Below are 288,358 nucleotides of genomic sequence, written 5' to 3' on the forward strand. Positions count from 1 at the left end.
GGAATCGAACGCTGGACTTCTGTGCAATGATGCTTCTTAGACCCATGAGACAACTGCCACAGCTCCAGATGTTGTGACCACATTCAGAGCAGAAAGCGAGTGGGAGGCCAGTCTCTTCTGCATCATGAAAGTCAAGGCATTTCCATAGTCCTCCTGATTACACTTGGGCTTGAAATTAATGGGCTTCAACTAGGTCGTGAGGTCATTTATGCCAGAAAGTAAACTAAGTGGAGAATCTAAGCCTCACCATTCAGACTTTCTGCAACCAGGATCCTGATTAGTACTTGTATTAGTCTGGGTACTTTAGAGAAACAAATCCACAGAAACTCATGTATAAGACAGAGTTTTATGTAAAAGTTACGTGTGCATCAAGAAAACATCCCAACCCAGTGCTGACCAAGCCCACAAGTCCAACATTAACCTCTATGTCCAACACCAATCAAAAAAGTCCTCCTCCATCTCACAAAACACACACTATGATGCCAACTGCAAGAGGAAAGCCGAGTCGGGCAGGGATCTCCAGACTGCTCTAGCACCCAGGGCTGCTTCAGGGTAGGTCCATGTGGCTTCTCCTTGGGGATGTCTTATAGGAAGTCAGCCTTGCAAGCTGAAGCAGGGAGATGCTAAGGCAGCTGCACCCTGGTGCGAACATCACAAAGCAAGAGACCCGAGAACTAGAAAGGCGAGATTCACCAGGTCATTTATTCCTCCGCCTTTCAATTAACCCCACGTGTTTATCAACCAAGTTGGCACAATAAACTAACTCAATCCACCCCTTGCCAACCTGGCAACCTTACATAATTCTTTAGCTTCACAATTGCAATTAAGTAACACCTACACCTTAACCCTATAATCCTGTGAATTTTTCCCCCACCTATGAAAGTATGTAAGCCAACCACTTCATGCCATTATCTCCCCAAATTTTGGGTATACAATTTATATACTGCCCACTTACATCAATCCAGTTCTCTGAGAAGACAATCATATTTTTGACATGAAGAGTCTTCAGTCCAGTTGAAACCTTGTGAAGTCTGCATCCATAAGCAAAGTCAAATCCGGACAGGCCATCCATAAAGTCAGCAACAATTATGCACCAGTTCACAGGCTCAAAAATATCCAGCTGGTTGAGTTCTGGTCAACTCAATGTGGGCTGTCTCGCTCAGCCTCCAGAGTGCCCATTGGTCACCTTGTCTTTAGACCATGGGCTCTCACCAATACTCAACAAGCCTAGTCCCCTTCTGCTAGGTCATGAACTTTAAATCAGTCAACCTGCTGTCATTTTCTCGTTTTCCTGTTAACCATGTCCACAGGTGTCAGTGGCCAAACTCAACCCGTCTCTTTATTGCTGCATTTCTCCCACTTCCACTCAACAAGCAGATCCAGGTGGTCACCTAGCAAGCATTTCAGCCTGCTCACAGGATCCCTTTAACATTCAGTCCCAGAGAGGAGTTTTCTTCATGGCTCCAGATTTTTTTCCAGCTTCTGACAAAGACCATTGGTTCCTGAGTACTCCAAAGCACTGGGTGGGATATCTTTTCAAAGCTTTTTTTTTTACAAGCATGGCCTAAACTGGGTGGGATATCTTTTCAAAGCTTATTTTTACAGGCATAAAATTTTAATGGCTGAAGCAAGTGGACTTGCAAACTTTCTATTTTCCCACTTCCCATATTTTCCCCAGAAAAACAACTGAGTAAATAGTGTGATTTTATCTGACCTCTGGTTCAACAAGAGAAACTACCATGAGGGAGAGGTCAAACAAACATCTACTCTCCATCTTAAGATTTGTTTCTCCAGTAGCCCACTCCCAAAGTACCATATTGTGTTAGTCTGGGTACATTAGAGAATCAAATCCACAGAAACTCATGTATAAAACAGTTTTATATAAAGGTTAAATGAGCATCAAGAAAACATCCCAACCCAGTGCTGCCCAAGCCCACAAGTCCAACATTAACCCATGTGTCCGACACCAATCCACAAAGTCCTCCTCCATCTCACAAAACAGACACAATGATGCCGACTGCAGGAGGAAAGCCAAGTCAGTGAATGTGTATAAACATCTCAGCGCTGGCAGGGGTCTCCACAAGGCTGCTCCAGCACCCAGGGCTGCATCGGGGTAGGTCCATGTGGCTTCTCCTTGGGGGTGTTTTGTAGGAAGTCAGCCTTGCACGCTGAAGCAGGGAAATGCTAAGGCAGCTGCACCCTGGTGCGACCATCACAAAGCAAGAGACCAGAGAACTAGAAAGGCGAGGATCACCGAGCCATTTATCCCTCTGACTTTCAATTAACCCTACATGTGTTTATTGGCCAAGTTGGCACAATAGACAAACTCAGTACTCAGCCCCCTTTCCTTGAAAACTATGCAAAAGACCGATGACCCACTCCTACTATAATAATCACAAACTCTTAATGAAGGGTAATCTTTCTTTTAACAATGTCTCATTTCCTGTGACACCTCCAGGTGTTAAACCCTAATCGATTTTGAATTGACACATGTGGGCACAGGTTGAAAAGAGTATACAAAATAGCCAAGTACCGATGTATGCTCCCATTTCCATCATGGGGACCCATTTTTAAAACTAAGCTTTATAAATATTACACCCACCTTAGGGCACCCACCAAAATGTGATTTACGATTAGTAATCAAAGAAAATCTTCTTCAATGTGACAACTCTGTGCCAACAGCCAGGGCATCAGCTAAATGTTCCTGAGAAGTTCACAAATTCCTCTATATTACTTCATGATTGCTCTTAAAGAAAATCTTGTAAACCTTGAGCTAGAGATTGGGGAGACAATTGGCCACCTCTGTTTTGAAGCACAGCAATTTCCACTATAGGTAATCACCCCAGCTGAGGAAGCCATCCGACCTTAGAACACGGTCTGGAATGTCCAGGTCAACACCTCTTCCTTACTGGGAGAGTCAGAGCATCGCCCACCAGTTCTATCTATTATATGCCCTTGGTATTGACCCACTTTGGGACCAGTAAGATGTTAGGTAACAACCCACTCCAGAGGCATTTTCATGATACATTTACTCAAAATGCCTAGCAGTTGAACTATTCTGGTGAGCTGCAGTTTGTGAAGATGAATGAATCTCTTCCTGATCGCCCCTAATTGTAAACATTTTAGACCTAAATCCCTCGAATAGGGGAGGTGGATCAGAGAGGCAAACAAAATAAAACTAAAGCCAAGATCACCTGAGAATAGGCCTACATCAACCCTTATTGGCCATTTTTGAAAAGCTATATGAACAAACACATCCCACCTCACTTAACCACCCCAGTTCATTTCTCTTTTAAGCATAGTCCATGTAGAACCACAGTCAAAGATCACACTGTTTCCCTTCCTCTAACACACTAGCAAAGGTTAGCCCTATGACATAAAACAGGTTCTCTCACAGTAAATATTGAAGACGGTGGTATTTTCAGACCCTGATAAAATTTGGGAGAGAGGAAACCTGGTATGAGGGGTTGAGCTCTTCTTGTTAGTGATGCTTACTAGGTTTAAATCCTCTCAGGTTGGAAAAAATAAGTCTTGCTCAAGAACAAAATGTCAACATTATTTTTCTGTACTCAATCATTTTTTGTGTGCAAGGAATTCAAGTTTAGAAATTAATCTTTTATTATGCAAGAAAGTAAATTTTGATTTTTTTCTTCAGCTATAATAAAAGTACATACATACAAAGGCATTGCAGAGCTACTTGGTCAACCATCAAAATGTTACCAGCAAGCCAGCCAAACAGAATGTGTCCCGGCTACAGAGTACTTATAATATTCCATTCATCTAAGTGATATGCGATTTCTAGAAAGTGAATTGCCTTCCCAAGGTCTGTAAAAATTGTACAAACTTTGGTGGTCAAAGAACTATCCACATGGATAGTCATCTGTATTCCTTCATCTACAAAAACCCGGAAGCTTTTTATTCCATATACACAGCTGCCCACTCAGTAGATATCCTGAGAACAAAGCAAAAATTGACTGAAATGACTACATCTTTCTCCTTTCATCTGGCTGTGTGTTCTCATGTAAATATTTGAGTACAAGGCCTTTCAGAGTTTTTCAACTTTAATAAAAAAGTTTATTTCCTCACGTCTAACCATAGATGATTAAATATGTCTCTGAGCAGTAACCAAATCATCAAGAAAGGACAACTCAACCCCAATGAACTCACTCCCATTGAGTCGTCAACTCATAGCAACCCTATAGGATAGCATAGAACTGCCCCTGTGGGTTTCCAAGATGGAAACCGTTCATGGGAGTAGAGAGCCCCTTCTTTCGCCCACAGAGCGGCTCGTGGTTTTGAAATGCGGACCTTTGGATCGCAGCCCAACTCATAACCACTATGCCAACAGGGCTCCTCTAAGAAAGGACGGGCTACCCAAATTTCTAAGAGCACAATGAAATCTAATCAGACTCGTTTTAGTGCCTGTGTTCATGCTTTTTTTTTTTTAATTTAACCTGGATTGGCCCTGTTCCTTCTTATATTCAGCTTGTGTTTTTCAAACTACTAAATAATGGAAAAATAAAGGCTGACTAGTTAGTAAACTGTCCTCTGGTGCCCCACCGTTTCTTTGGACAGCACTGAGAACGGTGATCTGGAGACACAAACACAGTTAGCCTCTTGCTTTGCGCTACACTCGCCACCCAACCTCTCTCCTTGAGGCAAGAGCGGCCCAGGAGTCATGTTGTTCCATAAAGACCCAGTTCTGTGGGTAAACCTCTCTGCTGTTGACAAATCAGCAGTTGCCTTCTGAATAAGCACAGCAGAAGCATCCTCATCTCTCTAGTCCCTGAAATGCCAAATGCTTGAAAATTCAGCTTCAGCTTAGATCATGGGGAATGTGGTTATGATAGTAATAAAGTAACGGAGTTTTAAAAATGATTTTTTGCATAAGGATACTGGAAATCGTTTCTTCTGGTGTCACATCCCAGTAATTTCCCCTCCAGAGATCCTAAGAAAGGACCTGTTTGTTATTTTGTGTTGTTTTGGCGTTTGAGGTGTGTGTGGCGCAGTGGAAAGTCACTACCGAGTCCATGAGTATTGGCGCCGTGGCTACAACGGGGGTCCGAGTCTCCTTTCTTGCTCAGTTACCCTCTTGGGACCCACCATGCTCAGTTGTGCTGCCCAATAAGTAATCTTTTAGCACACCGCTTCCATCTCACAGAACAAATCCTGGATTTTAGATGCATCTAGTCCACATTTTCTCCCTTTAATTTTAACCTTCTTTCTCTTCTCCCCTTCCTTTCTATCCTACTTCAAAATAGCCTTTCCTATTGTGGTTTAAATAACATCTATAGATGGTTTTCAAATCAATATGTCTATCCTGAAACCTTGAATAAGTTCCATATGGTCACTTCAGTGATCACTGGGGCATTGGCACCTAGATTCTCTGCCAGCCTCTGAAATCAAGCAGATCCCTAACTGCATCATGCTTCCCCTAAACCAGGATTTCTTCCAGAGAATCCCTGTTATACCAATGACCAGGCATCAAACCTGGGCCTCACCTTTTATTCTCCCTTAATCTCTTGCTTTCCACAATCAACTGTCCCGTCCTGTCCTTTCTACTTAAGTGTGCTGTCCCTTCCTTTCCATTTGGTGTTGCCAAAGCCCTGGGACAATTCTTCATTATTCTGATCATTGGGATAGTGCTGAAATCCTAACTGGCCTACCCATATCCTGCCTCTCTTCCTCCAAATTCATGCAACACGACTGCCAGATGGCTCCTTCACCAAGAGCCTCCGAAAGCCACTTGCAAAGTCCCTGCAGAATCAAGTCCTCACCGCGGTGTAACTGATTCCATGGGCACTCCTCCCCTTCCATGAAGATGTCTCGGGTTTGATTCTGCACTGATACACCTCATGTTTGATTACCATTGTCTGTCAGGGGAGATGCATGTTGCTATGATGGTGAGCTTGCTTCAGTAGAACCTACAGACTAAGGTCAACTAGGAAGAAGCTTTGGTAAAACACCCCAAATCAGCCCATGCAAACCCTATCTATCAAAGTTCTAATCATGGATTGGAGAGGATTTAGTTTTGTGGTTGTGTACTGGGTTGTCGTGAGTTGATGGCAGCTAAGAGCGACAACTATGTCTGGGGTTCAATCCATTGCTTCCTCCTGTATACATGTGCCAATAAACCAAACTACTGGGTGGTGGCCTTTGGTTTGGTGCCTCAGGAGGAATTCTTGGGGTGGAGGCCATCAGGCAGATTGTTTATTGGAACATGCACCTCCCCAATTGTGGAAAGGGAACAGAAGCAGATGGACGGAGCAGAGGGAGACACGGTTCCGTGAAGACCCAGCAGGGACCTCGTCGGATGCCACGAGGAGCTTTGGAGCTGGGACGGCCCTGCGGAGCTGTCGTACACGCCTGGATAACTCCACATTAATTAGGTGTGCCCTGCTCAGGAAGGAGGTGTGCTCTGGAGGGGGACCCTAACCATCCCTGGAGGCTATTCTCAAAAGTGCTGGCAGTTGATGCCAGTTCCCCAGAGGTCCTCCCAGCAGATGGAGTCACAGACCTTTGGCACCCTCTGTGTGCCTCAAACCCGACCTGAGCAGCACATGATGGGGCTCATTCGTCTCCATCTCTCCTCCCGTCACTGAAGGGCACTAGCTGGCTCTCAGCACCTCATTTCTTCCTTTAGCATCAACCCACCCCATGACACCATCCAGTTTCCTTTGCAGCCAAGGGTGGCTGTGAATTTGGTATCAAAAGGAATTGACAGCCTCTCTTGGTCGTCTCCGCCTGTGGACTCAACGGCAGGCATGGAGGTGGAATCTCAACAGCTAATTTGCTTCATGAGATGAGACCGGAGGGGGCGGGGGCTATGCACTGACCAGCACGAAGAGGTATTGGACCATCATCCCAACTCGGGACTGCTCATGCACGCATTGTTACCAAGAGACGAAAATATCCCTCTTGTTTAAGCCACTGACATTTTGGCACTAACTAGTATAGGCTATAATGCTATGCTCCCCCTATCTCCCCCACTAGTTCAAAAACTAGTTCAAGTGCTACCTTTTATGGATGAGGCTGCATAGACAGGTGTGTGGGTCCCCTCCCTATACTACTAAAACAGGAAGTAGCATTTTCTTCCACCCACCACCTGTAGTAATTTATCTGCATTTCATTTAACTCTCACCATATTTTCATCATAAATCGTAGTCTTTCCCTACTTCTTCTCATCCCTTCTACCAAGCGATAATATCCGGGCCAGAAGCAGCTGGGTATCACGTGTTAGGACTCACTCTGCCCAACAGTCTTCCGCCTAATAGATGCTTGTACCCTTGATGACTCAGTGAAGGTCTTTCTCATATGAGGTGAAACTGGTATTCTTTCCCTTTCCCTCGTCAACTTCGTTCATGCTCTCTGCTAGAGTAGAAGAAAAATACAACAAAAACATCTTACTTCTTCTCTCTTTGTTGGAGTACCCTAGGAAGACATTTCAACCTTGTTCTTGGGTCTCACTCTCTCTCTCTAGCTCTAAGAAAAGAAGGCCAGAACTGGTATTAGGAGAGTAGAATTTCATATTTACTCTTTACTCTTCGGTTGGACATAGCAGGGGTTCCGCAGTAGACGCTCGGCTTGACATGCAGGAGACCAGAGATTGTTTCCTAGTCAATGCAACTCATGGGCTGCCACACCTCATCGATCAGGGACGCTTATGTGTTTGTTGCTACAGGGCTAACTCATTTTTAGCAGAACCTCCAGTCCAACATGGAATAGGAAGAACAGCCTGGTGGTCTACTTTTGAAAATCAGTTAGTAAAGCCCTCTGGATCCTATTGAGCCAATCCATAGCCCATCCTGGGATGATGCCAGAACACGCTTTGTTCCACTGTGCGTGGGCTGACCATGACTCAGGGCCAACTCAACAGCCATCAACACAGTCTGGGTCACTTTCTTCCTCCACTGCTGTGGTGATGAGTCATGGCTTCTACAGCCCTCCTGCAGAATCACCCCAAAAGGGGTGTCTGTCTAAGATTGTATGCTTCCATCCCCTGCTCATTGTGTCACCTGTGCCGTGGGCCTGATCCTCCTGGGCCCAGAAAAGGATTTACAATTGGACTGTGTGACTGGATCTTGCTTCTGACTACACACGCACCATACTGGTGATCTCAGGAAAGGTACTAACACTTTCCAACTTCTTGACTGTTCAACTGAAAAATGAGAATAATAAAAGAGGAGCAATAAAATCATCAGGTGAGAGCATGAGCTTTGGAGTCTAAAAGACTGGGTGTTGTCCCAGCTCCACCACTTAGAGGTGCTTCTGCATGCCCTGTACACACCTAAAAAGGTGTAGAAGGAACAGATAAGGCTTTATGAGGGAGAGAATATTTGAGGTGATACTTGGGGATGCACAGGATTTGATGGTAAGAGTGAAGTCTTCCTTGCAGTAGAATCTAAGCCAAGGTATCCGAGGCAAGAACGACCTTCTTTACCCTAGTGCCCCATTGTTCCCAACCTTTTCTGGACCCAGTAGCACCCACATGGAACACAGTAGATCACACACACACACACACACAGAAGATGGAAACACAAATCTTTGCAACCTACCTGTGTCGGCCAATGCTGAGGGTATGGAGAAGACAAATAACACGAAGGGTTCAAGGAATGAACACACTACAAAAGGGGGTTATAACTTAGTGATTCCACTGCAGGCAGTCTGAAGGTTATGAAGATCCAATTACAGGCAACATGGGACGATGAGCCAGCCCTATGTATCTTTCCTAGAGATCAAACAGACACAGTGCACTGGGGGGGCCAAGTTTTTCCCTGACTCAACCTGAAGCAGCCAGTGTGCATTCCCCACATCCCCCAAGGCCAGGACCTCAAAAGGAGCCGGGGGTTGCCTGGTGGGCAGGACGGACAGCTGTTCAGTGGCCCTGAATGCCAGGCAGGCTCTGTCTGGTAGTGGCGGAGTCCCAGGAGCAGCTGCAAGTTTGGGCTAGGCTTTTGAACCAGACAGTCCAGCTTGGGGACTCTGACTTGAACCTCAGCCACTTACCATGCCTCCCTGGGGGCAGGGAAGAAGAGTGCAGGTGTGGAAGGGATGTCTCTGTCACTACCCCTAGACAGGTCACCAACGCCCAGAAAATTCCTTCAACTGGTGAACTGGAGCAACAAGGTCTTCAAAGCCTAGGCAATGTCCCCCTGACCTCCTCAAACTGTTCATGACAACAGACTGGTGCTACTTTACAGCATCTGTTCAACATTATCATTTCTACTGTATTATGATGTTGATGTTTTAGTTCATCTGCAAACATCTGTTTAATGTTTTTAATTCATCATATACTATATACTACACACTAAGACAAACTTATGATTAACTGACATTAGCTACAAACTATACCTAACTGCTCTGACTTATAGACAAATTTCATTTAATGACACGTTTAGGAAGAGCACTTGTTCTGGAGAGTGATTTTAATATCCGTTAGCTTTCTGAAACTCCTAAAATAAGCATGTTGATGGTGGCGGGTGCCCTTGGGTAGGTTTGATGCACAGCAGAGAGAAGCTGCCCAGTCCTTCACCGGGCTCATCGCCATCCCAGTCCTGGAAGCCCTTGCAGCTGTCACTGTGTCAAGCCATCTCTCCGAACACCATCCTCTTTTTCACTGCCCTTCTCCTTTAAAACACAGGATAGCCACCAGTTATATAATCTGGTGTCAATTTGAGGATTGTGAGTATAGGGGTGGAGTCTAGGCTGTCAATCAGGTCATAGCCATTGAAGCCTCTGTGTGGGCATGGCCTTCTCCTGGGAATTCTGGGAACTCCAGATTTCCTCCTTGGAAGAGGGAGTCTCTCTCTTTCCGCTCACTCCCTTAGAGGCTCTCTAGTGAAAAGGCTGACTTCCTGCCAGACATCCCTGAGAGAAGCCACATGGACCTACCCTGATGCAGCCCTGGGAACTGGAGCAGTCACATGGAGACCCCTGCCAGCGCTGAGATGCTTCTATTAACTTCCCACCCACTGGCCTGTGATCTCCCTGCATTAGGCATCATTGCCTGTGTTTCATGATTCTAAAGAGGAATTTATAGATTGGTATTGGACATATGGGCTAATATCAAACTTATGGACTTAGTCTGAACTGGGATGGGATGTTTTCTCAATGTACAGTTGCTCTTATCTATAAACCTCTTTCATATATATGAATTTGTTTCTCTAGTACACCTGGACTAACACAAGGTCCTTCTTGAGACAAGTCTCTCCTAAAGCATATCAATGAATACGCCTAACAACAACAACAAAATAGAGAAATAAATACACATAGTTAGTCCTTCCTGTTTTATTTTTAAGATTCTGCATTTCTCAGCACAGGATTCATTATTTCCCTGGAAAATTGCATCTAGGTTAGTTAAATTGGTCGATTCATTCCTATATCCAATTGGCCTTCGGAACCAGAGACTGAAAGAAAAACTGTCTTAAGATTTGTACAGATAAAAAAAAATTTGTACAAATCTAGCCAGGTACTTCTGGTTGCCAGGTAGCAGACATCCACAAATCAACCCTAGCAATCTAATAGATAGCACATATGGCTTCAGGATCCAGAAGTCACGACCAATTGAATGGAAGTAGCTTTGAGATAAACCCTACTTGCCAATCCAGGTGTGGTAGTTAGGTTAATTTTTGTCAATTTGAAGATGTAGGGATAGAGTCAAACCTGTCTATCAAGTCACAGCCTGATGACTCTTGATAGCATAAGAGTGTGTGACACTGGGAACTGCTCTCTTTTCTCTTTCACCTCTCTGCCATGGACCCTGAGAACTGCTGGAGTCTGGTCATGCTTCCACCGGCCTTGGATCCATAAGGTTCTGTACCCACCAGTCTGTGATCTCCCTGAATTCTGTATCATATGGCTGCATAAGTCTGAAGAGGAACTTATGAGCCAGTATCAGACTTACACAATTGAATTGGACTGGGAGGTGATGCTTTCTTGATATACAATGGCTTTTTGGTATAAAATTATTTCTTATACATATGTGTCACTGGATTTGTTTCTCTAGTCAACCCAGTGTAACATATCAAGTTCAGTTCAACTTTCATGGGTAGGTCCACATGAACATGCTTACAGTACATAAAGCGTCACCCAAAGGAAGTACCTCTAGGCAGCTCCTTGAGACTGTGATTTCCATTGGTTGATGCTCCTCCACCCACAAGAACAGCAAGGCAACACCTTACACGGTAAATCGTGAGAACACTTCCAGGACTTCAGACAGGGAAGCCTGCAGTCGTAGCTAGAAGCGAGGCTGTGACTGTGTCGAGATGTTCCTAGGGCTATCAGATGATTTCCAGAAATCACACATGAAAATGCAGCATTGTCTTATGCAGAAATTTCCCACTAGGAGTCAACGGGCCCAATTCTATCTGAAGATGGGCCGGATTTGTAGTCTTGAGACCCACAGGGCTTTAAAAATATGAACTTCACTGAAAAGTAGGAACTATTGTATACACATCTGGGTTCTGACATCTCGGGGGGAAAAAATAAGAGGAATAGGCAATGATGAGCCCATCTTTCCCCTGGAGACACATGGCTGGGCTGAACCGAGAACAGGGCATGTTCGCCAGTCCAGGGCTCCCCACTCCTTGTGAGGCAGAACCCTGCCCTGTTCTGCGCCTCTTGGTGGTTGGCTGGCTCCTATAGACGTTAGAACCTGTGACCCTGGCCTTCTCATCGTTTTGCACGCAGAGAAATGTACGGTACACATTTGCAACCTGCCCACTGCCGTCTCTGTGGAAGGGACAAAGGCGTGATGAGACTGTGTTTGTTGTTACAAAATAGAGCTCTCACTGATGGCCTTTATAAGCGAGGCTCCTGCTTTCTGGTTTCACTATGAGCCCTGGGTCTGCAGAGCAAAGAGCACCGCAGCGCGCTCATTTACCTCCTGACGGCTGGCAGTTATTATTTACCTCCTGATGGCTGGCAGTTATTTAAAGCTCCAAAGAGATGTGAAGAACCCTTGAAATGCCCTTCATCATCCGGGATAAAGATTCTGTTGTGTTTTGTTTTGCTTCGCCTCGTTTGTGTCGGAACCATGGATGCACTGGTCCAATTAGTCTTTCAATGGCCATCAGTCAGATAAACGTGGTCCTAAGAGTGGACACGTGGAGCCACACGCACTGTCTTCGCAGTGACACCAAGACAGGGTTGGGTGCACTCACAATTAACCAGCAAAGGCGCACTGGTAGGTTCCACCGGGACAACTGTTTCCATGTGATGCAAGGTCACCACATTGCCTTCTCTTGCCCCCTACCCCCTCCCCAAGACACACGCAGGACCAAGATCTTGTTTTCTCAAGGAGCCAAGCGTGCTTTGGGGTTGATGAAAAGATGGAGAAATAGTAACTTCTCTCCAAGGCATGAATGATGAGGGGACTAACTTTAGTAGACAGGAAGTGTGACTGAACTTTGGAAATGATTTTGACCCCCACTAATTGAAGGACTTACTAAATGGAGCTTTCAAAGTGTTTATGGCTCCTCTTATCCACCCCCATACTCCAGACTGAAATTAGCTGGGGATGTTTTTTGCTATGAAAACACTAGGAATTTATTGGCCAGGTCAAGAAGCTCTCTTTAGTGTTTACTGACAGCCCCAGGCCTTCAGCATCGATCCTGGATGAGCATATCAATGGGGAAATAATCTAAAAATGAAGCTCCTGAGAATAAATTTCAAACGAGCAAAGACAAGCCAGCGGCTGGAGCAGACAGAGGGCTGTACATTGCAGGTTCTCCTACTTGTGAGGCATTTATGAATTGACTTCCCCCTGCCCAAATGAGATCTGGTTAAATATCACAATAAAAGGTCACAGAACGCGGTTCAATTGTGTAGGCACAGCCTTTTACTCAAATGAAACATCCTGTGGGAGTCTGGCGCTTCAAGCTGGTTCATTTAGGTTCTATCCCTTGCTGAGAATTTGCCTTCTGCCCCAGATGTACTGAACCACACTTCACATTTTAACCAGATTTCCAGAACATTCTGTTAGAATTCCCTGGGAACTTTGTTAGAATGTGGATGCTGTTTCAGTATGCTTGGAGTGGAAATGCAAATTCTCAGCAGGAAGTAAAACCAGGCTGAACCTGTCCAAAGTCCTGTGAGGCCCTCTTTGACCCACTGGGTCAGAACAGAGTCTGTTTTTTGCTCCTAGAAGTATCTGATATTTATTATTTGTGTACATATATGAGTGACAATGGACTCAATGGCACATACGTATAAAAATGGGTATTTGTTGTTGTACTTAAATGTTGACTCTTTTGCACACAATTAATTGCTGTTCATTGTGTCCTTGGGGCCTAGCATAGTATAGTCGGTAAAGTCCGTGTGAAAGGAATGACTGTTAAAGAAATCCCTGGGTGGTACAAATGGTTACCACCCCCAGCTGCTGACCAAACCGATGGAGGATGATGTCTGCTCAGATGTGCCTCAGAAGAAAGGCCTGGCTACCTACTTCTGAAGCCACATGTGCTGTCTTTGCATGTCAGCAAGTGAAAAGCCTAGAGAGAATAGGTTCGCTCTGATACACAGAAGGTCTTTGTGGGTAGCTATCGGCTCAATGACAACTGCTTTTCAAGCAAGAGAAGAGAAAGGAGGGAGGGAGGGAGAGAAGGAGGAAGGGAGGGAGGGAAGTGGAAGGAAACAAGCTGAGTGGACCAGACAATGAGCAGGACTTACCTCTAGGAAGCGCCTCCTCCTCCTGGGCGTGGCTCCTGTGCTTCTTCCTGTACTTCTGCCATTCCTGGGATCAGGTAACACTGAATTACCCTTGTGGGTAGCTCCAAGCTCACTTCTTTCAGGAAGCCTTCTTGTCTCTCTTTACCACCGGACCCACCTTAGTTCTTTTTACTCCCCTTGCAGGGTGCTTCAAACTGCTGGCTGCTAACTGAAGGGCGGGCGTTGGTGCGAAACCCCACCACTCCTCAGGAGAAGGAGGCCATTTGCCTCTCACCTGACTGCAATTTGTTATGGAGGGTTTGATGCTAACGTGTGTCTCTCCACTAAGCTGTGAGTAACTATAGGCCCCAAATGTGCTTGTGTTCCTTCAGTTCCTAGGAATTCCTGGCACAGGGGATATGCTTAACGTATAAATCAATGAGTGAAATCCCTAACCTCTGCACTAGGGCCTAAAGGGTACCTACCATACATTTTGAAAGTTACTTATGTATTCTATCGTGGATCGGTAGATGAGCTACATCATTATTTACATTACAGTTTAAATTATAGGACGGGCGTCGTTCTATTATCAAGGGCATTTTCCGGTTTCTGGGTCACCTTTCCCAGACAGTTACCAAGGAAACATGTCGCAGACTTCATTTCAATATCAACCCCAATTATTTTGTCAAGGACAAATGGCAATGGTAATCTAATGCCTTTTTACTTCTATTATAGTGTTCATGCTATTCTTAAAAAAATGTTTTTCTATTGAGTCCATAAAATTTACATAGAAACTAATGATGAACTACATTAAATGGACATAAAATGTCTTGTTAAATTCGTTGCTGTGAAGCTCATTTTCAATGCGTGGCATCCCCACTGGACAGAGTGAAACTGCCGGTGGTGCCGTGGCTCTGTGCTAGGCTGCTAACCTCAAGGTCAGTAATTCAAAGCCACGAGCCACTCGCTGGAGAAAGATGAGGCTTTGTACTCCCCTCACAAGCTCTGGTCTCAGAAGTCCCCGGCCAGTTCTACTCTGCCTTCTAGGGTTCTCCATTGCAACTGTCTCGACGGCAGTGAGTTGGAGAATTGGGGATGGAGCCACAGCCCAGCGCTTCCCCTTTGCATCATGGAGCCTTGGACACGCATTTCCGTGAGATTGCTCGGGCTTGAGTTGAAGGGCACACTCAATGTATTCAGTGAATTTGTTTGTTGGTCTGGTTCCAACAGGGGAACTGTGAAAGGGTGTGAAGCAAGAAGGCTAGAAAAATAAATAGGGGTAGGATCATAAAAGGCAGGTCTCGCTATAAATTCCTATTATTTTGTTTGGATTTTATCCTAGATGACATAAGACTAATTCCATAGGGGAATGAAGAGCCCCTGGAAGGCTTCTGTCCATGGAACAATATGGTCCGATGAACACCATTGAAAAACTGTCTTGTACCAGTGCAGTAGTCTGGATGGCTGTTGAGGCTAGACCCAAGGTACGGGCATTAATGAAATAGAGGTACCATCATTTCTTGATCAGTACATTTTTGATAGCACAACTTGTAAAACCAGATAGCTCTCTTATTATTACAGCTTGCAAATTTGATGCCAGGTCACAGTGTTGCTGTTCTTAGTAGCCGGGCCGTCCTAAAACTTCGAAAAGGGACACTGAAGAAATAAAGTACATCATCTAACAGTATGATCTTAGTTTTCATTCTCTCTTCTTTTTCCTGATTTCTGAAAAGCAAAGCACTTCTAATGACCCCAATGAAATGGAATTCTAATCAGGAATATATTTATCATTAATCAAGATTTTATTTTGAGTCATCGAATGCTTCAATTTTTAGTGAGCCTTTGATTGAGAGATCAGTGCTAAAACTCCGATGATCTCAGATGCATGGCCATTTAATCCACAATGCCAGAGAACCCTGGGGGGGGGAGGAGTTTAAGAAAAATGATCCAAATATCATGTTACAACATTCTATGTTCATGGAAATTTTAATACATACTTGACTAAGAGATGCATACAATGATTACCGAACCTTCACTTATAGGCAGCCAACAAGATATGAGTTTATTAACTTCAAACAAATCTCCTAATTGTGCACTTAAAAAATTCCAAACCATTCAAAAATGAAAATTAACAATGGAAGCAACAGTGACTATCAAACACGATGGGATGCCTTGAAAGGTTCAAGTATTGTTTGTAAAGTTCTTCAGACACCAGTCTTTGAGAAGTTTGTGCAAGCCCCATCTTTGCATAGTAAAAGCAAAACAGAACAGACGCACAGACAGATACCACTTGGTCGAACTCCACAGCTCCGTGTGATTCACGTTGCAGAACATGCACCCATGTGTGCTGCTCATTTAGTGGGCATAGCTCTAATTCAATGGTGTCATGCGACAGTCAAGGGTGAGCTATGGGATTAGCGCACATCTCCTCACCCAGACATCACTGATCAAAAGGACAGCAGGTGAAATGGGAACTTGTGATCACTTAACACTAACTCTGCTTGGGCAACGGTCAACAGTGATATGCTTGTGCTTTGAGCTCCAGTTAATAAAGAGGGGGGCCACACCACAGAGAGTCAGCAAAGGAATGGTGTGTGTGCAAGGCAAAAATAAGGAAAAGAGAAAATCCAGCAAGGAGTTTAGAACGATATATACCCAAACAATTTATGATTCATATGGTTGCATTTCTTTTCAGTCACATACACTTCGCTTATAGCTTGTGCATTTTACAGATACAGACAAAGAATTTAACAATGGAGCATAGGCTTGGTTACCTATGAAATTGCCAGTGTAACAAAAAGTTACACTGACATTTGCCTTATGTACATAAGCTTTGGGGACCACTGTGGTCTGATTTAAAACATAACATCGCAGTTACAATGTTGCTTGTGAAATGCTCAAAAGTTAACAGAGATCTATCTTGTTTCCGAAACACCAAGGGTTTGCTTTCTCCTTAAGTCACCCCAGTCGGTCGCCTCCACAATAGCCATGCAATGTGTGCGGTGCACTTCGCAGCAGCTAGTGAGAAGGACTCAGCGGCAGGAGGATACTAAGCCATTCAACCACAGCTGTCTGAGAGGCCGAGGATCTGAGTTTCCTCCAAGATTCCCCCAAGGTGAAGAGCCGTTGCCGCCGAGGAGAGGGATGTACCCTGTCTTAGGAAGCCTGGAGTAAAGGCTGATGAACGTTGTAGCTAGCCCTGTTATTACGTATACTATAAATATCTAGCTCGGTCTAGAGAAAGACTGCAGGCTTGTGTAGCACCTATGACTCAGAAAGCAATGAACAGGAGGAGAGGTTTGATGGCGGTCTCTGTGGCATATGCAAATTAAAATGTCTACCGTACTGTTGTGATACTTGCACAATCAAAGACACCTTGCGGGGCCTGGGGGAAAGACCCTTTTTATCAGCACTTCTTTAGGAGAGAATCCTTCCCAAAGTCAAAGAAAAAGTTGTGAGATAGGTATCAGGGCTCTTGAGGAAAAGCGAAAGCTAGTGAGGGATTCTGGGGGATGGGGCAGTGGGCAGAACAGTGGCATGTCCTGTGCCACGCAGAGGATGGCAGAGAACTGGGGGCTCGTTGGGGACCTTTAGTCAAGTCGTCTCTTTCCTAAATGCATGCTCACTGAGATGACCATGTACACATCTTTACATTTTAGAACAAAGCCAGAACCAAATGGCTTCATTCACTCATTCACTTAGCACTTGAAGGGGAAGCTATCTTGACCATAAGGGAAAGAACTGAAAGTGTAGAAAACTCAGAGGGACTTGAGCACCCCGGTTACAGGTGCAAATCTGCCTGGCGGTAAAAAAAAAAAGCCTGTGAATTTGCATCTGGTAGAATCCCATCATGACCCAGCAGTCCATTGGAGGATCAGCAAATATGACAAGTCAAGCAGTGGTGCTTGAAAGCACACACAGACCAAACTGACTCGGAGAAGCCTTAGGGGCAGAGTAGAGCTGCCCCATAGGGGTTGCAAATTGTCCTGAGGAGCAGTCCAGCTCTTAACCTTGGCATTGCTAGGGCTCCTACCTTCAGACTAACCGTCCTTTCTACAATGAGAGAGAGAGAGAGAGAGAGAGAGAGAGAGAGAGAGAGAGAGAGAGAGAGAGAGAGAGAGAGAGAACAATATGGACAGGAAGGTAAAGAAGTGGTGGGTGTTCTCAGCAGCTTTACAATGAGGTTCTACCATATAAACTGAGGCAGGGCGATGGAGCATGAATGAAATATTGACAATAATAGATACAAATAAAACGGAAAGCTTCACCTTTTCCCAAGCTTCCAACAGTTAAAAATTATTGTGATTTTATTTAAGGCTTTAAGTTTATACTCCTTTCACATTAAAGACAGGGAAAGAAAATTGTCAAAACCAAAAACTAAACCCATGAGCTTGGCACTTTTGTGATCGATTTGAGAGGGTGTCAACTTTCTTACATTATATACATACATCAAAAATGTCTACACTTGTTGTCAGTACATATATGTGCATTTACATAATTGGTGTGTTTTTAATATGGGTATTTTGTTGTTTGTGTTGTCCCCCACCCTGTCTCTTTTATTTTGGGTTTCAAGCATATCAACTTCAAAATTGCACCAGTGTTGTGCCCAAACTCCATGTATGTGTAGCGACCTCTCTTTTTTTTTAAGCAAGACCAACCACCATTGTACGGCATGTTACAAGAAAGACCGAGACAGAGAGAAAGGAGAGAGAGAGAGAGAACAAGGAGCAAATGATAAACTGAAATGTACAGAAACCTTTACAAGAAAAATACTTCAATCCAGACAAGTGATAATTATGTGTCAAAATCTTATTTCCATATTTACATTTATAAAACAACTATACAATAGCATCGCTGTGCAAAGTCCAGTTCCCATTTCCAAAGGATGCTAGGTCCAGGAGAAAGGACAATGGGCTGAGTGAATCGCCAAGAGCAGGGCCGTGGAGGTGCGCAAGGCCTGTTGGTTCCAGGTGGCGTGGGGCAGGAGCGGATGTGAAGAGGCGCAGGCCAGCTCCGCATGTCCATCTGTCACCTTGACCTTAGGAATTCGGTTGCAGGTTTTGCTGAGGATTGGCTCGCTAGCTTGTTGTATATATGCCATGCAGTTTGTACCCTTTCGAAAATTGGATCTTCATGCCACTGGAGTTTGTCATTGGTAGGAAAAGTTGGGGGGGAAATCATGCCAAACCATTTAGAAGATATTAAGTGCCAGCAGGCTGCGGGAGGGGGCGGGGTGGGATCATTTGCTATTTGTGATGGTTCTTTTATTGCACTTAATTTTTTTGTGTGTGGTTGTTTTGTTTTTCCTTCTTCCATTCCGTAGAAAAACAGATATTCAGAAACTGCTTTTATAATATTGTTTTTGCCCCCCTTTTATTGACAGGTGATGGGAGGAGCTCTTTGAGATTACCTCCAAAAAGGACAGTTTCCTTTCACCCCAACCCTGTCAGCCCAACGTGAGTTTTGTCGTCATGACCAACCAAGGCTCCTGTTTACAGACACACTAGTTCTGGCAACGTTGCTCTAAGGTTGCCACCCCCAGAATCCACCAGGACCAGGTGCACGTCATCCAGGGCAGCTGACTCAGATGGGGCCTTGCTGGCTAGGATCGAACCTCCTCTTCTTGACATTTCTTCCGGAGCGCGCCAAAGAAGAGGCAAGCAGAGGGGGAGAAAAGCCACAACGTTAATCAATCACGAGGAGGCGGCAGCAATAATGGCAACAGTGCTAGCTCCAGCGGGAAGTAATCGCCCCACACCCAGGCGGACCTTCCCAACCGCTTACTGTTGAAAAGCACACTAGCTGAGGCTTCAGAAGGGCTTGACCAGGCAGCCAGTAAAACATGCCCAATTGTGGCCAAAGAAGCTTTCATTTGTTCGTTTCCAATCACAGGAAGCGTCAGGGGCCCAATCTGTCTCCTATTTCTTAGGTAAATGGCATTGTTCATAACTCAACAGAAATTGCCGTCGGAAGAACTCTCCCACTGAGACTGTTCGGAGAACTAATACAGAGCCTAGTCTCAGTAGTCATTGGTCTCCAGGACCCAGGAGCTCTGGCTCAGCTGGTAGGTATCTGACACGGTGGCAAGGAAGCCTTGGTGTGCGGGCTCTTACCCCAGGATGGAGTCCAGCACTTTTCACATTCAGAAAGTGGGGGAACAGAGTGCATGGTAAGACAGTACACTCGAAGGAGAATGGACACAGGCTTGGGTTAGTTAAGCAAATGCAGCAGTTCAGCTTAGTTGAAAATAAGCACGTTAAAAGGCCTTGCTCACAGTGTCCAGTCTGCTAAAGAGTGGTTTCCTAAGTTTCAAAAGAGAAGATAAAGAACCAGCAAGACACTACAAAGGCAACACCAAAAGTTGGTTGCAACCTCCCAATGGTCTGGTCTCATGTGGGGCATCAAGCAAAGGGCTCATGCATGTCGCCTGCAAACTAGGCGTGTGCAACGCTGCTGCCACAGAGGCATCATGCAAAACTGGAGACTCGGGAGTCCCCAAGAGCCCTCACACCCCTGCCCACTCATCTGGGGCCAGTTTGATACCCTCACGGCCTCAGGACCAAAGAGATGGTCGTAGACTTCTCTCCCTTAAGTAATTTACAATAACAATATACAGAAGCACAGATTACTGCTAAGTCCTAATTTTCCCCAAGATGACCATTTTGGGAAATATGAACACCTTCTCAGAAGAGCTCTCTGTTCTTTAGGAAACGTGTTCTTACTTAGATAGCTTCATTAATGGCCCGAGCATGGCATCCCTCGGTCTGGTCATCATCAGCGCTTGGTATTGCTCATCCGGCCCACCCCTCTTTGAGTCAATGTACTTGCAAGTAGGCCCTGCTGATGCTGCCCAGGAAACAGACAGGCAAGACCCAAAGGGGAGGCCCCTCCCCCTCCCCGCCCATTGAGGATCCTTCCCTGAGTCAGCGGGAGGGATGGAGCTCAGGGCTGTCTGGAAGGTGGGTGCTTCAGGAGCTACACCTCCCCTCTGTGAGTCATAGAAGGAACACCTGACCCTGTGCGAGAACTCTGAAAGAGTTAAGCCCCCCCCCCCCGTCCATCTTTTCTTAGCTACATATTGCTGGTACTCAAGTGAATAACAAAGCAACGCATGCTCACCTTGTACCGAAATAGAGGAAAAAGCATACCAAGATAGTGCTCTACAGGTAGATGCCCACGTTGCCCCTATCTAAATCCCTCTAACCACATTTAAGTAAAGTCCGGATAAACAGCCACATGCAAGTCCATAACAGGAATCCTGCTTGTTTTTAAACAGAGACATCCAATTCCCCAGCTCAGGCTCTGAAAAGTTTCAGCCCCTTCGGAAGCGTAGCTGGCCTGTTTGGGTAGAAATGTTGTTCTCAGGGGTGACCAGGTTCCTAGGTCGGTCCAGAAGGCTGAATCACACTGCAGCGCTGTATCTCTCCATGTGAAACCAGACTCTGACTACCAAGGCGGGTAAATTCAGGAACATTCTCCACCCATGAAGTGCCAATAGCGGGGAAGTCAGCTGCCACCGAGGAGGGCAGAGCCCAGTGGGGAAGTCAGAGAAAGGAATTCTGTCCGTGCCAATGGCCAGGGCTCCTCATGCATAAACCGGACAAACACTACGGGCCACTCGATGTCGCGAGAAGTGTCTAACGTGAGTTTTCCATAGGAAGAACATTCCGTCTTACTGTGAGAAGTACACCCATTGTGTATAGATACTTGGTGTCTTCCTTCTGCCGGGGCAGCCTGTGAATTTGGATGCCCTCTGCTCAGTGGAATTCTGAGGGCATCCAACTTTCTCATCATCACCTGCAAAGTACTTCGGGATCATTATAAAATGGCTGTAAACCTAGCATGGGGCCATTTTTGACACTTGTGAAAAATCTACACCTCTGCCTATGATATCTATGCTCTGTACGTCCATCGATGCAAAAGGAAAGACAGGGCCCTTACATAACCATAAGCACCTGAGATCTGTCGAGCATTTCGGCCTGCTTTCAATGGTGCATGTATTTCTGTGCCACTAGTACTTCTATCTCTGTATGCTGAGTGACCACACCCCATGACCTAGAATCACGGAAATGGGCCAGTTCAGAACCTCTCCCCGCCCCCTTCCCCCCCCCCCCCCCCGGGAGGCTGGAGTGAGAGAGTTGTCCTGGGTCCTCCTAGAGGGCCTGGGGCCACCTAAGGTCTGAAAGGGAAAGTGCTCAGCCGGTGCTAGGGGAATTGGACTCCTAATTTTACTCTGGCTGTGGTCCTGACTCTCATTTGTGGTTAGCTTCTTCGTGGAAAAGACTAGCTGAAATAGACCCCATTGTCTAATTCTGCATAAAAAGAGAAGTTTTAAAATGACATTTAATACTCTGAGAAAACCTCACCAGCAGTGAGATGCTCTGCTCCAGTTTCACCCAAGTTGGCATCAAGCAATTCAGTGAGTTTTGTGAGGTGATCCAAAAGGCCTCCTCCACACACCCTTCTATGTGACCCCACTAAACGGCTTCCGGAGCACATCAACGACACAGAACACTGGTCAGACAGGATTTCTTAGAGCCCAAACCAGGCACCGTATCAATTAGTGACTTCTCAGAGAAAGGAAACCACGTATGACAGTTAAGCAGACGAATTAAATGAACCACCTTCGACGTCTCGAGCAGTTTTACCAAAGCCACTATGGCAGTGGTGGAAAGCCACGTTGCCACTGAATCACAGGGACAGAGCAGGTGGCGGAAGAGGAGGATAATCCCACAAACTGAGACATCCTACCAGGGCTCAATATCTGTCCTGGAACCCGTGTTGTTTAAATGTACCAGCCAACTATGTTACTTGAACCTTCTTGTCTTTTCCACCTGTCTCCACCAATGTCCTTTGCTTAGCATCTTCCCCTCACCTGTTCTACTTTCCGCCTTTCCGAGGCTTTCGGGGAGCTGTTACTAAGACGGTCCTGCATCTCGCCACTGTGTGCCCGATGACCAGTGAAAGCAGCAGCCCCACTCGTCCAATTGTACACACAAAGCATTGCGACCCTCGGGCAAGGAACAGAGTTCAGGGACGTCAGGGCCGATGTGGGGACAATTCGGACACACTGGTGGGCCAAGTAACCACCTGCCTTCCTTTTTCACAAAATCACTCAAAGGAAATCCTAAAACTCCAAAGACCTGGAAACTCCCCGATGCAATCTCCGCTTAATAGCCACCTCACACTTCTGGAGGATGGGGTTCAGGATCCAACGTCTCCCGGGTGTCACCACCACATGTACCCAAGATGCCAAAGTCTGTCAGAGAAAATCAGCCGCCAAACAACGTTTTTCTGGTGAGGAATCCACAACCCAGCCCGAGGAAGTCCTGTTTGCAAGAACCAGCGCTGTCAGAACCGACTAGGCCTGCTGACAGGAAGTCATCAAAGATGGCATTCTCTTCTGATTGCCATGGTTCAAATGATGCTTCTAACCGCTACGGACACACAAAGGGCACACATGCACTCGCACATGCACCCACACACGCAGACACATCCTCTTTTCTTTTCATCATCTTTTCGGAGGATACCGGGCTCATCGGAACCAGAGTGGCAGAGAAGGACAGGGCTCCGCTGTAGTTCTCATCTGCCCTTGAACAGGAGAACAAGTAGGGTACTCCCCAACCTCCCAAATTCCTCGGGGCAGCGCCTTCCTAGGAAACGTGACCTGACGACACAGCACTCCTCTCCCGGAGCAGGGTCCACATTTCCCTTCACTCGCAAAGCGAAATGCACCTTGAAGGTCTTTGGACCGCTTTGCTAGTTTCTCTTTCCGTCATAAAACCTGTTTCTAGAAGGCTTTCCCCGAGCAGTGTTTTGAGCAAGCCTTTTTAGACGGACTATTTCCACCTTCTTGATTTACATGGAGCGCGATGGAAAAGCTCAAACGTTTTAAAATAGCGAATAATTATACTTCCAAACTATCTCTAGGCCTAATCTCCAAAGTGACCAAGACTAGAGCACAAACCCTAAACACGCTCTCTCCTTCAACACGTAGGGTTTAAGGCAAGGCAGCCAGTGGAAGTTAGTACCCGCTATGACCTCTATTCAACTGGAAAAAGCAAACCGAGATCCTCACGTAGCCACGAGTGGGCTGCACAGCGAACTGCAGGTTCTCCAAATGCAAACTCCTAGTGTCCGGGTTCAAGCATTATTCACCGGCTGCACCTTTTTTATCCCGGTGCCTATCGAGGGCACTTTCTCGGACAGCTGGAGGGGCTCGGCCTGGGGCGAGCAGGTGCGTCACCACAGTAGCCCGCACCACGCATCTGCAAGGCTGCTTCGTATCTCACCATGTGTTGGTCCCTCTCTGTTACTCTTGTACCTCTGCGGCAATTTGGATGGCCAGACCCCTCTCTCCCATCTAAATCGTTCACACAGGGCCTCATCCGCTTGCACACAGTGATACAGCCGTTTCCATCTTTTCCCCCCAGAGAAACATGCAGCTCAAGCTGTGGGCTAGGCCAGGCCACGGTTTTGAGGTCCTGCTACAGCCAAGTGCTCCATCGGCAAGCATAGAAATGGCAAATGTGGCCCTGCGTGTGGCTGCATGGTGAAGGCTCACAGTCCACAGTTGTCTGGGCCTCGTAACACGGGCCTGTCCTAGTGCCAAGGCGTCACAAGCCTGGGTAAGAATCTTTCAAAAAAAACAAAACTATTTTCTGGAGACACATTTATGGAAAAGTGCAAGGAAGCACGATACTAGAGTAACAGCAGGGTGTGGGACTCGCAGAAGGTGCAGATACTTCTGAACAGAAGGGGATGCAAAGAGAGGGTGTGTTTGCATCAGGCGAGCCCTGGCGACAACGTGCTCTTTTGTTAGGTGTGCGGATGATCTGGGACGGATCTCATTAATACCAGGACAAGGAATTTGAATGTCGAGTTGTGCACACTGTATGGTTTCTTGGGTGTTGTTTGTGTTTACACACACAGATGACAAAGCTCTTTCACTAAATGGATTCATAAATATCTCTGATAGCAGAATTCCAAGTTGAAGCCACTCAAAGGCGTGAGGACCATTGGGTCTACACAGGATAACCCAGGGAATGCCACATTGATTTAAATTGTCTTTTTGCTTGTTTATCAAAATAAGCTCCTAAACATGATATTTCAGCTGATTTAAATGTTTCAGGGCTCCAAGTATAAAATGGAATACAGTTCATAATTAAGGCAAATCTTGGGTATTTCTGATCAAGAGATGCCTCCATTGAGTAATAATATGGGGCCAAGGTGGGCTTTTAACTTGGGTAACAATGTTAGTTTCCACTAGATTTGTTTCTGTTGATCTGGTTGGAAATTACTTTGTGATGGGGATATTAGGCACAAGGAGTGTTATCTACAAAGCATCATAATCAAGCCACCACAGCAGGAAAAAGTGTAGAAAAGCAATTATCCAATGATTTTGAGGTGTAGAAACATCGGAACTGGAGAAACCAAGTCTAAACTTTGTGATCAGAATTAATGTCCGTTCTCTGGCATGTCTATGTAAGGGAGGTCAGTTCAGTGATCGATGTGCAAAGCCAACTAAAAGGTCACACAGAAAGTATCTTAGTTCTACCTGGCATGTCAATATTAGCTGTAAGTTAGAAAATATTAAGTGTCGCAAAGCCTAGATTTCAAATACCAGTTCAGTTAGCTAGAGAATCCATGAAAATACACATTTTAAAATCTGCTGTTCTCTAAGAATGAAGCCTTTCAAACCCTCCATGTTACACGTGAAAAATAATGATCTCTCTAGAATGGTGAAAAATTTTAAATGGAGGCTACCAATGGAATGCAAATCTCTTTTAAACAGATGCAAGCACTTCAGATTCACTTCTCTCTGCCTACATGGCTTCTTTCCTATCTGTTTATAGACCGATGTGCCACCTGGAAGCGGTGTGTCCTCTCCTGAAGAACTTCACGTTCCCTTCCACTTGGGTTCATGGGTCCTCCCGGCCCTCCTGCTTCCCCACTTGTCTGAAGAGGGCATTCGATGCCTCGTGTTTCTCTTTTCTAACCTCTCTCTGGAAGAAAACACACACATACATACTTGTGCATGTTTACTTATTTTTAAAAAAAAAAAAAACTTGTAACACTCGAAAGTCTTGTAGCAGGAACTCAAAACGTGTTTCTGGAAGCAGGAAAGAGAAGTGCAGAGCTACTGAGAAGCAGACATGCGGCGTTGCTTACTTAAATCCCCAGCCCGTGCCCCCAAGGACAATGGCGGCTACCAGGATGGCGCCAGCGATGGAGCCTATTATGAGATTGGTGGCACTAGGACCTGCGACAAAGGATCATGGGAAGAAAGTCATATGAGCCAACCCATGTAGTCATGACAAGGGAAAGATGGTTTAGTGGTGTCAGGAAGTAAGTATCCTATGTAAAAACCAACACACAAAACAAACCTCTAGACATTTGAATGGCTTTTATTTACTTAGCTTAATTTCATTTGAGAAGCTTTGGACAGCTAGTGCATGGGCATGTATCCCTTCTCATCAAAAGTCTCTGTACCGCTGGTGCTGGATTTCCACTCAATTCACCTTCTACAGAATTTGAAGCAAACATGCCTCAATGGCTTTTTCACGTATTTTCCATTTCCCCATCATTAATATCACAAATGAAATAAAAAGCCATAAAAACTAAAACTGTAGTAGAATTTGTTCAACTTGATTAACAAGCCAGGGAGTGGAAACAGAGAAAACTCCTCCACTCCATTGCTCTTCCAAGCTGCCTGAAGGTGGATGTTCTTATGGGTCATTTGGAGTTGGTGAGGATGGACAAGTCAGGAAGAAGGGGGTCACCAATAAGCGTGTCCTTCCTCTCGGAGGCACGCCTTGCACGGTCCTAACAATGTTACACAGCAAAGCAAGACATCAGAGAAGCGTCAAGTTCATCTGGGTAATGGCGGGGAAATGGCGTTAACTTCGATTGAACTGAGAATGTTGTTCAGGTTCCTGTTTCTTAATAAGAGAAACTTGAGACTTTGAGATATTCAAAATGAAGGGAGCAAGAAGAACAGCCACTCACAAAAAATCAGAAATCCAAGGTGGCGTTATCGGCCAGCGGTTGGACTAGCTCAGTGCTTTTTAAAACTGAGCAAAGTGAATCGGTGCTCTTTAACAGCACAGAACATTCGGTCCTAACTATATATTCTTACTGCAGAAGTCGCAAGGGCAATTTTGCTACGTCCTGTAAAACCCCCTGTAGTTTGGCTATGCATTCGTTTCTGTGTAGGAAATTCTCTTTTCTGTTCACATCAATGCCCTCAACTGTGTACATACATGACTGCCACTTCTGGTCACACTAAAACCGTGTGACTCATGTGTTTTCACACAGAGAGCCTGCTCTGTGCTTGTGGGCAGACAGGTGGAGGAAACCGCCGTGGAGTCTCCTGAACTTGTGACATCCTCTTACGAGGAAAGGCCACAGCTCGAAAGAACAGTAATCTCTGAGGCCTCCAGAGCTCCGTCCACGACCATGCAGAAAAAGAATGAGAGCAAGGAAACAGTTTGACGCTGTTGTCAGGGGCCATTGAGTTTTCCCAGTCACCCTGTGTGACACAGTAGACCTGTCTCACAGTTCTGTCTGTTCGCTGAATCCTTATGGAAGCCACTGGCTGGATTTGAACTACCCACCTTTTGGTTTGCAGCCTTGCGCTTAATGGTTGCACCACAAGGGCTTCCTGAAAGCAGTTTAACTGCGATCTGTGGAGCACTCAATTTCTGCAAGGAATGTTTCTAAGTACTTGACATGTTTGGATCATTGGGTCCTCACCCCACACAGAGGTGGACAGGAGGGTGATGGCTATTTCTGTCAGATAGAGGAGAAAGCAGAGGCTTCAAGAAGTTAGTGATGGAGCAAGAGTTGGACACAGATTTGCCTGACTCTGTAATGGATGCTCCAAACCAGGGGTCAGTGAACTACAGTCCCTGGACCACACTAGGCCCACCGCCTGCTGTTGACCTTAATGTGTACCTGAACACAGCCTCATTCATTTGTATGTTGCCCAGGGCCCCTTTAAGGTTCTGACAGTGTTGAGAGGCCAGCAAAGCTGAAAACACATACTATCTGACTTTTTGGACACGAACTTTGCTAACGCAAATGAAAGGTCAGTCCAGGGACATGTGTTTCCTCTGGATATTGGAGTAGGCAATCCAATTTCGAAACAAACACTTTAAAATAACTTTGTATCTGTATGCACTCCATGCTTAGAAATGATTTATAGATCCATAAATAAAAAAGGCGTAGGTGGCGATGAGAATAACTGCAGAATTCATTAAAAAGAATTCTGATTTCTGATCATCCTAAGCTAGGGAATAGACATAAAAACAAACATAAAAATAAAACCCTCTGCTCATGAAATACCTACTAACTAAATGGAAATCATGTTACAAATTAGAATAGAAAGTTTAAAAACAATTTATAATGTACTATGCCAATTTTACTATTACAGACTACATTTACTTCTGTAGCAACTATGGAAAAAATTAGAACTTGAAGAAACACTAGACACAAACAACAGATAAGCCAAGAGAGTAATAAATAGCATCTCTTCTTAGGAAAGTATGTATCCATTTATATGGACTTACCTGTCACAACCAGAATAGCCACAGAAGCCAACCACACCGGAAAGGATGGATGAAAACAGATGCCAGTTACAAGGACTGGGTCTAACAGTAAAGGTCTCTGGGGTTTTACCTGTCTCTAAAAATTAAGGGAGGATTACTAAAATTCATCCCTGCAACTTGCATATGACAGGACACCACAATTATGACCAAACACGGTATAAGCAGTGGATTGGGGATGCGCAGTGGGAGACTACCTTTCTTCCTGAGGGATTTCACATGTGTGCATGCAGGATTTCCGCCTGGTAAAGGTATGTTACTCCTGCGAGTGGACAGAGTCAAAGTGAAAACCTACGGGGCACATTTCTAACTCTCTCTGAGTGTTGTAGCCCTGGATATATTTTATCTTCTAGCCAATTAAGAGATATAAATGCACTCCAGGGTTTCAGATTTCCACTAGGCTGCGAATGTCACAGTTCATACCAATGGCATGGGAGTGGGAAGGTCCAAGCCTGGCTCGCGCTCTTCACACAGGGAAGAGCAGGCTCCTTCAAGCTGCAACACAGCAGGTGATCTACAGGTCTGCTTGCCTTCCTTCGCAGGCTGGAAGGGAATCAGTGTGCTCCACCAGTGGGACTAAGGAGGGATGTGCCTGAAATGGCCAGCGTGCCCAGGATCTGGCCTGCTGGTCTGGAGAACACCTGGTGACCTCGTCGGATGCCCTGAGGTCATTCCTGAACCACAGTTCGGCGTTACCACCAACACCGGGAGCAGAGCAGAGGCAGTTCTGTGACTTGTGAACGCTCTCTCCGTAATCCTTTTTCAAACACCAGGGTGATCTCGTAGTCTACAGATCACCAGTCTCCTGAATGAGCTGTTCCACAGAAAACTGGCAGCTAACTGTCCTACAGATGGGAACCGAGGACAGAGAGTTCAATAATGGCCCAGGAGGCTGGCCCTCCGGGACAGAGGCATGTAATGCTGACTAATGCCCGGCTACTGCTCAGACAAAGCCATCGCGTAGCTTCCAAGCATCCACTCCAGGCTCTGTTGGCTTGCTGTTCTCAACTGTGCTTGTTCCCATATATTTATACAAACGTCAAACTTACATTACGACTCTGCTCTATAGGAAAAAAGGAAGGGCAGGATCCTAAATATGATTGATTTTAAAAAATCAGGTTGAAGCTTTCTAGATGCCTTTAAAAACCTGAGGGATTATTAGTGGCTACCATTTAGATTTTCCTCAAGAGATACCGCAGGTCACTTGGGTTTATTAGACTGACTTAAGATTACACTCATGATTAAGCATCCTAATAAAGTGCTCACATACAGGCGTTTATGCTAATAAATAGTCAAAACATCTTTTTAAATCACACTTTTTTAGTGTGACAACCTACAAGCGGGGGGGGGGGCAATGGAGACGTTTGGGCCATTGACCCAAAGATGAAGCAATCATAAGCACCCCGAGACGGTACTATGCCCCACATCGCCCCAGACAGGAGAAGGTTCTCCACAGCACGAGAAAACCACGAGACACAAACACATCCAGGTCACACCACAGTTTCACTAGCACAGGGAACACAGCCACTGGGACGACACAGAAAGGAGTCAGGGACCACGGACCACCTCACACACCAGGCACCACACAGCAACACGGGGAAACTCAAAGATGCTTACTCGATTCCCCACCCCGTGCCTCCAAAAATCACCCCCAGGGCCAGAATCGTGCCTGCCACCGCACCTATTAGCCTGCTGGTGGCCATGTTCGCTGCGTGGAGGGAAAATGGAGATGTTCTTTCACAAAGGAATTCCACACTGATTGCACTAACAGCATCATCTCTTCAGGAAATTCTGGGTGTCGATTAAATATTGAACCTTTGCCTTAAGAGTGGAAAGTAAGACACACACACACATTGAATATCTTTGAGGATCCTTTGAATTTACCTTCAAAATCCACAAATCTGGCTTGAAAACAAACTATTTGTAGACAGATTCTTAAACACACCGATGAAACCATCTGAGTTACACTTCCTGCAGTGTGAGGTAAAGTAACAGTGTGACTTGAATTGCATAAGAGTAAATCTCGATTTCAACCACGAAAGGAATAAACCACTTGTGGTTTCTGAAAAAAAAATCCTCCAATTCTAAAATATGCATAAGAAGGAAGATATTTCAAAATTTTTTAGCTTACAATTTATAGTTTTGTGAACATCCTTACATACTCAAAATATTTTGTACATTAAATGTATTTTTTACCTGAAAAGTGTATTTCAAATAACTGATGTGCTTGAGTTTCTGTCACTGTGTTTGGATGGGTTACTGTCTGTGGTCTAGACCCCCCCGAGAGGAAGTTAAACTCTCCAGGTGGATCCTTATGGAGCGGAGACCGTCCCTAGCTGCCCTGCTCCTACTAAGGCTTCTTCATAATGAAAACTCAAGCTGTTAGAAGTAGGGATGCCCAAGAGCCTCTCTGCGTACACAAAATAAAGTTTGGGGTTAGAAGAGGAAGCCAAATTATTTAAGGGTATGTGTGTGTGTGGTGTGGGGTGTGTGTGTGTGTGTGCCGTATGTCCCCACCAACTGCTGTGTGACAGTCAGAAAGCTGGTGTGTGTGTGTGTGTGTATGTGTGTGTGTGTGTGCCCCGTATGTCCCCACCAACTGCACTGTGTGACAGTCAGAAAGCCAGTCAGCTTCCATGCAAATTCCAGCCTTGGACGCTGTGGGGGCCACTTGATTCTGCTCTTTGGGGTCCCTGAGTGGCAATCAAGTAGCTGCAGGTTTTGGTTTTGAGTATCCGTGCATGTGCACACAAATGCTCCCAGGTAGGCACTCTAACTGGGAACGCTGCTTGGTGAAGCGAACTATTAAGTTCAACTTATGTTTCTCATGAAAATAATGACCAGGTTCCACGTGGCTGCACTTCATACAGACTCTGTGCTCCCAGACAGAATGATAAAAAAGTAAGCACTTTCGCTCAAAGTCACGTTGTTGTTGTTTGTAAGGGATAATATTGAGCTCACTTATTTTTGAACTAATTATTCTCTCAGAAGAATAAGAGCACCCTGCATCTATCTACTGCCCTGATGAGAAACTGTATAATTACAATGGGGGGTAAAATATTAGGTATGATGGGTTCTAGATTTGTTGCTAAGCACAACTTGAGTTATTCTTTTAAATTTTTTTAAATAAATAAGTTAAAAGGCTGAGACACAACAGAAAGTCTACTGAGAACGTAAGCATCGTGAGGAGAAAGAGAAGACCGAACGACCGTGCAATACTTCAAAATAACCTGTGCATCGCCTCAGGTCTTCACACGGTGGGGCAAACATTAGGATGGCAACTATATCAGAAAATGGCATGAATTAGGATACATAATCTTGTAACTCTTTGGGGGGGGCGAAGGCCTTAAGTTCTACACATTGGCTCTCATGAGAATTTTATCGCCTCTTCAATTTTTATAGGAATCGTGTATGTTATATGCTGGAAGAGAAAAAAATCCCCCACCAGAAATGATTATTCGTTGATTTTTAAATACAAAAACACATATATCACTATATAAAAGATAAAACTACCATTTTTTAAAGGTGTTCAAATTTGTTCTGGATGTAATTTCTTACTGTAGAAATAAGGGTGATTAGGGGGTCTCGGATGCATGTTTTAGAAACTCAACCAAAGGGACAAGACTTTTCTGCAAAGCATTCAAATATTCATTCACGACAAACAGATACCGACTGTCCTCTCCATTGGACCAGAGGATGTATCTCCAAATTCTTCACTGATGAGTACTCTTAACATCAAAGCAGGAAAAAAGCAAGTGGGAAAGCAGCTTTTCAAATGTATTTTCTCCCCCCTTATTCTTCCTCTCTCCCACCACTTTTAGCTCTAGTGAACTGAAAACACATGTACATAATCGTAAACGAATGGCCTTTGGCAATTACACTTAACAGAGTGATGTCTTGGTGTTGATAGTGAGTGACTCAACACGTTTTCACATGAACTTGGATTGAGTGGCTCACAGGTGGGTGGATGTTTTTGGGACCACATTTGAAAACTGGGGTCTTCGCTAGTCTTCACAGCTACAAAGAATTTATCCCATCGCCAGAGAGAAAGTTATCTTTGAGGCTTTGGGGCGGGGGAGAGGGGGGCTCTGATGTAGTTCCCCTGGTATATTAATCTATTAGGTAACTGTTGATTCGCTTACTCATTCATCTATTCAATGACACTGTTGCTGTCGTTGTCCCAGGGACGATACTGGTCACACTCGACACACCCTCGTGCCATAACTGACCATGCCTACCTTGTATGAAGAACTTCACTCTGCTCCTTGCGGACGCATCACCTTTCGTGAGAGCTGGTTTCTGAGACTTGTTTATGACTGAGAACCAGGTTTACTCTTTTGTTTCTGCTGACTACTGACTGTTGTCACTATTAGTCTTAGTCCTTGCTGTCTAGTTAGTCAGTGTGAAAAGGTAGCCCTTTAGAAGAAGTATATCATGTCAAGGCAATTTTTCTTCTTTTCTTAGGATTTTCTACGTTATATGTAGAATGCTTCTGCAGGCAAGTCATGCTTTAAATGTTTTGGAAATGCTTTTTTTGGAAACTACTTTTTTTCTCCCTTTTTCTTACCTTTAGGGAGCTTCTGAAATAAGAAGGTAAAATATGCTGGTGAATTCTTTCATTCGTGTAATTCCCATGAGTCTAGCATCCTGCGCCTCAGATCAAAGAGTGCATAGGCCCACTTTGGACTCCCTGAACCAAAGTTCTCTCTGTGGGGAGTTATTTTTAGCTAAAAATTAAAAAAAGAACTAAATACTAAACATGTTCTTTCAAGCTTGGAATGTAAAACTAGTATAACAAATATGCCTATGTAGCTTAATAGTTCAATATAGGAGACATTCCACCAGATAAGACTTTCTCTTTCCCATGAAATAAAAAAAATGTAAGGCTCATTTTTAATACATGGAGAGAAGTAATCATCTAACAGGATGCAAATATTCATGTAGAATATTACTTCAGTTTATGTTGTCAATGAAAACATCATTCTGTTTTCCTGAACTTAAACAAAATGAACCATAGTTATTGAAGAGTATTAAGACCTGTTAAAGCTTACGCCACCAAGAGGACCGCTGTTAAGGAGGAAAGTAGCTAGGTGACACAAAATCACAAATAATAATCACCTCATATAGGTAATCATCCTATTATAGACTTACAGATCTGTCACACACACACACACACACACACAATGACACCAAAGGATATACACAAAAGGTAAATGTAACACCAAATAATACTACTTATTAAACCTTAGAAATGATTGGTTTCAGACTCTTAATAATATAACACTCTTATGGACAATCAATGGATATGCTAATACATTAAGTCACTACGTGGTGGGGTTTTTTTGATTCCCTTTCTACTTAATATTGTGTTTTGATAACTAGAAGAACAATTAAATTCTCAGCTTTAAACACGGCAGTGCCGAATAACAAAAGCAAACATTTAGCTCAAAATCGTCAAGTGTTTGGCTCTTCATTGGACCACTAATTAAGTAGCTCTGAACCCTGGCAGCTCACTGAGTGTTTGCATTTGTAAAATAGCGGATCTGTCTCTGATCTGAAGACTATAGGCAGGATGAAATGGTCTAAAGTGTCCGAGGAGTGAGATCTCTCTGCCCATACATTACACGGAAAAGATTGGAAATATTTCAGTTTCTTCTCTTCCCTCTTATAATAATGGTGCCAACCAGCAGACAGAACTGTTCCGCTGTAATGCTTAAGAAGCACCAAACCACCGTGTTTCTGGATCGAAAAGAAAAAAAGGAAAGGTCCTTGACATGGATCTCCTCCCTTCTGGTGGGAATCCTCCATCTTTGAAACACAGTTAAAACGCATCCTGATTTTGTACGGCACACCCCCCCAAATTCATTTCAGTTGGTTCACTGGTATGGAAGAAGAGAGAACAGAAGTGTATTTGCATGTGAAAGAAATATGTAGGGAAAATATTATGTGGGGAAAAACAATGAATTTGCAATGTGAAAAAAAATACGTAGGGAAAAACAATAGAAAATCTTCAGAAAAGATCCTTACACCGGTGGTTTGTGCGATGAGATTGTACGCATTACATTTCAGTTGTTCAGCTTGAAAAGCTGGAGCAAAGGTTACCATCCTTTAAACTCTGGATACTCCAGTGAGCAGAGGGACTTCAGTGGCCCTGCATTCAGACATGTTTTTAGTCCCTACCCAGCTGGAGAGGCTGAATTTTTTATTTTTCCAAAAACCCGTGATTAAAATAAAAGGAACATCCAAATTACATTGGTTCATATCTGATATGCTCCGCTCGCTCGATGCACAATCTTTGAATTTGCCTTTATTTTCTCCAGCTTGATCTTGTTCAATCAGGTTCAATTTTTTGTCTCATGTCCATATTCATGGTAAAAAGTATGCTTCTTGAATTGCTCTTCCTAACAAGGAAGCACATTGAAGTTAAATAAAATAGAATTTTTTTTAATCTTCAGTGTCTTTATATAGAAAAACCTTCAACTATGACAGACCAGATCATTGTAGGAGCTGCTAATTTTTATACGGAAAGCCTTTCCACAGGCACCAAACAGTGAGCTCACAAGGCAAGTGCCAAGAAAGCCAATCTGGTCATGAGCAAGAATATACAACATGTAGTTGTAGGGAAAAGCGCTGGCACTTCATCCAGCTGCTGAAGCGACAGCCAAGAAAGTATTGGTTGTTTCAGTAGTGTGAGTTCCTTATTCTATTTTTGGGGGCAAGACAATACAACAAAGAGACATCAATAAACTGGAATCAGCACTAACATGTAACTTTTCAGTTTCCAAAAGAATGTACTAGATAGTGAGGATAGTCTTCTTTTCAAATAGGAGTGTCAATAAAAATATTTGCTAAATTGGTAAATATATAGTTTCTTCCTTGATATTCTTCCTTTGACCAGAACAGCAAACCCACAACAGTGTCAAAATGCTTAATTTGGTTCCTTCTCACTTTGCCGTGTCTGGTTTACAGATGCTTCTAGAAGCTGAAAAGAGTCATCGTAGGTGGAGCTAGTACTTCCTGCATTTAAACTATGTCACTTTTCCTGAAAATATACATAATAATATACATTTCTAGTTGGTTTGTATTCATTCAATTAATGGATTATTTTATAATTAATCAAGTTTAGTAAAAGTTCACCAGGCTTTTATATCTTTGCTCTGTTTCATTAAGGGGGACTCTAACAAAATGATCTACCTATAACCTCCTCCCCGAGGGACGGACAACAGAAAAGTGGGTGAAGGGAGACATCGGTAAGTGTAAGACATGTAAAAATAGTGATAATTTATAAATTATCAAGGATTCCTGAGGGAAGGAGAGTGGGGGAGGGAGGGGAAATATGAGCTGATACCAAGGGTTCAAGTAGAAAGTGTTTTGAAAATGATGATGGCAACAAATGTACAAATGTGCTTGACACAATGGATGGATATATCGATTGTGATGAGTTGTACAAGCCCCCGATAAAATGATTTTTTAAAGAATAAAAAAATATATATGCAAACAAGAAAAAACTATGAGATCAAGAGTAAATATTTTCTTTTGAATATTGTCTGTATTTTAAAAAATATATAATAACTATGCATTTTGTGAGTGATAAAAAACAAATTTAAGCTAGTGTAAAAAAAGCACTCTCTGCCAGGAGGAGAACACTGAACAAAAAGAGATGTGATTGCCCTGTTCTCCAGAGTGGAACTTTTGCGTTCTACCTCCAAATAATGCTTCTAGGGATGAGTAGGTGAAGGAATCGAAATTAGAGCTAGACAAACAATAATTTCCTTGTACTTCTAGAGAAAATTGCGTTTGGTAAATCCACTCGCTCAGTTCATCTGTCCAGGCATCTTAATATGCCATCCACTCTCAAGATCTTTAAACGAAGCACTTACTTACTTACTACGGAAAGCACTTGGGGAAAGAATGTCTCTTTCTCTTGTCATGGTTTAAAGCTTCTCTAAAGCTAAATTCTGATGGAAGTTCTAAGAATTTTGTGTTCTGAGGTACAGAAAATGAGTAAGTGTAGAAAGGAAGTGTTTCACTCAGAAACAGAACAGCAGCAGTTGACCATTAAGGATGTGATTATGATTTGTACGCAACGTTGGTATCATGGGCGCCATAAGCAATGCGTGCAATGGGGCTGAATTACCCATGGCCACTGAGCTATCCACACAGGGCAGCCTACATCTTGTCAGGGATTGAGGACTCAGCGCCTCCTCAGCCTTGGGAGTCATAGGTTCTCATCTGAGCTATCCTGAAGTGTGGGGAGTTCAAACGGATTTTTTATCCCAAACTAGGTAGATCAGGATGATATGAAATCTGTCTGTCTTTTCCTACCTATCAGAGAAAAGTATGGCATCTGCTCCTCTCGTTAGCAGTAGCACAAAAGCCCAGACCTTGAAATGCGATATTATTAGGGTACACCGTGGACCCTAGAGACGTGCTGGCTCAATCACTCATGTAGGCTATTCGGGAATAAGGCAATACGTGGGTGATACGTCTTGTTCGTTGTGACCGATGAGTTTCCCAGATCTCTAGGTCCGGGAGCCATGTAAAAGGATGGGTGGGTTAAACAACGACCTTATTCATGATGACACAGCCCACATAGTAGCATAATGTAACGGGCGACAGCAAGCACCTGAGATTTGGCCCTTGGGTCCCTGTCACAGACTTGGATCTCCTAATTGGATAACACAATGCATCTCCGGAAGGCCTTCAACTGGTTATTGCCATGAAGTCGGTTCTGACTCCTAGCAACCTTATAGGACCGAGTAGAACTGCCCCAGTAGGTTTCCAAAACTGTAAGTCATTGCAACAGTAGGCAACCTCACCTTTCTCCTGTGGAGCAGCTGATGTGCTTGAACTTCTGACCTTGTGGTTAGCAGTTCAGTGCAGTGTGTAAGCTACTAAATCACCAGGGCTCTCTCTTCTCCAGGCCTCAAGACCTGGGCTTTCATTGGAAGATACTTTAAAATCTGAATTCTCCTATCTCCCTTCTTATTGGCTGATTTAACAAAGGTCCATATTTCTCATGCTTTCTTCAAAGAATTAGACTTCTGTAGAGCATTCCCACATCTTTGTCCTAAGCAAGAGGGTGTTTAAAAGAACCTAGAAAGCTCATGTTCCTTCTGGAGAGATTCAAGTACTGTGAAATGGCTAGAGTCTCATCACAGCCAAAATACTTTATCTCTTAGAAAACTGACATTGCTTAGACAAACTAGCAAAAAAAATTAATAAGGTTTAAAGAGGAGCAAGGAAGCAGGAAGGAAAAAGATTCTTCTGCATTTCAGTATTACAGCAAAAATGACCATTCGAATGTGTTTTTCAATATAACATTCACAGAGTGCTAACTCTGCTTCGTTTGCTTTAGACATATACATATTTGAATGAAGAAGAGATATTCTTATGTGCCTGCTGTAAATCTGCTAGACGGTTACACCAGTGGCATGGAAAGCACTGCCAGTGAATTCAGATGCAGTAACTGAAAACCGAAATCACACAAACCCTTGGGTCCTTCGTCCTTGGGTGGGTGAAGGTTCCTAACTGGATCTCGGATGCTGCAGTCGGTTCCTGCCCAGGTGAAATCACAGATACAGGTCGCCTCATTACTGCACACCTGTGAAGAAGGAAGAAGCGTCAGGCACTTTAACTGTGGGCAAGAGAACAGTGCTTGGAAATGCAAAACAGACATAGGAGGCATCGAAGAAGATTTAAAAGCTATTTGAAAATTTTAAAAATTTCCCATGATTTATGCACTAGAAAAAAGGGATACCGTGTGCAGATGAAATTCTTGAAAGTTGTTTCCTCCATTTATTATGGAAAACATTAATAGGATGAGAACTTAAATAATTGCTATTGATATTGCTAAATATAGTTAAAATTTAATATCTTTTGATCTCTCTTTTGACCCATTTAAAAGTTGCTTCAGTTAAAAAAAAGTGAGGGGGAAATATATGATGTGGATTAAGCCTCTGGTGAATCCCTGCGAACATCAACCTGGAATGGGAGCAGCTTGGCTACTGTGCAGAAAGCTTTGGAAAGTGCGCTGTTGTAGGTGCAGCTAGGTTAAAATCTGACAGCTTATCATTTGATCTCCCTCTGGCCCATTTTAAACTTGTTCTCGTTTTTAATATTTCCACTTTTTATTTATTTAATAAATTATTATTAATTGGGAGTTAATATATACATCATTATCATTCCATAGTTTAATCACGTCAGGCAGAATGGGACAATTGCCCCCACAAACAGTTTCTAAATGTTCTTTTTCTTCCAGGACTCCTTAACATCTGCCTGTTACCCCACCCCTCCACCTGCTCCACTGTACTGCCACCCCGCTCCCACCCCCGCCCTGATTCTACTTGCTGTCTCTGTAGGTTCACCAATCCCGGGTTTCATATTCAAAGCATAACCCTGACTTGGACAGTTAAGACTGTCCATTGATCCCCTTCTGATGCCTGCTGGACCTGATCTGGTTCTCAACATTTTCTGTATTTTTGTATGTCCACAGCAGGGTGTATCTCAGAGGTGTTATGTTGTCCGTGTCACCCTCTTGAACTATATTTTTTCCTGTGTTGTAATATATAAAATCCACTTTCTTTTTGATGGGGATTTTTGGGGGGTTTCACTTTGTTATTGCTGTTAGGTTTCGTTTTGTTTTGTTTTTGTATATTTTTCTGGATATAAAATTCAGGATAGGTAAATCTATAGAGAAAGTAACTGGAGTAATAGTTTCTTGGGTGCACAAAAGGGGTGGTTGAGGAGAAGCAGGGAGTTAAGAACAATGAGTACAAGACAGAAAAACAATGTTCTCCAATTGGGTGTGGAAATGATTGTATAACTTGACGACTGAACCACTGAGTTGTATGATATGTGGATTAAAGCTGTTCACAGAAATGAAAAAGAGACACAAGTGTGTCTGACAAGGCGGTTTTTTCTGAAGCAGTAGTTTTAAGATATTTTAAATCTATATTAGTAGATAGGAGCTCAACAGGCATGGTCAGAGATTGGAACACGAGGAGGCACGGACCACCAATGCATTCAATTGCTTCGCCACATCCAACACCAAACCCACTGCTTTCCTGGCCAAATCAGCATCTCTCCCCCATCCCCGGCCTGGCGGTAATGCCACTGTGCTCGGTCAGTCAGAATGACCTCAGTCTTCTCTCTCTTCCTCTGGGGACCAGGCAATGTACTGGACTAGGCTTGTAATTTAGACGAAACAAATAACCATCTACAAAACTGGAGATACTGGTGCTTCAACCCTTATCTCTCTCTGAAATACATCCAGAAGCAGATAATTCAGATGATAAAATCACCCTTCAGCTTGTTGTTGGAAGAAGCTTTTTCATCTGAAATGTAATAATAGCAAGACTATGATCAACAAGCCTGAGTTTGGCTTAAAAAATAAAACAAGATTTAAAAAAGTGGGAGAGAATAAGGGGGGAAGAATAAGAGTCTTCTCAGGTATTAAATTTTGTAATGCTTGTTGAGCAATAGTTGAAATAACTGAAAGGTCTTCTCGGGGACTTTATTTTAACTTAATAAACGTTAAGCACTTACTAGTGACAGACACGGATGCTAAGTGCCCTCTGGGTTGCTTCCGATGCTCAGCATAGTGGCTCATAGCGGCACTACGCACAGCAGAGCAACAGATCGCCAGCCTGGCACTACCCTCATCACAGGAAGGCGCTGCGTCCTGCAATCCACTTGGTGAAGGCCTTCCTTTGGATTGCTGCCTTTCTAAACTTCACACTAGTAGCTAACAGAGACTAGGTGACTTGTCCAAAGTCACTGAGGAGCAAGTAGGGATGAGCATTCACACTCAGCATGCAGTTTCTTTCCGAAAGCCAGGCCTTTCTCCCTAGGCGATCAGATCCTGCCTTGTGAGCTGATGACTCAACTAAACTTGAACTCCAGATGTGATGGACAAGCCGCTCAGGTCTTTCCAGTTTGCTTGACTCCACATCACATGCCATATCTTTGATGGCCTTCACCTCTGCTCCAGAACTTGCTATCTACATTAGCCTCTGTTGCTTTTAATATTATTATTGTTTCTTTTTTTAATTATTATTTTAAGCTTTGAGACATATAACATGTATCATACAATTCAATCACATCAAGAAAAGTTGTAAATACAGTGTAACATACAAAATAATAATAACAATATAAAATTGATCAAGGATTCATAAGGGTGGGAAGGTGGATGGGGGAGGGAGGTGAAAAAAGAGGAGCTTATGCTAAAGGCTCAAGTAGAAAATGTTTTGGAAATAATGATGGACACATGTGTATAAGTATCTTTGATACAATTGATGTATGAAATATTATAAGAGCTGGGAGAGCCCCCAATAAAAATGATTTTTAAAAAGTTGTACAAATGTGCTCGATACACTTGATGTATGCATTGTTATAAATAAAAACGAACAACACAAATAAAGAGAAGTTGCACAATTCTGAAGTCTCTATACCTTTTGAGATATCATCCTTTTACTGAGTCTATGTTTACATAAACGTCATAATTTGTTTTAGGATATTAAATTTACCATTGCCAGTTAAGTCCAGCTTGTCCGAAACGCAAGTTAAGGAGATTGAAGCCTATGTTTGGGTGTCAGTAGGCAGAGTCTCTTTGCTACGCAGAGGACGCTGGTCCAGCATAACTGTACGGCTTAGAACGTATGAATCCCATACGCAATATAACCTCTCATAGCGACTCACTACGCATGCGGAGCAGATGAAAGCAAATTATTGAGAGGGTTTAAAAGTGACTTTGAACATAACTGGCTTCACTGAATTGTGCGTGCAAAAAATGTTGAACTGGTAACTATTTACAATACATTTATAACAATAAAAATGGTTGTAGAAAGTGGCATTGAACTGTATGAAGGAGTCAGCTGGAGCCTACAGTTCTCAGTTAATTTAGGAACCTAGGTAATTTTGTTCAGCTTCATAGATGCCAAGTAACAGCCAGAGAACATTATCACTGTAATTAGCCAGTGATAGAGTAAACAACAACAGTAACACTGTACCACACATATGGCTGCAATTCTGACTAGAAAGCCACGCTGTGGGATACTCCTAGTACACACGCATTGGCAACACAGAAACAAAGGAAGGCTGAACCACACAGTTAATCACCATGGATTTTCAAGACATCACACAATGAAGGTTAGAGTTGGAATACGGATGTCTACTTACCCCGTGGCCTGAGCAGACTTTGCCCTTGGAATCAAGAGGGCAGCTGCTCATATTCAGGGCCTGAATCTGTAGGCACTTCCGATCTAAACACATCATAGATGGGCCACATGGGGTTCCATCTTCTACATAGCCCACATCGGTGTCATCATCTAAAACCACGTGAGCACCACTATCAGGGGAAAAAATGGACACACAACCATTACAACCACACTTTCCTCTCCAAGTCACAAGAAACAGAGAAGGTTGTCAGTGAACATGAATTTCTGCCAGCACTCCCCACTCTTCCCTCTCTTCACCCTCTTCCTCACTCCTATGAACAAGAGCGCACCATCAAAGAAGTGAATTCACCTTTCATCGCCATTATTACAATGCTTGTTATTAAATTCACAAAATGAATGCTAAGTTTTCACTTGTTTTCAAAACCCAACAATAGAGAAGGGGGTAAGTGATTGTATGAAAACAAAGAGAAGCAGACTTGTCATTAGCTCTTAAATGTTATACAATAGGTCATAAATAATTTCTTAAAGACATTGAGTAAAAACAACAAATATGAATATTTTGAGAGTTATTGCTCTTACTTCAGAGAGCTAATTATTCATGACTGTGGAAGTACATGGATCAGCTCTTTCTATTGAGCTTTTACTTCCAAAGTTTTAAAGTTGGGGTCGACTTGAATTTGAATGACAACGGATCTTAATTATTAATGGAGCGCCTTGTGGCTCATTTTACAATAACCCAAGGTGAGAATATAACAATATGACTTAACAGGGATGCTCCATCTAAATCAATAACCCGAAGGAAGCTTAGGTGCCACGAGGAAACGTCATCTTACTAAATTTGCTTCAAAATTAGTCTTAGATTACATATAAGAATAAAAAATTCCAAAATACATGCTCTCATGTGGTTTTAAATCTTAAATTCATTCACATAAAATAAGGGTTTGTCGCTCTGGAGAGACCAAAAGTTACAGATGAGGAGCGAGAGGAGACTTCTGCAGGAGGAAGTCCAGAAGTGTTTGAACAATAATGGTACCGTGGACAGGAAGTATGACGACTTTACAGAGCACTGTGCTTGTCTTTCAAATATGACTCCCTGACTTGTAAGCTTGCTACTAGGAAGCAGTTGGATAGAATGTGTTTTGTCTTATTGAAATAATATTTCAGTAAATGTTTTTCATATCTGACTGGGTCTCCCCATCTTCTACACCAGACTTATGCTTTCTAAAGTGCAGGTTAAGGTCTTTGGGTCATAAAAAATAAAACACGCACACGCTATTCCAACAGTAATATGTTTTATGCTCCGGGTTTTAATCACTGATCAAAGTGGAAACTCTTCTTACTTTTAAGATTAGCATGGGGAAAACCCTCACCAGTAAAATTATCAAACCAATTTTAGTCATTTGAAAATCATGGTACAACTTTGTTTTCAAAAAGACTCTTCAACTCATCATGAAAGATTGATGACAGCATCTAATTTTCCTCATGTGGGAACAAGCAAGAATTCCCTGGGGTCTTGCTAAACTTGTAACCCACGTGGCGCATCAGGCTTTCGCACATTGAACACGTACCTGCAGTCAATCACTCGGCCTTGATGGTAGAAGGAAGTTGGAGTGATCTCACCCTGAAGTTGGCCGATACGTGGCGCTCGAGTAAGATTGGTACAGAGTAGAAATCCACAGAACACATCACTGAACATGTTTTTAAAAAGAGAAAGCACAGAGAATCAAGCTCAAGAGTTTCAAAGCTACTCAGTCCACCGTTATTTACAACTGAAATATATTCTTCTCCTAACAAAAATATTTATTGAAGATAGTGTTGACTAGGTCCCTCCCGCCTTTCTTGTTAACAGAATCCCAGTTTTGTTGGGATGGGAAAGTACTCAGCCTGAGAGATGAATTGTGACTAATCTAAACTTGTCATGGCACTCCCGTTTCCAGACCAGATGTCCTGGCCTCTTCCACGCCCTCGTCCTGAATCGAGACGTAGCCAGCAGTCTAGTTCCGGCAGGAGAGAGAGGAAAAGCGAGCCAGCGGGTTGCTGGGGAGAACTCTGCTCGCTGGGCACAGGCTTGCAGTTGCACGTTGGCTGCCTGCTTTAGAACTGAGGGCCTTGCTTCCACCATCATGTATTCCACACACACGGAAGGGGAAACACCCCAGGTGGAGGGGCGGAAAGGGCCGTCTGGGTTCTTGGCAACATCATGAAATGAGCCACCCAACTCCTGTGCGCTTACCTCCAACCTATGAGGTAGGCAGTCAACTTCTAACACGTGGGCAAAAAGCTGAACCGGTCTATTTTGGGAAAGGGAAAGCTGTGCCCACGGAGTGTGTGAAGATGTGTGAAACCTTCTTGGCAGTAAAAGGAAGGCCAAGGCAAATTCATTCCACACTAAGAAAGCAGCTCCCACCCCCCAGAATAGATACAAGCAAAAGTCTGGCGATGCCCTTACTGATGAGAACGAGGTATGACTCAACTTCCTTATCCGTACTGATACACACGCACGTGATGATGCATGCATTTATCCGTACTGATACACACTTCCTTATCCGTACTGATACACGCGCACGTGATGATGCATGCATTTGGGAAGGGTGTGACGTCATCTGGCAACACTAAAAAACACACTCTCCCCTTTGACGTGTCGTGTGTCTTTTAGGATGGGTCCCAGGAAAGCTTGCAGAAATGTTCACAAGGTTGGTGGGGAAGTCCCCAACACACAGAGGAAACTTATAGCAGGAGAGTTGGGAAACGGCCAAAACATGAAAACAAAGCAAATGTCTACCAACATAAGATACAGAAATAAATGGTGGTTTATTCATATGCACATGAATGAACATGAACAGAGACAGCTACACACAACTCTTTAAAATCTGAACTTCAGAAGCAGCAGTAAAAACGACACACACAGTAGGATGGCTTTTGTCGAAAGTTACAACAGCGTAGGGTAAACCACGTAACTTGGGGTGAAAACTTAGGTAATAAAACAATTGGCACAAAAGCCAGGACGGTGGTTCCCCCAGCAGCTGCATGTACCTGCCTGTTACTGCTGAGTGCTGGTGGGCCAGTTCCACCCAGAGCAGCCCCAGATGACAGGGTAGGACTGTCCCATAGGGGTTTTTTGGTTGTGATTCTATGGCAAAGAAGCCCTGTTAGTGATGTTGGTAAGTAATGAACTATTAACTGCAAGTCAGCAGTTCAAACCCACCATTTGCTCTGAGGGCTAAAGAGGAGGCTCCCTGCACCCCATTAAAGATGTTCAATCTCAGAAACCCTTTCGAGGGTCGGTACAAGTCAGAATGGACTCCAGGGCAGCAGGCTTGGGTCCGGTGGTGGTGGTCGCTAATCTGACCGAAGCAGCTTGCTTGGTAGTGCTCCCACAGAACCACTGAGTGGCTCTGAACCACTAACTCTTGGGCTAACAGCAAAGGACTCACCCAGCATACTTGAGTTGGAAGATTTTTAGAAGAAGACAAATCTCCGACATACCTACTAGATGCCTCGCTACACCAAAGGGTGTGGTGCTCATGCATTCGTCCAAAACTTGTATTCTTTCACTTTGAATATTCCCAGAAAGATTTTTACAGAACCTATATATGTTGCCTATTAAACTCTCAGTCGACAGTCCATTCAAAGGCCATCTTTCCTAACAATAAAGAAAGCGAAAACCTAGCGTTCGGTCATATCTTAGCCAAGGGTCACTTTCACGCCATCATCAGTAAAGACAGCAGGTGAGAAGCTCTCCGTGGACGCCAGACTGATGCGATTTTGAGAAACTTATGTAGCATGTTTAAGTTGTCTGGTGTGTTTTTAAAGCAGCAGTAAGTCTTCTGTGCTCATTTCACACTGCACCCGGGGAACCTCCGCTACTCACTGTTTGCTGCACTGGATCCAGCGGTCTCCATCCTTCCCGCAGTTTCCCTTCTCGGTGCCTTCTGTGTTCAACTTTTCATAACAGAACTTGTCCGAGCCTGCAGCTTCTGGGGGGACAGGCGGAGGAAAGATGTATTTTAGCTCTCCTGGGGATCCTTCACTGGTAGCCAGCTGATCAATGTTTCACAACTGACACTCCAGAAAGAAAGAGAAAAAAACAATCCTGATGTGTGGCACTTGCCACTTTCCATAGGGATAATAAATATTCCGTGCTTGCCTCGAGGGCATCACTGCTCTGCCAAAAAACTGCAAAATTCCCGAAAATGTGACAATTGGTGCCGGCAAGCTAGACAAGTCAACACTAGCACAACATTTTTTTTTTTTAACCAGCAAAACCAAACCAAACTCCTTTCCAATTCTGGTTGGCAAGGTGGAGCCTGGGAGTGGGTATGGCCATCTGTATCAGGAATCTTAAAACCTTACAAGACTATTAACCTTAAAGGACTATTAAATCATAATTCTAATGTTCCTTAATTAATGAAGAGAAATATTATTTATATGCTCTGAAAGTATATCATTTCCTGAGTAAACAGATCTCCCACATGTGCTGTTTTGGTTGATAATAAAGCTAATCAACATCACTAGTCCTGTTTTTTTATCAGAAACGATTGTAAAGTCTTAGTCTCTTGGGTGTCAGGTTTGGACCTGGCTTTGATATTTAACCTTTTGGAAAGACAGACATGTCTCTATTTGCTGTCTCAACACTGAAGCACCAAGTGGCCCTCTGATCGGCCTAGTGGTCTTTGTCTGTGACAGGAGCCCCGTTCTATAGTGTGCTCGCTCGCCATTTAGGGCGACCCAGTCTCAGGAAGCAATCTGCCTCTCCTCCAGTTTGGCCCTGGTGAGCTAACGTTCATTGAAGAGGCAGCATAACTAGCAGGGAGAGATGGTATGTGTTACCTTGTATGGAAGGTACTAAAAGTCATGTCATGACCATATATTCGAATCCCTAACTGTGCATGCAGTCATCTATTCGTTTCTTCAGTTGGAGATAGCACATGACCTAAATAACGAAGCAAATCTGGCACCTCCCTGGGAGAAAAGTACAAAGCTAACCCGCGGGATCACTGGCCATCCTAAGGTGCACAGCAAGTGGTGCACGTGACGGGGCCAGGAAGGCGACCACTGCACTCAGCCCACTCTTTCCCAGCAGCCCAAACAGCTCTTCCCAGAGAGCCACAGTCTCAGGAGGCCCCTCATCTATGTCTTCCTCTGGCCAAGGGTCCAGCTGGAGCCACTGTTTCCTGTAGGATTTGTGACGGAGCTTCATCCTTTCATTTATTCTAGAAGCCTTCTCTAAGTTGGTTTCAAAACACAGCCTCGTGCTTAGCTGGGCATTTCGGGCACTAAGAGGGGCAGAGAAGACTGACCAGATGAGAAGCCCCCCCTGAGTGTGGGGAGGGGACTTACTTGCTCCCCAGATGTACTGGCACTGGTTGTCCCGGTTCTTGCACTCCCCGTTGTAGCAGCGGCCCTGCGGCAAGAGGACACAGCATCAGCCTTCCACAGCGTGTTCTTGGTCGAGCTGCCTCTTCACTCTCCTCCTTCATAAGCACCTTATTTTAGTTCTTTAGTGCCATACTGCAAGACTGTCCTAGTGACTCAAGAGAATCAGACACATCTTAAAAGATGCATAAGAAGAACGCAGGGATCGTGTTGAGAATTCAGAACAGTGACCTCCTAGGACAGGGCTGTAAATTAAAAAAAAACAGAACAACTTCCAAATCCCATGGTCGTCTAATCATTCCTGACTGACAGAGTCCTTGCAGGACAGAGAAGAACTGCCCAGAAGTTTCTCAGGCAGAATCTGTACCGCAGCGAATGATACGTCTTTCTCTCCTGGAGGGCTTGGCCGTTGACAGTTAACGCCTGCAACGCTAAACTCAAACCGAAGGCACTGCCATGAAGGTGAGCTCTTCTCACAGCGACCCTGCAGGGCAGGGGAGAACCGCCCCGTGGGCTTCTGGATGGTAAGTCTTTATAGGGGCAGGAAGCCTCCTCTGCCTCCCATGAAGCAGCTGGTGGGTTCAAACTGCTGACCTGTGACCCACTGAGCCGCCCAGGCTCCTCAGATCCAACACAGAGCACTCACTCCCATCAAGTCCACTCTGATTCAGTGACCCTCCAGGACAGAGTCCAAGTGCCCCTTCGTGTGTCTGAGGCCCTAAATCGTCCAGAGCAGAACATTTTCACCTTTCTGCTGAGGAGCTGCTGAGGTGGTAGCACTGGAAACGCTATACTCGACTAACCAACTTTGCTAGTCACATTAACATTTTAATTTCATGGAAAGAAAACGTTGGTGTATTTCTGGGTGATTTCAAACTGACTTTTAATCTCCTCTTCTGCGGGACTAGTTGGGCTAGATCATGGCTTACACACAACTTAGCTAAAACCCACACATTCCAGCACATTGTCATATTTACTCATGAGATCTCCAGGTTGAAATTATTGGAAGATGACCACATCTTAATAAATGGGGTCCTATTTCTCCAGCCAAGACCTGGCTCTCCTTTGCTTCAGTTCCACCTGGACAACTTACCATCACAGTTAAATATCACCAGGTCGTCTGTGGTTTGACACAAAGTATCTTGGGAAAACTTGCCATCACAGTTAAATATTACCAGGTCGTCTCTGGTTTGACACAAAGTATCTTGGGACCAGAATACCACTGGGATCACTTATTGTTGTTTGGGTTGTCATTTCGCTTCCAAGTCTTTTTGATATTGTTGATCAAAAAGAAAAATAATGAACTTGTAGACCACCCTTTAAAACACATAGCTCAGCATACCTGATTTTGATTGCAGGCATATCCATCTTGCTTATGAAGATTTGGTGGGCACTGAAAAATACAACCTCTTTAGTAAATCTTCAACACATTCATGATTTCCTGTGGATAAGGTATGCAATAAACCTAAACCCACTGGCATGGCGTTGATTCTGACTCACAGCGACCCTTCCTACGATTTTTGTCACTCTCAATAATTAAGGGAGCAGACAGACCCATCCTTCTCCAGAGGTGAGGCGAATGAGTTTGAGTTACTCACCTGCCTTCGCAGTTCAACGCCTAACCCACAGCACCACCAGGCTCCTTCAGGCGCATCACATGAGGTAAATATGTACAGATGCTAACATGGTGACTATATCACGAGGCCCATTTTTAAAAAAATAGGGTAAATTAATTCTACTTTGTTAAACAGTCAAATACGTGAGGCCCATGCAGAGGATGCTTGCTTCATGTTTCCAGTTATCACAAGGAGGTCTAACAAATCAAATTCATTTGCCTACAGAGTTTAAAGTAGAAGTATGAACATGGGCAATGCAAGAAACGCACCTGCTGGTTACGTAGGAGTGGGTACGTTCAGGAACTAATTCCGAAGACCCATCCCAGCTCCCTGGAAACGTCAAATCTGCAGCAACACCCATGACACTCGGCTCTGGTGGTTGTGTGTTTTAATCTATATATTCACCACGCCTACTTCACTGAAAAGCACCTGTCAAACTTCTGCCTGTCCGCTCAGTGTGAATGCTGTGCCTCCGCTCTCCTCCTGACTTCTCAAACCGCAGGCTTGTTACCAGAACACTTTGTGGAACAATGGTGATTTTCTTTTGTAGCTCTCCTTGTGATGCCATGGTTGGAAAGCACACTGCATTGTCCCCAAGAGTTACCTGAGTAAGTTATTTTTTTCTTTACTCTGTGCACCTAATTTACACACTGAAAAGAGCCAAAAAAAATGATGAAGCCTAGGGGTCTGCTACTGTGGAAAAAGCAACTCGGAAAATGTAAACATGAGCTACAGACACGTTGAAGATAGTCTACACCTACGCCAAGCTGAACTCCATGCCTTCCACTCCCTTGTCATCACAGTGACGTGGTCTCCAGAGCAGAACGGCCCTGTGGGTTCTGAGACTGTAACTCTTTACAGGAGTAGAAGGCCTCATCTTTCTCCTGCGAAGCAGCTGGTGGCTTCAAACTGCTGTCCTTGAGGTTGGTGGACTGAGGAATAATCCCCAAGGCTCCTTCTACACTTATAGTAACCAGTAATAATTATTCACTTCTCCCAAAACAAAGCCATCATCATAAACAGAAATGCTACTACCAGGACAAGTACATCAGGGTCTTATGTAAATTTTTCATATTTCACGAAGAAAATTAACATGTGGTCATTTCAGTAATATGCATGGTACTTTGACCCCCAAATTTACTTTCTCTATTGGGAGCCCTTGGAAGCCAAAATAGCTGGCAATAGATATATTCCACTTCAAGGAATTTATCTAAAAAATTCTTTGTAAAACGCACACAAGCAAACAACAACCAAACTCCTATTACAAGCCATCATAGCCACATGAGCTAAGATTTCTAAAGAAGATGTTTGAGGTTTGGTTATTGATCCCTGCAAGGTTTAACAAGGGAACGCATGCAACGTCTTGCATTCTCTGAAGATGCTGAAGACAGAAGAGTCCCTTCCCCGACTCACACTTTCTGCTGGATTCAGCCTCTCACTGCCATCCCAGCCCTCGGTCTTAGACTGTGCAAAAGGGGTCACGGTAGCCAGGCTACAGTGCTGCACCGGGAGCCGCTGTGCTTGTTTTGAATGGTTTCTGTACATTCCGCCCACTTAGGAGCCCTATCTCAGAGTGCTAACAAAACCATCTCCCACATCTTTCAAAGGTACCTTCCGCGTATCAGCCAAAATCACCTGCTGAGGATTTTTCTCAAGTGCGTATTTTTCTATCCCGTTATAAAATATGGATTGTAAAAGCATCCTAGAAGCAGCAATACACACTAAAGCTACAATTAAGCTGAAGCTTACTGACGAGGTCAAGTCAGAATGTCGCCTGTAGATGCTGAGTCCTGGAGATGCGGGATTCTCAGTGATTCTAGTTCAACAATCAACCATTGTTAGGCTCCAGGGGATTCGAAGTTCACTGTCTCTGGGGCAGTCATGGCATATTCCGAGTTGGGTGCTAGCTACCTCTGCTCCATCTATTCCAGGGTCTTTCTAGTCATATTGAAAAATTGTTAATATAAGAACTACTATGCAACAGGCCACTGTGAAATGGATTTATCAGGACAATTTTATAGTAGGCACATGAGTCAAAAATGAAACGTTCTCTTTAATTAGGCTGCTGAACACTAGCTTGAGCAGCACCATTTCCATTAAATTCTATGGCAATTGGTGAATTAAAGGATGAACTAGAACCATAACTTCTAAAAAGGTGAAATAGGCAGAAACAAAACCATGTAGGATGGTACAAAAACATCAGTCTACAAAACGTAAGGCGCACCTCTGTGAAGCAGGGCGTGTCGAGATTCTGAGTGCACTTGTCACTAAACACAGAGCTCACAGTTCTTACACTGCCAATGCATCACAGCAAGACTGAAAAGAAACCCATTCATAAGCTGGACTAAGAAACACATGGCTTTCAAAAGAATAACTTGAGTATACTTAATGATCTCCTACCCTTAAGAGAAGGTCTCTTCAAATTGAACCTCAGAAAGTCCACATCATGATGGGGAGGTGACTAACCAATCAGAGTGTAGTGTAGCAATGATGAAACATACAATTTTTCTTCTAGTTCTTGAATGCTCCCCCCCACTATCATGATCCCAATTCTATCTTACATAACCGGCTGGGCAGGGAGATGTACACTGGCACGTATAGGAACTGGAAATACGGGGAATCCAGGACAGATGAGCCCCTCAGGATCAGTGGTGAGAGTGGCGATATCAGGAAGGTGGAGGGAGGGTGAAGAAGAAAGGGGAAACAGATGACAAGGTCTACCTGTAACCTCCTCCCTGGAGGATGGACAGCAGAGAACTGGGTGAGGAAGACATCAGATGGTGTAAGATATGATAAAATAATAATTATTTATAAATTATCAAGGGTGGAGGGGGAGGGGGCAGGAGGGAGGGAGGGGAAAAATGAGGAGCTGATACCAAGGGCTCAAGTAGAAAGCAGGTGTTTTGAGAATGATGACGGCAACATATGTACGAATGTGCTGGACACAAATGATGTATGTACGGATCGTAAAATGAGTTGTGTGAGCCCCTAATAAAATGATTATAAATTAATTAATTAATTAAAAAAAAGAAAGTCCACATCATGAACTTTCCAAGTTTAATGGGGAGCTTTTCTTGCTCTCGCTGCTTGTGTTTTCTCTCAGTGACGGATCTCTATGTTGGTGTTCACCCTGTCCACTCTGCTCCTGCATTCATTTCCAGCTCAGTGGGGTAGGTGACTGACTGAGAAGCTTGGGAGAAATAACTGGGCATTCTGGCTCAATTCTGCCATCCTTGACATGGAGCATGTCTACCTGCAGAGAGCATGCACTCTGTCTGAGCTGCTTCACCGGTATAAGCGGTGCAAAGCCTCGCCTCTGTAGGAAGAGGCGCTTCTGTCAGGAACCTTCTATTAAAGACTCAACCTGGACCATTCAAAGCAGTACTTTTGAGTTCATGCCAAGCATGGCCTTAAACGAGGTCATTTTCAGTAATAAAAGTGCTATCCTGACACCACCTTTCCTCTCCGTATTGGGGGCTTCCTGGAGGCGATGATGTCTGGCAATGGGTAATCCCACTGCTTGCAACTGACCCTTAGGAACTAATCCTGAACCCTTTTTAGAAGCATACCAAAAATGGCCACTGTCACATTAATGACAACAGTGAAAAGCTGCCAATGATCTAAAGGTCCACCACTGACTGGGGATAGACGTGAACTGTTAACCCACAGGATAGCCTCTCGCGGGATCATAAAATAACAATATTTCTAAGAACTCTAATCGTATAGGGAAATGCTTGTAAGTAGTGCTAGAATGAAAATGAAAGTAGGATAAGATCCAAAATCTCTATCATGGATCCAAATTCCCTACCATCCCTACTGGTCCCTCTGCTCTAGCGCCTGCCTCCCTCCTGGAGACACATCCACTAGACACCAGCTTCCCAGACATGGACCCCAGGTCCTGAACAAGCTGCCCCTCTGCACTCACAGTCCCTGGATGGGCCATTCCTGTCTCGACATAATGGCTACTCTCTGAAGGATGGACCTGAATCTCTCCCACACCCACACCCTCTCTTCACAGCACTGTATTTTATGTCTAGCATTTGTCACCAGCTGCAATATTTGTTTACTTATTGTCTGTCTCTACCAATAGAATATAAGTTCCACAAGACTGAAGAAAACCAAACTCACTGCCGCTGAGTCAATGCCGACTCATTGTGACCCTCAAGGTCAGAGTTGACCGACCCCTGTGGTTTCTGAGGCTTCCCATCTGTAGATGTACTGATTTAGCAATGGAGTCCTTGGAACAGAATCCCATTGTAAATTGGGGTCTACGTGTAGTGGTTGACACATAGTAGGTCATCACCAAATGGTTTTAAGACTTTATTTGACTAACAAATAATGACTTAAAATAATGATGCAGTTAAAAACAGTAATTATGCAAAAAAAATGTCAAAAGACAACACTGATAATGTTAGCAAGCCTATAGCCAATGCACTGCCATCGAATTGATACTGATTCCTAGTGTACGGGCCCCTGAAGCAGGGCGGTGGGGAAGAAGCTGAGGAAGGTGGGCTTAGGATCCGATTTCTCTCAGAACAGTGCTGCTGCTTCCCTGCTTTATACTTTTAATTTCCACTCAAATTTCTGTTTTCAAAGGGCGTCTGTGACTTTACACTTTTGCAAACCGTTAACCAGCACACACACACACGTGGGACCAGGAAGGAGAAACACAGTTCTTTGTATGTAAATCAAATAAGAGGACTAAGTGGGAAGAGAAATTCATTGCAATGAACAACACTCTCCTAAAATGACAGGATGAAATCATCCAGAAATTACTAGAAGACAAAATAAAATGCAATAAAAAATTAATGAAAGCAAAGCACGTTCACAGAAGTAATCCACACGGGAAGCTTTAAGATGAGCTGATGAAGCTAACACTCAGTTTGCTCTACCTGGCCAGAGTCCCCAGTGCAGTACTCGGTGATGTCACAGCCGTTCACAGCATCCCGGCAATCATATCCTCGAGGCTGAAACTGCACATCGAAAGTCGCGAGTCAGGGGCTCGTGCTACTATTCCAAGCAGTTAGCATGCACAGGGGCCCTAGGAACCCGTACATCATCTCATAATCACCACAAGACTCCTTATGAATTGCCAAGCTAGGTGCAGAATATAAACAGGCCCAGATGCACAAAACATGAATCATCAAACAAGACACTGAATGTTCACATTTCAAAATATCATTTTAGGGAAGGGAAAAACACCCTACAATTAGTAAAGAAGAAACACTGGTTTGGCTTAATACAAAACAACAAAACACCATAATATGAATATTTAAGATCGCTTTAAAGATTGATGCCCACATTCAATCTCTACTAATTCATCTATGAACCTGAATGTTAACCTTTCCTCTGCTAAATATATGACATCACATTTTAATGAATTCATATAGATTATCTAAGTGACATGAATAAATGCATTCCGCGCAGAGGCATTTTATTTGTCTGGGTAGGCGATATAGAATTGATGAAGGAAACAGCCCGTTACATTCAAGCTATTTATAATCTCTTAAAACACACGAGGAAAGTATAAAGCTAAAATGTCAAGCTAAGCTAAAAATCCTAAGCCAAAATCTTCTAGAATATCATACTGTGTAACACCTTTTGTTACTGAAGAAAATCATCAAATCGTGTAATTTTGTGGTTACAAGAATGACTAGATGTTTTATAGAAGAGGAGGCCTTCAAAAGATGGCTTTTCAGCCATCAGAAAAAACAGCAGGAAAGTGGGTGAGGTGAGACGGCAGTCAGTGTAAGACATAAAAAAAAAGGAATTTATAAATTATCAAGGGGAATGGGGACAGGAAGGAGGGCGGGAGAGGGAGGGGGAAAATGAGGAGCTGATGCCACAGGCTCAAGTGAAAGAAAATGTTCTGAAAAAGATGACAACATATGTAAAGATGTGTTTGACAAAATGGATATATGTACAGATTGTGATAAGAGCTATAAGAGCCCCCAATAAAATAAAATAAATTTTATAAACCAAACATTTATGATACATTATCTAGTCTTGACTGTAATAAAAATTCTGGGGAAAACTTAAAAAACAAAAAGATGGCTTTTCAAACATCAACTAAGGCCTCATGGGAAAATGGAAATGAAGGGGAGTTGAATTTCCCGGACTTTTTCAATGCTCCTCATGCATGTAAAGGGCGTGGGATGACATGTTGGTGATTGTTATCATCGCTTTCTTTCTGACTCGTGGCAACGCCATGCGTTACAGAGAAGAACCACTCCTTAGGGCAGCGGATCTCAGTCTGTGGGTGGAGACCCCTTTGGGGGTTGAACGACCCTTTCACAGGTGTCGTCCAATTCACAACAGTAGCAGAATTACAGTGATGAAGTAGCAACGAAAATAAATTTATGGCTGAGGGGGGTCACCACCACATGAACTGTATTCAAGGGTCACAGCATTAGGAAGGTTGAGAAACCTGCCTTAGCGTTTCCTTAGCCACCTCAGCCATAGTCTTAACAGAAACCTATGGCCAGGTGTTTTCTTCCCACGGTACTGATGGGTAGGTACAAACTGGCAACCTTTAGATTTGCAATAGTGTAAGAAGTTTGCACCCACTAGGTTCCTGAACTATACATAGACACAAAGATATAATAGTCAAATATGAAAATGTGAGCATTGGCTTTTGTGCACAAAGGGTCCTAGTGGCACAGCGGTTAAAGCACTTGGCTGCTAACTGAAAGGTTGGTGCTTAGAACCCACCCATTGTTCCACGGAAGAAAGGCCTGGCAGCCTGCTCCTGTACAGATTGCTACCCTCACGGGTACCTCTGTGGAGCCCTTCTGCTATGTTCGGTAGCTAGGCTAGGCGTCGCAATGGACTAGCGCACACAGCAACAACAACCATTGTTGTGCTCAGAGTCTAAAATATTATATTAGCATATTATACAAATTAAACAACGATCCTACTTCTATCCAACAGCTTCCCTTGGTTTACATCATTGTCCGTAGAGCAACTCTCCAGGTTCATTTCAGAGGTGGTATGGGTCTATTTTCTCAAGAGTCATGGTAGGAGAGAGGTACTGAATGGCCGATGCTAAATAACAGCCGTGGCAAAGACTGTGGCAGGCAGAAGGTGAGTGGACTCATCTATAAAGCTGATATCAACAATGGACCAACGAGGCCTTGACCCCTCCACAATGACTTGAGCGTGGAGGTATCTGGCTCGCAGGGCACGAAAGAGAAAGACGGTGCTGCGTCCGACTACTTACGAGGCACGAGGTGTGGTTACAGCAGGGCCCGTCGCTGCAGTGGGCGCCGTTGGACAGGGAGCACTTCTTACAGCACAGGGCGTAGCATTCCTAGAGAGAGCACTTGGAGTGAGGAAGCCAGGGACCTGGCCTGTGGGTCAGTCAGCCTTGTCTACACACCGACTTACAAAGCCTTAAACAATAGACTTCCACCAGGGGGCTTCAAAAAGCTCATAGAAAAATTGAATGAATTTTTCCACAAACGTTTCGAAGTCCTCAATCAAGAATTACTTAAATGGAGGTTGATTTTTTTTACCTGCCACAGTTCTCAGCAAAGTATCATTTTCTAGAAGAGGGTTTCCCTGGTCAAGATTAAGCCTCTTCCTTAGCAGACTTCCCACCACCCGATTAGTTCTGCTGTGTACTCTACTCCTCTCAAATCCACAAGGGTAGGCTCCAAAGAAAAGATTGCTGGGTAGAGATCAGCATAATGCGAAGACGGAGGATCAGCATGTCACCTCGCTCCGCCCTTGTACCACGGACATCCTCCCAGGTCCCTGCTGAGGTCATGTGCCGCTGCTGCTTGCCCTCCCTCACGTTCCCTCAAGAGAACTTGGCCTTCATCTCTACCACCGAGGAAAGCCTATCCAAGCTCCAAGAGCCAGGTGAGCCCAAACATGACTCCCCTCTCCTTTCCTGGGATCCCCTCCCCTTGTTTGCCCTCACTGTATTTCCAGGATGATTGGCCCTGCCTCCTCCACTTCCAACTTCCCATGAGCACTGGCAGCCCACAGCTTCCTCAGAGGCTGTGAGGCTCAAGCCTGGCCTCTGCTCTTGATCTTAAACTGGAGGTACCCAAGACCCACCGGACAGCGGAGAGTCCTTGTGGGCTGGCCCCCAGTACTCTCAAGCCTGCCTGAAACCCCCTGGCTTGGAGAGACGGTGCACCCTTTCTTCTCCTGCACAGTGGAATGCTAGGCAACAGGAACTTCCTTTGTGTGTGTGCGCGCACGTGAGCTCCACTGGTGAGGGAGCTCATTAGGAATCTCACGAGGGACCACGGCATTCCTTACGGCCAGGCATAGGTCCTGAACAGGCGGCATGGTCACATGTTAGACTGTTGACCACTGTTGTGAACATGAAATGTCAGGTAACGAGACAGTCATCAGTGAGGAGTAGGTGTAGGTTCTTCCTACCCCATCTAGCACTGTAACTAAAAATAACATGCCAAGAATGCTTCAGGATTTGGTAAAAACTTGTCTGAGTTGTCTACATGCTATAAAAAGTTTCAGAGGTAGACAATTCAATTACAAGGACCAATTAGGGTATATTATTTCCTAGACAAGGCCCAAAGTACATGATGAATATTAATGTATTTGAGCTGGAGCTAAGCAATCATGAGAGAGATCATAAAGGCGACAAGGTGACAACGAATGATAGGATGGGGCCTCTCACCAATGCTATGCTTTTGCCTGCCTTTTCGGAAAGTAGAAGAGGTCTCTTATACCTACCACGTGGAAACCACAATCGCACTCCTCCCCGGGTTCCACATATCCGTTTCCACACTCGGTGGGCTCAAACAGCTGAAAGAGATTAGGGAGGGGCAGGAGAAACATTTGTCTTTATCACCAAAAATCAATACACTACCCTGGTCCCAGATGTGGTCCTCCGATCAGCTACCATACGATGTTCCTGTGATCTGATGCCCTGGCGTCTTATCAATGACATCTGCTTGAGAAGCACTGTTCATTTATTAATAACACTTCTAAAAACTTCTGAAAAACATATTTGAAATGGGGTAATATCTCTTGGGAAATCCCCTGGCGGCTGGCTCTAGAGACGTAAGCCAGCATTAACATTGCTTTTTATGGAGCTAAGCTGTCAAGAGAAATAGATCACTTTTCAGATTTGCTAATGGAGCTAAAATGCATGGCTAATAAGATTCACAGACATCTAATTTGCTGACTCGTCTCACGGCAGCTAAGAAGACATAAAAATGATCAAAAAGTTAAATATGCTTTTTCACAGCTAAACGTGACATATACAATCAAGTGACAGCAAACAAACTTGAATTTGTGGCTGGTAGTCCTTGCCCATCTTTCTGAGTAGAAATCTTCACTGTCTGAAGCATGTTAACTAAGTTTGTAGCTATATGCTTAGATGTCCATAAATCTCTCAATCCTTAATGGAATCGTGGAAGAGTCAAATGTCATCCTGATGCTATGAACTTGCTTGCCAGGTAAACTGCATTTCAGTCCAATTGTTGAGACAGTTTAAGAGAGCCATTCGGATCCCCCCTCATCAAGGCAACCCTGTCACCTAAATCCCGACCCCAGGGCTCCAAGTCTCACACGTGCAAGAGAGAAGCCACATACTAACCCAACAGCGGTCCCTAGCCCAAAGGAGGGCTGGTCTCCACCACCTCTGTCTGAGAAAGACCGGATCTGCCTTCCACTTACAGGAAGGGATGCACATCCAGGAAGCAAGGAAGAGTTTCAACCTACTTCAGTGGGATCTCCTCTGTGAGCATCCAATGAGTTAAGTCAATAGTTTAAACCTCTGTGAGCTCTGGCCATCGGGATGAAAACAGAACAGCGAGGACTAGACAGGACTAAAGCTTTCTCTCAGGCCTCTCATGCTTCCTTTTTAGGACAAGCCCTCCTTCAGCCCGAGGTGGGTCACGGTCTTAAAGCAGATAGAAAACATGGCAGTTGGGGAGGTTCTCAGAACAAAGAAAACATGCACCTAGACACTGTGTGAACAATACCTTACACATACACACATGCATGCAGTGACTAAAAACACTCGGAAGAATCCATTCCTTTGACATATAGAGGGATAAATCAAGAGTATAGCTACGAGGGTTGCCGCTCTTACAGGCAAACAACGTATATTTAAGCCTGTCTCTGCGACCAATGGACAGCTACAGACAAACTCCCTGCGTAGTACATTCTCTCAAGTCTTGTTAGGATGCCTTCACAAATAAGGATCCTTTTGTGCTGAGGGGGAGCAAAAATACTAATTTTGAGGTCAGGGCTAATAGAAAATTAAAAACAAAACACAAGTGGAGATTGAGGTGCAGTCAGTTCATATGTCCTTTCTGGCCATAATCCTCCATGTGATGTATCCTAATTCTGGACTCTGTGCCTAGGGTCTCATTTTGGAGAGAGTCTGCAGCTACAGGATTACGGTGGGCCTATGTCCTGGATTTAGTAGAGGATGTGAACCAAGGGACACCCTTAGTTTTCCTGGAGGTGTCTTTAAGACACCATCCTTTGTTTTCCACGGGGGTGTGGTTGACCAGAAGACAAACACCATGCCTCCTTCAGAGCCATTTCTAAGTATTTCAGAGCCATCTGGGACACAGAAATCCTAGAAGTGTGTGTCCAAGGTCTCTGTCTGAAGTGGTGGGGGCTGCCGTGACACAGAGGCATGGAGACAACAGGGCATCTTTGCCTCACCTGGCCTGAGACCCTGAGACTGGGGGACAGAGTGGCAGGCCGGTTGGATTCCTGGTCCACAGAGGGAGAAGACAAGAGGCTGAGGACCAGAAAGAGACTTGGTGTCGTATGAAGAGAGGTCTTGCTGTGGATGAATGACTTTGTCCTTACTGTTTATTGACCCTGACCTGTGGTAACCCAGTCACTTCCCTGATAAGGCCCCTTAACTGTCAGTATTGTCTGTGAGTTCTGTGTGGCCACTGCAATGAATTATTGGAACCATCATGGATGTGGAGAGGCCTGGGAGGAAGGGTGCTGTCAGAATAGAGAGGGATGGACTGTGGAGACAAGTCTGGCCCCTTCCTCATGAAAAGAGGGAATCCAGCAGAGGCCAGCTATGCCCAGCCTCTTCTCCCCTGTCCCTACCATAGAGTTTACTACAGATATTTTCCCAAGTCACTGAAGCTTTGCAGCATTTTTAGATGAATCCATCAGTTTGAAGGAAGGTCAGGAAGACCTCAAAAAATAAGCCAAGACAGGGAAGACCACCCACCTGGACAAATGAAAAAACTGTGACTGAAGTCCACGAACTGGGGGTAGTCTATAGAATCGCCATTGAGGAGACAGCTACTGAAGCTGGGCTCCCGCAGGGCTCAGCATCTCCGTGGTTCAGACTTTGACCGAATGGATGCCCCAAACATAATGCACTTCTCAGTCCTGGCAGCAAGATCGAAGCTGATGAGGCTGATTTGACAAGATGAATCCTAACTGAGGACAAATCTTGGATTCACTCATTCTCTCCAAAGAGCAAGGGCCACCAAATCAACGGCTTCCAAGGTGCCCTGCTGGGCTAATGCAAAGCTGGGAGGTCAGCTCAGAAATTATGGCAACTGCTTTTGGGGGGACTCCCAAGGAGAAATTGACATGGTTTCTTGAAGGACATGGGGTAATTACAGGAACTTATAAATGAAGATGTTTTAAGAAAATGGAAAATTGTGTTAGTGAGAAAACAGCTGGCGACATCGTCCTCAGGAATTGTTTTCCATCAGGACAAGGCACCTGCTCATCCTTCCAGGGCAGCCAGGCGTTCCCCGAGAATTTCATTGAGAAAACCTGGCTCTATCCACCGTCTCCCACAGTCTTGGTCTTGTCCCTTCAGACTTCTTTTTGTTTCCAACACCCAAAATGTATTTAAAAGGAACATGCCCTCAGGGATGCCTCAACTGCCCCTGACAGGTCGTAAATCTAAAGGTGGAGAATTCCTTAGGGAGTCATTTGAGAGGCGGGAACCCCACCTTTAGAAGTACACCAACCTAGACGGAGGTATGGTGAGAAACAATAGTTTCCCGTTTGGATATGTTTGTTGAAGAAGGGTTTCAGGATAACCAGTGGGGCTGCAGACCACAGAGCCAGAAGCATGCGGGAGCCAGAGGGAGAAGCATGCGGCTTTCTGCTCCCATCAAGAGCTACCGTCTCAGAACCCACCAGGCCCCCACTCAATCCTAGAGGGGCTCTACAAGATGGAATCAACTCTTTGGCAGTGACGGAGTTTACTTACCTTCGTACACATAAAACTGTGCTATTGGAATCCACAGTTGGTGTTTTGTTTTGTTTTGCTTTCTTAACCACTGTAATACGTAGTTTGAGCAAAAAACAGATGATCTGTTAACCAGGTGTTTTTGCTTTTTTGCAAATTAGAAAGGTAATATCATGTTTATTGAGTTCCCAAATTTTTGGAATCACTTTCTTCCTTCTCACCAGCAGTTTGGAAAATCTCACACTGGATCCTGTATGCACATGTGAGGCGCGAACTTTCCAACAACCCAGTGTTGGTTCCTCAAGCTCGATGCTTACAGTCAGCGGGGGAGCTGCTGCACCACGAGGATCAGCCACGTGTAATGAAACTCAAACACGCCGGCAGCTCATCTGAGCTCATGATTACCGATTTCCCTCATTGTAAATGCTCGCAAGATTTCAGGTTTCTGCTGCATTGACATCAATGCCCTGAAAGGCAGGCGGCTCAGTTGAATGAGCCTGGTCACGTTAAAATCACTGCTGCTTTTTTTTTTTTGCCATAGTCATCCTGAGATCTTAACCAGATGTCAGGCGCCACCCCACCATCTCCTAACGACAGTGGATCGCATCATTATGGGTGTAGAAATAATTATTCTGTCCGTTATCTGCATTAGTCACTGATTTTCAAAAATGCTAATAACACATACATTTTACCAAGTGCTCAATCTGGGAAGATCATCATCCATGTTGTAAAGCCATGAACTGAATTTGACTTACAAAGTCATGGTTTAAACGGAAACATGATATTTGCACATGCACCGTTAGAATTTCCCTACTCCCCTGTCTTTTGGCCCCTTGAACGTCAGCTCCACACATGCTATCATAGGTCTGCAGTCGCTTATTCCCAAAGCCCACAGCTGGTTACGCTTCAGAATGTGGGTTTGGGAAAGCATCCTAAATGCATCTACCAAGGATGCATCAAACACATGAATAGTTCTGAGAAAGACAGCACTATTTCTGCAATAGGCTTGCAGATTTGTACACCATGAGGCAGAAATAAGCATTTTCAAGCTCCGGGAGAATTCTAATACCAAAAAAGTACTTCTTGCAAATGTTGAAGATCTCTTCCAATTTGCAGAGTGTCTTGAGTTATGGAATTGAATTGTGGGCAGCAACTGCAGAACTAGAGTCTTGTGGGTCTCGAAGAACCATGCTGGTGAAATGCCAATTGAAAGCATGGAATTTCTTCAGAAAAGAGACTCACTGACATACTGGCTGCCCTGGAGTCAATAGGACAAAGTAGAAATGCCTCTCTGGGTTACTGAAGCTGTAACTCTACAGAGCAGTAGAAAGCCTCATCTTTCTCCCATGGAGAAGTTCATGGTCTTGAACTGCAAACCTTGCAGTTAGCAGGCCAGCAAGGAGCACACTAGACCATCAGAACTTCCTGTAAAGAGATTACATAATAAAGATGTTTATTTGCATCTATGGCTATTGAAAATATGGTGGGTCATTCTTTTCTAGCTGATACTAGTAGTGATTCCTGCTTGTGGGAATAAATCACACTTCCATGAAAACAAGCATATCAAAAGCCAAAGAGTTCATTGTCCCCTACGTTGAAAGGTAAGGAGAAATGGAAGCAGGTGAATGTAGTACTGTGTCTTAATTGAATCCACTAACCCTTAGACAAGAGGTAAAACCCTCACATGACATTCTTAAAGATTCTTAATTAGAAGCTTGGTGGTTGGTGCCTTGAATGAGGGTTTGGCTGAAAGACCAGAGATTCAGAACATGCAAACTATGCTTTGTCAGTTGTTCAAACTCGACTTCCTGTGCGACACGATAAAGGCTTTTCATAGGTAAATATCAATCTTCCCGACAAGAAATCTGCTTTCCAAGACACGCATCTGAAAGGTGGCCCTGCCTACTGGAAACCAGTGAAGAAATAATGATACTCCCTCAGTTACGAACCTTTGTGGGTCTGTTGAACAGACAGGCTCCACCACCTCTCTGTAGAAAGTCTCTGTACTCCAAAATGCTACACTTGGAGAACTTTCGGGAATGAGAGACCCTGAGGAAAGAAATTATGCAAATAATTTATCAAAGACAGTCATCCGAAGATTAAAACTCTTCAACTAGTGCAAAAAGTTCACCCTGGGTTCTGAAGCCACGGTAACAATGACGAGGAAGGACTGCTGCTCAAACTGCCAAACACGCGCGTGAGTTAGGGTTTTGTGAAAATAGAAATGCAAGGACATCACAGACTAGCGGTGTAGGTTAGAGCCTCCTTCTCCTCAAGCCCGTTCGGGTACCTGGCTTGGCATAGCATAGAAAAACACTGATCACAAAGCCTCTTCATCTACCAGGGGTCCTCAAACTTTTTAAATAGGGGGGCAGTTCACTGTCCCTCAGACCCATTGGAGGGCGGGACTATAGTTAAAAAAACAAAAACAAAACTATGAACAAATTCCTATGCACACTGCACACATCTAATTTTGAAGTAAAATTTAAAAAACAAGGCAAAAACACCCAGCGGGACGGATAAATGTCCATGGTGAGCCGCATGTGGCCCGCGGGCCGTAGTTTGAGAACGCCTGCATTCTAGACCATATTTATAGGGCGGTCATTTTTATTTGCTACACCTCTGCAAAGGCAGTCAATTTTGCACCCCTGCTCTGAATAAAAAGCTCATGACCTACTAGTTGTGCTGTGGAGGAGGGAGAAATGCGGGTCGTTTTGTTACCGTCTACGTCACGCAGGCTTTCGTACTATCATTCAGGTAAATAAGGAAATCCGAAAGAGAAGTGTCATGCACATGAACGCATGCGTGTCTCTGTGTGTGCACACGCCTATAAATTATAGCATCTTTTTATTCTTTCTCAAAATCGATTTGAGGACATTCATGATTTAACAGGAATACAACTATTGCCTCTTTGTGGTTTGATTATGAAACTACTTCCTCTGGGCCGGCACACAGGGGACTGTTAAATACATGATCAAGGTTAGGCTGAAATAGACACATTCCGGCCTCGTATTCTAGGACATAATCCTATAGCTTTGTGTGTCCCTGTTGTAGGAGGTAGTGTAAGGAGGCAGACAAGATCGGTCACGGTTGGCAATAATGGCAAATGCCAGCTAACTTGAAGTTGTTTCATTCATCCTACCATTAGTCCACATAATCCACTCTTCAACTGGGAGGGGACCTTAGAAAGCATCTCCCTGTAGGGCCTGTGTCAGAAGTGGTCTTAGTTTGTTTTCCCTACAGCTGTCCATACACGAAACTTCTATTTAAGCCACACTGTGACTAAATGGGCACAGCGACAGAGTGCCTGTGGGTGCTGGAACGTCCGCGTTTAAACTGCATCCTGGAGATGCGGGATAATGGCTGACCTCCTCTCCAGAAGCCTGCGCACGCTTTCTCCTCCCCTCGAGCTGACCTCCTCTGAGATCTGTGGAAAGGTAAGTATCGGACTCTTTTCACACAAGTAGGTTAGGGCTTGGGGCAACTGGTGTGAGTAGGGACAGATGCCCGGAGCTTATCCAGGTAGGCGGGGAAGGCGCCTGGGATGGGCACAGGATGGAGGAGAGCATGTGAGGCAGGAAGCAACTTCCATGTGTTAGAAGTAGCTCCCACGAGGCAGGGGTCCCTGGGCAAGCGGGCTGTGTTTCCAGGTCTTGTTCCAGTGAAACAAAGGGCAACTGTGGAGCAGTTTCTCCCATTCCCAAAGGAGTCGCAGGATAACAGGACAGCCAGGTGAAGGAATGCTCACATGCGCATCGGTGGAAGACTAACTTATGGGGGTACAATAAACCTGCCTTAGTTAAAGAAAAAAGGGAACTCATTTGATATGACTGAGCTACTGACTGTACAGTTGAATTGTGTCCCAATCAAACTGTTTATAAAAAAGAACTTCATTGATTATGTAAGTAGACTGGTATAATTTTATTACTGTAAATGTATTTCTGAGTTTCTTGGCATCGACATTGATGCACGACATTGATTTTTAGAGACTCCTTCAGGTGGACAACTAGCTATTATATTCTAAGTGTACTGAAAAATTAATGGCTTTTCTAAAAGGAGCAGTATTTAATCATGTGTGCGCCCTTTAAAGGGTTAATGTGAAGCAGAAGCAAAGAACATGCTTTACTCTCATGGCCAGCCTCACATGGAAGCTTAAAATATAAAGTGAGTTAGCCCTCTCTCTTCTAAGATACCGGGCAATAGATGATGGAATTTACACTAAGGGCTTAGCCGGGATGGCACGCTATTACCTGAGAAACTGTGCGTCTAATTACATGCAGCAATTATAGTGAAAAACATAGAGCAAATGTATGCATCATGAAATGTTACCCAGTCTCCTCCATGATGCAGCCGCCCCAGGATTCTGTGCAGTCACATTCTAGTGAGGAAACAAGAAAAGCAACAGGGGAGGGGGAGAGAGAAACAACAGTCATGTCTTCAATCTGCATAATGGCTCTTGCAATAATTCTTTATCGCCCACTCCATGCCAAATAAGTCCAGAGGGTGATGTCCCACAGAACAAGAATTTGTTTCAAGCCAATATACCCTTAGCTGGATTATACAACACTGTCTAAGAAAACAGATGGGAAACCATTTTTTAAATTGTGCCTCTTTCTTCTTGACAGTCAGATAACTCAACTAAGTTTTTAGTTCCAGTATCTAGTGGAAAGTGCCCAGGTGTAGAGGTCAGAGAGTCTAATGTCTTCTCCGAGCAGCTCTAGCAGATGAGAGTACCATGGGCAAGTGGCTCGAGGGCCGCGGGTCTCAGTGTTTCCATCTCTGAACTGGTCGGAGCGTCTTTCCCCAGGGGCTCTGGGATTCCCACCGCACCTGTCTGTACTGGACAGCCCACCATCACAGAAGACACTTCAACAGAGCCCTCTGGATCGTAACGAAGAGATTCCAATGATTGGTCAGAAACCAGAGGAACACTAGGCTAAGGTCAGTCAAAGAGGATACTCTAAAAACCCCTATCTTCCTTTAAATGACAATCACAAACCTGGCTTATGTACTAGAGACTGAAACATTAATGCTGTGCCGAGACCCCCCCTTTATTTTCCCCTGTTCTCTTTTCTATCTTAAAGAGATCTTTAAAAAAATCTTTCAAATTCACTTACTTAACGAAACTCAAGAGCTAATCAAATACCTACCTAAGCAGATAATTCACAGAGGAATAAAACATTTTCAAAAAGAAAGCACTATGCCAGGCATTAGGAATGCCCGATTTCTCACTCCACCCCATTCTCTAATTCAGAAACCTCTCTCGGCTGAGCCTAGCACTGGCCTCTGCCCAGATCCAGGGTTTCCAAGCAAGGTCATGCATCCAGGCACTCTCCTTTCCGATTCTCAGGCCTCTGTGCCAGCTGACTGCATCTTCAATATCCCTTTAAAGTGTGCTGTATGCTTCCTTTGGAAGAAAATCCTCGGACCAAGATATTAATAAATAAAACTTCACATGGGTTTGCTAAGTGCCACTAAACAATTTGTGAAGACTACATTATCTGATAATTTAATATACCCTTAAAGGGAATCAAGAAGTCCCCAGATATACATTTTGTTTCACATTCCCATAAGATGTGCATTAATGATGATTATGGTGGCATAGGGGGTCAACAGTTCAAAACCACCAGATACTCCTCGGGAGAGAGATGAAGCTTTCTATTCCTGTCTCAAAACCCACAGGGGCAGTTCTACCCTGTCTTAGAGGGTCACAAAAATATCCACTGTAGGAACACGTTAGGGTCAGTTTTCCTCTTTTCTGCTGAAGAGGTTAGGAGAGGTGGGCAGGGAGACCTCTATTCCTGGCATCGCACCTTTTCATTAGAAGGAATACCAGGGGGGTGGCTTCTACAGAATGCCTAATAAGAGAACAAGTTGAGAAACACCTGGATCCATCTTTCCATAGGATCGATTGCATTATGACTTTTCATGATCCCAGGTCCCATTTCCATATAAAATATATACATTAAACTTCTGTTCCATAATTGCATTGGTATGAAGATAACTGATGAAAGTTATAGTCACTTTTTCTGTGGTTGTAAAAGAAACTTTTTCCCACGGGTTCCTGGTAACCACATGGGGCCCAGACACCGGGCCCCTAGAAAAGTAGGTGTTTCTGCCTATCTGCCCCTCATCTGTCTTTGAAAGGAGGGACACCGGTGGTCACTGGCTGCACGTCTCTACTGGATGAGCCCTCTCTCACCCTGTTTGTATTCCCTTTGCGCCTGACCTTAGAGCTCAGATCTTCCCTTAGGGAAATCTTTGCTAGTGTGCTTTGTTATGTTTTCTCTTGATGAGCTTGGTGATAAAGTTTAATTTAAGGTGGCGGGAAGAAGAGAGCCCCATATGGCCAAAGGTCACAGGCACATCCCAATCTAACAGCACTCTTACTGAGACAGTGCCTCAGTGGGGATCCTGCATCTGCACTGGATGGATTCACACCAAGAGAGGTGGGTAGGTGAGTGCTCAGCATCCGGAAGCGCAGTATTCTGCAGTGTGTCAGAGAGTTGACACAGCCCCCGAGGAGTTGGCTATGAGCCACGTCTCTTATTTAGGGGGACTTAGGAAGGGAACATTCTAGAACCCCAACAGACTAAGAAGCACTTTAAGCTTATAATTTTATTTAGAGAAAGGAGCTATACTACATTTAAGTTATAATTACTCAGGAATAATAAACATGTATGTGTTGATTGGACATGCATTAAACAGACAGCATGGCACGGGAAAGGGAGTAAGAAGGTCAGTGTACATACTTGGCTTTCTGCTAGAAGGTTCCCATTGGATTCCAAGGTTTTGAGCCAGGCTCTGCGATAACACTTGGGCCACTGCCATTGGAAGACCATACTGGTTTTCAGAGTTGGACGTGTGTGGGAAACATTTGAGAGAGTGTACAAAGCGAGTTATTATTTCTTCATCGTTACCACATAGCGGCTCAGCTCCCTAAGGAGAGCCGTACAGCATCGCAAACGACATATGTTCCTTATCACTCCTGCCTCGCAACCGGGCCCAAGAAGCAGACAGCCCCTCTCTCCGAACTTGATGCTTTCACGGGGAAACATAAACTACACGTCTCAGGAGGAGGTCCCCAATTTAGCTCACACCAAGCCAAGGATGAACTCAACGGACACAACCGGTCCCCACGGAGTGATGGCTAGTGGAATAACCCGGTACCGACCAGGGTGTAAAGGTGGTCCTTCGGTTTTGAGGGTCCTGTTGCCAAGGGTTATAAGAAATTGCCTTTATAAAAATGAAAGTGTGGAAACCCAAACAGTGAAACTAAGGGGATATTTATTTCAGCCCATTCACAGACAGATAGGTAAAGTTTTGTTTTGTTTTTCGTTACGTAGGGAGACAAGAAAGATACTAATTGGATATACTCATAGATTCCTTGGTTTAAACGAGGAGAAGCTAACATGGACAGTAGAGTATTTAACTAGAAAACAATAAGATAAGTGTTAGAAAATGTAATGCCCTGCCTTGAGTGGCCAAAAATCCCTGGGACATTCTAAGTTTAATTTGTTTGCTAAAGCTGAAAATCTAGCACAATGAAATTAAATAATACCTCTTTTCTGAACCAAAGACCACTTGGGGCTCTACACCACACAAGTTGGATTCTCAAAATCAGTAGCACTGTAAGCAAGCGGTCGAAGGGCAGTGCACCAGGTCAGGGGAGAGAAAGAGTTCAGATGCAAGGAGAAAGCTCTACTGAACAATGTAGTCAACTTTACCTCATTCACACCAACCCCTCGGGTGCGCGAACAGACACCTGCAAAGTAGCTCAGGCTGCTTCTCTTATAGTGAAAGGTCACACGCCTTAAAAAGGAAAGAAACTGCTATCAGGGAACCAGTGCAGGAACCACGCTATAAACGCTCTCAAAATATGTGGCTAAGCCGCCCCTGCCACAACAAACGTGCCAAAGTAATCCTTCAAAAGCGGAGAGCTGTATTTCAAAAACCGGCCCACTGGTGTGGGCAGAGTAGCTACAGGGGTCAAATAGTCACTGAGTACTTACTAATCCCCACACACCAGGCCAGGAGTAGACACCAAGATAAAGTGAACACAGAGCTTGCCCTGTTGCTAGCAGAGACTGTGTAACGCATAATATTGCTGATCATTGCAAATGGCCGTGTTACGACTGAGAAATGGGAAAGAGTCGAGAGGAAGGAAGGAGGATTCTGGTTGGCCTGATTCCAGGGCAGACCCATGTGTGAAAAAGGGAACCTCTTACTCGGTCAGAGAAAAACCATGGTATCCTTTTCCTTAGCGACAGAACCTCATTCTCCCCCCACCACTGGTCCATCGACAAAGACATGTCTTACACTCTCTTGCTGTTGCATGTGGCCCATGACTAAGTTTAGCCGACGACTGGTTCATGTCTTTGCGACTGCACCGCTTTCCAGAAAGCCGCTGTCAGGGAGCTGACCCAGCCGGAAGGAGCACCCTTTTCTCCTCACTCCTGCCTGACATTCCCGCTGTGTGTAGGGAAGTGTTTATTGGCTGGAGTGCCATAGCCAAGTTGAGTCATGGGCTGCCATAGACCAGTGTTTCCCAAAGTGGGTGAGACTGCCCCCTAGGGGACACTGCAACGGTCCAAGGGGTGGCAAAAGCAGATACCTACACTTTATTCTGGGTCATGGGGTACAGTACAAAAGCATTCCATTGTCAGGGGGGAGATTACGAATTTTTTTCTCCTGAAAAGGAGGCAGTGGGCCAATTACATTTAGGGACCTATGACCTAGAGGCAAAGCTTATGGTGTCAAATCTCCATGCCAACATCAGATGCCCTATCTCCAAGATTTGCTCTCATGATAAGAGAGAGGAGTAAATATCAATTGTGTTCAAATAACTGATACATCAGTTCACTGAAAGAATAAGGACATGAGGGCGAACGCCGATCCAAAGGTCACAATAAAAGCTGAAAGAGCTACACACGAGATGAGGTGCACAGCATCCGCGTGCTGCTTGATGCGCTGCCGGTACTTGGAGAACTCGTGGAGCATCTGCACTGGGTTGGAGGTGATGTCGATGTGATCCTTCTCAGTCCAGGTCTCCACGGCCACCAAGACCACCCTGGTATTGAGCTGCTCCTTGTAAATCTGAGGGCAGACAACAGGACAGGCGCAGGAGGAAGCCACTGGGTCAAACATGCACGATCAGTGAGTCAGAGTCAGTGGGAGGGCAGGAAAGGAAGGTGAGAGGAGAACACGGGGTCTTCGTTAGCTCATCGCTGAGAACCTTCCTTTCTCTTTGCCAACAGCGTGCATCAAAAAGTATCAAAGGGACTCGGTCTCATGTCACCTACTCTCCCAAAGGTTATTTCCATCCCAGATCAGTCCAGCAAGTGCAACAGCAAGCACCTCCTAAGGAGTTGGTTCTAAAGGCAGGGCGATGCTGAAAACAAGATGTCGTAAATCCACACTTCCAGGCCTCCAAGGGAGGTACTATGTGGGGACTCTGAATAAGTAGAGTATCATGAGCTATCGCTGCAGGATTGGCTGGGTCATCAGTTGTTTAGGCAAGCATCGAGCAATATGGAGGGTGAATTCCATGAAAAATAAAATACCACTGGGAGAAAATTGAGGATCTATGGCTCAGAGGGAATAGTAGATCTCTACCGCCCGTCTGACCCTCTCACTGGGTGGCATCAAGCACATACACAGCTGAATTGTTACCTGTCGACTCTACTTCTCTACGTTTGGCCATGTAGCCAACTAAGCAACTTCGGTGAATATTGTCATTTTGCTCAATTTCCAAACTAATTCATAAAAGTGAATAACCTTTTCAAACACTGAAGGAGCTATCATCGTTCCTGAATTTGTGTGAAGCTAAAACAGCTTCACAACAAAGAGCAAGTTCAAGGTGATATCTTCTCAGTGCTAATGTTGGTCAGCTTCGGTATCTCATATGGTGATCCCAAACAAAAATGACACCCACAAGACAAGATGCTGTTCAACACTTCTGGATCACCCCAACACTGCTGGATCACCCCCACAGCGGGGCTACCTGGTAAGCAACTTTTGCCTGGTGGGGAAAAATGTGTCTAACATTCTCTTTTCTCTATTCACTTATAGTTTACCTTTGAGAAGACTGACAAAGTGTTGCAAATAAGAAAATGTCTTACACAAAAGAAAATAAATCAACCAAGTCTAAACTGCTCACAGATGTTTAACCATAACTTCACAAGTTACTATATGCTCATCCATCTATATTAGACATGTGCTCTGTTCTGCCTACCGCATTTTACCTGAGAATATAATTGGAGCCATTTATAGGGCAGTTCAGAAAGCATCTCTTTAAAGGAAATAAGCATCGTTTAGACCAGTCTTTCCCAAAATGGAGGATACCCGCCCTGAAGGGCGCTGGAACGATCCAGAGGGACTCCAAAAGCATATACCCACACTTTATCCTGGATTACAGGCTGCAGCACAAAGCATTTAATTGTCAAGCAGTGCTGAGTAATTTTATTTTTCTGTCTGAAAGGGGGTGGTAGGTGAAGTAAGTCTGGGAACCAATGTTTTAGATGATTGGCAATTTATAATTAAGAGCTATTTTGTGGTATTTTTCATTTCAGAAGAAGCATACAATAAAATATGTAAACATAATTTAGTTGGCAAAAACGGCACATTACATTAAAATAGGCACACTACGTTTTATTTCTGACGATTCAACTTGAATTATTTATTGAAATGCAGCGCACAACATATTATACCCGTGGAGTTCCTACTGAAGACTAGGAAAACCTTAAACATCATTCTCTGCAATGTACAGTTCAATCGAGCATCACATCGGTGCTGCAGACTTGAAGACTTAGAACTCTTTGTGAAAAGATAAATCTATTTCAAATTAACTTTATTTGGGGACTGCACTTCATTCTGTCATTTACACATACAACCTGAAGAGATCTACTTAGGAACATTGGAAATATTTTTTTCCCTCTAAAGTTCTTCCCAATCTTACCTGTATCCTCTGAACTTATTTCCTCTACGTCTAGTATTTCTTCTATGTTATTATTACCTTATATACTCATGTATCAGCTGAGTTTTCCAGCACATTTTTATGTAATGCTTGTGGTAAAATTAGGTGCTATGGCTGGTATTCGGGTCAGCTTATACTCGAGTATATACGGTTATTATTAACAAAGTCGTATTTCACAAATGTAACGTACACTGGGTAGCTAATCTACTCTGACGTGTGTGTCTTGGCCAGGTTCTGGGTTGCTAGGAAGTCACCCTCTCTTGGGAATTCTGAGAGTAACTCCTCCGCCCCCAAGGTCCTGGTATAGTGCATGTCTTTATAAAGCAGATCACTCTATAGACTCTAGCCTGGTGAGCTTAAAGATTCTATTTTTTACTTTTGCTCAAAGAAGGTAACTAAAGTCGCAAGTAAATAGAAAATAGAAACAGACAAACATTCCATCTGGGTAAAATCTGGTTTGTGAAAACCAGGATACTTACAGAATCCACAAGGTTGACCACAGACTTAGCAAAATTGTTGGTGTGGGCATGAGATGAGCGATACTTCTTATACTGAAGGGAAAAGGAGAGAGAAAAGAAAGAGATAGCTGAGGCACTGTCGATCATATTTAATAGTGAATTCCTTTATTCTGTAAAAACTGCAAGCTTATCACAAAAAGTAGAAAATACTGAAGTTTGCTTTGGTGGGAAAAGGTAGTATTCTTATTTTATCTCTCTATTCATTAAAAAAGAAAAACATCTGATCTACCCATGACAGATGGAGTCACAAAGAGGAGCCATCGAAATCCATGTGAGAAGCTTTGACACCTGACAGCAAGTGCTTCGTGCAGCCTACAACGGCAACCTTTTGCTTCACCGAAGCAAGCTCCCCTAGCTGAAAAGGCCCAAGGTCAAGAACTGTTGTCCCAACTGGACACCTTTACTATAAACTTCTATTGTAAAAAAATCCTTTGGCAGTATTTCAGACAGTGCCTATGGTACAGAATGCCTCGATTTGGTGTATTCTCCCAGAGACATGTTTTTGTTGTTAGTGCTGTGGAGTTGGTTCAGACTCATGGCAAACTGGTCGATGTGCAGCAGGAAACAACACTGCGTGCTCCTACACCAAGCTCATACTTGTTACGTTTGAGCCCAAGGTCACGGCCGCGGTGTCCATCCATCCGGTCTTCGCCCGCCCTCTACTCTCCCGGAGGAATACTGGCTCCAAATGAAGTCCTTTGCTATGGATCAGTCAGAACAGAAGGGACTGAACAAGTTTGCGAAGAGCTTATTTTTTAATGATTTTTAATAAGAGTAATAAAAGTAAGTGAATAGAACAATTCTATCACCACATATCGAGGGTTGTATCGATAGCAAGCAGCACTTTGTTTCACGTCTCTTTAGAAGACGGTGGAAATTTAAGTCTACCCTGGGAGGATTATGCCCTCTACTGGTGGTTGAGGCTACCGGTATTATTATTTTTATTTCTAATTTTTTATTGTGAATTAGGTGACAGTTCACAGAGCAGACCATCGTTTCACAATCAATAATTGATACACATTTTGTTTCCAGTCATGCACTGCAATCCCCTCAACGTACCACCATTGATCCCACTTCCCCACCTAAACTCTAAACTGAAAGAGAAACACTCAGGCATATTCACATCTTATTCCTATTTGCACTCCAAGCTTTTAAGACTGTCTTCAGTTACGATTGTTAAGGTAATGTATCTCGTGTAAAGATCAAAAATCCGTAAACATGGAAACACACGATACTCTGTTTTCCTCCTTTACCCATTCCCACCCTTTAAACTACTCCTGTGATTATGGATTTTAAAACAAACAAGCAAAGATATAGGTCTTAATGAGTTCACATCTGACATTTTATTTTTCAGAATACAGAGCACACTGGCAATACTTGATAAATGGGCAATACACTGTTAGCATAATGCTACTGGTAATTTCCATTAATTCACAACAATTTCAATGACACAGCTATGACTATTCACATTACTGCTACCACTATATAATCATGTGACACTACTGTAGTTTCTACTCAATTTCAATGTGTGTAAATTGAACCATACAGCACTTTATCGATCTAAATGTCACACATTTTGACAAATTTTTTTAACTTGACATAAAGAAGTTGCCGTTCGTAGCTCAGCAATTTAGATTGCCTAGAAAAATTCCACCAGCTGAGAAATCTGAAGATGCTTTAAAAATGAACAGCAAAAATGTGTTTGCATTATGATGTACAAAATAAAATGAGAATATTAGCAGCTATCTGTTCTGAAGCAGTGGGGCTTCTGAGCATTAATTTATCTGATTTGGGAGACTCCGATTAAGTTTGAAAACTTTCACATGCTTGTTAGCGCTGTGACTGTATGTGCCATAGTGCACCGACCGTGGTAAGCACCATCGCATACTGCAGACATGATACGCAATTGGAAAGAGAATGAAATGAGGCCCTTGCCAAGTCAGTGAAAATGTGATGATCTTGCCTTTATTTCTCCTTTGTAACTTCTTAGTCTCTGATTTTTGTTTTAGAAAGAGCACTCTGTTTGGCTGTGCGGTGAGGAAATGAGAGGCCGGCGAGAATAAGGAGCTCTTCTGGGAAGCTTTGGCCTTAGTCTTGGCTGTTATTATTATTAATAATAATAACAACAATGCTAGTGGAGTCTGGGCAAGGGCAGAGAGAAGCAGGCACACTCTGAGGACAGGGCGTTCTAGGTCTGGCGAATCTGCCGGCTCTGATGTAGAAGGTAAAGGAAGAGCAAAGGAACAAACAAGACCTGTAGGCTGTGTGCGTGTCCAGCTAAGGAGGGTGTCGGTATCATCTGAAATGATGAAAAAGGCAAGGAGTGGAGAGATTCCGGACGGAAGAGCGAAGAGTTATGTTAAGCATTAGATGTCTATTTGACATTGCCATAGAGATAGCAGGAAATCGGCTAGATATTTGAGTTTGGAACTCAGAAGGCCAGAGGAATAATGGGGGATGTCGTGAATCCAGAGTGATGATAAAAGTTTATGCGAACGTTTGAAAACTTAAGGGTGAAAGTGACCACTTGGCACTGGCAAGGGAAAGGATAGAAAGAAATGAGCCCTGGACCAAGCAGGGGCAGGCCATTTCCTTCTAGAGGAAGTCGTTGAAGGCCAGTCAGGTGGGAGAGCTATATCCTATAAGCCAAGAGGCGAAAGAAATGTCTCAGGACAGAGGAGGTGATCAAGTCTTCCCACGACCACTGACAGACCAAGTAAGACAGGGACAGTCTATCAAGCACTAGATTTAGTAGCTTAACCAAACAAAAAACTCACTGCCATCAAGTTGATGCCGATTCACAGCAACCCTTTAGAGCAGGGCAGAGATGCCTCTGTGGGCTTCCAAGACTAACACTTTACAGGAGTAGAAAGCTTCATCATGTTCCCATGGAATGGCTGGTGGATTCGAACTGCTGACCTTGAAGTTAGCAGCCCAATGTGTGACTGCTCCACCCACCACCAGTGCTCCTCCTTACAGCTCTGGTTAACTGAACACCTAGGAGTTCTAAGAGGTCTTTTTCTGACAACAAAATTTCAGCCTTCACAACAACCTGGTGAGGTAGATTTTATCATCTTCATGTTATGAAGGAGAATCTGAAGTCCAAAGGGAATAAATAAGTTAAGATCACCACAGCTGGACCCCCAACTCTGAGTTGAGAGAGAAGGTAAAGATGTTCAGCTAGCAAGTCCTTAATAGTTTACTATGGTCCCATCAAACCAGGTTATTGATTATAACTCCTAATCTGTTGAATGAGTATAAAAGACAGTCTTTAGAAAATATAAGGAAAAACAAATGAAATCTAAAATGAAAAGGCTGTTTTGAAATATTATCCCCTATCTTCCCTTATTGTCCCATAATTAAGAATATAGCACACAAAAAAGTAGTCATAACATTTTCATGCACTTTAAAATATCACAACAAATTTTCTATTACAGTAGGACCATTAATATTCCTTCTTAGGTTAAGCAGTCCAAAGAAATGTTTGCAGAGCCTTACCAATGCCGTAATTGACTTGGAAATGATATTCAGCCAGGCAGGTGCTGAGGTACTTTGTTACAAAACCGGAAGCTTTTAAAATTTTCTAACTGAAGTTCACTGATAACAATGTGGTGCTGTTAGCAAAAATGTATTCACATTTTCCCTGGAAGCTGATGTTAGGCTATTCTGATTTTAAGAGATACATAAGCAAATGCAGGTAAAATGTTTCTATTTCCTGCATTAAATGAAAACAGAACACAATTTACATTTAAGGCGACAAATTTGCTTTTGCTTTCGACAAACGAAATGATCAAGAAATTTCCTCTTCAGGAAAAAAAATAGCATAGAAGTTAACTTTGAACCCAAGAGGGGCCAGTGATCAAAATATCTATGTTGTCTCAGAGTAAAAGGATGGTCTGAAGAGCATTTCAATGGGCTGACGATTCCGAAATCAGTGGAAAACCGCCAGAGGGGAAAAACCGGAAGTGTACATTATGCTAATTCAGTATGACTTTCAACCTGTAAATTTGAGTACTCTGATCCATGTTCTTTCTACGTCAGTCCTTGGTATCAGCAACTCCTCCCTCCCTCCTTCCCCTGCCCTCCCTCCCTCACAAACTATTGTTAATTTATAAATTATTATTATTATTCGTGTCTTACATTAACTAATGTCTCCTTTCAACCACTTTTCTGTTGTCCATCCCCCCTGGGAGGGGGTGATATGTAGATCATAGTGTTCGAGTCCCCCTCTCTCCCCCCACCTTCCCCTTCTTGGTATCGATACTCTCATCATTGGTCCTGAGGGGTTTATCTGTCCTGAATTCCCTGTGTTTCCAGCTCTTATCTGTACCTGTGTACATGCTCTGGTCTAGTCGCATTTGTAATGTAGAATTGGGATCGTGATAGTGGGGGAGGGGAAGCCTCAAAGCACTTGAGGAAAGTGTGTGATCCATCGGTGCTATAAGGCACCCTGACTGGCTCGCCTCCTCCTTGTGACCCTTCTGGAAGGGCATGTCATGTTCTGATTCTTCATAGCAATCAATTTCGAAAATATTTTTTTAACATAGAAAATGGCACTTGTAGTACAGGATGAGTAGGAAGAACCTGGTGTTAAACCAAGAGAGACCATTTCAGCTGCAAGATCTCAGGTGCCATGTTTCTTCAAATGACAGAGCTTTCCTTAGGTCATTTCCTTCGACGATCACGGTTTCTGTCATTCAAGAATAAAGCCTTTCTTTTTCGTTTCTTACCATGGGTTTCCTTCAAATTTATCATTACAAACACCAATTCTTTTTTCCCCTGATGTCTAACAGAGATGAACATATCATGCTTAGTTCTAATTGATTTTGATTATAATAAAACAAATTATCAAGATTTTCATGAAAAGATTTGATAGACTGAGTCAGGTTACTGCATCACAGTATAAGACATAGAAAAATTTAATATATGAAAACATTTCAGGAATACTGTCTTTTTATTCATGAAATGAAAAAGAAATCATTTAAATGCTCACCCTCTAAAAGAATGAAAATATTAATTCAGAGTAAATGGTGCTTTTTAAAAGGACCAAGGTTTGTGTCTGGTGCAGTCAGTGAGACTTGTTCTCTGCTTCATGGCTTTCCGTTATCTTCTTAATACAGCACCGTGGGCAGAAGATGTGGAAACGTAAACCATGTGCTTGACAGCTGCGTCTGCCGAGGCTACTGATTATCTTATGCCAGTGCACCTTGTAGGCAAAGACACAGCTGTGCATGTCTGGTTAGCTCCACTATTTAAAAGTATCTGGGTACTAGGAAAGCTTAGGCTGTAAAGTGATCGTTTGACAACACATCACAATGTGAACGACTGAAATGTGGCTGGGGAAAAACCCCATTGTCCAATGAGCACAAATAATGCGGAAGGAAAACGCCCCCAGGGCTCCATAAATGGCTCTCCACACCTTCCGCTTTCTTCCCACTAAGGAATACGTCATCCAAATGGTCCGAAATGCCCACCAAGTCTCTGTCTCAACATTCACCTATCTCAAGCAGTACGCTGACAGGCCCTGCATTCAGAAAACACATCTACACATGCACCAGTTATTCTGCTCAAGAATTTTATATTATGCATGATTAAATTGATATTTGGCCATCAATAAAAATATTGATAAACAGAGATACTGAAAAAAGTAGATAGCCATGAAATCACCCTTTTTTTTGATGTACAAATTGAGGCCCTTTTCTGAGGCCGTCTCTTTAATCTGTTGATTAAAATTTCACATTGTCACTCTTGTCTAAAATACAACTTTAAAAATGACCTACGAATCTTATTTTGGGTTTACTTTAAGTGGAGAAAGAAACTCATATATTGTGGTAGTTACATAATCTGGTGTCAATTTGGGATTTGAGAGGATTAAGAGTGAAGGGGTAGAGTCTAGTCTGTCAATCGGGTCATAGCCTATGAGGCCTCTGTGTGGACATGGCCTTCCCCTGAGAATTCTGGGAAATCTGGTATTTCCTCCTTGGAGGCGGGAGACACTTCTCTTTTTCTGCTCACTCCCTGGGAGACATTGCAGCTGACAAGACACATGGAACTACACTAGTGCCCTGAGCTGGAGAAGCCACATGGACATACACTGATGCAACCAGACCTCTGGAGCTAGAGAAGCCACATAGAGAGCCCTGCCAGTGCTGAGATGCTTACAATGCCACTGGATCCAAGGACTTTCTACACACTGACCTGTGATCATCCTGCATTCGGTGTCATTGTATGTAATTCTTGAGTCTGGAGAGGACTTCATTGATTGGTATTGGACACATGGGCTAATATCAGACTCATGGGCTTGGACTGGACTGGGATATATTCTTAATGTACAATTACCCTTTATCTAAAACTCTCTCTTATGCACATAGGAGTCTCTATGGATTTGTGTCTCTAGTCCACTGGGGCTAGCACACATATGCAGAGCAATCTAAATTTTGGGTACCATCTCTTCCAAGTTCTCACTGATGCTTCAGCATTAAGAAAAACAGAAATCCTCGTTATAAAGTCTATTACCCTAAATGTCACTACGTTTTCATAAAAACGGCTCTTTGTTTTAGTTGCGTAATCGCAAGTTCAGTATAGTGGTGGCTCTAGGGTTGAGTTTTCATCTTCCAAGCAAGAGACCTGGGTTCATTCCCCAGCCAACGTGACTCCATCCCTCTGAGGGTGGCCGCGGATGTTGCTGTGAGGGGGAACAGGTCTAAGCAGAGCTTCCAGACTAAGACAAGCAATGAAGAAAGCCGTGGCACTTCACTTCTGAAAATGAGCCAATGAAAAACATCACAATGAATACTAATATTCACCAACTTACTAATATTGGACACACTAGCAACAGCCCACTGATCAAGACCCTTCAGCACATTTTGGACTTCAGCCAAGACAGTAAGAAAAATAGTTCAGTGCCATGTTTCAGAGAATTTCTAATGAAGGATAAGAATTATTTTCCATCTGTCTTCTGAGTGTGACTGAAAGGGTACATTCAGTGACATTGTATTTTGATACAAGCAGTGCAGGCAACTCATCTCACTAACACTTAAAGAAGACAAATTGCTGGCGTGAAGATGTCTCCTTGGGTATAACTTCATTATATGTTCTTCTAACTTGTAATTGTAGCCATCCAAATCCTAATAATTAGCAAGAAAAATACAACATATTGGCTGAACAAAGATGTGGAATAAAACTAGAAAGCAATGATCAAATAAATAGCTGAAGAAAAGCAAAGAGTACAATTTTAAAATGAAAACAAAATACCCCAAATGGTCCAATGCATTGATTAAAGCCGTTAGTAAACGGAGGGAACATTTCAACATGTGAAAATTCCATACAGCACCTAGTGCTTCCAAGCATCCTGACATTTAATATATCACAAAGGAAAAGGGAAGAACCTATATATCGAGGCTTTAATACATAGCAAGTAATTATTAAATACAAAAGGAAATTGACTCAAGTAAACTACTGTATCTAAACATCACTATATTCTTACCGTTTTGTGATCATTAACAATCATAAGTTCTAGGTATTTCATTTCTTCAAAGACACCACGCGATGGCTGTAGAAAATTAAAAGTATATGGTCAGAATAGTGGTTGATATAAAGGATCTCTAATGCTCACTGTTCAATTAGACATTGACTGAGTGTCAGAAGCACTCTGCTGCCTGCTTTCTAAACATCTTGGAAAAAACAAGGTCCAGATGTGAAGCATCTACTTAGGATAGGATCAAAGAAGTGCCTAGAGCAGCGATTCTCAACCTTCCTAAAGCCGCGACTGTTTAATTCAGTTCCTCACGTTGTGGTGACCCCGCATGTGGGCGTATCTGCATGTGGATGGACCTGCCTGGAGACGGTTAGAGGAGTGGTTCTTAAGACCACCTGAAATATGGTCTTAGGCGACCCCTGTGAAAGGGTCGTTCGACCCCCAAAGAGATAGCGACCCCCAGGTTGGGAACCACTGGCCTAGAAGTGTCATGAAAAGTGCTGATAAATTGTGGGCAAACACTCAACTTTTGAAAGTGAATAAAATCTAACCATCATTACAGTTAAGCAGTCATCAAGATAGACAACAGTTTACTGTACTTTAATACAGTTTTCCATGCAAAAATATTTTAGGGAAAATATATGGTATAATTCTGTCAAAATGGATAAACCTTGATTTTTTTTTTTTTTTGGCATTCCAATGTGCTTCAAGAAATATCTCTGTGACCTGGCTCAATAACTTCCCTCATGAAGTGATCACTGAAGATATGGGTGCTATAACAAAACTGGTGAATCAATCAGATGGCAAAAGAATACCATGTGGGGTTCTTAAAAGCTTATGTTAAAACAAATAGCCATCTAAGTGAGGTGTCAGCCAAGTCCACACAAAAGAAGCACACCAGCCCATGTGATCCAAGGATTATACATTATAAAAGCTAAGATCAGAGAAGAGAATTGTTTTAGAGCTTGAATGCTGAACACTTGGTTTACGGAAGGCTGTGGGTGGCAGTGAACGTTCCAACTTCATTTGCAGAGTTCCCATGTGGATGAAGCCGCCATTTAATTTGCTCAGACCATGGCCTTGGGACGTGAATAGTCTTGCCCTCACACAGAGTGTAACAGAAAGTGGATTACTGCAGATACAAACCAAAAAAACAGACTGCTGCCACTGAGTCGATTCTGACACATAGCAACTCTAGGACAGAGTAGAGCTGCCCCTGTGAGTTTCTGAGACTGTAACTCTTTGGGAGAGACTTAACGATAAATCTTTCTCCTGCAGAGTAGCTGCTGGTTTCGAACTGCTGACTTTTCAATGCAGCCCAATGGGTAACCACTACACCACCAGAGCTCCTGTGTATATTGTTATGCCAAAATATAACATATTATCATTTGTTTTCCCTTTTGACTAATTTTAATTTGTTCTGGTTTCTGTATCTCCCGCTATTGCCTGGATTGAGGGTTTTTTTTGTGTTTAATTGTTGTTGGTGATGGTGGCTTTTTGTTTGTTTGTTTTCTGTATGATCATCTTTGTATGAAATTCAGGATAGATGAACCATAGAGACAGTAACTAGATTGAAAGTTCCTTAGAGTTATTGTAGAGGAGGCTTGGGGATAATGAGGAGCTAATAATAATGGGTATGAGAATGAAGAAAATGTTCTAAAATTGATTTGGGAAATAATTGCACAACTCCTTTTAATACATTTAAATCACGGAATTTTATGATGTGTAACTTATATGCCCAAAAAACTGTTTTTAAAAAATGACCAAAAATAGAAACATATCTACTTAAACTTCAAAGAAAATTTACTTAAAACTCATTTAATAAGAGCAGCATAAATTATAGTTACCCAGATATATCTGAATTGGGTATCAATGAAGTCAAACAAAAATTTTTAACTTGCTGGATTGAAACTGGTGTAATGTATCAGTCTTTAACCACAAACTTCTCATAGGAATGAACAGTGATTATATTCCGGGAGAGCTGAATTTAATTATTTCTAGGTATTCTTCTAAGAGTATGGGTTAAATTTTTAGCCCACGTGTGGGCTTTTTTGTACCTACATGCTCACTGATCAGTATATATGTGATAGGGATGCACAGTAGTGTAAGATCAGCCTACGCACACACAACATTTATACAGGTATATAACTTATTTTTACTTCATACGGCTTATCATTACTCATGTAAAATCTATTACCAACCACATTTTCAAAAGTTAAAAATAGAGAGAGAGAGATCTCTAAGTTAAAAACAAAAAATCCCAAACCACCCCATCCCCACAATACCATGACGTGCACACAAAATTGAGGATGGGTTATCCTGGAGCTAAGTTTTCAATAGTTGGTGGTCTAATTTCACACACACACAAATACATTCAGCAAAACATTATCTAAAATGTGTGATCTCCAGTTTAATTACTCATTAAGTTATCAAGTAAATTACCATGCAATCTATAAAGCTATGGAATTAATTCTCAGTTCCATAGCATTCACCATATAATTAGCAAACAGTCTCCATCATTACCGCTTTCTAATCTATTATGGAAAACAGCAGGAACATAATTTCAGTTACAAAGCCCCTATATGTTCATCCATCCATGTGAGGTATGCAGCAGGTGCTGATTACATGATTAAACGAATTTTTACTTATTAACTATCATATCACTAATGGTCAAATAGACCCATTTCACTCTAAAAAACACATGAGCTTCAAAGCTTGGTGTACACTTTTCTTGTCGTTTTAAAGAAAGATACATAAACAATTATTTAACATCTCAAAATCTAATGGTTTCCATATTCTGTGATATTTTATATGATGTTATTTTAACCACAAAGCCCCCAAAATGCTATGTACTTTTAATAGGAAAAAAACTACAGTTCTATTAAAAAAAAAGCAGAGCTAGGATAATATATTTGGAACAGGACATAAGCTTAGCGAAGGCTGCCATCAGTTGGCGTCGGGATGAAACAAAAGCAGTGCTTCTCAAGTGCAGCTTAGGATTCTCTAAGACACCATAGGGGCGAGGCCTGAAGCAAAGCGCTTAAGCACGAAGCTGCCAACTGGAAGAGAGGAAGTTCAAACCCACCAACCGCTCTGTGGGAGAAAACTCTGGTGGCCTTCTAGAGAAATCTACAGCCTTTGAAACCCTGTGCCATCAGTTCTCAACCTGTGGGTTGCGACCCCTGGGGGGGGTGTCGAATGACCCTTTCACAGGGGTCACCGAAGATCATCGGAAAACACATATTTCCGATGGTTTTAGGAACTGAGACCACTCCTCTATCCGTCTCCAGGCGGGTCCGCCCACAGGCAGATACGTCCACAAACAGTACCCGGTGTGAAGCCTATTACCCATGCTACACCATGCTTCAAGACAAACTTTCATTTATTTGTCATTAGAAATAAGTAGTTCACAATATATAATGACATATTGCTTTTGTGATGGATCACTATGTTTTCATGATGTTCAGTTTGTAACAATGAACATACAGCCTGCCTATCAGCTATTTACATTACGATTCACAACAGCAGCAAAAGGGCAGTGATGAAGGAGCAACGAAAATAACTTTATGGTTGGGGGGGGGTCACCACCACACGAGGAACTGTATGAAAGGGTCGCGGCGTGAGGAAGGTCGAGAACCACTGCTCTATGTAGAGATTTCCTCTGTCCTCTTGGCCCCTGTGCCTCAGAATCAACAGCAGCAGGGAGCTTGGTTCCTGGTTTAAGAGAACATAATCCGAGAGTTTATTTGGGGTTCTTCTTTGTTTTTGTTTTTAAAGAGGAAGTTCCTCAAATCGAAACTGAGAGACACACTCAGACACCGCGTGATGGGAGGTGCACAGTTTGGCTGGCTGAGTGAAATGAACCCACCCACGGCCGAGGCGCACTCACACTCGCTGCCCTCCTTCTTCGCCTTTTCAACCACTGCAGTTCAGACAAGGGCCACTGGTCACCGTGCTCCATACCTGCGCACAAGGAGAGCAAACAGCAACACTCATGTCTGACTGCTTCTCAATGGGAGTTCAGATTTCGGAGGAGGAGGAAACAGTGATATGGAGACCACATGTCACTCAAACTCAACATAGCCTTGGGTGAACGAAGACGCTGATCATTAAACATGCCACAATCGTGTGGGCCTAAAGCAGTTCCTGCGTGTCATTTTCTTCCAAACGTCATGACAAGTATAAAACTGTGCAAACTCGTTAGTACATGCGTAGTTGACCCACAACCACATGACACTCAATGTCTGAAGATAAGTGTGCCCTCTACGCTTAAATAATTTTAATATTAAAAATAATGTATTAAATAAGTTTGGGGAGAAATCATTAACAACTTTTGGTATCAAACCATTCATATAAAAATGATATCACATACCCAAAACCCAAAGAAGCTTTTGGTAATATTACCATTTAATGTGCCTTAGGATCAAAGCTTAAGAGGGAGACAGTACAAGTTGACTAAACTGACAGTGAAGTTTAAGGATGAACTTCACTAAACCATCTAGTTACCAACATGGCTTCCTGCCTGGGTTTAACGTGTTTGGTCTTCCCCAGGGGGCCTGCCCACAATTCTCATCCCAAATCTTGGATCATCCCTACTGGCCATCAAGCAGGCTCTTTCAAGTCACAGCTCCAGCAAAGGCTACTTCGAAACTTACTGAGATTCTTCATTTGCTTAGCGTATTGTGCCGCCAACATTTTCTGGATGATATGTGGTCGACCTGTGCTCTTCTGAAACAAAAACAATTTTAGGAAATTAAAAGCCAGGATGTGAGCAAAACTTTTGTGGAACAGTATAAAAACGTGTTCTAGAATGTTTCCTCACGTGAGAATGTTTGTGTGCTCATGAACTACATAAATGAAAACTATGCATCTTATTGGACTTGGATTTTAAAGAAAGACCCTCTTTGCTGTTGTTGTTGTTGTTGTTACTATCCCAAACATTATACTTGAGGGTTTAATGGGATTAAATGTTAGGTGATCTGTTGTTACTCTTCTCATTTGCTTATTTTGCAATTTGTGCGCCAGCTAGAAAAGACAATTTTTAGGTGGAACTCTTGTAATGCCAGGCCCTCGTGACTGATGACAGTCATGTGTTGCTTAACATCTACAATATGATATGTGAAGTTGGACACTGTGTAATGTGGATGTTGTCTGAATACCATATTGTAGTCTTGCCCTGCTTTTCCTTTTTTATATAAATCATTTTATTGAGGGCTCAGACAGCTCTTATCACAATCCATCCATCCATCCATCCACTGTGTCAAGCACATTTGTACATTTGTTGCCACCATCATTCTCAAAATATTTTCTTTCAACTTGAGCCTTTGGCATCAGCTCTTCGTTTTTACCCTCCCTCCATCCCCTGCCCTCCCTCCCTCATAAACCCTTGATCATTTACAAATTATTATTTTTCCATGTCTTTCTCTGATGTCTCCCTTCACCCACGGTTCTGCTGACCATCCCCCAGGGAGGGGGTTATAGGTAGATCATTGTGATCAGTTCCCCCTTCCCCCCCATCTTACCCTTCCCCTCCTGGCATCTCTACTCTCATTATTGGTCCTGAGGGGTTTATCTGTCCTGGATTCCTTATGTTTCTGGTTCTTATCTGTAGCAGTGTACATCCTCTGGTCAAGCCGGATTTGTAAGGTAGAATTGGGATCATGACAGGGGGGTGAGGAACCATTAAAGAACTAGAGGAAAGTTGTATGTTTCATCGTTCCTACACTGCACCCTGACTGGCTCATCTCCTCCCTGCGACCCTTCCATAAGAGGATGTCCAGTTGCCTACAGATGGGCTTTGGGTCCCCAATTTGTACTCCCCCTCATTCACAATGATATGATTATTTTGTTCTTTGATCCCTGATACCTGATCCTATCGACACCTTGTGATCACACAGATGGTGTGCTTCTTCATGTGGGCTTTGTTGCTTCTGAGCTAGATGGCTGCTTGTTTAGCTTCAAGCCTTTAAAGCCCCAGATGTGATATCTTTTTATAGCTGGGCACCATCAGCTTTCTTCACCACATTTGCTTATGCACCTATTTTGTCTTCAGCAATCGTATTGGGAAGATGAGCATCATGGAATGCCAGTTTAATAGAACAAAGTGTCCTTGCATTGAGGGAGTACTTGAGTGGAGGCCCAATGTCCATCTGCTACCTTAATACTAAACATGTAAATACATGCACATAGATATTTTCCCCATCGTCATATATAAATACATTTACTACATATGTACACACCTATATTAAACCTCTATAAATGCCCTTTGCCACCTAGTTTCTTCTTCTATTAAAGACCGCCTTTTAACTGAGCCAGTTTACATAATAACCATAGTTTTAGCTGCCGCTCTCAAACCTTCGCTTCCTTAAAAGCTATGAATAAGAAACGGACGAGAAAGGACCACAACGGTGGTTATTCATGTCACAGGCCTTATTTCTCTAGATTACATACCTTGCAGGTGGATGGCTGGTCATATGGCATCTCTCTTTCTAACTTTTGAAGGGAGCACCAGGCCGTTTACTAGGGGTCCCGTCAGCAATGTGTGAGTTTCGATCTCTTTACACCTCACCAGCTTCTATGGTGTTCTGTTTGTTTTTATCACCGCTATTGTTGCTTGAGCAGGTTGCTTGGATTTGCATCTATGGACTTATTGAAAGGAACCCTAACATTGGGCTACTAACCACAAAGCCGACAGTTCAAATCCACCACACTCTCCACAGGAAAAGGATAAGCCTGTCTGTGTCTATGAACATTTACAATCTCCAAAACTTCAAACTGCTGACCTGGAGATTAGCAAGCAAACTCATCACCACGAGGCCACCAACCTAGTAGTTCCCGCCAGGCTCCCAGACAACTTACAGGGCAGTTCTACTCTGTCCTACAGGGTGGTCTCTAAGAGTCAGGACTGACGTGATAACACTGAGCTTGATTGGGGTTTAATAGCTAATGATTGAGAACATGTCTGCATGCATTGGTTGGCCGCCTGCATGTCTTCTTTGGGGAAGTATCTGCTCATGTTAATGCGCTCCATTCATATTTTAATTGGATTGTCTTTTTGTGGTTGAGATGTCTGATGTTTCTAAAAATTTTAGAGGTAGTTCTAGTCAGATATGTCATACTCAAAAAAAAACCCCCCACACCTCCAACCCCAGCTGTCAGTTCTCTTCTCGGTCTTCGGATGACATGTTTGTAAACTTCTATTGTGAATTAGACGGAGGTATACAGAGCAGATTATAACATTACATTCAATGGCTCATACCCATGGTGGCGCGCGCTGAGTCGTGGAGTGGCATTAGGGGCGGGTAGGGCTGGCTGGTGTGAACGCAGTGTCACTTCCTATGGATTTAGGGGGTGAGTGGCTGGTGGGGATGCATGCAATCACACTGCTGCCATGTCTCACCCAGTGACAGGGCAGGGGGGAGTTGGACGGAGGTGTGCATGTGCATGCAGTTACAATCATCACCCTGTGCAAGGCAGGAGGAAGAGGAGGAGGAGAAGGACGGAGTCGTGCCCGAGGCATGGAGAAAGGGAACGGTGCGTGGGCTGCATGGTCAGGTGGGGTGCAGGAATGAAGATGCTGCCCTCACTGGTTCCTGGCGGGAGGAATGAGGGATGAGCAGGTACCTCTGGCTATGTTGGTCGGAGGGAGAGATGATCTGAGTCAAAGGGGCAGAGTGAGCAGCTGGCACCACTCGGCTGGGCAGGGGGAGGAGGGAGGCAGTAGGCACGAGTGCATGCCACCTACCACAGAGGTGGTAGACATGTGGCACATGATCTATGGGAATGCACATGGCTAGCCACCCTGAGCAGAGTGGCAAAGGGCCAAGGGAGGAGGGAAGGAGAGCTGGCTGCACTGCTGGGTAAGGGATAGATGGCACAGAGCTATCACTTGTTATTAGGGGCACAGGGGTGAGGCCTATACTTCTGGTCCCTGGGAGGGCAGGGAGGGAGGGCAAGAGCATCCTCTTCTGGATGCTGGCCACTGGCGGCACTCAGGACAAGTGCAGGTGACTACCAGATGCCTGCTCTGATCCAATGCAAGGGGCTGGGGGACTCTCCAGAGTCCAGTACCTGGGCCTGCACCCCAAGCACTCTCTCTTCTGGTGGCTCTTCAACCAAACCACCAAGGATGGCTAATTGGTCCTACTCTGTTTACCAGTTCTCTGTGGTCACCTGCGTCCTGGGAGCTCATGGCTGCATTCATGCATTTCCCTTCCTTGAATCTGGTTCACGCTTTACTCACCTTGCTTCCCTCTGGGAACTGGCCTTCTTGTGCTTCTCACCTAGAAATGCTGCTCTGCTTGACCTGTCTTAGGGCAGCCGTGCTAGGCCAGGCCAACTGGGGGCACTTCCACACTTCGTCTCGTCTTGTGCATTGCTGCCCCCGCCCTGTTTCTTCTTCCAATGGGTGTGTGAGCTGATTCTTTATCATTTCATTTCATGCTCAGCGTTCTAAGACCACACTCTCTCCCTGTCTCTCTTAGTTTCTCAGGTTCGCAACAGAGAGGGACCGCGTGGTGTGTCCGACTAGGTCACCAAATTAGGCAATGCTTCTCTCAAAATATATTTTATCTAAATTTGAACTCTCTAGAAATTAAAAAAATGTCCTCTCCCCATTCAAATAGCAACATTTGGACTCCATTACTCTCAAAATATTCCATTTACATCAGTAGTTCTTCTCACTACTCTGATTTCCTTTCCATTCCTCCTCTGTCTACAGCTCTCCGCCTTGCCCATGCCTCTCCAGCCTAGTAGGGCTCTTCACAGCTCCTAGAACACGCCGGCACGTTCACCCTCAAGGTCTGTGCAGTTCTGTTGTCTTGAAATGTTCTTTAAAGCTCCCTAATTGCCTTAAAGCCTTTTTCAGGGCATGACTTCTCATTGAGGCCTTTCCTGGACACACACACACACACACACACACACACACACACACACACACACACACACACATGGCTTTGTTTTCTCTAGTATACATCACCTCTTAAGTGCTGAAAAGCAAGGACATGACTTGGAGGACTACAGTGTGCCTGACCCAAGGCTGGATATTTCCACAGCGCCATAGGCATGGGGAAGCTGGACACTGAATATGGAAGACTGGTGAAGGACCTCTGCACTGAAACGATGGTGCTGGAAGTATCACAAGTACTGCAGACTACCAAAGTAACAGTCGAATCTGTCTTGGGAAAAGTACAGCTGGAATTGCCCCTAGACAAGGAAGTGGAGACTTCCTCTCCCATACTTCGGGCATGTTATTGGACGAGATCCTTCCCTAGAAAAGGGCGCCAGGCTTGCTGCAGTAGAGGCAGACCCTTGAATAGATGGCTTGACAGAGTGACTCCAACATCAGAACTATGGGGAGAGTGGAGCAGGACCAGGGCTGTTTTGTTCCGCTGCAGAGGGTCGCTATGAGAAGGCACTGGCTCTACGCGCCGAACAACGACGTGGTATGCAGTACTCCCTAACCTCCCGTGTGTGGTTACTTGTGTTCTTACTGATTACCGTCTGTGCCTTTAGGCTTGAAGCTCTGTGAGATACAGGCTGTCCTCTCTCTTATTCCCACTGTCTCTCCAGCACCTAAATTAACACATGGCACACAGGAAGCCCTCTGAACAAGACTGAAAACGGGTACATTGAAATTTAAGTTTGAAATATGATTCTTGTGTAAGTGGCTAGCCTGCACAGGGCGCAAATCATTATTTATTTTCCTTCCTGCTTCTAAAGAAGCCTTAGCATTATAAAGCATTATCAGTTAATCTTCCAAATTTCTCCCCCGGAGATGCTAAGACTCGAAAACTGTTATCTAATGAAGATGATAAGAATAAAAGTTAGTTGGCCATCACGACTTGGAATCCAGTCCACGACAAATGCCTTTGAAAGGAGCAGGAGTTGGCCAGCAAAACACAGTATCTTTTCTCCCTTGCCAACAGTGAGATAGAACATTGGCCCTCGCTTCAGAAAATCTCATCCTGGGGTGTGGCCTGGGATGAGTAATGTAACCTCCCAAACTCATGGTGTCATTGTCAGTTTGAAACGTGGCAGGGTGCACAGCACCTTTAAACTCTGCATTGGTTTCCCTTTAGTCCTCTAAGGCAGAGATGCCGCAGCGTGCAGCACCTGAAGGAACACACGGGCTGGTCACTTACCTCATTGTGAAGTAGCTCCAGGGGTTCTATCGTATACACGAAGGTATCGTCCTCAAACATGCCACTAGAACACAGGAAACCGCACCAGAGAGAATTAGCAGGTACAGAGAATGGCAAGAGAGTCAACAAATTAGCTTCTTTGAAAATAGGTGTCTTGGCGCAAATCCCACATAAAATCCACCCCTCTCCATTACAGAACTCACTATGGTCCTGCCCTAGAGAACACACAAGCTACAAAGAGTGGAACAAAAACACCAAGAGCAGGCAGATTGTACCTAAGATCGTCGTCTTAAAAATAAGATGGGCAGGTTAGATTGAGCTGGGATCGTAGTCTCCCTGGGGTTCCAGTGTCCCGAGCTGCCGTTTCAGCGCAGTGTACAATTGGCAGGCATTTGTGTGCAAAGCCCAGCACCATCTCTAAGACAGCTGGAGGCTGTGCACACGAGAATCATCTAAAGGCATTAGAGTCTAAGAGGCATACACTAGTATGCTGTGGCTTCCCATGCATCCGCATGGCGTACAAACTACACGGAGATTTTGAAAGATTGAGAGTTATTTTAATAAATAGTACAAAGATATTCAAGATCCTTTTCCAGCGCGTGGCCACAACAAGATCTTTACATGAAGTGCGACTGCTCTCAGGACGAAGGGGTAGGACATTTGTGAGGGCAGACACCTCTGGGAAACCTTCCCAGACCAGACATCACTTCCTAGACACCACTCATAGCTCCTGCGCTCTCTTTCACAGCACTTACCAAAATGATCACGACAGAAGGACCCCTGGTGGCGTCATGGTTAACATAGTGAGCTGCTAACCACAGGGTCAGCAGTTCGAGACTGCAGCTTCTCAGGAGAAAGATGAGGTGGTTTTCTATCCCTATAAAGAGCTGCCATCTCGGAATTCCCCAGGGATAGTTCTACTCTGTCCAATAGGGTTGCTATGAGTTCCACTTGAGCCTACGACAATGAGGACTCTTTTGTGAAATTATTGGACCCAGGTCGCCTGGAGGCACAGCATTTAACTGGGCGGCTGCAGACCAAAAGGGCGGCAGCTGGAATCAAAACAGTGGGCCCAGAGGAGAAAGACGGAGTGAGCTGTTCCCCCAAAGAGTACACAGCCCACCGAGAGGATCACCCTTAAAATCCTCTGGGACAGTTCGACTCTGTCCCCTGGGGCCACTATGGGTCAAAACCCACTCGATGACTGGCCGCCACCAACAGCAGTCATTTGTTGAATCTCTGAAGCTCCAGTGACCTCTAAGTGTTAAAGGACCAGGGACTTTGTCCTCCTGGTTGCCCCGGGAAGCCCAATCTTTCATGTAAAACTGGCCAGAAGAGTCACTCGATCACTATCTGGGAAAGGAAAACCTGGATGGGTGACTGGATGAAAGCCCAATGAGATTGCACCTACTGCAGTCCATTGCAGGTGGAGAGAGCCGCCCTGGAGTCCTCGACGCCTCGGAGGCTGCCGTGGTAGTAACAGTGTTCGCCGCCCTGCCAAACAGAAGGCGATGTGTTTAACTGATCGGCTGTGCTGTGTGCAGTGCCCTGCCCTCTGAGGTGCACTTCCACAAGCCAAAAGTAAACGCAGGGATGCAAGGACTTGAAGGTGCACTTTGGATAAATGTCCTAGAAGCTGCTCTGGAGGATACGGAGTCTCGAGAGGATTGAGCAATTACTGACATCTTCTCTGATGAGCAGCTATGTATTGAGGTTAATACAGGAGAGAGGCCTAGTAAGGAATAATACAGTGATGGCAGTGGTGAGCCAGGTATACATCTTTAAAGCACGGGAGTAAATACCTACCAGATGTGGTAATGGAATAACATCTTATGTCTCGCTGGAGACAGATCCACCCCAAAGCTATTATTTATAATTACCTTTTGGGGAGCTACATAAAAACTGGCCATTTGCTTTCTTACCTTTTAAAGTTAGTTTAAAATTTTAAAAATAGAAATAGGTGAACGTAGATTTGGAAGTCATGGATTAGACTATACGAGGGGTTCAAAAAGTTCACGGAGCAGTGGAATGAAAATATCACGGCATTTTCCCATAAACTTTATGAAGTCCCTTTCATATTTTCTTAAAAACACATCCATTTCCTTTCTGTCGTTCTTTCTACCTGTGACAACTATTTTAATTCATTTAATTGTTTCTTGTGTTGTTTACTTATATATTGCAGAATGAAGTGCTCATACTGTTTTCATTTATTCTATTTTAGAAATTATTTCCTTAATGTAGACATTTCAAAACCCCCTTTTTTTTCCCCAAATACAGGGGTTTAACTACTTGAAAGACCTTTGACAAAGCTCTCTGTTCCAGGTCCTTTCCATCCCAGATGCTTCCAAGCTCAGGGACATGAGTTGGGCTGGTTCTTCTTGGGTTTCTCAGATGGAACTTAGCAGATGAGCAGGAAATACTGAAACCCAAAGCCGCCACCCTCAACCCTCTCTTTCGTATCTTCTAAAATTTCATTGATGCTTTCAAATATTGACTCTCTTCACCCTTATGGGTTCATTCTTCTCTTACTCTTTCACTCTTAGATGAGTGGCTTATTGGGAGGGGACAGGCATAAATATATGTACTTTAAAAGTCTGCTGACATCCCCTCACAGAAAGGTCACCAGGAAGAGATGAGCCAGTCAGGGTGTAGTACAGCTCTGAAGAAACACAACTTTCCTCTAGTTCTTTAATGCTTCCTCTCCCCCCACTATCATGACCCCATTTCTATCTTACAAATCTGGCTAGACAAGAGTATGTACACTGGTAAAGGTAAGAGCTCACAACACAGGGAATCCAGGACAGATAACCCCCTCAGGACCAATAATGAGAGTAGCAATAACAGGAGGGAAGGGTAAATTGGGGGGAGAAAGGAGGAGCCAATGATCGACATATAACACCCACCCCCGCCCTCCAGGGGGATGAACTACAGAGAAGTGGGTGAAGGCAGACAGCAGTCAGTGTAAGACATGAAAATAAAAGATAAATTATCAAGGGTTCATGGGGCAGGTAAGGTGGGGAGGGAGGGGGAAAATGAAGATCAGTGACCTAGGACTCAAATAGAATGAAAATGTTTTGTAAACGATGATGGAAACATATGCACAAATTTGCTTGACACAATGGATGGATGGATGAATTGTGAGAAGAGCTGTAAGAACCCCAATAAAATGATTTCAAAAGAAAAATTGAATTAAAGTATAATGAAATTCTTAAGAGCCCCTCAGAGTAAATCTTTACCATTGAACCAAGTGCTTTATATTTGTCTTCTTAAATAGAATATCCTAAACATACTTTGACTTTTCTGGATGATTTCCAATCATTTTGAACACTTACCATATATACTCGTGTATCATCCGAGTTTTTCAGCACATTTTTAATGCAGTTTTTGTGGTAAAATTAGGTGTCTCTGCTGATACTGAGGTCGGCTCATACTCAAGTGTATACGGTAGTAAACTAACTGTAATGTGTAACAATAGAGCAGTGCATGACGGCTGTTTCTAAAACAAACACAAACCCCACTGACACCTAATTGATTCTAATAGTGGCCGGTAGGTACGGTTCCAACGGCTTTGTCAGTCTTTACAGGATCAGACCACCTCCTCATTAGCCCGTGGAGTGACTGGTGGCTTTGAACCACTGACTTTGCAGTTAGCGTTGCCACATTTACACAACATCACCACAGAGTTCCTACAGCGGTGCTTAAGCACCACTCCACTACCACCCACCTCAACCCATGCAGTCTCCTTTCAGGAGCGGCAACAGATCTTTAGTACGAGCTGAGTAAATGTGGAGGACAACTTCATTAATACTCGGTAGCAGTTTGTTCACAGATATCCAAAAGAACCTTTGTAAATAAAAAATGGGCTTGTATGTAAAACACCAAGCTCTATGTGCATATTAATTAGCAGTATTTAGAAAGTCAGCTGGTATCATACAACTTAGCAATTTCAGGTCAATATTCTGCAACTGAATTTCAGGCTCTTCACATGATTCTAAAACCAACCGTATGCAATCTATCGAACTAGCTATTTACCACTTTGTATAACACCAAAAAGCTACCTTAAGTGAAATGTCTGAAGTGTGTAGCTATCATATTTATGTAATTTTCCAAGAAAACCCATACGGCATTTTCCAGATTTTGCTACAAATTGTCTTCTTCCCTCATATAATTTTTCCAAGACTTTCTTAAATCTAAATTTGTTTCACTTGCATCCAAAACTGAAGGAAGGTGCTTTGTTTTACGGGCTGAATTGTGTACCCAAAAAAGATGCTGAAGTACCAACCCTTGTACCTATGGATGTGACCTTGTTTGAAAATAGGGTTTTGCTTTATCAGTTATTGAGGTCAGACCCCTGTAGGGTGAGTCCTAATCCCTATTGGAAGCTCTGCTCCTGTTACAGCCTTAGGAACTTTAAAGACGGTCGCCAAGAGCAGGAACGAGGAGCCCTGGTGGCGTAGTGGGGTGCACGTCGGGAGCAGTACCACATTGTCCCATATGGGCTGACCAGCATGTGGGTCATAGGTCTGCGATGAGGCAAAGGGCAGGGAGGAAAACCAACAGGGGCTCCTCTGTCCCGTGACGCAAGTCTGTATGCATCCATGTGGATGGAGGGCGGCATTTCAGATCCAAAACGGTCAGCTCATGAAATCCAGCAAAACTCAGGTGTTTAGCTAGTCAGAAGAAACGTAAGTGTCCTACTTAGAGCATGCTCAACTGAAGTCAACTTCACGTCACCGATACCAAGCTTGGAATCCCCTGGAAAGCACTGGCTGCCCCTGCTAACAGTGCAGCCTGGAGACGGCGTGCCTCTCCCAGAACGCCGACAAAAGTGGCTGGCAATCACAACCTTCAGACTCGGGGGATAATTTGGGGAGGCCTGGAGTGTGGGGTGTTGATTCCGGAACATGATTAACCCATGGACAGTGAATGCTCGAATCTACTAATTTTGATGGAAATAGAATCTACTGTTTCAGTCACACAATAGAATCCATCCTCTGATTTATTTTAAAATTGCTCCCACCTGTGTGGCCATGTAATTATCTCACCTGTTTCTGTTAAGGACAATTAACCAGCTCTTTTTAACACTATACACTTGGACACTTATGGTGACCAAGCACTGGCATTTTCAATCACCTCCTGATCATCTGGATAAATATTTGGAAACGAACTACACAGACCTAAACTCACAAATAGGGGTTCAAGTAGTGTGTGGAAAAATGGAATTAAAAATAACAAAATTTTCCCAGGGACTTTTCGAAGCCTCCTCAGCATATTCCAGATTCTGAATAAAAATTTTAGAATGATACTATATATAAATGACCGTTTATAAATAAGCGTATCTTAAAACACTTCCAATTTATCAACTAGCAGGTTTTGTCAAATTACTTTTACAAATCATCTGGCTGGTAGCAAGACAGGCATGTTGTCGTTGTTGCTAGGTGCTGTCGTGTCTGTCCTGACCACAGCCCCCATCACTGCAGGCCCTGGGCCATCCTCACCACAGTTACTACGGCTGAGCCCACGGTTGCAGCCGCGGCCATCAGTCCACCTTCCTGCTTCTTCCGCTGGCCCTCCACTCTGCCAAGTGCGATGTCCTTCTCCAGGGACGGATCACTCCTGACAACCCACTCAAAGAACTGAGACAGAGTCTTGCCATCCTGGCTTCTGAGGAGCATCTGACCGTACTTCTTCCTTCCGAGACAGACTCGTTCGTCCTTCAGCAGTTCGTCCTTCAGCAGTTCGCCGTAGCTTTAGTATCCTTCCGCAGCACCACAACCGAAAGGCATGGGTTCGTTTCCAGTCTTCCTTGTTCTATGTCCAACTGTCACTTACATACAAGGCAACTGAACATACCAGGGCTTGGGTCAGGCACACCTCAGTCCTCAAAGTGACATCTTTGGCTTTGCAACACTCTGTAGCAGTTCTCAACCTGTGGGTCGTGACCCCTATGGGGGTCGGACGACCCTTTCACAGGGGTCCCCCGATTCATAACAGTAGCAAAATGACAGTGATGAAGTAGCAACGAAAATATGGTTAGGGTTTGGGGGGGGGGTCACCACCACGGACTGTATTACATGTGACCCTTCTCCCTGGGGGATGGACAACAGAAAAGTGGGTGGAGAGAGACGTCGGACAGGTCACAATATGACAAAATAATAATTTTAAAATTATCAAGGGTTCATGAGGGAGAGGGAAGTGTGGATGGAGGAGAAAAATAAGGGCCTGATGCCAGGGGCTTAAGTGGAGAGCAAATGCTTTGAGAATAATGAGGGCAATGAATGTACAAATGTGCCTTACACAATTGATGTACGTATGGATTGTGATAAGAGCTGTATGAGTCCCTAATAAAATGATTAAAAAACTCAAATAAACTTACCTATAGTGTTCACTGAAAACATATAAAGATAAATAATGAGGAACTGTATTAAAGGGTCGTGGCATTAGGAAGGTCGAGAACCACTGCTCTGAAAAGATCTTGTGCAGCAGATTTACCCAATACAATGGGTCTTTGATCTCTTGCTTGCTGCTTCCATGAGCATTGATTGTGGAACCAAGCAAAGACAAAATCCATAACAATGTGTACTCCATTTATCATGATGTTATCTATAGGTTCAGTTGTGAGGATTTCAGCTTCCTTCACACGGAACTGTAATCATACTGAAGGCTGCAACCCTTGATCTTCATCAGCAAGTGCCTCAATCCTTCCTCACTTCAGCAAGCAAGGTGCTGTCATACGCATGCCACACAACTGCCTCTTTATCCATGTGCGGGTTGCACAAGAACAAAATTCAGTGTTCTGGATTTCCTAGTCTTCTTCATCCAATCCAGTTTCTCTGTTTATTTGCTCAGCATCCAGACTAAATAAGCGTGGTAAGAGGATACAACCCTGACACACACACATCTTTCCTGATTTTAAGCCATGAAGTGTGCCTTTGTTCCGTCCCCACAACTCCCTCTTCATCCATTTAAAAGTCCCAAATAAATACATTCCCATTCTTCTAAGGCTACCCATAGTTTGTATGATCCACACAATTAAATGCCTTGGCATAGTCAATGTAAGACAAGTAAACATCTTTCTGGTATTCTCTGCTGCTGGCCAAGATCCATCTGACATCAGCAATGATATCTTTTGTTGCACATCCAGTCTGAACTTCTGGCAGCTTCCTGTCAATGTAGTGCTACAGCTGTTACTGGATGGTCTTCAGCAAAATTTTACTTTCATGTGTTATCAATGATATTGTTCTATAATTTGAACATTCTGTTCAGTCACCTTTCTTTGGAAAGGGTACAAATATGGACCTTTTCCATTGTGTAAGCCAAGTAGCTGTCTTCCAAATTTCCTGACATAGAAAAGTCAGTGCTTCTGGTGTTTCATGGACTTGTTGAAATGCTTGAATTTGTATTCCATAAATTCCTAGAGCTTTATTTTTGGCAAAATCTTTCAGTGCAGCTTCAGTTTCAGCACCATTGGTTCTTGCACATATTCTACCTCCCCAAATGGTGGAGTGTTGACTGGTTCATCTAGGTAAAGTGACTCTTGTATTCCTTCCATCTTCTCTGGATGCTTCTGCACCAGTCAATATTTTGCCTATAGTCTTTCAAGCAAGACAGCAATTAAGGTTTGAATTTGTTCTTGAGTTCTTTCAGTTTAAGATATGCTGACTATGTTCTTCATTTTTGGCTTTAAGATATGATGAGTATGTTCTTCATTTTTGGCTTTAAGATATGATGAGTATGTTCTTCATTTTTGGCTTTAAGATATGATGAGTATGTTCTTCAATTTTGGCTTTAAGATATGATGAGTATGTTCCTCATTTTTGACTTTAAGATATGATGAGAATGTTCTTCAATTTTGGCTTTAAGATATGATGAGTATGTTCCTCATTTTTGACTTTAAGATATGATGAGTATGTTCTTCATCTTTGGCTTTAAGATATGATGAGTATGTTCTTCATTTTTGGCTTTAAGATATGATGAGTATGTTCCTCATTTTTGGCTTTAAGATATGATGAGAATGTTCCTCATTTTTGGCTTTAAGATATGATGAGAATGTTCCTCATTTTTGGCTTTAAGATATGATGAGTATGTTCTTCATTTTTGGCTTTAAGATATGATGAGTATGTTCTTCACTTTTGGCTTTCTAATGCTAAGTCTTTGCACATTTCATTATAATCTTTGGCTTTGTCTTCTTGAGTTTTCCTCTGGATTTTTCTATTCAGCTCTTTGACGTTATTATGTCTTCCATTTGCTTTAGCTACTCAACAAGTAAGAGCAAATTTCAGAATCCTTTCTGACATCCACGTTGACCTTTCCTTTATTTCTGGTCTTTTGCTTTCTTCATGAACAATGTGTTTGATGTCCTCCCATAGTCCCTTGGGTCTTCTGTCCGTGTACAATGTGCCAATTCTGTTCTGGAAATGTTCTTAAAACTCAGGTGGGAGAGACTCAAGGTTCTATTTCAGCTCTTGTAGATTTATTTTAATTTTCTTCAGCTTTAACCTGAATATACATCTGAGTAATTGGTGGTCTGCTCCATAGTCAGCCTCTGGCCTGCTTCAGACGCTGATACTGAGCTTTCTACAGATGTAGTCAATTTGATTTCTGTATATTCCATTTAGTGAAGTTCGTGTATAGAGTTGTCATTTGTGTTGTTGAAAAAAGATAGTTGTTTTGGGGCTCAGCAGTGATCACCAGTGTGCTGGTCCTCATTCTCCGGCATTAGTAATTTCTCCACATCGGATCGAGAGCCCGCCCACATTTTTGTTGGCTTTTTTTCTTTCAGTGGAGCTTATCCTTTACTACCTTGGGGAATTTTTTCTGTTTTTGAAGCTTGTCATGATTATCAACTATGAGAATCCTAAACCATGAACAATCACATTCACTAATTTTCCATCTTTGTGTTATCTAATAACCTTTTGTTTCAGTTCCAAACGCTTCTCATTTGCCTCTTGCTGCTGCAGGCACCAGGACTGGTTTTGCAGTGTCTAGTAGGCATCCTATACTTGCTATAAAAATGTACAACATATTACTAGGTGGCAACATACTATTATAAGATAATAATACTGCAGCAGCAACAAGAGATGCATGACACATGACACTGGAGGCTGCTGCCTACGAGTCAAGGTAAATGTTTAAATGGAAATTACAGTGCAGACATATGCCAGACACACAGGCATTTATTATAATCATCAAGACATATGTACTATAAAAAACCAAACTCACTGCTGAGTCACAGCGACCCACTTTGGGTTGCAGAGACTGTAACTATTTAGAGTAGTAGAAAGCCAAGTTTTTCTCCTGAAGAGCTGCTGGTGGCTTCGAACTGCCGACCACATGGCTCACAGCCCCATGCACCGGCAGGGCTCCTCCTTTAGGTACTATAGGCTATATATATGTGCTGCACTATTATCCCCTGACAGTGCAATCATTTTATATACAAGATAGATTTGTTTGTTCTTTTGGCAGTCCGTGGTCCTTTCAACATTCTCTGCCAGCATCACAGTTCAAATGCATTGATTCTTCTTCAGTCTTCCTCAGTCAATATAGACATATATATTGTGTGTATGTATGTGTGTGTTTGTGTATGTTACAGTTAATTCCTTGTCTTTTGATACCAAAGAGTTGGCTTTTGTCAAAATTAATGCTTGGGGCGCAATGGATACGTGCATATCACAACATACATGCATATCAAAACATATGTGTATATTCACACCCCACCCTCTGGTCAGAGTTTCTGTACTCTCTCAAAACCTTATGAAATCACGATGGTGAAACAATACCCGAACGGACGTCATGCAGCATGTGACTGTATATAATTATCGACACATCATTAAAAAAGAGACTGTTAGTATTAATCCTGCACTATCCAGTTAGCGAGTAAGTTTGGGCTGAAAAGCTGTTTGAAGAAAAGTATCATAAATGTGAGAAAAATGATAAACACAGTCGCAGGGAAGGCAAGGGCAGGTGGCTTCTTCTGCCTGAGCTGCAATATTCTGTATTTAAAATTTAGTTACAACTGAGGCAAGATCTGGAGTGTCTTACTAATGCAAAACCTCCCTTTCGGGACCTCAAATGACCTCTAGGGGCCAATTAGCTATTCTGATTCTAAAAAAAAAAATGGACTGAACTTCTTAGTGAAGAGTTTGGCTCAGGTTACCAGAGCCTGCAGAGGTGGCTCATTTGCTGAGTCGTGAAAGTTCTCATGCAATCTTCTCCGCTCCAGACTCATTACTCAGCAACCGCAGTGCTCCGGGTGTTGGCACGGCTGGCAGCAACATTGGTTGGTGCAGACGCCTGGGAGGCCCGTTGCCTTCCCACTTTCCATGGCATTCACTTTTAGGGGAATTCAATAACCCAAAGATGCCGCCTAAGTCAAGAACTGGCAGGAGAGCAAGAAGGAGATACAGAGTTTTTTTTAAATCCGTGTCACAAAACGCAAAGGCTGGAACCCGTATGGAAGGGCAAATGTGCCTACTGTTCACTGGACAGCCATGAATCATAAGAAATGCAGTGGCCCCGGGCTCGTATACGAGTCGGGTCACCTACAGATATTTGTTGAGAGGCGATCAGACAGGAAAGCTCCCTGCTCTGTGCCGTACCGCTGGGCAAGCCCACGCATGCACGCAGCCACCTTTATACAGCACTAGGTAGCACGCTGGACAGAGATGAAATAAGGTGTCACCCCATTGCTTCCCTCTGGATCCTGGCCCGTGGCCGTGTTATCTGGGGACACTGCTGAGGCTCAGTGTTATGCTTGACTTTCTAAGTCTTGGACTGTTTCTGTAAGCATGCCAGGGATTCGCCAACCTCCCTCTCCCCGCAGCCCCCACCCCCACCCGGCTGAAGAAAATCACCCTGTTCCTTACCTACAAATAACAACTCTCATGCTTTCATCTAAACTCCCTTCCTCCTTATAGGTCCTCCCTGAAGAGAACGACAGCTAACCCCCCAGTGAAGGAGATCACCTGCCCCAATACCTGTACGTGATGCTTGGAGGCGTCAGCGGGTTTATTTGCCCTCTTTCTGCCTGACCACCGCCATGTGTAGGCCAAGAGTCATAACACTCACGGGGTTGTTGTGAAAAGTAAAAGAGGTTTCTCCCTAAATCTTCCTTCCCCTATCTCTCCCTTGTCCTCTGGAGTCCTTGGACACATCATTTGGACTAACATGTTGTTCAACTAGCCACTCAGTCTTATATTTCAGATTCTGTGTATCTGAGGCTGGCTTTTCCCATACATACTACTTTAAGACATTATTTAACATGGGATTTTATAGTTCTTTATACCAACTTACTTCTGTAAATTGTATGTATACCCCAAACCATGAGCATGTCTTTATTGGCCTGAAGCTACAGAATCTCTATGCTATCTCAAACATGCATTTTTAACTTCTAAGACATTTCTTCTCATTGAAATGGGACAAGTGATTTTATTCAGGTATATATCAAACTAACACCGACCCAGTTAATTTCCATGCTGAGAGATTTGAATAGTAACAGTATCGTGGCTCCTAAAATAACAGTCATTATGAAATGAGAGAGAACACCAATTCAACTGCAAAATGGACAAGTACTCCTCTCCTTTGTTATCCCCAGTCATTAATTCAGGAAAACCATCTCCAATACTTTAAAAAAATGAAAAAGATAGCCACAAGTTCTGATCACAGCTTTGTTCCTCTGATAGCATTATAAAGATATTTCATTAGCTACTTACCAGCAACGATAAGCTCATTTATTATTACTAATACGTTTAAGACAAGAACAATTATGTAACAGAGCAGCACAGGGGAAAAAATCAATAGAGTACACTGAAAAGTGCAGATTTCGTACACCTTTGCTACAGCATTTCCATGCACGATCAAGCGTACCTTAGAGAACTGTGGTTTTCCATTTTCATAGTGAATCTCCACATAATCAGAAGACAGCAGGCCACTGCAAAGGAAAGAGAACAGCGTGCTTTTTGTACTTGAAGGTTTAAACAGTCAGTTCAGTAAATGGACGTCAGAGGCAGGTAAATCACAAACAGCTGCAGCCCACCTCAGACTATCATGAAGTTCTCATCAAGAGTGTCAAGCACTGTCTAGGAACAATTCACCCTCATCCACTAAAAAGTCACAATTTTCCTAAGCGAAGGGCAAACTCCCTTCACACCCACTCTTTAGCAGTTACTTTGGTATGATAATTAATATGGGGCTAACTTTCATAAAGCATAATCACTGAGGAACAGCAGGGAACAGGCACGACTGTAGTCCAGTGGTTTTATTTATGGACACTGGAATTTGAATTCCATGTCATTCTCATGTGCCATGAAGTATTATTCTGACTTGGATTTTTTCTGGACATTAAAAAATATAAAAGTCTTCCTTATCTTGCAGACTGTACAAAGCCACATGTAGCCAGACTTGGTCAGTGGACTATCCTTTGCTAGTTCCTAATAAAAAGTAACAGTACAAAGTAAAGTAGCACAGACTTTTCATTAAAATAAAGCAGGGCTGAAACTGTAATCTGGCTCAGTTCACTATGAGTGGTGTAAGGCCATAAGAGAGGCACCTTGATAGAATGAGGGACAAAACATAAAACAGATTCCAAGTCTTTAAACATCCAAGATGAACTGTCCCAGTAAAAGCTAGCATGCTCCCTGATAGTATTGTCATAAGATATGCTTTACACTTTAAAGCAAAGCCTTTCAGGGAAACAGATTGCATACAAAATAAAGCATATTATCTGTAAGAATGGTGCTCTATTAAAAAAACATCTATAGGAAGCCAGAAGGTCAATACTTACTCCACAGCAAAGATCAGAAGATGAGGAGTGGGGACACTAGAGCACTAGTATAGATATAAGCATTCGCCAGAAGATTGACACCCTGGAAATTGTAACTAAAAATCACTGAACAATTTAAGTAGAAATCATCAAAAGTCATTCTAATTTGCTGTTTAAATTTCCACAAAAAACACAATAAAACATAAATTTTAAATGGCTTGAGTAAAAATTTTAGATAGAGACATGAGTCATTTAAAAAGTATTTTAAAATTATATTAATTATTTTTAAAAATCAGAGAAATAAGATGATATAGAGATACCAAAATACTATCTCAATGGCTGGATTGTGGGGTAACAAATTGTTTTAGTTTCTTCTTTATGGTTTTTGGCATTTAACAATGTTTTTAACATGAATTTTATTCAGATATTCTTCAGAAATGGTCAAGAAGCTCAGAATCTACATTGAGCTTTTAATATCACTTATTTTCACATCATATAGGAAGATACTGGAATAAAACTCAAAGCATGTATTAAAAAAATACTAAAGTGAGTGGTAAGACAGAAGGAGACACAGAAACAGAAAACACAGGGCGGAGGTGAGACAAGTGGTGGTAAATCGAGGTGACCGCAATGGGGGAGATAAAACAGATATGCACAAATTGTTGAATGATCTGCTTTGTAAACCACCCCCATTCACAATAAAAAGTTTTAAAAAATACTAAAGTGACCTACTCATTTAACACAATTAGCTTAGTGTACGTTTTTCTTTTTTTGTGTGTGACAGTTCTAAGTATTTCCTACGAGACCGCTGATGGTACAGTGGTTACCAGTCGGGAGGCGCTCCTCAGGGTTGTAAGTTCAAAACCACCAGCAGTTCTGAGGGAGAAAGACTGGGCTTTCCACTCCTATAACATTTACAGTCTCAGAAATCACAAGGGGGTCACGATGAGTCAGTATTGACTCCAGGGCAGCGAGTTTGGTTTGCTTAGGTTTGAGAATCATAGTGAATGACACAATTCGGCTTTTCCATAGGTAAGCACATAAACTCACATGATAAGAGTATGAAGTCACGGGACACTGTGAGGATTGCATGAAACCACGGATATGCAGCGCTTGAGTAATAACTTAGCACCAAGTAAATGCTCCATGATGCGCATTGTGGCTGTCACTATGGTTTCCCATGACTCGGTTTCCAAAAACACGGTGCTCCTAATACGGTATGGGAAACACTGGGAGGTCCCTGGGCGGTGCACACGGGTAATGCCTTTGGCTGTCCGCCAACAGGCTGGCAGTTTAACTCCACCCAGAGGAGCAGTGGACAAAAGGCCTGGTGATCTAAACTGACACACGGGTCACCGTGAGCTGGAACTGACTCGAAGGGAATTGGACTGGGAGGCGATCTCGTAAGGATAATAAGTAGAAACTCAAACCTGTTAACCACTTGCTACATGTCCCAGACACGGTTCTACGGCTAGAAAGATACCAACTCATTTAATCCCAATAATAGCCAAAAGGTAAGCGAAAGTTCTACAGGAAGCCCAGTGATTGCTTTAAGGTTTCAAACCCTCCCTGCTCTGGGGTTGTCGTGCACCATAATTGTACCTCATAGTGGGTTTCCCATTCATAAACTCAGACACATACAACTTCTTCAAGGGCAGAAGGAGCCCAGTCAGCAGTCTTGCATCATTGGGAGAGCTACATCCCGATACGGTGTTAAAACTGTCCAGTGAGAAGGGCTCAGGAAGAGGTGACAGAGAGCCAGCCTCCAGAGTCACCCGGTGCCACAGGCACGAATATGGATGCTACCTGGTTGCCCGTCTGAGCAGAAGGATGATCTTTACAGCAGACAGAAAGCAGATCTGAGTACCTGGGACCTGGTTTCCTCTGGAAACTGCTAACCAAGAATGTAGCCACAGTGATTCTACTTTTGACACTAAATTGGTGCATCTTTACTCGTTCTCTAAGCTAATAGTAAACATAATGCCAATGCATAACTCAGTAAACCCGGGACTACCTGGCAGGGTGCAGAAACGTCCTTACTTCTAGTCAACTCAGTCAGCTGCCGCACGAGGAACATGCATCAGCAGGCTGTTGATGGTCGCATTTGTTGGGGCTGCTTCCCCAACACCAAGCGGCAGTGAGCGCTCACTGAGTGCGTTCTAACACCCCTCTCTACGGATAATGTATTATTTTCAAAACTCAACCACGCAGTCACTGGAGCATGTCTGGGGGTGGAAAGGAGAGTTATTTTAGACTACTACTTTTGCTTCTCATTCCAGTGGCAAATTATAGCATCCTGATTGTGAATCGCCGAATCTGATAAAGGTCACCCTAATTATCCTATTTCCCTCTTTGAAAGCATCTCTTTCCCAATGGACATACCTATTTCTAGTATTTCTGGCATTTGAGAATCTTAAAGACTAACAGACAGCTACTTTTCCGGGAGGCCGTGACAATCACCGTGCCACACGTCTCTGTCTCCTGTCCATCACCAGGCCACTCCATTTTCCACCTTTTACCGGATGACCACATCCCCATTTATCCAGCCTGTCCTCCTAGCTGACCATATAATGCCTCCCCTGACACCATTTCCTGTACTCACCACAGCCCATCAGAGGTCCCTTAGAAAACTTTAACTTCCTGCCACTGAGGCAATTCTGATGGGTAGCAACAGTCTGGATACCCTGTGGAGCCCAGGCTGTCAGTCTCTATGATACTCTTTCTCTTACAAAGCAACTGATGGGTTAAAACTGCTGACCTTGTGATCAGTAGCCCAATGTCTAACCCTCTGTGCCACCAGGGCTCCTTCCTCGGGTCCCTAGGCCCTAGCGTAATGCCCAGCACATACTAGGTCAACGATCAATATTTGCTGAGTGAGCAAATATCTACCAACTCCTATTATATGTTATTATTTTGTAAGATTCAGTCCCAGGCTGTGTGCTGGAGAGTCAGGATGAAAACTATGACTCTCTTAGACTGAAAGTAAGTTAAGATAATTGTATGTGATTAGTCATCTCACAGATTACTTGTCATCTCCCTTAAAGTGAAATTAAGTTCAACCAAAATGCAATCTTGTTAATTATAAAAGCCTTGAACTAATGTTAAAATAACAGACAGCTAGGTAATGTGACAAAAAAAAAACACCTGTCACAGAAAGAAAGGAATGGCTCAGTTTGCTGTGTGTGCCGCCAGCCCCATCCAGAGAAAACGAGCAGGTCCTAGTGAAGTCTCGGGAGGTCTGCAGGTGAGCTCTCCACAATCCTGATGCAGGATGCTCTCCACGTTCTTCCCTCCACCTCTGCTCTCTGCAGTTTCCCTGGTAGCATTCCTGTTAGAAGCAGCATGTTCTGACACACCAATGCCAGTCCACTAGGCAATCCCAGTCCCAAGAATAACTTGTTATCTTACTTTGTGGATAGGCCATTAGGGTGGTTGGGTCTGAACAGCCTAATAGCATCTATGAGAATTGATTTGAGAGTCTCTGAACATCCCAAATTCTGATAGAAGTATCTTTACCCTCCCTGACTTCTAAGGTCCAGAACAGCTCTACACCATGGTACTACACCGCTTCTTATGCAGGTAACTTGGCAGCTCAAAGCCAGGTGGAAGAGAGTGGGAGACTCGGGATGCAGAAACACCCTTGAACTCACTCGTTCTGCACCTTCGGGTGAGTAAGCACCCGAGGAAGTAAAAGTACTCAACTCATGAAGGACAGGAGGAAGCACCTGTGAGATGCTGAGGAGCGCGAGGAGACTGTTAGCTCATGGTCAATGGGCCAAGAACCAGTTTAACGAAGGGGACTGTGGAGAAATAACACTCTGGATCCACCCAGTACCATTTCCTCTTCTCCTTGGCATGGGATACCTCTATTTCGCAGCTTCCTCAGCAGTTAGGCCAGGGTCAATGGATCGGACACTGAATAATAAAATATCGGGGGTCATGCCTGCACCCCTTGGGTAAGCGTTTAACTCCCAGAACGGTTATCCGTGTTCTCCCTTGAGCTGGCAGGGCTAGAGGATGGATGCAGCCTAGGTTTGTCGGTAATGATTTGAAGGGGGGCTGCCTGAAAATGACACTTACCGTGTCTGAGACTGGACTGTGGGTAAAGATCAGCTGTTACTTTATGACATTAGCAATTTCATGCTTGTTCCTGAAGCACAGCCTCACCTATCCCAGCTAATCTCAGGATGTACCACAAACACACAGATATAAGACTTCTGTGTTCAAAGGAATTCCAGCATCATCAGCACACATGAAAACAGAGCTGCTCTACATCCAGGCACAAAAACTCACGCAATGGGAGAGCTTTGTCTTGTACGGGTAGTGTGTGTGTGTGTGTGTGTGTGTGTGTGTGTGTGTTTACACACAAATAGTATGCTACTGTCTTTGAGTTTGAGATTCATATGTCTAATGTCAAGTAGACATATGACTAGTCAAGTGTGTGTGTGTGTGTGTGTGTGTCTGTTTACACACAAATAGTATGCTGCTGTCTTTGAGTTTGAGATTCATATGTCTAATGTCAAGTAGACATATGACTAGTCAAGTGGCCAAAGCTCCAAGTTTGCACCTTCCATTACAGAAAGGTTCATGTGGCGAAGCCAATAATCACAGCAAGCAGGAAAGTTGCTTACCAAGAATCCGTAACAAGTTATTAACCAGGAAAGATGAATGGTTTCTAGGTTTTGAGGGGTTTGGGATGGGGAAATAACTTCAGCTGCTTAAAGAAAGAACTATGTGCGTTTGGAAGTGGGGGAAATTCTGGTCTGGAAGAGTTGGATGTGTTCTATTGAAGCCAACTCGATTCTTCAGAGCGAGACAACTTAGATCCCAGGGCCTTAGAAGACTACCAGAAAAAGATATACAAGGGCAAGCCAAAACATATTAGTACAAAATACTTGGAGAAATCTTACTAAACCAAACTACCGCAACGTGAAAGCACTGTTTACTGGGATAGCTTGCATCTAGGCTATACATTTCCGACAGCCATAGCTCTCTCACTCTGTGCCCGCCGATTTACAACACATCAACACCGCAGCTGTGGACTCCTCAAGGACTCAAATCATGCGCTTAGAAGTTCTTTGAAGATGGGTGTGCGGGAGAGATAAGTCTGAAGGGACAAGATCAGGGCAGTAGACAGGGCAGGATGTCTAAACAAAAATCTCACGACCAGCACGCGCTGCCCCCATGTACTGAGTACACACACGGAAGTGATGGAGGAAAAATCCCTCCATGCAGATTTCCCGATCTTGTTCTTTCTCACCAAGGCCGTTGTTCATGTTCTGAAAGCATCTTCATAATCAGATGACTGCCTAGTACGTCGTGATTGTCCTCTGCCTTTTGAGAACTTGTATTAGAATCAGTCCTTTGAAACACAAACAAAACAAAACAGATGCCAGAACTTTCCGAGGTGGCTTTTCTGTCTTCCCTTTAAACGGCCCAGCAGATGCTCTCAGCAGCCACTGTTGTGCCTGGACCTTATTCTAGAAGGCGCCCTACTGAGAGTAAGACAAGTATTATTCCCGAGAGAACCTGTCTACAGCCATCCACTGACGGCAGAGACAGCTGTAAAAAATCTTTCATTTGCAATAAACCTGTGCGTGCACAGACAAGAACTCTGGTAGCAATATTTTTGACTCCCCCTTATGTTGGATCAGAAGGAAGCAAATTATTCTATGTGACTTAATGATAACTTACCTCACAGTATAAAGAAAGTCAAATGTACATTTTCTAGAAGATACTTTTATTTCTAAAATCTACACGCACTGGACGTATGTATGGACACTCCAGTCTACCTCTCATTAGGAAGTCTGAATGGGCTGCTGGAAGCAAAGCGAACTCTTCTGAGGGAACTTGGAGGCCGGATAGTCCCTGAGGGCAAAACTAGGTAAGAGTCTAGAGGACTGATCACAAGCACTGGGACTGGAAGTTAAGAGAAGCATATTATAATTATGTGAGATGACAGATTTAAACTAGGACTGTGCTAATTGGGGCACATGGTTGCCCTACTTAAAAGGCAAATGTGGGGTACACCCGCTACATTCTACATAAGCAGTCAGGTCAGTCCACAAGGTGAAAGACACCTGAAAGGTGGTATGCGATCTATCCAAGTTAATATGCCATCGACTCCAGTTATCTTACGGCTCTGTGACTGGTTGACATGGTCACTGTTGAGAGTTTAAGGAAGCACTCGCTTCTCTGTCATCCTACCAGGACGTAGCTATGGGGGAGGATAGAATCAACAGTCAGAGATATGGGAGCTCAAATTTACCTTCAGATGGTGGGCGTGTCAGGTATCGATGCAATACGCTTCTTGCCACACAAGCCTCTGTTCTTAAATAATAGTCTGTATCGTAAATACCCTAATGCAATTCTCAATCATAAAACATGTATGTTACTTCCCTATGTGTCCAAACTGGGACTGGAAGAGAAGGTAACATTGCGTGAACGTAACATTCAAAAAGCAAGGTGTGCATAGAACAGAAGGTACACCCACCACTGACTGCGTGTTCATAATGCAGACTTGCTGGCTGCATTATCGTCTGCTGGACATGCTTCACCTCTCAGGACTGAGCACCCAAATCACTGACAAATGACCCTGACACAGTCACTCAATAAGGTGCTCATCAATGCTCTTGACTGGGTCTCCATTTATTCTGTTAATGACAACAAATGCTAACTACCGCAAAGGTCTTGGACCCCAAGGAGCTACAAGTATATACCAGCCTTGTGCAATCAAGTGCCAAGTCCACGCCCTCTTTTTAAAAAATTGTTATTTTGGAATTAATACATATATCATATCATTCCATAGTTCAATCACATCTAGTGGAACTGTACATTTGCTGCCACAGTCAGTTTCCAAACATTCCTTTTCTACATGGACTCCCTGATTTCATCTCCCCTTCTCCCCACCACCGCCACTGTACTCCCCTCCCCCTGAGCCCCTTATTCTATTTTCTATCTCTATAGATTCATCAATCCTGGGTTTCATATACCAAAATATGAAAAAAAAGATATAACACAACTTCAAAAGGATGACCCTAAGCCCCTGACACCTGATATTAGATACACCCTAATATGTACAAACAAACAATACAAATCAAAACTACAGAAAATTTTAGAAACCAGATTAGGTCCAGCATAGTTCTATCTGTTCAAGCCAAATAAGCTTTTTGTCATTATACCTACAACATATGTCAAGGCAATATGTAGTTACTATCAGCATAATGAAAAATAGAAATGTTAAACCAGTACATTCATAAAAGCATAACCCTTATGGTTCCTCTGATGACAGAAGAAAAGAAATCATAAAGATTAGAGCAGAAATAAACAAATTAGAAAACAGCAAAAACAAGGGGGGGGGGAATCAACAAGGCAAGCAGTTGGTTTTTTGAAAGGATGAACCCCTGGCAAAATTTACAAAGGAAAAGAAAGAGAAGATATAAATATCTAAAACGAAAGATGAAAAGAGCTACATCAAAAAAGATCTAAATGAAACAAAAAGGAAAACGCCATACTACAAGAAGTTTGATAATCTAGAAAAAATGGACAAATGCCTAGAAATACATTATTTACCCCAATTAACATAGGTGGATATAGAAAAGCTGAACAGACCCATAACCAAAGAAGAAATAGAGAAAGCCATTTCAAAAGCAAGTCAGGAAAAGCCCAGGGCCAGATGGCTTCACAGGGGAATTCTCCCAAGCACTCGGGGAAGAGCTGCCACCAATTCTACATAGACCATTCCAGAACATAGAAAGGAACAGCAACTCCCAAACTCACTCTATAAAATGAACATAACCTTCACCCCACAAGACAGAAAACTGCACTCCAACATCTCTCATGAACACAGAAAACAATCATTCTAAAAAAAAAATTTTTTTTTTAATTCTGGCCAATAGACTCTAACAACATATCAAAAAAAAAAATCATCATGACCAAGTGGAATTCATGCCGGAATGCAAGGATGATCCAACATTCAAAAAACAATCAAAGCAATCAGCCGCATAAAAAAGTAAGGAATAAGAACCACATGATCATATCAATAAATGCAGAAAAAGTATTTGACAATATCCAAAACACATTTCTGATAAAACACTCATTAAAACAGAAATCGGAGGAAAATTCCTCAACATAATGTAGGCTACATAATAACATTCAATGGCCAATATCACACTCAATGGAGAAAAACTGAAAACATTCCCCCTGAAAATAGGAACTACACAAGTTTCCCTTTGTCACCGCTCATATTCAACATCATGCTGGGAAGTCTTCATCAGAACCAATAGACAAGGGAGAAATTAAGGGAATGCAATTGGGCAAAGGTGAAATGAAACTCTCACTATCTGCAGATGAAGCGATTTTATAGAGAGAAAACTCCAAGGAAGCCACAAAAAAGACTGTTGGAAACAACAGATCAATTTGGTAAAGTAGCAGGATACAAAATTAACAGGCAAGAATAAGTGGGTTCTTAGACACCAGCAAAAAGAGCTCAGGAAAGACATCAAGAAACTAATATTCACAGCAGTCACACAAAAGATGAAATACCTTGGACTACACCTAACCAAAGAAACAAAAGGCCTACACAAAGGAAACTACAGAGCATCGTTGCAAGAAATCAAGAGGCCTACACAAATGGAAGAACACCTCACTTCATAGGAAAACTTTATATTGTGAAAATGTCAATACTGCCTAACGCAATCTACAAATACAACACAATTCTGATTCAAACTTCATTCTTTAATAAAATGGAAAACTAATTACCAACTTCTTATGAAGAGGGAAGAGGCCCCAGAGAAGCAAAGAACTTCTCAAAAAGAGAAGAGAGGGTGTGTTAGTCTGGGTCCTTTAGAGAAACAAAGCCACAGAAAACCATGTATAAGACAGAGTTTTATATCAAGGTTAAGTGCGCATCAAGAAAACATCCCAACCCAGTGCTGCCCAAGCCCACAAATCCGACATTAACCCATGTGTCCGACACCAATCCACAAAGTCCTCCTCCATTTCACAAAACACACGCAATGAAGGCGACTGCAGGAGGAAAACTGAATCAGTGAATGTGTAAGCATTGGCAGGGGTCTCCACACGGCTGCTCCAGCACCCAGGGCTTTATCGGGGTAGGTCCATATGGCTTTTCCTTGGGGATGTCTTGCAGGAAGTGAACCTTGCTAGCTGAAGCAGGGAACCGACTAAGACAGCTACACCCTGTTCCGACCATCAGAAAGCAAGAGACCCGAGAACTCGAAAGGCAAGGCTCACCGAGCCATTTTTCCCTCTGCCCTTCAATTAACCCCACATGTGTTTACTTGCCAGGTTGGCACAATCAACTAACTACCTCAGAGGGCTTGCACTGCCAAATCTCAAAGCCTACTACTACACATGACAGTAGTTAAAACATCCTGGTACTGCTACAATGATAGATAAACAGACCAATAGAACAGGATAGAAAACCCAGAAATAACTGCATCCACCTACAGGTAACTAATTTTCAACAAAGAACAAAAAAAAATTAAATGGGAAAGGGGTGCCCTGTTCAACAAAAGATGCTGGAAAAATTAGATCTCCATCTGCAGAAAAATGAAACAGGACCCATACCTTGCCCCATGCCTAGAAAAGGAACTCAAGCTGGATTAGAGACATCAATGTAAGCTCCAGAGCTATAAAGAACATCAAGGAAGAATGGGATAAACTTAAGGGCCCTGCTGCAGGACATACATGAACTACCAAATATAATAAAGTACACACAGTGGAAGACAAAATTGATGACTAGGACCTACTAAAAATAAAACACTTATGAACGCCAAAAGACTTCATCAAAAGAGTAAAAGAAGAGCCCACAGATTGGAAATGAAACCACAGGTTCATTACTAAAATCTACAGAATTCTGCAACACGTCAATAAGAAAAAAATAATAATCCAATTAAAAGGTGGACAAAGGACATGAACAGACAATTCACAAGGGACAAAACTTGAATGGCTAACAAACACATGAAGAAATGTTCAAGATCACTAGCCATTAGGGAGATGAAAATCAGAACAATGAGATATCACCTTACACCCAAAACAATAGCTCAATTAAAAAAACTAGAGGGTGACAAATACCAGAGAGGGTATGGAGAGATTAGAATTCTTTGCCATTGCTGGTGGGAGTGTGGTATACAACAGCTGAAACAATGGACTTGAGCATAGGAACCATTGTGCGGAGGGCACAGGATCGGGCCGTGTTCCCTTCGGGTGTGCACAGGGTCACTACGGGTCAGAACTAAATTGATGGAACCAAACAACAAAACAATTGGGGATATTAGTACATTATGACCCAGCAATACCTTTGCTTGGCACATATTCCGGAGAAGTAAGAGACAGACATAAACAGGAGTATGCGGCCCCCCCATTCATTGCAGCATTGTTGGCAATAGCAAGAAGCTGGAAACAGCCCAAATGCCCATCAGGAGAATCATGGATAAAGACACTATGGTAGATACACGCAATGGAATACTGTGCATCCCTGAAAAACAGTGATGAAACCAGGAAACACCTCACGACATGGATGGACTTGAAAATTGAAATGTTGCGTGAAGTTAGTCCATCACAAAGGAAGAACTACCGTACAAGTCCACTACCACACAGGATAAATACCATCCCAAGGCAGGCTTTTTCTCTCAAGTCATGACCTCTGCTAATCCAGTCTCCCAAGAAACAGGGTAGACGGCCTGCCTAGTGCCCATAAACCATCCATCACTCCCTTCGTACGCACATCTTAAAATCCACTTCAACGAAGGATGTTTAACCTTAGCTGGGTCCGTTTCCTCAAGATGGAGGGAGAGGGAGAAGACTATTCACTTGCTGCCACACAACAGTGTGCTAAAGTCACGACAAATCAACAGACACTCATAACAAAGTGATAATTGAACCTTACTGGAAATTTCAGTCAAGATGGGAAAAGGGGAGCATGTATGACTCAGAGCAGGTGATTATCCATCTGTTGGTGGATAAACCGGGTGGAGCCACTTCCCATCAGGGGTAAAAATACTTAACAATACTTAAATAGAACCCAAGGAGAAAATATGCCTGGTACTATGATCCTAATTGGACAATTAACCTAGTTTCTATCCAGCCCTTAATGACCCAGTACGTGTGTTTTATAGACTATTGAGACTTTAGACTTTGCACTTTAGAGACACAACAATTTTCATAGGACACACCAGAAGGATTCGATTTGGAAACCCACGAAGTGAATGGGGCTTTACCTCAAACTCACATGTATCAGCTATATGGAATTGACATACTCCCTTGGACTCAAGGCTGAACAGCCCTAGTGTGAGAAGAAGCAGGTGACTACTATTACAAGGTTATGGAATTGGAAGACAGTGGATTTGGGCTCAGATCTCTTTCCTTGGCTTGGGTCAAATGCACCCTAGTCCTTAAAGTAACTCCTTTGCCTTTTAACATCTTCAAAAGATCTCGTGCAGCAGATTTACCCAATGCAATTAATTTTTTGATCTCTCTTTTTCCTAAATAGTTTTATTGGCATATATTTTGCATATTATATGATTTAATCTTTCAATCATATTAAGTATATTTGTGCAATCATCACCACAATAAATTTCAGAACATTTCCCTCACATACTTATTGTTACCTCCCCTCCCCATGCCCCTATCCAGTTACTGCCTCTTTAGATCTACCTATCCTGGATTTTCTGTACAGAAAATCCTATCGTTCCAGCCTGAATCACTGGCAGTTCCCTGTCAAAATACTGCTGCAACCATGGTTGGATGATCTTCAGAAAAATAGGAACAGATAGTGCAGGATTAATTAAGGAACTGAAACTTCCAATAGAACTACACTCTGGGGCCAGGAATTCCAACTTGGAAGGTCACGCAAACCCCTCCCTTACAAGAGCTGTAATCAAGCAGTGCTTTCTGTGACCACAGAACCTGAGAGTTTTGGGGGCCCTGAAAGGGCTGACATGGATAAGGCTCTTTTACTGGGTCAATGAGAGCCTTTAGCAAAGTAATTAATGTTAGCAGCAGGAGAGAACAGCAAGAGTCAAGCAAAGACATTCAGAAATGTCTTTTCCACACATTAAAGCCTGTGGTTTAACTTTCCTTCACCCATTCAATTAATGACTGAAAACTGAATGGGAGAAAAACAATAATAACAATAAAGCAGATTTAGGTTAAGAAAATCAATAGATTGGAAATTGATCATTTTTAACTTAAATATTTCCATGTCTTTAAATAATTTTATGTTGAGGTACTCATTTTTGTTGTTAACTGCCCCAAACTCAGGACCCCATCATGGAGAATGGAATAAAACCATGGTGATTCCTGCAATCCCATGCAACATGAACTAGAACTACTGTGATACATTAGGTTTTTATTGGCTGACCTTTTGTGAAGTAGGTCATCAAGCTTCTCTCCTTAGTCAAATTACAGCTTAATAGTCGCTAAGTCTGTTATGCAAATGAAGCATGTGCTGGTGAACATCCAGGATTGCAGCCTTCAGTATATATTATAACTCGATCTAAAGAAAACCAGAGTTCTCATCACTGGACCAATAGATACTATCATGATAACCGGAGAAAAGATTGAACTTGTCAAGGATTCTGTCTTGCTTGGATCCACAGTCAAAGCTCATAAAAGCAGAAGTCAAGAGGTCAAACGACACATTGCATTGGGTGAATCTTCTGTGCAAGAAATCTTGAAAGTATTGGAAAGCAAGATGATTACTTTCAGGACTAAGGTGGTATTTTCAATCACCTCACATGCATGTGAAATTTGGATATTGAATAAGAAAGACTGAAAAAGAAACAATACATTTGAAATATGGTGCTGGCAAAGAATATTGAAAGTTCCATCAACTGCCAAAAGAACCGACACATTAGTCTTGGAAGTGCAACCAGGATGCTCCTTAGAGGAAGTACAACCAGGATGGCTAGACTTTGTGTCATGTACCTAGGACAGGTTGTCAGGAGAGAGCAGTCCCTGGAGAAGGACATCATGCTTGGTAGACGGGCAACAGAAAAAGAGGAAAGCCCTCAACAAGACGGAGTGACACCATGGTTGCAGCCATGTGATAAAACAACTGTCAGGATGGCACAGGACCAGGCAGTATTTTATTCTGTTGTCCACAGGATCACCATGAGTCAGATTCGACTCAAAGGCACCTAACAGCACCAACACTTAGGGACCTCTCAAAAGATAGGCTGAAGACAAGTCTGCCTTTAGAAACTGTCCCCTAGATTTCTCTGTGCTAGGCAGAAAACTTCTATGCAGTCTTGATATTCTTTATAGACACAACACAGGGACATTTAGAGTCGATGGTCATGGTCTTTCCTGAGTCTTGGACCCATTTAGAAAATTACCACAATGAAACAATTAGAAACATACTTCAGCAGTAATATTGAACAGATGTAGCAAATAAGATCCCGACATGAAAAAGTGGAGAGAGTGGGGGAGAAAAGGAAGACAAATCCTTAGTAGTCTTTTTGGAAAGTGCAAGATTACTACCGTAAAAAATAGCTCCAATGTCTTCTAATTATCTTTTGTAAAAACTAGTCTCACCCCATCTTCTGATCACATGGCATACACAATCATTTATTCAAATAAACCATTTAAAAAGGAATCATGGCCTGCCTAAATCCCAAACAATTTGTCTAATCAATAAGAGCTTTTATTCTTTCTAATTATGTACCATTTCAAAACAACAAGAAGATACCCAATCTTTAAAAATTAAAGAATTTGTTGAAAACGCATTATTTGCTTATTGTGTCTTTGTAGGTGGGGGACAGTTATTCAAACTGGCATGGATTTTCAGGTTCTATGTAGCTTATGAGAGTGCTCACTGGGTCTCTTTCACTTTGCTCACTGTCCGATCCCCAGTCATGGAAGTGCTGAACTCAGCAGGTGCCCAGGAGTTGTTGGTTAGTTGAAATGAATTCAGTGAATTAAAGAATGAATGGTTGAACCGAAATCAACAGATCCAAATCCTAGACTGACTCTAGACTAATTGTCGCTGAGAAACTGGGCAAGTCCCTAACGTTGTGGAACTAGTGACCCCCCTTTAAAAACAACAACAACAACAACAACAACAACAACAACAGGAAGGATTATAGGATCTCTGAGGAAACTTTTGGAATCCTTCTCACTCATTTTCACTGCCATCAGGTCCATCCTGAGTCATAGCAACCCAGGCACAGGTAGAACGGCCCCTCGGGGGTTTCTCAGATTTTAACTCTTTACAGGAGTAGAAGGCCTGGGTAGTGCACAGGGTTAAGTGCTTGGCTACCACTTGAAAGGCCTAGTGGTCATATATTCCCAAAAGGTCGCCGAACAAGACCAGTTGCCAACTCTGATTCATGGAGTCGCCGTGCGTGTGGCGGAGGAGAAATGGGCTTCCTATGACTTGCATGGCTTCCACACGTTCAGAATCAGAGGTAGGCCTTGTTCCCAAAGCGCCCGCCGGGTGGCGTGTTTAACACACCAACACCTTGGCAAATAAGGGAGCATTTAGGCATGTGTGCCACCAGGGATGCCCTCTGCAAGATCACAGCCAGGAAAGCCCTCTGGAGTGTAGTCCTACGCTGAGACATGAGCATGGGATTGCCCTGGGTAGAAATCAACTGGATGGGGACCGGTCTGGTTTTGAAGGAAATTCCAGGTCTAAAAGAGTGAACACAAATATAACATACACTTAAAAACATACCTACGGTAAGATTGGGCTTGCGGATTGTTGACGCGTACATCCCCTCTATTTGCTACACGCTGTTGACCTACTGGCCTCACTTCAGAAAGACCTTTTCCAGAATCATGCTGAAAGAACAGTTCGACTTACATTCCCTAGACAAGGTACAAAATAAATGCATAGCTCTTTTTAAAAATCTACACTTCGCTATATATCTCAATCAAAATGAACACTATAATTTCCAAGATGTAAAGTGATAAGCTCTTGGTACACATTACATCAATAATTAAACTTTTAAAAACTTATATCACAACAAATCTAATGACACCTGTGTTAGGCTGGGTTGACTAAAGAAATAAAACCAGTGACATACATGTGTAAGAAAGAGCTTGATATCAAGAAGCTTTATAGAGGACACACACAATCCAGGAGCAGGAATGGGAAGAGAGATACCAGGTGGGAAGGTGGGTGAGTGGGGGAGAGGAAGGGTAAACTGATGGACACACACCCACCCCTCCAGGGAAACGAACAACGGAAACCATGGGGGAAGGGAGACAGTGGTCGGTGTGAGCCATGGAAATAATAATTTATCATCTATCAAGGGGTTACAGGAAGGGTGGGGAGAGGAACTGATACCAAGGACACAATGGAAAGTAACTGTCTAGAAAAGAATGACAGCAACCTATGTACAAATATGCCTGATACAATTGATGTGTGGAGTGTAATAAGCATTGCGAGAGCTCTCAATGAAATGATTTTTTTAAAGAGCTCTATGTATCCAGAAAACACCCAGCCCAGTTCAGCTCAAGCTGCTAGTCTGTAAGCCCTTTTCCAGACTCACACAGCCACATGCTATGATGAAGAATGCAAGAGGATGACAGACCAGGGGGTGCACGTTCTTGTATCGGTGGTTCTAGCAGGTCTCAGAGCGGCTAGCCAGAGGAAGGGGAAGGGAGAGAGGAGGCCAGGGAGGTTTCCAGGACCCTCCTCATGAGAATACCACATCCACAAGGAGCTGTCAACAGGCTGTGAGCGGAATGACAGGCTAAACTCCACTCATCTCCTTTTACAGGTGCCTTCTTGACACAAAAAACCTAACTGTCACAATACCTAAGGCCACACTGATATTATAAGTGACCTGTGGAAAATTAGACAACACAATTACAAAACCATACTTGATTTTAACTAGGAATAAGTAAAAAGCCTTAAAAGTTATACCAATGTGTTTTATTAGGAAGTTACTAAAAAAGAGGGGGGTACATACTTCCACTACCTAACGTGTTATGTGTGCTAAGATACTGATATACTTTGAAAGATATAAATGTATATTTTCTATGTATCACATTATGTATATTTATAATAACAAAACCTTCACTGTCATCAAGTTATTTGCAACTTATAGCAACCTTGAAGGACAAGATGCCCCTTTGGATCTCTGAGATTTTAAAGCTTTACCGGAGCAGACAGCCTCCACCTCCTCCTACAGGACAACTGTGAACGCAAACCACCAACCTCATGGTCAGCAGCTCTGTGAGTGACCCACGATGCCACCAGAGCTCCAGACCAAACATCAAACATAAATCATGATTAAAGCTGAGTCATTAAATCTACTCCAGTCTAGTTATAGAGCCAAGAAATTTTACATAATAACAAATCTTATTTTTAAGCTTGTAAATGCTACTCATTATTTACTATTTGCAAATGAATCTCTAGATATGTCTTTTTATATAAATCATTTTATTGGCAGTTCTTACATCTCTTATAACAAACCACACATCAATTGTATCAAGCACAGTTGTACATATGTTGCCATCATTATTTCATTTTTCTTTGCTTTTAAAAAATGTTTTAATAAATCATTTTATTGGGGGCTCTTACAGCTCTTATAACAATCCATGCATCAAGTATAATAAGCACATTTGTACATATGTTGCCATCATCATTTTCAAGACATTTTCTTTCTACCTCAACCCTTGGTATCAGTTCCTCTTTTTTGCCTCCCTTCCCCTCCCTCCCACACTCGTCACCCCTTGGCAAATTATAAACTATTATTATTTTCCTATCTTACACCATCTGCTGTCTCCCTTCACTCACATTTCTGTTCTTCATCCCCTTGGCGTGAGGTGTTGTATGTTGATCATTGTAATCAGATCCCCTTTCCTTACCCTTTTCCTCACACCTTCCCCCTGTGCTCATGGTGCCAGTACTCTCATGATTGTTCCTGGGGGTGTTTATCCGTCCTAGATTCCGTGTGTTCAGAGCTCTTATCTGTACCAGTGTACATGCTCCAGGGTAGCCAGATTTGTAAGGTAGAACTGAGGCCATGCTAGTGGAGGGGAGGAAGCATTAAAAACTAAAGGAATGTTGTGTATTTTACTGGTGCTATCCTGTTCCGTGGATGGCTCATCCCTTCCTGTGACCCTTCTGTGAGGGGATGTCCAATTGAGTCTCCATCCCAACCCCCCTCATTTGAATCGATATGATTGTTTGATTTGGGTCTTCTGATGCCTGATCCCAAAAAACACCTCATGATCATACAGGTTGGTGTGCTTCTTCCATGTGGGGTGTGTTCCTTCTCAGCTAGATGGCCGCTTGTTTACCTTCAAGCCTTTAAGACCCAGTTGCTATATTTTTTGATAGCCGGGCACCATCAGTTTTTTTTTCACCATATTTGCTTATGCACCCACTTTGTATTCAGGGATCTTGTAGGGAAGGTAAGCATGATGGAATGCCAGTTTAATAGAACAAAGTGTTCTTGCATTAAGGGAGTACTTGAGTGGAGCCCAAATGCCCATCTGCTACCTTAATACTGAACAAAAAATATATGCACATAGATCTACTTCCCCATCATCATATAAATATATGTCTTAAAAGTAATTTTGAATGATTGATACAATGTCACTTTCCTTATCTGTTAATATTTATATTGTAAAGGGTCAAATCACTGGTGGCAGGAAAATGCAAAAAGAACAAATTTATAAAAACAGTTGTATAACAATTTGTATATGTAGACTTTTCCTTCAGTCAAACACCTTTCCTAAATCGTGTTAACATGTTAAGTTCATGTAGTAAACCTTACCCACATTCACTATGAAAACACCTCTTAATACTTGCACCAAACACATAAGATTCCAGAAGTAATCAAATCCCAGTGAGACTGACACAGAAAAAGAGAGAAAGTTTCCTATTGAGAGGAACTATTTTTAGTTTAATCTTATAACCAGACATTTTTAGAACCCTGGCAGAAACTCTAACAATTAACTACATATGATTGGTAGTGACATAGTCACCAAATGTGAAAAGTAAGTTTCAGGGCCATGAATAGCCAGGTTTGGAGGTGGTAGGGAAGGAAGATGACACAAAATAAAGTGATCCACACACCCAGGAAACCCTTCCCTGGGCTGGTAACTCAGGACAGGGTTAGAAAATGAAGTGGGCAAGACAGCAGGGAAATCCAGAAGCCAGGAGCCTGGTGGAGTCAAACCTCTGAAGTCAATAAAATATTCAGGAGTTGAAATAGAAGCTAGAGATCATGCCAATATATGAATATTGGATGGGAAAAAAGATTATCCACTCTACAATTCCATAGAAAGAACAGGTATCACTACAACTCCATGGAATCAAGGAATATTCACACTTCTTATAAGAGTTCGAGGACCCCTGGCTTTATTCTGACTCATAATATTCAGGATGTTGTTGTTGCATAAAGAATTTTGGAAGCTCAATGGCCTATACATCTCCAAGACCTTTTTCAACAGCATAAACGGGCTACACATGGGGACCTCACCAGATGAACTACACAGGAATCACACCGACTGCGTCTACTCTGTGGGGTAAGAGACAATGGAGAAGCACAATATTGTCTATCAGAAGTCAGAGGGAACAGATCATCAGTTGCTCAAAGGCAAGTTCAGGTTAAAGATGAAGAAAACTATAGAGGACTGAAACATCAGGATTGGAGGGCGACTCATTAACAACGTGCACTGTGCACATGACAAGGTGGCTTGCTAAAACAGAAAAGGACTTGAAGCACTTATTGATGATGATGAAGGACTACAACTTCCAGTGATTGATTGCACCTCAATATGAAACAGAGATCATCACCACTGAATCAATAAGCACCACCATGACAAATGGAGAAGAACAGTGAAGGATTTCATTTTGCTCGGATCCACAATTTATGTTCACGGAAGTAACAAGTTAAGAAATCAAATGGTGGATTGTATTGGGAAATTTTTGCTGCGAAATAGCTCTTTTAAAATCTTAAAAAGCAAAAAATGTCCCTTTGAGAACACACAGAGTGTATCCCATCATCTTGAGAGTAGATCTGATGCGTTTAGTGAACCCGAATGAATGAGGAACAGATGAGCTCTGGAAAGACATCAAGAACACCATACATGAAGAAAGCAAAGTCACTTTTAAAGACAGGGAAACAGAACAGATTCGGAAAGCAGAGTAGCTAAAGTGAAGCGGAAAATGATGATGAGGAAGGAGCTGAACAGAAGACTTAAAATGATGCCTCACAAAGACAAAATGCTACCGTGAAACATAAAATAGTACCAGGAAACATGGGCATTCCGATGCCATTATCTTAATGATGAGTCTCAAGGTGAAAAGACACAGACAACAACAAAAACACCTGACTCGACAGTCAGTGTTGTGAGAGTCCTCCGAGCGGAGCTCAGCTTGGGGCCTGTGGCAGAACACGGCAGGAGCAGCAGGAGAGCTTTGGCCACGTTCTGAGCCCTTTGCAGACAATTCCAATCACTGCATGAAAAGTGGAGCAGACAGAAAAATGGAAGGACATCTGACAAAAAGAATACACTACGATCTACTTCAATTCGCTCACAGACTCTAGCTCAGTGGTTCTCAACCTTCCTATGCAGCGCCCCTTTCATACAGTTCCTCATGTGGTGCTGACCCCCCAACTCTCACATTATTTTCGTTGCTACTTCATCACTGTCATTTTGCTACTGTCATGAATCAGGCGATCCCTGTGAAAGGGTCCTTCGACCTCCAAAGGGATCGCGCCCCACAGGTTGAGAGCCACTGCTGTTGAGCTTTAGGAAATGAGTGTGTCTGTGTCTAGGGGAGGCGCGGGGTCCCTGCGTAATGTCTTAGTAACACGTGTATAACGAACAATACATGAAAACATTGCTGACACATCTTCGTGGCAAAGATAAAGAGAAGTTGCCTGCCCGCAAATGGATATACCAGGGACCAAGAACGGAAGTCCTCAATGGTTTCTTATAACCTCAGCTGAGGGTGAGTTGGCTGTCTGGCCACCAGATATTTCCATTTTCTCTGTTTGAACTTCCATTTTCAACCAGACAGAACACACAGCAGAAACCCCTGAAGATTAACCTTTCACTCAGAGCATCCTCTCCATCCCAAACCAATCTTCTTTGTCAAAAAATATAGAAGTGAACGTGTGTCCTTATTTCCTTTCTTTCTTGTTTCTCCTGAAGATTCTACTATAATAGCTACTTTGATTTTTCTTTCTTCCTATTTTTTCAAAAATACAAAATCCTAAATCTCCGATACAAGATTAAAGGTGGACATTCCTCGGGGTGGTGGGTAGGGAATGGAGGGGGCACAATGGCGGAGGGACACACAGAGTTCCGAAGACACTAGTATGATACTTTTTCTCAATGGTGGAAGTTGGGTCTATAGGAATATGCCCCTTATACTGTTCTGTAAAATGGAAACATATTTTCCACTTCTTTATGTCAATGTGTCATCATATTAATGAATTCGAGAAAAAGGATAGTCTTTTTCTACAGGTGATTGAAACAGAAGAGCAAGCCTGGCATTTAAAATTCTGAATATGAAACAAATTGAGCCAGAAATGGACCAAGGTAAAAGACTCTGGAAATAGAAAGCTATCACTACTCAGGCCGGGGGTGGGGGGTGGGGGAGGGGGAGAAACTCTGAGGAGCATGTGGGAGGTGAACAGCACAGACTGAACAAAAGACAACTTTCTCCTTCTCCCAAAATAGCAGGCTATTAGGCCAATTTTAGAGCCCACTGCTCCTGTCGGAGTCCATTTCTATTAAAAGAGTAAAACTTAGAAAGGAAAAAGAAGGTCTTGGAGCATACCAAAGTATGGAAAAGTTCAGACCCTTAACAAAATAATAGACCAGACAGAATTTGAGCTAGATATGACTTTATTACCAAAATATTTAACTTTAAACCTAGAAAGGATGAAGATGAAAATTAAAGGGAATGGCAAGCTTCCTAGAAAACACTGCCACGGCAAATAACAGGCTTCAAAGTCAACTTGCAAGTGAATAGCCAACTTGGTCTTTAAAAAGTATTCTTGTTTTCAGCCACCAACAATCTCCATTGTTTGGTCATCATTTACAAACGGATTTCTGAACTCATAATGACAACAAGTGCCTTCCCTTTCTCGATCCCACATTCTCTCACTGCATTAAGAGACTCTGGGTGATAAGACAACAAGTGCCTTCCCTTTCTCGATCCCACATTCTCTCACTGCATTAAGAGACTCTGGGTGATAAGAATCATATTGGGTTTTGGGGAAAGCAAAACCGAAATTTTTGCTGTACTAAGACACACTACACTAAGGTAACCTCATGGGATATAGTGCAGGCCACTTCTAGACTTCTTTACTCAACAAAATAATTTGTTTTTTCCAAAGTTCCTTTGTGTGCATGTCAAGACAACAGATCGAGTAGTGTTTTAATATTCGGAGTAGCCAGTCATCCTGAAAAGGGGAGTCTAGGATGTCTTCACGTGCTTGCCCTGACAGTCAGATCCAAATAATAAATTCCTCTATTTTTATGCACATTTGTTAAAATCCTAAGGCTTTTCAGATAACTAATGGTGTCTAAAACTGGAGCACTTTATTGAGGATATTGTTAAGGTGGATAATAATCTACAGGATCACATTAATAACAAATTAAAATCAGAAAGAATGAGTGAAGTAACAGCATAACGAGTTGTTTTTCTACTGGCATATAATTCACATATCACATACTTCAATAGTTCAATCATATTAAGAAGTGTTGGGCAATCATCATCATAATCAATGTTAGAATATTTCTTATTTCTTATACTTATAGTTGTTAGCTACCCACTTCCTTCCAAACTCCTAGTTACTATCTCTATAAATGTACCTACCCTGGATTTCGCACACAGAAATATCCAAAACAAAACAAAATAACTATACACAAAAGAAGCAAAAAAAACAATGACCAAATAAGATAGAGAAAAACCTCAATCAAAAATAAAACAGAAACATTTAAAAACTGGGCCAAAATTTAAAATGGGTCAAAAGAGACAAGATATTACTTCTAACCTAACCACATCCGCCATAGTGACTTTCCAATGTCCTCGCTCTGATAGCAAAGCTACAACGTCTCTGTGCTCAGAGGAGACTGGCAGAGACTTCTCTATGTGGAGACCCTGCCAATGGATTTGGGGCCTCCACTGTCCTCCATCGCCTTCTGCAAACTGGGTGGGTGGTCAGAATTTAAGCACTGATACCATTTCCTCCCTAGATTTGGATTTTATTATTTCTAATCCTAAATCACACAAGCTGGTGTGATTCTTCCATATGGACTTAGTTGATGTCTCGCTTACATTACTGCTTGTTTTAAGACAAGGCTTTAAGGCCCTAGACAGCATTCTTTTTTCTATTATCATCATTTTATTAGGGGCTCATACAACACTTATCATAATCCATATATACATCCATTGTGTCAAGCACGTTTGTACTTACGTTGCCATCATCCTTCTCAAAACACCTGCTTTCTACTTGAGCTCTTGGTATCAGCTCCTTCTTTTTTTCCTTCCCTCTCTGCTCCCCCCTCCCCCTAAAACCTTAATAATTTATAAATTATTATTATTTTGTCACATCTTATATCATCGGACGTCTCCCCTCACCCACTTCTCTGCTGTCCATCCCCCAGGGAGGAGGTTATATGTAGACCTTGTCATCTGTACCTCCTTTCTCCCTCACCTTCCCTCCACCCTCCCGGTATCCCCACTCTCACCACTGCTCCTGAGGGGTTCATCATAGACAGCATGCTTTAGGCTAGCTCGGCCCCATCTGATCTCTTCACCACATTTTGCTATAGTGCCCATATAGTCAGTGATCTGTCCAGGGAGGGAGCATCAAGCATGACCATGTTATAAGAACTAATTGTTCTTACATTAGGGCTATGATTAAGTATGACCCTGAATCCAATGTGCATACCCATGGTCTGTATTTGCCCCTGGTTCATTTGAGAGACACCATTATCTACAGTTTGGTCACTGGCACAGAATTTAAAACGCTGTTTTGAAAAGAAAATTATACATGTATACCTCAGCTTTTTAGACCTGCATGCTTAAATTGTTAACTTGTACAGATTAAAAGCTTTAGATGTTGGGGGTAGGGTAAAGCTTTCAATAACACTCATAATGAGGTTTTTTTGTTTGCTTTTTCCTTTTTTCCCTTGTCTCATGCCCAATCAATAATGCAGTTCTTACCTAGAAAACAGTTCTTGTAGTTCTGAGCTAGAAGAATACTGATAATACTCTTTGAGAAATTATTAAGCAGATTATTTATAAACTTAAAGATGATTTTAATTTTTTATTCTGAGGTAAATGTCAATTCTCCTTAGTTCTTTAATTAGGAGTCAGGTATGGCATCATCTTCTGGAGCTGTTTGGATTTCACTCCACGTGTTGTCAGAAACGACATTCTACCTGTCCAAAATCCTGATCTCCTCCAAGTAGGGCCGGGGCCTAACTCACAGACCTCCATTGCGTCTGAGACACCACAGAAACGCACACGGGGGGGGGGGGGGAGGCGGGGGGGAGGAAGAAATAAATAGATAGATAGATAGATAGATAGATAGATAGATAGATAGATAGATAGATAGAAAGAAAGATAGGTAGAAAGATAGGTAGATAGATAGATAAAGAAAGAAAGAGATAGATAAATAAATAAACGCACACAGATCAAAACACACCCAAGGTCTCAACATGCTCTCCTCCCTTTCATATTCTCTTAGACCATCAACAACTTTTCCATTTTTCAAATCCTTAAGCAGATAATAAACTTCTTCAAGATCCGGATCATGAATTGTTGTTTATCTTTTTAACCCCTGCCATACACTCTACAATGCATAGTAACTATGGGTGTCCAAAAATGTGTTCATTTCAGACGACAGAGAAGTGGGTGAAGGGAGACATCAGATAATGTAAGACATGACAAAATAATAGTAATTTATAAATTATCAAGGGTTCATGAGGGAGGAGGGTGGGAAGGGAGGGGAGAAATGAGGAGCTGATACCAAGGGCTCAAGTAGAAGGCAAATGCTTTGAGAATGATGTTGGCAACAAATGTACAAATGTGCTTGACACAATGGATGGATGTATGGATTGTGATAAGAATTGTACAAGCCCCCCGAAAAAATGCTTTTTTAAAAAATGTGTTCATTTAATCTAAAAAAAGAGTAGAGACCCAGAGCCCATCTTTAGACAATTGGACATCCCCTCACAGAAGGGTCACAAGGAAGAGATGAGCCAGTCAGGATACAGTATAGCGCCAATGAAACATACAACTTTCCTCTAGTTCTTTAATGCTTCCTCCCCACCCTCCTACCCCCCCCCCCACACACACACTGGCATGATCCCAATGCTACCTTACAAATCTGGCCAGACCAGAGGATGTGCACTGGTACAGACAAGAACTGGAATCACAGGGAACCCAGGACAGATAAACCCTTCAGGACAAATAAGAAGAGTAGCAACACCAGGAGGTAAGGGAGAGGGAGGAGGAGAAACAGGGAACAGATCACATTGATTAACATAAAACCCCCTCCCGGGGGATGGACAACAGAAAAGTGGGTGAACGGAGACATCTGTGTAAGACATGCAAAAGTAATAATGGTTTATAAATTATCAAGGATTCACGAGGGAGGGAAGGGAGGGGAGGGAGGGAAAAATTGAGGAGCTGGTACCAAGAACTCAAATAGAAATAAAATGGTTTGAAAATAATGATGGCAACAAATGTGCTTGACACAATGCATGCATGTATGGATTGTGATAAGAGTTATATGAGTCTCCAATAAAATGATTTTTTTTAAAACATGGATGATTACAGTGATTTTTTTTTTCTTTTAAGCAAAAGGGAAGAAATTTACTGGTGCCCATATGGGAAATCCTAGAGGGGCCCAGCATACCCTACTGTGCAGGCATGCCCAGCAAAGGGTCACACCATTCACTGTGCCCTAGGTCTCAGAGGAACTCCCCTTGAGCTGAGCCCCAAAGCCCCAGGACTGGTTGGGGGTGGGGATTATAGTGATTTTTATTTTATCCTCTCCTTTAAAACTTATAAATAACAAAAGAATAAAAATTGAGAACAACGCACAGCTCCACCTTTTTTGTAAAAAAAGAAAAAAAACAGTGGTCTTATTGATATTTCAAGATGCCAAAACTTATGAAGCTAAATGCTCGGAAATGTGAGCCAACACGGACTGTCTGAACTTGAATAGGTCAGAGGGCTTTTCAGAGGAGAGGTGAGCAGATGGGGGAGAAGGGCAGTGGAAGACACCAACTCCCCCACACAGTGAGGCTGCAGCTCCACTGGTTGCTCCGGGGACTCCTTGCTCCCCACACTGAGGGTGTGCACTCCAAAGGGAAAGAACAGACTGGTGAAGACAATGGAAAGCAGCAAGGCCCCAGCTCCTTCCGTGTTCCCTGGTTCTACTCCCTGTACTTCTTGCTCTCTGCTCCAGCAGAGAGCCATCCCCGAGCACAGAGAAATCATGACTGAAAAGGAAAGAGCAGGAAACCAGGCTCAGATACTACGGAAGGAAGGTCCCCAAGCAAAGAGGAGATGAAGGAGATTCATCACAAGAAAACATAAGAAATGCTCAGATGGGCTTCTCTCTGGCCTCAAAGAAATCAAGACCTAACCTTCAAAAAAATTTTTTAAAGATGAACTCAAGGAAACATAAAAAGATAAAATAAGATGAAAAAGAAGCAGGCAAAGTTCAGGAGGGAAAAATGGACTTAAAAGATAAGCATACTAAGGATGTAAACCACATCGGAAACAGAAAAATAAGATGAACAATTAAAACAATCAGGAAGCCAAAAAAATAGTGTATAGAGATGGTAGACTTAAAATAAGTGTGTGAGTGTATATATTGCTATTTTTCCTGACAGAGAACATATACCTGGAACGAGAGAATACACAGACACCTGAAGGAGGAAAACTATACAAAAAATATACTTTAAAACTTTCTTAAAATCACTGAAAGGCACAAATTTTCAGCTTAAAAAGAAATTCATGTATTAGGAAAATCTGGTAAAGCGTGATTAACATTGAATAATTTTTTTCCAAAACCATTTTCTTGGGGGTTAATACAGATATTATATCATTCCATAGTTCAATCACATCAAGCAGTATTATACAATTGCTACCACAATCCGTTTCAAAACATTCTTTTTCTTCCTGAACTCCTTGACATCAGCTCCCTTTACACCACTACCACCCCCACTGTACTCACCCCGCCTCACCCCAGAAACTCTAATTCTACTTATTGTACCTATAAGTTCATCCATCATGTATTTCATATACTGAAAAGGATATAACAAAAATTCAAGAGGGTGACCCCCAATCTGAGATCAACCCAATATGAACAGACATCAAACAAACAATGTTGAAAACTAGATCCGACCCAACGTGCATCAGAGGGGGATCAACTGACGAGATTTCACGGATCAATTCGGTTTATCATTTTTACTTTTTAAAAGTATTTTTCCAAAAAAAAGTATTTTTCATCATAGTGAAGTTTCTGATAACGAAAAGACATCTGGTCACTTGGGGACGAGGGGAAGCGAGCTCTCCATAAGGAAGAACAGCAGGTTGCCTCTGTCTCCTTCCCAGCAATTCTCCCACCACAGACAGTGGAGGGCGCAACTCTCAGGGAAAAGTAGAACGCAAACACGCCCCGAAGAGTCAAGTGATACTTCAAGCACACCAGCAGGAAGCAACTATTTTCAAGCATGTGAGAAACTCAAGAAACATTACACTCGAAAACGTCTTCTTCAATCTATTTCTCGGTGAATTTCAGGGAAGCAAAGAGGCAAATAACCAGGAAGAACGGGAGAAACCTGGGAAAAGGCCTCGTGATGAACGATAGAAGGAGAGCAAAGGCAACCCATTTAATAAAGAACCACAACCTCGTCTGAGAATTGCGATGACCGAACGAAATGCAAGTGCTACAAACCTCCCAACTGAAAACTCAAACTTACTGCTAGTGAGTCCATCCCAACTGACGGTGACACTTTAGGATAGCGTGGAACCGCTTCTGTGAGTTTTCCTGACTAAATCTTGACAGGAGTAGAAAGTCTCTCGTTTCTCCCGAGGAGGGGCTGGTGGTGTCAAACCGCTGACATTGCAGGCATCGGTCAAACCCATAACCCACTACAATACCAGAGCTCCTGGTTATAAACCTCGACTACATAAAAACAATATTATAACCATTATAGGAAGATCAAAGGCAGTGAGAAAAGATCATGTCTTTAAATTTCTTCTTTTAAATAGATGATCTAGCTGAAACATAACTTTAATAACTTCAAGCAACATTCTTCATCATAACTTTAGTAAGCTTTCTCCTTCGTTCTTCTTAAGAAATATCCATCCAACTTTCAATGGAGTAATTATTTTAATTTTGTTTCTTATACTTTTATTAAACTCAGTATGTGTTCAATTAAAATTTTATTCAGCTAAATCATTTATAAAACATAATTATAGGATCACCCCATATTTGTAAATTCTCCATAAAGCCTCCCATCCACACGTAGAGTTCACTGAGTGAAAGTCACTCAATATTAACAGTGATTACTTCTACATAACCATTTGGGTTTATATATTCTTTGCACTTTGAAGTTTCACGAGTGCTATCATTTTTACAAAAACAAGACATATTTCCTTCAAAAATGGCTTTCAATTGAGCAGCAACTCTTTTATGTCACAGGAGTATATTTCTGACCATGAAGAGGAAACTAACAGAAATCTACCCTTAGTTGCTTTTTCTAGTGGCCCAGTAGCCACGGGTCTGAAACCTCAGTTGTGAGGGCGAACTATCGTATATCTTGGCATATCCATTCCTTCATCGTGGCAAACAGCCATTTCAGCAAACTCCAGCTTTTTGGTAAAAATCAATAAAATGGAATTATGCCAGTAATCTCAGAGAGAACATTTGAGAGAATAATCCATAGAACTACTAAAGTGCCTTTGTTGCAAGTTTTACATTGTTGCTGATGTCTCAGAAATAAGACGCGGTGTCTACGACTCAAATATAAAATGCCTACGTCATTCCCTGAGATCAGCAGGAACTCAGTGCATGCTAACAGCTACCTTAATCGAAGTCACCTGATGCCTGATTACTCAATGAACTAGTGAGTCTGAGAGCGTATTGACCAAAATGGAGTACTCAGTAACCGAGGTAAGCATGGGCCTGGCGTTCACATACTAATTTGTAGTTAAATAATTTCACGTGAGCCCCACTCGGTGTTCCCCTGGTCATGTCCAAAGAGCCACGGGCTTTATGCAAACCTAGCAACAAAGTAATTTGAAATAAACTAGCCTTTATTTCCTTTCTTTTAAAGGGCCAACCACCTGGTTAGCTCTTCCCTAGTCCCATCCCACTCTATCTTCACTGGAAAACTGATTCAGAAATGAAGCTCATGAAGCAGGTCTCCCGGTGCCCCCTGCACTGAGATCTGGGTTTTTCCATCACAATCTGCCCTCCGATTTGAGAGGTGAGAGCTGGAAGGACACTCCAAGTTTAAAAGCACCCACCAACTTCAAAGCATGATCACAGTTTCTTATATCAATGAATCCAAACATAAGCACCCAACTTAAAAATATAATAGCAATGAACACTAACACAAAACTTAGTTTAGAGAATGCACTTTAAAATTAAGCACCTGGTGCCCAGGGACATTGGGCCTTCACTCAAGTACTCCCTCAATGCAAGATCACTTTGTTCTATTAAACTGGCATTCCATGATGCTCACCTTCTCAACACGATCGCTGAAGACAAAGCGGGTGCAGAAATAAATGTGGTGAAGAAAGCTGATGGTGCCCGGCTATCAAAAGGTATAGGATCTGGGGTCTTAGAGGCTTGAAGGTAAACAAGCAGCCATCTAGATGAGAAGCAACAAAGCCCACATGGAAGAAGCACACCAGCGTGCGTGATCATGAGGTGTCGAAGGGATCGAGTATCAGGCATCAAAGAACAAAAAATCATATCATTGAGAATGAGGGGGAGTGTGGAGTGGGGACCCAAAGCTCATCGATAGGCAACTGGACATCCCTTTACAGAAGGGTCACAGGGAGGAGATGAACCAGTCAGGGTGCAGTGTAGCAACCATTAAACATACAACTTTCCTTTAGTTCTTTAATGCTTCCTCCCTCCCACCCTCCACTTTCATGATCCCATTTCTACCTTACAAATCCAGCTAGACCAGAGGATGCACACTGGTACAGAAGGGAACTGGAAACACAGGTAATCCAGCACAGATGATCCCTTCAGGACCAGTGGTGAGAGTGGCGACACCAGGATGATGGAGGCAAGGTGGGGGAAGAAGGATCTACGTTTAACCCCCCTTCCTGGGAGACGGACAACAAAAAAGTAGGGAGACGATGGACAGTGTAAGACATGAAAAAATAATAAAATTATTAAAATAATAATTTATAAATTATCAAGGGTTCATGAGAGAGGGGGAGCAGAGAGGAATGGGAAAAAATGAGGATCTGATACCAAGGGCCCAAGTAGGAAGCAAATGTTTTGAGAATGATGATGGCAGCAAAACTATAAATGTGCTTGACACGATAGATGGATATATGGATTGTGATAAGAGTTGTATGATTCCCCAATAAAATGATTAACAAAAATTAAGCACCCGTGTGTTAATCTGGGTAGACTAGAGAAGCAAATTCATAATCACACATATGTATAAGAAAGAGTTTTATATACAAGAGGAATTGAACATTGAGAAAGCATCCCAACCCAGTCCAGTCCAAGTCCATAAGTCTGATATTAGCCCATATGTCCCATACCAATCTATAAAGTCCTTTTCAGACTCATAAATCACATGCAATTATGCCAAATGCAGGATGATCACAGGCCAGTGGGTAGAAAGTCTTGGGAACCAGTGGCATTGTAAGTGTCTCAGAGCTGGCAAGGGTCTCTACATGGCTTCTCCAGCTTCAGAGGTGTGGTTGCATCAGGGTAGGTCCATGTGGCTTCTCCTCTCAGGGCACTAATGTAGTTCCATGTGTCTTGTCAGCTTCAATGTCTCTCAGGGAGTGGCAGAGAGAGAAAGTGTCTCCCGCCTCTAAGGAGGAAAATCAGGATTTCCCAGAATACTTAGAGGAAGGCCATGCCCACACAGAGATCTCATTGGCCATATCCTGATTGACAGCCTAGACTCTACCCCTACACTCGTAATCCTCAAAGTGGCACTAGGTTATGTAACTACCACAACCTGGGAAATACCACACAATCTGTTCTTCCAGGCAAGGATCTGATTGCAACTTGTCAACCGGAATGCAATGGCTTCATCAGCTGTCAAAACATTAGATATACTTTTTCTTCTTGTTAGAAAAAGAAGAAATGTTCTGCATTTATTTCTAACTATGCAAATACAGAAAAGCAAGGGTCCATAGATATGAATATTCTTTTTTGAAAAATAATCTGCAAGCCCACAATGGTTCTCATATCCTCTGAGCAACTTTCAAGAAATATTTTTAAATATTTCAGCCAAATGTGCTCCTGTCAAGTCGGTGGCCAGCCATAGTGACTTTATAAGACATACTAGAACTGCCCATTTGGTTTGCAGAGCTCCAATTCATTACAGGAGCAGCCTGCCCCGTCTTTCTTCCATGGAGTGGCTCCTGGGTTATAACCAAAGTCTTCTGTTAGCAATTGAGCACACATCCATTGCACCACAAGCATTAATTTTGACAAAAGCCAACTCTTTGGTATCAAAAGACAAGGAGTTAACTGTAACACACACAAACACACGCACGCACACACATACATACACACAATCCATACGCCTATATCGACTGTGGAACCCTGAAGAAGAATCGTTGCATTTGAACTGTGTTGCTGGTGACGAGTACTGAAAGCACCACGGACTGACTGCCCAAAGGACAAACAGAACTGTCTTGGAAGGAAGTACTGCCAGAGTGCTCCTTAGAGGCAAGGACGGCGAGTCTTCATCTGACATACTTCGGACATGCTGTAAGGAAAGACTAGTCCCTGGAGAAGGACATCAAGTCGATTGACTCATAGTGACCCTACAGGACAGGGTCCTGCAGGCCCCAGTGGGTTTCTGAGACTAACACTTTACAGGAGTACAAAGCCTCATCTTCTCCCAGTGGAGCAGTTAGTGGTTTCAAACTGCTGATCTTAAGGCTAGCAACCTAATGTGTCCTGACTGCATCACCAGAGGTTACTAATAAAGTAGAGGGGCAGCGAAAAAGAGGAAGGCACTCAACACGATGGATGCGACAATGGCTAAGACATTAAACAACTGTGAGGAAGGTGGAGAGTGGGCAGTGTTTCGCTCTGTGGTCCACAGGGGTGCATAGAGCCTATCAATATAAAAATAGTGACATGAATAGACACATGTACCCTTTTGTTCTCTGCTGCGTGATGCTCATTAAGAAAAAGATGGACACAACCCAAGTGTCCATCAAAGGGTAATTGGACAAATTGCGATACATATGTACAGTGGAATATTAAATAGACTGCTGAGAAAGCCATGAAGCATCTTATAATGTGCATCAATCTGGAGGATATTAGGCTGAGTGAAATAATCCAATCACTAAAAGGGAGATGTTGCATGATTCCGTTGTATTAAAAACTCAAAAACAGATATACACAGAAAGCAAAGTTCTTTGATGGTTAACAGGGCTGAAAGAGACAGGAGGGAGAGAACGTATTATCTGCTTTCTAGAGGGTAAACATTTGTTATTTTCGTTGTGGGAAAGATAATACCAAACATGAATGAAGTCAGGATGACTTCACCAAGGTAAAGAAAGACATACAAGCACAACTTGACCAAGGTAAAGAAAGACACGCAAGCACAACTTGACCAAGGTAAAGAAAGACACGAAGTATACAAGAAAGAGGAACAACGTTAGCAAATGCTGCAACATGTATCCTTTTCTAGCAAAAGTAAAAAACGCATGTGGTTCTTCATAGGGAAATATGGGTGCATATAGGGATGTAGGGAGGCACACATATGCAAGTGACTGCACATGCACGTAGAACTGTATCTCTTAGCAGATGTGTATACATGTTTGTGTTTGCTACATACACGACCACACTGAAAAGGCATCAAAAAGTTCGTGGAAAATTGGAATTGTAAGATAATGGAATTTTTCCAAAAATGTTGAGAAGCCCCTTCATAGACAATAAACAACACAGTTGCAGAGGTTTCTGTTGTTATTGTTGTCGTTGTTGATGTTAGGCGCCATCGAGTTGGTTCCAAGCCATAGCACCTAACGCATCCTAGAGGGAAACGCTGCCCAGGCCCGCACCATCCACACAATTGTCCCTGTGCTGGCGTCCGTTGTTGCAGGCCCTATGTTGGTGCAAACTTGCTCAGCCATGACAAAGAATAACCCTGCTAAAAACTGCCTTTGTTGCTTCTGAGCTAGATGGCCACTTGTTTATCTTCGAGCCTTTAAGTCCCCAGATGCTATATCTTTTGATAGCTGGGCACCATCAGCTTTCTTCACTACATTTGTTTATGCACATGTTTGTCTTCATTGATTGTATCAGAGACCCATTGATATGATTTTTAGTTTTTTCATGTCTGATAACTGGTCCCTTCTGCACCTTGTGGTCAGAGAGGCTGGTTTACTTCTTCCATGTGGACTTTGATGCTTCTCAGCTAGATGGCCGCTTGTTTATCTTCAAGCCTTTAAGACCCCATTAGCTTTCTTCACCACATTTGCTTATGCACACGTTTGTCTTCAGTAGTTGTGTCAGGAAAGTGGGAACCCACTGATATGGTTTTTAGTTCCTTGATGTCTGATAACTGGCCCCTTCTACATCTCGTGGTCAGCCAAGCTGGTGTGCTTCTTCCATGTGGGCTTTGATGCTTCTCAGCTAGATAGCCTCTTGTTTATCTTTAAGCCTTTAAGACCCCAGATGCTATATCTTTTGATAGCCGGGCACCGTCAGCTTTCTTCACCACATTTGCTTATGCACACATTTTTCTTCAGCAATCGTGTCAGGAAGGTGTGCATCCTGGAATGTCAATTTAATAGAACAAAGTGTTCTTGCATTGAGTAAGTGCTTGAGTGGAGGCCCAATGTCCATCTGCTGCCTTAATAGTAAACCTATAAATATATGCACACCAGCCAGTGTGACTACGAGCTGTCAAAGGGATCAGGTATTAAGCATCAAGGAACAAAAAAATCATATCATTGAAAATGTGGGTCAGTGCAGAATGGAGACTCAAAACCCAATAGTAGTCAACCGGATACCCCTTACTGAAGGGCTGTGGGAAGAAGATGAACCAGGCAGGGTGCAGGGTAGCAATGATGAAACATATAACTTTCCTCTAGTTCTTAAATACTTCCTCCCTCCCCACCCCCGCCCACTATCACGATCTGAATTCTACCTTACAAATCTGGCTAGACCAGAGGATGTACATAGGCACAGATAGCAACTGGAAACAGGGAATCCAGGACAGATGACTCCCTCAGGATCAGTGGTGAGAGTGGCGATGCCTGGAGGGTGAAGAGAATGTGGGGTAGAAAGGGAGAACTGATTACGAGAATCTACATATAGCCTCCTCCCTGGGGGAGGGACAGCAGAGAAGGTGGCGGGGGAAGACGTCGAACAGTGTAAGATATGACAAAATAGTAATAATTTATGAATGATGAAGGATTCATGAGGTAGGGGTAGTGGGGAGGGAGGGGGAAATGAGCAGCAGATATTAAGGGCTCAAGTTGAAGGCAAATGTTTTGAGAATGATGATGGCAACAAATGTACATATCTTCTTGACACAATGGATGTATGTATGGATTGTGATAAGAATTGTACGAGCCCCCAATAAAATGATTTTTAAAAAATAAATTAATTAAAAATATATAATAAAAACTGCCTTTGGTTTTCAGAGATTGTAGGAAATGGAAGATGGCTTGTCTAGAATCTTAGTAGGAAAGTCCAAGGAGCCTGGTGACCCCTGAGAGGAATGTGTTATTTTAAGGGAACAGAAAAGATTCTGTCTTGTGTAAGAACATTGCCCTCTGCATCGAACCCTTCTCAACGTGACAACTGATTTTTATAAAAAGTCAACACATAGCTAACACCAAGGCTGCCCCTACACAATGCCAGCTCTCCTCCTAGAAGAGGACACACCTGGACAAAATCTGGACCTGTGTGCACTGAGGCCTCTGGGGACTTGCCTCTTTAGCAAGGCAAGGGGGCTGTACAGCCAGGATGCTGATTAAATTGCAGGTCTACCAGTGACTGGCTGTATGATCTCAATATGCAGACACTGCTCCTCCCGGTCTTGGTAAAGGAGGGTGTTAGTGCCTATCTTCTGGGTTGGTGTCAGGTTGGAATGAGTTTGGTGACAAAGGGCACTCTCCATACTGCGGACACATCATTGCTACTTTTGCCTGAACTCAAAGTCCTGCTAATTCAATCTGAGCTACAACTTTGATCCTTTTGCGGATAATTCTTGAGGTGGAAACTGGATCTGAACCATCATCGTTGGAAACATCCATTTGCAAATATATCCCCACCAGTCAATTCCATAACTGGTAGGTTGGGAGACCCCTTTTGGCACTGAAAACCACTCAGCTCTACCAAACTCAGGAGAAGGGGCGTTCTGGAAAGCAGGTTTGGCATTCTTAGCCACAGAGGCTTCATCAAATCTCTCATGCACCCATGGTCCCATCCATCTACTTAAGTATTTTTAAGTAATTAGATAAAGAGTGGACCGTTTCATAATTTCCCATACATGATCTACACCCATGCATTGGAGAGGTCTAAAGGAAATGTGCTCTGTATTAGGAAAGGAAAGGGACAAAAACCAGAAGTCATTGGAGGCTCAGGGACAGAATTCTCCCCTCTGGGAGAAGGCCCTGGTCCGATTCCTAGCCAATATCCACCTGCTAGCGAAGGCTTGCCTGTTGTTATCATAACAAATGGGTTACAGATGGATTTCCATACTAAGATGGATTAGGAAGAAAGGCTAACCATTTACTTCCAAAATTCAGCCAATAAAGTCGCTATGGATCACCAGGGTCCAATGTTCACAGCAAGCATGAATAACACAGGACCAGGCACTGATTTCGGCTATTGGGCCCTGATTTGTCTACCTGGGTGCTGATTCTGCAGCAGTTAACAGTAATGTACTGGAAGTCCAGGAGCCAAAGCTCCTCGGGGCCCAATACATGCAGGATGATGCTGGACAAGAGCCTTTTGCCTGAATTTGAGTGGCTTTATCCGCAAATGGTAGGATTTGGTGCAAACTTCACAACTCAACAAATTACAAAGTACATGTCAAATCAATAAGTCCATTTCTAAAGTTATTATGATATGAAGTAAACTAATTCCCCTTGTTTTCATGCCTCACGTTCTTGATATTAATGGCCTGGAACATGGCCTGCATGCAGGTAGAAAGGCCATGGGATTCTTTGAAAGCTCTATTTTAAAGGGAAGGCATCTCCGACAATTGGCTAGAAAAACTTTGTCTTTAGTCAAACTTACAAATTCTTGATGGGCATAAAATACAGATAAAGTTGATGATGTCTTGTCGGGGCTGTAAAAGATTAGGAAAAACCAACAAGAACTCAATGAGAACTAGGCTGAAATGACAGGGTCACAGAAAGGAGAAATGATGGCCCACAGGAAAAGGAACCGCAACACCCACTGGCGACATGCTAACCCTGCATGCTTAAAAATAAAAGTTAATTATAGCCTATACATTCCATAAAGGAACTCAGTAAGGCATTTAACACATTTCACAGGATTCTTTCAAAAATGACTCTCTTAATAAAGTTTAGCACATCAAAGAATGAACAAACCTCGGTTATCTGGAAGATCCATTTAGCATGTGACAACTCATTCCCAGCAGCCCTGAATAAATGAGCTTTCACAATACAGGACCTTTTAAAATAGTCCTTCATGCGTTTTAGCAATAGGGAAAAATAGGTCAACATTTACATCTTTGCGGCATATGCAATGATGTGCCATAGGCCTTGTTAGTCATTTTAAATGGAACCATACTGGTTTTCAATCAGGTGCTTCCATGAGTAGCAAAATAGAAGAAATTATTTAGAAATCCTGGTGTACCACCAGCCTGTGTGATCGTGAGGTGTCGATGGGATCAGGTATCAGGCATCAAAGACCCAGAACAAAGCATCCTATCAATGTGAATGAGGGGGAGTGTGGAGGAGAGACTCAAAACCCATCTGTAGACAATTGGACATCCCCTCACAGAAGGGTCACAAGGAAGGGATGAGCCAGTCAGGGTGTAGTATAGCACCGATGAAACACACAACTTTCCTCTCGTTCTTTAATGCTTCCTCCCCCCTCATTCCCACTATCATGACCCCAATTCTACCTTACAAATCCAGCTAGACCAGAGCATGTACACTGACACAGATAAGAGCTGGAAACACAGGGAATCCAGGACAGATAAACCCTTCAGGACCAATAATGAGAGTAGCCATACCAGGAGGGAAAGGGGAAGGTGGAGAGAGAAAGCGAGAACTGATCACAAGGATCTACATATAACCCCCTCCCAGGGGGACAGACAACAGAAAAGTGGGTGAAGGGAGTCATCAGTCAGTGTAAGACATGAAAAAATAATAATTTATAAATTATCAAGGGTTCATGAGGGAGGGAGGAAGAGGGGGGGAATGAAGAGCTGATACCAATGGCTCAAGTAGAAAGAAGATGTTTTAAAAATGATGATGGCAACAAATGTCCAAATGTGCTTAACACAGTGGATGGGCATATGGATTGTGATAAGAGCTGTATGAGCCCCCGAAAAAATTATTTAAAAAAGAAATCCTGGTGTGTCCGCCATAAAAAAAAAGCCAGAATCAACTTTGAATACTTGAAAAATAAAACCTTGAAAGTGCCCTGGGTTGAAGGAAATAAACAACTATCAAACACCTCTCATGTCACAGGTTCACATACTGCACTTGGGTTGGTCCTTCCATCAATCTACTTACAATTTAATACACTGAGATTCATCATGTTTTCATCATTTCCCCAACGGCAGAATCAAAATGTAAATCAATATAGTTATCTGTATGCAATACATGGGAGAAAGATGAGGCTTTCCATTCCTGTGGAAGTAGTAGTTGTTGTTGCTGCTGCTGCTGCTGCTGCTGCTAGGGGCCATGGAATCGGTTCTGATTAACGTGACCCCATGCACAACAGAGCAGAGCATGGCGAGGTTCTGTGCCCCCTTCACACTTGTTCTTATCCTTGAGGCCACTGTTGCAGCCACTGTGCGAAACTGTCTTCTCGAGGGCTGTGTCGGTCTGGGAACTTTAGAGAAACAAATCCACAGCAACTCATGTATAAGAGTTTTATATAAAGGGTAAGTGCTCATCAAGAAAACATCCCAACCCAGTGCTGCCCAAGCCCACAAGTCCAACATTAACCCATTTGTTCAACACCAATCCACAAATCCTCCTCCATCTCACAAAACACACACTATGATGCCGACTGCAGGAGGAAAATCGAGTCAGTGAATGTGTAAGCATCTCAGTGCTGGCAGGGGTCTCCACACGGCTGTTCCAGCACCCAGGGCTGCACTGGGGTAGGTCGTAGGTCCATGTGGCTTCTCCTTGGGGGTGTCTTGCAGGAAGTCAGCCTTGCAAGCTGAAGCAGGGAACTGTTAAGGCAGCTGCACCCTGCTGCGAACATCACAAAGCAAAAGACCCGAGAACTAGGAAGACGAGGTTCACCAAGCCATTTATCACTCCACCCTTCAATTAAACCTACATGTGTTTATCAGCCTGGTTGGCACAATAAACTAGCTAACTCAAGAGCCTGAATCTTTTTTGCTGCCCCTCTACCAAACACAATGTCCTTCTCTGGGCACTAGTCTCTCTTGACAACATGTCCAAAGTATGTCAGAGGCAATCTGGCCATCCTTGCCTCTAAGGAGCACTCTGGCCGTACTTCTTTCAAGATAGATTGGTTTTCCTTTTAGCAGTCCGTGGTACTTTCAATATTCTGCTCCAGCACCACAATTCAAATGCATCAACTCTTCTTCGTTCTTCCTTATTCCGTGTCCAACTTTCACATGCACATGAGGCAACTAAAAGCACCATGGCTTGGGTCAGGCATACCTTAGTCCTCAAGGTAACATCCTTGAAAGAGGTCTTGTTCAGCATACATACCAAACGCAATGCACCTTTTGATCTCTGGACTGCTGCTTCCGTCAGCACTGATTGGGGATCTAAGCAAGATGAATCCTTGACATCTTTAATCTTTTCCCCACTTATCATGATATTACCTATTGGTCCAGTTATGCGAATTTTGGTCTTTACACTGAGTTGTAATTCATAGTGAAGGCTTCAAATTCCGATCTTCATCAACAAGCGCTTCAAGTCCTCCTCACTTTCAGCAAGCGAGATTGTGTCCTCTGTAATTTGCACATAGGTTGTTAAAAAGCTCTCCTCCAGTTCTGATGCCACATTCTTCTTCCGATAATCCAGCTTCTCTGAGTCTCAGAAAACCAGAGGGGCAGTTGTATGCTGTCCTGTAAGGACGCCATGAGTCGGAATGGATTCGCTGCCAGTGAGTTTGGGTTGGGTTATATAATGAATACACACTACTTTTCACAATACCGCATTCGCTACACAAATATTTATTGAGTCCCTGCCTCGTGTCACGCATGATTCTAAGGGTTGCTGATCAATGTCCCCTTTTCTTCTCCTTTCTTCCTGACCACTTAGCTTTTCTCATCTAACCTTGTACCTTCTTGACTCGTCTCCTGTAAGATGATGGTATCTGAAAGCCGCATTCCTGAGCCATGGACACCATGCCTCTCTTAGCATATAGGATGACAGTTGGCTTTAAATAACTGGAATTCAATCTGCAAAGTGAATATGGTTTCCCCTTTTGCTTATGCTAACTTTCCAAATTAACTCCATGACAACACCACACAACACCGTGCACAAGAATAGTAAAACCTCATTGCTCTAAGGACCACAGGGGCCTCGCCAAATTAATGCCAACCCAAGGGAGCTAATTTATACTGAAGGAGATGCTGCCTCACCTCCTAAGACTTCATCTTATCTTTCTAAAATCATTAACCAATAAAAGTAGGCATTTAGCTTCTCAACATACAGAAAATAACTATGCCTAAAGGGGAAAAATGACTTGACCTATTCCACAAATTACTATGGGACTTGACCATTCTTATGAACATCATATACTTTACTCAGGGGTAGAAGAGTGCACCTTTCCTGGAACGCTTTTTAAACTTAAGTGTATACGTGCCTAATCTGAAGTTGTAGCAATCCTGCTCCAGAGTGAGTCTAGGGGTACATACTGGAGAGATTCCTACACGTGTCCACAGGCAGCAGGTCTACAGGTTCATTAAACCTGTGAGTGTAGAGTCAGGGCATATAGATTTCTACTTCTGGGGAACTAGAAGTTGTGTTGAATATACTCTGTAGGGTATTCTGATATTGTTATATGTATGAAATAGAGCAGGGGTGCTCATACTTTGTCAGCATGCGAGCTACTTATAAATGATCAAGTCAAAATGATCTGCCAACTACAACAATGCAAAACTTATGTTTACTTTTATTTATTTCATTTATTCATAAATGCATTGAGAATTCTTTATATGTACAATGTGTGTTTATGTACCTTGCATAACCGCATGAGTCCAAATTGCACAACACAATTAGCTATGTACATTTTTTGTCATTACCTGAGTTTACTCTTAGGGCTTGCACTGAATGGAATGAGCGAGGGATGCCTAGTCCAGACAGGAGCTGCTGACAGCCAGCCTCAAGCACACTCCCAAGTGATCATCAGTCATGGTGGAACGGTACTTGGACTAATGATCTTTAGGTGGGAAAGGCTGACTCACATAAATGAGTGGAGCCCAATCACGCAGTCCAGGAGGGAGCACATGTTCTCATGTTTGGGTGCTTTCCCTCTGCGAGTACGTTCCAGGACTGTTCCTGCGCTCTGGACTTCAGCTGAACGTCGGCTTGTAGTGTCGAAATCTCCCATTCCGTATGAAAGTGATACGTTGGTTTTTTATTTTATTAGGGGCTCATACGACATTTATCACAATTCAAACATATACATACATCAATTGTATAAAGCACATCTGTACATTCTCTGCCCTAATCATTTTCGAAGCATTTGCTCTCCACTCAAGCCCTTTGCATCAGGTCCTCTTTTTTCCCCTCCCTCCCCGCTACCCCCTCCCCCACGAGCCCTTGACAATCCACAGATTGTCATTTTGTCATATCCTGCCCTATCCGGAGTCTCCCCCCCCCCCTTCTCTGCCGTCCATCTCCCAGGGAGGAGGTCACATGTGGATCCTTGTAATCGGTTCCCAAAAGTGATACGTTTTTGTCTTCTTACTTGGTCCAGCTCCCCCACTCATTTTAATACCCTTTCTTACGTTTAAGAGAAAAAAAAAACAAGGTCTAAAAATTGGCGATAACTTAGCTGGTCTGTTTTGCTGCACTTAGCGCAGTTGTTTTTGCATGAGTTTGACAGCTAAGATTGCATCTGATTGGCTGCATTGTGTATCAATTAAGTGACAGGATTGATGATAGACTTATGTCTATTTTTTATTGCAATGCAATGTACCCACACTACATTTGCGATCTACTAGTCGATCGCGATGAACGTATTGAGAACCCCTGAAATCGATAGACCCAGTTACAGGCATAGCTCTTAAACACTATGGCATAACCCAACCATGCAAAATAAAACTATATGCCCACAGAGCTATAAGATATATATCACAGAAACATATTTTTAAAATCAACAATAACGCATTGGGATGACTACTTCCTTAGGATTGGGACAGGGAGAATAAGAAAAGCTGGAGCTGAACAAGAATGAGACTTACAACGATAGGAGCCTGTGTCAGACAATGATGCATACCACGGGCAAGAGCATTATTAATGCAACGCTCTGCACCTGAAGCTCACTTTAAAACTGAGGAGCTGTCAATCATAACCACCGTGATATACTGAGTGACTGACTTCATTTCTACTGCTATTCAGAGTCTATGGAAAAACATTGTTTTCCTCAATAATACAAGTATTTGCCTTAGATGGAAAAATTCAATAAGCAGCATGTAGTTACAAAAAATTCTGAAATTCTTAAAACAGACATGAAACATTTCTTCTGGTTCATCGGTAACACAGGAGAACCTACCTAACTATAGCTATTGAGGAAATACTCAGTACACAGCATCTTCAGAAAATGACCTGTTTACAGCAAAGACAGTGTCTGAGTAGTGGTTAGCCAAGGTAAAGGCAGGTCCTCGTCCATAAGGTGCCTGTTTTCCGCAAGCAAAAGGTAGGTTTAATCAGATCAGCTTAAGAAAAAAATAAATGATAAATACCAAATCATGGTATTTCATATCGGTGGATTCTAGATTATTTTTCCAAACACCACCATCACTCTCGAAACTAAAGCAGAAGTCATCAATGCGTGTTCAGTAGTATTATTCTCCATACAATCAGATAAAATGCAAATTAATTTTTGGTATTTTGTGAAAAATTGCAATAATTTATTCTTTTCTGTAAAGATGATTCCATAAACAAATTTAAATGAATTCTGATTCTACAATGCTAAAATGTTTTATGGTACTTTAGTGCAATTTTAGAAGTAAAACTAAATTATATTCAGCATTTTAGGTTTTATATCTATTAATGGGTGGTTAGCAATAAATTTGTGTCTCAATAGACTACATTAAGTTCAGCTCAGTTGCAAAGTATATGGAGACATGAAAATCCGACCAAATGAAAACCAATGGCTTTAGCCTTGCAGAACGTTCTTAGGGACTTTAAAATACCTTTGTTTTTAATTACAAAAAACTCCTGCTATTTAACAGTACTGAATACTGACAAGGAGGTACAATAAATAACTTCCTACTTGCTTAAAGACAGTATTTCTCATGTATTAAGAAAATTCTCTCTCGTACCTTTCCCAAGTTTTTTTTTTTTTCTTGGAAACCCTAATTTTTTTCATTCTAGGTAATGGGCCTCTGAGCAGAACTTCTGTTGTTTGGGCACAAACAGCAATCCCAGGAGCTATGTTCAGGGAGGTGGTAAAAACGGAAGGAAGTAGATTAATCATGTCCAGGAGTAAATGGCCTTGACGTCCAGCAACTAGAACGAAGGGATGGTGGCTGTTGTTAGGGGCCATCGAGTTGGTTCCAAACTAAGAGAAAATGGTATCCAGAAACACACAAGATAGAATAAAAGGGCTCTAGTGTGGTCTGCACACTTCTTAGTAGCCAAGAGTTCTCCACTGGACTAGGAAGGGCTTCAACAATCAGCCAGGGACTTTGACTGTTTGAGTTTTAAGGATCTACTTAGCTCCAACATATTATGATTAGATATGCATAAAATCGATTTCATGCAGAATTCCTCATTAAACCTCTCTTAAGCAACTCTGCAGCCTTTATAAGTCCCTCTCAACTTCAGGGTTCTGTGTTGTGTCTACGAGTTGATGCTCACTCATCATGGGACAGCGGGCACCCGCCCAATACGGCTGCAGAGTTGTGGGTTGGAAGCGACCCCATGGCAGTGATTTGGACTGGCATGTTTTAGAATCTTTACAGAGCAGGCTGCCACTTCCTTCTTTCATGGAGAGGCTGGTGGCTTTGAACCAGTGGACTTGGGTTAGCAGACAAAATTAAATCAACACGCCTCCTGGGCTGCTTGTAAGTTTCCGTAACATAAAGGTTTTGCCTCCTTCCTCGAGGCCATTGTTTAGAGGCCAGCGTGAGTGAATGTTGTTGTTGTAGGTACCACGGAGTTGCTTCTGGCTCATGGAGGCCCGATGCCCAACACTGCCGGGTCCTGCACCACCCTCCCAATTGTCCCTGTGTCTGAGTCCATTGCTGCAGCCACTGTGTGACGCCATCGCCTGCGGGTCTTTCTCTCGCCCACCGGCCCTCTACTTTACCAAGCATGATGTCCTTCGCCAGGGACTGGTCCTCCTGACAACATGACCATAGTATGTCAGACGAAGGCTTGCCATCCTTGCCTCTACGGAGCATTCTGATCATACATCTTCCAACACGGATCTCTTTCAGCAGCACATGCTACTTTCACCATTCCGCTCCAGCACCACTATTCACATGCATCAACTCTTCCTCGGTCTCCCTTAGTGCTCATTCCACGCCCACCTTTCACTTGCACATGAGACAAATGAAAATGGCTTGGGTCAGGTAAACCTTAATTTTCAAAGTAGCATCCTTGCTTTTCAACACTCTCAAGAGGTCTTGTGCTGCAAATTTACCTAATGCAACGCATCTTTGGATCTCTTGGCTGCTGCTTCCATGAGCATTCATTGTGGATTCAAGCAAGACAAAACACTTGACAACCTCAGCCTTTTCTCCATCTCTCATGATGTGACCTATTTGTCCAGTTAAGAGGAGTTTAGTCTTGAGTTGTAATCCATGAACATAGTTTCATCCATTACCACCAGTAGAAACTCATAAATCGATGCTAAACAGATGCCAAGCAGCATGAAAGGATTTTTGTTCTCTCTTTATTTTAAAATGTGATTGAACTATTACTTATTTAGAAGTGGCCTTCAAATGAAGAGCCAAAAAAATATCATTATCTCTTGGCTCTCTCTATGGCTTTAGTATATGATGATGGATATTGGACTATGGGAGTCCTTGGGTGGCAGAAGTGCTTATTCTGTGGTCTACTAACTGCAAGGTTGGTGATTCAAATCCATCCAGATCCACCGCATGACAAAGAACTGAATATCTATTTCCAAAAGGTCAGATATGAAAATCCTGTGTAATGTCATTCTGCTATGACACCGTGGGTAGACCTGAGTGGAATCAGCTCAATGACAATTGGATTTATGGATCCATGAGATTCTCTGTGCTGACATCAGTTTCTGAACAACATAACACAAAGCGAGTCTATCCATGAGTCTTTACAACAAGAAAGAAGAATTTCTTGCATATAAAACAACAAAAATACATTTTTTAGCAAGTCATGAAACAGTTGTTTTAATTCCTTCCCTCCCTCCCTGCCTGCCTTCTTTCTGACTTTCATGAAAAAGCTCTCGAGTCTTTCTGCATCGAGTGAGTGTCATGCCTTTCCTCCTCTTGAAGAAGAAGAATTTCCTTCTTCCCCTTCCACTCCTATATTCTTGGGTTTTTGTTTTTCTCCTTTTAAAAATCAAAAAGGAAAACGGGAAAGAAAGAGTCAAATGACTTGCAGTGGGGTGGGGGTGGACACACACACACACCTGCCTAACTACCCATCCACCAAGGCACACACATACTGAGTGCCTAGAACATGTGCCAAAGCCTCCGTCACCCCTTCTAAGCGCTCGGTCGGTCTGCAACCCACTCTGCTCATATGGCGGACCCCTGGCCTCATCACGACAGCTGCTGGAGATTCGAGATGGGTCCGCAGTCGGAGCCGCCTTTGGACTGAGTCCCATCATGCAATATTTTAGTCATAAAGAAATATTTCAAAACACCTTCTATTTGGAGGGGGGCATAAAGTCAAACCAAGAACAGGGTGGCATGGGTGTTTTCTTCATAATGTGGGTACAGAAAAAGCTGAGGCCTTTAATCCATAGAACTGGAAACTGCCTTCAACTGCTCTCAGGAGAAAGACTGATCTAATAATGTCTTTCAGTTCACTCATTTTTTATAGCTCCCCAAATCAAAGGCACGCAAAGCTATGATATTCAAAGTTAGATACCTAAAGCAAGCGGATGAAAGAGTAGATACATTATTTACTTCTGAAAGCACGGCGGGTGGGAGGTGACCCTTCTGATTGAGGCATGAGTGCATCCGTGACGGCACCGCCACAGTCAGCTAGAACTCCCGGAGGAGAAGCGGGCGCACGCACCCTTCTTAATGTCAGCAAACCCCACGACTTCATGTCTGCAATTCACCAAGCTACTCCTAGTGTTTAATCTGCAACGGGTAGAAGTACTAGGGAGGGGGAAAAAAAGATGCACACCAGCTACTACCTGCAGCAACAATACACTGTGTGGTACACATCCACCACCAACAAAATCAAGTGCTCCAAAGGGCTGTGGTCCCATCATCAGAGAGCTGACCTCCTCATCCTGGAATTACTCATCCTTCCAAACTCAGTCCCAACATACCCTCCCCTGTGTGGCCTCCCATGACCCTGCCCTAAGCATGGGCTCCGTAACGGGGCTGCATTTTGTTCTTCTTTGTTACCCCACAGACTAGCACAGTTCAGAAAGAAGGGGAGAAAAACGGCGAGGGGGGCCAGTGTGGGCAGCCATACAAAGAAGCCCTTTACCACTTTCTGAATGGCTTTAAAGAGCAAAGCACCCATAGTGTCTAGTACCAGGTCAGTGCTTAATAAATAAATATGAGCAGTAATGTGAATGAGCTTCAGACACTATTAAGTCTCTAAGTAATGCTAGAGATCATAAAAGACATAGATAGTCTTATCTGTATGCTGTGAGATCCTCCTTATAACAAAATCTAGTCTGATTGTATGCAGTCACCCAGGCATAAAATAAAGGAGGAAGAAATGAAATGTGAACTCTATAATGCTTCAGATTTTCACCCTTTTACTTAAAAAATTATCCTGTAAGGAAGATATTTTTAAACTATTTTACATGTAAATGATGTCTTAAATTTGGGGGGAAGGGTCCTGATGGCATAGTGCCATTAAGAGTTGGGCTACTAACCACAAGGTCAGCAGTTCAAAACCACCAGATGTTCCACAGGAGAGAGAGAGAGAGGTTTTCTACTCCCATAAAAAGTTACAATCTAGGAAACCCACAGGGGCAGTTCTATCCTGTCCTATTGGGTCACTATGAGTTGGAATCAATTTGATGGCAGTGAGGTTTCTTTGAAATTGTTTTGGTGTTAAACATAATTTAGTGCCATATATATTCGAGTATAAGCCAACCGGAGTATCAACTGAGGCACCTAATTTTTCCACAAAAACTGCATTCAAAATGTGCTGGAAAACTCAGCTTACACATGAGTATATATGGTATTAATGCACATGACTTTTAACACAGAAGATGACTTAAAACACCCGTATAAGCAAGTCATAACAAACTACACTTGAAAGTGTAATATTAAGGAGGAGATACTACAAATAATCTTTCTTCCTAGCCTGCCTTGGTCTGGGGACTGCTGAGAGCAGTTCAGCATCATCGCTACACGCAAACTTACACTGAGAAACAGTGGTCCAATCCCAGCGCCATGAGTCTCTTACGGGCAGCTTCTAACAACAAGGATAATCTTCACCATTAAAAGGTTAAGAAAAATACTCTCTATGAGGATTCTAGTAGTACATGAGCAATGTGGAGGAGGAGTGTAGAAATAACTTAAAATCGATTGGAAATAGGTGATGGCCAAAAATGTTAATGAGTCCCTGATGTTGAGCCTCTACTTTATATAAAGCGATAAAGTGCCTAAAGGGAAATGTAATATTCTTTGGAGCTAGATACATATAAGGAAGATTAGTGGATATAAAGCAAAATATAAAAGACAGGAGAGAGACATTTTATTGTGCTAAGGTTCACCTGTATAGAACTTTTCAAGACCAATTTAATGGGATTTCTGTATCACTGAAAAAAATGTTCCTTCTCTTAAGATTTGAAAATGGCAATTCTGGGATCTGCCTCTGATTCTGCCACTGACTAGCTGTGTGATTGAGTTAATTAATCTTTCTCTCTGTACCTCAATTTCCTTACCTCCAGGCCTACGCATTCTCTTCCCCTTCAAACTTTCATCAGGCAAACTCGTAAAGAAGCTTCAAGTCTGAGTTTAGATTTAACTACTTGAACATTGAGCTTCCTACACATTTTCCCCTCTATTCTGGGTTAGATCTCCTTGCCATGTGAGAGAGAAATGCATCGTGTGTTTTCACATCCCCGACACGTTTCAGACTGGATTTACGTTCCTGTGAACCTGTTTTGGTCTACGCGTTCTGTAAGCTTCATGAGGGAAAGGGTTCTGTGGGGCTCCCATAGTGCCCAGTACTCAATAAACACTTGTGAAAGAAGGTACTTGGAAGAGTCTATAAAGGCTTCAATCAATGGAAACCTATCGATCTACTCACTGAGGTTAGAAAAAATGTTATACACTTGGCTAATACAGAAGGTCAATATGAGAAGTCCATTTAACTAACATTTCTTGCCATTTACAAAACCATGAATGCAGACGTTAACCATTATTGTCAAGGTCAAAGGAAAACATTTATCTACATAGACAGATAAAATCCCCTTATCACGTAATGAGAATTATACAACCCAGTGTGTTGCTGTTCTCATTTAACTATCAGAAAAGTAATATCTAGATTCAGTAGCTGCCATAATTAATTCACCTCAGATGCTTTTCCATCATTTTGTCATCATGATTCACTTCCAAACAAGATTAATTTATATTTTCCTACATTCTGCATTAAAGTGGACAACCTCAAAAGATCTCTTTTAATTCATCTCATCAGTCAAGAAATAGTCTCTTGATTCTCTAAATGCTCTGTACCCCACGGCAACAATAACCCCCCCTGACCATTAAGATCCCTGTGATCGTGTGAGAAATTCGTTGATGCCCAATTTTTCCTCCTAGGTGCTAGGGGAAATCGCAACGATCTCCTCTTTTCTGGGTAATCAGTTTTCTCATTTTGGGGAACCTAGAGAATCTAAGTCCAGCTCCTCCCGCCTACCTGATTACCTGAGCCTGGTGGTTCACGCCCCAGTCTTCCTTCATGACGATAGCCAATAAGCAGGAAGAAGTGGCAGTAGGAACATCTCTTGCTGTAGACAGAGAGCAAGCATCCTCTTTCCTTCACCATGAAGTCATCTTTGACCAAACATCATCGTTTAGCTTACTCAGTCACGACAGTCTGCTTGATCCTGAACTTCTGTGTTCATTTAAAGAACTATCTACAAGGAATCAAGCTGACAACAGACATGGGAGCACTTAGGAGCAAAACTTAGGGGAGAGTGAGTTTATCTTAATGGTACTGGAAAAAGCCTGGCTAAAACACTGCCTGACTTGAAGTATGTAATCCACATAACTGAACTGTGTATGCAGAAATTGTTGAATGAGTGTATGTTACCTGGTGGATATTTTCACCTAAAAATTACATAAAGCAATAATATAAATATCCAAACTTGCCAATAAATTATGTGATTTTCATTATCTGTTAAAATGAGATTGATTGTTGTGAAGAATAGCTATATGTGATAGAGGGGAAAGAGTTATATTGGATTTCATCTATCTGTGGAAGGCAGGCTTCAATTTGCAAATTCCCAAAGTTGGCTGTGAGGATTACTCTTTCATTTGTCTATCATTATCATACCTAATTGTGAAAGTGATCCTCAAACCATTTTTTCAAAGCACACATTCTAAAGAAATAGAATTAGTGCTTACAAAAGCTTAGGCAATATTTACTTCATTTTAAGTTTTTCCAAGAGTTTCTGGACTTGTTCAGTATAAAACTGAGTCATTAGAAGCAAAGGATAACAATAATAACCAAGCATTCAATATAGGACTATCTCCTCAACCTGATAGGCCCGGGGAGACTGACCAGTCTCCACCTAACCAAATAAAAAGATGGCCAAAGAGCTTCAGAATTAAACAGAAAAGAATGCCCTAGGGACAGAAAAGGTGGCTAAAGAAGCCCTATGGATCACAGCAAGTTGATTTGACTACCAGCCTGCGGTGGTAGAAGCCTGGGCAGCGTTTCGTTCCACTGGCGTCATGAGCTGAGGAACAACTCAACAGTAAGTAACAATCACAACGAGGAAAAACAAAAAACACTCAACTCATCCCAAGTGGGATGAGCCAACTGGGGAAAGCTTAAAATAGAACTAGATCTCTGGGAACTGCGAAACGCAGTATTAATCTACACTACATTTCATACAGCACAATGGCAACCCATTTTTTACAGCAATGTGGGGGAGCTTTAAGATTCCCTATTATCACAAAAGCTTCTTCAAAATCACCAAAGTAGTTTCGCTTGTCTTAAAGTACATTGATGCAAATGAGGCATTATCATTCAAAGTGGCACTTAAAAGTATGGGAGGATTGATTATTATCTATGAGAGACAAACAGATATACCCACTAACAAGCGGCTCCTTTGTGCTGGATGCCTCTCTGCAATAAGCAATCAATAAATATGTTTTATGGCCCTGCTCAACAAATATGATTATTGCAAATCCCATTGGGGATCTTCTGCAGATTCTTTTGTTTGTTTGTTTTTATCTTTTTTTAAATAAAAATCATTTTATCGGGGGCTCTTACAATTCTTGTTATAAACCATACATTAATTGTATCCAACATATTCGTACATATATTCCATCGTTTTTTTCTAGACATATACTTTCCATTGACCCCTTGGGTTCAGCTCCTCTTTTTTTCCCTCCCTCCTCCCCATTCCACCCTCAACCCTCGTGGTTCCCTGATAGATTGTAGATTGTTAATTATTTTCCCTCGTGGTTCCCTGATAGACTGTAGATTGTTAATTATTTTCAAATTTCACACCAACTACTGTCTCCCTTCCTCTCTGGTTTCTGCTGTTCTTCCCCCTGGCTAGGGGTGTGTGGCTATGTGTCATTCATTGTGATCAGTGCCCCCCCCCCGCCCCGCACCTCTTACCTTTACCATTTTGGTATCTCTATTCCCATCCCTGTTCCTGAGTTCCATGTGTTGTGAGTTTTATGTCTTGCATATACTTATGTACATGCTCCCATCTAGTCTAGATTGGGAGGCGGCACTCTGCAGGTTCTTTATATGTTGAAAACAGATGAAAAGAGGTTTAAGATCTTTTATCTCACTTCATGTGAACAGCTGACGGATTGTTACAATTCTGCTCAGCACAACGGTTAATCGATTGTCCGACGTTCACACCCAACTGGGCTCTGCAGCAGACAGGCTGTGCTTGAATCTCAGCGTGTGACTGAATCTCAGAGGACTCGGGTTCCTCGGCTATAAAAGGAAATAACCTCATCTCCCTCGTTGTTGCTGTCCTTGTGCACCCGGGAGCCAATTCCGAGTAAAAGCCGTCCCGAAGGCTTGCCTAGATTGTAAGCTTTACAGGAACAGACCAGCAAGTGTTTTCTCTTCTAGAGTGGCTGGTGGGTTCAAACGGCTGACCTTTCCATGAATAGCTGAGCGCCTAACTACTGGGAATTTTAATAGTTTCATATGGGTAAAGGGAAGCTTGGTGTTCAATGTTTATGTACTGGGCTGCTAACAGAAGAGTCAGCAGGTGAAGCCTACTAGACCCTCTGCAAGATAAAGATACAGACATGTGCTTCCATAAAGATTACAACCTATGGGGCTGTTCTACACCGCCCTATATGGTCACTATAAGTCAGAACCAACTTGGCAGCATAATGGAAATGAGGATGGGTCTAGTAAACACAATGGAAATGAGGATGGGTCTAGTAACACAATGGAAATGAGGATGGGTCTAGTAGCACAATGGAAATGAGGATGGGTCTAGTAGCACAATGGAAATGAGGGTGGGTCTAGTAAACACAATGGAAATGAAGATGGGTCTAGTAGCACAATGGAAATGAGGGTGGGTCTAGTAAACACAATGGAAATGAAGATGGGTCTAGTAGCACAATGGAAATGAGGATGGGTCTAGTAAACACAATGGAAATGAGGATGGGTCTAGTAGCACAATGGAAATGAGGATGGGTCTAGTGACGAGCCAGCACAAGGTCTATAGCATCATTATTCTTGTAGATGAAAGTCTTGCTTCAATTACAAAATGAAGTCTATGAGTAAGTAATATCACACAACCCTTCATTCTGAAACCGAGAGCAACATGACAAACCACTTAATTTAAAGATCCAAGTTGAACCCCAGAAAGCATGCCCAGGACCCCACTCTCAGCAGCAGCTTTTTTATGAGATGCCTGGTGGCCCAATGTCAAATCTTGTATATGTGTCTCCTGGCCAAATCTAGATATGACTTAGCAGTGTCTCTCCCCCAGGGTCTTATGAGGTCAACTTGAGGTGCCAGTGATCCTGCCACATTCTAGCCAACAAAGCAGAGAATGCACATGAAAGGATGGAGCCAAGAAGGACAAATTTGTCCCCAAAGACAAATTTCCTGATCAACTGAGATTGGGCAATATGGTTGGAACCATGGATGAGGGCTTTCCAGTGAATCTGCAGGTGCAGACAGAGGAGCTAGACCTGCAAGAGCACGTACCTGGCTGCATGTTCTGATTCCCAAATGGGAGGCTCCTCTCCCCCGGACTTGACAATGGTCTCAGAGACTAACAAAGCCTAGTGCCATCTTTGGGGGGGAAGGGAGGGTGACTAGGAACTTTCTTTTTAAATAGTTTATTCCTTTTTTGTTCTTGAAAATATATACAACAAAATCTGCACGAATTCAACAATTTCTACATGTACAATCCAGTGACTTAGGTTACGTTCTTCAAGTTGTGCGTCCATTCTCACTCACCGTACCTAGGTCGTTCCTCCCCCATGAATAGAAATCCATTGCCCTGTAAGTTTCCTGTCTACTCTTTTCAGCTGCTGTTGTCAATTTGATCCCCTTCCAAGTACTGAATATGCCACGGACTGCCGGAGGGATGAGTGCAGTTCCCTTGGAAGAAGTATAGCCAGAATACTTCTTAAAAGCGAGGATAGTAAGACCAGGTCTCACATACTTTGGACATGTTATCAGGACAGAATACTCTGGAGAAGTACATCATGCATGACAGAAGGTCGGTGAAAACGGTGGAAGAACCTCAACAAGATGGAATGTCCCAGTGGCTGCAATAATCAGTCCACACATACAAGGATGGTGAAGATGGATTGGGGCTGGCCAGTGCTTCATTCTGCTGTCCATGAGGTCCCTTTGAGTCAGAACGGGCACCTGGCAACCATAACAGAACCACAATGCTCGAGGCAGGTATCATTTACGTTAGCGTCAAGTTGAACTACCAGGGATGTTTAGTTGTTTGGGGTTTGGGTTTTGTTTGTTTGTTTATTTGTTTTTGGTTTGGTTTAAGATTTAAAGATTATCTCAGGCCAAAAGTATGAGGGGATTATATGGCCTCCAGGACTCTGACAAGTCTGAATTCCATGAGAATTTGAAATTCTGTCCTAAGCCTTTCCACTCTTGACTAAAATGCTTCCATGGAATTACCTCATTCTGTTATTCCATAGAACTGTTGACCAAAATGTTCGCTTCTGGTAACCAAGCGTCATTCAGTGCTTTTTGGCTGATGGCAAAGGGGAGAGTTCTTCCGGGAAGCAATTAGCCGCACGCTCGATCCCCTCCTCCCATCCCTAGAACTCCTCTTCTTCCTCTGTCGCTCAGCAAACACAGACCAGTGGTTGTACTCTGAATGATGATGGGCAAGGGTTTAGGACCCCAGGAATGCATAGTTCTATTTTTTTATATGTAAAGAATTTCGCTTTATCAATGCCCCATTCGTGACCCAATGGATATTAGGCTCTGACCAATTGTCCGTCCTCCCACTAAACAGGAATCGAGAAAGGTGGGAGTCCTTTTCTAGCATTTCCCAAAGCAGAGAGGTCGCGTGGGGTCCTCTGCTCTGGAAGAACATTTGGAAGAGGAGCAAAGTGTTTGCCTACTACAGGGTTACACGTCTCCTGTGGTGCTCTCTCGATATACCATGCACTGCTTAGAAATGATGTCTAAGCCATTGCACTCTCCCTGAAATGGAGAGGTCGGAGAGGGCGTGTGCAAAAGACCACACCTGTTCAGCTGCCACCTGCCCCTGCATTTCTCCTAGAGCAGCCGTTTCCGCTTCCGCTCTCACTGCAAAGCCTGACTCTGTGACGTGGGATGCAACCCGCGTGAAGTTGATCGCTGCAATCGCATGGTTATTTTAGCTTAGCGCAAATTCCACAATAATAATAATACAGCTTTCAGGACCCCCACCCCCCGCCCGCCCCACCCCCGCTTCCAACGCCAAGGTTGTTTCAAAGCAGTCTTTACCCACTTAGTTTCAGGGCCTCTTCTCGGTGTTTGGTTACAGCCACCTAATGGTGATGTCTCCAGGATTTCGCCCAATAAGAGCTTTCCCTGGACATGATTCCAGACAAATGTACAGGAGAGGATCTGAGACTCCTACATTTGCTGACACGGACTGGTGTTCCCTTAGGGACATTCGAAGGAGCTATCGGGTCACCACTGGCTGCTAACCCCAAGATGGACAGTTCAAACCCACCAGTTGTTCCACAGAAGAAGAAGAAAAAAAGAGAAGTTTTCTGTTCCCACAAAGATATACAGTCTCAGGCATATAAGACCCAGAACAAAACCATATCCAAGGTGAACGGGGCATGGAGTGGGAACCCAATGCCCATCTGTAGACAATTGGATATCCCCTCACAGAGGGGTCACAAGGACGAGACAAGCCAGTCAGGGTGCAGTATAGCACTGATGAAACATACAACTTTCCTCTAGTTCTTGGATGCTTCCTTCCCCCACTACCATGACCTCAATTCTACCTTACAAATTGGATTAGATCAGAACATGCTCACTGCTACAGATAAGAGCCCCCAACAGAGGAAATCCATGATAAATAGACCCCTCAGGACCAACAATGAGAGTAGAGATACCAGGAGGATTAGGGAAGGGTGGGGGAGGAAGGGAAATTGATCACAGGGATCAACCTATAACCCCCTCCCAAGGGGACAAACAATGGAAAATGGATGAGGGGTGATGGAAGGCAATGTAAGATATGAAACTAATAATCTATAACTTATCATGAGTTCATGAGGGAGGGTGGGTGCAGGAGAGAGGGGGAAGAAATGGGGAGCTGATATCAGGGGCTCAAGTGGGAAGAGAATGCTTTGAAAATGATGATGGTGGCATATGTGCAAATGTGCTTGACACACAATGGATGGATGGATGGATGGATTGTGATGAGTTTTACGAACCCCCAATAAAATGATTTTTTTTAAAGAGGGAGAGATGTAAGAGGCCCCATTAAGCGTATTTGATAATAAAAATTATATACAGTCTCAGAAAGCATAGACAGGGTTACTATGAGTCAGAATTGATTCAATGGCATCTGGCTGTGGTTTTCAGTGTGGGAATATACTGCTGATTTTTTAGGGGGGAAAATGTATTTGATACACTTGAGAGTTCATCCTTCATGGCTCTGGGAAAGACCAAATGGATCATAGTCTCTACCCATAATAAATAGAACATGCTACTACATGTGTGAGCATTCACATTGGACCCACTCAGATGTCCTGGGAAATTATACTTCTAAATGTCCAATACTAACAAGTCTTTTGATTTTTTTTTAAAGAGTGCCTTATAAGCAGTTGCAGGACAATGTGAGAAACAGCTAATCTATCACAAATATGTTTTCAGCTCAATAGAAGCTCAGTGTTTTCACAGTGCTCACTACCTTGAAGTTATATCAGCCATGCACCAGTCAAATGTTATGCAACATTTCCTTCAGTCCAGGGACAAGATCACACAGTCTTCTTCTCATTCACTGAAGTCAGGAAGGATCCCGACTACAGCCAAAGGGAAGACAATCACTCTTTTTATAAGACTTATTCTACTGTTCTCACTAGCTCATAAACTCCATCAAATCTTGCTCAATGTGGAACCACCAGTCTTATTGCAGTAACAGTAATTAATCATCGTTACAAGCATCTATTAAGCCCACCCCCTCCACTAGCAAGGCTATGTAAGCACTGGATATCATCCCATTTAGTTCTTATAGCACGAAAATATAATTTAAGGAATTAATAGAAACATATAATGGAATATGATTCAGCCATAATTGGAAATCAAGTGTCGATATATGCTAAAAAACGGATGGCTCTTTGCCTGGGGTCTTAAAAGCTTGAAGACAAACAAGCAGTCATCTAGTTGAGAAGCAACAAAGTCCACATGGAAGAAGCACACCAGCCTGTGTGATTGTGAGGTGTTGATGGGATCAGGGATCAGGCATGAAAAACCCAGAACAATAAAAAAAACATATCAATGTAAATGAGGGGAACTGCAGAGTGGATACCCAAAGCCCATCTGTAGATAAATGGACACCCGCTTACAGAAGGGTCACAAGGAAGAGACTTGCCAGTTAGGGTGCAGTATAGCACCGATGAAACACACAACTTTCCTCTACTTCTTTAATGCTTCCTCCCCCCACCCCACTATCATGATCCCAATTCTACCTTACAAATCCACCTGGACCAGAGGATGTACATGGGTACAGATAAGAGCTGGAAACACACAGAATCCAGGACAGATAAACCCCTCAGAACCAATAATGAGGGGAGTGATACCAGGAGGGGAAGGGGAAGGTGGGGGTGGAAAGGAGGAATCGATCACAATGATCTACCTATAACCCCCTCCCTGGGTGACAGACAACAGAAAAGTGGATGAAGGGAGACATCAGTCAGTGTAAGACATGAAAAAATAATAATATAAATTGACAAGGGTTTGTGAGGGAGGGAGGGGGAAGAAATGAGGAGCTGATACCAAGGGCTCAAGTGAAAGAAAATGTTTTGAAAATGATAATGGGAACAAATGGACAAATGTGCCTGACACAATGGATGCTTGTATAAGCCCCCAATAAAATGATTTTTTAAAAACGCATGGCTCTTAAAAATTTTTAAGCTAAGTGAAAGAAACCAGGCCCATAAGACCAAGTATTGTATGATTCCATTTATATAAACTGTCCAGAACAGACAACCGCGTACAGTCGAAGAGTTGACAGCGGAGAGAGAGAGGGGACCTGGGGAGTGACGGAGAATGGGTGCTGGGTTTCTTCTTGGGTGATGACAACGTCCTGGAATGTAGTAGTACTGCTAGAACAAAGCTCTCTCAATATGCTAAGTAATCATTTGAAGAGCGTGTACACTAATAAAGAGTACATTTTGTGGTATAGGAATTATGTCTGAATAAACTTGTTAATTTAAAAAGAAGGTAAGAAACTTGCCAAAAGTCAGATAGCTATTAAATGGCAGCCTGAATTCAAGTCTGGTTCGTTGGACTCCAGAACCCATGCCAGTGACCACAGTACATCTCTGATCAAAGTTATTTTCAGTAAATATTTGCTGAAGATATCAGTGAATTTGCCTACAAATAATATGGATTGCGGCATAATTCTAATCACTCAGACGCAGGAAGCAATCCTTCGACACCGCCCTTCCTTGAGATTTCCAAAGATTGATGCACATTAAGAGTATTGATCTAGTCATCCTTTTTAAAACCTTCTATAACTTGGGGCAGTGATTGATCTAGAGGGAAAACCAAATAAAACGAATGTAAACAGAACATTTTGATAACAATGTGACCAAAAGTCTTCTGGGGACAAGAGTAGGACACTTTGCGACAAATATAATATGAACTTGATTATATTATTTCCATGCTTAAAGCCCATCCAAACTCCTCACCATAGGCAATAATAGCCTCACACTTCTGTCCCTGCCTCGTTTCTAACCTCATTTCCACATCAGCCACCATCTCCCTGGCCCTGTTCACTCTGGCAAGCCCACACTCTGTCCTTCTTGGATATTTCACAAGGGCCTCGGCGCTTGCAGTCTCAACGGTGGAACCCCCACCGTCCACTGCCATGTGTTGGCTCTGCTGACTCATTCGTTGGGGTCTATTATCTGAAGCCCTCTGTCCTCCCCTGAGCACCAGACAGTTAGATTCAGCTCCTTCCTAGGCATGGCATCATGCCCGTCTCAAAGACCCGCAAATCTATTATGTCTCTTCTGATCTCACAGCCTTCCTCGCTCCCTCTTACTCATTTAACCTCCCTTTCCCTGGTGCAACCTGTTTCGACCGGAAATTGAAATTTCCACCCAACTGTCCAATCAAGACACCTCGGTCAGCCTAACGCTTCGCTCGGCCTTGTCATCTGTGTCTATTCAATCCCTCGGATGTTCACCAGCAAAAATGTCTTGACAGCATTTCTTCTCCTCCATCCCTCCTAGCAGTTCATTAGGACAGGACCGATGGTCCTTCCTGACTTGACTTTGCACTGTCTCAGGAGTAACAGCCATGCCCATGAGCCTGGAATGCCGGATCCATGATGTGGCCGACGACCTCTGTGTACGCCTCTCCCTCTGCCTCACTCTTGGCCTGCAAAGGAAAGCTCAGGGAAGGGCCGTGCCCCCTGCACACACAGCCACGGCCACTGGACCCTGCCTCTGCAGCCACATGGCGCCACTGGCTGGAATGCCCCTCTATGGTCTCCCCCTGCCTCCCATCCTCAACAGCTTGCTTCTGACTCGCACCTTATCTCCAAAACTGGGCTCAAATAGCACCTCGACCAAGTCGTATTTGCACACTCCTCCAGGCTGCGGGGCTGCCTCTGCTGGGTGCTGCCGGGGCTTTCCTGGTGAACCTCTACCAACACAGTTTTCACTCTTCTTCCTCTCAACCTCCCCCCACTTGACTCTGTGCTCCTCAGGGCAGAGACTGCTAACAGTAGGCATTCGACCGGATGCTTTCGTGGGCTGTGTTCGTGGGCAACAATGTCCGGGTGTGTTTCTCTGTGCCATGCGTGCTAGACACCCATGTCACCCTTTCTGTGTCATCTGCTCATTCAGTGAGGGGCTTTGTTGCGGCTGCAAAACACACAGGAGAGCTGGGGGTCACAGGGAGCTAAGGTCTGGCAGTCTGCCCGCTGCAGTCTGCCCGCTGCAGACGAGCTAAGGGAACAACTGACATCAGCCCGATCCTGCCACTCAACAGAGTTGAAGACCTGGCAGACCAAGCTTTGCGGCAGGCCTGCTGCTGACACAGCGTGGTGAAAAGGAGTCCGTCCAGAGCTGAGCAGCCGAAAAAGGAAAGCCTGCAGTACCTTGAGCACAAGGGATTGGAAGTGATGCTGAGTCATCCTGGCTTAAAGCCGCAGTAACGTAAGGAGGCCCCAGGCTGACTCTGCGCTGGTTTTTCTGCCACACGCACAAAACGTGGCAGACACGAAATGCCATCGCTGTTCTTTACTTTCTCGGCCACGTCTCAGGTGGTGGAGGCGACATGATTGTGTCCAAGAGCATTGAATGGAACTGCTCTTGCAGCGATGCGGTCCTGATCAGGATAATGATGGACTAAAGTTTTCTAAAACTAAATACCGTAACCAAAACCAAACCAACCTCACTGCCAATGAGTCTACTCTTCCGCTGAGTGGACCCTGGAGGACAGCTTAGAACTGGCCCTGTGGGTTTCGGACACGGGGACACTTTATGGCAGTAGAAAGAGTCCCTCCCTCGGGGCTCCTGGTGCTGTTGCCTTGCTGACCTTGGGGGGCGAGCAGCCAGCCCCCTCCACAACCGGGGTTCAAAGCAGAGAGGAAATCTCTGTCACCACTAGCTGTCCTGGAAGGGCCCAGTTAAGGCAAAGAAGCCCTGATGGTGCAGTGGTTAAAGCACGCGGCTGCTAGCAAAAAGGTGGATAGTTCAAACCCATTTCCCACTCCACGGGAGGGAAAAATGACTTCCTGTTTTGGTGAAGAAAGGCAACCCTGCCTTACAGGATGCATATGAGTCAGAATCGACTTGATGGCAGTGAGTTTTGTTTGGGTTAAATTGATAGTTCTTGCTCACATGTTGTACGAAGGCGTTTTGTTTGTACAACCGGTTTCAACTTGGAAGTGAAGTTCAAAGATAAACATACGTTCAGCTCTGAGAAAATCAGGAAAATTCTGATTTGCATCTGTCTTTGTTCTTCCTATTTAAGTCGTGTGAATTTCATAGCAAACAGTACAACAGAAAAAACTTCTAGACTCAGGTCAAATCATACTTGAATCAATAATTGATAATGCTTTTCACAGAGAGTAGCACTCCAGTTAACATTTCATTAACTATCATTACTCAAATGGTTATTTCATTTTAAATCACAGTATCGAAGAACTGTCTAAGGAACCCTTTGTATGTGACATAGTTTACATGGTAAGGGTTGAATGTCTTTCCTTTCAGGAAAAGATGGAAAAAAGGGAATTCATTCGAAGCAGACTGCATTTTCTTTAAGTATGTCTGACATAAAACCAGTGGGGAAACATCAATTGCTTCGATGACAATTATTTGGACTAAACAATATCATAGGCAAGACATTAGTACACTTATTTCTCACAAGGGCTATGACTAAGGACTTACTTGTTCAGCGTGAGGTCAAGAACGAATTTGGAGCCGAAGGCTTCTATCTGGAAGCTTGCCTGGGCCAGGTGGACAGCCTATGAAAAAGACAAAGAAATTTAGCCTGATGTCCTGTTTTTAAAGGGGATTAAATCCATACCAAGATTATTATTTAATAAGAACACCTTCTTTTATCAATTGGCCTCTGTATCTTTTCACAGCCACTCATTTCTTTACATGGAAACTAGACGAGTTGTCATGGTGTCTCTGGGAAGATGTAAATATCTGCTTGTCAAGGGAAGAATAAAAGACAACCAGTCCCCTAAAATGAAACGCACTGTGACGAACACCAAAAGCACAGCCTGCTGGACTTCTGAATGGGACATGATGAATTATGCAAACATCTGCCCGATTAAAGCTTGATGTTAGCCCACTTTGAGCACACCGCTGACCAACTCTTTCTGCACACCTACGTGCAAAACCACGTCAGAGGTCTGCTTGTCATCAGAAATTGAAACTTTTTCTAAATGATGTTTAGCCAGTCGTCTGGATCCACAGGTTTGGCATCTGCAGATTCTACCAAGTGCAGATCAAAAATATTCAGAAGAGGAAAAAGACAGGAAGTCCTGAAAAGCAACACGCGAGTGTGCACATGAGGAGCACTGCGCGGAGTGCTCAGGAGCGACGTGATGCTCAGGTACTGTGGCCTCCGGTCCCTTGCCAGCACGCGTTATTGGAGCACTGGTGCCTCGCACCCCATTCCTGCTCTGCTTGTGCTGTGTGCACCCGTTATCTCTGTTGACGGGAAGTGGGGGGCAGGATGACTCCTAAAAAGCAGTGCGCTTTAGAGGCGAGGATGGGGAGCCATCGTCTCACACCCTTCGGCCATGAACCAGGGGAGACCAGTCCCTGCAGAAGGACATCGTGCTTGGTGAAGTAGAGGGGCAGCGAAAAGAAGAAGACCCCCGACAAAATAGATTGACCCCGTGGCTTCAACAGCTACGAACACCTGTGAGGGTGGCCCGGACCGCGTGGTGGCGATGGGTCTCTATGAATTGGAACTAACTTGACAGCACTTAAACAACACAGAACGCAAAGAAGCGGTCAGAGCCATCCCGTAAGGGCTAAGAGGGGGTGCATAGTGCTATCTCTCAGTGAGAAAACAGAAACCTTACATATGTTGAAAAATGACGTCCTGCCTGCTGGAGTGGTCTGGGAGGGCAGACGACTAAGGCTGAAGTTCATGAACATGCTCGTGCTGCCCTTCCAATGGCAAAAACAGCCTTTCTCTGCATGCCGGAGTGCTTGCGAAGACCAAGAAAGCACTCGGTGTGTGGGCAGACGGCATGTCACGGCAGCATATCCCTGCCTGTGGATGGCAAAATTGTGCATGAGAAAGTGTTTAGCCTTCAGGAGCACTGTGGGAGGGTTGAAGAGAGGGGGAGGAAGGAATTTAAGGGGCAACTTGCCGGTTATGTAAAGCGCCGAACCAACCAACCAACCGCTCACTGTCACCAAGGCCAAGCCGGCTCGCAGCAAGCCTATAGGACGGAGGAGAAGTGCCCCGGCGGGGTGCTGAGGCTGTACCTATTTACAGGAGTAGAAAGCCTTATCTTAATTTAAAGTGCTGGGGCCTCAAAAATTTAAAGCCCGTAAGAGACCAGCATCCGCTGGGTCTTAGGAAGCACCAGTGTTCCCAGAAGTGTTCGAGAAACTCATCGAAGGAAAAGGTTATCATCCAAAGCAAGTCTCCAACAGGGGAAAAATAGGTTTATTCTTCAAGAACATGCAACTGTACCTACATCCATATGAGTGCCAAGCAAGCGCCAGGGTCCAAGGACTGGGAAAACTCCCTTACTCTGGTTCTGTGTGGCAATTCAATTGGTCATATGATCAAGGCAAGCCTCATCTACTGAGTAAACAATTTCTGGACCCATAAGATCAGAACCAAAAATTGCCTGTCCAGTATCTGGTAACACAACAAGAACGCCCTAGGTAACGAGCACTGTGGTCACTGAATGGTTCCACCAGTACTTCATTCCTGAAGTGAGGAAACACCTTTAAGAGAAGGAGTGACCACTCAAGGTCCTCCTATGGCAACATTCTCAACCATCCCAATGTCTCTGCCATCCCAGGACGGCCCTGCCTCCCACCACTATCTCACTGAGCCGCTACTCATCAAGGCATCATCTAATGCATGAAGGTGACCTTCGACAGGATCCAGGCATCATGGACTTAGGAAAAAGCTTCACAAATGCAGATACAATGGTGCTCCCTTCAGAGGCTGTAGGGGCCTGAGACAACCGATGCATGTTGGAAGCCGTCTAACAAATCAGTGAGCTTTCAGGGGCCACCTCACTATGGATGCAGAAGTTAGGGTTTCCTTGAGGGATACCTGGGAAGCTGGAAAGGAAGGTTCTCTGCCATGATTAAGGTCCACATCGGGGAATGCGCAAAAGAGCACAGAGAAGACCTAACCACTTGAAGATCTGCTGAATTCCTCTACCAGAAAAGATGACAAATCAACTCGGACGTGGAAATGTACGGCAGCTTTTCGACAGGCATACATGTTAGAGCAGCGGTTCTCCATCCGGGACTCACACGACCCTTTCACAGGGGTCACCCCATTCATAACAGTAGCAAAATGACAGTTAAGGAGTAACAATGAAAATAATTTTGTGGTTGGGGGTCACCACCATAGGAGGAACTGTAAGAAGGGGTCGCGGCATTAGGAAGGTTGAGAACCACCGCGTTAAAGAATAGGATCCTCGGGCATGATCCTCCGGTGGAGCAGGGTCTCGGGGTCAGCCTAGCGATGACAATATGCCTACAACCATGGAAAGGTTTGTCTCACGTTGCAAAGAAGAAGAGCTTCCCATGACCTTTTGTTCTCAGAGCTCAGCCTCCACAGTCCCGGCTAGTATTCCAGAGACTCCCCCCAAGTGCCACCCTCTACAGTCAGAACCTGGCTTTGATCCTCCGGATGCCCTGTCAGGAGGTTCAACTTAGCCTGATGTCTCATTACTTACCTACAGTGCCACACATCTATGTCGTCCCTTCGTCGCTGTGCGCACCACAAAGTACCTACGCGGGAGTCATCATTCCCAACATCATCATGCAAATGTTACCAAGAGAGAAGAACCAGGGGGGCGGGTGGTGAGTGTTAACAGAAAGTGTGTGAGAACAAGATCATAATTTCTCCATGTATCATTGTATTTTGTACGTGTCCTTACGCTTTAATTATCCTGCACATGGATTGACCATGTATTTCTCTTTCAGGTCACTAAACAAAAGCAATCTCCAAGGGTTGAAAGAAAGGCAATGTCACATGGCTGCTGACATGTACTATGTGTTAGCCCTACAACAATGGCTTCTGTACAGGCTTTTCCCCCTCTTCAGTATCCGCTAAGCACTACAGTATAATAACGATTTACATGGCATTCCTATTGTATTTGGCTTTACAAGTAATCTACAGGCTGTGCATAGGTTACTTTTTTTTAAGAAAAAAGGGACTTGAGCATCTTCAGATTTGGGCATAGGGGTAGGGGGACGGAGGTCCTGAAACACCCCCCTCCATCCCCATCGATACCAAGGGGAGATAGCATCTGCAGAATATGCCTCTGCAGAATATGCCTCTGCAAGGGTCGCACGGCCTTCTAACTCCAGAAAGCACTTAGGCTCTGGTCCTCCGTGAGTTCTGAGAGTATGTCTCCCTCTTCATGTAAAAGTTACCCCTTTGTTAACGCTGTCATTGTGCCTTAACTCGCAATATGAGACAACCCCACCGGAGCTGAACCACCTTCAGCAGGCGTCAGTGATGAGTATAGCTCACCGGCGTGTTGTGAATAATATAAATTAACAAATCATCGGTGTCCGAGAAGAAAAACTCGCCTCCACACAAGCACAAGAACAGAGATCCACTCAGTGCTTGCATCGCCTGCCCTGGACTGGCGGCCAGCCTTCCTGCAGCCCAAGATCCTCGCGCATTGGAGGTGGCGAGTCATCGATGAAGGCCTCCCGGAGAGCCACCAGACACCCACCTGCACACACTTTTCGATGGTCCGCCCACCTTTCCCCCAACACCACCCCTGCTCCTCTGTGCCCTCTGCCTCCACTGACAGATGATCAGAGTGCTCCCCGTCCGTCCCAGGCAGCCTCTCTGCACACGTCTCAGGAAGCCTTCCTCTGCAGGGTCCTCGGCATTTAGGTCACTTGCTTCGTTCCTCCCCCAAACTCTCCATTGTTCCCCAGGGCCTGAGCTCCACAGTCAAGTCACAAGGGTCTTGCCACCAGGCAGACCCTTCTCGGTGAATGATCTTTCCCCCAAAAGTAGATCAACTTTCATTGAATGCACTATGAACACTGTGCATTAAGGCTCACGATGTGTATGTAGAGGTTGCTGGAGCCCCGGCCTAGGAACAGCCTACAGGTGAGCTGCCAGCCTGGAGGTATCTAAGGACCACAGCGACCAAGGCGGAGCCACACCTAAGAACAGAGGGGTCCATAAAGGCTTCCTCGTCTTTTCAAACTGAACAAAGTTTCAAAAGATGAGTATGAATCCACCTGTCAGATAAAATGACAAGATTTCTTCATGGCCTTCAACTTCTACGCACATGTATTCTGTAGCATCAGTTGATTCATCAAATATAGTTGTGTCTGTTTAAAGTCTTTTCAATACATTGGTGTATGTCATTGGTTTCGAATCTCTGCTCTCTCTACCGCTCTATGTTCTGCATTTGCACGTAGGGCATCATTTTCTCTACACCAAAATCAATGCCTGACAAGGGATTCTTTCCCTATCATTACGCCCTTTCTGCTCGGTCCTATACCTGATTAAAACAACTTTTAATCTCTGGGATTCTCCGGCTAGTCCATTTTAACGGATCTGATGTTTTTAAACAAAATGCTATTGTTAAGTGGTTTTGGTAATAACCAACCACTGCTGTTGTGGCTACTCCAACAGTCAGCCTGCAGAACAGAGTAGACCCGAACCATCCAGCTGTCGAGGTATGAATCTGTATGAATGTAATCTGGGACCTCTTTCTCTTGCAGAGTGGCTGGTAGGTTAGACCCACTGACGTTACTCTTAGTAATTGAGTGCCTTAACCACTGCGTCACTAGGGCCCATTTTGATAACAGTCTATTTTAAACATGCTTCTAAATCAGGTAAAATGCGCCTTTATTATTAATGTTTTACCAATTACACTGCCGGGTATTATTTGGGGTTTTCCACACACACACACAATTAGTCTACTCTTTGACATGGTAGGAACATTAGAAGATTAGTTGAGATGAACGAAAGTTTTACAATAGGCAGCCCTGTCATGGAAGTTGAGGAAATACGATTTTTGAGTTGAGTAATGCACCAAAGATACAAAGATTTCCTACAGGTTGGCTCTTATTTTACAAATCAGGAGGAGGTGCACAGTTAGGTGCTGAACGGTTTCCAGTGAGTCAGATCAGACCAGGGACTCCTTCAGACGCCTTCATGAGCCCCACGCAAGGTCATAACCACTCTCCACGATTTCTCCACATCTATTACACGAAGGGATGGTTGATATTTGTTTTATAAGACATTCACGATAATAGCACTGTGGAAGAATGGGGGGGGGGGTTTACAATTATCGTCAAACAGCATTACTTAGTGACATCCCTGGGCTCGGAATTACTACCCTGGAAAACTGAGGACAGCTGTTGCCTAAGCACTTGGCAATTTTTGCGTGTGTTTTTGACTCAGAATCTGGCACAGGGAAATTACAGGAGCTTTACAAACAAAAACAAGTGAACTCAATTATATACACAAACCTCCTTCACTGAAAAACAATTTACACGTCGGAACAATGTGCTTTTTTGCTTTGTTTGTTTCTCTTTAGTAAATAGCACCTAAAAGAGCGTCAGTTTGCATACATGTTCAAGATTGTTAAATTCTTTAAGATTTTTTTGCAACTTATGATCAAATAATGTTATAATATGGTGCACTTCTCTATCTTCAACTCTGTGTCATCTACATGCTTGCTTAAGGACTTGCATTCTGAAATAATTAGTGTTGCTATGGACATCAAAACAGGAGAACAAGATGACTAAATACTTACAGAAACGAGAAGGAGGCACCTGCAAGTGATGTGTGCTTTCACAAAGAGCCCTGGTGGTGCAGCTGGTTCAGTGCTGGGCTGTTAACTGCAAGGTCAGTCTCTGAGAGCACAGAGAAAGATGAGGCTGTTTGGTCCGGTGCAGAATGACTGCCTCGGAGACCCAGTGGAGCAGTTCCTCTGTGCACAGGGTCTCGGTGAGACAGAACCAACTCAAAGGCAGTCAGTCTGCTCTCCTGCAAACATACGCTACACATTATGGGTATTGGATCAGTACTGGTTACTATTTACCCACCTTGTGTCACTACGCCAACAAAGTGCTTTACCTGTGGGCTTTAGAACCCTTTGGAGGTTTCTAGGACTGACACTAGGCAGGACTGAATAGACACATGTGCAATGAGGTGTGTGCAGATGAGCTCCCAGGAAGCCATGAAGAGCAAATGCCTTAACCAGCGTCACAAGCCAGGATTACGGAAACTGTCTCCTTGACGAGAAGAAATCTTGGGAAAGTTGATTTCTAGATAATTGTAATCCTTCCTTCTTTTTATGTTCTTCGTTGCTTAATATTGTTGGTTTGAATGTATTATTAGAACAAACACTATTAGCTAATATGTATTTGAACAAACAATATTATCACTGATAAAGATATATAAGTTCTATATCTTTTAAAATTATAAATGGTGGTGAAGGGAAACGCCAAGCAGTGTAAGAAATGATAAAATAATAATTTATAAATTATCAAGGGTTCATGTTGAAGGGAGAGTGGGGATGGACAGGCGGGGAAGGAAAATGAGAGGCTGATTCCATGAGCCCAAGTGGAAAGCAAGAGTTTTGAGAACGATGAGGGCAATGAATGTATAAGTGTGCTTTACACAATTGATGTATGTTTGGATTGTGATAAGAGTTGTATAAGTTCCAATAAAATGATTTTTTTTAAAAAAAGAAAATGATGGCTACATATGTACAAAGATGCTTGATACAACTGATGTATGAACTGTTATAAGAGCTATAAGAGCCCCCAATAAAATGATCTTTAAAACTGAAAAAAATTATATATGGAATATTTATTATCTAAATTGCATACCATTAAAAGTATTTAATAATAAAATCTAAATGCATATAATTAATTGCATGTGCTCTATGATAATGGAAATATATATCATAAGATTCTTTTGGAGATATATACATTTACATCATTCTTTTCAGGTAGGATTTCCTCTTCCTTTATTTTTTTGCTAATGGTTTTCACTCCACACCTGTGATTCCTCGTGGCAGTCTACCCCAGAACTGGAAAACATAAAGGTCTATCTTGAAGATATTTTTTCCTTACAAAGCAAAAACCCAAATATCTGAATATACCCAGATAGGTTAGCCTTATGTATACCATGCCACAATCCTTAACAAAAGTTCTTCATATTAATTTAAATCTCTACAATTAATTTTATTGTGGATGTTAAATTTTGTGGTTGATGTTGTTTGGTGCCATGAAGTAGATTTTGGCTCCTGGCAAACCCATGTGTCCACATGAAATTCTCTCATAGACTTTGCCAAGTGGGCTGTGCATTGAGCTGCTAACCTTGAGGTCAGTGGTTTGAATCGACGAGCCACTCCGTGGGAGAAAGATGAGGCTGTCTACTCTTGTGAAGATGGAAAGGCTCAGAAACCCACAGGGGCAGTTCTGAGTTGCTATGACTCGGAATCCTCTCGTGGGCAGTGCGTTTGGTTTGGATTTTGTCATTCTGACTGCAGGAGATTACCAGGCCTGTCCCCTGTAGTCATTAAACTCAAAACCAAACCCTATAAGACAGTATAGAACTGTCACTGTGGGTTTTCAAAAATAGTCTCATCTTTTGCCCTCGGAGCAGGTGGTGAGCTTGAACCACTGGCCTTGAGGTTAGCAGCTTGGAACCCACTATGTGACCAGAGATCCTATGTGGAAAGCAAAGCAAACAAACAAAAGAATCCAAGCTAGTCGATTCTGACTCACAGCAAACCTGTAGAACAGCATAGACCTGCACTTGTGGGTTTCTGAGACTGTTACTCTCTAGAGGAGTAGAAAGTCTCATGTTTCTCCCTCAGGGCAGATGGTGGTTTTGAACTGCTGACCTTATGGTTAAAAGCCCATGATCACCAATCTTTCCGTTAACAGCCCAGAGCTTAACTACTGTGCCATCAGGACTCCTTAAATTAATCTTATGAGTTTCAAAGTAATACAACACAACACTCAGTAGACTGTTTTAAATTACATTCCAGTTCTAATTCCTTGTTGTAAATTAACACGCTGATGACCATACAGACTAGTATGAACTAAGAAAATAAAACGTCTTACATTTTGGGTGTTTCAGTCATCTCCAGGTCTTATCGTGTCTAGCCACAGTAACACAGCACCCCATGAGACTGGAAGGTAGGTATCTTTGATTGCCCTTTTATAGAAGACAATGTTGTAAAGAGCGCAGGGCAGCAGATGAGTGGTGTATTTGCTCAAGGTCAAACATCAAAGAAAGAAATAGGACGGGTTAGCTTCAGCACAGTCAGGAGAAAGTGTCAGAAGTCCTCAAGCCCCAAGTGTGTCTTTGCTCATCATCAAAATATAAATGCTGAGAACTTACTAACAAGATGTCTGCAAGGCCTAGTTTATATAATACTGTTGCAAAAAGCTCCTTCAAAAGGTTAGACACACAAAAAGCTCAATAATTCAAGAAAGAAGTAATGAAGTCAAAAGAGGGCGAGATACATGGGTTCGAAAAGATAGTCAGTCAGCCCTCCCTTAAAAGTGATCTCCCAGGGCAAAACTGGTCACATGCTCGAAAGTTCCAAAGTGCACTCACACTCAAAAAGTTGCACATTTCCTATTTCTTCTTGCTAATTATCATTATGCTTTGACCTTGTGCAAGTTGCCATGTCGTTAAAATAATATGAATCATTATCCTGAGAAGTGGGACAGCTGCAGATGTTACGTGAAGGCAGTTTTGCAAATTAAGGTAATTTGCTGAATCTTCTTGCTGAGATGCATTTAAAGAGATGGCTTGTGAGGAAGAACATTGGCCTGTTTTCTTCTAGCAAGTTCCAATCCACAGTGTAAGTGATTAACCCATTCACAAATGTACACTGAGTACTACCATGAGTAGAATCCTGTGTTAGCCACTGTGGCAGATGTAAAGATATCGGAGAATTTGTGGTTACATCAAAACGTTTATCAATTAGTTAAGGAAATGAGATGAAAAACCACAAAGAGTGAGTGATAAATTCACTTCAATTAAATGATGAATATTTTTAAAGGACCAGATATAATTTCAGCATGATTAATTTCTAAATTAGGAACATGAGCGGCAAGTCCACTGGAATCTGGGAGCAGAAGGAGAGCTGACATGCTCCCAAGGAATTTTCCTCAGCATTTAATGCTACGCAGAATTTTGACAGCTCGAGGATTGATTGGATCGGATAAAATGTCAAAGTGTTTCTACGTGTTGCGACCAAAAAGATGCTTCCGTCCTTAAATACGCTTTTACAATAAAACCTAGGCTCCTTTCTGTTGCAGAGTGGTATTGGATTGTGGTGAGAGTGAAAACATGACCGTTTATCATAAAATAATTCATTTCATGAGATCAATCAGTAGTGTGAACACATGATGTATTTTGATCACCAACTTATCTTCCAAGCTTAAACCAGAAAGTGGAAGCCCTAGCCTTGAAAAAAATATGATATTTCATTAGCAAGATGGAAACATCAGCAAGCACACTCTTCCCTAATGACAAAGGCAGATCAGCATCTCCAAAATAAGGAAGCATGTCATTGTTCCACTCTGTTCTCTGCCAATCTAGCCAAAGAAGATGGAGCCCCGACTCTGAAAGAAATCCAGCCAACACCCAATGATCCAACCCAACGACAGGAGAAAAAGCTAGCATGGGTATATGAATGATAACTTCTGACCAAACGTTTCACACGGACTCTTTTCCAAGGAAATCAACTTTGCAGAAAGCCCAAGTTCATTTTCTCTTCCACCTCTTTTTATAAATCTGCCCTCAGTCCGAGGTGCTCTGAAATTTGGACGCAGACAAGAGATGGGCTCTGTCGTTCGAACAGAACAGAAGGCATTGATCATCCAAGCAGGTAGCCAGTCCAGGGAATGAGCCATGAGATGGCTGTACTTAAAATCCAAATTTAAAATTTGGTATTGCCAGTCGAAGTAAAGAAACTACTTCGGACACTTAAGAAAGGAAGGAAGATAAGTTGTGCTTTGTTTTAAAACAAGGTAGCATGTCACAAAAGAATTGAAGTCGGCTTCAATTTTATGTGTCCTACTTTGATAGACACTCGAACCAATCTTTAGATCGGATGGGCAGACTCTGGAAGGTCTTAATGGCTGTGACCCTTCTCTCTCAATTTTTTAATGCTAACTTTATATTTATTGAGAGTAGAGGGGTTTTTTCATCTGAAGGGTCGTAGTGAGATGTTTTTTAATGACCAACCAACCAAGAACTCAGTAATGATACACTTTCACTTGCCATGCATCATGGGATGTTTACATGAAATAATTATGGCACAAAATAATCACTGTCACCCATTATGGCGATGACACCAACTCCAGACAGAGGCTACGTTACATTGAAACAGAGTTCTTTCTTTTTACGAGAGAATCAAGTATCACAAGAGTCATGGCAGCTGTATTATTTGACTTTCCATGGTTTTCTATCAGTGATATTTTCAAATATCATTGTTGGTATCAAATGTCACTTGTCTAAAAGCAGGGATCATCAGGAAGATGTTTACTTGTGTTTTACTGACTACACAAAGCCACGTGACTGCATGAGTCATAACAAAGTATGGGTAACATTGCACCTAATTGTGCTCAGGCCACATCAGTATATAGACCAAGCAAGAGACGGTTCAAACAGGACAGGGGAACACAGCACGGTGAAAACTCAGAACAGATTTGTCCATATTGTATCCTTTCACTATACTCACTCAATCTATATGCTAGACAAGGGATCCCAGAAGCTGCACTGTATGAAGAACACACCATCGGGAGCAACCTCTGATATGAAAACGACACAACCTTGCTTGCTGAAAGTGAAGAGGGCTTGACGCATTGATGCAGATCCAAGACTATAGTCTTCAAAATGGACTACGCTTCAATATCAAGAAAGCACACATTATCACAATGAAGCCAGTCAGGAACATCAGGATACATGAAGAGGACAGCAGAGTTGTTAAGGATTTGGTTTTCCTTGAATCTACTGTCACATGCCCAAGGAAGCAGCAGTCAAGACATCGAATGTCCCGTTGCAGTGGCAACCCTGCAGCAACGCGCCTCTTTAAAATGCCCGCGGTGATGACTGTACAACTCTTGAATGTGACTGAGCTACTGAATGGTAAGCTATGTAAATGATATGCCAATGAAACGGTTTTAAAGGGGGTCCAGCACTCTGAAGACCAAAATGCACCTGACCCAAGCCATGGTACTTTCACTCCCCTCCAGTGCACGTGAAAACTGAACAGTGAGTAAAGATGACCAAAGAGGATGTGGTGTCTTTGAAGTAAGATGCTACAAAGAATTTTGACTGGACCATGTACCGCCGGAAGAACAAACCAGTCTGTCCTGGGAGAAGTACAGCCAAAATGCTCCTTAGATGGTTAAAGGAGCTCCACAGATGGTTAAATTCTGTCTCACACTCTGGACATGATATCACACCAAGCTGACAGAAGTGAAACCTAATTTTTTGTTGAGCCTGGCGAACCTGTTGCTAACAAGGCTCTTATAATCAGGGTTCGCTTTTAAGCTCAGCAGCTGGGCAGCTCCCCAATGTGGAAACCACAAATTTACATTCCTTACTCTTTTTAATGTGCATTTGGGCAACAGTGTTCATTCTGTCCATAGGCATAAAAAATGCGACAGAACTTTGCTTGTGATAGTCGCTTCTTCATCTCACGAAGCTTGTTGTACTTGTGATGAAGTACTGCATTTTTATTCCATTTGTTACTCCAATAAACAAACACAGCACACAAAGAGAAGGGCCACATCCCCCATGGAAAGATGGAGAAGGACCCATCACACAGCCGATGGGGCTCAGATCAAAGGGAAGAAGCTTCCAAGTGAGGACACCAATCAAGAAGTCATATCGAAGTCTCGTAAGCAGCATTTTTATTGGGTTTTGAAGATATTTTTTCAATTGTGTTCATATTTTAACTCTAAGACAATATAATTTTGTATGTCTCTCTAATGATTCTTATTGAAGTATTAGCTGTATGAAATAATAAACGAACTTTCTTTTTTTATACTTAAAACGATCATTTGGGCTGCGGACCAGCTGTTAAATTTTATGAACCCACCACTGGGAAGTCTCTGGAGAAACGCTCCATTGCGTGGTGGAGGGTCAGCAAAAGCAAAGACCCTCCAAGAGCTGGATTGGCACCGAGAAGTCGGCAATGCCCAGGCCTGGTGAGGAGGGAGCTGGATGGCACGGGGTTTCGTTCTGCAGCACAGAAGGTCTCTATGAGTCAGGCGGACTCACAACAGCATCTTGATGAAAGATGAGTAAAAACACAACTCTGACAACAGTTGCCATGGAAGCAGTTTCTTTCTTCTGCCTTCTTGAATAGTAACATCTCCTGTGACGCATTCATCAGGAGCTGAGGTGCGACTCACTTTGCTCCCTTCCCTCCTTAATTCCTCCATCACCAAAATGCACAACTCCAAGCATGTTTGTCGAAAAGCGAGAACACCGTTTGCCTTTCAAGCCAGAATTATTGAGTATCCAAATTTAAATAAAAGGACAGAATAAGGTGTGAATTTTAGAAAGTTAAAAAAAAAATCAAGTTCCATGCTGAGTATCAGTGACGTGTTAGTTGAGGGCGCTGTAGTAGTTTGCTTAAAGAATGTTCACATGCTTCTGACAGGCAAACAAAAAGACCTTAAGACAGCACTCTACCCTGAGTCTGACTTCCTGGGCCCGAGCATTCGGGTCTCCAGAACTTTGGCGACCACAGCCCCGTGGTCTCGTGTCAATTCTAATATTGATCTAGGCAAAGTCCTTGAACGTGAGTCCCTGTGATGAGTAAAAAAGGACTCGTTCATAATGAGCGAGCCTAAACTATGAGATGAGTGTGCTCACAGAATAATTCCACAGTCCACTCAAGCACTGTTTGATCTAAGAAACTGGAAATGTTGTAGGGTATATTCAAATATTAATATTGAATACTTCCTCAGTAACGCACAACTGAAAGCACGTGGCAGAGAGAGCAGGAAACCCTCCTGAGACCACTCCTTCCATCTCTGATATACCCTGGCTCCACTAGGCCTCACTGGTGGGTCCCACCCTGTTTATATCCAGAATGTTTGGTATTTTTTTTATTGCTAAAAGTTCATTCAAACTGCACAGATGCTTGACAAAAACATTCCTAAAAGGTCTTTGCTTTCCTTGAATACCCTCTGAAAAAATTCATTTTTCAAGTTGCATGCACCTGGGATGGAGCCTCTTTGGGGTTTCAGGGATTCACAGCTGCAGATTAGAGAAAGTTCTATGCCCTCTGCTTATCAGTTACGTCTGACCTTATCCTTTGCTCTAAATTCTGACCTTGGCATTGACTTTGTATGAGTTACTGCTGCTCCTATGGATGGAAAGAGTACCTTTCAAACTACAGGCCAAACCAAGAGAGGTTTCCTGACTTTGCAGCTCTACAGATTCATCAGACTTCCAGACAACACTGCCAGGCTTGTTCCTGGACAGAAAGCCTCACAATTTTCCTGGGAAAAAATGATATGCAGTGCACCTACCTTGTACGCTGCATGTATGGTGGACTGCCAAAAGAATAAATAAATCTGTTTAGAGGAAATACAGCCTGAATGTACCTTAGGTACATGGGTGGCAAAACTTAATCTCAGGTACTTTGGAAATGTTATCAGGAAAGACCCGTCTCTGGACAGGGACATCATGCTTGGTAATGTAGAGGATCAGCTTAAACAAAAACACAAAAAAACAGGAAGACCTTCAATACTGCTGTTGTTAGGGGCCATCAAATCAGTTCCAGCTCCTAAGAGCCCCGTGTCCAACAGAGCAAACACTGCCCGATGCTGCGCCATGCTCGCAATTGGCCCTGTCCGTCAATGTCTCGTCCTCTGGTGGCTGTGTGGGGCTGTGATGCTGGAAGCTATGACACTGGTGCTTCAAGTGCCAGCCGGGCCACCCAAAGTGAACAAGTTTCAGCAGCGCTAAGAACAGACTGAAAAAGGAATCAGCTATGAGGAGTTGGCCGCTGAAAACCTTCTGCATAGCCCGGAAACATTGTCAGACCCTCGGTAAGTAAGATGCATAAACACAGTGGCTGCAACAATGGGCTCGGACACAGCAACCATTTTGAAGACGGTACAGGCTGGGACAGTATTTTCTCCTATGGGGCATGGGTCACTATGAGTTGGAACCAACTTAAAGGCGCCTAACACCAACACATAATTTACTAAATGTGGAAAAGTTAATATGACAGAACCTCAGTTTCTCTAACCTCTAGCTTCCAGAGATTTCTATGAGATGCCAACCATGCAGAGTGTAATCAGTGTTCATATTTGGAATACTGACAATTAAACATTCTGTACTGTCTATTTTAGCAAACAAATAATATATCACCCTGCTTTAGGTTTACTAAATTTCTATTTTGAAAGAAAATCCAGAAATTGCATAGTGCTGTGAGGACATAGAGAAATAAAAATAGTATTTTAGAATAAGTCTACTTCCTAAAAGCATTTGTTAGGTCATTGACTTTTACTTCATATGTGCAATTATTTATTTATTCATCAAGTATTGATTGTGGACTGACTATGTTCCAAACAAGGGACCCTGGTACTGTAAGGTAAGCAGTGGGCTGTTGACTGCAAGGTTGCTGGTTCAAACCCACTAGCCATTCTATGTGAGAAAATAAGGCTATCCTGTTCTAGGAAATATTTGCAGCCTTGAAAATCTTATGGGGTCACTATGAGTTAGAATCAACTCAACGGGGAATGGGTGTAGGCTTGGGTATGTTCCAAGCAAAAGCCCTGGTCTTCTGGAGTTTGCATGTGAATGAGTGTGTTTGACAGGAATAGAGTGGGATGGCAGACTGACAAGGAGAGGGAGAGGAGAGAGGATAAGAGGCATGAGGAGGTAGGGAATGTGTCATATAGAGAGATGACAACTTTAAATAGGATGGCCAGGGAAGACCTCTTTGAAAAGGTGACTCTTGAACAAAGACTTAGAGGTGAAGGAGGGAGCTGTGTGGGCAGCTAGGGAGAGAGAATTCCACTTAGAGAGGGCAGCTAGTGACAAAAGTCAAGAGGGAAGCGAAGACTTAATATGCTTAAGGAAAAGCAAGAAGGCCAATTGGCCTTAAGTGGAATGAGTGGATAAGAGTATTGAAGACAATAAAGTCGGTGGAGGCGGGGGAGGGGGGAGGGGAAGAGGGGGGTTGGGGGGAGAGAGAGGCCAATCATGCAGGGTCTTGTATGCCACTCTAAGAAATCTGTTGTTTACTTTGAATTAAATAGGAAAGTGCTGAGGATTTTGAGCTGAGACATAACATGATCTAGCTTTCACCCAGCCTACTAAGTCACAAATAGACTATGGGGTAAGAGGGACAAGAGGGAAAACAGTGTGCCCAGTTAGGACACTGTGTTAGTCTAGGTGGACTAGAGAAACAAATTCATAGACACTCATATGTGTAGAAGAAAGAGCTTTATATACAAGAGCAATTGAACATTGAGAAAACATCCCAGCCCCGTCCAGATCAAATCCATAAGTCTGACATTAGCCAATATGTCCGATACCAATCTATAAATTCCACTTCTGACATATACAACACATGCAAGGGCGCTGAATGCAGGAAGATCACAGGCCAGTGGGTGGAAAGTCTGTGGATCCAGCGGTGGTATAAGCATCTCAGCGCTAGCAGGGCTCGCTACGTGGCTCCTCCAGCTCAGCTCCATGTGTCTTGTCAGCTGTAATTGATCTCCTTAGCGCCCCCAAGAGAGGTCATCAAGCTGCGACCTGACTGACAAGCTAAACTCCACCCCTTCACTCTTAATCCTCTCAAACTGACAACAGATTATGAAACTATCACAGACACAATAGGAAAGAGGTGATGGTGAGTTGAAGTTGTATGGTAACAGTGGAGTTGAGAAGAAGTGGCCAGATTGAGGGTCGAGAGTGAATGTAAAGGCAATCAAAACCAATCTCACTGCCATCAAGTCAATTCCGATGACTAGCGGCTCTCCAGGCCAGCGCAGAAGTGTCCCTGTGAGTTTCTGAGTTGAAAGCCTGGTCTTTCTCCTGCGGAGTGGCTGGTAGTTTCTAATAGCTGACCTTTCGGTTAGCAGCCCACTGCGTAACCACTACTCTGCCAGGGGTCCTGAAGAGTCAGCAGAAGCTTCTTATACACTAGACTCAGATCATGAATGTAACAGAGGAGACCATGAAAACTCCAAAACATTTGGCCGTAACCATACCCTATACAACAGGGTTTCCAAAGCCGTCATCTCTACGGCAGTACACTGCCACATCACTCTCACCTTTATCGGGGCAGCTGCTGACTCCTGCTGGCACCTTTATCAGGGCAGCTGCGTACTGGATCATGGAACCACCGGGGCTCTATGAATAAACCCGTAGTAGCAAGCAAATTACAGAGACAGAAAAGACTGCAAGAGGAGCTGGTGCTGGGGGCCCAGGACTTCTGTTTGGGACACAGTATGTTTGGTGTGCACCTAATATGCCCAGGAAGGCATGTGGAATACGCAGATAACGGCAGCGCATCTATACACGTACTTTAATAAATGTTTACTCGGTGAATAAGTAAATTAAGGAAAAAATGAATGAATGTTGAAATGTTTTCAACGCTGGTGAAAGAGCTAATGAGGAGAGGGCAACTCAACACACAGCTAACTGTTTAACGTCTGGTTAAGCTCTCCAGACTGCTCTCTAGACTCTCTGCTGTCTGAAAAGGCTGGGGCTGAAGCGAGAAAGCTATGTGTGTTGGGGAACGGGGGTGGGGCCAGGAGCAATGCATCCACCGATTCTGCAACAAGCATTTTCAGTTACAACAGGAAATGTCTCTTTTGAGCCTCGGAGGTATAATATACACCACACACTCCCCCAAGAGGAATGGAATCCAAAACCAACATTTCTGTGTGTGTGTGTGTTAAAAATCACACAAGATGAATCACAAATGAGGGTAATGGCTCTCTAACAAGCCACCTGGACCCCATTGCAGAGTGCGTCCGTGCACTAAGGCTTACTGAGAAATAACACAGGCTTGCCTTTGATTTCTGGAGGGCCATTTTTCACAGCCCGGAAGCCATGCTACCTTGTTTTTAATATCGCTAATTTGTTATTACCTTTAGGTACACATTGTTTATGTGTGTTTATAAATATGCAATTTTAGAAGGATTTAAAGGTATGTATTATTGATGTTAATTTACCAACAGTATGCCCTATATTTTAATCACAGAAATTGAAGAGCGTCTTATAACCTACTGGAAAATGTAGATTCCTTAAGGTCCCTTCCTAACATGGTAATTAAAGTTCAAATGTCAAAGGTAGGGGTTAAAAAAGACTGGCTCTAGATCTATGCTTTGTAGGAGTCTCTTCATTCCTACTCAGTCGCTTACTTAAGACAGTGAATGACAAGAAGACGTATTTTCTTAAATACTAAAAGAAAAGCCATGTTTCTGCTTTAATATGCCAAATAATGGGGAAAAGAATAAAGCAGCCTTTATTATTTGTTTTATTTCAATGACACCTATTTTGACATCTCTGTTCATGAGAAGAGAAACTAACTAGATCAGGCTTTTTGATAGAGACTGGTGGGATCCCCAAGACATGGCCCTTCGTCATCCTTTGAGTCTAGACCTGAGCTCATCCTTGTGGTAAAATAATCAGCCATTTATTATGAAAAGAGTGTTTCCATCTCAGAATCCATTGAAGAGTAGCAGCCATGGCTCTATGCTACCCTCGGGCTGCAAGGTGACCAAGAATGTGAGCAAGCCAGGGCACAGCCGCTGCTGCACACCTCACCAAGCACAAGTTCGCGCAGACCAAGATCTGGGAGGCGTGTGGTTTTGAGTCCTAGGAACAAGCGTCCTGCTCAAAGTTTCCAAGGACACACAGGCGCTTAAGTTCTTCAGGAAGAGGGCGAGGACATACATCCGACCCAAGAGGAAGCCAGTTGCTGAGCAATATGCTGGTCACCAGGAGAAAGGTGGCTGCCAAGAAGGGCTGGGCACACCATCACACACACCACCGCCCCCCCAAAAGGAAACAATAAAATCTTCCCGAAAAGAGAAAAATTTATCAAAGGGCAGTGCTTACCCAAGGCAAAGTTCTAAAGGTTAAGAAAGATGGAAGAAAGGAAACAGGAAACACGAGGAGGAAGTGGCATAAGTGATGGGACCTTGAGGGGATTGCAACCATGAGTTGACACAACATGTTAACGGATAGTTGAAGGAAGATAGCTTCTCTGGTCTGCAGGTCTTCATTTAACTCATGATGGAAAAAATAAATACGAAGAAAAAAAAACCTGTCTCGATTGTGGAATCTCAATGAAATGACTTCAAAGCACTGAATAAAGCTCTTCCTTCTACTAAGCAGCTTGCTACTTGACCAAACACACAAACAAACCTCACTGCCCCTAAATTAACTTGATCTCATCGCAACCGCACAGCACAGGATGGCACTACCCTGTGCGTTCCTGAAACTGTCATTCCTTACTGGAGCAGGAAGACCCTTCTTTCTCCCTAGAGTGGTTTCAAACTGCTGACCTTGCAGCTAGCAACCCAACTCAGAACCACTACACCACCGTGGCTCCTTTTGACCAAAGATATGGCCAGACATTGCCGGATGTCCTCTGTAGGACTGAACTGCCCCTGGTTGAAAGCCACTGCTCGTGAGGTGCGAGAAAGGTATGGAGTTATTGAGATTCCTTGAAGGATGTTGCAGAAGGTCCTGGCAGCCCAAACGGTTAAGACGGGACCTACCAGCAGAAGAGGAAGAAACACCGCTACACGGCCCCAAAATTTGATCTTTTTAAAGGACGCTTCATGTTGCTTTTTTTCCTCCCAAAGTGGCAGCCCTTTATTATCTTCTGAAATGCCATTTGGTGACTAAAGAGAAACAACTGTCATTTAAACAGCAGGAAGTGAGAGGGAGTAAGTCTGCATGTGGCCTCTGTTTAGAAGGTACTGAGCTGCCTCTCAATTAATGAAATAGGCTCCCTCCAGGGATGCCAAGCCCCCGGTCTCTAAATCCCACTTTCTATGTCAATGGCCCTCACTATCTCATCCTGACCTGCCCTGAGACCAAGGCCAACTCGTGCATCAGTAGATCTGCTTCAATGTCCAATCCATTCCATTGAAGGTGATACCATTCCAACTCATTGCGACCCCAAGTTTGGCATGGGAGAAACGGGCTCCATAGGATTTTAAGTGGTTGAGGATTCTTTTGTAGATTTTAAGTGTAGTTTGCCAGGACCTTCTTGCAAGTGACTTTTGGGTGGACACAATCTCCTAGCTTTCATTTACCAACTGAAAGTGCATTAACCATTTTCATCACCCTGGAATTCCTATACAATTGATCAAACCAAACCAAGCCCACTGCCATCAAGGGAACGCCAACTCAAGGTCACCCTATAGAACAGAAGAGAGCTGCTCCCTTGAATTAATGAGGTTATATATCTTTACAGAAGCAGACAGCCTCATCTTTCTACCCCAGAGTAGTTGGGGGACTTGAACTGCTGACTTTACAGTTAGCAGCCCAATGTGTAACCCATTATAGCACCAAAATTGATTGTGTTCTGTTTTCTCCAGCTTTTGCCGTGTCAGAAAATGGTACCATTGTTCCCCATCAGAAAGCCTTACAGCATCCTTCACACATGTCCTAGTCTATTACTGATGGAATGAATTACTATAAATATAATGACACTTAAAACCATTCGTGTCTCTCACATATGCATGTGAAAACTGGACAATAAAGAAAGAAGGAAGCCTGGAAAAAGTTGATGCATTTGGATGACGGTATTGGCATAGAACATTGAAAGTATCATGGACTTCCAAACGAGCAAACAACTCCGTGTTGGATGAGGTACAGTTAGAATGGCCTTGGAAGCAAAGATAGAGAGATTCATCTCACATATTTGGAGCATGAAATCAGGAGGACCACTCCCTGGAAAAGGTCAACAGACTTGGTAAAAAAACAAGGTCAGCAAAAAAAAAAAAAAGAGTGAAGGAAATCCTGAATAATATAGATTGAGACAATGTTTGCTACAATGGCCTCAAACATAAAATGATTGTGGATAGGGCACCAGACCAAACAATATTTCATTCTGTTGTACATAGGTTGCTAAGAACTGGAACTGATTTGATGACACCTTTACAAGAGTCTTTAAATATGCAGATGACACAACCTGGTTTGCTCAAAGTAAGGAGACCTTGCTAGTGAAGATCGAGGATCACAACCTCCAGTATGGATTACAACCCAGTGTAAAGAAATACAAAGTCCTCACAACAGGACCAGTTGGTAAAATCAAGGTAAAAGGAGCAAAGATTAAAGTTGTCAAAGATTTTGCTTTGCGTTGAAGCCACAATCAATGTCTGTGGAAGCAGCAGCCAAGAGATGGAAGAATTCACTGCATTGGGTAAATCTGCTGCACAAGACTTCTTTAAGACTTGTTGAAGAGCGAGCATGTGACTTTCAGGACTAAGGTGAGCCTAACCCAAGCCATGGTATTTTCAATCACCTCATTATGCATGCAAAAGTTGGAAGAAGTCTTGAAAGAAATACAGCCAGATCGCTCCTTAGAAGCAAGGATGGCAAGACTTCATCTTACATACTTTTGACATGTTGTCAGGAGAGACCAGTCCCTGGAGAAGGACAGATGGACACAGCAGCTGCATCGATAGGTTCAAACATAAGAACAAGTGTGAGGATGGCCCAGGACCGGGCAGTGTCTTGGTCTGCTGTACGTGGGGTCACTATGCATTGGGACCGAATTGACGGCAACTAACAGCAACTAACAAAACAGTACAAATTATTATCTTACAGTACTGGAGATCAGAAGTCTAAAATCAAAATATAAAGACATCGAGTCATAGCACTGGTTCCTCCATTCCAGACCGGGGGGAGGGGGGAGTAGGAAGGTGGGGTAGAATTTACTTCGTCTTCTTACCCAGCTCCTAAAAGCGCCCTGCATTTCTTGGCTCACAGCCTCATCCCTGTAACCTTCCCTTTAGTCATAAAATCTCCTTCTCTGAAACTGACCCTTCTGCCTTCCTCTTGCAAGGACACTCATGATTCTACTGGGCCCATATGGAAAATACAAGAACTCAAGCTCCTAAGGTTTAATGGCTTCTACAAAGTCACATTTGCCATGAAGGGGAGCATAGTCGCAGGTCCCAGGGATGAGGCCGTGCATATCTCTGGAAAATCATTATTCTAGCTAACATACTGGTAAGTCTTCTGGCTTAACCCGCGCCCCATTCACCAGTAATCTGGAGACTGGACCTCCAAAAGCATGTCCGAAATCACTTATCCTGCCATTACCTTGTCTTCCCACACAGTCTCTGTCCCCAACACCTGCTACTACCTCCTACCTGGTCTCCCTCAACAGCCCAGCCGTCACGGAGCTAACAGAGCGAATTTTCAGAAATACCAATAAAATGACGTTCTATCCCCTTGTCATCCAGAGCCTCTCATTAGTCATCCCTTGGTAGGAGATTGCTCCAAGCACTCCCTTGGACCTAAATCCATGTAAACCCCATGGGGACATTGCAAACAGAACAAAATCTTAACAGGCTCTTTATCCTTATGGCCTTCTTGCACATTACAAAGAGAAAAGACATGGGAATATACTTTTTTTTAATGCACGGAGTGTGTCTCCTTCCTTCCCTACCCACCTTTCCGAGACCTGGCACCCACGGCGGGAGCCCCGTGCAGCTCAGCAGCAGGACGTCATGCATGTTATCTCCCCAGGCCTGGAGGGCTGGGGCTGACCACATCATTCTACGTCCATCCTGTCTAGACGCACCGCAAACGTCCTGACACGGTGTACAGGAAGTTCCACCTTCAGAAGGAAGACAATTCGAGAGGGACGGGGAAGAAGGATGAGGGACAGCCTGAGTGGGAGATATTCTTCATCGCTCATAGCAGGCAGGCAAAGGACTGTATTTTAGGCTGAAAACCCTAAAAATAGGGCAGAGATAAATGATTTAATGTTATAAGAACTAGAAATAGAAATTTAACAAGTACAGCACATAGCTGCAGGGAGTGATAAGGAGGAGAATGTTACCTGATATCTTTCTGAACTCTGATTTTTTTGGTCCATGGATGCACATAGGAGTGCAGTCACCCTGGGGGCGCTGTCAGGTAAGTAAGGATTGGACTGCTAACCCCTAGGTCAGAGGTTCAAACTCTCCTGTGGGAGAAAGATGAGGCTGTCTGCCCCCATAAAGATTTACAAAGCCTCGGAAACCTAATCCTGGGTCGTATGACTCAGAGTGGACCTGACAGCAGTGGGCTGGGTAGTGCAGGCCCTCGGAACCCACTGGTTCTTCACCTGCAGATTCCAACAACCACAAAGTAAAAATTTTAGGGGGAAACCTGCAATTAAGTGGTCAAAGCAATCCCACAAAGGCTAACAGGGAGCAGAAAGTGCTGTTTAGATGGTATTGCATTGTATTATGTATTATAAGTAACCTAGAAAGCATGTAAAGTACAAGGGACGGTGTACTGTGTAAATGCAAGCACTGTGCCACTTCATAGAAGGGGCTTGAGCATCCATGGATGGGGGTCCAAGGGAGTCCTGGAACCAGTCTCCTACCAAGGGATGACCATTGAGAGGGCTTCAAGAAGTTTGTGGCACATTCCTCTAATTCTTTACTGCTTCTGCCGCCACCCCCACATACACACTATCACGACCCCAGTCCTACCTTACACATCCGGCTAGACAGGAGCATGTGCACTGGTACAGTTAAGAAATCTCAACACACAGAATCCAGGACAGATAAACCCCTCAGGAACGATAATGGGAGTACTGATACCATGAGTGTAAGAGGAAGGTGGGGGAGAAAGGGGGAAAAAGGGGAAACTGATCGCACTGATAACCTCACCACCACCACTGGTCACAAGGGGGATGAACAACAGAAATATAGGTGAAGGGAGACAGTGGACAGTGTAAGATATGAAAATCATAAAAATGTCTAAATTATCAAGGAGGAACTAGAGTGGGAGGGCAGGGGAGGGAGGGAAAGAAGAGCTGATATCAAGGGCTCAAGTAGAAAGAAAATATTTTGAAAATGATGATGGTAACATCTGCACAAATGTGCTTGATACAAATGATGTATGGATTCTTATAAAAGCTCCAAGAGCCCCCAATAAAATGATTTATTTTTTAAAATTTGTGGCAAAATTCTACTCTCTCTTAATTCCATTTTCCGTGAACATTCTGAAGCCCCCGCACATATATCGCTGTTACTTTCGCGTTAATTCTGCCCATAGCAACCCTAGAGGACATAGCGGAACTGCCCCATCACAGTTGTTGGTTGGTTTTGTAAGAGTAACTATTGAGTTTGCATAATTTCCTGACCCATCTACACTAATTTTGCAGACGTCAGTGTTTGTGCTTGCATGTGCAACATGGCATGGGCATCAGCTAGTCCCCTATCGTCGCAACATTCCTCCCCTCTGGTTTCTAACACTGCGCGCCGCCGAGGTTCCATTGTCAGAAATCGTCTTGCTAAGCACTTCCAGATGAGAATCGAGGGGCACGAGGATCCCTCCAGAAACCTCTGGGCAGAGACTGGTCCTTAACCCACCAAGTAACTGACCGCTCGCCATCAAACTGATTCCAACCTGGGTCAACCCCTGTGTGTCCGAGCATAACGGAGCTCCCCGGGTTTTCAATGGCCAGCTTCTCAAAGTACACTGCCGGCTGTTTCTCCCACAGCACCTTCTGGCGTAAACTCAAACCTCCAGACTTCCAAGGAGTGCGTTAGCCATTTGCACTGCCAAGGGACTCCTGCACCTTAGTCCCTACTGCGCCCGTATTTCCTCTGAGACCAGCCACTTCTAAAACTAGCTGTTCTTCGCTTCTGCAACTAATACGTGTCTGGAGTTATAATGCCCGCGTCTCTTGCAACATGTCCAATCATCGAGAGCCAGCTAGGCCACGAATGGCACCCAGCCCTTGGAATAAGGAGCAGCTTCTGGCTGGACCACCCACCCACGCCCTCACCTCTGATGACCACTGGTCACTGGTGCGTGGAGGCTGCTGCGCAGGACGGGAGGGCCAACAGGACGGCAACCATCAAGTTCGCACAGAGCTACGGAACCGAAATCTTTCCGACAACGCCCCGGGTGATTCCCTTGCACACGGAAGTCTGAGGGTCCCCAGATCTAATCCAAACTCTCTCGTTCAAAAAAGAAAGGAAGAAGGAGCATTTAAATCCAGTGATTTACATGGTTTGCTAGTTAGTTCGGAAATGATTCGACTACTGGGCTGATCTGCAGGTAAAAGAATCTATCAGGTAAAGCAGAAAAAACTTAGCTGCCTGTCCTTCTTCCTTACGCAAGATGATTACTGTCGCCTTTGTCTCATCCATCTCACCGTGACCTCATCTCTGCTCCCAACTCATCTCCCAATGCTTCCCCTTGTGCCATTTTCTTGTGAGAGAACCCCCAATCTGTGACCTTGAAGATCAGAGGTCGCAGCGAAAGCTGCTTCCTCTGGCGCCAATGGCAACAGCCAGCCTCGGAAAAGTACACGGAGACTCGGTCACCAAACGGACTTCTCTTCCTCGGCCTCTAGGCATTGCCCTCAAGCGAACTAAGAAATCAGAAAGCACGGCTTTGGGCAGAAAGGAAAACAGCAACGCTCCCTTCTTCTGCATCAGCGGTTCCCTTGTTGAGCCCACAGTCCACCGAACTCCAAAAGATCACCACAGTTCCCGGTGGACAGGAAGGAAAGGGTAATCTCGTGGCAAGCCATGGACACAGCACAAACATTTCTGTGTTTGTTTTGCACAAAGCACAAAACAATCAGCATCATAATAATATTATGGATCTGTTGAAAAGGAGTGACGACATCAAGGGCTCATTGTTTGGGTTTTCTCAGCCTCCGAAGCCCGGTGATGGAGGAGCACTAGTGGCGCCGCGGGTTAAGGACGGGCTGCTAACCACCAGCTGCTCCCTTGGCTGGAGGGAGCATTCTGCTCTCAAGAACAGGCCCAGCCTCAGAAACTCAGAGGGGCCGCTATGAGGCAGGACTGAATCCATGATCGGACGAGCGGGAATCCACTCAACAGCAGTGGATTTGACTTGGTTTGGGTTGTTTTATTATGATTGCTGTTATTGTTACAATTTTAGAAAGATACTATTTCCATTTTAATTGTATGTTGGTCTAAGATTTGAAAATAGGAAATCGAAATTAAAATTTGAAGTGTGAATAGAACAAACATAAACTATGGGTGAAAGCGAAGTTCAAAACAGTATTCATCTTTTAATATTATGAACGTAAGCCCACGTGGAAAAGAAGCTTTTTCTGTGACCCAGCAGGAACAACTCAGTGGAGCTGAATTTTTTCCTTGACTATATTATCATTAAGGGTGGAGCTAAATTACTTTGAGATGGTATGCTGTTGAGACGGGAAGCATGGCATAACATGATTATGGACTTAAAAGAATGACTTTGCCTGAGTCAGAGGGGTGGGCGATGAGCAAAAGCTGAGATGGAGTTCCCAAAAAACCAAACTCACTGCCTCGGATCCATTCCAATGAACAGGGATCCGATAGGACAGGGCAGAACCTTCCCCGCGGGCTCCGAGGCTGTCACTCTTTACAGGAGCACTGTTCTTGCAAAGACACGTGTGGATTTGAACTGCTGACCCTGCAGTTAGCAGCCCAACTCAGAACCACTTCACAACAGGGTTCCCTTCAGGATGGCGTTGGGAAGAGATGCTAATAATCCAAGTAAGAGATGATGGTGGAGTAGACCAGGCTGGCAGTCGTGGAGACAGAGCTAAACAGGCAAGTAGCATTTGAGGGTAAAACCAACATGATTGAAAACACACACACACACACACACACACACATACACACACACACACACAAAGGAGAGGCCATTGGTTTGAGCAACTGGAAAGGACACCGGTACTAGCTGCCTTCAAGCGGATTCTGGCTCACAGCCACCCACTGTGTGTCTGAGGAGAACTGTGCTCCACAAGATTTTTCAATGGCTGGTTTTTCAAAGTATATCAGAGCCCTTTCTTCTGAGGTGCTGTCTCAGGGTGGACTCGAACCACCAACGTTTTGAATAGCAGCTGAGCACTTAAACTGCTGTACCACCCAGGAGCTCCCCTGCAAAGATGGTGTCTCATTAACCCAATGGAGAGAAAATGGGAGGGACAGATGCGGGTAGGAGATGTGAGAATCAAGAGGTCTTCTTTGAAGAGGCAAAAATGCTTTATTCTCACTGAAGAAAAACAATAACAGTTCTCAACTTGGATTCTATAGGCCTCTAAAGATGCAAAGTTTGAGTTGCCTATTAGACCTCAAGGTGAACAGGATAGAGAATTGTACATGTAAGTCTGGATACCAAGAGAGAGATTGTGTTTTCTGGGAAGAAACAAAGATTCTCAAATGTTACAGCCCCAAAACATTTCAGATGAATGAGTCAAATAAGTTCATAAACCTTTAGCACATCCGGCTCTTGAAACATCTAATGAGAAATAAACCCAAGCTCCCTAAAAAAAAAAAAAAAAAAAGGAAAAGGCAGTTTAAGACATGACAGGCAGAAAGGGTAGTTTACAAACATACTCTTGGGGTAATAATCTGCAAAGGCACCAATAAGTCTGAAAAGGATTAATATGTGACAGGCAATGGAATAAATAAAAATGGCTGTGTTGTATGTGTGTGTGTGTCATGAAGTAGGAAGAAAAAATATAATAGGTGACCATTTCCATAAAATCTTTCACACACCACTGCAAAGCTAAAAATAACAAGGCGACATCATCCCAATATCCCACTAATGTTGAAGGGAAAAGGCTATTTTTTTATGCAGTCTAACAGTGATAAATGCCTCTAACAACAGTCTAAATATTCTAAAGATAGAAGTCCATTACACTGCACGGGGCAGCCCACAGTAATTAGCAAGGTAATTAGTCAGAGTTCACTAACTGTTTTTAACCATAATTTACAGGAGGAACAGAATCAGTATAAATGCTGCTTGTAAAGATGGTTAGGATGCAAAGCCCAAGACTTTATTTCCTGCCCAGAGCGTACACAATTCCATTACGATGAGCAACAACAACAAAAGGGTTAGATTGCTGATATCTTCTTTATCTTGTTCAATGCATTGTGGCTGGCAGGTCGGCATACTACAGGCAGTCTCTGGGCTACAAATATCTGCCTTTTAATATTAAGCAAATTTGGTGGAGTGGTTACAAGTTGGGCTGCAATCCTCAGGGCTGGCAATTCAAAACCACCAGCAGCTCCTCGAGAGGAAGACTGAGGTTTCTACTCCCGTACACAGTTACAGGGTGAGACACCCACATGCTATGAGTGAGTAAATGAGCTGAGATCACTGAACTGACCCCTCCTCCTAAGAGGCTCTTTCTCACAATCCCTTTGGCTTGCTGCATATGCAGCCACTAAATCACCGAAGACTTGGAGCCTTTTCTTGCACTAAAGTAGCCAAACAACTCACTGCCATCGAGTCGGCTCATACTCACAGTGACCCCATAGGGCGGAGTAGAACTACAGCTTCTAAGGCGGAAATCTTTATGGGACTAGACAACCCGTCTTTCTCCAGAGAGAGGCTGATGGATTCAAAGTGCTGACCTTGCCGTTCGCCCAAAAAGTAAGCCCTGTACTACCAGGGGTCCTTGCTGGCAGTAAAGTATGGCTACCAAAACCACATTCACTGCCATCGAGTCACGGCTGACTCAGAGGGATCCTTTGTGCTTTCTGAGACTGTAACTGTCTATGGGAGTGGAAAGCCCAGTCTTTCTCCCGTGGAGCTGCTGGTTGTTTCAAACTATCGACCATACGGATCGCAGCCCAACTCAGAACCCCTACATCACCAGGGCTGCTTAAAATAAGGTTAACTTTGAAGACATACTGAGAAACAGATCTCATTCATAACCCAATGGTAGACTGTATTCTGTTTGCCACTGGGTTATTCAAGCTGCAGCTTTTCCTTCCAGGGCGCTGTGGGGAGAGGGGTGGGGTAGATATCAAAAGCTGACGAAACCATGTCCTGGGTTGGGTTGGGTTGGGTTGGGTTGGGTTGGGTTGGGTTGGGTTGGGTTGGGTTGGGTTGGAGGTGCTTGGGATCGGGAGCAGGTTCAGAATTGGTGCCTCACTGGGCCATTCTTGAAGAAGTGATCCCACTAAGGGGAGCTGCCTATAGTATTTGCCAAGTATTTGCTGCCATGCCACACCACACCCACCTTGGTAGTTAGCTCCACAGGGAAAATGGTTTACTTCACAACTCACCAAAATGCCTGCTTTCCCGCCTGCTCGTGAGTGTTCTGATTCTATTAGGAGTTTTAGGGAAACATTCTCTACTCCTCCCAAGTCCAAACGCCATGGTCACATAGCACTGCCTCATCAGCTTGGTTTAGAGGCCTGTGGCCTCCAAGGCACCGTGCCCGGTCCTCACACTACACTCTTCCAGAGTCAAACTGATGCCCAGACACTGGAAGTGGGCCGATCAAGTTCACCCACAGGCACAAAACTGGGAAGAATCTAAGAGGCACCTCTCCCTAGAACGGTCTTCCCAATTATACCCCAAAGCCTGCTTTCTTTTTCTGTTTCACGTTAGTCCCCAAAGGCACTGCCAAACAAAAGCTGCCCACAAATTGGATTTCTGAGCCCTGGTGTGTAATGCGTTACACGTGGGGCTGCTAACCACAAAGTCAGCAGTTCGAAACCACCAGCCTCTCCACAGAAAGAGGAGACTCTGCTCCTATAAAGATTTCGTCTCAGGAACCTCATGGGATCGTTTTTATTGGGATCTACGGGGTCCCTCGGAGTCGGGATCAATTCGATTGCAGTTAGTGTGGTCTGAGTTGGTCTGGTCTGGTCGCTTTGGAGTCAATTGCGGCTCGTGGTGACTCCATTTGTGCAGAAAAGAATTGCTCCATGGGGTTTTCAGGGCTGTGACCTCACACCAGGCCTGTCCTCTTCAGCACTCTGCATGGGTTCAAACCACCTACCTATTGGCCAGTAGTCAAGTGCTTAACTGTTTGTGCTACTAGAAGCCTCCATCAATATTTCCCGAGTACCTCCTCCAGGCCTGACACAGCGGGAGCCAGACTGCATGCACAGTTCCACGGGGGGGGGGGGGGGGGGGGGGGGGGGGGCAGGGACTATCATTATGCCCATAAAGATGCTGGAACGAAGGCCCTCGGCCCTCTGGCCCTTGACCACCATCGATTCTTCCCCATGTTTCCAAGAGGAACTTTTGACATTCCCTACAGCCTCATACAGCTCACACTCATCCGCAAATGGCTGCCCTGATCATGCGCACAAGCCTTTGCTTTGAGCTGATTAATACTAGATCAGTGTGGAAACACTGGTTGTCACATGCTGACAAAAAGCTTAAGTAGGCTGTTATGTCATTTCTTGAGCAAAAATAGCGTTGTTTTTTTTTTAATTTGTTTCGGAGACTTATTTTTTTTCAAGCTGGAGACTCTAACATTTGGAAATATCTTTGCAAAAGAAAATCCATTTCCAAACAATTCCACTGTTTGACTTAAGGTTTAAAAGTGCCAACTTCACTTAGACTAGGAAGGGTCAAATAAAGAAAAAGAAAATGTACAGTTATCCATAAGAAAAGGTAAGCAGGTAAGCAAAATATTGGAAAACTGCCAGAACTGCTCAACAAGATTCTTTATCTGAATTGCCCACATCGGTAGAGACAGGGAAAAGGCAAGAAAAGAAATCCAGCTAGTTGCTACAGGAAGGCCAGAGGTGAGGGGGGTGTGTATATATGTATGTGTGTGTGTGTGTGTGCTTTTGTGTGTACACAGTGTAATTAGTACATAGGTCCTTCTCATCATGAAGAGGAAAAATATCTAAGCTTTCCTCAACACACCCAAGTTCAAGCTACAGGTGGTTTTACTAGTGTTAGGTGCTGTCAAGTCAGTTCCAGCTCACAGAGACCTATGCACAACAGGAAAAACATCGCTTATACTCTTAATATGATTCAATGATTGAAATGTATAATGCATAAATTATATGCCAGTAGAATTATTAGAAATATTAGTAGCCTTTTTAAAATCCTTATGCCTGGTCCCATGCCACGCAGCCACTGTGCCAGCTCCTCTCCCTGATGGTCTCTCTCTCGATAAGCCCCACTTTCCTACGCATGAGGTCCTTTTCCAAGAATTGGTCTTTCCTGATAATACACCAAAGTATCTGAGGCAAAGTCTGGCTCTCCTCACTGCGAAGTAGTACTCTGGTCTTGCAAACAAGACAGATGTGTTTGTTGTTCTGGCAGTCCATGGTACTTTCCGTACTCTTCCCCAGCCTCACATTCAAGTGCACAGGTTCTGCTGCCTTCCCCTCCAGTCATTGCCCAACTTTCACATGTATGGGACGTGACTGAAATTACCACGGCTTCACTCAGGCTCGCCTGAGTCTCCTCAGAGAGGCATCCTTGCGCTTCAACCCTTCAAAGAGGCCGAATGCAGCAGAGCTGCCCAACGCAATACAGTCGTTTCCCTTCTTGACTTCTGCTTGCATCAACTTTGATTGTAAATTCACAGGTGGATGAGACAAAAAGCAAAAGATTGGAGGTGTGTAGACCAAGATTCTGGTCATGCCAGTAATTCCCAAGACCTGGATACGTTACCTGCTAACTTGGGAGCAATTTTCCTGCCCTCTTTGAACATAGTGTGCTCATCGAGAACACAGAAATCACCCTCCTCTTGTGAGTTATGCTATGAGAACCGTGTAAAATTTCAGATCTGATGGTGTCTTGATAACACAGTTTAGATGTGATACAGAGGCAATATATTTGTTACTACCAATGCACCAAGTTGACTTACTGCATTCTACTTAGTTAAGAACATGAACAGCAAGGAGAGCCATGGGGGTGGGGGCCTCCCTAAGCTCTAATTGTTTAATACTGTTAATGGAGCCCATCTGCAATATAATTATTACAGTACATGGTTTTAGCAGGCCTGTTCGCAATTAAGAGATGCGCAAAGCACCCAATTAAATGATCCAGATTACAGACTGATGCAGCAAATCCTTGAATGTTAATACTAAAGGGGAAAGAAATACTAGAACTGATCCTGCAGTTCAGCAGATGCTCAAAAATCTATTTCTCCACGGTCTGGAGTGCTTCCTATAACGCGCCTCTGGCCGTGTGTAGATTTGACTACTTTGAAAATCTGTCTGTGGCTTCATCTGAAAACAGAGGGAGCTGGCTCAGGAGGAAGGTGCCACTTGATTCCCACTAAAAACTTTAAAATGTGCCAAGACACCTCCCTCAAGTGGTCACTGCAATGCAGTTAAGCAAGGGATGAGCATCCCCAGCAAATAACCAGAGATCGAGGCTAAAAGTCAACACAGTCACTCATCATACCCAAGCCGGGCTTTCTACTCACGTACAGTTACAGTCTCAGAAACCCACCGCAGCAGTTCTACCCTGTCCTGCAGGATGTCTACGAGTCATCAGAATTGACTCGATGGCAGCTCTTTGGGGTCTGGGTTTGGGTTTGGGAGATCTAGTCTACTCTAACTCGTCCTGACCCTTGAGCGCAGTGCAGAACTGCCCCCTAGAGTTTCTGAGACGATAAATCTTTATGACAGCAGCCACGTGCTTCTTTCTCCTGCAGCCCCTCTGGTGCTTAACCTGCTGTGTCACCAAGGCTAAGCTCCATCATGGCCAATAAGGCCCTATTTATCCTTCTGTTTCTTGCTTTGGAATTGACTATTGCTGATAGTGTCTATCAGTTGTGGAGACTTGTTTGAACTTCCATCCTTTTCAAGACTCAAAACTCACTTCCACCAAGTCCATTCAAACTCACAGTGACCCTCTAGGACAGAGTGGAATTGCCCCTGTAGGTTCCTGAGGCTGTGAATCTTTATGGGATCAAAAGCTTCATCTTTCTCCTACAGGGTAGTTGGTGGGTTTGAACTGCTGACTTTGTGGTTAGCATCCTAAAGCATAGCCCACGATGCCACCAAAACCAAAACCATACTCACTGATCCCGACTCATAGAGACACTAGGACAGAAACATCTGCCCCTGTGGGTTTCCAAAGCAATAAATCTTTACAGGAGTAGAAAGTCTCATTTTCATTCCTGGGAGCACCTGATGGTTTCAAACAGTTGACCTTGAGGTTAGCAGTCCAATACATAACCCAGTTTAAGACAATCCTATTCATAGTACTTTTCTTTTTTTATCTTTTCTCATTATTATTTTTAGTCATTTTATTGGGAGCTCTTACATCTCTTATAACAATCCATAAGTCAGTTCTATGAAGCAAACTTGTACAGGTTGCCATAGTCATTTTCAAAACACGATCTGTAGCCCTTATTATCAGCTCCTCATTTTTCCCTCCCATCCTCACAAACCCTTGGGAAATTATAAATTGTTATTTTCAGATCTTACACCATCCGCTGACTCCCTTCATCCATGTTCCTACTGTTCATCACCCTCGGGGGGAGGAGGAAAGTTACACATTGATCATCAAGATCAGTTCCCCCTTTCTTCCTTCCCCACCTTCCCCCTGCCCTCATGGTATCGCTATTTCTCACACACACAAAAATGAAAGTAGTACTTGAATCTATTACTTTGTCGGATTCCAAAAGAAATTAGCTTCCTTCCACTCTTTAGCTAGAAAGGACACATGAGAAAATGAATGGCCAAACATGGAGCTAATTCCCAGATGAGGCGCTTTCCCGGATCGGGAGACACAAGTGATAGAAATTCACCCCTCACGTTCATCTACAGCACAGGCCCCCACACATTTGGCCCATCACCCCATTTTCAGAAAATAAATAACTCCATGATCCCCTGACAATTAAAAATGTTTTTACTATTGCCCATATCCCAGGATAAAGTGAAGGTCATTGTTTCTGCAGTCCCTTATGGGTGGTTCCAGTACCCTCCAGGGGGCAGAAACACCCATTTGAGAAACACCAATCTATAGAAAACCATTATTTTATCTAATTCTCCCATGAACAAATGTATTGCCTTTAATCCCTCATTATTCTGAGTAAAATGCAACTAGATCTATCTTTTTACAATAGAATTCCTAGGACTAAATTTGATTAAAGTTTTTCTGGATTGATATAAATTCTAAACACAAAGACTTCTGTATCACATAGAAAAATTCAGACATTTAATGGATTTCAAATAAATTCTATGAATGAATGAGGCTTTCATAAGGTTCAGGAGTAGCCGTGCCACTTGTGAATTGGGTACTTTGTGTGACTAATGCCTCCGGATTTATGTATGTTCTTGAGAGGACTAAAATTATTCTCACTCAGAAAACTCCTACTCTCTGAGCAATTAATTAATCAGACCTTAAAGATGAAAATGACAGGATCATCGGAGGTTGGAATTTAACAGAATTTGGACTTACGTCCAAAGCCAAAGAATGCACTGCTGACAGAGTAGGTCCTTGTCACACTGCGCAAGCGTTTTCCGGAACTAGCCTCAGAGTTTAGGCAAATATGAATGGAACATTCCTGGAAAAAAAAATGACCTTCTCCTGTGGACTAACCTTGGAGTAAGCAGGCTTGGAAAATGGAGCTGAAAGGGAACTGGCCGGGTGACTGTGTGGAATACTGAAGGAGTCAAGCCGCTGCTTGCCAGGGCAGGCCACAGCCCTGGAACAGGTGACTCTGAAGAGGTATTGTGAGCCCTTTCAGGAGCCTGATGTATGACACTGCAGTACTGCCAGGGGTGCGGAGGGCAACTCAGGTTCAAGGCAGCCAGGCGCCATGTGTCCGCAGTCTATCGATCAAGAGACGCGCTATGCACTGCACACACTGCCATTATATTCTAAGAGAGATTAAGCTTCTGGCAGGGCGGTCACCCGTAATTTTCCAGTCACTGCTCCAGTTCATGTTAAAAATTCAGGTCCATTCCAGTATCATTTCATTAGTCACGACTGAACTGGGTAAAATCAGTTCGAAGCCCTGCGTTTGCTCCGCAAGTAAAGTGCAATGAGCTAGAATTATTCTTGTTGGATGTGGATAAGGCACGTCACGTGATAAGATAAATGTTCACCAAAATTAATCTGTCAGCAGTGGGACTGATGGATTGACAGAGAGAAAAGAGGCAATGACAGGAACACAATGCAGAGAGAGGAGGAGGGAGGGATTCGAGGGAGAAACGTCAAGACTTAATGAGCGACTATTTATAGGAAGAAGATGAAGGAGAGGGAAGAGTCAAAGATGACTCCAGGGTTCGTTCTTCAACGGCTGGGGAGACGGCGGTGCTCCTGAAAGAAATGGGAAAGCCAGGAAGGACGGCAGGCTCCGCCCTCACACTGGGCAATGTCACTAACCGTGGGCAGAGCCATTGTGCAAATTCCCCCTGCTTCTTTCCAGCTGAGTATAGAGCAAAGGGCAGTGGCCAATCTGTTAACCAAAAAAGGCAAATGAGTAAAGACAGAATGACACTCGCAGTTATTCAGGTGACAGGAATGAACCAACGCAGGAGTAAAAGGGGCACAAGATAAGACAGGCCGTCAACAGCACAGGTGTGCGGTGGACTGCAGGAAACCAGGGAGGGGCCAACGCACTCCAGGCCGAAATGGTCAAAACCGCCTAGTTGTTTTGGGAGAGATGAGTCAGAGATAGGGTCAAAATGAAAGCCCCAATCGGAGCCAAGCAGGAGGTCGAAATAAAGAAATAGTCAGGGGAAGGCCACAAAGAGAAATCTCGCCACCTACCACTCTACCATCTTATTCTAAGTTCTTCAAGCACTTGGTCAAGACCTGAACTCTGTGCCCTGCTGTTGTGCTGCCGTCCCCATGCTGACAGCCTGTCTCCTCCCAGTAGAAGGGTAAGTTTCCTAAGGAGCCACTCAATCAATGCCCAGTCAAGCTGACCTCCTGACTTCTCAGGATTCAACTGATGTGGACTAAACCCAAAGCCCTTATCTCTTCACAATCTTCAAAGCATTTCAGATTCACCCCCTTCCACTACCAATACAACCTTTTCTCTCTCTACTCTGGCACTTAGTGGCTGTTTGCCCTTGTTGAGGACATGAACCATAAATCTCAACAGCCACGCTTGTCAATAGGAGCCCTAGTGGCATAGTGGTCACACGCTGAGCTGTGATCCGCAAGGTCAGCGGTTTGAAACTACTAACCACTCCTCAAGAGGAAAATGGGGCTTTCTCCTCCTATAAAGAGACACAGTCTCAGAAACTCAAGGGGTGGTTCTAGCCTGCCTATACATGAGTCAGCATCAGCTTGACAGCAGTGAGTTTGGTGTTTCTGGCTTGGTAGCACAGTGGGTTACACATTGGGCTGCTAACAAAAAAGTCACCAGTTCAAACCATCTGCTGGTCTAAGGGAGAAAGATGAGGTTTTCTACCCCCATAAAGATGTCCAGTCTTAGAAACCTGGACATGCTCCTCTGTCCTGCAGGGTCGCCATGAGTTGGAATTAATTCCCTAGCAGTGGTTTGTTCTTAGTCAGCTTACATCTTTAAACACCTATGCCATTAGGTTACTAAAAGAATTGGGTTAAATTTTTTATATCATCTACAAATGTGGCACTACTGCCCGGTTTTCTGAACACACTTCTCCAACATCCCAGCAAGTCAAGCTCTTGCACACAGCAGCCTTTGCCCGACCGGCACTCTATGCAGGAGCCCCTCCCTGCCTCCTGGCAAATGCACCCCCAAGTTGCTCTTACGGCAACATCATTGCTTCTTCCTCGATGGGACCTTCTTTGACATCTGTGGGCAAAGGTGATTCTCTCCCTAAGGGGCCCACAGGTTTGGTCTGTCTTTCTTTCTCTCTCTCTCTCAGGTTTGGTCTGTCTTTCTCTCTCTCTCTCTCTCTCTCTCTCTCTCTCTCTCTCTCTCTCTCTCTCTCAAACTAGTCACTGGGCTGATGTAAACCACACACTACTATGTGCCTCATCTCTGATACCCACCAAGTTATAAACAAAGGCAGGGTCAAATGTTAGCTCTTCACAGGTTGCCCATAGGCCTAGCATGGTGTTTGACTTGAAGTAGATGTTCAATAAATACATGCTGAATCAAACAGAGCACATAACAGATAGACATTTGATTTCTTGGTAACGATATGAGTAGCCACAGGTTGCTCCACCACTTTGCAATTAATCCATAACAATGATAAAAACTAGCCCATGGTCGGAGTGTAGACAATTGGACATCCCCTCACAGAGGGTTACAAGGAAGGGACAAGTCAGTCAGGGTGCAGTTTAGCACTGACTAAACACACAACATTCCTCTGTTTCTTCATTTCATCCTCCCTATCATGACCTGTTCTACCTTGCAAATCCGGCTAGACCAGAGCTAAGAGGTTTGGACACATGGAAACCAGGACAGATAAAACCCTCAGAAACAGTAATGGGAATAGCAACACCGTAACACCATAAGGGCAGGCGGGGGGGGGGGGGGGGACGGACCAATAGCGATAATGACGTATAACCCCCCAAGAGGGACAAACAACAGAAACGTGGGTGAAGGGATACAGCAGACGGTGTAAGATATGAAAAAATAATATAATTTATGGATGGTTCACAGGGATGGGAGGGTGGCAGACGGAGGGAAAAAAGAGGAGCTGATAATAAGGGCGCAAGTAGAAAGATAATGTTTTGAAAATGACAATGGCAACATATGTACAAGTTTGCTTGATAGAATTGATTTATGGGCTGTGATAAGAGCTGTAAGAGCTCCCAAATAAAATGACTTAAATTTTTTTTAAAAAAACCTATCCCATGGTCAGCTCTTAATTAGCTACAATAATGGAATGTGGTAACAATGATATGCTAACGGTGCAAACAGACATTTTCGTTGTTTTAGGTAATGAAGCCATCGCATTCTTAATCGTCTCTTAGGGATATGGAAGCTGGGCAGTGAAGAAGGCTGAAGTATGTCCAATTGGGCCTCTACTCAAGTACTCCCTCGATGCTAGAACCCTTTTCCAATAGCCCAGCAGTCTGTGATGCTCACCTTCCTGACACAATTGCTGAAGACAAAGTGGGCGCATAAGCAAATGGAGTAAAGAAAGCTGATGATGCCTGGCTATCAAAAGATATCGTGTCTGGCATCTTAGAGGCTTGAAGATAAAACAAGCAGTCATTTAGTTGAGAAGCAACAAAGCCCACATGGAAGAAGTGATCATGAGGTGTCAATGGGATCAGGTATCAGGCATCAAAGACCCAGAACAAAAAAAAATCTTATCAATGTGGATGAGGGAGAGTGGAGAGTGGAGACCCAAAGCCCATCTGTAGACAATTGGACATTCCCAGCCAGGGTACAGTATAGCACTGGTGAAACATACAACTTTCCTCTAGTTCTTTAATGCTTCCTCCCCTCCCTGCCCCCTATCATGACCCCAGTTCTACCGTGGAAATCTGGCTAGACCAGAGCATGTACACTGGTACAGATAAGAGCTTGCAACACAGGGAATCCAGGACAGATAAATCCTTCAGGACCAATCGTGAGAGTAGCAATACCAGGAGGGGATGGGGAAGGTAGCAGGGAAAGGGAGAACTGATCACAATGATCTACAAATAACCCCCTCCCAGGGGGAACAGACAACAGAAAAATGGGTGAAGGGAGACAGTGGTAGGTATAAGGCATGAATAACAATTTATAAATGATCAAGTGTTCATGAGGGAGGGAGGAAGGGGGAGGGAGGAATCTGATACCAAGGGCTCAAGTAGAAAGAAAACATTTTGAAAATGACAAATGTGCTTGACACAATGGATGGATGTATGGATTGTGATAAGAGCTGTAAGAGGCCCCAATAAAATGATTTTTAAAGTGTCATAATATATATATATATATATTCAAGTGATCTAAAGACGTATAAAATATCTCACGAAACAGACCCTGTGGGGTTTTTTTGTTGGGGCGGGGGACTTTTTTGTTGTTGCTTTTTTGGTGGGGGAGGTTTGCACTGTCAGGAAGCCCTGTCCCCACTGTGTCCCAGATGCCTCTTTCTGCTGTCTCATGCCAAGGTCAATGGAGCACTGACTCCTGGACAATCCAGGAAGTGGAAGCTGCTGGGTCTGGGTACAGTTGTTAGTTGCCACAGAGTGGATTCTACTTCCTGGGTCCGACCCCAGCTCACGCACACCGAGTAAACCTATGCTTGGTAGCGTTTTCAAGCCAGTGACTTTCAGACGCACATCACCAGGCGTCATCCAAGGCACCTCAGAAGGGGATTAAGCCACCAACCTTGGGGCTATCAGTCAAGCACTTAATCATTTGTGCCACCAAAGTATTCGTGGAGCAGAGTAGGAAGAGAAAATATTCCCAGTGATGCAAATTCACTTAAACTGCATTATCATTTCCCAGATAGGAAAATCTGACATGCTATAGAGTAAACCCCCCAAAATAAACTCACCGCCGTCGATTCAATGCTGACTCAAAGCAACTCCACTGTGCATTGCCAAGAGCCCTGGCTGTGCAGTGGTTCTGCATTGGGCAGCAATGTGCATGGTCGGCAGTTCAAAACCAGCAGATCTGCAGTACAGAAGACTGGGCGATCCACTCCCATCAACAGCTAATGCTATACGGTAGAGAGGGGAAAGACAGGGCTTTCCTCGGCAGAGGAGAGTCAAACCATGTGGCCTTCATCTTCCATCACCTTCTGCTTTCATCCCTTCCCAAGCGGAAGAGAAAAGAATTCCAAAGTAACCGGACACAAGACAAGTCTTCGTTTTGACTTATGGAAAGCTTCAGAAAAAGGTTTCTCAACTTTTCTGGGGAAAAACCTCTCATGACTAATCTAAAGTGTGCCTTCCCTTGTTTTATATGTGTGATCCATCCTTTTTTATTTTAATATGGGGCATTAACAGCCGGTGAAATACTTACGTTTGGAATTCAGACTGCATTTATGCTTGTAAGAGTCTGTACAAACCAGAAAGATAAGGGTCTGGCTAACAGAACAAAATTGTTACTGGTTTTTGTTTCTTTGTTTGTTTGTCATTTCACACTCTAGTACTTGAAGATGGTCAGAAAACAACCTCCTAGATAGGACGGGGAAGAAAATTACAATAAATCAGGACCGAAGATCATAGAACCAAACTGTTTAATACTGAGGGTGACCACTTTCCCCACCTGCTCTTGGTTTATGTCTGCTGCTCTGGCCTCATCGATAGTGACCCCTTCGGCTCCCTAAGATGGCACCATGTGGACATGTAGTTGAGCAGCATCCTGTCTGGAGGCAGAAGGACCCCTAACCATTCTCTACTGGAGAAAAGCCGAAGGTTTCCAAAAACAATGGTGAGCACAGAGGAACTTTGTCCTGCCTGCTGGCGAAGAGATAATACACGTTTTCACAATGAGAACTGTCAAGAAATAAGGGCTGATCAACACTGAATATTTATGAGCTCCCCTGAGACACACACCCAGAGCTCTGCTTTGCAGCCTATACATGTGTTTCCTCCTGCACTTCCACCCCCAGTCTAGGGAGTCAAGAGAGAGGCACCGTGATTCAGCATTTCTAGGGCATTCATTAGCATAGGCTGGAGGGCAACAAACTCAGGGAGAGAAAAGGGACACGCTGGATATTAAAATCAGAACTTTCTTCTATTAAAAACAAAAGGAAAAAAGATGGAATGCTCTATTTTCTCTCGCTGAAGCAGAGTAGAAGCAGCCAAACTGACAAGTGTGTCTCTTACCACTATCATTAAGCGAGACATCCTCAGAAACAGCAGAAAGCATATGGGAGACTTTTTTTTTTCCTTTCCTCCCAACTAGTTCAAGAAAAGCTGAAAAACGAGCTAAAAGGAAAAAGAAGCCAAAGAGAAAATTTTCGGTAACCCCATCAGTCAGCACACTGTTTGTGTCTCTAAAAGAATACTTTGAATCTTGCTTCTCTCGGGCCATGTCACTTGAGGGAGGGTCCTATCTCCTGCAGCCCCTCGGCGAGTCCTTAGCACGAAGCTTTGCAATGGGAGGCATGAGCAGCAAAGGTTTGTGGATGAAACGAACAGGAAAAGACCCATGCTTTCCCCTATGATGCTCAGCTAACTCTGAGAAGAAAAACGCAGCCTTCATGAGGGTAAGGTGGGGTGAGCGGAGAGACAGGGTAGAATCACTCCAGCAGCAAGTAGGTGTTCCAGATGAGCCATCTAGTCCTACACATTAAGAAGTCTTCATATCACAAAAAAAAGTCGAATATACCGAAGTCAAATCATATCCCCAAATAAGGATAAATGATCGGCTTCCAGCCCTGGAGTTATAAAGAGATTCCATTGAAATTTCTTTCAAGCCATAGCTCAGAAAGGTTGAAGTATTCATTGAAGTAGCCTTGGAAGTAGACTTGATTTTCCTATTTATTTTATTTAGGTTTATTTTTTTCTTTTTCTCAGCGCGCTACACTAACGAAGCACTGGAGTCTGAGAACCAGCCCTGAGTCCTTGTTTTTGCTCCTAGTAGTTGCCTGTAGGACAGTCCCAAGGCTCTTGTTAATTAAAAAAGTCATAAAATGGGCCTTGGTACATTTTATGTCAAAAGGCGGCTTCCTCTGCCTTAAAAATTTGTCTTATTAATAAGACAAATGGGTACATGTGACCTAGGAGTTGGCCCATGAAATGACAGAGTGGTTTAGGGGAAAGGGGCTATCAGAAAATTGAGGCCCATTTATCTCAGCCAAGGTGAGTACCAGACGTGTCACAATGATGTGAAACAAAGCTACCGTCTCCAACAATAAAAATAAGCAGGAAGCTTTTCAACAGCCATCTGGCATAAAATATATAAAAATTAAATACGTGAATTTTAAATTCGCTCTAACAACCTTAGAACAGACACATAGAAACTTGTATTTCACTAAATAGGTGGATAGATGGAGAAATAGTGTTATAGTTTATCTTCTGGGGGTGGGGAGAGATGGAAATCACATATACTTTTCTTAAATTTCAGAAGTTTAGAGAGTTACCGCCTGCTCTTCTCAACTGGACAAGCCCAGTTCAAAATAAAATCTTGGGCATGCAAGCTTTATATTGTCTCTGATAAGAGGCACTGGTAACCCATCAGGCAAATCTGTTCTGGGTCTCAGATGATATTCATTGAAATAAAGAGCAGAATGCAGAAGCAAAGGCCATTTACACTCTGGACATGAAGGACCTTCATCTTACATTGAATGTCCTTCTAAAAGCAGTGCTGCTTTCAGAGCCAACCTGAAGTAAAGTAACTTCCCATGAGCGAGGCTGAGTGAGTCCTGAGGATTATTCTAGCCAAGCCTGGCTTCTCTGTTATGGAAATAATTTTGCTTCTATTTACCATAAGCCTTGAAAATGCCAAATTGTTTACTGGCTGGTAATACAGTGAAAACAAGTTATGTTGGGTTGTTTGTTTTTTTACCCTGAAGTTGTTTAAACTGAAGGACTCAATTTTTCAGTGAAAGGCCAATGGGGTACTATTGGCCACATAGCCCCTTAGAGCAAAAAAAACAAACCAATTAAAACCTAAGTATGCAGATTGAGAGCAAATTACTATCTAATAGAAGTTAGAATTCTACATCCTTACATAAATCTTCACAGAAGCAAGCTGGTATCCTATTCACTTTATATTCACTTTAACTATTGGTCAGTGTCCAACGCACCTGGAAGATACATATGTCACATTTCAGCTGTTAAGCTTTGCAAGGCCACATAAAATTACAATTCCCCGTTTAGAGTGAGAGAATAGAAACAAAAGGCAATCCTCTCCCAGTCCCTCCCAGTTTAATTCCCTCTGGTATCGCCCCTGTAACAGTATTAATTGCTTTCCTAATAAAATGATGCAGTAAAATCTGTGAAATCCAATTCTGGCAGAAAATCAAATCAAAGGCAAATGCTTCCTGGCAACTACTTTTGCATCCCCAAACTCCTGCCTACCTTGTGATTCTTTTGCTGGTGTCTTGCCTTTGTGTCGAGAACATGGTAGGGACTTTCCGAGTCTTGGTTGATGTAATACACGAGTCTTGACGGTAGTGTGATTTCTTTCTGCATCGCAGTGCTCTGGCTGTGGTTGCTGCTGCTGTCCCGTGGCAGCGGATGGTCTTCTTCTGCCAGGACTCCTGAGTTTTTTTCTGCAGTTTCATTCCAATGCGGAGCTGAAGTGGGGTGAAGAACAAACACACACAGAGACACACACCATAAATACCTTAATACTAAAATGCGAATACTGTTCATTGCAAAGTTTTCTAAATACAAGCAGGTAAAAAGTGGAGATACAGTCAAGCAAATGACCGCCACCGTCAAATAGCCTGGAATGGCTAACTCAGTAAGTAAGGCTTGTACAATAATCAGCAGCTAGCTTGGTGTGTGATGTTCACATGCTCAGCTAGTTCCATATCTATACTTCTAAAGTATGAAGGTGGGGAGGAATATGGACTTGTGTCACTAGATGAACTAGGCGGGGTGGGGGGGAGGGGGGTGTTCATTCTGACCCTCATTATCTCTGCCCTTTCTCAGCTCTACTGTCTAGTTGTTGCCCCTCTGAAGCCTGTGAACACTTCGAAGATCAGGTGAGTGCCGAGTTCATGCAGACGAAATGTTGATGGATCCTTTTACATAATGGATAATTCCCTTTTCTTGTAACTTTGAAATGAGCAAAAATCCTGTGCCATAGAGAGACGCAGGTGTTGGCAACTTTCCAATTTCTCTTTTTTTTTAATTTCCCTTCTAAGGGCAGCTTTCTGTCCTTCGTGATTTCCATCCATCAAGGTATTGAATGTGATTCTATTTCACTTGTCCAGTATAGTGACAAGTGTTTTGAAAAACCCTAACCGGCCGCCTGTGTTGCAGGAGTACCTCTCCTCGCCTCAATCCCAACAGCAGGTGGGGGAAAAATGGGTAGGAAATGCGAGGAAACAGCCCATTACCACTATTCTCATTACAACCCTCCCGCAATCACATTTAGGTTCACCACGCAAGAAGCAACTTGCGCACTCGAGCATTTCCCAGGCACCGGTTTCCCTTCGGCCAAGTTGCCAAAGATCGCTGGGGGACCCAGAGCCAACGAAATGCCTTCCAGGGGCTCCCCACGGTCAGAGGGATGGGGTTGAGTGAACGCAACAGAAAGGGGGCTTCCGAAAGTGAAGCGGGGCGAATGGGGGGTGAGAAGGCGAGGGTTGGCTGGGACGCAGGAAGGCCGCCAAGGAGAGGGGTCCGGAGCGCACTTCGCTTTCCCGCAGGGCCCCGCGGGGGAGGCCTTGCAAAGGGCACGGGCACGGGCATACCCACCGCTGGCTGCAGCCGGCCCCCAGGCGCGGGACCGCGGCGCGGCGGCGAGCGGAGGCAGCAGGAGAAGGACGAGGAGCAGGCGGCCGGGCGGCGCGCGGGCGAGGGCGCGGGCGCGGGCGCCGGCGGGCGCAGGGCCGGCGGGGCGGCCGCGGGCGCCGCAGGAGACTCGGACGAAGCTGCAGCTCGCCCGGGACGGCGGCCGGGAGCTGCTGCCCGGCGGCTGCATGGCTCATAGCTCCCGGGCGCCGCTCCGTGTGGTTGGCGACCGCGCCGGGATGGGCTGCGGGCGCGGGGCGCGCGAGGAGGTCGCAGGCGTAGCCGGTCACGCCGGCTCGGCGCGCATGGTGCCACCACGGGCTGGGGCTCGGGCTGCGGCTCGGCCGCGGAAGAGCCCGGAGCTCCTCGCCGCAGCGCCAACTTGGAGCCTCCCGAGCTGGGCGCGGCCGCTCCAGCGACTGCGGGGGCTGCCGCCGGGGCTAAGGATGCTGAGGCGGTGCGCGGGAGCGAGCGGTCTCGGGGGCGCGCAGCTCGGGCACGCGTCCCGCCCCCGAGCGCGCGCCGGAGCCCGGCTGGGGCTGCTGCTGCGGCAGCTGCTGCCCTTGCCTCGCACACGCCGCACTGCGCATGCTTTGTGGTGGGGCGGAGGGCGGGGGAGCAGCAGGGTGATGCAGCATCCCGGGCAGCAGCCGCGGTGACCGCGGCACCTCGAAAGGGGAGGGGGCCGCGGGAGGGCAGCAGGAAGCCAGGGATGAGGCCAGAGGGCCAAAGGGTCAGAGGCCGGACAGGGATGTGATCTGAAGCACACCCGCCTTTCCCACCCCCCATGTCAGACACCCCGGAGACCCGCTCCTGGGCCCACCGCGTAGGAGCCCTGATGGCGCAGCGCTTCAGCGCTCCTGGCAAACAAGTAGGCGGCTGTTGAAGCCCCTTGCCCGGGAGAACGCCGAGGCCACCTGCTTCCATGTGATTTACAGACTTGGAGCACCTACGGGGCAGCGCTACTCTGTCCTATTGGTCGCGGAGAGTCGTGATCAAGTCAGCGCCAGCGCGTTTGGTTTGGAGCATTCCAACGACATCCCGCTGCGGGGTGGGAGGTGGGAGATAGGCCAAGCAGGTCCTTCTTAATCTTTTATTTATTTCCTTCCTGAAAATAAATCTAAATGATTGCAGCCGGGGTAGTAAAAATAGCGCGGCTTCTCTTTCAGTCACTCAGCAGCGGATGGCCGCAGCTGGGGAACCAAGTTTGAGCATCACTGGCTGCCTGGCGCGCTGATGCCAAGCGGCCACCGCGCCCGCGGGCCCTCCGTGCCCCGCGTTTTCCCTGACCTCAGGCCTGCTCCCGGGCTGTGCAGAAAGGCCATCGTGGGCAGAAAGTGTGAGCGGACGTCCTGGAGAGCTCTGGGAAGAGCTGGCGGCACAGCTGTCTCCAGAATCCAACATTTGTCCTCCATGGGGACCAGCATGCGTTTGGGAGGACACAGTTCAAAGGCTGAGAGTGGCTGAGATTGGGTCCTGATTTGTGCAGAGAAAAGGCAAATCTGGCATCGCTGACAGGTGGGCCAACAGCCACCCACTCTGATGGTTTCAAGTGAGGGCCTGCCTATAGCATATCCCTGCCCCCAAATTCCCCTTCCCAAGGACAGTCGCATATACATAGAGCAGCACCTACTTTGGGGAAATCGAGAATTCCATGATTTTTTTAATATGAATAAAAGTACCTGCCAGGCATTGAAGCTTGCCCATGTTCTTCCTCCTTTCCCCTCACCCCAATTTAACAGAGAGATCACACACACACACACACCTCTAAGAGCACGGAGCTATATTAACTCTTCCTCTTTACATCCGAGCTGATATTTATTATCAGAAGTTTATTCATGTAAAATTGGACATCATGCAGTCCCCCATCCCCACCCCCCACCCCCAGCTTTGAGTCCTCAGGACCGAGGCACAGTGTTTGGGGCTCTAAGAAAACATGTGATGAATAGGTGTCAGAGTTGGGGCACCCTGGGGATCACGCTCACCTTCCCCATCAGTCAGGGTCACGAGAATGTCCCGCCCAGATTCTCCTCATTTTTACTTGTGTACTTCCAGGAGCCTTGATGGGGTAGTAATAACACATTTGGCTACTAACCATAAAGACAGCAGTTCGGAACCCCCAGCCGCTCAATGGGAGAAAGATGGGCTTTCTACTCCTGGAGAGTTGGAAACTCCCAGGGCAGTTCTACCCTGTCCTATAGGACCGTTATAAGTAAGCGTAGACCTGACGGCCGTGAGTTTACTTTCTGGAGAAGAACCTGAGTTGAAATAAAGCCAGAAAAGCAGGTGTACAGGGAATGAGAAGGGAGGGGGCAAAAGACAAAGGAAGGTAAAAGATGCCCGGATGCAAAGTTGTTTGCAAGGCACCGCTTGGAATGGAGCGGCAATCTCTCAAAGCCTGCTTCCACAAAGCAAGCTGGCAGGCCACCTGGACCAACAGAAAATGTTCCTGATAGAAGCCACCATCCCATGCACCTGAGATTCGGGAGAAGATTTTCATCTCGCTTATAACAAGAGGAGAGTGTCACAAGGAGGGATGGTTTTATGCTCAAGAATCTTCCTAGGCAAAACCTCTCAGAGAGAAAGGGGTCCACAAGAGGACCTGGGAACCTTAAAACAGGTAGAAAATTCAAGAGAGACAGCAAAGCAGATTCACAAGTGCAATCAGAATGGACTGATTGAAGCTGTTGATGGAACTCTAATACTCACAGTACTGAAGGGAAAACAATGTTTCCGTATGAGATCGTGAATCAGAGAAGGAATAAATCATTTAGAAATGTTCACTGGAAGGCTGATCTTGAACCAGATATTTAAGGGAAACTTCAAAAGCTTAAAAATGGCAACATATGTACAAATATGCTTGATACAGTTGATGTACAGAATGTTACGAGTTGTGAGAGCCCCCAATATCATAATAAAAAAAAGAATCCAATATTCTTAATTGGTCAGTTTGTTGGATTAGTAGTAGTTTCATTAGGTAGTTTAGAGTTTTTTTAATTTCTAAATTTTCCTTGTAAATATCTACTCTGTTCTCTCATAATATTTAATAATGTTCTTCATCACCTAACACCTCGGCTTTGCTCTGCATTCATTTGTGTGTATCATCCCTCCTTCCCTATCATAAAATTAGGCCAGAGCTGCATCTCCATCACACCTACATCGAGTGCAGTGTGTACTAGATAAATGTGCACTGAGTGAAGCGGCCACGTAGAAGCAGGGATGGGAGGCATTTACCAAGCTGGACTGAAGAAAAAAAATCACGAGAGCATGTGTTCCATGGTAGCTCTGGTTACGTGGCTGAGCTAGCTCTGAAGGGCATCGGGGTGCCAGAGGAGTGGCCCATCAAAGTGGCGCTTGCAGAAAACTGCTTCATGGTAGGTGAAGGCAGGCAACCAAAAGGTCCAAGAGAAGAAAATTGGTCGTTGCTGGTGTTGCTAGCTGCCATTGTCGGACTCCAAATCATGGCACACCTACGGTATGTACTATACAGTGAAATCATGTCTGGCCCTGCACTATGTTTGTGAGCGTTGTGGGGCTGAGTATTCCAACCCAGGGGCTCATCCTCCAGCATGACAGCAAAGAATATTCTGTTGATCCTCGCCGGCTCCCAGGGGCCACTTTTCGGAAGTAGCTCACCAAGCTTTTCTTCCCAGTGTGTGTTAGTCTAGAAGCTCGGCTGAAATCTGCACCCCCGTGGGGCACTGTTGCTGTTTGAAATAACAATGGCATCGCTTCCCATATGAGCGCGCCATACAAGTCAAACGGACAGGTGATGACAGAAGGAAGGAAATATTGACCCTGAGAAGTGAAGCCATTAAAACACAGAGTAGTGTTGTAAAAAAAAAAAAAAAAAGATTCACATGGAATGGTGAGAAAGAGCTCCCTCTGGCATACTCTGTTTCAAGTAGCAGAAAGGCACAGGGTCTGGACAGGAACAAACAACGGTTGTTGTCAGATACCATCGAGTGACCCGATGCGCAACAGGACAAAACACTGCCTGGTCCTGCACCATCCTCATCCTCCTAATGATTGAGCCCATTATTGCAGCCATTGTGTCGATGCGTCTCACTGAGGGTCTTCCTCTCTTCCCTGAGTTTCTTTTTAACATTTTATTAGGGACTCATACAACTCTTATCACAATCCATACATACATCAATTGTATAAAGCACATCTGTACATTCTTTGCCCTCATCATTTTCAAAGCATTTGCTCTCTACTTAAGCCCTTTGCATCAAGTCCTCTTTTTCCCCTCCCTCCCAGCTCCCCGCTCCCTCATGAGCCCTTGATAATTTATAAATTATTACTTTGTCATATCTTGCCCTATCCGGCGTCTCCCTTCACCCCCTTTTCTGTTGTCCGTCCATCTCCCAGGGAGGAGGTCACATGTAGATCCTTGTAATCGGTACCCCCTTCCCAACACACTCTCCCTCTACCCTCCCAGTATCACCCCTCACACCCCTGGTCCTGAAGGTATCATCCACCCTGGATTCCCTGTGCCTTCAGCTCCTATCTGCACCAGTGTACAACCTCTGCTCTATCCAGACTTACAAGGTAGAATTCGGATCATGGTATTGGGGGAGGGGGAGTTGGGGGGGGGGTTTCATTTAGCAACTGGAGGAAAGCTGTATTCTTCATCGGTGCTATGTCGCACCCTGACTGATTCCTCTCCTCCTCTAGACCCCTCTACTTCATTAAGCATGATGTCCTTTTCCAGGGACTGAGTTCTCCAGATAACATGCCCAAAGTACATAAGACAAAGTCTTGCCTTTCTCTTAGACGTGAGAATGCTGGCTGTACTTTCTCCCAGACTTATCTGTTTATTCTTTTGGCAATCCATGGGACCTTCAATATTCTTCACCTGCATCATAATTCTCCTCCCGTCAATTCTTCTGCATCAATTCTTCTCCCGTCTTCCTTAATCATTGTCCAACTTTCACATGCATACGAGGGGATTAAAAATGGCCATGGTTGTGTCAAGACCACCTTAGACCTCCGAGTGCCATCCTTGCTCTCCAACGCTTTTAAAATAGGTTCTTGTGCAACAGAGACACCGAAGTAATGTGTGATTTAGACGAGATCTTTGACAACTGCCATCAGGAAGGAAAGGTTAGAGTTGTCAAGACAGCAAAAGTAGAAGTCCAAATAATAGAGTTAGAAGACATTTGTCTCAACAAGGCTGGATCTCTTGGGGGAGAAACCAGAAAGGGGAATCCCCAAAAGAGGGCCTGAGAGGGTCAATTGAGGTAGAAAAGCCAGGTGATGCTGCAAAGCAGATTCACAAGCTCAATCATAATGAAAACATCATTTGACCAAAAATCAATAGTGGAAGAAGGTGGGGATGGTACCCACGCTGTAGAGGACGGCAGTAGTAGGACCATAGAGCCAGGGGTGATCATGAACATAGGCACTCTCACTGGAGATGAAGTCACACAGCTGGTCAGTGTCACAATTAGAATCTCCACCCTAAATTGGAGGGAGTTCCATCATCTTTCCAAGGTCATTTTGGCCTCTTCAGTTTTATCACAACCAATCATGGATTGCGAACCATTAGAAATCAGTCTAATAAAGGTGGGTGGTTTTGTACAGAATCTAGTATAATTTGAAAATACTTGGATCAGAAATTACCTGTGAAACCATCTAGAAGTCCAGTCCCTTTGTGGTGTTGTGACTACCCATTTAATTACACCTCATAGTTATTGTTACTATCCCACAGTTTCCTGATGAGAAAATGAGGCCTGGAGGCTTGGTCAGAATGGACTTGATGGTCTTGAATTTGGTTTGGTTTTTTTTAGAAGTTTCTATGGGAGTCCTAGTGGCGCTGTGGGTTAGGTGCTGGCCTGCTAACCTCAAGATCGGTGATTCAAACCCACCAGGCACTCCTTAGGTTAGGAGAACAACAGACCTGTTTGCTCCACAATAAAGATTTACAGTGTTGGAAACCCGAAAGAGACATTTTACTTCAGTCCTGTCTGGTTACGAAGTAGCCGACTCACCTCGACATCAGTGAATTGGGTTTAGTTTTAAAGTCATGTGATGACTGAGAAGCAAGGCTGGGTCAAGATCCTGGTTTTGCTGACAGTGCAGTCTAACCTCACAACTACTCAATAATACACTCCATCGGCCTACCAGATATAATGGTAACATTCACTAAAATCATCAAAATTCAACCCTCTACCTGTCACATATTTATCAGTTGCATTTCTTTAAAATTGCAACTGAATTAGTTTATTGTGCCAACCTGGCCAATAAACACACGTGGGGTCAAATGAAGGGTGGAGGGATAAATGGCTAGTTCGCAGGTCTCTTGCTTTCTGATGGTCCGGCCAGGGTGAAGCTGCCTTGGCCAGTTCCCTGCCAGTTCCCTGCTTTAGCAGGCGGGGCTCACTTCCTGCAGGATGTCCCTGAGACAAAGCCACATGCACCTGCCCCGATGCAGCCCTGGGTGCTGGAGTAGCCGTGTGGAGACCCCTGCCAGTGCTGAGGTGCTTACACAATCACTGACTCGGCTTTCCTCCTGCAGTCAGCATCATTGCGTGTGTTTTGTTAGATGGAGGAGGACTTTGTGGATTGGTGGTGGACATGTGGGTTAATGTTGGACTTGTGGGCTTGGGTTGGGATGTTTTCTTGATGCGCACTTAACCTTTATATAAAACTCTCTCTTACACATGTTCTGTGGATTTGTTTCTCTAAAGTGCCCAGACTAACACAGCAACTGCCAGTCTTTCTGACCACAGCCCTCACACAGAAACCACCTGCAGCTGCCTCTTCCAAGAGACGGCAGTATCTGAAAATCAAAGCACCTGCTTTAAATATTATTTCAAAATGTACTGTTTTCTGGTTTAAACCACGGTTGCATTCATTTATCCACAGAACTCTTCTAGATTATGTTCCTAATTTTGCCTTTAAAAATATCTTAGTACAATCATTCTATGCAATTATTTGTATAGCTCAAAAGAAAAACTTAATTTGGGTCCAGATATTTGTTTCTTAGATCTAAGAAATCCTTCAACAGAACCAGCAAAAGATCTTCACTTATCAAACAATGTAATATTTTCTAGATTTTAAACTAGCCAATATTGTTGTTGCTGTTAGGTGTCCTTGAGTTACTACCAACTCATAGAGACCCTATACAAAAAAATACTTCTTAATCCGGGTTCTCCTCACAATTGTTCTTAAATTTGACCCCATTGATTCAGCCACTGTGTCAAATCTTTTAAAAGTTCTTCCTGTTTTTTGCTGCCCCTCTACTTAATCCAGGCTCTGTCCTTCTCCCGGTGATCTCTCTCTTGAAAACTTATCCAAAATATGTGAGACCATCCTTGACTCTATGGAGCACTCTAGAAATGCTTCTTCCAAGATCGCCTTTTTGTCCTTCTCGCTGTCCATGATGCTTTCAATGTTCTTCTCCAGCACCACAGTTCATATGCAGTGATTGTTCCTCCATCTGCCTTATTCAATACCCAACTTATACATGCATATGAGGCAATTGAAAATACCATGGCTTGGGTCAGGCACACCTGAGTCCTCAAAGTAACATTCTTACTCGTCAATATTCTAAGACTTTGCGGCAGCAGAATTACCCAGTGCAATGCATCTTTTGAGCTCTTGGCTGCTGCTTCCATGGACATTGATTGTGGATCCAAGCAAGATGAAATCCTTGACCACTTGGACCTTTTCTCCATTGTTATGATGTTACATACTTGTCCAGTGGTGAGGATTTGTGTCTTCATTACACTGAATTGTAATCCATACCTAAGGCTGCAGTCCTTGATCATCAGCAAGTGCTTCAAGTTCTCCACATTTTCAGCCAGCAAGATTGCATCATGTACATAGCTCAGGTTGTTAATAAGCCTTCCTCCAATTTCTCCAATTCTTCTTCATATAATACAATTTCTCTGATCATTTGATCAGCATATAGATTGAATAAGTGTAGTGAGAGGATACAAACCTGACATACACCTTTCCTGATTGTGAACCATGAAGTATTCCCTCATTCTGTTCATACAACCACGGCTTGACCATATACAAGTCTCTCATGAGCACAACGAAGTGTTCTAGAGTTTCCATTATACTCAAAGGTATCCATAGTTTGTAATGATCCACACAGTCAAATGCCTTAGCATAGTGTGTTAGTCTGGCTAGACTAGAGAAACGAATGCATAGACACTCATGTGTATAAGAAGAGCTTTATATACGAGAGAAATTGAATATTGAGAAAACATCCCAGGTCAGTCCAGATCAAGTCCATAAGTCTGAGATTAGCCCATATGTTTGATACCAATCTATAAAGTCCTCTTCAGACTCACGAAACCCATACAATGACGCCAAATGCAGGAAGATCACAGGCCAGTGGGTGGAAAGTCTTGTGACTCCAGTGGCTATGTAAACATGTCAGCACTGGCATGGGCCTCCACGTGGCTCCTCCAGCTCCAGGGCTCTGGTTACATCAGGGGTCTCCAGGTGGCTTGTCAGCAAGAAAATGAGCAAAGTGTCTGTTTCTTGAAATGACGTCAAGCTGTGACCTGATTGACAGGCTAAACTCTGCCCCTTCACTCTTAATAGTCTCAAGTTGGCACCAGATTATGTAACTACCATAGACCACCCCTTGTCAACTTGACAATTTTACACAACTCTTTAGCCATACATAATTTTCAAACAAACAATAATAAAACCATATCTGCACCTAACAGGATAAAACTAAAATGCATACAATTCAAAAATGTGCCACCCTCATTTAAAAGTAACATTCCATAAATGAACAAAAGCATTCTACACTTATGTGAATACCTACATCTTAACCTTTTAATCCTATGAATATATTCCAGCACCTATGAAAGTTTGTAAGTCAACCACTTCATGCCTTTATCCTCCCCATTTAGGGTATACAATTTCTATACTGCCCACTTACATCAACTCAGTGCTCTGAGGAAACCATCATATTCTTTGATGTGAAGAATCTTCATTGCAGTTGAAACCTTGTGAGTTCTGCACCCACAAGTAAAGTCAAATCAGGACAGGCCATCCGTAAATTCAGCAGCAATATGCACCAATTCGCAGGCTCAAAATTCTTCATTTCATCTGGTCGGGTTCTGGTCAACTCAATGTGGGCTGCCTCACTTAGCCTCACCAGGGTGCCCATGGGTCGCCTTGCCTTCAAACCATGGGTCCATCACAAATTCTCATCAATCCTAGCCCCTGTACTAGGTCATGAACTTCAGAGCAGTCAACCTGCTCTCATTTTCTACTCTAGTCCCTGTGAACCATGTCCACAGGTGTCAGTGGCCAGACTCAACCCATCTCTTTATTGCTGCATTTCTCTCACTTCCACTCAACAAGTGGATCCAGGTGGTCACCTAGCAAGCATTTCAGGCTGCCACAGCCTCCCTTTAATGTTCAGTCCTAAACAGGAGATGGTTCCAGATGTTTTTTCCAGCTTCATGAACAAACCACTAGTTCAAAATTCAAAAATCCAAAGATTTCCCCTCCCCCCCACTTTTTTTTTTTTTTTTTGCTTCATTCTGTCAACAGCCCCCTGGGCAAGTCACTTCACCTTCGAATGTCCTCAGCACTCAGACACTGGGAGAGACTTATAATTTCAGAGACTTCATTGCATACATGTCCTAACCCATTTAAATCCCAATTTGGTGGCTGAAACAGCAAGCTTACAAACTCTCTATACTTCCCAATGATCATCTCTATCAATCATTATATCAACAATAATAAGCAGAAGAAATCAATATAAACAATGTAGAATCACATCCTAAACTCAAGTCTTAAAACAGTCAAGTTCAACCTTTATCTACTTTATCTTAATCCTTATCTAAATGATTCTATTGATACAAAATAGGGGATTAAGCCTCTGTCTGCATCAAGCATAAGGTTTTAAACTGCTACTTCCTTTGACGGGGCAGTCAATTCCTTCTTTGTTGTCTATTCTTAGTCTGGAAACTCCACTGAAACTCCTATACTTGGGATGATCCTGCTGGCATTTTAAAATACCAGTGAAATAGATTCCAGTATCACAGTAACTCACAAGCACCCACAGCACGACAAAGTGTTAGTTGCCCCAAAATTATTTGCATCGTTCCTCTTATTGAGTTGTTGTTATGTTTCTGTTAGTTGCTGTCCTGGAATTATGGTGACCACATGCACAATAAACAAACACTCCTCAGTCTTGCACCATTCTCATGAATGGTTCTAGTTTAGATCATTTGATCCATAGGGTTTTCACTGGCTGATATCCAGAAGTAAATCATCTTCAGACCATTCTTCCTCGTACCTATTAGTCTGGAAGCTCAGCTGAAACCCATTGAATATCATAGCCTGGCACAAGCCTCCACTGACCAATGGGCAGGGGCTGAGCCTAAGGTGCATTGGGCAGGAAGTTACCACAGATCTCCTACCTGGAAGGAAAAGATTTCTACCACTGAATCACCACGGTTCCCACATAGGTCAAACAGCATGTCTGTGTAGACTTACTGTCTTGTAATCCACTGTAGTAGGTAAGTCACAGCAGAACTAGTTGTGTCATTTCTGTTGGAGTGTCATGTGATTTGGTTACTCGTGCTGTGGGTCTGGAGATCATTTAAACACAGGAAATAAACACCAGAGAACAGCAACTACTGATTCAGAAGGAAAATCACAGGCTCCAGGATTCCATCAGGTCCAATTATAAGATTTTTTATTTGCTAGTGTGATAGATTATCTGAGGGATTGCATCCTGAAGAAAACATTAAGCTTTTCCATGTAATAAAATGCTTACATAAACAGAGATAAAATATAAACAGATTGTTCTGAAGTTTATGATCTGACCCAAAACTAATTTAAAACAGCCAATCAAGCAAGTAAATTTTGGAAGACATAAGGTAAACTATTTACACATCTCAGTTACCATACACGAAACCCTGGTGGCACAGTGGTTAAGTGCTCAACTGCAAACTGGAAGGTCAAGAGTTTGAACCCACCAGCCCCTCAACCGTGCTGTTTGCTTCCATAGAGATGACAGTCCTGGAAACCCTATGAGGCCGTTTTGGCCTGTCCCATCGGGTCAATATGATTTGGTACAGACGCAGTGGCAATGTGCTTTACATGTCCATTCATCCTCCCTTTAAACATGACCACACACACACACACACACACACATATCCTGACAGACAATGGCATCCGCACAGCTATACATGCTCAAACACTCCCACTCGCTCATTCAGTTTCAATATGGGAAACAGATTGTGGAATCAAGATTGACTTCCTTGTATAAAACAGCTTCATCTGAAACTGCCTGCATAGCAACACGGGTAACCAAATAGAAAATACTATCAGCATTCCACCCAACTACGATGTATCAAGGAATTGGTAAAGAAATTGGACACGATCCAGAGATAAGCATTTTAAATGGCCAATCTGCTATCATATGAGAACAAACTAAAAAGATAAGAATCATACATGCCATCTGGAAAAAGAAAGAGCTAGTGAGGGTGTATTCAAAAGCTTTAAAGTCATGAGCAGGGTAAACATCTGAATCTCGAAATGCGTTAATGAAGGGGTAGCGCTTGAAATGTGTTAGAGCAAAGAACAGCTAGGACCGTGCCTCAAGCTAGCTTTCAGTGGGCGCCACTTGGGTAGCTTCCCTTGCTCAATGTTTCCCCACCTCTGAAAACACTCTGAGGCCCCCAGGGTCACGTTTATACATATGGTAACGTGAAGTGGTTTAAAGGTGGCTTTTCAAGCCAGATCTCACATCAGAGAGTGAAAGACATGACAAAATAATAATAATTTATAAATTATCAAGGGGTCCTGAGGAAGGGGGTGAGAGCGGGAGGGGGAAAAAGAGAAGCTCACACCAAGGGCTCAAGTAGAAAGAAAATGTTTTGAGAATGATGGTGGCAACATATGTTCAAGTGTGCTTAATACAACTGAATGGTGGATTGTTATAAGATTTGTAAGAGCCCCCCCAATAAAATGATTAATTAAAAAACAGAAGTTGAGGATGATGTCCTCCTATAATGAGAAGAGAAACATGGGCAATTCAGGTTTTCCTGAGGTCCTAACCCCACCCTTGTATAGATTACTCACCAACTAATCCTCCTTTTGACGTAGACTATTCGATGTCTATCTGTAATAACCAAATGAGACCTAAGAATGTTTGTAAAATACATTTCCCAAGCAATGGCACAGGGGGCCTCACATGCCAGATTGTCAGCAGTACACATTCTTCTGTTCCCTACCCCCAACCCCGCATTCCACCCTCCCCCACCCCATGTCACTAGGGTCCTACACTGTTGACTGAGGAAGAAGGAAGGAGGCGGTGCTTCCAAGAACCACTTTCAAACACCAGGGGTTCACAGTCATCTAGCTATAAACACTTCCCATCACCAACGAAGAGGAATGTCTGTACCAGTCAGCCTGTCACTTTGTGATTGCCTCGCTTCAAAGTCACCCTTCACTGTATGTGTGAAGCTAGACATGGTGATTGTAGTGGAATGTAGTAAGTAAAATGATGAGAGAAAAATTCTTACTTGTACTTGCCAGGCCTTTACAACTGTGATTATCCGTACAAAGGAGACAGAGAGCTCATTTTCTAAAACAGCACAGCTTTGAGTGAAAGAAGAGCTCTTCATAATTATACCAGGAAAATAAAGAACATATTAGGAATGTCTTGGGAAAGCCCAGATGTATCATTTCCTTAGTTCTTACTGCAAAACAGAGACAATCTCTGACAGTGAAAACAATGGGCAGAATGAACTATAGCTGTTCTTAGATACGTACTAATGTATCCAGGATTGCAATGTTGGAATGGTCAACACTGAAAAGGAATATGCTTCACTTGTAGTTGCTGTTGCGTTATTAGGTGCCATCTGGCTCCTTCTGACTTATAGTGACCCCATGAACAACAGAACAAGGCACACATCCTTGAAACCATCCCTGTGTCACAGGGGCTCAGTCATTAATTCTCAGTGAGAATCTTCCACTTTTTTGCTGACCCTCTATGACACCACACATGGTCCCTTTCTCCAGGGACTAGTCCTTCCTCATAGCATGTCTGAAGCACATGAAATGAAGTGTCACTATCCTTGCATCTAAGGAGCATTCGAACTATACATCTTCCAGGGCAGATTTATTCACTCTCGCGACAATCCACAGTATATTTAATATTCTTTGCCCACATCATAATCCAAATACATCGATTCTTCTGCCTTCTTCATTGTCCCGCAGCTTTCCCATGGATACGCGCTAAATGAAAACATCGTGGCTCGAGTCAGGCTGAGTCTTCAAAGGGAGATCTTTGCTTTTTAACACTTTAAATGGATCATTCGCTGCAGATTTGCCCAAGGTAGCACATCATTTGATTTCCTGACTGCCACTTCCTAGATTATTCATTGTGGATCCCAGTAAGATGAAAGTCTTCTTCATAAGCTTAGGCTTTGCCCTGTCCATCATGACGTTGGTTATTGGCCCAGTTATGAAGATGATTGTTTTCCTTCTGTGGGGATGTAATCCAGACTGAAGCCTATTGTGTTTGATCTTCCTCCTTAAGGACTTCAAATCCTCTTTGTTTTCAGCAAGCAAGGTAGTGTCATCGGCATATTGTGGGTTGTTAATGGGTAAGCTTCTTTAATTGAAGGACTATGGTTAATTAAATGATTTATAAAAAAAAACATTCTAGGCAACTCAAAGGAAAACAGCAGCAGCAATAGAACAGTGTAATGGGCGTGAGTTGTAGAAGGGTCCGAGGATGACTTGTTGCCCAGCTTCTGGGAATGGTGTCAGCACCCAGTGCTCAATGGTCAGTCCCTTCAGGGGTTGTTTTAACTGCAGTGCCACCATCTATCCCATAGTGTGTGGTGGAGGTCATCTTTCTGTGATGTTAGAATCTAGGCCATGTCTCACCACTGGTGGACATGTTTCAGCACAGCCTCCCTCCTTCTTCCATCTCAGAGCCTATTTCTGGAGATCCTAACATAAAATCGAAGCCATCGATAGTTTTTTCCAGACTTCTGAACAATTCGGATGGTAAAAATTATCTCCAAAACTCTCTTCTGGATATAGAATGACAAGTAAATATTTAATTGTTATCCAGTGTTAGATGGGTTATCCAGTGTTAGATAACATGTTATCCAGTGTTAGATGGGTTACATTTAGATGTGTAGAGTTAGAATCTTCTTTAACCATGTAAAGTCATGGCATATTTGAGACCTTGCATAGTCAGCATGCATAGACACACATTTCCATTTTAGAATACTTTGTGTTATTATTATAAAATAATACCTATTAACAAGAAATGTCAATAGTCATACTTTTAACTGAAATCAAGTAAAAAAGGAAATATTTGGCTATAGCATATTCCTTTGGGGAGTACAAAAACTATTTCATGACAATTTGCTTTACTGGAAGATTTATAGGAAATGCATTGTAGGTGTGGGTGGGGGAGAGGCAAGAAATGGTAAGTGGAGGAATTACTGTAACCCAAATGAAGGCTGAGCATGAGTGTGGGAAAAGAGGAAAGGAACTAGAGGAAAGAGCTAGGAGGCAAAGGGCATTTATAGAGGTCTAAATAAAGGCATGTGCATATGCAAATATATTTATATATGAGAATGGGGAAATAGATGTATGTGCATATATTTATAGGTTTAGTATTAAGGTAGCAGATGGACATTGGGCCTCCACTCAAGTATTCCCTCCATGCAAGAATACTTTGTTCTATTAAACTGGAATTCCATGATGCTCATGTTCCTGACACGATCGCTGAAGGCAAATCAGGTGCATAAGCAAATGTGGTGAAGAAAGCTGATGGAGCCTGGCTATCAAAAGATATAGCATCTGGGTCTTAAACACTTGATGGTAAACAAGTGGTCATCAAGCTCAGAAGCAACGAAGCCAACATGGAAGAAGCACCCCAACCTGTGTGATCATGAGGTGCTGCAGGGATCAGTTATCGGGCATCAAAGAATAAAAAAATCATATCATCATGTGCTCACCTCCCCCATATAATCACTGAAGACAAATAGGTGAATAAGCAAATGTGGCAAAGAAAACTGATGGTATCTCTGCAACAAAAGTTTTCCTCTGGGAGGAAAACTTCCCCAGCTTAATGTATGAAGACCAGGCAACCATCCAAGAAGCTGAAAGAACACCAGTTAGACTGAAGCCCAAGAAGTCACCAAGACATAATAGTCAAACTATCCAACTAGGGAAAAACAAGCAATCACATATAAAGGTTCCCAAATAAGAATATGCTCAGACCTATCAGCAGAAACTATGAAGAAGAGGAGAGAGTAGAGTAACATATTCCAAAAAATTGAAGGAAAACAATGCAAACCCAAGAATACTCTACCCAGCCAAATTATCGATCAAGACAGATGGAGAAGTAAGAGTCTTCCCAGAGAAGGAAAAACTCAAAGAATACATTGAAGAAACCCAGCCCTACAAAAAAATTATTGCTGACCCAGCATGGGCAGAAGAACAACACTCACCAAGTATAAATAAGAGACCGACCACCACATAGAACAATCTCACCCGGAGGGCAACAAAGAGAAAACAGACTCCAGGATAGCATTAACTTAAGGATGGAAAGAACTCAAGAATGATACAAACACACATGCACAACAGTCTAATGAGAAAGGAAAGTAGGAAAACACACAATACAAAAGGTATAAGATGACATCACAGAGGCCTCAGATGCAGATAATAACACTGAATATCAATGGCCTGAACTCAGGCATTAAAAGACTGTGACTAACAGACTGGCTCAGAAAATACAACCCATCAATCTGCTGCCTACAGAAGACACATGTCAAGAATACAGACAAAAATAGGCTGAGAATCAAAGGCTGGAAAAAGTCATACCAAGCAAACACCAATTCAAAAGAAGTAGGGGTAGCAAGCCTAATCGCGGATAAAATTGACCTCAAAGTGCAAACCATAAAAAGAGATAAGGAGGGACACTATATAATGCTCAAGGGAATGGTAGACAAAGAACCACTAAGCACTGTAAAAATATACTCCCCAAACGAGAGACCTGCTGAATACGTCAACCAAACACTCCAAAAGATTAAAAAAGAAGTCACTGCCTCAACAATTATAGTGGGTGACTTCAACACACCACTCTCTGAGAAAGATAGATCACAGGGAAAGAAACTCAACAAGGAGGCTAGAGACCTAAACACTACAATTAGACAATTTTACCTGGTAGATATTTACAGAGCTTTTCATCCAAATACAAAAAATTCAAATTCTTCTCAAGCTCACATGGCACATTTTCAAAGATAGACCACATGCTGGGGCATAAGGTGAATCTACATAAATTTAAGCACAGTGAGATCATGCAGACCTCTCTCTCTCTCTGTCCACTGTGCCATAAGACTGGAAATCAACAAAAGGAAAATAAGAAAATAAGAGCAAACAATTGGAGGATGACTAACTCTCTACTGAAAAAGGAGTGTGTACTGGCTCAAATCAGAGATGAAATTGGGAAATTTCTAGAAACCAATGAGAATGAGAACACAACATACAAGATTTATGCATCACAGCAAAGGCAGTTATCAGAGGAAGGTTCATGGAAATGCATGCACACCTGAGAAAGGAAGAGAGACTCATGATTGATATGCTGGCACAAAATTTACAGCAACAAGAGCAGAGTCAGCAGGACAGTCCTACTAATAACAAAAGAAAAGAAATCATAAAAATCAGGGCTGACATTCAGGAGAGGGAAAATAAGAAAACTATGGGAAAAATTAATGCTGCTAAAAGTTGTTTCTTTGAAAGGATAAATAGAATCGACAGACCACTTGCAAAGTTAACAAAAGAAAGGAGGGAACAAATTTCAATAACAATAATAAGGGATGAAAGAGGGGATATTACAACAGACCCTAATGAAATCAAAAGAATAATTACACAGTACTATAAAGAACTGTACTCCAATGAAGTAAAAAATTTGCAAGACATGGACAAATTCTTGGAAAAACAATCCCTCCCAAGATTATCCTCGATGGACGTCAAGAATCTCAACAGACACATAGAAATAGAAGAAATAGACAAGGTTATCAAGGGATTACCAACCAAAAATCCCAAGGACCAGATGGCTTTACTCAAGAATTCTACCAAGCATTTAGGGAAGAACTCACACCAATCCTACACAAACTCTTCCAGAACAGAAAAAGATGGCAAACCCCAGAACTCCTTCTATGAAGCTAGTATAACTCTGATACAAAAACCGGGCTAGGAACCCACAAGAATCGAGAACTATAGACCAATATCCTCAATGAAATTCGATGCAAAATCCTTAACAAAATATTAGCCAACAGAATACAAAAGTATATAAAAAGAGTAGTTCACCACGACCAAGTGGGATTCATACCAGGGATGCAGGGATGGTTCAACATACAAAAGACCATTAGTATTATTCACCACATTGACATGAAAAACTATAAGAATCACATGATGATATCGATATATGCAGAAAAAGTATTCAACAACATCCAACACGAATTCCTGTTTAAAACATTTGAGGAGATAGGAATAGAAGGAAAATTCCTCAAGACAATACAAGCTATATATGAAAAACCAACAGCCAACGTGGTCATCAATGGAGAAAAGGCTAACACAATCCCACGGGAAAAGGGGACCAGACAAGGATGCCCCTTGTTCCCACTCTTATTTAATATCATGCTGGAGGTTTTAGCTAACAGCATAAGGCAAAGAAGAGACATCAAAGGTATCTGGCTGTGGGAGGAAGAGGTGAAACTCTTGTTATTTGCAGATGATATGATTTTATATATGGAAAATCCCAAAAGTTCCACAAGGGGTGTACTGGAAGCAATAGAGGAATTTGGCAGAGTGGCAGGATAGAAGATCAACAAACAGAAGTCTATAGAACTGTTATACACATCAGATAAGGCCACAGAAGAGGAGATCAAAAAGGTGGTACCCTTCACAATAGCCAAATACAAACAAATTGAAATATCTAGGGATATACCTGACTAAAAGAACAAAAGATCTATACGGGGGAAACTACAGAACACTATTACAAGAAACCAAGAGCAACCTCAACAAATGGAAGAATATCCCATGCTCGTGGATTGGAAGACTCAATATAGTCAAGATGTCAGTTCTGCCAAAGAAACTATGTAAGTTTAATGCAATCCCGATACAATTACCCCATCTTTCTCCAAAGAAAGGGAAAAACTGATTACCAAGTTCATATGGAGAGGGAAGAAGCCCAGAATTAGCAGAGAACTCCTCAAGAAAATAAGACAGAGTGGGAAGGGTTGCTTTACCGGACTTTAGCACATACTATACAGCCACAGTTGTCAAAATCGCATGGTATTGGTACAATGACAGATACTTGGACGAATGGAAAAGAACTGAAAACCCAGAAATAAAATCATCAGCATACAGACAACTGATCTTTGATATGGGTCCCCCAAATATCAAATCAGAAGCAGAAGCCCTCTTTAACAAGTGGTGAAGGAAAAAGTAGATATTTACCTGCAGAAAAATGAAGCAAGACCCTTATCTCACTCCATGCACAAGAATAAACTCAAGGTGGATCACAGACCTCATAGTCAAACCCCAAACTATTAGGGCCATCAATGAGGGAATTGGAACCAACTTGAGAACTTTGGCACAGGGAATACATAGGCTACCAGAAATAGGGAAGGACACCAACACAGAAGAGGCACAAATTGACAAGTGGGATATACTGAAGACAAAACACCTGTGTACATCGGAAGAATTCACCAAGAGAGTAATAAGAGAGTCCACGGACTGGGAAAACATCTTTAGTAATGACACATCAGACAAAGGCCTTATTACTAAATCTACAATACTAGTTCCAAAAAGAAAAAAAAATAATGCCCACTTGAGAGGTGGGCAAAGGAACTGAACAGAAGTTTCACAGGGTCAGAAATCCGAATGGCCAACAAACATATGAGAAAATGTTCCTGATCTTTAGCCATAAGAGAAATGCAAATTAAAACAGCAATGAGGTACCACCTAACACCCTAAAAGGTAGCCCAACTAAAAAAATCAGAAAGCAACAATTGTTGGAGGAGCTGTGGGGAGACAGGAACTCTCATCCACTGCTGGTGGACTTGTAAGTATGTACGACCATTATGGAAATCGATCTGGCGATATCTAAAACAGATGGAAATTGAGTTACCATATGACCCAGCAACTCTCCTACTGGGCATATACCCAGAAGAGGCAAGAAGCAAACCAAGGCCAGACATCTATGCTCCAATGTTTATTGCAGCACAGTTCACAACTGCAAGGAGTTGGAAGCAACCCAAGTTTCCATCAACTGATGATTGGATTAAAAAACTGTGGTATATACATACAATGGAGTACTACGCATCGCTAAAAAGCAATGATAAATGTATGAAGCACATCGCTGCATGGGAGGAACTGGAGGAAATCATGTTAAGCAAAGTAAGTCAAGCACAACATGAGTCCACTGATGTAAGCTTTTTAAAAAAATGCAAAAGGGGCATAGGGGAAAAGCTACTATATACAAACATTCCTGGGGTGAGGGCCAGGTAATATGGCAGAGACCAGATCAAATACAGGGATACTCATGGTAGACAACTAAAAGGAGGTGGGGAAAGAAAAATAATAATAAAGAAATGGGTAGCAGGGGCACAGGGCACTAACCCACCCAAGGGGAGGGTATTGTTTATATCTCCACAGGGAAAGCGGGACCAGACTTCAACCCACTGCTCCAAGATGTGAATGCAACATGCTGGGGTGGAGTAGAAAACCAGTGGAGAGGTCTGTGGGGCTGGCCCCAATCCCAAATACTAAGTGGACACCTGTCCCCTCCCCCCAGAAGAATTTATTTCAAAAGACGGCATTGAATCTGCAGCTCCGGGAGAGGGACATATCTGATCAGAGCACATGGGAACAGATGAAGGGGGAGGAGGAGAAAGTGGAGCACATCCTGACCCACCAGGCCTTGAGGACGATGATCCCAATTAGAGAAGCCAGTCAACAGAGAGGACCACATGGCCAGTCTCAATATGACACATGATGCCCCTCACTGACCCATAGCCCTACAGGGGACAATACCAGAGACACAGTGTGGGAATTGCACTGGATCTGATCCCACCACATGGAGGCAAAACACAAAGGGGGTGCAACAGAATAGCAAGAGAATGGAGCGGCAAGGTCCCCAGGGAATGCTGAAGGTGGATTTTGGGGCCAGGGCAGGGTGCCCCAACAGATTGGATGGGAAAACACTCTTAAAGGCCAACAAACGATCCTTGAACTAACTATAAACTTTTCTTTCATGTTGTGTTTTGTTTTGATTTTTTTGTCATTGGTTTGTTGTTGTTGTTATTTTGTTGTATGTTGTTGTTTGGTTTTGCTCTGTCTTGTTTTTGTGCATGTTTTTATCCCCGCAGGTCTGTCTAAAGAAGATAGGCTGGATGAATATCCGGAGGAGAAAACAACAGGACCAACAGTTCCAGGGGGATATGGGAGAGTGGGAGGTGGGGGGAAAGGAAGTGGTGTTAACAAACCCAGGAACAAGGAAACAACAAGTGATCCAAATTGGTGGTGAGGTGGGTGTGGGAGGCCTGGTAGGGCATGATCAAGGGTAATGTAACCAAGAGGAATTGCTGAAACCCTGGTGGGGACAGTGAGCTTGATAGTGGGGCAGGAGGAAAGTCGAGGGAAATAGAGGAAAGAGCTGGGCGGCGAAGGGAATTTATAGAGGTCTATAAAAGGCATGCACATATGAAAATATATTTATATATGAGGATGGGGAAATTGATCTATGTGCATATATTGATAGCGTTAGTATTAAGGACATTGGGCCTCCACTCAAGTAATCCCTCAATGCAAGAACACTTTCTTCTATTAAATTGGCATTCTATGATGCTCACCTTCCCGACATAACTGCTAAAGACAAAGAGGGTGAACAACCAAATGTGGTGAAGAAAGCTGATGATGCCTGGCTATCAAAGTTTATAGCATCTGGGGTCTTAAAGGCTTGAAGATAAACAAGCGGCCATCTAGCTCAGAAGCAACAAAGTCCACATAGAAGAAACACACCAGCCTGTGTGATTATAAGCTAACAAAGGGATCAGTTATCAGGCATCAAGGAACCAAAAAAATATATCATTGTGTGCTCACCTCCACGATACGATAGCTGATGACAAATGGATGCATAAGCAAATGTGGTGAAGAAAGCTGATAGTGCCCGGCTATCAAAAGATATAGCATCTGGGGTCTTAAAGGCTTGAAGGTAAACAAGCGGCCATCTAGCTCAGAAGCAACAAAGCCCACATGGAAGAAGCACACTAGCTGGTGCGATCACAAGGTTTCGAAGGGATCAGGCATCATCAGAACAAAAATTCTTACCATAGCGAATGAGGGGGGCAGTGCGGAGTGGAGATCCAAAGCCCATTTGTAGGCCACTGGAGATCCCCTTGCAGAGGGATCTCAGGGAAGAGACAAGCCAGACAGGGTGCGATGTGGCAACGATGAAAAATGCAACTTTCCACTAGTTACTAAATGCTTCCTCCACTCCCCACTATCATGCTCTGATTTCTACCTTGAAAATCTGGCTAGACCAGAGGGTGTACACTGGTACAGATAGGAACTGGAAACACAGGGAATCCAGGGCGGATGATCCCTTAAGGACCAGTGGTGAGAGTGGCGATACCAGGAGGGTAGAGTAGAGAGAGGGGAACTGATTATAAGACTACATATAACCTCCTCACTGTGGGACGGACAACAGAAAAGTGGGTGAAGGGAGACGTTGAACAATGTAAGATATGATGAAATAATAAATTATCAAGAGTTATTTATTTATAAATTATCAAGGGTTCATGAGGCAGGGGGGAGCGGGAAGGGAGGGGGGAAATGAGGAGCTGATGCCAGGGGCTCACATGAAGAGCAAATGTTTTGAGAATGATGAGGGTAACAAATGTACAAATGTGCTTGACACAATTGATTTAGGTATGGATTATAATAAGAGTTGTATGAGCCCCCAATAAAATGATTTCAAAAAGAAGAAGAAAGGCTGACAGTGCAGAGCTGCTGTAGAGGGGCAGTGCAGTGCGATGGCAGGTGTTTGCAATTCATGACCGAAGGCTCAAAGTTCATATCTCAGCACATCCTTATGCGGATTTTAAAATGGGGTATGTGTGTCAGACCTGGGTAAAGTCTGTTGTTGTTATTTGCTGCCCTCCAGTCATCTACTATCGAGTCATCTCCAATTTATAGCGACCGCCGGTACACTGGAGGGAAGCATTGCCTCAGTGCAGATTGGATCATTGGCTAATGGAGGGTTTTCATTGGCTGGTTTTCTAAAGTAGATTGCCAGACCTTTCTTCCTAATCTGCTGTATTCTGGTCGTTCCACTGAAACCTGTTCAGTACCATTGTAGCACCCATCTCCAGGGGCAGGTGGCTGGTGGCTGCATATAAGGTACTGTAGCCAAGAATTGGATCTGGGTCTCCCTCATGGAAGACAAGAATTCCACCACGGAATCACCATCACTCTCTGGTTAACTCTCCTGTATTACACATTCTATTTCAGAACTGCAGTTAGATAAATGTATGCTTCCCGGTTGATAGAAATTATTAAATGGAAATAATAGCTTTAGAATATAACTATCTTCTTTGAAGTTTATCACATGGAAGAAAATTGCACTTCCTTGCAGCATGAACCATGAGACAGGGTGTAGTTTAGTGATACCCAAGGTGATACCCACTTCATTTGGGAGACAATTCCCGGAAACAAAGCAACATTGGCCCATCAACCACCCTATCTGGTAAAGCACTGCATGTATTAAAGGAGCCCTGGTGGCGTAGTGGTTACACCTTGAGCAGCTAATGGCAAGGTCAGCAGTTCAAAACCACTGGCTATTCCATGAGAGAAAGATGGGGCTTTCTATGCTTGTAAAGAGTTACAGTCTCCAGTCAGGGTGTGATGTAGCACTGATGAAAAATACAGCTATCCTCCAGTTCTTAAAATGCCTCCCCACCCCACCCCACCCACACTATCATGGTCTGAATTCTACCTTGCAAGTCTGGATAGAGCAGAGGATGTACACTGGTGCAGATAGGAGCTGGAGGCACAGGGAATCCAAGGTGGATGATGCCTTCAGGACCAGGGGTGTGAGGGGTGATACTGGGAGGGTAGAGGGTGAGTGGGTTGGAAAGAGGAAACCGATTACAAGGACCTACATGTGACCTCCTCCCTGGGGGACGGACAACAGAAAAGGGGGTGAAGGGAGATGTCAGATAGGGAAAGATATGACAAAATAATAATTTATAAATTATCAAGGGCTCATGAGGGAGAGGGAAGCAGGGAGGGAGGGGAAAAAAAAGAGGACCTGATGCCAGAGGCTTAAGTGGAGAGCAAATGCTTTGAAAATGATGAGGGCAAAGAATGTACAGATGTGCTTTATACAATTGATGTATGTATGGATTGTGATAAGAGTTGTATGAGTCCCTAATAAAATGTTTAAAAAAAAAAAAAAAAGAGTTACAGTCTCAGAAACTCACAGGCGGAATTCTACCCTGTCCTATAAGATCGCAATGAGTTGGTATCAGCTTGATGGCAGTGAGTTTTCTTTGAGTGTTTGGAGTTTGGCCACATTAATAAGCATGTTCCTTATGGGATAAAGGAGCATACAGGAGTCCTTTGCCCTTTAACTTAATAGCATGGGCTCATCTATTTTATTCACTTTTGTGGTAGTTACATAATCTGGTGTCAATTTGAGGATTGAGAGTGTAGGGGTGGAATTTGGCCTGTCAATCAGATCACAGCTTGATGACCTCATCTGGAGGCACCATGGAGATAAATAGCTCTTTGGAGGTAGGACACAGACTCACTCCCTGCCAGGCTTCCCTGTGGAGAAGACACATGGAGAAAGGCTGGTGACGACAGACCTCTGGAGCCAGAGAAGCCACGTGGAGACCCTGCCAGTGCTAAGATGCTTACAATGCCACTGGATCCACAAGACTTCCCACTCTCTGGCCTGCACTTGGCATCATTGCATGTTTCATGAAATTGGTATTGAATATATGGGCTAATATCGGACTTACGGACTTGATCTGGACTGGGCTGGGATGGTTTCTCAATATTCAACTGCTCTTGTATATAAAGCTCTTTCCTATACACATATGCGTGTCTATGAATGTTTCTCTAGTCCACCCAGATCATAATTTGTCAACATTATGATACCAGGAGTCAGGTACGAGAGAAACAAATCATGAAGATTGAGAGCGGATGTTTGTTTGACCTCTCCCCTCATGGTAGGTTTTCTTCTTTGGCTAGCCAGAGGTCAGATATGTCAATTTACTGGGTTGTTTTCTGGAAAGAATATGGGACATTTAAGTTTATTATGTTTGGTTGTGGTCTTTGGTTATGCCTGTGTTAGATAATGAAAATGAATATTGTTAATGTATATTTTGAGCTCAGGGGTAGAAATAGCCCTTTGAATTTCTCAGAAACCATGCTGCTTAGGGAAAATAGCTGACAGAAGGTCAAAATGGCTGACAGAAGGCCTGACTTTGGCATGATTCAGCCAGAAACCTCATCCTATACTTTGTATCAATGGAATAGTTTAGATAAGGATTAAGATAAGATAGGTAAGGGTTGAACTTGACTGTTTTAAGAATTGAGTTTAGTATGTCATGCTACTTCATTTATACTGAATTCTTCTGCTTATTCTTGTTGATATAAGGATTTATAGAAATGATTATTGGAAAATATGAAAATAGAGAGCTTGTAAACCCACTTGCCTCAAACCATTAATTTGATCTTTAAATGAGTTTAGGATGTGCCCGCAAAGAAGGCTCTGAAATGATAATCCCCACCCAGTGCTTTGGAGTACTCAGGATATTTGCATTCCAAGAGACCTGCCTAATGGCTGTTGACAGGTTGAAGACAAACAGAACTCTTTGGATTTTTTCATTTTTAACTAGTTGTTTTTGTCAGAGGCTGGAAAAAACTGGGACTATGAAGAAAACTCCTCTCTAGAACTGAACATTAAAGGAAACCTGTGGGCAGGCTGAAATGCTTGCTAGGTGACCACCTGGATCCATTTGCTGAGTAAAAGCGAGAGAAATGCAGCAATAAAGAAACGGGTTGAGTCTGCCCACTGACACCAGTGCATCTAGTTTACAGGGACCAGAGGAGAAAACAAGAGCAGTTTAAACACTCTGAAGTTCATGACCCAGCACAGAAGGCTAGGCTTGTTGAGAATTTGGTCTAAAGGCAAGGCGACCAACGGGCACCCTGGTGAAGTTAAGTGAGGCAGCTCACAGAGTTGACCAGAACCTGACCAGATGAAGAGAAGATTTTTTAGCCTGTAAACTGGTACATATTGCTGCTGACTTTATGGATGGCCTGTCCTGATTTGACTTTCCTTATGGATATGGATTTCACAAGGTTCCAACTGGTATGAAGATTCTTCATGTCAAAGATTATGATTGTATCTCCTCAGAGCCTGGGTTGATATAAGTGGGCAGGTTGGCTTACAAACTTTCATAGGTGCTGGCTGAGGGCAAAGGTAATACAGAATGGGTAGAAGAAGAAGGTAGTTCTACCCATCAGTTACGACCACGTGATTAATTGCAAAAGCAAGGTTTAAGATAGTCAGTTTATCTTCTTTATATGTGCTTATTCAATATATTTCCTTTGTTCGTGTATCATGTTAGGTGTAAGGGTGATTTCATTAATGTCTGGAAATTATAAATGGCTAAAGAATTGTGTGCAGTTGCCAAGTTGGCAAGGGATGGACTGTGATAGGTAGGTTTATTGTGCCAACCTGGTCAAGATGAATATGTGGGACAACTAAGGTCGCAGTTTGTTTGGAGGGCAAAGAGATAAATGGCTCGGCAAGCCCTGTTCCTCTCTCTCTTGATCTCCTGGGATCGGATGAATGTGCAGCTGCTTAAGCTAGTTCTCTACCTCAGCTTGTGAGGTACACTACCTGTGGGACAGCCCACCATGGATCATGTCGCCAGAGCATGAGGTTCCTTCGAAACTTGCTTCACCACACTGCTGGTGTATACACTGCTTGAGCTTGAGGCTGTTGGATCCTATTATCCTGCATTGCTTGAGTTTGATAGTCCATCCAGCCTGCTTCACTAAGTTCCTGAGCTTCTGACTGTTGGTAACATGCCCGGCTGTTTGCTACCTGTGGCTGGACCACCTGCATTGCCTTAGGGAAGACTCAGCTGTCTGCTTCCTTGACATTGGACCCAATAGCCCTAGTGAGTTAAAGGACTTCCAGTATATTAACTTTACCATGGAAGTGAGTTGAACTGAGACCTCTGTACTGCTGTGTGGACTAATTAGTTCTTATATTCCTTCAAGCTGTAGATATCTATCTGTGTGTGTGTGTGTGTGTGTCCTGGTTTTGTTTCTTTAGATAACCCTGTCTAACACAACCTTCTGTCAATCACTATGAACAAATGAGAAACAAGACATGCTCAGTCAATATGGTGAAGCAAAGATGACGGCAGCTCACTTCAAGCCTAGGCTCAAGCAATGCACAAAAGTGGTAGCATGGATCAGAATCTCGGGTAGCAACACTCATCCTGTGCCTTCTCTGGTGTCTACCACAACCTACTCTATCTCTGATCATGCCAGTCCTTCCTCTGCTCTACCTCTTCTCCTCCTAGCTTCTTCTGCCTTTACTGCCTGGTGGATTAGATTTCCTTAGGCTCGCTATAGGGTATATAGCCTTTGAGTCACCTCTAGAAACTAATCCTCAACTCCCACCCTGACAGTTCAGAAGGATGACCAGGAATCATGCAAGACGCTGCGAAGTCTTATTAAGGAGTGATGAGAATGAGCACATTGGGACAAAAATGCCCCCTGAGCAGGTATCCAAGGGAGTGTGCACTCCCAGCACAGAAGTGCTAATGAAGAGGGGTGATGCCAACAGCAGGCTCAGCCCTTGCCCCTATTTCATCTAGGTCAGTCCCCCCTGTAGATTCTGCTGGTCATTGTTATGTTTATTGGCAGATGAAAACCTTACATGCATCTTCCCAAACAAGAAGAAATACTGCTGAAACAATGAAATTGTAGATGATCAAAATAGCTAGACACACTCAAAATGAAATAAAGTTAGATTAAAATAGCGTCAGATCACAGCATCAGAGAACTTTGAAGTCAGAAGCCATTGGATTCAACCTTTCCCTTTCAAGTCAGGGATTTCCTGTACAACAGGGTTACAAAGTGGAATACTTAGGGGGACCAGACAGGTAACGAAAAAAGTGAAGGTGTCAGGAATGGTGGGGACTGTGATAAACCAGGAGACACACACTTTGTCTACACAACTCTATCTGTGTCGATTCTTCAAGTTCAGTGGTGCTAGATGTTCCAACTTTTCAAGGGGAACTGAAATTCAGACTTCTTGGTGACTTGTTTTCAAAAAGGTTAACTACTAATACAAATGCTTTACAACATTGCCTAAAGACAAAGAAAGCATAAATATGGACCAGACCTGGCTCACAGGGCCCTGGTGGTAACTTCCAATCTATGCGAAACCTGTTTAATGACTCAATGCACATTTCAGCTACTTTAATGCTAAATTCGGCTTCATCCTGAACCAAAATCCATGTTTTCATAATTTCCACTGTAGATTATATAACTCTATCCTCTGGATCAGCACAAGATAACCCTGTTCCTGGTTTTCTATTACGTTGTTGTTCTTCTTGAAATGTGTCCCCACAGCAATGCCGAAGCCATTGCTGCCGGCCTCCTCTAATACTTCCTCTCTTTGCTCTCCAAGATTCTAAAAATATTTTAATCACTTGATTATGCTTTTATTTAAATTGTTCTCATGTTTCCCCTTCCCAACTGCATGGCAAATACACATGAGCAGGATTGGAACGTATCCTATGTGGTTTTAGAAAAACAATTTCCCATTGTTTAAATGTCCTTTATTTAAAGCATCTTTTGCAGGAGCCTCATTCTTGTTGCAATGCTTCTGGTGCTACTGAACTGGGAGCCAGGCACCTCTACCGTCACTTCCTGGTGATCTCTCCCTCGTGCTTGATTCCATCCCTGTGTCTGCCGGTAACCTAATGAGTGAGAAAATGGGCATTTGCCATCCTCCTCAGCCCAAGTCCTTCCTGCTTAGTCTTGAGAAGTATTGGAGAGATGAGATGGTAATGCTGCTATTGATTCTGGCGATAAATCTGGCTTTGGATCTGTAGGGCGGCACCTCTTGTTATTCTAAAATTCTCTGGAAATGTGATTCCCCCTCCCCCCTCTTTCTCTTACTGGAATGTAGGGACATGCATTCACCCTTTCTGACTTTTCAGGGGAAAGAGGGGTCTGTTTTTGGCAGACCCTGAAACCATCCAAACAACTTGCTTCTCTTCAGTCCACAGAAGGGAACGTTGGGTTTGGCTAAGTTCTTTTGTAGTCCAAAGAAGGACATGCTCACCACTATGAGTAGCATGGGATGCGTGTGGGAAGGGACGAGGACAAGGAAGGAAGACTAGTGGACTCACAAGACAGTTGTTCTTGCCCCTGAGTCTGTGGTTCTGAGGAAGACAAAAGTCTCACAGAATACCAAGATGACTAGGACACAGTGCTACCCAACATTTGTGTGTTAGTCTGGGTAGACTAGAGAAACAAATTTATAGACACTCATATGTGTATAAGAAAGAGCTTTATATACAAGAACAGTTGAATATTGAGAATCCATAAGGCTGATGTTAGCCAATATGTACAATACCAATCTATAATGTCCTCTTCAGAGTCACGACACACATGCAATGATGCTGAATGCAGGACGATCACAGGTTAGTGGGTGGGAAGTCTTGTGGGTCCAGTGGCGTTGTAAGCATCTCAGTGCTGGCAGGGGTCTCCACATGGCTTCTTCAGCTCCCAGGGCATGGTCTCTCAACATAATGCCATGTGTCTTGTCAGTAGAGAGTCTTTCAGGCAGTAAACCAAGAGAGAGACAGAGTCTGTCTCCTGCTTCCAAGGAGGAAATCCAAGAATTCCCATAATTCTCAGGAGAAGGCCATGCCCACATAGAGGTCTATATTTCTATGATCTGATTGACAGACTAGATTCCACCCCTTCACTCTTAATCCTCTCAAGTCCCAAACTGATACCAGATTATGTAACTATCACAATTTGGCACATTGATGATATTTTAAGATAGACTGGGAAACACGACAATCTGATTGGCTTCCAGAGTGACCACCCCAGTAGTCCTGGTTATCTCAGTGCCTCAAAGGCCAAAAGGATCAATCTCTTTTCACACCTTTAGCCTATTTATACTCATTCACTGCCATCAAGTCCATGCTGACTCACAGTGACCCGATAGGACAGGGTCAAACTGCCTTGTGAGCTTCCAGTACTGTAACTCTTTATGGGAGTACAAAACCCCGTCTTTCTCTTGAGGAGTGGCTTCTGGCTTTGAACTACTGACCTTGCAATTAGCAGTCCAACACTTAACCACATCTTTAAAATTCTGTCCTAAATTCAGGGATCGTTGAATATCTCATGTTCTATCCCTAGAATCTAGCAGAGGGCTGCAGCATTCAGAAGCATTTATTGAATGATGGACATAAACATTCAGGTTCCTTATGACCTCTGGGAACAGAGAACACAGGACTTAAAGAGCTAAAACCTCAGGATATTGGACTGGCCAGCTGGAGCCTGTCCATTAAGGGGACATGATATTGTTTGTCACTTTATCATTTCTCTCTCTCTCTCTCTCTGTTTCTCATTACCATCCAGTCGATGGTGGCGTATAGTGACCCTTTAGGACAGTACAGAATTGACCCCTAGTGTTTCAGAGGCTGTAATTTTTTATGGGAGTAGAAAGCCTCATTTCCCCCCGAAGAGTGGACGGTTTCACTCTGCTGACCTCATACCTCGGGGTAGCAGCCCAGTGGGAAATCCACTCCACCACCAGGGCCCGTCCTTTACTTTGTTTTCAGTACTGAAATGCCAGCAACACTGGGAGAGACTCACACGCTGCCACCAGATAGAAATGACAACTGATGCCACCACGCTGGAAATGTGACCCATATCCCTTACTAGGCTCAGACCTTGGACTTTAAGGAATTTCTCCTAAGGGAAATTTCAAAAATGCATATACAAAAAGGTCTATTATACAATGTCTTGCACAAATATATGGCATGCGTTAAGTAAATCATCATGTGATAGAATTGTATGAAGCGTTTTTGATTTTAAAAAGAGTTTTTAATAACATTGCAAAATACTTGTATTGCACTATTAGATTAGAAGGACCATGAAGAATGATACACATGCTACAATGTCCACTGTTGTAAATATGTCTAGCCCACTTCCATTAAGTCAACTCCAACTCATAATGACCCTGCATACAGTTTCAAAGATGATAAGGCTTTGTGGCAACAAATAGTCTCATCTTTCTCTAGTGGAGCAAATGGTAGGTTTGAACTACAGACCTTGAGGTTAACCATCTAACAAGTAGTCCCTGACACCACCAGGGCTCTGTAGTGTATGTGTAATCCCTCCTACTGGATTGGGTCTGACTCATGATGATTCCAGAGGATAAAGTAGAAGTGTTGCTTTGGGTTTCCAACCTGTGAGCTTTGAGTTTCCAACCTGTGAATCTTTATGGGAGCAAAACACTGAATCTTTCTCTTAAAGGATGGCTGGACTCGTACCACTGACTTTTTGTTTAGCAGTTCAACACTTAACCCAGTGTGCCACCAAGGCTCCTCTAGTGGATGGAGAAGTGGATATAAATTTATATTGTTGCCATTGGCCAATAAGTAGATTCCCACTCATGATTACAGAGTAGATAGACCACTCCATAGGGGTTTCTTGACAAGCAGCAGATCAGCCGGCTTTTCCTTCCGCAAGACGGCTGTGGGGTTTCAACCACCAACCTTGAGGCTTTCAGTCAAACACAAACCCTTTGCACCCCTTGGGGATACACACACACACACGGAGACATCAAAGTTCATTGGAAAATGGAATGAAAAGCCAATGGACATTTTCCACAAACTTTTTGAAGCCCTTTCGTGTGTGTGTATATATATTATTATTTTCATCTCTTGCGTGAGGTTGTTAGTTCCCATCCAGTCTGTTCCAACTCAGAGCGACCCTACTCATTACAGACAAACCCCGCTCTGCCCTCCCTGTGGTTGCTATGTTAGAGCCCATTGCTGCACCCACCACGTCTCTCCACCTCATGGCGTGTCTCCCTCGTTTTCATTGGTCCTCTTCTTTACCAAGCATGATGTCTTTCTCCAGGGCCTGGTGGCTCCTGATAACATTAGCAAAGCACATGAGATGTATTCCCACCATCCTCAATTCTAAGGAACATTCTGGCTATATTTATCTTTCTGTATTTCCTTCAATAATGCTGCCTTATATGTAAAATAATAAAATATTATATATTCCATACTATGATGAACCTTAAATGAATGCTGAGTGAAACAAGTCTGCCGCAAAAACACAAATACTGTATATTCTCACTTATAGGAAATAAGTAAATATATAGAAGCCACAGATGATTAGTGATTATCAGGACTGGGAGGAGGAAAGAGAGGGGAAATGTTTCTGTTAATGGCAGTGGAAGAATTTGGAAAAGGAGAGTGAGAATGCTTAGGTAACATGAATATATATAATCAATGTCACTAAATTATACAGATAACAATGCTAAACTGGCAAATGTTTCATTTTGTATATTCTCACCACTATAAAACACAAATATAAATTTCTAATATGTAAAAACCATGTTCATGAACTTTGCAAGGTATAGATTCCCAAACTTATTTTGCGTACAGCCCTCTTTCCAGAAAAAAAATTACGCTTCCACTTGGCAATTGCAAACTTTTTTCCATAACTCATAATCCAAGATATAGAGTGGTCTCAGATATATGGGCTGATCCCAGACTGATGGACTTGATCTGGACTGGGCTGGGATGTTTTCTCAATATTTAATTGTTCTTACATAGAAAGCTCTTTCTTATACACAGATGAGTCTTTACACTTTTCTGCATTTTAAGTATTTATGCAATAGGAATATATTAATTTGGAGATAACAACAATGGCACTCCTTATTTTCATTCTAAATCTAACACATAGATAATAAAAGTAGAAGATCAAGGGTAAACTGAAAGATCTCATTAGCATGTGAGGCAGAAATCTCTGGCAAAGACCTCAGTGAGACTTAAACAGTCTCATTGTAGATGTTAAAAGATCTCATTCAAGCCTGTTTACAACGTCTAGTCTGTGGTCATTGCTGGGTATGAGAGCAGCAGTTAAACTTTGACATTTTCTGTCCTAGGGTCAGATAGTGACGTCTTTCCATCACAACCAACACACAGCCAAGTCAATCCCAAATTTCAAGCGTTTTTTTTTTTTTTTTTTACAAACAAGAAGTTGTTTAAGGGGAATGTTCTAAAGTTGATGGAAGGGTGATTGTACAATTCCCCATGATATGCTTTAGTGATTGAGCTATAGAATTCTATCATAAGTAAATTGCTTGCCAATTAAACTATTGGGGATAAAAATATGTTGTTTAACAGAGATGAAGAATAAAAGCCTGGTGTCTCTTTGTCATCTTCTTCATCTTCAACACATTTTGTTAAGTTTTGTTTCTCTAGTCAAGCAGTGACCGATGCAGTTCCCTTAGAAGAGTTACCGTAAAAGGATTCAGCCCTTAGCATATGGTCTAAGACAGGGGTTCTCAACCTTCCTCATGCCATGACCCTTTCATACAGTTCCTCATGTTGTGGGGAACCCCCAACCATAAAATTATTTTCATTGCGACTTCATCACTATCGTTTCGCTATTGTTATGAATCAGGCGACCCCTTAAAAGGGTCGTTCGACCCCCCCAAAGGGGTCACGACCCCCAGGTTGAGAACCACTGGTCTAAAAAATCATCTCTCCTCAGATCTCTTTGGCCATGAACTAGCACTAGAGTTGACATTCCTTCCTGGGGAGTGAATTTTTCCCACTTACTGAACTATCTTTCTTCTATTCTTTGAATCTGTGTGAGCATCAGGCAGCCAGATTATCAAAATACTCTGACCATTCCTGTGTTTCCTGGCCTAGAGACCTTGAACAGTCCTAATGAAAACAGAAGGACTGAAAACTTTTTAAAAAAACAAGCAAACCATGGAGTTGATTCTGCCTCAGAGTAACCCCGTAGAGAGCTGTGAAAATGCAGAGACATTCAAATTGTTTTCGTTCTTTGGATTGTGATCCCAAACTCCCATGACCATAAACAGTAAGGTATATGACTGTATACAAGATCCTTTAAGCCAATCCAAACTCTCCTCACTGCCCGCTACTCATGGTCACTGTTGGTGCACAGTCAACAGATGACTCTAGCTATACCTACCTTATGACAGCGATCATACAAAAACCTCCCTGACGGACAACAGACTGTGTTGAACTAGTTTGTTACACAGCAATAGATGACTGGGTAAGTCTGGGTGGACTAGAGAAACAAATTCATAAACACATGTGTACAAGAAGAAGCTCTATATACAAGAGAAATTGAATATTGAAAAAACATCCCAGCCCAATCCATATCAAGTTTATAAGTCTGGTATCAGCCCATATGTTCAATACGAATCTATAAATTCCTCTTGAGACTCATGAAACACATACAATGGTGCCGAATGCAAGATGATCACAGGCCAGTGAGTGCAAAGTCTTGTGGATCCAGTGGCAGTAGAAGCATCTCAGCACTGGCAGGGGTCTCCACGTGGCTCCTCCAGCTCCAGAGGTCTGGCTCCATCAGCCTCTCTCTACGTGTCTTCTCCACAGGATGTCTCACAAGGAGTGAGCCAAGAGAGAGAATGTCTTCCACCTCCTGGGAGGAATACCAGAGTTCCCAGAATCCTCAGAGAAGGGCATGCCCACACAGAGGCCTTGTTGTCTATATACTGATTGACAGGCTAGACTCCAACCCTATATTCTTAACCCTCAAATTGACACCAGATTATGTAACTACCACAATGACAGAAACAAAATTTGATGTATTCATGTGGAGTAATGTCATAATTCCAACCTAAAACATCTGACATTGGCTTTGGAATTGAGTAGCCAGCAGAAACTGGATGAGTCTGGAGGAAATAACCCATGAAGTCATGCAGGATATTAAAGGAATTGCTAATGGAAGCTGAAGAGAAGATGAACTGAATTATGTGCAGAAAAATTAGCAAAACTGTGACCTGTGACATGGGAAATAGAAAGGGAGGGTAATAAACTAATGCATCTCACTAGGTGTTTCCAATCATAATGTTGTAAGTGCCAACTGGCTTCTTCTGGCTACCTGGGTACAAAGTACAGGAGGAACAAGATAGGCTGGAAAAAAAAAAACAACTTCAATTTTCACCCTGAACTTGGAGAAAATATGAAGGACCTAAGACTTTCTAGGTTAAAAAATAACATTTTCTCATTTCTAGTCTCTCTAGAAAACCAAAAACTATCGAAGAGATGGCCTTAGGACTAGTAAAATGTGACCTCAGGTCAATTTTCAATCAGCAATACATAGAGCTGGCTTGTTGGAGAAAAATCTGTTTTAGGGTATAAAGGAGACCCTAAACTACACATATAATTTAGAGAAGATGATTATTAAATCTTAAAGAGGACAAAGACAAGACAAAAACAGAGATATAATCTAGATGAGGGAGACCATTAGCATAAGATTCTAATGTTATTCAAGAGTGACTGAACTATGGAATGTTATGATATCTATAAGAACTCCCAATAAAATGATTTCTTTTAAGTTTGCTGAGATTCTGAGATTTCAAGAGGAGATTGGGTGGGCAAAGGACATTGTCACAAAGCATGACTGGCAGCAGATCAATACATCACCGTAACAAATGGAACTACGGAAAAGGGAGTGGGACCATGATTGATTAGACAGAGGAGCTTGCAAGATTGATCCAGGGCCTCCTGACCACGCAGTAAGGACAGGACACCTGACAGTGGGACCTCAGTATGGCACTCCCCATCAAGGACACTCCTAGGCAAACCCCTAATGGACATGGAGAGGGTAAAGGGAGTCTGTTTTTCAGGACTGTCTGCTTAAGGGAAAGTCTATTCCTATCCCTGCTCAGAAGGAATTCAAAGGAGGCTTAGTCCACTTGAGACTCTGCAAAACGATGTTGGGCTTTCCTTGTTATCCAAAGCCTTCTGCAAACCAAGTGCTCCAAATTTAAGCTCTAATGCATCTCTCCAATACTCTTTCATCTAGATTTTTAAAAAAAGGCTTCTGCCTTAGTTATCCAGTCCTACTGCAACAGAAATGCCACACGTGGGGGATTTAAAGAACAGAAAGGTATGACCTCACAGGTTGGGTGGCTTACATATCCAACTTCAGCGTGCCAGCTCGAGAAGGAAGAACTCCTTCCACTTCCATGGACGCATCTACTTTCCTCAATTCCTTTCTGATAGTCACTTGGCATGTATCCTCCCTTCTTACTTCCCTGTGCCTAATCTGCTCTTTTCATCTGAAAAGTTAGTAAGATTAAGATATGCCCATTCACTGGATGTGGCCTCATTAGCATAACAAATAAAGTCCTATTCCCAAATGCAATTATATCTACAGGTCTAACCCACTCAACTCACTGTCAATGAGTTGATTCTAACCCATAACAATCCTGTAGGTCCAAATAGAACTGCCTCCGGGGGTTTCCAGCTCTGTAAATCTTTATGGCAGCATAAAGCCTCATTTTTCTCCCTGGTGCATTTGAACTGATGACCTTGTAGTTGCCAACCCAATACATAACCCATTATGCCATGAGAGCTCTTTGTATAGGTTTGAGTTAGTATGGCAGTTACATAATCTCCTGTCAATTTGAGAAGGGGTGGAGTCTAGACTATCAATCAGGTCGCAGCTTGATGACCTCATTTGAAGGCCTAAAGGGGATAAATAGCTCCCTGGAGGCCAGATACTCTCTCTGCTTGGTCTCCCTGGGAAACATTCCTGATGACAAGACACATGGAGCTACTCTGATGGAGCCAGAGCCCTGGAGCTGGAGGAGCCACGTGGAGACTCACGCCAGCAATGCAATGCTGCCACTGCCACTGGATCCACAAGACTGTCCACCCACTGGCCTCTGATCTTGCTGCATTCTGCATCGTTGCATCTGTCATGTGAGTCTTAAGAGGAACCGATAGACTGGCATCAGACATATGGGCTAATACCAGACTTATGGACTGGGCTGTGATGTTTCTTGATATACAATTACTCTTTGACATAAAGCTCTTTCTTACACACATATGAGTCTCCCTGGATTTGGTTCTCTAGTCTACCTGGCCTAACACAGTTAGGACTGACGACACATATTTAGGGGAAGAAACAAATCAATCCATAACAGTTTCTCAGAACCTTAAGGGTGTGTCTCAAAGCTCTCTCTCAACCTGACAATAAACTCACTACCAACGAGTCAAGTCTGAGTCCAATTGGCTTCATCTTTCCCTCAAGGAGTAAGTGGTGGCTTTGAACTGCTAACCTCATGGTTAGTAGCACAAGACATAACCACTATGCCACCAGGGCTTCTCCAACTAGACGATAGGGCATCGAAGAATCTTCAGATGTTGTCTTACAGAACCGTGCCTCTCACTTCCAAGGTGAAGAAGGTTCTGTCTCAATGAAATGTGTGCATGTGACTCTTGTCTACGAAAAGGAACCCCTGCAAGAAACTTCACATATTTTCATGAGAATTTTATGTGTGACAGGGGTGGGATCCAACCTGTCAAACTTGTCACAACCCGATGATGCCTCCGTGGGGTGTGGCCTTCGCATAAGGAGGGCCCTGATGTTGCTCTCACTTAGTTCTTGCATCTCTCTCTATTTCTATCTTTTTATATACATATTTGACTTCATTAAAATGCTGCTGTATTTCGCATGCATACCTTTTTATAATTTATTCTTAATTGGGAGTTAATACATATATCATATCACTCCATCGTTCAATCATGTCAAGCAGTATCGCACAATTGCTACCCAATCGGTTTCCAAACATTATTTTTCTTCCTGGACTCCTTGACATCATCTCCCTTTAACCCCACCGCCTTTAACCCCTAACCCCCCCCCCAACCGCCACTGTACCCATCCCCCCAAACCCTTATTCTACTTGCGGTCCCTATAGGTTCATCAATACCGACATCAGTTATTGCTGGGTGTGGGTTTGATGGTGATAAGCGGGAATAACAACTGGGCAGGAATTGTAAATGATCAATGAAGTTTCTGTAATTCAGATTGGGCTATGACCTCTTGTGTTATCCTAGCAATCTCAGGACAGCTGTTAAGGGGAGGTCTCAAGAGGAGAGGCATACCTGACAAACGTTTCTGTGCTGTGCAAACTGGTTCTCAATATGTTTGTGCTTTGTCATTCTCTAAGGAGATGGGCTTCTTCTCTTTAGCGCTCTGTACCTGTAAGATGCCACAGAGGCAAGCAGATTCCTACAATGGTAGAAGGACCTTCATTACACTTCTTCCCCATCTCTGATAGAGGGGTCTCTGGAAACATCTCATTGGCTTGAGAAAGCAATTTAAATAATGAGACTATGACATGTTTTGCTGTAAAATTAGACCCAATATCAATTGGCATCATTTATATTTTATCCCTAGAATTTACTAAAGACTTTTTCACAAAACATGGAGCAACTGCAGTTTGATTAAACCCAAAGAGTCCTTCTGAACGGTGGCAGATAAATCCATTGATTGCATGTTTGTCTCTATTTAGGGTCATTATTGCTTTTTGGTTTCTAATCGTACTAATATTTTAAGACAAATGTTTATGGAGATCCAGGTATGGTCCTGGGAATGATAGATACACAGGTGATAAAGACATAGTCTTTGCTCACTGCTTTGAGTCCTATAAAGGGATTGATATATACAAGTAAATAGTTAGGTCCCTATGAGCCAAAATTGACCCAATGACCGTGAGTTTGAGAAGGTAAGGGAGCCGGTGCAATGCTTAAACGCTCAACTGCTGGCTGAAGAGTTGGTTGTTTGAACACACCCTGAGTCTGTGCAGGAAACAGGCCTGGCAATCTGTTTCCTCAAACATCACAGCCTAGGGAGCAGGTCCACACTGTCATGTGGGGTCACTGTGAGCGATAATGGATGTGAGTCCCCTCAATAACAATAACAACCATAATGAGAAGACAGGAAGATTATCTTTGAAATCTGGGTGGGCCGTCTAATCACAAACCAACAAGACAAATGCATCCATTGCCCTCATATCCCAGCACCCCGATAAGACAGACTGGAACTGCTCCCCGGGTTTATGAGACTGTACATCTCTCTCTCTGCAGTGGAGCAGCTGCTGGGTGCAAACCACTGAGCTGGTGATTAACAGCCCAACACTGAATCCACTGTCCCACCAAGGACCCTGATCTAATTACGGAGGTAGGAGGCCATCAGACAGGGGCTGTGACTGTGGAAGCTGGCAGAGTGGTGTGATGGGAGAGCCACCCAGCAGTCCATTAATGGGGTCTCTCATGTGCCTGCAGCCGGGGGTGGGAGGCTGAGGTTGAGTAGGGTCACAGAGTCCCTCTTATTCCACAATTAGCTTCTTGTCCCCGTGTTTTCCCAGCAGGCTAGCTCTCACTCAGAATTCACTGCCATCCGGTCAACTCTGACTCATAGCAACCTTCCAGAACAGGATAGAACTGCCCCTTGGGGTTTCCAAGGCTATACATCTGTAGGGGAGCAGAAAGTCTCATATTCCTCCTGAGGAGCAGCTTGTGAGTTTGAACAGCTGACCTCAGAGTTAGTACCCCAACACATCACCCGCTCCTGTGCCATCCGCTCGCCAGGACCCAGTCTATGCCAACCTAGGCCTCTCAAAAGCAAACGGTTAAAAAGAAAGGAAGAAAAGTTTGCTGGTCTTTTTAAAGAATGGCCTTGACATTAGCACGCCTGACGTCTACTGCGTACGATTCGTTACGTTGTAGGTCAGCCCGTAGTCAATGTAGAGCACAGTACTGAGAAACGGAACAGACAGCCAAAGGTCAGACTTCGTATAAAGAGAGAGCTCGGGTCTCTGTCGCAAGCATCCACCGTCTGAAGCTATTTAGGAAGCCAAACCACAAGTGGGGCAACCACGGGCCCAAATGGCCAGGGTTCGAGCAATAACTGACCGCTTCCTTCATGTTTGTCTCTGTTTCCAACATAAGGACCGATTTTTAAAAGACAATTATGCTCCCCTATCTAGCACATAAAAGCTTCCTCTTTGAGTTAGCGTACCTCTAGCCCCCTAACACCTCCTATCAGTGCAGACCTGAAGTCTCCTCCCCACCTCACCCCCACCCCAGCTGAGCGTTCCCACTCTCCTGTCTGCCTTTGAGTCTCTGCCAGACGAACGTGAAGGTGGCCGGCTCCCTTACTATGTCAAGGTCTGGATAAGCAGCCTTTGTCTGTTCTTTGGAGAGGTTTGCTCTGTTTCCATAGTCCAATGGGGGGAGGGGGAGGGACGGGGGAGGCACCTTTATGGACTAGCTTCCACAGTCCGTGCTCCGTTTTCCAGTGACTGTGTCCTTCTGACATGCAAAACACAGTCATCTCCATCCGACGACCCTCGGGGTGGGTGCTTGCATCTCCCCTGGCACGGTTTCGGGTTTAGACTTGATATCTAGGATCTTCCAACTAAATGACATCCAGATGAGAAGTTCGTGCTTCCTGGGAGTAGCTCCTATCCATTTGAATACCTGCAAAGTAAAAAAGATAAATCACCTGCCCCCCCCCCCCACCTGCCCCAACATCTACTCTGCCGGCTCTTGTGTAGGTAGTGGCAGGAACGGCGAAAGAGACGCCTGCAGTCAAACAGGAAGCTCTCTTCATTGTCAGCGGCTCGTGGCAATTCTGATTTCCAGTTGGGGAAACATTACCAAAACGTCGAAGTACCGTTTTCTACTCCTGAAGAGCGGGTCTCCATGGAAATTCATTCCACCCTTGGGCTCTCGGCTCAGACCTCCGAGTCATCTTTCCGACTCTACAAGAAATGAGCTGAATTTGTAGCTAAGCAGCTTCTTCCGCTGGCGTTTTGCTGTCTGGGGGGAGAACAAAGGCCGCATGCACAGATCCACTGAGAGGCACACTTGCTAAGCCTTCAGCAGCACGAAGGGGCTTCAGCTGGTTCAGGGGGAGCATCGCACCGGGCCATCAGGAGGGCCTCACAGAAACGTGGCCACTTCACCGGGACATGGAGCGGCAAGGAGGACGTCACCCAATCGTGACTGGCCCTGGGGCAGCTCCTCACAGTGGTAGGTGGGACTACAGAGCGGGAAAGGGGTCGGGATGGGGCTCCATACACTGTTACAGCTGAGAAGTGTTTACAAGATTGGTTCCGGGCCCTCCAATCAAGGTAGTCAGGGAATGACTCCTGGCTTCGCCAACCTAGACCCCCATTTCCATCAAGGGCACAGCTAGGCAAGTCCCTGTGGGTGAGGTTGCCTTTGCCTGGGCTGGCTTATTGTAGAAATCCACTTTCAAACATAGTCTGCCTGAGGAGTGAAGCTTTCCACGTGGCTGGCCACAGGTCAGAAAGAACTTCTGGGGGCTGAGTCTCTGGGAAGAGCCAAAAAGGGGGTTCGGGCTCCCGCTGTAAGCTGCTTAGCCCTTCACAAACCTAATGCTCAGAATTCAGGCGCTAATACAAGTCTCCCAGTGTGCCTTTTCTTTCTGGAGGCCCTTGCCCACCCATTAATTCTGGGGGGAATCCACTCACTTCCTTGTTCGTAGTCCATTCTAAATATATATAAATACCACGCTTTGTTCTATTGATTCTTGATTACGTCCTGAGATCTGGCTACGTTGCCTGGGTGAACCAGTAGTCTTAACCCTTTGGAGCTATGTCTCCTTTTCTCATTTAACACGGAAACTGCTCTCAAGGCAGGTAGGGCTTCCTGTGAGTTAAGATGCCCTGTCAGTTTTATAAGCAATTTGCGTAAGTTAAAATCCGCTGTATGGAATGAAAATAAAACCAAACCCATTGAGTTGATTCTGGTTCATGGTAATCCCATGTGCCTCAAAGATCCCATAGGGGCGGGGAGTCGAACTCAATGACACGCGGGCCTTTGGGTGCAACAGGCCAGATTCACGGGGGCCACATCACATTCACAAATTCTGTTAGGTTTATATTTCGAAGTGAGGATTCAGGAATATGGAAAGGATCATTAAAACACTATATAATTGCTTTTATTAAACATTTATTTTATTTAATGTATTTATAAAACTAAAATGAATCTTTTTTACCGTAAACTTGCCAGCGCTTTCCTCCTACTAGTTTTCACTTAACTCTTATGTTGTGACTAATTTTAACTAATAAAAAACACAAAATGTTGGACAGTTAACCAACGTGATACACAATCCTCCTGGCTTCCCTCTAAAAATGTGAACTAGCGCTGCCGCTAGGTATGATTCCTAACAGCCCAACCCAGAGCACTCTGTTTAATCTTTCGCTATTGGGATCTGTTTACATTACATGACACTGAGAGTGGCAGACAGATCGCTTCCAAACGTCACCGGAACTGAGTCAGCGCATTTGCACACATCCACGGCCCCCAGGAAAGGCACTGGGCCACGTGCATCCTCGTGTTCAGTAGTTAAAGGGTTAACGAGGGAATTGTGTGTATGGTGTTGCCTTGATGTACTATTTTCTTCATAACAATTTTTTTCTATTTTCATTTTATTTCAGAGCACCGTGGGCCACAAAAAAATTACCCGGGGGGCACATACAGCCAGTGGGCCGCCAGTTTGACCCCCCTGCCCTAGGGTTTTCTTGGCAGGCGGGTAGAACCCCGGCCCTCAACGCTGATCCGTTCTAGTAGGAGCATAGAGATGCGAAGCAGTCGAGTTCCGAATCAACTTTTCCCATAGGAAATAACTGAATATGGATTAATTCATTCTCGACCACCAAGTGTTTACCCTAACCTTGCCTTTTTTATACAAACCATGAGACAGAAATTTCAAAGTAAATAAGTTCAGAGTTAAATAATATCATTTAAAAAGAAACACAACATTTTAAAAGTTTTAACAAATACAGTTTGGCCTATACCTAGAGACGGATGAGGATCTGGATCTGTGGACACAGATGTGGAGAGGAGGGATAGAGAGAGTCAGTGTTTGGAAGGGGAATCCCCTTCCATCAAATCAACTGGTAGGCGCTTTTCAGAAGTTTTTCCCCTTCTTTGCCTTTTTCACTAGGACCCGGCTGGCTTTCTCTAAGGAAGGAAATAAGTCTAATGTGGTCTGCTGTTGGTGTTTCCTTAACTGCTTTCTAAAAGAGTTTACTAAATTATCATCGACGATATCAATAACACGGTTCACCAGTTCCTCATCAGGATTCTTTTCAAAATACTCTTTCTTAGGACCCATGTGTTTTTTATTTAAAACCAGTACAAGAAGCCACAAAAACTTTAAAAAGTATAGTAAAACACAAGGAACACAGCTGCAAGAGGTTTAAGCAACTCATACTAACAACGCCCTCTAACGCTGAGTAACCAAAACACGAACCGCTCTTGTTGACAAAAATCACGTGTGTCAGATTGGACTCCGATGTTTTTTTGAGCTCTGGTGAAAAATTTTCTTGACATTTTTGCATCAAAATCAGATCATGTCGAGTCCTGCTGCGGTCGAGTACCGGGGTTCTGTAATCTCCATGGAAGCAAGTGGAAGGCTTTTCTCCTATGGTCTTACTAGGAAGGTTCAAACTAGCAACCTTTAGTGAGTAGTTAAGCACAAACGGTTGACCTTGGTGAAGGACACACTCTTCTGTTAAGAAGGGAGCATTCTGGTAACAAGAAAGCACGATTGTTAGAATCGTTCTAAGCAAGCCACGGACGGCCTCGGAGGCTCTGGAGTTTATCCATCACGGGGGCCTGGCCTGGTCCAGAAAGTCAAGAAAGCTCAGGGGTGGCAAGTGGAAGCGACTCCATTGGCTGAAAATGAACTTCACTGTTCTAGCAGCCCATGTAATAACAGAAGCTCCCACGGCCCGTGTATCATCTGCTGTGTTTACAGTGATCTGTCATTGCACAATTATCCTTGAAACTCATATTTTCAGGTCCTTAGGATGTAGAGGAGGAAATTTCGTGGTGAAATTGGCCACACGCTGGGCTGCAAAGGTCAATCGTTCAAACCCACCACCACTCCTCGGGAGAATGATGAGGCTGTCTGCTCCCGTCACGATGTAGGAGCCCTGGAAGTCCTCCAAAGCAGCTCCACTCTGCGCTGTTTGGGTTGCAACGAATCCAAATGGACTTGAGGGGGATGGGAGGAGACAACCAACAGAGCGAGAAACTGAGACCAGAAGAGTGGACAGCAGGGTCCAGTCTCGGGGGCATCTTCCTGGACAGGCTTGTTGAGAGAAGACGAAGAAACTGAAGGTCACCCAGTTGGGGTTCATGAACATGTTCTCCTACTGAATCCCACATTGCGTTTATTAAATTTGTATTGTAACAAATTCCATTTTATTCTCATCATTTCTAATTTTTTTATCTGTTCTTCAGATCTGTATGCCTATTTCTCTTTAATCACTTCTTATTTTTGAGCTCTTTGAAGGTCTGAAGCATCATTTTTAAGTCATTTTGGATTTTCTGATAATCTTGCCTTTCGTTAGAAGGGAATTCCTCTCCTGAGGAGCGATTTAGTGGCCGATCTTTCTCCGGAAGTACTGTGATTTTATAGGCTCATCTTCGGCAGGGCTGGTTCCTACTGTTACGTTGTCGTGTCTTAGGCTGTTTCCTCTCTACGTTCTGCTGTTGCCTCCATCCAGTGTCCAGGGAGCAGTCTCCCAACCCAGCCAGAAGTAGGTCTTCCATTGGCGGCCCCATGCTCTGGTGTGATTTGGAGGTGATTTTGAATGGAATTAGTTACTGAGACGGATGGGTCCTGCTGCCCTGACCTGCTATCCTTGCTCTGCTTCCTCCAGCTCCCCACAGGAATCTGTCTTTATTCATCCGCAAGTTCAACAGTGGTCAGAGCCGCATTAGCACCCTTCATGTTCAGAGCAGGCCCACCTAGCCCTTGGCGTCACACAGTGGTGCCCGCTCTGGTCCCACCACACATCCCACTTTGGTTCTCCTTACCCAGTGGGTGTCCGACTCTTCACTTGTCCTGTTTCTGGACCTACAGTCCAGCAGGCCTCACTCCAGACTGGGCTTACTGTGTGTCTCCTTTCCATTTCTGGTCCATGAAACCATGAGGATTTTTATTTGTTTGTTTGTTTGTTTGGTTTTGTTTTCTGGCTTTTACGTTTGGAGCAGAGGAGGCAATTTTAAGGATGAACTCCCAGCACCACTGGAAGGCTGCCTAGAAAGAGGAAGGGGAAACAGGGCTATGCATCCATCTGCAGTGGGAGTGGGAGAGCGCCACACTTTGGCTTAGGGTTGGCCGTTTCCCAGGACACAGAAACAAGCCAAGGCAGCAGGCTGTCAGCTGAGTGAAGCATGATGCGCAAAATGCATGTCTGCCACAAAACATCCTAAAGAGGCAAAAAGAGACAACACTTACCAGGATGCCAGCCAATCCTTGCAGCAGTCCCTGAGTCCCATGACCTTGAACTCAATGGGAAGAAATGCAATCAAGGGATCAAGACTGGACACCAAATTCCAACTTCCATTGAAAAATCTACCACAAAGGCAGACTGTCTCATCCTGTGCACAATTCAGAAACTTGCCCCGAGGCCCCATAGAGCTGGCCACGATCCTTTCTTCCTATTGGGGTTCATTCAGCACCATCAAAAGGTGTTCATTTGCTTACCTGTTTATCCCAAATTCCCGGTGACCCATTGTAAACGGAGCTTCAGCTCCATGTAAGAGTGCCAGCCCCACTCCCTTGTGACAGTCTCCGTCCATTTAGGAAGCATCTCCAAGGATAGACTGTTTCTCTTTCTATTTCCTGTAGTCTCAATTTCCTGGATTTCTCTCTTGACGACTCTGTCTCTCCTGATACCTTTTTCTTCTCCCCCAAACCCTATTATGTCATTTGTGCGGATATTATTACTGTTTTATAATAATATATATAACACGCCACAGGACATTTAATAATCATTTAATAAATGTCAGTTACTATTACTCCCAGCTCCCATTTGTCACACATTCTCAAACACAATTCCTCTACAGTTTGGGGTATATTGCCTTAGTTTATTTCCTGTGTGTATAATATAAACAGTATCATATTGCACATGTTATTCTGCAGTTGGCTTTTTTCAATCAGCACTGATACTCTGAGGTTTATTCATATTGTCACATATGTTCACATGCTAAACACATTCATGTTAAATCATCACAGAGTATACTTAATCCTTAAAAGCTCCCTATGTGGACATCTGAATAGCATCTCCATTTTTATTTTCTTCATCTTCCTTTTAATCCCTTTTATTGGGTGCTCTGACAGCTCTATAAAATGGATGCCATACATCAATTGTATCAAGCACACTTATACATAGGTGGCCATCATCAATTTCAAAATATTTTCTTTCTGTTTAAGCCTTTGGGTATTAGCTCCTCTTTTCTTACCTTCCCTCTCCCACCCTCCCTCCCTCATGGACCCCTGATCATCTTTCAGATTAGGAAACCGGGGTACAGAGTAGTTAAGTAATTTGTCTTAAATTTAGCACACCACTTAAGTGGTAGAACTGAACTTGGACCTATGCAAACTGCGGGTACCCCTCTGTTAACTGTGTCACGATACCTCGGATGCAGCGATGAGTTAATAGGGCAGTGCCCCGACAGCTGTAGCTCTGGGTCTGTTTTATTTCTTTATTTAGGGGAAAGCTTTTGCTCTTCTTCATCTACCTGATGAAATGTCAAAATTCTAGCTTCTTGGACATTTCAGGTGCTCCAAACTCCCTGGCCATGTCAGTATCTCTCTCAGGAGTTACAGTTCAGAAGGGAAGAGAAGGGAAGTAGAAACCAGGTACCATCCTCCTGTGTGCCAACACCACCACGAGTTCTCTACCACCAACTTCTGTCAGCTTGGAGGTTATCTCTCCTTTGCCCTTACAGTGAACTCCCAACTTGCTCTCCGCAGTTCTGCCCCCTACCCCAGAGGATGCTGCCACCTCATTGTTGGACTCTCTTGGAAGAAAAGGCAATTCCAATCAAGTCATAATTAACAGGAGGAAGGTGGGGAAGCTGTCTTTGGTGTTGGTGGGGGGTAGGGTATTGTTTTTAATTCCTAAAAACTACACATCCCTCCCCTCCCCCCAAGACTTTCAGGGGAAAGCCTAGCTCCTTTACCTAAGCAGAAATCTTTGACCCTGATCACCCTAATTTGTGGGTGATCAATTTTCCTTAAAAGCTAATCAAATGAAGAGCCAAAAGAAAAATAAAATTTGCCAACAGTAACTGCTATGGAACATTTCTTTCAGCTTAGAGAAATGTCTAGACGCTATCACAGTGACATAAACTGTGTTCTTGGTCTTTGATCGACCCAATTAAAAACAAAAACCTCAACTTAACAGCTATCTGGTCGATTCAGACGCCTGGCGACCCTATGTGAGGGAGGTCAATTTCTCGGGCAGTGCTCAGAGACGTGAGGTTTGAGCTCCCTCATGTGGTCAACTTTGAGAATGGCACAGGATCGGGCTGCGTTTCCTTCTATCGCACATAGGGGTCGCTAGGAATCGGAATGGAGTCCAAGGTACCGAACAACAAAAATAGTGAACAAAGGGTTCACGTACCAACCTGGGTGAAACGAATGGATTTTTGCACACCGAGGCGATCTTAAAATTTTCTGGTCCATTTATCTTCTTTTTAAATGTGTAGTTTATCTTGTCCCTGACAGCGTTTCCTGCGATAAGTCTGATGACCGTTCTTGCACACGGTCACACTGAACACTGCAGTGGTTATGACAATATCTTTCTCAGTAGCAGACAGTAAGCTCCGCTTACTTCTGTTTTTGTCAACCCACACAATTCTTATGTGAACTCGTTTTTTTCCGCCAATTTTTTATTTTCAGTTCTGTTACAATTGATTTAGTAACTGATTTTTCCAACTATTCTGTGACCAAAAAGGAAAATTCTAGTGTGTGTTATTTACTCTAATGCCGTCCTTTAGCACAAGACACGTAATCATACAAATCAGAACAAGATAACCCTTATGGGTTTGATACACGTTCGTCATCCAAAAATATCTTCACAGCATAAGACGCAGAAGCAGTGCGCACAGCAGCAGCTCTCTTCCTCCTCCGCTGGGGGCACTCTTGCCCCGTACAGAACCAGTCCTGCATCTGGGAACGCTTCTAGCTGCAGCAGCGGATTCTTCTCATTCCCACCAAAATGTCCTTCCTCTTACAATGTAAAGTAACCAAGATGAAAAAGAAAAACTACAAACCGGGCAAGTACAGCAAGAACTATGACGAAGCACTTACAGGAAACCACAGGGGAAAGCACCTGGACAGATAAGTGGTGTAAAGCAAGGTACCTAAGGAGTAATAGTTGTAGATAACAAGACAGGGAAAACTTCCAGCCTCCAAAGAAATAAAATACGAATTAAAAAAAAAAGATCTTGTGTCTATCATGTTAAAGATGTTTAAAGCACTAAGTCTGCTTCAGGAGGCACTAGACAACATGCTTGTGAAAAGCAGTTGGGAAAGCAATTAATAAGGGCCTTCAAAATTTGTATACTTTAACATATGGGCTGATGGTAAGGATAATACAAAATAACGTGACGTCTTGATGAACAAAGATGTTGTTGAACTTTTTGGATAGGAACAATGTAAACGGTCAATATTAGATTGGGAACTACTGTAGTTACTTTGAAAAATAAAACTCAGAGGAAAGCTTATTAACAGCCTGTGATATGCAGATGACACAGCCTTGCTTGCTGAAAGTGAGGACTTGAAGTACCGTATATACTTGTGTATAAGCCGAGTTCTTCAGCACATTTTTATGCCGTTTTTGTGGTGAAATCAGGAGCCTCCACGGATATTCAGGTCGGCTTGTACTAGAGTATATATGGTACTTGCTGATGAAGATCAAGGACTGCAGTCTTCAGTATCAATTATACTGAGTGTAAAGAAAGCAAAAACCCTCACAACTGGACCAATAGACAGCATCAGGAGTCAAGGAGAAAAGCAAAAAACACTGTTGAGGTTTTCATCTTGCTTAAAACAACTGTCAATACTCCTGGAAGCAGTCATCAAGAGATCAAAGGACGTCTTACATCGGCAACTCTGCTGCACAAGACCCCTAAGCAAGGTGCAAACTAGGGTTGCCTGACCCAAGCCATGGTCTCTTCAGTCATCTCATCTGCGTGGTAAAGTTGCATGAGGAATAAGGGAGAGCAGAGAGGAGCTGACCTATTGGAGTGATGATGGTGCTGAAGAAGAATATTCAACGTCCCCATGGACTGCCAGAAGAGCAAAGCAAGCAGTCTTGGCAGAAGGACAACCAGAAGGCTCCTTAGCAACGAGGATGGGGAGACTTCATCTCACTCACTTTGGACCTGGTGTCAGGAGAGGTCAGCCCTGGAGAAAGACATCACACTTGGTAAAGTTGAAAGTCAATAAAAACAAAAACAAAAAAGAGGAAGACCACCAAGCAGACGGCTTGACAGAGTGGCTGAGACAAAGGACTCACACATCAGAACAACAGTGACGGTGGGGCGGGGCCGGGCAGAGCTGCCTTCAGCGATGCCTGGAGTCTGGGGTCCCAACAAGAACAAGGTAGTGGAGGAGTGCTGGGGGGGGGGGGCAGCTGGTTAAGCACTCAGCAGCTAAGTGGAAAGTCCGAGGTTCTAACCCAGCAGCCCGTGCGGGGGCAGAAAGCTGAGGCAGTCAGCTTGAGTTAAGATGACAGCCTGGGAAACTCTATGGGGCACTTCCTCTCTGTCCTGTAAGGTCGCTGTGAGTTGGCATCAAATCGATGGCAATGGATTACTGTGTCCTTAGCACAGTGGGCCTCCTTTCTCATTTTACCTTTGGCACTAGGAGCACTAGTAGTGTAGTGGAGGACAACAACCGAGGCTGCTGACCACAGGGTGAGCAGTTCGGACCCACCAGCCAATCTGTGGGAGAAAGGTGAGGCTATATGCTCCTGTGAAGACGCCCAGCCTCGGAAACCAAGAAGGCGGTTCTGCTCTGTCCTCTTGGCTCACGATGAGTCAGAATGGACTCGGTGGCAGTAGGTTTCGTTGGCACTGCGTCACCGTGTGCACGTAAGCTGCTGTGGTCTCCTTGGACACACACTGTCATTGCTTCCTTCAGGGTCACCCCAGGTAAATCGGGAAATCCTGCACAGTTTCCCCTCCCTGCACTGGGACTGCTCTTGAGGCTGTCAGAAGAGGCAATCTTCCTGATCAGTGCATTTATCCCCCTTCTCCAGAGAGCCTCATTACAAGCTCTAATGTTAGAAAATCACCCTTTCTACTGTTTGTGCAGATTTAAAAAAAAAACAACTGTTTCAAGCTAGAGGGAAAATCTAATCTCTATTACTTCCTTGTGTCCAGAGGCAGAAGTCTCCTTAATGATGTTTTGATGAAGGAAAGGCTCACAGGAAGAACATGAGAGAGCACAGAGAGGAAGAAGTAAAAGAGGAGACGAGGAGGAAGAAAGGGGGAAAAAGGCTTACAAAACTCGTAATAACATGGGTGAAATCTTAGGATGCAGCATTAATTTGTTTAAGAATACAATATCATAAATATAACATGGCCTCAATTACCAACAAAATTGTCATCAGGATCAAAAGAGATACTAAGATTTGCCCTTGAGAGTCGATGTGGCAACCCCACTAAATGAACTGGGCTTGACCTTAAACTTACCTGTAGCCCTTGGACTTCCGATGGGAACTTCCTGGTGCGAAAAGAAAGAGATGACTGTCGCCCCAAAGCTGTGGAATTGGCAGGTTGGAGTTTGGTTCAGATCCCTGGCTTTGAGGGTGCTCAATGGGCCAGAACCACCATATAGTTACTATTTTAATGTAGTTCTTGCTTTACTATGACATGTACTAATCTGATAGACATGAGTCTGCCTTTGTGAATGAATGTTACTGAACACTTTGCCCTACCACCAACCCTCATTGTCCATGTAAGTAGTGCTCAATCATTCCAGACTGCAGTTTAGAGCGGGGTCTACACTGGAATAAGTTCCCTTTCTCAAAAGTAGGTTACATTCTGTACTATTGGATAAATTAATGACACTATCAGTAGAATTACCTTATACCTTAAGGGGATGATTGATAATGTCCTCTGTCATAAAGTGATAAGGAAGCCTCTAAAGTGGACCAGAGACATACATAAAACATAGATGTGAATAGATGTGGAGCTTTCACTTAATTCCAGCCCCATTCTAAGAATGCTCTATTCTTATGACACAGTCCTGTGCAATGTTCACCCTCAAAGTATGGTCAAGAAATCAGATGGTGTTTGGCTATCAAAAAGAATAGTGTCTGGGGTCTTAAAGGCTTGTCTTGAAACAAGGAGCCATCTAAGTGAGGGATCAACTAAGTCCTCATGGAAGAAGCATACCAACCTGTTTGATCCAAGGATTATAAATCACAAAACCCAAATCAGAAGGAGGGAATGGTATCCGAGCCATAATTCTGCACACCTAGCTTGCAAAAGAGTCCGAATGACAGTAGGAGCTCAAAATCCATTTGCAGGGTCCCTGACTCAGGTGAGTTAAGGGGCTGATGAATCCTCTCTGACCACAGTGGAAAAATGTGAATAACCTGGCTGTCAGTGAGTATTGTAAACTCGCTTGGGGCAGATGTAATGAGATTAAAATGTAATACCTAATCATTTGACCTCCCTTTGACCCATTTTAAATGAATTCTAATATTAATACATCCTGCTTTTTCTCGATGGAAGGCTGTTTCCTCTGTCTTATTTTGTTATTGTTGTTCGTCTTTTAAACATTTTTTTGCTGTTTTCTCTTTTGTATTTTTTCCAGTATGTGAAATCCAGGATAGGTAAATCTATAGAGAACGTAACTAGATTAATGGTTTATTGGGATGATGGGAGAGGAGGTTGGAGGGTAATGGGGAGCTAGTAATTAATCAAGAAGGAAGAGAATGTTCTAGAACTGGTTGTAGTGATGATTATATAACTCTTTATAATATGACTGAACTGCGGAGGTGTTAAAATAAAAGATTTGTTCATAAGCATAGGACTTTTAGTTTTTCTGAAATTTAGAAAAATTTTAAACAATAATTATGCCTTATATATATTATATATATATTAGAGAGAGAAAAAAAGAGTAAAGACCTTTAAAAAATAAAAGAATTCCACGAGTTTTCACATTTAAGATGATACCACCCACATCAAAATGTAGCTCTCAAAGATCTAGGAGCCTAATGTAATTCCAAATAAGCCACTACACAGTATTAAATAAGATTACCTTTTCATTTACACGGACCCAATGTTTCTCCAATAACAGCCAAGCAGCCAAAGTCCTCCTGGTATTTGATGTGGGTGCCAGAAATCTGGCTCCAGCTGTCTAGATGCTGAATATTATGACACTGATAAATAAGCTTTCAGAGTAGATGCTGAACTCTCCATTAATATTTAAACCACAGAGGGTTGGAAGGGGGAGCGCATAAATTATTTTAAATAGCCCAGATAAGATTGCTTCCACCACGCTCCCTCGTCCTTGCCATCGTATGTTGATGCATTTAATATTTCCAGGCCTGAAGCAGCCCTTGTAGAGATAGTTTATCTCCATGAACATAAACAAAATAAACATTCGTTCCCCCAAAATGCAAACGGTTTGCCTCTTTGTTCCCTAATTCCCCAGCATTTCTGCGTCTGTGTAAACCTGGCGTTGGCTGCGGCTCACTCCGTTCTCCGCGTGCCCGTTGGTACACATTAAAGGACTCAATGACAAAATCGACTTTGCTTTTCACTCCGTTGCTTAGGGCTCATAAAAATAAAACACAAATACCCACAGCTGTTCGAGGCAATCACGCAGCTCTTCGCGAGAAAATACAAATATAGGGACAGGTGGCCCCTCTCCCAGCCTAGCACTCAGAAGGGAGGGCGAGGGGGAGACCTGCAGCTGTGTCTCCGGGAGAAAGCGAGCACGCTCACACCCCCGGGTTGCCAATGATAAAGATATCTGCATGTGGACTCCCAGGCTCAAGGAAGAGGCCCTTCCTGAGTCTGGTTCCTCCTGGAGGTTGACCTACCCAGAGGCCCTTGACCCCAATGTCGGAATCCCGTGGGAGAATACGGCTCGGATGTTCTGGTTGGGGGGGATGGGGGGGTGGTGTGTGTGTGTGTGTGTGTGTGTGTGTGTGTGTAAAACAGCCTCACTGCAAAGAACTGCTCGTGTGAGTTCCAAGCTGGTAACTCTTTACAGGAGCAGAAAGCCCTGTCTTTCTCCCCTGGGGCAGCTGGTGTTTTCAAACACCTGGCCTTGCAGATGCCCAACTCATAACCAGTGTGCCTCCAGGGTCCAGAGAGTGTCCAGGGATCCAGACAATGAGGTCACCAGCGACGGGACGTCAGGAGGCAGGCTGATAAAGAACCCACGAGGACCGCTCCCCACCCACCTCTTCCGACAGCCAGCCAGCTCAGACGGGGTTGGCTATCTGGGTGCAAATCGGCAAAGGTGTAGAGCAGCGGTTCTCAACCGTCCTACTGCGGCGACTCTCATACAGCTCCTAATGTCGTGGTGACCCCCAGCCATAAAATTATTTTCGTTGCTACTGCATCACTGTCAGTTTTCTACTGTCATGAATCGGACGACCCCTGTGAAAGGGTTTGTTCGACCTCCAAAGGGGTCGCGACCTCAGGTTGAGAACCGCTGGCCTAGAGCAGCCAGAGAGAAAGGAAAGCCTATGGTCCAGAAGGTCGTGCAAGAGAGTAAGAGGGCGCTGGCTCCAACAGCATGGAGCCGAGCCGACGCCTCTGAGAACAGACAGACAGACAGACAACGTGAGATCACAGAAACCCTGAGTCGTGCTTCCTAAAGTGGCTGCTTCCAGCTGCCTCTGCACACGCCTTGCAGCTCCTTGAATCTCACCTCTCCTAGACCAGAAATTCTGTTCGGCTTTATTCCCTTCTCGGGTTTCTTATCCAACCCAGTGGGTTCACTCAGGCTCACGCATTGCATGGAGGCCCCCTGGAGCGCGGCAGAACTGCCCCCTGTGGGCGCCCAGGCTGCGCATCTTCACAGGAGTAGAAAGCCTCATCTTTCTCCGGAGGAGCTATTGGTGGTTTCGGACTGTTGACCTCCTGGTTAGCAGCCCAGGGCTAGGTGTCCTCATTGCATGCAGACCCCCCCCCCCCCCCCCCCCCCCCCCCCCCCCCCCGCTTCCAGCCCCCGAAGGCGCTGCAGGGAGGCCGCGGTTAAGCGCTCCCCTGCTAACTGCGAAGCTGGAGAATCCAACCCCCACCCCCACCCCCAGCCGCTCTGTGGGAGGAAGGTGTGAGTCGCCTCCCTGGGAAAGATCTGTGGGAGGAAGGTGTGAGTCAGCCTCCCTGGGAAAGATCTTCGGCCCTGAAAGGCCAGTGGGCAGTTCTGCTTTGTCCTGGAGAGGACCCATAAGTCCGAATCACCTCAAGGAGCAGAGGTCTCATTGCTGGTTTGGCTTCTACCACGTCAGGATGGAGGGAGGAGGGGAAAAAGTGAGGAGCTGATACCAAGGGCTCAGGTAGAAAGAACGTGCTTTGAGAATGATGAGGGTAACGAATGTACAAATGTGCTTGACACAATGGATGTAAGCATGGATTATTGTTAGAATTGTACGAACCCCCAGTAAAATGATTTTTTTAATAAAAGATCACTCAGTACATGGTAGTCAAGATAGATGGCCCTTCAGAGTCAGTGATAGGAGTATTGGTTCCCTGAGGGCGCGTGAGTGAGGGGGGAGGAGAGGGAGGAAAGGGAGGAAGGGGAGTTGACAACATTGATGATTTTATAACCCCACCCGATGGGACTGAACAACCGAACTGCATGGGAAGGGAAGGGATATATTGGAATGAGTAAGATATGTCAGTAAAAACCTTATATTAAAATAAATAGATAAATAAAGTTACACAGTCTTGGGCAGGGGGGAGAAAAAAGGGGCTATACGATCCATGTATTAAATTCCAGTTAATTTTTAAAAAGAGAGAGAGATACTAAATAAATAAATAAACTTGGTTCCTACCCTGTTTCCCCGAAAGTAAGACATCCCCCAAAATACCCGCCCCCGAAGTTACCATAACTCTGGGCTCTGGATCGAAGCAGCTCACTGTTGGCCGCAGCGCAGCCGGAGCAGACAGGACGTGCGAGGTCTCTTTTAATAAAGCAATAAACAATAAATGTGTACCATATTCTTCTTCATGGAAAAATAAGACATCCCCTGAAAATATGACTTAACGCATCTTTGGGAGTGAAAGTTAATATAAGACACTGTCTTATTTTCGGGGAAACAGGGTAGGAAGTGTTTGGGGGTGGGAGGAAGAAAAGGATGAAGAAAGTTGTACTAACTTTTTTCCCCTTTCACTGCAAGACACCTGCTGGTTCTTCAAGAGCAGTAACTGTTATCCTATGAGGCGTTCCTTAGGAAACCTGGCTCTGTCCACCCTCCAGCCTGGACTGACTGCACCTTCCAGGCTCCTTTTTGTTTCCAGACTCCAAGGACCTGGACAGGGAACCCAGTTTGAGAAAGGCAGCACTGCCTATTGAGCAGCCTGCTTTGGGGCAGGGTGAGAGATGGAAGTCCGACATTCAGAATTGTCTAGACCTAGATGGAGCATGTGTCAAGAAAAAACTGCTCCATGTGTTTGGTTTTTTGCTTAATAAAAGTGTCTGTGGTTTGGCAGCAGTGCTTTTAAATTTACTCTCACACTAATCAAGACTTAGTGGGTAAGTGAGCCTAAGTACGATATTAGAAAGTCGTTAGCAACTCAAGTCGACGGCGATGAAGCTCTCATAAAGCCTGATCATTCCAAGATGTATTTACCCGCCAGCACTTGGCTTTAATAAATTCCACATTTCCAGTAACGCTGGGCACCAGGGCTAAGTGGACCTGCATGGGGGTTTCTGGAAAAATGAAAAGGTCAACAATGTTCACCCTGTCTTCTTGCAAAATGTTGCTACTAAATTCTCATTTTTTTGCATGACTTTGTTTTTAAACTTTACATTCAAGTAATTTACCTTATTGACTAATCGTTGGTGTCCCTTTAAATGTTATGTGAAATGCTGCCCTTGGAGTTAGTGTTTGACTTGCCTCATCCTAATTTGGTCAGGAGACCTGGTAGTGGAGTGGTTAGCCTCAGGGTCAGCAGTTTGAGACCACCAGCCGCTCTGCGGGAGAAAGACGGAGCTTTCTACTACAGTAAACAGTTGCAGTCTCAGAAACCCACCCGGGCAGTTCGCCTCTGTCTTAGCGGATCGCTGTAAGTTGGCATCAACTCAATGGCAGGTAGTTTAAGTTGAGTGCTAGTCTAGGAGCCCCGGTGGTGCAGTGACTTACGAGCTGGCCTGTTAACCCCAAGGCCAGCGGTTCTGACCCACCAGATGTTCTACAGGAGAAAGATGTGGCTTTCTACTCCCATAAAGATGTACAGTCTCAGACACCCACAGGGGTAACTCTACTGTGTCCTGTAGGGTGGCTCTAAGTCAGAATCCACTCGACAGTGAGGTTGGTTCTGAGTTTTGAGAGTCCTATTCTTGCCCAAGACCCAAACGTTTCTAGAACGTTTGGTCATTTCTCCAAATGTCATTTCTCTCTAAGAATGAAGGATCAGTGCATCCAATTCATCCAGAAGCATTGGTCATTTCTCCAAATGGTCATTTCCCTCTAAGAATGAAGGATCAGTGCATCCAATTCATCCAGAGGCACTTGGTCCCCTCAGTCTCCTCAAGCTGTGGATTTCATACCATGTTGCATGTATCTGTTTACTGGCTTTGTCGCTGCTGTGTGTTTATTATTTCTCGTAAGTTCCTGAGGGCCACAAGCTGTATTTCTCTAGTTCACCATTATGTCATCATCACCTAGCAAAAGGCCTAGCACATCGTTGCTGTGGTTGCTTGTTGTTAGATGCTGTCAAGATGAGTTTCAGCTCATGGTGGCCCCATGTGACAAAGCAAAATGTCCCCATTGAATTTTCTAGGTTATAATCTTTATGGGAGTAGGGCGCCAGGTGTTTGTCCTGCAGAGCCACTGGAGGTCAAACTGCCAGCCGTCCTATTACCAGCTGTGTGCTTAACCGTTGTGTCACCAGGGACCCCTTGGTAAATAGTAGGTGGACAAGTCCACTGCAAAAGACTTCTTAAAACTGTTCAAAAGCAAAGCTGACACTGAGGATTAAGGTGCACCTCACCCAACCGTGGGGCTCTGCTAGACATGCAAAATCTGGACGGTGAGTAGGGGTGTCCCAAGGAGAACAGACGACTGAGCCGTTGCGTGGACACAGAGCACTGAAATGCCCATGGACTCGTTGCCAGAAGAACAAGTAAATATGTGTCGGAAGCTGTCCCACCAGAACACTCTTTAAGCAGCAAGGATGTAAAGACGTGGTGTCGAGCTTTGGGCATTTCCTCAGGAGGGAGCAGTCCCTGGAGAAGAATGGCATGCTCAGTGAAGTGGAGGGTCAGTGAATCACTGGAAGATGAAGGGGCGCACCGGCTGGCAAGCTCAAACCAGAGAACAATTGTAAGGATGGGACAGGGCAGTGTTTTGGGCCATTGTCCATAGAGGCGTTAGGAGTTGTAATCTGTTTGACAGGGCCATCAACAGGTGCTCAATGCCTACCTGTTGAATTCATGAATAAGATAAAGAGACGTTAGATACGCCCAGATAAGTCGGGGTGCTTAATAAGGCAGGAAGCTTTTGTTCTGGTTCATGTTGGGTCTCTAGAATGCGATCACCTTCAGCTACTTCACTACCCACCCTCCGGAGGTGAAGTGGGGTTTGGAAGAGGTTGCCTAACTGGGAGACCATGTTGTGTTGAGAAAATCTACTCTCTGAGCAAGTTCAAATCGTAGTGTAAGAAAACACCCCAGTAAAGAATCCAATCACCTTGGTAGGCTAGGCTTGGGGAAACATGGGTCTGTGGTGCTCGTTTTAATATTATTCATTTCTGCCATGCTGTCTAGGATTACAGTGATTGGCTTATAGAGCATCCAAGCTGGAAATCGTTCAATGCTAATCTATTTCAACCTTTCTCACTTTACAAATGAGGAAACAGATGGTCTTGTTTGTGCCCATCGGCTAGGTTCCTTTCAAAAGCCATCTCACCGCAGCCAAACACACCAGAGTTCATGTGAAAGACAGGCCCCCACCAAGTTACATGGATTTTCCATTTGGACCAGTCCTCTACACTAGCCCTTTCTCTAGGCTCTGAGCCACAATTAAAGCCTCGTGTGGACTTTGCATAGCTCCGTGCTTTATCTTTCCCGTCGGGAGGTTCTGACTGAAGAGCTGTCCCATTTCCAAGCAACGATTTATCGTCAGCTTCATGGTGAAGTGACCCCATGGGGAACTTGCTAGATAACCTTCCTTCTGTTCACACCTGGCCATCCTGACCCATCATCTGTTTATTGACAGGGAGATAACACTCACAGGTCTGTGCCTAGCAGCTGGAGTCGCCACAGCAGCCTCTTCAACTAAATGATAAATGTCATGAAACAAGGATTATTAATCTTCATACTCTTCCCCACATTACTGACGACAGTTCCTGGCATATAGCAAGTGTCAAAAATACTGGTTAATTGATTCAAATGACTCCCCCATGACCAGTGCCCCCTGCACACTACATTCTGAGTGAGCAGGGCAAGCAGCTGCTGCGTGGTACAAATTTAGAGGTTAGGAAAATTCCTTCAGCCCAAGCACTACTTCCCTCTGCCAGGGACCCAAATCACTGCATCACTCACTCCTTTGAGTCAAGACCTGGAGAACTCTTGAAAAACGCAAGTGTCATCTGGGTTGGTGGGGGTGGGGGGAGGGAGGCGTAACACAAAGCTATCAATCCCTATTAATAACGCTGAATACTATGAAAAATAAGAAAGGGCCAGAAATTAGAAGGGCGGACTTAGTCCCCAAAATTGGAAACCTGCTGGAACTCAATACAACATCTTAGCAATGCGCAGATGGCTCTGAACAGGGAACTGGGGGCTCAGGAAACCTCAGTGGGGTGAGGAGGCGGAGGGGAAGGGCACCTGGTCCAGTGCGAAAAAATGAGCCACAGCTAGAACAGCGACGCATCGTTTTGCATTCTCACGATGGGCTTCACGTGCATCACTAGCTTGTTTCTCTCTTTGTCTAGGATCCAGGCAGAATTATTCTTCTCTGTTTTCCACCGATGACACCAAAGCATATAGAAATTAAATAATTTGGTAGCTGTTACAGTGGTGACGTGAAATTACTTCATATAGCGCTTTTATCCATGAACGTGTCTTTGTAACTCCCACCAAGCAACTGGATGAGAACTAGGGAGTGCGGGATTAACAGCAGGTGATTGGTCGGCTCTTTGCAATAGTTCTATTGGCATATAATTCACATATCACATAATTTAATGGTTCAATCATATCAGCAAGAGTTGTCAAATCATCACCAAAATCAATCACAGAACATTTTCTTCTTTCTTGTCCTCATTGTTGTCAGCTCCCCGTCATCCCCCCAAGCTCCCCTGCCATGCCCCTGGGTAATTATTAATCCAGTTTCTGTCTCTATAGATTTACCTCTCCTGGATTTCACATACAGAAAATCATATAAAGCAAAAACAAGGACAAAATGACAAAATAAGACAAGAATCCTTTTTTTTAAAAAAGCAGAACAACTTTAAAATGGGTCAAAAGGGAGATCAAACAATAAGGTGATACATTTTAACCTAACTATGTTAGTGTGGGTAGACTAGAGAAACAAATTCATAGAAACACTCGTATGTGTGTAAGAAAGAGCTGTATATACAAGAGCAACTGAACATTGAGAAAACATCCCAGCTCAGTGCAGATCAAGTCCATAAGTCCAATTTTAACCCAGATGTCTAATACCAAACTACAAAGTCCTCTTCAGACGCACGAAACACATGCAATGACACGGAATGCAGGAAGATCACTGGCCAGTGTGCTGGAAGTTTTGTGGATCCAGTGGCGTTGTAAGCATCTCAGCGCTGGCAGGGTTCTCTATGTGGCTTCTCCAGCTCCAGAGGTCTGGTTGCATCAGGGTAGGTCCATGTGGCTTCTCCAGCTCCCAGGACGTAGCACCATGTGTCTTATCAGTAGAGTGTCTCTCAATCACCCTACTCCATCACAACCAGTTTTACAACATCTGATGGATTCCAACACCTTGTGACCCTATATGACAGAGTAGAACTGTTCCAGAGGGTTTCCGACTCTATAACTCTTTACCAGGGTGCCCTGATGGTGTCGTGCCTATGTGTTGGGCTGCTAACTGCATGGTGAGTAGTTTGAAACCACAAGCTGCTCCGAGAGAGAAAGATGAGGCTTTGCACTCACATAAAGTTACAGTCCTGGAAATGCACAGGACCATTTCTGCCCTGTCCCATAGAGTCGCTGTGAGTCAGATTTGACCCAATGATTTTTTGGGGACTCTATCAGAGCAGACAGTCTCACTTTAGTCCCACAGCTGGTGTGTTTGAGCCATGGATCTTGACGTCAGCAGCCCAACTCTTCACAGGGTTCCAGTTTGCACTAACAATGTTTTCTGTAATAGGAAATTGAAATATATATATATAATTATAAAAGGCACATATGTCTCATAGGGGCTTGTTGCTAGGATTGGTGGGTAAGAACCGTTTCTTCAGAATCACACATTGTCCAGGTCCCCACAAGATGATAGAAAGGACAAACCTGGGATAGCAGCATCTCACCAAACCTCAGGTGCTCAGAAGCTAAAGATGCTTACGACAACCATTCATGAAAGGATTGACAAGAACCATATGGACTTGTTCTGACTTATCCACAAATTCAACCTACCTCTTTCACAACCTTTGGGACATAAACTTTTTTGTAATAGACATTGAAGAAACAGACCTTACCCTCCCACCCCACCACCGCAAAAATTCACTCCTATTGAGTCGATGCCAATTTCCAGTGGCCCTATATAACAGGCTAGAACTGCCCTTGTGGGTTTCCAAGAGCATAACTGTGTATGGGAGTAGGAAGCTTTGTGTTTCTCCCACTGAGCGGCTGGTGGTTTCAAACTACTGACCTTGTGGTTAGCAGCCCAACCATAACTGCTAGCCACCAGACCTCATCCCACCAGCCCTAAAACCAGCATCCACTTGGGACATGTGTGTCTCATATAATTACATAAAAATCCATATCACCTCTGAAAAAAAATGCTTTTCTCTTTGATTTCAGCATGTCTTCTATTACTGAAAACACATGGCTTAAAGAGACACATCTAAAACAGAATTAATGCGTCATGAGAGGCGTAAAGGTACACTTAGGAACAGATCCTGTTAGTGGCCCAGGGGCTGCGTGCACTTACAGGGAAGGAAGACGCTGATACGAGTGACTCCATATTAAAATAGATGTTAGTTAGACGTGTCTGCAAAGCAATCAAAGACCAGCAGCAACTTAAGAAAAGGCAATCTGGGAGAAGTATTTATGACATATGCAACAAAGGGTTGATTTTCTTCGTTCACAAAGAACTCTTAGACATAGGGCCAAAACAATGAAAATTAAAAGGTTTTTTTGAGATGAATTTTTCACTAAAGATTTAAAGTCCATTTCAATTTTACATTTCCTTCTCTCTCTCTCTCTCTCTCTCTCTCTCTCTCTCTCTCTCTCTCTCTCTCTCTTTCTCTCCTTAAAGCCACTCAAGCCACTATTTAATTTTGAGGGATAAGGGATCTGGGGGCCTTTTTAAAAGTTTTTAAAGAAGCATACTATGTGCATATTTACGCAATGGCAAAATTGCCAAGAACTTTGAACAGGCAATTCAGAAGCAGAAGTTCAATTTCAAATGTTTAAATGTATATTCACAAGTAAAGAAAAGCAATTTGAAACCACAGTCTGACATTCTCACCTATTAGATTGGACAGCAGTTGAAAGATCAATACCTAGTGCCAGGGAAGGTGAGGGGAAGGCGCCTGGATAAACTATTATTGGAAATGTGAATTGGTGTAACGTTTTTACAGGGCAAGTAGATAGTATCTGCCAGAACATAAAATGCACCTATCAGCTAACTCAGCAGTTCTGCTACAAAAACAAATTAACAGAGTCACACAATTACACCAGCAATCTCTGTTCGAAGATATACACCACGGTCCTTTAAGTTTTACATATGAAACCACATTATTTCTAAATAGATCATGAATACTAAATCATGATGTCATTTATACACCAACAATATCCATGCTAAACTGCAGTGGCCTCCACATTGGGTGATATGCACCCAAAGCAGGTAAAGGGGTTCACTGCATTAGGAGCATTGAATTTTTTTTGTTGTTGTTGCTTTGCTGTATTGTCTATCCAGGTGGCAGAGACTTGTTCATTTGCCTTTCAGTATTTTCAAGAAACTTCCACTGATTGACCCCTTTTCTGCCTTCAGGGGGAGTTCTGAGTTAGGTGAAAGAAAGGCAAGGTCCTTTGTTGACCCTACAGGGTTAGGTCAAAATGGACAAACCTAAATCTCTGGGGACAATTTCCACTCTTGGCCCCGTGAACCCTGGGACCCCTACCAGGCACATAGGCAGGCATCTTCAGGAGGAAGGATAGGGTAAACTAATGCAAAACATTCCCACTGTCTTGGCTTCAGGCATCTATTTCTTGATGTGGCATGTACAGGTGGGCTTCAAAAAGGTGGAGGGGACCAAAGAGCCCAAACAAACAAACAAACAAACATTATTTTCAGAACGAGGGGGGGCGGTTGGAGCAGACACCTAAAACCCATCTGTAGATAATAGGACATCACCTCAGAGAAGGGGTGAGTCAACCAGGGTGCAGGGCCGTGTGATGAAACACACAATAGTCCTCTGATTGCTTGAAGTGTCCTCACCCCCAACTGTGAAGACCCCAGTGCTGCCTTTCACTTCGGGATCGACAGGAGTATGTGCACAGGTGCAGGTAAGAGATAAGAGCTCAGGACACACAGAATCCAGGAACAGGAATGGCAGTAGCAATACCAGGAAGGTAGGGTGAAGGTGGGAGGAGGGTAAGGAGGAAGGGGGAACTGATGGCCATGATCAACGCATAACCCCTCCACCCCCACCCCGTGAGGGGGACAAACAACAGAAACGTGAGTGAAGAGAGGCAGTGGTCGGTGAAAAATATGAAATAATAATTTTTAATTTATCAAGGAGTCAAGAGATGGGGGGGGGGGAAGAGGAGCTGATACCAAGGACTCAATAGAAAGTAAATATTTAGAAAATGATGATGGCAACATATGTACAAATATGCTTGATACAGTTGATGTATGGAATGTTATAAGAGCTGTAAGAGCTCCCAATAAAATGTTTTTTTTTTAAGTTGGTGGGGAAATGAAATCAAAAGATATAGGATATTTTTTCCCCACAAACTAGTTGAAAGCTATTTGGTTGTTAGAAACCTTCAATTATTTTCTAACTTTCCCACCAAATTGATTCCGAGGGAATTATTTTTTGTTTTGTTTGTTTTTCAGTGTTTCTGTGAAGGCCATTCACAACAGTCCTGATGTCACCCTTTTTTCTCTCTCTCCTTATGAATCTTAATGTACCAAGAAGCATAAATATACTTGGGTATATTTCACATTTCAGAAACATTTTAAAATCCGTTCCTTTACTTTATTTCCATTGCAAAAAAATCTGAGCCATGCCCCGTCTCCTGCTTCCAGTTGTCATCCTGATCCTCCCATGGTCCAGAGTGCTTTGAGGTCTTGTTGAAAGTACACACCGCCTCGGAGTATAGTTCCTGCAAGACCATTTCAGCATCTAAAAATAGTCACTAACACGCCATTGCTCATTCTCATTTGAATTACGGAGATAATCTTACTCCTCCACTTAAAATTAGCTAGAATTTAAAGTCCCTCTTTTAAAGTCATAACGATTTTTAAATCCAAATTCACAACAAATATTGATCCTCCAGCCTGTCTCTTGGAAACACTAACTCTAATTATCCGCAACACTGACAATTTACTCAACAAAAAGGAGAAAATACTCATCGGAACAACAAGAAGAACGCTCATTTCAAGCCGTTTTACCCTATTGAGTTTATCCTCCACGTCGTTGGAAATTTGCCCAGAAGTTTAAGAAATAAAGGCTGACAGTGAAGGAAACCTGTCTCTAAGATAAATCTCAGATATTACATGTCCTATCCAGCTCTGATGTAGCTGTTGAAACTGGTTCATTCAAAGATGATGCTTTTCATAAAACTTGGAATTGATTTTGGGGGGGGGTGTGCATTGAAACTGCGAAATCATTTTTTTTTTAATTTATGGTTTGGATGAAAATTTACAGAGCAAATTCATTTCCCATTCAACAATGTATACATATTTTATCTCGTGGCATAAATTGTAACCGTCCCTCAATGTCACAGCCCTCTTCCCACTCCCTCCCTAAGTTCCCAATTGCCAATGTGGATTTATGCCGGTTAGCTCTCCTCTTACCTGACCTCGGCATCTCAGGACAATATTCATTGCATGCACCACTCGTGTATAACGAAAAGGCCAAAGAAGATTGTGAGTGAAATCCAATGACTGTCAAAACCACGAGCAGGAACAAAATGAAATTTTGTGACAAATTAAAGCATGTTTTTTTCAAAAAGGCAACTGAAGTCCATGTTGTCATTTTTAAGCATAACTGGTTTGTAGAAATAAATGTTAAAGACCCAAATCAAAGATGACTGAAAGGATCTAAGAGCATTCTGAGAGCTCCATAGTAAAATAAACCCTTGGAAAGAATTGTGTTCACTAAGTTTAACTTCCAGGATACCCCCCCCCTTTTTAAATCATTTTTTGGGGGCTCATACAACTCATCACAATCCATACCTACATCCATTGTGTAAAGCACATTTGTACATTCATTGTCCTCATCATTCTCAAATCATTTGCTCTCCAGTGAAGGCCCTGGCATCAGCTCCTCATTTATCCCCCTTCACTCCCCGCTCCCCTACCTCATGAAGGCATTGAAAGTTGGTGGAATTTTCCCACAAACTTTTCGAGACTCCCCTTGTGTTCATTGTGTTTGTTTGCCTGGTTAGCGGATGTTTATATAATGCCAACTACTTTCCCAGTATATAGTGACCAGAATTTTAAATAAATAAATGAAATCACAACCTGTGCTATGCAAAACCTACAGTATGGTTGGGGAGACGATTTACATTCACAAAATAGCTAGAAAGTGAAAGATGTTGGTATACAATTAAGTGCCCGAAAGTGTAAACAGACAATGTTCAAAAGTATTGAAGATCAAAGTGCATAGATAACTTCAGAGAAGACATGAGAGAAAGGGAAACAATTGGACCATTAATCATGAACCCAGGAAGGATATTACTAGGAGACTGTAAGGGGCTGACATTACCCAAGTGGTGAGAAATAGGAGACGATTCACAGTAGAAAAAGATGCCATGGCTAGTTGAGTTGCGGATGGGAGATGATAGAGAAAGTGCAGGGAAAACACTGGCTAGAAATACAGAGCTTGCCCTGTCCGACGTCTCCCTTCACCCACTTTTCTGTTGTCTGTCCCAGGGAGGGGATTGTATGTAGATCCTTGTGATCGGTTCCCCCTCATCAGACAGTGTAAGACATGACAAACTAATAATAATTTATAAATTATCAAGGGTTCGTGGGCGGGGCGGGGAGGGAAGGGAAAACATGCGGAGCTGATACCAAAGGCCCAAGTAGAAAGAAAATGTTTTCAGAATGTTGATCACAATGAATGTACAAATGTGCTGGACACAATGGATATACGTATGGATTGTGATGAGTTGCACGAGCCCCCAATAAAATGATTTTTAAAAGAAAAAAATACTAAAATAAGCAAATAAATAAGTTCAAGATATAAAAAAAGAAGGAAAGGGTTTGTGCCAGAAAGTGAAAGGGGATCGTTCATTCATTCAGTTGTAACTAATGATAATTAAAGGGAATGCTTGAGCCTGCTGTGAGGCAGAATTCAATCCAAGTTCGGTGACTGGAAAAAAAAACCAAATAAGGACAGACGTAGAGGGGAGGGAAACTGTGAGAGAAAAGACCCCTAAAATTGCTCATTTATATTCTTACCAAACATCTCCCATCCCCAACCCCAACTTCCAAGATGAAAATGGTCCAGAGCAATGGTCAACAGAGAGCACTGAGGAATAAGGCAGTCGTAGGAGAACAAAGACTGCCTCAGAAGAGCGAGAAGCAGAGCACACAGCTAAGAAACGGGTAAATTGAGTATTGATGGATCTGTAAGGTGGGAACAGAGGCCTCCACCCCAGGCAGGGAGGACTAGGACAGAATGAATGAAGCAGAAGATATGAAATCTATTTTCTTCCAGGTGGCACTGGCAGATTAGTGTGCATGACAACAGCGCAGGGAGCTATCGGAGCAGTAATTTCCCAGCTATGACGCAGGCAGGGCAGCGAGCAGGCGGGATGTGTGTGTGTGGGAGTGGGTGGGGGTGGTGTATTGCCACCTTCAAAGCCATCCCTGCGGCGTGAGAGAAAGACAGCTAGTTGCCTCCTTCATTGCTAGAGAACAAAATCTTTAGCTAGTGCCATCGCTGCCTGAAGTAAAACCACATTTCCCAGCTTTCCTTGTAGATAAATATGGACATATTCCTAAATTCTGATCAAGGAGACAGGAGCACAAGTATCAAGGGGAACTACCGGAAAGACACCTTAAAGGAAGCTGAATCATGGAAGGCTCCTTAAATGAGGGTCTGAATCCCCGATTTTCCTCCGTTGTTCCTCCCTCTTTGGATTTGTAAGGGAAATGGTTTGGGTTGAGCTCTGTCGGGGATAGTATCCGTGACGTGATCTATAGACTGAAAACCATGCACTAGAACATAGGCTTCCAAACTTACTTAGTCTCCCACCCCTGTGGCAGTTAGATGGCTTTGTCGACTTGAATTTTCATGAAAGCACAGGGCCAGCGTCCAGCCTGTCACTCAGGTCACAGCCTGATGATGCCTTCCCCAGGGGAATCTCCTTCTCTCTCCCTTTCTCTCGGAGCCTTCACCTGGCTGCTTGCTGGCACTCTGCTGAGAGCCCGAGAGCTGTCAGCGCCCTGCTGTGTTTCCACCAACTTTGGATTCATGTCCCTTTGCAAGCCCCAGCCTGTGAGCTTCCTGCTTCCATCGCCTGCCTGCAGCTAGGTAGATCTGAAGAGGACTTAGGTACTAGCATTGCACTTATGGACGTGGGTTGGACTGGGCTAGGATGTCTTCTTGATATATAATTGCTGCTTGATATAAAACTCTTTCTTATACATAGATGCATGTCACAGGATTTGTGCCTGGCCTGATACAACCCCCTTTTCAGGGGAAAAAAAAATATTCAGGCCCCTCTGGCCATTAGAAACGATGTACTGAGGCATCGACTAAACCCAGAAGGAAGATGCACATCAGTCTGTGTGATCCAATGATTGGAAAAAAGAATATCCAAACCCAAAGGAGGAATTCTGTCAGAACTTAAAATGGAACACAAGTTGCAAAACGCTGTGACGGACTGTGGAGACCCAGAAGCTATTTGCAGGGTCCCCACCTGGAGCAAGCCTCGGGTGAATCCAATCCGACCACAGTCAAGGGACGTGCGTACCCTTGTTATCAGGCAAATAGGATTGGGAAGTTGATTATGGAAGATACAGTTAGGCTAAAATGTAATGTGATCATGTTCTTATTTTTGACCCATTTTATTATTTTATTTTGATAAATCGTTTTATTGGGGACTCTTACAGCTCGTATAACAATCCATACATCAGTTTTATCAAGCACATTTGTACATATATTGCCATTATCATTTTCAAAATATTTTCTTTCTGTTTGAGCCCTTGGTATCAGCTCCTCTTTTTACCCTCCCTCCCCCACCCTCTCACCCTATGGACCCCTGATAAATGATCAATTATTATTATTTTCATATCTTACACCATCCTCCATGTCCCTTCTTCCATGTTATTGTTATTTGTCTCCCAGGGGAGGGGGGGTGTAATTGTGTGTCATTGTTGTTGGTTCCCCATATCTCCCCCTTCTACCCCCACCTTCCCCATACCTCCATGGTATCACTACTCCTGAGGGGTTTATCTGTCCTGGATTCTGTGCGTTGAGAACTTTTACCTGTACCAGTCTGCATGGCCCAGTCTAGCCAGCTTTGTAAGTTAGAACTAGGGTTATGATAATGCAGGTCGGGGGGGGGGGCAGTGATAAAGAAGTAGAAGAAGGTTGTGTGTTTCATCAATGCTAGGCTGCACCCTGTCTGTCTCATTCTTTTCTTGTGACCCTTCTGTGAGGGAATATCCAATTATCTACAGATAGGCTTTGGGTCTCCACTCTGATCCCATCATTTGCATCGGCATATTTGTTTGTTTGGGTTCTTCTGATGCCTGATACCTTATCCTGTTGACACCTTGTGATCACACAGGCTGGTGTGCTTCTCCCATGTGGTTTTTATTGCTTCTCTGATAGATGACCACTTGTTTGACTTCAATACTTTAAGACCCCAGATGCTATATCTTTTAATAGCCAAGCACCATCAGCTTTCTTCACCACATTTGCTTATGCACCCATTTGGATTTCAGTGATCATTTCAGGAAAGTGAGCATCACAGAATGCTGGATTATTAGAACAAAGTATTCTTACATTGAGGGAGTACTTCAGTAGCGACCCAATGCCTGTCTGCTGCGTTAATACTTAACATTTAAATATATGTACATATACCTATGTTCCTATTGTTGTATATTAATGTATTTAACATATATACATGCCTATATTTATACTTCTATAAGTGTCTTTTGCCTCTTAGAGTTTTCCTCTATTGCTTTTTTCCCCCAGCATATTTTAATGCAGTTTTGTTAATGATTTTATTGGGGATTCATACAACGCTTATCACAATCCATCTATCCATCCAGTGTGTCAAGCACATTTGTAGATTTGTTGCCATCATGAATCTCAAAACATTTGCTTTTTACCTGAGCCCTTGGCATAAGTTCCTCATTTTCCCCTCCCTCCCCTTTCCCCGCTCCCTCATCAACCCTTGATAATTTGTTATTATTTTTGTCATATCTTACACTGTATGACATCTCCCTTCACCCACTTTTCTGTTATCCATCCCCTAGGGAGGAGGTCATATGTAGATTCTTGTAATCGGTTCCCCTTTTCCACACCTTCTTTGCTCCTGTTTCACTATCATGTTTGACCTTCATTCAACTCCCAGTACTTTCTTTCGGCTACATTGCACTTGATCAAACTCCATCAGGCATTCTACCCCCTCCTCTCCATTGATTTTAGGTCTCTTATTGTTCCCTTGTCCCTGGGTTTGTTGACTCCCCCCTCCCTTTCTCCCACCTCCTCCTCTCCCATATCCTCCCAGAGCTGTCGATCCCATTGTTTTCTCCTGGGGATTGTTTATCCTGCCTATCCTGTATGAATAGACATGAGAAAAAGAAAAAGGGAAGAAAGAGAAAGGGGGAAACCCTATAAATAGTTGCAGGTCTGTCTGCTGTCCCTTCTGAATGTTGCCAATGGGACTTGGTGAGGTGCCACGCCCTGACCCCAGCCTCTGAGGTCTATTCTCAGGCATCCTTGGGGACTTCATTGTTTTGCTCCCCTTGCTGTTCTGCTGTGCACCCTACATGTTTTGCTCCGGTGTGGTGGCGTCAGATGGGAAACAATTCCCACTCGGTGTCTCTGTTGCTGTCCCTGTAGCCCTGTCAGTCAATGAGGGGGCATCGTGTCTCATGGTGGGGCCAGCCAGCCCCATGGTCCTTTCTGTGCACTGGCTGGTCCTCGAAGCTTGGTGGGCCAGGTTTCCTTCCATTCCCTTTTTCTCTCTCTTTCCCTCTTAATTTACTCCCGTGTGGTCTGGGCAGACCCACCACTCTTCCTGGGCTGTGTCTTCAGTGCTGTCCTCCGTAGTGTATTCTTCTTCGGGGGGGGGGGGGGGGCGTCGACCTAGCTGGCCTGCGCTTGGCCCTGCAGACCCTTCTGTTAAGTTCACTGCTTCATGCCAGTCTGTTGCCCTTGAAGTTTGGCACCCCAGGCTGAGGTCTGGTCCCTTTCTTGCTTTCCTGTGGAGACATGAACAATACCCTCTCCCTGTGTGGATTAGTGACCTGTTCCCCCACTAGCCACATCTTCCTCTACCCCCCCTCTCTTTCCCCCTCCTTTTTAGTTGGCTGCCATATGTATCCCTGGATTTGGTCTGGCCCCTGTCATAATTCCTGGACCTCACCCCAGGAATGTATTTATGTAGTAGCTTTTCCCCTATGCCCACCCCTAAGCTCACCTCAGTGGACTCATGTTGTACTTGTCCTTTCGTGCTTGACTTACCGTGCTTAGCATAATTTCCTCCAAGTCTTCCCATTTGTTGATGTGCTGCTTGTGTTCTTCCCTGCTTTTTAGGGATGCATATTACTCCATTGTATGTGTATACCAGGGTTTTCTGTCAGTTGATGGAATTTTAGGCTGTTTCCAATTCTTCACGATTGTTAACTGTTTTGCAGCGAACATTGGAGCATAGATGTGTGGCCATGAACTGTTTCTTACTTCTTCTGGTGTATGCCCAGTCGGCGGGCTGCTGGGGTAGCTCAATTTCCACTTGTTTTCGTTTTCACCCTATCAATTTCCATAATGGGTGCCCATACCTACAGGCCCACCAGCAGTGGACGAGAGTTCCTGTCTCACCACAGCCCCTCCAACACTTACTGCTTTTTTTTAATTGGGCTCTCTTTGAGGATGTTAGGTGGTATCTCAGTTGTCTTCATTTGCATTTCCTTATGGCTAATGATCAGGAAATTTTTCTCAAATGTTTGTTGGCCATTTAAATACTTCTGATCTGGTTTTTGCCCATATCCTCAATGGTTTTTTTTTTCTTATTGTAGGCTAGAAAAGTATTGTAGATTTTAGTAATAAGGCCTTTGTCTGATGTGTCATTGCTAAAGATGTTTCCCACTCTGTAGGGTTGCTTATTTCTCTCTTGGTGAAGTCTTTAAATGTACACAGGTGTTTTATTTTCAGTATATCCCACTTTTCAATTTGTGGTTCTTCTCTGTGTCTTTCCCCATTTCCAATAGCTTCTATCTTCTTAGGTGTGTCCCAATTCCTCCTCTGATGGCCTAATGTTTGGGGTTTTACCTCAAATTCTGTAAACCACCTTAAATTTATTCTTACGTATGGTGTAAAGGTCTTGCTTCATTTTTCTGCAGATAGATATCCATTTTTCCCACCACCACTTGTTGAGGAGGGCATCTGCTTCTCATTTGATATTTTGGGGGCCCTTATCAAAATTAGTTGCCTGTATGCTGATGATTTCAGTGCTAGGCTTTCTGTTCTTTTCTGCTGGTCTGAATATCTGTCATTATACTAGTACCATGCTGTTTTGACCACTGGGACTGTATAGTAAGTGCCAAAGTACAGTAAAGCAAGGCCCAACTTTGTCCTTCTTCTTCAGAAGTTTTCTATTAATTCTGGGCTTCTTCCCTTGCCATGTGAAGTTGGTAGTCAATTTTTCCAAATCTTTAAAGAAGGATGTTGTTATTTGTATTGGGATAGCATTAAACTTCTATAGGGCCTTGGGCAGGGCTAATATCTTAACTACTGTGCTAAGTATTTCAATCCTCGAGCATAGGATAGCCTTCCGTTTATGGAGATCACTCACGGTTTCTTGTAATAGTGTTCTGTAGTTCTTCTCATACAAATCTTTTGAGTTTGGGCTTAGGTATATCCTTAGCTATTTCACTTTGTGCTTGGATATTGTGAAAGGTTCTACTATCTTTTTGACCTTCTCTTCCGTGGTCTCATCCAATGTATATAGCAGTCTGATAAACTTCTATTTGTTGATCTTGTATCCTGCCAATCTGCCATAGTCCTCTATTACTTCCAGTATTCCTCTTGTGGAGATTTTGGTTTTTCCCAAAAGTAAAATCATATCATCTGTGAATAACAATAATTTCACCTCCTCTTCCCTCAGACAAATACCTTAGATGTCTTTCCTTTGCCTTATGTTGTTAGCTAAGACCTCTAGTATGATGGTAAATAGAAGTGGGACAAGGGGCATCCTTGTCTGGTCCCCTTGTTTAGTGGGATTGCTTTCGTCTTTTCCCCATTGACTACCATGTTGACTGTTGGCTTTTCAGGTATAGCTTGATTTCTATTGAGGAATTTTCCTTCCATTCCTATCTGCATGAATGTCTTAAACAGGAATGGGTGGTGGATGTTTTTGAATGCTTTTTCTGCATCTATTTATATTATTGTGTGTTTTTTAATCCTTTTTTCTTATCAATATGCAGAATAATGCTGATGGACTTTTGAATATTGAACCATCCCTGCATCCCTGGAATGAATCCCACTTGGTCATGGTGAATTATTTGTTTTATAAACTTTTGTATCCTATTGGCCAGTATTTTGTTAAGGATTTTTGCGTTGATGTTCAATAGAGATACCGGTCTATAGTACTCAATTCTGTGGGATCTTTCCCCCCCTTTTGGTATCAGTATTATGCTAGCTTCATAGAAAGAGATTGGGAATTTGCCATCTTTTTCTATGCTCTGAAAGCGTTTGTGTAGGATTGGTGTTTTGGCCCATTTTGAAGTTGCTTCAGTTTAGGAGGAGGGAAAGTGAAGGGTAATACATGTGGATGAAGCCTCTGGTGAATCCCATCTGACCACAGACCAGGGATGGAAATAGCATTGCTCTCATGCAGAGTGCATTGCAAAGTGTATTCGTGCAGCTCAGTTACGTTATAATTTACACCATATCATTCGAGATCCCTTTTGACCCATTTAAAATTTGTTCAACTTTTGAAATTTTCGGCTTTCTTTTCAGTTGAGGGTCTTCTCTGTTTTTCTTTGTTATTGTTGTTAGCTTTTTTGTTGTTTGTTTTTGATAGGTAGAGGGTATGTGTTTATGTATGTGAAATCCAGGAGCATTAAATATAGACAGTAACTGGATCAATGATTAATTACTGAGGGTGTGGCAGGGAAGGGTGAAAGGAAGTGCGGAGCTAATAATAATTACGACAAGAAAAGAAAATGTTCTGAACTTGATGGTGGTGACGATTGTATGACTCTTTTTAATATGATTAAACTATTGAATTGTATATCTTGTGAATTGTATGCCAAGAAAATTATTTTTAAAAACTTTTGTAATGTAGCCTATTATCCAGGATACAGTGTGGGTATCTGCTTTTGTCACCTCCCTGGATTGTTCCAGCACTGCGTAGGGGAGCAGGATCACCCGCTGTGGGAAACACAGACTAGAACACTAGAACCGAAAGGAACAAGAACCCTAGGATAGTGGAGTCTCAGAATTCACCTTACAAACCCTAGAATACTGAAAAGATTTCTCTTGTAATACCCAAACCAAACCAACCCTCTGCCATCCAATTCATGGCAGCCCTAAGAATGTAGCTATTTGTTAGCAGAGAGCCTCATTTTTCTACTGCAGAGCAGTTTGTTTTTTGTTGTTGTTTGGTTTGGTTGGCTTTAAACCAGTTTTATTAAGAAATAACCCGCACATCATGCAATCATGCAATTCAGTAGCTCGGTCATATCAGGAAGTGTTATACAATCACCACCAGAATCAGTTTCAAGACAATTCTTCCTTCTTGTGCTCCGTGTCATCAGCTTCTCCTCGACACACACACCTGCCCTGTCCTACCCCCCAGGAACATGTAATCTAGCTCTCGTCTCTATAGATTCATCCATCCTGGATTTCCTGTACTGAAAAATGCATAACATAGAGTCAGGAAGCCACCAAAAATAACAAAATATACCCAAGATAAACCCCAGTTGGAAAGAATACAGAAAATATTAAAAACCAAAGCAAACTCAAAATGTGCCAACAAAGGACATCAAATGATGAGATTTTAACCGTTCAAGTCAGATTTTGCATTTTAATCTTCACAAGGCTGTCTGATAACCAGGCAAGTCCCATCCCTCCATTATGGTCAGCGGGAAATCACCCAAGGCTTAGTGTCTGTGTAGATCCTGCAAATATATTTGGACTTCCACTGCCATCCATCACCTTCTGTAAACCAGAATTTAACCATTCAAACTCTGATACCATTCCTTCTTTCGGATTTGAATCATATTATTGGATCCTTGGAACACGCAGGCTGGTGTGCTTCTCCCATGTGGGCTTAGTCAGAGGGCTGCCTGCTTAGTTTCCAACAAGCCATTACGGCTGCAGACATTATCCTTCTGCTTTGGAGCACCATCTAGTTTCCTCACCACACTTTGCTGATGTCTCCGTCGCTTCAGTGTTTTCCTTCGTGACAGCCAGTGTGGAGCAGAGCCACGTCATAAGAATTAATTGAGCGCCGCCCCTCCGGATTGTGAGTACACCCCTGCTTGTCCCACTCCAATTGATGCATGCTGATGGTACAACCCCTTTCCGTTATGATGTAATCAGGGGCTTGCCCATCCCCAGAAGTGGATGTATGCCGTGATTGGAAATGCACCCGCCTGCTCCTCCCTCTCTCTGTAGGGACCTGGCTGCTGAGGTCATGGCCATCTGGGAGGGATGGAAGCCTTCATAAGAGGAGTTCCTGAACTTGACAACATCCTCAAGCAAGGACACTTGGAGAAGAAAGCCGAAGATCATGGAATCAGAGTGGGACAAGCGATGGTAAGCTGTCAGCAGAGGCCTTTTGCTAATGAGAAAAGCAAGCAACTCAAAGGGACTTTTCTCATTAAGTGCTACAGTGTCCGGATGGCCCCTCATCTGAGAAAGAATCCTGCTTTGAACTGACCTCACAGGATCGACGCGGCTATGAGTTTACAGCCTCTAATCGAGCTGAAGCCAGAGACTGGGTGCATCAGATACGCTTCTTGTTAAAGGAAACGTATGGGCTGTAGAATATAATGCTGAAAACTCCAAATGAAGGCAAACCGAATGTTGCCTTCTGAAGGAGAGAATGCTGGGAAGCTTTAGGGTCACCCCCACAATCCTCAGCATGGATGTGCTCCCCTGCTCTGGGAGCAGGATGGATTTCACGACTGGCTCTCTTTCATCTGTGCCATACAGAGCAATTACTGAAGCATGGAGACAGAGCGAAGCATCGTGTTGGAGTTCGTGAGCTTACTGTGAATTTGAGATGAGTCATCTAAACTCTCTCCTTTCAACTCCTTGTCTGTGTAGTTAGGAGAATAACGGAAAGTTCCAAAACTATGAAGGATATGAAAAGTCCGTAGGAATGTGCATCAATACTGAACACCTTTCCAGTCACCCAGTAAACTCTGCTGGAATGCAAAAAAAAAAAAGAATTCATTCTTCTTAGATTGAAGCTAGAATGAAGTGCAAGTCTCAAATCCATTCCTATATCTATGTTTTCTATAGGTCTCTGGTTCATGTTGGGACATCATTGTTTTATGTTAAAGAACATCATCTATTAACTCCCTGGAGCATAAGCTCCTCCAGTTTATAGTGTCATTACATTAGCCCATGGTAATTTATCTGGAGCACAATTAAGAAAAAGAGATTAAATAACTGTAGGCTGGCTATAAATTGCAATACGCAGATTATTGACTTGTACAGATTAAATCCTTATGTGACTGGACATTACTGACACAGACAATGGGAACTGGTAGTCAGGTAAAACTTACAAGAATATTCAACGGCAATGTCAGACCCAGGTCGACAGAGCAGCTTGAACCACGTACTTTGCAGTTAGCAACCCAACCTCCAGCCCACAGTGCCATGAGGGTTCCTTCCTGTGGACCAGAGAAGGATAAATTTACGAATCATTGAAGTCACTGGTCTTTGCTTAATTTTTTTCTCTGCACTCTGAGGGTAGAGGGTGGTGCAGAACCACATAAGCAACAATACTAAATTATAGTAAACTGACATATTGCAAGTATGCCGGGAAAATAAATGTATTTCAGTCATGCCCTGACTTCTAAGGAAGATGCACTTGGATACATAAAGAATCTTTCGCTCAGTAATTGGAGTGAGGGTGACATTAGCAAGACAAACTCCATTTTGTTCTACTGTAACCTTTTTAATATTTTTGTTTTAAACTTTGTTTGGAAAAGGAGCAAGTGCAGGGAAAAACAAGCACACGGTGAGGAACTCAGAGTCACGTTATTTGTACAAGTAAACAAACTTCAGATGCTCACTGGTAGAACCTATCAAAACTACCAGATAGGGCCATTGACGTAGGCGTGTGACTAAGCAAAGTTGTTTACCTTAATGAATAAAAACCCTACCGGTGGCAGAAGAACGTCAGAGCTTCTTCCATGCAGAGAGGAAACCACACCACTCTGAACTCGCCACCGATCAGGTAAGCCACCTCTGATGTGCGGCCTGATGGGTGACTGCGTGCCAAAGTTTAGGTTAGAATGTATACTGGTGATGAAATGTGCTACCCTTTTGAGGACTAAACGTGTGAAGTCAGCAGCATGACATGTCTCAGGACTTAGCCCTTTCTGCAGGCTCGAGACAGGTGGGTGTCAGAAAGGTTCTGAAAGCTTTGAAACGGCTGAAACAACTTCATTTTCGGTGTTTTCTGGGAGTAAAGGAGACAAAGAGCTTGATAAAAGAGAGAGAACTGAGAGTGGGCTGGAGAGCCACACGGAGGCTGAATCTGGGAGGAAGGTTAAAAGAGAGACAGAGAAGGTAGATTCCCAGGAGGGCCACAGTCAACAGAAAGGACGCCTACTGGAGGCTTGTGAAGAAATGCTTCGTGGCAAATCAAATGCAGTATGAGCCTCGTCCTCCCTCTATCCCTCAAAATCTCCACCAGAGAGCAAACATAACCCCTTCTCTAGGGAGCAGATGTACTTTCAGACAAGGCAAAGAATCGTTCATTCTGCTTCGAGGTTGCTTGGAAATGAGGAGATGCAGAGAGAACCAATACCTGGTTAAATGTATCACATACTACAGAGGCTTTAAGAACAGGAGTATGGAAAGTTGGAATGAGTATGGCATGGAGAAGAGTGAGCAACTTAACACTAGCTTTTTATAAGAGAATAAATTAAAAGAAACGCCACCATATATTTAGTGAACATATACCTACAATACTAGGCATTCAAATATGCATAAACATGCCTCCCAGGATCAAGAATGTTATATTTTATATCCACATGCTTTCATTGTATTTCCACATCGTATAGCTACTAAATATATGGCCACTACCAAGCTCTCCAGTGTGACCAAATTATGTTCTAAAACAGGTTGGTCCTTCAATATGAAAATTGACCTTCTTTGAGAGCCAAAGATCTGTGACCAAAAACTGATTTGAATGGCATCATGCTTCAAAGATTCTCATAATAATTGTGATGTATTTGCTGTCATATAGGTACATCCTACACAAGCTATTTTACTTCATTCTGAGTCATGTTCCAGCCACTTTCAATCCCTTCCAAAACAGAGGAAATAACATGCCAATTCCAATTAACCCAGCAATGAAGATGTTGAATTAAGCCAGAATGGTGACTAAGACAGAAGAGACATGTTCAGGGAGCTTCCATTTAAAATGGAAATGAGCAGTTAAACTGGGGACAAGGGGAAGAAAATTATTCCAAAGACAACACTAGAGATATGAAAGCTCCAATGTAGTGCCACAATGACAGGCTTCTAACCCAGGAGTAATTTAACCAGCCACATGAGTCAACCTGCCGGGTATGTCAAAGTGAGTTGGCCTGAATGATGAATTCTAAAAATAGTTTCAGCAGATGGGAGAGCAAATGGGGAGAGAGTGGAGGGAAAGTCAAGGGGAGGGGAGATTATTGGGAGAAAGGGGAGCCCTGGTGGTGAATCTAAATTCTATCCACATGGCGCTATGGATTGAATTGTGTCTCCCCAAAAATATGTTGTACATCCTATGGCTATCAATGGTTAGAACCCCACTGGGCAATGTGTTCTCTTTGTCATGATGATGAGGCAGTATTAGTGTAGGTTCTTTAAATCGATGTTTTGGGGTTTTTTGAAATGTCTGTTGTGAACTGGGTGAAGGTTTCCAGAGCACATCATCAGTTTTATATCCAACCATCTACACACATTTTATTTCCTCTCCTCCATTGCAATCCCCTCAACGTGCCATCATTTATCAACTGGCTCCTTGTGGTCCCTGTGTCTAGTCTTCCTTCTTTCTAACCCTCCGCACATTCACCTTGGGGAACCATTGATTTTTTTTTTTATCTTAAATGGTTGATGATTCTAAGGTTTGCACACCACACTAGTGTTACCGTTCTCCTTACGGTCCTGCTTATTGTTTAACTGAAAATGGAGCCAAAGAGGCTCCAGATGTGAATGGGTGACTAAGGGTTATAGTTTGGGGACTGGGGCAGGTCCACAGTCTCTATCCAGAGAGTCATTCTGGTCTCTTTTATGTTAAATCATCCTCTTTTGAGAAATAGATGAGCAGACTAAATAAGAAAGTATGAATGGGGATTGGGGAGATAGATGTCACCCCACATAAAGATCACCAAGGAACCAAGAAACAGATGCAACAAAACATTGACCTTCCCTCTGAGCCAACAGAGAGAGGGAGCTTTCCCCTAGAGCGCATGCCAGAATCCGGGCTTCTGGCCTCCTCCAGTGATGAAATGAGTTGCTGTTGTGTCAAGCCACCCACTAGTGGTCCTCCTGTTGTAGAAGCATTGCTTAACTAAGACATGCACCTGTTCCCTGGCTCTACCTCAGCAGAGAGACTTCTCCAGTAGAGTCCCACTTCAGTGTTCTTCATAAAATGCATACTTTTAACTAACTCCCAAAGGGACCCTGGGGAGATGGCCAGGTGAGCATTGGACTGCTGGCAGCTCAAACCCACCAGCCAACAGAGAAGAAGGATGGAGCTCTCTGCTCCCATAAAAACGCAGAGCCTCGGAAACCCTATAGAGAATCACTATGAGCCAGGATTGATTGAGAACCGTGGGATTGGTTTGTAAAACATGGATATGTAACTTGAAAACAATTGTCCCAAACAGCAGAATCAACCGTCTCCTACATATGTAGTACATTTACCCAGAATTGGTGCCCTTCCAAATGGACAGAGGGCCTGACATTCGTACTGTTGTTTGTTGTCACTCTATTAAATTAAACATTCTCTGGGAAAATAAAAATATTCCTTATGTCTGGTGTTTCTGAGGCTATGAATCTTTATGACATTGACCTGCTGACTATCATCTCAGCAGTTTGAAGCCCCCAGTCACTCCTTGGAAGAAAGATGAAGTTGGCAGCTCCCATAGAAATGTTCAGTCCAGGAAGCCCAAAGGGACCGGTTTTACTCTGTTTGCTTGATTGGTTGCTGTGTTGTGATGTTGTTGTGTTATGTTGTGTTATGTTATGTTACGTTACGTTACGTTATGTTACGTTATGTTGTGTTTGAATTGCTAATAACCGTGAGCTTCTTTCATGTGATGGTTGGTTGCCTGTGTTTTCTTTGGTGAAGTTTCTGTTCACACGCTCTGCCCATTTTATCATTGGATTGTTTCTATTTTTGTTGTTGAGTTGTTGGTACTTTTTAAGAATTCTAAAGATTAGATTCTTTTTGTTTTGTTTTTAATCATTTTATTGGGGGCTCGTACAACATTTTTTTCTCATACAACTCATCACAATCCATACATACATCAATTGTGTAAAACACATTTGTACATTCATTGCTTTCATCATTCTGAAAACATTTGCTCTCCAGTTAAGGCCCTGGCATCAGCTCCTCATTTATTCCCCTTCACTCCCCGCTCCCCACTCCCTCATGAACCCTTGATAATTTATAAATTATTATTTTGTCATATCTTACACTGTCTGATGTCTCCCTTCACCCACTTTTCTGTCGTCCGTCCCCCAGAGAGGAGATTATATGTAGATCCTTGTAATCGGTTCCCCCTTTCCACCCCACCCTCCCTCCACTCTCCCAGTATCGCCACTCTCACCACTAGTCCTGAAGGGATCATCCGTCCTGGATTCCCTGTATTTCCAATTCCTATCTGTACCAGTGTACATCCTCTGGTCTAGTCATATTTGTTAGGTAGAATTGGGAAAATGAGGGTGGGATGGGGAGGAGGCATTTAGGAATTAGAGGAAGCTTGTATGTTTCATCGTTGCTACACTGCACCCTGACTGGCTCATCTCCTCCCCGTGGCCCTTCTATAAGGGGATGTCCAATTGCTGGGCTTTGGGGCTCCACTCCACACTCCCCCTTATTCACAATGATATGATTTTTTGTTCTGATAATGCCCTATACCTAATCCCTTCGACACCTCATGATTGCATAAGCTGGTGTACTTCCTCCATGTGGGCTTTGTTGCTTCTGAGCTTGATGACTGCTTGTTTACCTTCAAACCTTTAAGACCCCAGATGTGATATATTTTGATAGCTGGGCACCATCAGCTTTAACCACATTTGCTTATGCACCCGCTTTGTCTTCAGTGATTGTATCAGGAAGGTGAGCATCATGGAATGCCAATTTAATAGAACAAAGTATTCTTGTATTGAGGGAGTACTTGAGTAGAGGCCCAATATCCGTAAAGATTATATTCTTATTGTATATGTCATTTCTGAAGTTTTTTTCCCCCTCAGTCTGTATTTTCACTTGTCCTTTTGGTAAAGTCTTTTGATGAAGCGTTTAATTTTTAAATATTTTAAAGTTTATTGACATGTAATTCACATACCATAAAACTCTTTTTAAATATATTAAAAAGAGTTGTCCCACTATCCCCATAATCAATATTAGAGCATTTTCTTCATATTTGTACTCATTATTATTAGCTCCCACTTCCCTTCAACCTCCCTTACCCTAACCCTAAGAAACTAATAATCCAGTTATTGTTTCTATAAATTTACCTATACTGGATTTCATATAAAGAAAATCATACAAAAATCCTGACCAACAAAAACAAAATAAAACACAGGAATATCTCAATCCAAAAGAAAGTATAAAATAATAAAACTAGAACAAATTTAAAATTAGTTCAAAGGGAGAACAAATTATAAGATGCTAACTATGTCTGCATTAATCTCTTTTCCAATGCACTCTGTTTAAGTGGTTAATTTTATGAGGTCTCATTTATCTAATTTGTCGTCTGCTATTCGTGCATATGTTATGTTGCTTATTAACATATTTTTACACATGATGAGATCTTAAAGTTTTCTTCATATGTTTTTATCCCTAAGAACCTTAAAGCTTGGCGTAAAGTATAAAAATTTAGAATAGAATGTCATACATTGATTTTCAGGAAAAGTTCTAAATTGATGAACTCAAACCCTAAAATCTTAACTAAGTAAATCTATCATTTAGTCTGAAAAATTGATTGATTTGTATCCTTTAAAATTGTATCTTTAGACATATATTCTCCACTCCAGTTAACTTTATGTTGAAATTTATTAATGTTTAGAGAATATGTCCTAAACTAGTAGGGAAATATAATCTCATATTTTGTCTTCCAAAATGTAACAGTTAAAAAATATCTAGTTCTTTGCTCCTGGGTGCCTCATGGCTTATGTTTTAAAAGCTAGTGTCTACCTGAAATTACCAGTATCTTTTTGGTAAAAGCACTATGCAGTTACTAGATCCCATTTGCATCTACACAGTCATTCATTATTAACAACTTTATGATTTTATACTATTGATCAGCATCTTTCTGGAGCCAGGGAATTTATGTAATTATGTGCTAAATTGTCTTCAGGCAATTCTTAATAGATAGGGATATCTGGTTTAATGGAAATGACGCTAAATGTAGAAATCTGAAGAACCAGGGGGTTAGATTAGGTAGGATGCAAGCCAGATCCTCTCTCCCAGTTTATGGTACACCCAGTGCATACTACCCTGGACCACTCTGTGTACAATGATCGGTAGACTCGGCCCATTGTCTCATTCACAACTCCTGAAGGTTAACCCTGGCTTAGAGTTTCCAGATTGAGGGTTGGCTGTGATACACTACATCACAGTTCAACTTCCCTCAGCCCAATCTCTTTACTTCTGAGAACAAACCCTAATAGGTCCTAGGTACCAAAATCTCCATGGCAGAGCCTGTTTCCCAGGAAACCTGTCCTAACTCAAGTCCTATCTCAACTGGCCATTTGACCACAGTCAAGCCATTTGAACTGAAGAAGCACTGTTGGGTTTGAGGCAACCAACATTCTCAGGTGGCACAGTAAACAATATCTTGCAGTAGAAAAAGACTTACTCTCAAACTTCACCTACTATGGCCAAACTGATACATTTGGTAATCTGTCTCTTTGCCAAGAAGAGGAAATGGATCACTGCCAGGCACCTCTCAGACTCACATCCATTCTAAAGGAGCCGATAGCCTTTCACTGGGTTTAATGTGTCCTGGGTTGGGGTGATTATCTCCTCTTGGTTTGTACAGGACTCTTCCTGCTTTTAGGGCTGAAAGTTTCATTCCAGGAAATCATGCTCAGCCCGAGGTGAACCTTGACGACTGCCTGATCACTTTCAGGTGGTTTCTTATGCATCTTGGTCCTTGGACTTGCAAGTACCATCAGCCTGGTGGCTTTGACTGTCTGACAGTGCATACAGTAGAATGTAAGTCCCCACTCACAAGACAGTACACGTTTATGACCTCCTATATTTTTCTTTTGTGAGACTTCACACAGTTATTATTAACTCTGCATTTATTTATTTAATTCTTATCTCTTCAACTAGACTTTAAGTGCCAGATTAATCTGTTTGCTTATTCGTGACTGTATCCTTAGTGCTTAGCAGATAGCCCGATACACAAACAATGGCCAACAAATATTTGCTGAAGAAATGAGTGAAGGGAAGGGCAAAGCAGTGTCGCATGTCGGACACACCCAGAGAAGGACGAGTCATGTGAGGATAAAGGGTAGGTGAGAATGACAGCAGATAGCTGCCGGGATGGATTCAACTTTATTGTGTCATTTCATTCTGTTGCTGAATTAGGATTAAGCTATTAGTAAATCCTGAGACCCAGATTTTACACATATTCATAGTCTGATATCATCTCAATTACACTGTCAATAGTCAGCCCTGGATACAAAAACTATGTTTTCCCCTGAATGAATGGGCTACATGTTTAGAGCCACAGCTTTGGGTAGTTTCTAAGGTTTTTAAGGTCACAGCAATTTATCTAGAAGAAACCCTCATCTAATCTTTCCATCTCTCTAACTACCCACCATAATCTTCATGCACAGGTGTTTAGTTATCTCTGTTATTAATGGAAAATCCAGTCTCTTTTTCATGCTGATTTTGTATAACTGAATTTCACTTTTTATGTATCATCATAACCATTACAAAAAATTAGCTTAACTCTCTATCCATATATATAGCATTTTGATCTTTTTATTGACTATGCTAGACTTAACCTGGGTAGAAAAGTACATACTTTTAAAAATATAGGCATCTTTGTTAACCATATCTTCTGTGATGTTGCTTATCAATAAATGTTAACCATTTTCCATAAGGAATTGTGCAAACAAAATTCAGATGGATAATGCCATCCTTGGGGATTCTGGTATAAAGATAACTCACTTGAAGTGTGAGGATGCATTTTCCCAACATGAGATACCGGAATTGAGTTCTCCCTTTTTCTCTTGCTCTTACCAGTGACTTTTATCCCCAGACCATCTAGAGCTTGTTAGAAGTTGAATCGCTTCATTTATCAAGATGAAAGATTATCTTCTATATCATCAATATTCTCTTTCATACCAATATAAAATATTTATGAAAATGTTATCGATGAGCTCATTGCTGTAGCTTATAATACAAGCCATCTGAACAATGTAGCATACGTAAATAAGCCCTTTCAGGGTGATAAATACGATATATAGTTGGTAGATGAAAGAGATGCCTAACTTGGGGACCATTTTAATGAACAATTACGAATTTTTAAGTCCCCTATTTCCTTTATCAGGACTTCTTGGATGAGATGATGAACGTTGGAGGCTCCTCATAGTTTTTCATTTAGGGGACAAAAACTTTTTAAAGAGTTCTAAGACAGCTACACGTGTGTGTTCAATCTTAGACCATATTTCCATTTTATTGTATCATACACTGGGCTGCTCAATTATGGTTAAACTATTATTGATAAATGCTGATACCCAGATTTCAAACATATTTATAATTTTAGATCAAATCAACTACACTGTGACTGGAAAATAGTAGGCTCACAATTAAATTTGTTTTTTCTGAACAAATGTGCTGTATCATTTTGTTGAGAGTCACAGCTTCTGATAATGTCCCTGGCAAAAGACTCCCAAATTATTAAAATAACAGCAATTTATCTGTGGACTCCTCAACGTCTGGACATTCGTGTGATAAAAAATAATTTTAAAACATGATTAAGACATTATTTACAGGGTTTCCCCCACCATATTAGCATTTCTATTAATAGCACAAAACTAGCAGTGAATAAGAAGAAAATTAATCTCTAACCCGACAGTGATGC

The 288,358-nt window shown here is 43.5% G+C and overlaps 1 protein-coding gene across 4 annotated transcripts; it reads right to left on the reverse strand.

Annotated features, from left to right (window-relative positions):
- Window positions 1-15,446: 15,446 nt before the first annotated feature.
- Window positions 15,447-205,435, reverse strand: ADAM23 (ADAM metallopeptidase domain 23). 4 transcript variants are annotated; one of them, XM_075530314.1, is made up of 26 exons: window positions 204,988-205,434; window positions 203,638-203,855; window positions 161,505-161,581; window positions 101,576-101,639; window positions 91,122-91,204; window positions 89,711-89,774; window positions 84,224-84,296; window positions 83,437-83,531; window positions 79,578-79,643; window positions 72,053-72,124; window positions 69,531-69,694; window positions 68,326-68,410; window positions 67,351-67,441; window positions 64,928-64,976; window positions 62,548-62,647; window positions 57,133-57,204; window positions 55,643-55,732; window positions 53,316-53,396; window positions 48,150-48,200; window positions 46,772-46,835; window positions 45,303-45,408; window positions 43,000-43,119; window positions 41,433-41,601; window positions 37,746-37,857; window positions 25,819-25,909; window positions 15,447-19,279 (listed from the first exon to the last, which is right to left on the reverse strand). In XM_075530314.1, exons 1-26 carry the CDS (start codon window positions 205,211-205,213, stop codon window positions 19,231-19,233), a joined length of 2,532 nt encoding a protein of 843 aa, XP_075386429.1. In that variant the 5' UTR covers window positions 205,214-205,434; the 3' UTR covers window positions 15,447-19,230. The 4 variants fall into 4 exon arrangements, with proteins under 4 accessions (XP_075386429.1, XP_075386431.1, XP_075386430.1 ...); XM_075530316.1 differs by having other exon boundaries at window positions 83,458-83,531; window positions 204,988-205,432; XM_075530315.1 differs by lacking the exon at window positions 25,819-25,909 and having other exon boundaries at window positions 204,988-205,435.
- Window positions 205,436-288,358: the final 82,923 nt, after the last annotated feature.

This window comes from Tenrec ecaudatus, chromosome 13 (assembly GCF_050624435.1).
Source record: "Tenrec ecaudatus isolate mTenEca1 chromosome 13, mTenEca1.hap1, whole genome shotgun sequence".
Lineage (NCBI taxonomy): Eukaryota > Metazoa > Chordata > Mammalia > Afrosoricida > Tenrecidae > Tenrec > Tenrec ecaudatus.

What these genes read in the sequence shown, in the direction of transcription:
- ADAM23 (XM_075530315.1), bottom strand. Translation starts at nt 205,213, where the DNA reads ATGCAGCCGCCGGGCAGCAGCTCCCGGCCGCCGTCCCGGGCGAGCTGC. An exon ending in GGGGCCGGCTGCAGCCAGCG is followed by an intron (nt 203,856 to 204,987) that starts GTGGGTATGCCC and finishes ACCCCACTTCAG; the next exon opens with CTCCGCATTGGAATGAAACT. An exon ending in TGCATCATGGAGGAGACTGG is followed by an intron (nt 62,648 to 64,927) that starts GTAACATTTCAT and finishes TTCTTTCCTCAG; the next exon opens with GGTCTCTCATTCCCGAAAGT.